The sequence below is a fragment of the Ovis canadensis genome, chromosome 3 (assembly GCF_042477335.2).
Source record: "Ovis canadensis isolate MfBH-ARS-UI-01 breed Bighorn chromosome 3, ARS-UI_OviCan_v2, whole genome shotgun sequence".
NCBI lineage: Eukaryota > Metazoa > Chordata > Mammalia > Artiodactyla > Bovidae > Ovis > Ovis canadensis.
This window is the reverse complement of record NC_091247.1, coordinates 19,387,766-19,675,205: the sequence shown is the minus strand read 5'-3', so window position 1 is coordinate 19,675,205 and position 287,440 is coordinate 19,387,766. Positions and strand designations below refer to the sequence as shown.

At 50.3% G+C, this 287,440-nt stretch overlaps 2 protein-coding genes and 1 non-coding gene across 9 annotated transcripts; 2 read left to right on the top strand and 1 right to left on the bottom strand.

Annotated features, from left to right (window-relative positions):
- The first annotated feature begins 74,912 nt into the window (after nucleotides 1-74,912).
- Nucleotides 74,913-82,389, top strand: ODC1 (ornithine decarboxylase 1). 2 transcript variants are annotated; one of them, XM_069580191.1, is made up of 12 exons: nucleotides 74,913-75,335; nucleotides 77,843-77,985; nucleotides 78,074-78,207; nucleotides 78,471-78,644; nucleotides 78,799-78,971; nucleotides 79,196-79,330; nucleotides 79,466-79,547; nucleotides 79,728-79,811; nucleotides 80,703-80,865; nucleotides 80,992-81,104; nucleotides 81,193-81,407; nucleotides 81,907-82,389. In XM_069580191.1, exons 3-12 carry the CDS (start codon nucleotides 78,106-78,108, stop codon nucleotides 82,049-82,051), a joined length of 1,386 nt encoding a protein of 461 aa, XP_069436292.1. In that variant the 5' UTR covers nucleotides 74,913-75,335; nucleotides 77,843-77,985; nucleotides 78,074-78,105; the 3' UTR covers nucleotides 82,052-82,389. The 2 variants fall into 2 exon arrangements, with proteins under 2 accessions (XP_069436292.1, XP_069436293.1); XM_069580192.1 differs by lacking the exon at nucleotides 81,193-81,407 and having other exon boundaries at nucleotides 74,946-75,335; nucleotides 80,992-81,167.
- Nucleotides 76,596-76,728, top strand: LOC138438477 (small nucleolar RNA SNORA42/SNORA80 family). The gene has a single exon (XR_011256404.1). It is a non-coding gene; the product is annotated as a small nucleolar RNA SNORA42/SNORA80 family (small nucleolar RNA).
- Nucleotides 82,390-90,894: 8,505 nt separating the features above from the next.
- HPCAL1 (hippocalcin like 1) lies at nucleotides 90,895-209,103 on the bottom strand. 6 transcript variants are annotated; one of them, XM_069580198.1, is made up of 6 exons: nucleotides 208,378-208,689; nucleotides 121,076-121,162; nucleotides 111,672-111,810; nucleotides 96,900-97,294; nucleotides 94,001-94,106; nucleotides 90,895-91,781 (listed from the first exon to the last, which is right to left on the bottom strand). In XM_069580198.1, the coding sequence occupies exons 4-6, from the start codon at nucleotides 97,275-97,277 to the stop codon at nucleotides 91,684-91,686; spliced, it is 582 nt and encodes a 193-aa protein (XP_069436299.1). In that variant the 5' UTR covers nucleotides 97,278-97,294; nucleotides 111,672-111,810; nucleotides 121,076-121,162; nucleotides 208,378-208,689; the 3' UTR covers nucleotides 90,895-91,683. The 6 variants fall into 6 exon arrangements, with proteins under 6 accessions (XP_069436299.1, XP_069436300.1, XP_069436295.1 ...); XM_069580199.1 differs by lacking the exon at nucleotides 208,378-208,689 and adding an exon at nucleotides 144,890-144,980; XM_069580194.1 differs by lacking the exon at nucleotides 111,672-111,810 and having other exon boundaries at nucleotides 208,378-209,103.
- Nucleotides 209,104-287,440: the final 78,337 nt, after the last annotated feature.

Below are 287,440 nucleotides of genomic sequence, written 5' to 3'. Positions count from 1 at the left end.
TAGCAAGCCACAATCAATGAAATATAAGGAAGGAAACGAGGCAACAAGAACAAGAAAAAGCAGGGGGGAAAAAAAAAACAATACAGCTAAGCTGACCCTCAACTACAGCATATGGTAGGATGATAGGGAAAAAAACAACTGTTTATTATGTTAAATAAAATGTAAGCTTAAAAATATTTGAAGGAAACAAACTATAAAAAACTGATCTGATAGATTTTTTTAAAGAACGAACATTTAAAAATATAGATGAAAAATACAATAACTGAAGTTTAAAATCTAATGAATGGATTTACTAAGAAATTAGATACAGACAAAGAGAGAATCAATGAACTGGAGAGTGGGTCTGAAGAAATTATCCAAATAACAGCACAGAGGGACAAAAAGATGAAAATCATGAAAAAGAGGTTCAGGGACTAGAAGGATAGAGTGAGGATGTCCAAATACACTTAACTGAAATTCTGAAAGGAGAAGTAAGAGAGAAGGGGCAAGGGTAATGTTTGAGGAGACCTTGTCTGAAGATTTTTCAGAACTGTTGAAAGATGCCAATCCAAAAATTTAAGAAGCCCAGCAAATGCTAAGGTTGAGCAGGGAAAAAGGAAAAGCAGAAATTTAGATTTTGAGTGCCCATGATTGCCCTGTCTCTTACTGGTGGTTAGCCCCGTGATGTGTCCATGGGGCTGGTATTACTTGGCCAGTCCTAAGACATGGAACTCCTGCCAGAGGATGAGCAAAACAAGTACAATAAAGGTATCTGCAAAGCTCTTCCTTCTTTCCTGGCCTAGGTCTGCTGAGAACCATGATCACAACAGCAGCTGAGGTGCCAGTATATCCAGATCCTCCACTGCTTATTATTTATGACATAAGAGAGATGGATAAATACTGGGAACCCCATTCCTCCAAGGCTTGATTAACTTATTATTAAGATATCTATTATGAGTCCACTGTTTTCCCCACCCTGCCTTTTAACTGAGTTTCCACTTCTACCTTTGTAGTGCCATGCTCTGAGGATTTGATAGCAAACACTCTGGGAACTCTTGTCTAGCAAAAAAAAAAGACATGTTGAGAAAAGTTTAATCTTGTAAATTCCTTGAATGTCATAGCTTAGGTTTGATGTGGTCTAATATCTCATTTTAAGGTGGAGAAACTGAGGCCAGAGAAGATAAGGAACCCAGGGGAATCTGGTCCAGGGTCTCCTGATTCCCAGTCCAGGGTACCGTTCACCTTCCAGTTGCTCCCTTCTCAGAGAATAAGGAGGTAGGAGATTTCTCGAGGATGGCATTTCAACAATGGTTTGTTATAGCATGTACTAGGGTGTGTGAAAAAGACTATTCCCCAGAACTTCCCAGGGGTGACATTGAAATACAGAGATAGACACCTCAGATCAAAACAGCTCCAATTACATAACTACGACAGCAAATGGTGAATCATTGCCATGTAATGAAAAAATCAGATTGGTCACTAGGAAAAGTAAAAGGATCACTGTGGTGAGTCACTGGGCCCACCCTCCTGCAGAGTCTCCAAAACGCTACACCTACTGGTTGATTCAGAGTCTGGGCTTTGTCTTCCTTTCTTCCACATCGATGTTTCGATGTTTCACAATGGAGATTCACAAGCAATGTAAATTTCCAAAGAAGGTTGGGCCGAAGTGCCACAATCTATCTCTGGACTGTCCTGATGGGTGGGCTCTGCACCTACACCTAAGGGATGATAGCTTAAAAGATGATAATAATAGCTAATGTTATTGGGTGCCTACTGTGATTCAAAAAGACACTCCTGAGATTTGTAATCCTGACTAGTCCTCACAACAGCTCTATGAGTAGGTAGGCATTGTCCTCATTTCACAGATGAAAGAACAGAGGCTAAGAGGGATTAAGAAACGACCCCAAACCTTACAGTTAGTATGAAATGTCAGAGGTGGGATTCATCCCAGGCAAATCCATCCTAAGATCTACCCTCTTTCTACCAGAAGAGAAGACTCCTCCAGTATTAAGGCTGCCCTTGTGATGTAGAGAAAGGCAGATGCCCCCCACCCGCGGTTGTCACAGGAAAGGACAGTGAGTGGAGGGGCCCCTGCTCCACCTCCAGGGCTCCCAAAGGCTATGTAGGAAGGATGGGCTTCCGCTTTTGGTAGACTAGAAGAGTTGAGGTGGGGGAGAAGAAAATCAACCACAGCTCTTGGAAAAGACCTTTTTTGTTCAGTGGAGAACAAGGCTTCGATTGATCCGTTGCTTCTTTGTGGACCATGTTTTACGTTAGCCATCCGAGACCAGGTGGAAAGTTCTGGAAGGCAAACTTCAAGTCAACATTGATGAGGAGCACTTAGAGGGAGGTCTCCAGGCAACCCCCTGCTCTGGCCTGTGCCACATTGTGGAAACTCCCGTGAATAATATTTATCAAAGCAGCTGTCCACTTGGCAGGCTGGGTGTGGAGCATCACCTCTTCCTCAGGAAATGCCAGCTGAGCCACATCAAAAAAACGACTGTTTTGATGGTTTGAAGGGTGATTCACTAATTTATATAAGTTACTGGCATGACCCACTTCCTCAGGCACATCTCTTTAGCATTCAGATTAGTCAATTGAGCGTGCCTCTAACCAATTTCCTGAGAGTCACAGAGACTCAGTCTGAAAGGGCCAGACCCTCTGCCTCCACTTGTGAAGTATGAACGTGAGGCAGTTTCCCTCTAACAGTGGGTTCATCGTGGCCTTGAAGGGTCGTCAAGGCTTGACAGGTTTCCCTTCAGTTGGCCTGGAGGTGGTTCTGCAGGAAGGATGGAGGGGTCTTTGCCTGCATCCACTCAGGCATGGCCGCCCCGACCTTCCTGTCAACAGGAGCACCCGGCCTCCCTCAGCAGCAAGGCAGACCAAGGCCACCTGAGCCAATGCTCACCTGAGTCTCTGACTCCCAGCCCCGCCCACCTCTTCATAGCCTCAGTCTCTTTGGGAAGCAGCCAATGTGTTCTAGCTGGAGACCCATGCAGAGCCGAATGTTCAAAAACAGTAAAGGGGGTCTTTGGTGTAAGAAAGGTAGTTCCCCTTGGAAGAGTTGGTGACTGGGAAGGGCCATGAGGTGACTTCTGGAACATTCTGCATCTTGCTCTGGGTGGTAGCTGCACTTCTGGAAAGTTCATGAAGTTGTTTTGCTCAGAATTTGTGCACTTACTGATGCAGTTTCAGAGTCAAAATTTTTCTTAAAAAATAAAAAAGGGAAGACATCAAGATTTCCAATTCCTTTCTTCCAGGAGGTTTCTAACTGTTTATGAGTTTGCCCACCTTCTCACCCTCCTATGACCTTGAACCCTGTGTTTCAAGGAGAGTTTCCAGGAACGGCCTTCGTCTAGACGATGAACACCTGTGGTTCTTCCTTGTGCATAAGTATGGAGGTCACTCCAGGGCCTTTGCCCAGAAGAGAGGGGATGTGCTTTGCCTTTCCTGCTCGAGAAGCATCTGGCAGCTGTAAAACAACAGCTTCTCTCACCAAAGCAAGCAACAAACAAGGTTTGCCTCATATCCTGCACGCACACACACCATTTTTGGAATATCCAAGAACTGCAGACCCATAGAGAACATTTAGAAAATTTAGAAAAGAATACAGAAGGAAAAAAAAAGATCATCCATAATCCTATTACCCAGAGACAAAGGAAGTTACTATTTTGACACATTTTCTTCCAGTCTTTTTTACACGTATATTTTAGGAATACATTTTTAATCGCTTTATTGAGGTTTACTTTATGTACATTAAAAGTTGCCTGTTTTAAGTGTACAGTTCAATAAAATGAATTTTAAAGGTGTAAAGTTCAACTGACTCTCGGTAAATTTACATTTGTATAAATGTGTGTAAATGACATGCAACCACCAATCACCACAGTTGACTTTGAAAGCATCCAGCACTCTCCTAGGGTCCCTGGAGAAAGTGTGGCATTCCCACTCCAGCCCCAGGCAACCACTGATCTGCTCATTGGCTCATTGTCCTTTCTGGACATTTCATATCAATGGAACAATACAGTATGAAGCCTTCTGTATCTAGCTCACCTCACCGTAATCTTCTTTGTATTTATTTACTTATATGTATATTTGGCGATGCTCAGTCTTCACTGCTGTGCCGGCTTTTCTCCAGCTGTGACAAGCGGGGGCCGCGCTCTAGTTTCGGGGCGTGGGCTTCTCATCGCGGTGGCTTCTCTTGTTGTGCAGCACGGGCTCCAGGGCACCCGGGCTCCAGTACTTGTGACTTCTGGGACCTAGAGCACAGACTCCGCAGTTGAGGTGCACAGGCTTAGTTGCCGCAAGGCATGTGGGGTCTTCCCGATCAGGGTTTGAATCGTGTCTCCTGCATTGGCAGGTGGATTCTTTACCACTGAGCCACCAGGAAAGCCCTGACCGTAATATTTTGAGGTTCCTCTACGTTGTTTTGGTAGTTTGTTCCTTTTGTGTTGAATATTATTCCAGTGTACAAATCAGCTGATGATCATTTGAATTTCCTCCATTTTTGGCTATTATGAATAAAGATTCTGTGAAAATTTATGTACAATTTTTTGTATGGTCATATTTTTTTCATCCTGGTTGGGTAGGTTCCCAAAGGAGAATTACTAGGTTATATGGTAAAATTATGTTAACTTTTTAGGAAAATGAAAAACTATTTCTTTGAACTTTGAAAATACGGGATGGACAAAAATGTTTGCTCTTTTTTTTTTTTTTTCCTGTAAGATGACTCTAGTAGCACATAGCTGTCTAGCTTCATTTGAAGCAATTTTGTTAGACTGTGCTGTGACAGCTGTTATATCGGAATGCATTTTTTAAAAATTAGCAAAATTGGTGAATTTTTGTGTAGCCATTTTAATACTGAAGATGAAAGGATAAAAGCAAAATTTGTGGCATATTATGCTTTGTTATTTCAATAAAGGTAAAAGCACAACAGAAATACAAAGCAAAAATTTGTGCCGTGTATGGAGAAGGTGCTGTGACTGACCAAATGTGTCAAAAGTGGCTCATGAAATTTTGTGCTGGAGATTTCTCATGGATGATGCTCCATGGTCAGATAGATCAGTTGAAGTTGAAACCAATCAAATCGAGACACTAATTGAGAACCATCAGCGGTAAACCACGTCGGAGATAGTAGACATACTCAAAATATCCAAATCGAGTGTTGAAAATCATTTGCACCTGCTTGATTATGTTAATCACTTTGATGTTTGGATTCCACACAAGTTAAGCAAAAAAAACCTTCTTGACCTCATTTCCACATGTGATTCTCTACTGAAGCGTAAGGAAAACATCCCATTTTTAAAACAAATTTTGATGGAGGATGAAAAGTGAATTGTGTATGCAGGTCAGGAAGTAACAGTTAGAACTGGACATGGAACAACAGACTGGTTCCAAATAGGAAAAGGAGTACGTCAAGGCTGTATACTGTCACCCTGCTTATTTAACCTATATGCAGAGTACATCATGAGAAACGCTGGAGGGGGGATGAAGCACAAGCTGGAATCAAGATTGCTGGGAGAAATATCAATAACCTCAGATATGCAGATGACACCACCCTTATGGCATAAAGTAAAGAAGAACTAAAGAGCTTCTTGATGAAAGTGAAAGAGGAGAGTGAAAAAGTTTGCTTAAAACTCAACATTCAGAAAACGAAGATCAAGGCATCTGGTCCCATTACTTCATGGCAAATAGAGGGGGAAACAGGGGAAACAGTGGCTGACTTTATTTTTCTGGGCTCCCAAATCACTGCAGATGGTGATTGCAGCCATGAAATTAAAAGACTCTTACTCCTTGGAAGGAAAGTTATGACCAACCTAAGCAGCATATTAAAAAGCAGAGACATTCCTTTGCCAACAAAGGTCCATCTAGTCAAGGCTATGGTTTTTCCAGTGGTCATATATGGATGTGAGAGTTGGACTATAAAGAAAGCTGAGTGGCAAAGAATTGATGCTTTTGAACTGTGGTGTTGGAGAAGACTCTTGAGAACCCCTTGGACTGCAAGGAGATTCAACCAGTCCATCCTAAAGGAGATCAGTCCTGGGTGTTCATTGGAAGGACTGAGGTCAAAGCTGAAACTCCAAGAGTTTGGCCACCTGATGTGAAGAGCTGACTCATTTAAAAAGATCCTGATGCTGGGAAAGATTGAAGGCAGGAGGAGAAGGGGACGACAGAGGATGAAATGGTTGGATGGCATCACCGACTCGATGGACATGGGTTTGGGTGAACTCCAGGAGTTGGTGATGGACAGGGAGGCTTGGCATGCTTCAGCTCATGGGGTCGCAAAGAGTAGGACATGACTGAGTGACTGAACTGAACCGAACTGAAAAGTGAATACCATACAATAATGTAGAATAAAAGAGATCATGGGACAAGTGAAATGAACCATCACCAATCCCACCAAAGGCCAGTCTTCATCCAAAGAAGATGATACTGGGTATACGGTGGGATTGGAAGGGAGTCCTCTATTATGACCTCCTTCCAGAAAACCAAATGATTAACTCTACCAAGTACTTGCTCCCAACTAGACCAAGTGAAGGCAGCACGTGACGAAAAGCATCCGGAATTAATCAACAGAAAATGCATAATCCTTCACCAGGATAATGCAAGACCTCATGCTTCTTGGATGACCAAGCAAAAACTGTTACAGCTTGGCTGGAAAGTTCTGATTCATCTGCCGTATTCATCAGACATTGCATACTAGGTATTTTGATTTTTACAAAATTCTCTTAATGGAAAAAGTTTCAATTCCCTAGGAGACTGTAAAAGTCACTTGGAATAGTTCTTTGCTCAAAAAGATAAAAACTTTGAGAAGATGAAATTATGAAGTTGCCTGAAAAATGGCAGAAGGGACTGAAACAAAATGGTGACTATGTTGTTCAATAAAGTTATTGGTGAAAATATAAAGACGTGTCTTTTCATTTTCCTTAAAATCCAAAAGAACTTTTTGACTGACCCAATACATTCCTACCAGCCATGTTGACATTCAGTATTGCAAGGTCTTAAAATTAGATCCAGTGTGAGGTGTAGCTCATTGTGAAATGGTTTCAATTAGCATTTATCTAATGATTAATGAGCCATTTGTTTATCTTTTTGGATGAAATGTCTATTCAAATATTTGGCCTCTTTTTAAATGAGTCATCTGTCTTCTTATTGAGCTATATATTCTGGGTACAAGTGCTTTACCTTGATTGACAAATAGTTTTCTCATAGTCTGTGGTTTGTCTTTTCATTTTCCTAATGATATATTTTAAAGTACAAAAGATTTTTTAATTTTTGGATGAAGTCCAGTGTATCAGGGTTTGTTTTTTCTTTTATCACTTGTGCTTTTGGTGTTGTATCTAAGAACTCTTTGCTTAGCCCAAAGTCAGGATGATTTTCCCTACATTTTTTGTAAAAATGCTAAGTTCTTATATACATGTCTAGGGTCTATTTTCACTTAACTTTTGTAAGGTATCAGTTAAGGGCCTAAATTCATCTTTTGGCACATGGATATATAATTATTCTAGCACATTTGCTGAAACACCATTCTTTCCTGCCATATACATATACATATCCTTATGCCAGTACTATACTGTCTTAATTATTGTAACTTTATAACGAATTTTGAAATTTGGAAGCCTGAGTTTTCCAACTTTGTTCTTCTTCTTTTTGAAAATTGCTTTGACTAGTTTGGGTTCTTTGTGTTTCCATAAAAATTTTAGGATTAGCTTGTCAATTTCTGCAAAAAATGCCTGATGGGATTTTTAAAAATTAATTTACTTTTTGAAGTGAAAGTTGCTCAGTCATGTCTGATTTTTTGTGGCCCTATGGATTGTAGCCTGCCAGGCTTCTCTGTCCATGGAATTCTCCAGGTAGGAATGCTGGAGTGGGTAGCCATTCCCTTCTCCAGGGGATCTTCCTGACCTAGGGATTAAACCCGGGTCTCATCCATGCAGATGAATTCTTTGTCACTTGAGCCACCAGAAGCCCAATTTTGTTTTTTGGTTGAGCTGGGTCTTTGTTGCTGCATGCGGGCTTTCTTTAGTTGCAGAGAGCAAGAGCTACTGTTTGCTGTGGTGCGTGGGTTTCTCATTGTGGTGGCTTCTCTTGTGGAGCACGGGCTGTAGGCACACGAACTTGGCACTTGTGGTACGCGAGATTTGTTGCTCTGTGGCATGTGACAACTTCCTGGACCAGGGATCAGTCCTGTGTCCCCTGCATTAGCAGTCAGATTCTTAACCACTGGACCACCAGGCAAGTCTGCCTGCTGGGATTTTGATAAGTATTACGCTGTATCTGTAATTCATTTTGAAGAGATTCAACATTTATCCAATATTAAGCCTTCCAAACCATGAACATGAAATGTGTCCGTATTTATTTGTCTTTAGCATCTCTCAGGGAAGTTTCATAGTTTTTGGTGTGTAACTTCTGTTAACTTTATCTGCAAGCATATTTTTTATGCCATGGTAAATGAAATTTCTTTGTTGGATTCTTAACTGATTTTTGGAAATTGATCTTCAAATTGTGACCTTGCTGAATTTGTTCACTGTTTCTAGGTGTTTGTGGGGGCAGGGAGGTGTATTCCTTAGGACTTTCTATGCAGGCATACCTCATTTTATTGCACTTCACAGATAATGTATCTTTTGCAAACTGAAGGTCTGTGGCAACCCTGCACCCAGCAAGCCTATTGTCACCATTTTTCCCAGCAGCATTTGCTCACTTACTACATTTTGGTAATTCTTCCAAAATTTCAAATTTTTGGTATTACTATATTATCTTTGATATTACTATTGCAAACAGATAACTCACTAAAGGTTTAGATTGTGGTTATTTAGCAATACTTAATGTTTTTCTTTAATTAAGGTAGGATTTTTTTTTAGACATAATGCTATTGCACAATTAATAGACTAGAGGGTAGTATAAACACAACTTTTATATGCACTGGGAAACCAGAAAAATTGTGTGACTCACTTTATTGCTATATTTGCTTTGCTGTGGTGGTCTGGCACTGAACTGACAATTTCTCCTAGGTATGCCTACATACGCAATCATGTCATTTGCTAATAGGAAAATTTTGCTCTTCTCTTTTGAATCTGAATGACTTTTATTTCTTTTTCTTGCCTAATTGCCCTGGCCAGAACCTCCAGTAGAAGGCTGAATAGAAGTGGTAAGAGTGAACATTCTCATCTTGTTTCCAATTTTAAGGAGAAAGCGGTCTTTTTACCACAAAATATGTTGCTAGTTTTAAGTGTTTATCAAAGATATTTTATTAGGTTGAGGAAATGTCCTTCTGTTACTAATTCGGTGAGAGTTTTTATCATGAATGTGTGTTAGAGTTTGTCTAGTGCAGGTTTTTTTTTTTTCTGTGTCTATTAATCATGCAGTTTAGGTTTTTTATTCTATTGATATAGTGTTACATTAATTCATTTTCTCACATTCCTGGGAAAATTCCCAGCTGGTCATGGTGTATACTTATTTTTTATATGTTGTTTACAGTTGATTTGTTTTACTAGTATTTTTTGAGAATTTTTGCATCTATTCTCATTAAAGATACTGGTCTGTAGTTTTATTTTCCTGTGATACCCTTGTCTAGTTTTGTTATCCCAGAATTTTTGGCTTCATAGAATGAGATGGAAATTACTCCCTCCTCCTCTAGTTTCTGGAAGAATTTGTGAAGGACTGTTGTTATTTCTTCTATAAATGTGAGGTAGATTTCACCAGTGAAGTCATCCAGGCTTGGACTTTTCTTTGTGGGAAGTTTTAAAATGACTGATTCAGTTTCTTTACAATATTTAGATTATTTCCTGAATCCATTTTGGTCACTTGCATTTCTAGAAATGTATGCTTTTCATCTTAGTTGTCTCTTTGTTGATGCAGAGTTTTCCTTGGTACTCCTGATAATCCTTTAACCTGGGCAGAGTCAGCCGTGATGGCCCCTCTGTCACTCCTGGTTTAGGGGATCTTGGACGTCTCTCTTTCCTTCTGTGGCCAGTCTTCTTGCTCAAGGGTCAGTTTCATTAATTTCCTCTTTTATGTCTCCTTTTTCTTTTTCAGCGATTCCACTTTAATCTTCATTTGATGTGTCTAATTTTAAATGCAATTTGATGCAGACAGCTTTATTTTCCTTAAAGTTGTCATAAATATTTTCTCATCATTAAGCATTCCCTACCTCCAATTTTTTAGGGACTTAAAAGGTCAGTTTTCATTCCAATTCCAAAGAAAGGCAATGCCAAAGAATGCTCAAACTATCACACAATTGCACTCAATTCACACGCTAGTAAGGTAATGCTCAAAATTCTCCAAGCCAGGCTTCAGCAATATGTGAACCGTGAACTTCCTGATGTTCAAGCTGGTTTTAGAAAAGGCAGAGGAACCAGAGATCAAATTGCCAACATCCGCTGGATCATGGAAAAGGCAAGAGAGTTCCAGAGAAACATGTATTTCTGCTTTATTGACTATGCCAAAGCCTTTGACTGTGTAGATCACAATAAACTGTGGAAAATTCTGAAAGAGATGGGAATACCAGACCACCTGACCTGCTTCTTGAGAAATCTATATGCAGGTCAGGAAGCAACAGTTAGAACTGGACGTGGAACAACAGACTGGGCAAATAGGAAAAGGAGTACGTCAAGGCTGTATACTGTCACCCTGCTTATTTAACTTATATGCAGAGTACATCATGAGAAACGCTGGGCTGGAAGAAGCACAAGCTGGAATCAAGATTGCCGGGAGAAACATCAATAACCTCAGATATGCAGATGACACCACCTTATGGCAGAAAGTGAAGAGGAACTAAAAAGCCTCTTGATGAAAGTGAAAGTCTAGAATGAAAAAGTTGGCTTAAAGCTCAACATTCAGAAAACTAAGATCATGGCATCTGGTCCCATCACTTCATGGGAAATAGATGGGGGTACAGTGGAAACAGTGTCAGACTTCATTTTTGGGGGCTCCAGAATCACTGCAGATGGTGATTGCAGCCATAAAATTAAAAGATGCTTACTCCTTGGAAGGAAAGTTATGACCAACCTAGACAGCATATTCAAAACCAGAGACATTACTTTGCCAACTAAGGTCCATCTAGTCAAGGCTATGGTTTTTCCACTGGTCATGTATGGATGTGAGAGTTGGACTGTGAAGAAGGCTGAGCACTGAAGAATTGATGCTTTTGAACTGCGGTGTTGGAGAAGACTCTTGAGAGTCCCTTGGACTGCAAGGAGATCCAACCAGTCCATTCTGAAGGAGATCAGCCCTGGGATTTCCTTGGAAGGAATGATGCCAAAGCTGAAACTCCAGTACTTTGGACACCTCATGCCAAGAGTTGACTCATTGGAAAAGACTCTGATGCTGGGAGGGATTGGGGGCAGGAGGAGAAGGGGACGACCCAGGATGAGATGGCTGGATGGCATCACAGACTCGATGGACGTGAGTCTGAGTGAACTCCGGGAGTTGGTGATGGACAGGGAGGCCTGGTGTGCTGCGATTCATGGGGTACCAAAGAGTCGGACACGACTGAGTGACTGAACTGAACTGAACTGAACTGAGCCTCACGTTTCACTTTCATGCATTGGAGAAGGAAATGGCAACCCACTCCAGTATTCTTGCCTGGAGAATCCCAGAGACGGGGGAGCCTGGTGGACTGCCATCTGTGGGATCGCACAGAGTCAGGTACGACTGAAGCGAATTAGCAGCAGCAGCAGCAGCAGCCTCACGTTGCAGTACTCAGCCATCTCGCTACTGTTAAACATGCTCTCATCATGAACGATGCTTAGATGAACTTCTTTCTGCTGAATCTAGTGATTGCTTTAAGGTAGTTTCTCAATAGCAGGTTTCCTGGGTCAAAGCATTTGAATACAAATTCCTTTTTGGAAAGCAAAGTGACAGTTGCTCAATTGTGTCCGACTCTCTGCAACCCCACAGAATATACAGTCCATGGAATTCTCCAGGCCAGAATACTAGAGTGGATAACCATTCCCTTCTCCAGGGCTTCTTCCCAACCCAGGGATCAAACCCAGGTCTCCTGCATTGCAGAGATTCTTTACCAGCTGAGCCACGGGGAAAGCCCAAGAATACTGGGCTTTCCTATCCCTTCTCCAGGGGATCTTCCCAATCCAGTAATTGAACCAGGGTCTCCTGTATGGCAGGCAGATTCTTTACCAGCTGAGCTACCAGGGAAGCCCAAAGGGTTTTACCAACTGTTGCTCTCACTGCTGCGTTTGAAAGCATTTATCTGATTGTGCTTCCATTATGGATGCCTAAGTAGAAGCCCTGACCTGGGTTTGCAGGGGCTCAGTGACCCTGGGGTTCAGGGCAGTTGCAGGCAGGCTAACTCCAAGCACAGGTCCCTCAAGCTGCCTTTGGTTGGGGGTCAGTGGGGAGAGAGGTGAAGGGTGTCCTCTCCCAGGTCTGACCTCTGAGGCCTGGAGACCAGCTGGCCAGGCTTCATAATTCACCACTTTGGAGCTAATGATTCTCTGCCTCAGTCTCTGCCAGTGGGAACCTCAATGCTGGTTCGTGGGCCTCTGGGAGTACGTGATTTTCTCTGGGTCAAGGGGCCTGTGTCTGCCAGTCAGTTCTGCACATACTTGTTACCCACTGGCCACCAGAGTGATCTTCCCAAAGCACAATGAGGTGGGTTCCCCCCACGCTCAAAGGACTCTCTCTCTTTTGAACCTTTTATTTTGTGTTGGGGTCTTCAAAGGCTCTCTCTCTTGTTTCCCCCCCCCCCACTGGTCTTTCTTTTCTTTTTTTTTTTTTAATTATAGTTTTTTATTTTTTAAATTTTAAACAAAGGCTCTCTTTTGTCTGCAAGGAATGGTGTGCAGGCTCTTTGGCTTGGTGGTCCCCAACTTTCCATGACCCAGTCCCCAACTTACCTTTCCAGCTTTATTCATCCTTTCATTCATATATACAACAGACAGGAGCTCCTACTATGTGCCAGGTCCTGTTCTACGTGCTGGGACATGGCAGTGGTGCAAACGGAAACCCTCGCCTTTGGGGAGCTTCCGGTGTCCCTGCCCCCCAGCCCCCTCGCTCTCCCGCACACCTGCGCTGTAACCACGCCAGCCTCCTGTGAAGCAGCTTCATCCTGCCTTCCTAAAGCATCCACCGCACCGTCTGGCTGTAAATTTCTGCTGCCCGACAAGACCCTTCTTTACTTTTTTAAAGAAGATTACTTCTTTGAAGAAGGCTTCCCCGGCTCTGTCTGGCCAGAGCCCAGCCCTTTGCTCACGCTAGGTCATCAGTAATGTTTATTGAATTTAAGTGTGCTGGGCTGAGGGCCAGCTCCTAGCAGCAGCTTGCGTCCCCTGAACATGGGGCAGCTTTGATCCCTCAGCCCCTTCTTACCACCTGGCGAGAGTCACGGCGGGGCTGTGCAGGATGGTAGAAGCCTGGCTGGACACCAACTGTGTGCCCCTGGCAGGCTACGCAACTTCCTGGGGCTTCGGGTGCTGCTCAGTAAGACAAGGGCTTGGGCTAGACTGGGAATCCCCAGGAACTAGTGACCTGAACAGTTAGTTCTCCCTGTGAGAGTTTTGTACAAAGTCAAGACTCCTGGTCCTAGCCTCTGTTTCTGATCCAGTGGGCCAGTAGCACAACCCAGGAGCCTGTACTTTCAATGACTGACTGCTCAGACGTGAGGTTTGGTGTGTCCCCCCACCGAGTCCCAGCCTGGGAGGCCCTTTAGAAGGGGCTCCTCTGGTCTCCCAGGAGGCCCACAAGCCACTTGCATCCTGCAGGGGTGGATGGTGGGGAGCTGTCAGACCCAGTGGGGCTGAGGGCAGGTGCTCTGAGCAGGGAGAGTGTGCCTCGGTTTCCTCATTTGTTCCATGGGAGATCCCTGCAGGCCTGCCCCACAGGTAGTGCTAGTGTGAGGGGCTGAGCCACCCCTTGGGGGAGCAAGGCCCAGGCTCCGCATCAGCCCTGGTGCTGGGCTTCTGGGGGGAAAGGCCAAAGAAGCAGGGGTATGACTCAGGTGGGGGCCAAGTGGAGGCTGGACCCCCAGGTGGCTGTTGGGCAGAGGTCTGAGCTGGAAGTGGGGCTGGAGCAGTGCCTGGAGATGTCTCCACGACTGCTGGGGGCTCAGGGGCCATCCAGAGTGAGAGTGCCCCCCGGGCTGCTTTCTGCCCCTTTACAGAGGTAGTGAGCCCAGAGACCAACCTGGGAGCACCACACCTACACAGGCCAGAGAAGGTCAAAACGAGCAAGGCCCACCAGGATGCCAGACACCTTTGCCTGAGCTAGAGATTTATGCAAAGTACAAGCGAGGTCAGAGCACCCATGACTGTGGGCATCCTCTAGTCCAAAGAGCCCATTTTACAGATAAGCAAACTGAGGCCAAGCAGCTAAGCACGGGATTCCATGTTCCAAATCTGGGACCATTTCTGTTCAGCTGTTACCTGAAGCTGAAGAGTTCGACTTCCTGTTGGTTTTTCAGTCCCTTTCTCAGGTGGGCCCGTGACTGGGTGCTCCTGCCTCAAGACAAGCATGGGAGAGGAGCTTCAGATGAAGGTTCTGGGAAGAGGGGCTGTGGGCAGGTTTCATCCAGGCCCTCAGCTCAGCCTAGATGAAACTGTACGTGTAACGCCACTGACCTCTGCTAATTATTTACTTCCATTATCTACCTCAAGGCTGACCTTGGACTGAGGGCTTCTACTTGGGGACAGCAAGGCTCAGAGGTGGGCATCTTTATCTCCTTTCCACAAAGATGGGAAGAGCTCAAAGTCACACTGCCTGTCAGCGAAGGGCTGGGATTTGAACCTTGACCCTTGGACAAGGACCAAGCTCCAGAAAAGGAAGAGAGGGAGAGAAAAGATAATATAATATACACACAAAAAAAAAAAGAAAGAAAGAAAGAAAAGGAAGAAAGAAATCCATAACGTTTCAGTATGTCAAGCTTGACAGATGAGCCAGGAAGCAACCTCAGGTCGTGTGCTGTGGTCAATAGTTTTCCACGTGTGTGCACACTCACCTCAATCATGTCCAACTCTTTGTGACTCTGTGGACTTCCAGACTCTTTTGTCCATGGGATTCTCCAGGCAAGAATACTGGAGTGAGTTGCCATTTCCTTCTCCAGGGGGATCTTCTCAACCCAAGGATCAAACCCTACAGGGTCTCCAGCATCTCCTGCACTGGCAAGTGGATTCTTTACCACTGAGCCACCTGGGAATCCCTAGTTTTCCATGTATCTGTATCTAATTTTCATTTCTTAACTGTGACAATTCTGTGAGGAAGAAGTTGCTGTCTCCAAGTGCAGAAGGGCGAGCAGGTTCAGAGGGAGCCACGTCCCGTTGGGGGTCACCTGGCAGTGAGGATGGAGCCTGATGCTGTTTATCACCCCCTTCTGCCTCCGCTCAGAGCCTTCTGGCTAGTGCGTGGGGTCAGGGGTGATGCTGGGGTTGATGCTGCCTGTACCTGCCCATCCTACACTCAGGGAAACAGGCTCGGAGGGTAGGCCTGACGTGGCGAAGCTCACACCACTGGCACCGGGGTTCCCACCAGCTGACTGGTCCAAGACAGATGCATGAGAGGCCGTCTCAGGGTCTGCCCTTGCAGGGCCTTCTATGCAGACTGGGCGGGGGTGGGGGTGGGGGTCCAGGAGTGCCCAGCAGATGGGGCCATTTGATACTTTCGGCTTTTGGCAAATCTTGAAGTATCACCTTTTAATTGCTTCATTTTCTGTATTCGTTCATTTTATTTAGACTAGCCTGAGGCTCTCCAGCCTGGCGTATTAGAGAACTTCTTACTTTTTAATAATAATACTTAGCTTTTATATAGTGCGTTTCATGTTCAAAGTACTTTACAGAGTTCACTAATTAATCGGAACAGCAACTGCCGCTCTGGGCAGGTTTGACCAAGTTCTCAGGCTCCTAATTGTGTGTGTGTGTGTGGGGTGATTCTTGCAGTCCTACCCCCGTTCCCTCTCTGGACCCCCATTTCCTCCTGCAGCAGAGACCCTGGACCATCGGTCACAGCTTGGGCCCTGTGGGCTGGGCCATGCTCAGGGCTGGGGACTAGGAGCTGGGTCAGAGAGGCTGCCCCATCTGGGAGCCCTCCGAGCTTTGGGGACCAAAGCCTGTGTGCACACGAGGCTCATGCTGCAGTGGACGCCATCGGGGAGAGGAGTCCGGAGGCCACAGGTGGGGTTGGATGGTGGGGCAGGCACCCAGGACATGGGACCTCCTGGGCCCCCTAGAGCAGGGCTCCTGGAGGAGGAGGAATCGAGGAGTGAAGAGGAGATCTTCAGGCAGGGGAGGCAGGAACGTCATCGTTCATGGAGGGAACAGCCTGTGCAAAAAAGGCTCATGTTAAGAAGCAGGAGTTCAGTATGGCAACGGGGAGAGAGATGCAGCTGGGCATGGAGACCACGGGCTGGGAGGTGGCGGGCGGGAAGGCCAGTCGTGGAACTGGGAGGTGGACAGGAATTGGGGCAGAGGGGAGGAAGGTCAGACCTCAGGGCCACTTGATGGGAGATGAACAGGACTCAGCGGCCGGCTGAGGGCAGTGGGGCCGTGAGCAGCCAAAGTACCCAGTCTTCGAGGGACGGATCCCAGGAGGACGGTGGCTGTGGACTTCCCGCCAGCGTAACTGTAGGGAGACGTTTACTTGCCCACTCCGCAAACAGCTCTGTGGGTCTAGACCTCTGAGGAGGTCGGAGAGAAGGTCTGGAAAGACCTAGACTTGGGATCTGGGTGGCGTTGGAGACCTGGAGTTGTGTCTGAGCTCTCTGGGGAGGTCTGCACTTAAGGAGTAGCGGAGGACAGGGGCTGAGGTGAGGAGGACGGTGTGGGGCAGAGAGGCCAGACAAGGTCAGCTGGATGGAAGCGCCCACTGAAGCAGAAGAAGGAGGCTTTAAGGACAAGAGTGCGCGGCCAAGCCGGGAAAGGAGGACAGGAAGGGCTGATGGCACGTGGCCACAGGGAGGCGGGAAATTAGGTGGGGACAGTGTCAGAGGATGAGGGCACGGAAGAAGGGGGCCCAGCTGATGTGCGGTGGGAGGGCGAAGGGAAGAGGTGGTCAGGCTGAGATGGTGGCGAAAAGGGCAGCAGGAGAGAGGAGCAGAGGGGAGAACAGAGAGAGGCAGGAAAGAAGAGGGAGCCAGCTTGTGGGAGTGGGTACAGAAGAGCCTGGGGCCGGGGTGCACTGTCCACGGTGCGGGGGGTGTGATGGAGCATGTCACAGGGTGGCAGGCAGGAGTGGAGGGTGTTCCCATCTGTGGACGCTGGTTGCCCTGGTGGTGTGTGCGTGTGCGTGTCTTAGTCGCTCAGTCGTGTCCAACTCTTTGCAACCCCAGGGACCGTAGCCCTCCAGGCTCCTCTGTCCATGGGACTCTCCGGGCAAGAATACTGGAGTGGGTAGCCATTCCCTTCTCCAGGGGATCTTCCCAACCTAAGGATCGAACCTCTGTCTCCTACACTGCAGGCAGATTCTTTACCATCTGAGCTGTCAGGAAAGCCCTGGTGGAGGAGGACAGAAACCCTTCCATGGGGCAGAAGTACCCTGGCACCAGAGGCCCTGGGCCAATCCTGGACCTGCCCCATCTTCTTCCAGCAGGGCCATGGGAACCCAGGGGAAGTCAGGCTGGATGGCAGGTTTGCTGCTACAGAGCCTCATCCCAGGGACCAGCCTCGCCCTCGGAGGACTCTAGTGTTCTTCCCCTCCTCCTCCAGTTGGGAAGGAGCTGATGGTCCAGCTGGGGCTCCCTGCCTTCCCACAGGCTCCCACAAGGACAGAGCTCCCCTGTTTCGCTGGGGCTTCACCCCAGCGCCTGGGCTGCTCTGTTGAGTCACTGAGGCAAGTAGAATCAGCTCCTCCCAGTTGACCCTCAGAGTGGGGGTGAGCAACAGGGCTCAGGCAGCCTGTCCTAACTCCCAGATCCCCCACTCTCCACCCATGCTCCAGCGAGAGGGTCGGAGATTAGGCTCGAAACCTGCGTTGTGGGCCTAGAGGGAGCAATGCCTCGGATCCCACCTCCTGCCGGCCAGATGCACCCACAGCTGGATGCAGCCCACCCTGAAGCCAGTTTGGGCCTCAGTCCAAGGAGACGGGGGGACAGCAGAGAACTGAGGATGGGCCGGAGAGCAGGGCCCATGAGCTGGATCCCAGGTCCTGTGAGACTCTGCCCTGGCTGGCGGCACACACTGCCTGACCCTTCACCTGGTGACCAGGGGACTCGGGGACATCCAGGATGTGGAAAGACAAGGACTACAGACGGGGAGGGAGCAGTGGGGATGAGGGGAGAGGTCCCTGGAGGGGGAGAGGGAATGTCTGATTGTCCAAGACAACAACATGGTGGGGCCAGAGAGGAGGCGCTGATTCTGCTGGGGCTCTGCCAGGTCTGCGGTGACTGGGCAACATCGCTGCCCCGCAGGGAGGGAGGAACATGCGGGTCTCGTCTCCACTCAGGGCTCTGACTAAGGGGGTGCTCAGGGCCCAGGCCCAGCAGCCTGCCGGGCTCACGCGTCCCCGGGGCTGGGAAGGAGAGGAAAGTAAACTGAACAGCTAATAGGTAAGAGGCCCCGGGCCAAATAATAATAATTAACTTTTATTGAGCATTCTGCCGGCACTCCCCTTAGCCCTTCACATGGATTTTCTCATCTAAGTTTCATTGCGGCCTATGAAAGAGGAGCCAATAAGTGATGCCCCCACTTTGCAGATGGGGAAACTGAGGCAGGCATCTGCAGCCACTGCATCAGGACCAAAGCCAGTGCTGCACTCTGGATGCTGCTGTCCACCTGTGCAAGCAGGATGCCAAGACTCAGGACACCCAGAGGATGTGGAGGGTGTGGTGTGGTGTGGGGTGGGGTGTGTGTGTGTGCGTGTGTGCAGAACAACTTACTCGTCACCCAGTCATGAGCTTCCACATGGGCAAAATGAGCACTTTGGACCAGAAGTGAGCCCAGAGTTTAACCATAAACTCTTACTCAGTGGAAATTTCACATGGGATCCCCAAGGTATAAAACAGATCTAAAGGAGCACTTCCAGGTATGGGCCAGAGCTGAATGGACATCTTTGACCTGCCCTGGATGACTCCAGACACCCAGGAAGGGCCTTAGAGATAGGAAGGGCCCCCACGCTGCCAGTCTTTGCCTTGAAGACCTCGGCTTTTGCTGAGAAATTTCTAACTTCCTTGACAGAGTTACCGCCTTTGAGCTGTATGAAAGCAGTCCACAGCCACGCAAACTAGATAGGAATAGCCCCAGCACAATAAGTTAACTTTATTCTCAATAAACCCTGAATATTCATTGGAAGGACTGGTGCTGAAGCTGAAGCTCCAATAGTCTGGCCACCTGATATGAAGAGCTGACTCATTGGAAAAGACCCTGATGTTGGGAAAGATTGAGGGCAGGAGGAGAATGGGGATGACAGAGGATGAGATGGTTGGATGGCATCACTAATTTGATGGACATGAGTTTGAGTAAACTCTGAGAGATAGTGAGGGACAGGGGAGACCTGGCGTGCTGCTGTCTATGGGGTTGCAAAGAGGTGCACACAACTTAGTGATGGAACAACAACAATTTTCAGTATAAAGACATGCAAATTAATCGTGAGCTGGTGGGTTTTTTTACTTACCATTTTGCAGCTTCTCTCTGAAATGTAGTTTGAAACCAAAGCCACTTTATAGAAAAAACCAGAACCGAAACGTTAACCCAGTGGTTCTCTTTGTGAAGCCCTTGGGGCCTGGCCCCCACCCCTGCAACTGCAGGAGACTTCGAGGGTGGGCCTGGCGCTTTTGAGGGGCTCCTGGGTGGAAGAGGCCCAAGGAACCCAAGGTCATAGCCGTGCTGTATTTTTCATTTATCCATGATATTTATGCATTTAAATTCAACCTACATACCCTGGGCACAGCCTGTGTAGGGCACTCAAAATTTCAGAGGGTAGGGTGGCCCGGGGAGTGCTGCTCTGCCAGCTGGTGCAGAAGTATGTCCCTATTTTAACAGCATAGACAAGCTGGGGTGCTTGGGGTGCACACCCCCGGACCCCTATTCTTCCACTTCTGCCCCAGACTCTGCTCCCGTGTTTCATGGGATCCAAGGTGGTGGGAGAAGCAGCTGGGCCATGTGCTGGCCATGCCAAGGACCTGCCAAGGCTCTCAGAGCAATGCTCAAACAAATCAGCTTGGCATGACAGCTGGCAGGGCTTTCCCAGAACCCTGGCTACCCCAGCTACAGCTGGTGACACACCTCCCTCCAGCCATCCTTCACTTCCTCCTTCAGGGCCTGGCCTCCTTCAAGTTGGTGATTCCCATTTGCATGGAAAGGAATTCTGTGACAGTGGCTCAGTGCAGTCATCTAAATGGGTTTGTCAAACCTGAATCCTTGAGTTTCACCACTGGAAAGTCCCCTGGCATTAGGCAATCCATAATAACATGACCTAAACAAGTGGATGGCCCACAATGGGAACATCATTACCTTTAAGGCCACCCCATTCCACTTCTCAATGGATCTTGTTAGAAACTTTTTCTCAGATGTTCCCCTTAGTCATTTGCGGGGCTTCCTTGGTAGCTTAGTTGGTAAAGAATCTGCCTGCAATGCAGAAGACCTTGGTTCAATTCCTGGGTCTAGAAGATCTGCTGGAGAAGGGATAGGTTATACACTCCAGTATCCTTGGGCTTCCCTTGTGGCTCAGCTGGTAAAGAATCTGCCTGCAATATGGGGGACCTGGCTTCGACCCCTGGGTTGGGAAGATCCCCTGGAGAAGGGAAAGGCTACCCACTCCAGTATTCTGGCCTGGAGAATTCCATGGACTGTATAGTCCATGGGGTCACAAAGAGTCAGACACGACTGAGTGCCTTTAACTCACTTGGTCATTTTCATCCACGCATCTTAGGGCAGTCCCGACCAATGCGCATCCTTTTCCTTGGAGCATTTCAAGTGCTAGAAAAACAGGACTCAGGTGGGCAGAACAAAGCTGCCATCACTTCCACAAGCCAGTCACATGCCCCCGCCACCATGAGCGTAGGACCAGTGTCAGCCTCTGTCCCTTCCATCAAACATGACCAGCCCCTTTGCTTCAGCCCCCCAGTCCTGCTGGGTTCTTGGCTTGCTTGCTGTTCTGTAAGAGCGCTGCTAGTTTCTGTTTCAAGACCATGAGTGTCTATTTTCATTGGTAGAGTTTGCCAACAAGTCCATTAAGGTGACCTTCTCCTGTGAGAGGCCTCTGCTGGTAGAGAAAGTTGGTTTCGTGGGGAGGGAACGTGTGGCTGGCTCCCGGGGTCCCAGCTGCTCCATCCACTCAATCTCGGGGACAGATCGGGGGTGCCTGGCAAGGACCCGCTTCTCGCGCCGAGTCTTGTGTCCTGGTGGGAGGCTAGATCTCCCCAGAGGTGCAGTCGTTTCTCATTCACATGAAGACGGCTGTGAGTACCAGTTCCAGCCTCGCCAGAGAAGTCAGACGACCTCTGAGCCTTGCTTTTCTTATCTGTAAAATGATGACATGTGTGCTGGTGCCTGGCAGGGGCTCAGAAATATTTGAGGGAATGAATGGACGGGTGAGTGCAGGAGCAATAGCCGTCTTACCGGGCAGTAGTGAAGACAGTCAGCCCATGCATGTGTTACGCTGCGCCTGCCTCCCAGGAGGTCCTTGGTCCCTCCTTCCTTCGTCTCCTTCTCTAGGTCAGGAGGTAAAAACCATCCTTCACACAAAAGTCAGTCTGCTTTGGGGGCCTGCCCAGCGTTTCTTTCTCTCCTGACAGACGATCGGGGCCAGGACAGACCTAGCAGTCCATGTGGTTCAAGGCTGTGGCAGCGGCGGCTTCGCAGGGTTGGTGGAGGCATGGCGTCTTTGACATTGGGTGCCTGGCAGGTGGCCTCGGCCGTGGGCGCTGCCACCCCCGCCCTCTCGGGCTGTGGAGGCGATTAGAGACTGTTGACAGAGGAAGAAAGTTAGTCAGCGGCCTTGCCACCCGGCTGCAGATGCGGCAGGCCTGTTACATCACAGTCCGCACACCCAGCTGCCTGTCACCCACCCAAACACACGGGAAGACGCCCAGCCCCGGCCTGGGCCCCGGCTAGTGAGCCATCGTGACGGCAACTCCCAACCGCCTCCCCACGCGGCTGCGGGCCCCGTCTTGCCTCGGCACTGTTGGCTTTTCTTCTCCCTGAGATCGTTACCGGGAGATTGGCGGGAATAGCCTCTCTGTCTCCGGAGGCCAGGCGGCTCAGAGTGCTTGCACAGGGCTCCATGGGATCCCTCCGCACTGGCTCCCTGGGGACCAGCCACCAGAGAGGCCCAGGGGCCAGCTTCCGATGAGTGCTGCTGTAAGCTGTGCAAACGGGCCAGGGAGGACTGGGGTATCTGCGGACGCCAGCTCTACCACTGACCTGCTGTGACTCCGTGTGCGTTTCTAGAATCTCAAAGCCCAGTTTCATCAGCTATCCAGTGGGGATAATAAAGACACCTATTCTGCACCCTGTTTTAAGTTAAAGGGGATGGGGACTTCCCTGGTGGTCCAGGGGTTATCACTCCGTACTTCTGATGCAAGGGGCATAGGTTTACTCCCTGGTCAGGGAACTAAGATCCCACATGCCATGTGGTACGACCAAGAAAAAGAAAAAAAAAAAAAAGGTTAAAGGAGATGATGCTTGATCTAAGGTTGATGCAGAACCAGGATGCAATCATATAGAAAGAAAGAAAGTGAAGTCGCTCAGTCGTGTCCAACTCTTTGCGACCCCATGGACTGTAGCCCACCAGGCTCCTCCATCCATGGGATTCTCCAGGCAAGAATACTGGAGTGGGCTGCCATTTTGGCCTCCGTTGATTGCTATAATGACACTTGACTTTCTTTCCTTTACTATTGGGCAAATAGCCAAATGCAAACATTTCACTTCCATGAGAGATAGTGGTGAAGCATAGAAACAAAAAAAGCACAATCTTTGAATTACAAAAATGATTAATAATTGAGTTGGGGACAAAAGGTCATGGTGAGAAGGATGAAACAAAAATGGCAAAATGTGGATAATTATTACAGTGAGGAGATGATTATGGGGGTTCATTACATGGTTCATATAGTCTGTTTTCTTGGTATGTTTGAAATTTTTCATAATAAAATGATGAAATAAAAATCAGCCTGAGTCGGGTTGACACTTAGGTCAATTCAGGACACATGTGCTCTCTGAAATGGGACATGGATTTAATAAGGAGTTTTATAGATTTTTATGAGGACCTGGTGGCTCTGACAGTAAAGAATCCATCTGCAATGGGGGAGACCTGGGTTCAATCCCTGGGTGGGGAAGATCTCCTAGAGGAGGGCATGGCAACCCATTCCAGCAACCTTGCCTGGAAAACCACATGGACAGAAGAGCCTGTCGGGCTACAGTCCATGAGGTTGCAGAGAGTCAGAGATGACTGAGTGACTAAGCACACACAGCACATTCTACAGCTGAGGTATCAGAGACGAAGGAAAGAGGGGACCTGCTTGCTCAGTGCTTCCAGTTTAATTAGAGAGACAAAAGAACAGGTCATTTTTGAGAGATGAGCACAAGACAAGGGCCTTCCTGAGATGAAGGTTCCAGGCAGGGGTGCCTTTTGCTGGTGAGAGCAGCCTGCATAAACGTGCAGGGCCCACGGTGACCCCTGGGAAGGTCCTCACGAGGGTGACTTGTGAGGTCAGAGGTGGCAGGTGACAAAGCAGGGCAAGTGGCAGGCAACAGGTGGTCACTTAGCCAGCCTGCGTACCTGGCCACTCATCTGGAGGCTGAAAGAATAACTGGCATTAAGACGTGTGTCCTAGAAAGTTCATTTTCCAACTGCAAGGAGATTTGAGAGAGCCAAAGACCAGCTGGGGAGGTGCTGCAAGGGGAGAATGTCTCACCCCAGGCTGGTAAAACTTGACAGGAAACCTGGCAGGACTAAGTTTGACTAGATGGAGATGGGGGCAGGCCCCTGGTCGGGCCCCGGATTACTCATTGGGATAGTTTGCAGATTCTGGATCCTGGGCAGGGAAGTGTGTGGGATGGCTCCCCAAGGAGGACAAATTTGGCTAAAAGCAAAGATCCCAAAGATTGGAGGCAAAAGGAGCCAAGGACAGTGGAGGATGAGATAGCATCACCGACTCAATGGACATGAACTTAAACAAAACCTGGGAGATGGTGGAGGGCAGGGAAGCCTGGTATGTCGCAGTCCATGGGGTCACAAAGAGTCAGACACGACTTAGCAACTCAACAACAGCAACAACAAAGATCCCAAGGGACCTGCTGTTGGAAGTTTCCAGGAAGTGGATGCTTAATGTTTGTTTAGCCATGGCTGGAAATGGAGGTCGAACTTGGAAGTGATGGGGAGCAAATGGGTCACTCAGGAGGAAACCTCAGAAGTGAGAAAGGCAGAGGTCAAGTCAAGGGCATCTCAACATAAAGGATGACTGGGGCAGGCAAGAGAGAGCGATGTCATGGGAACCAAGACAGAAGGTCAGGAATCATATGGGACAGGAATCTACCGGTAAGATGTGACATTTGCTCACTGCACTTGTCAACACAGCCACCACTGGAGACTTCTCCCAGAGTTGAGCAGGGGCTGCAGCGAGTGAGCCAGGGGATGAGAAGCAAACATGAGGTCAGTCACCAGAACCCAGATGGAGGAAGTATGGCTCATCCCACAAGGCAGGGAGAAGAGGGTGGGGGCTGAGCAGGAGGGGTTAATTTCAGGTGGGTTAAGTCCATCCTAAAGGAAATCAGTCCTGAGTGTTCATTGGAAGGACTGATGTTGAAGCTGAAACTCCAATACTTTGGCCACCTGATGCGAAGAGCTGACTCATTTGAAAAGACCCTGTTGCTAGGAAAGATTGAAGGCGGAAGGAGAAGGGGACGACAGAGGATGAGATGGTTGGATAGCATCACTGATTCAATGGACATGAGTTTGGGTAAACTCTGGGAGATGGTTGATGGACAGGGAGTCCTGGCGTGCTGCAGTGCATGGGGTAACAAAGAGTTGGACACGACTGAGCGACTGAACTGAACTGAATTGAACAAATTTCTAGGCAGAGGGGAAAGAGTCAGGAGAGAGGAAAGGATGAAGGTACAGCCGCATCCTTCTGCAGAAGGCTCCCACCCTGAGTGTGGGGCACATCCAGGAGGATCCTGGATCCAGTCCTGCAGTCCTGCGGTATCGGGCTGTTTATACCACAGATACCCCATGACTCAGAGGAGGCACAACTGGTTGTGCACAGTTGGAGGCACAACAGAAATTGTCCCGAACCAAGTGTCTGAAGACTTGGGTTCTGGCCCCAGCTCCACCAAATCCTCAATTTCCTCATCAGTGAAATGGGCACGAACACATGAGGCCATTACCAAGCTTGGGCCAGGTCAGGCACGCAGAAGACCTCAGCCTATGGCAAGACACACATGTGCACAAGGGCAGGGTCTTCTTGTGGGGTAGCACTGGCTACAACGCATGGGGAGTCCCGTGGTGCTTCCCCCCTCGGGTAAACCTTGGTGTGCCAAGGGCCAGTCTCCACGATTCCAAAGGGGCAGACTGACATGTGTGGATGCGGCCATGGGCTGCTTTCCCTCGTGTCTGTTTCCAGCTCGGGGGGGAGCCTCATCCATCGTGTGGGCGTTTCCAGAGCTCGCCGGCGTCCAAGGCACCGACTTGAGTTTTACGACAGTAAACATGGCTCAGCCTGGCTGGTTCCCTGAATGGTCTGGGTGAATCAGTGGGACAGCTTGCACATCCTGTTACGTATTCACCCTCTCTCCCGGGGGTTCCCCTCTTTCCAGGAAGTGATTTGTAGAAAGTCTGCTGTCTTGGGATATGCTGTCCCATCCCGACGTCACTGTCTGAATTGCACAAATGGCCTGCCTAAGGCAGCTGCTTCCTGCAAAAGGAAGGCAGGGCCCAGTGCAAGTAAAATCCTGGCTCCTTACACAACCACTGGTGATTCTTGCCCTAGCCCATGTGCTCCAAAGGCCAATTCTCTTTATTTTATTTATACTTGAGTATCAAACTTAACTCTAGGGAAAGACAGACTTGTCTGCAAATCCACAAAATGGGTTTGTCATTTCCCTATTGAAACATGGTCTTCCTTGTGGTTTAAAGAGCTCTTTACCTTGACAGTGTATAAGACTTAGTGCCTAGGAGGGTCATTCATGGCCACTTCTACTGAGGTACAATTACAAATAAAGCTGTAACTTATTTGAACTATACAGCATAGTGATTTTTTTTATAATTTAAATTTTGGTGAAGTTTATTTATTTTTTATTTTTGTCTTTGATGCTTTTGGTATTATGTTTAAGAAATCATTGCCCAATCCAAGGGCATGAGGACTTAGTATCTAACAGTTTTATAGTGTTAACTCTTACATAAAAAAAAAAAACACCTTTGACCCATTTGAGATTTCTTTTTGGTATGCTGTGGGGGAATCCAACTTCCTCCATCAGCCCCAGCGCCACTGAAAAGAGTCTTCTTTCCCCCATTGAATTGCCTTGGTGCCATTGTTGAAAATCCATTGTTCACATGGGATTTATTTCTACCTTCTCAATTCTGTCCCATTGATCTCTATGTACATCCCTCTATTATTATCCCTCTGTATGTATATCGCTCGATTACAGTAGCTTTGTAATAAGTTTTGAAGCTAAGAAGTGGGCATCCTCCAACTTTGTTCTTCTTTATCAATATTGTTTTGGCTATTTGGGGCCTCTTCAATTTCCACATAAATCTGTGGATCAGCCTGTTAATTTTTGCAAAATAGCCATCTAGCATTTTGGTAGGGATTGCATCAACCAATTGCAAAGGTGAATTTGTGAGTATTGCCATCTCAACAATACTATATCTTCCAGTCCATAAACTTTCTGTTTATTTAGGTCTTTCTTTCAGCAGTGTTCTTATTCTTCCTCTTGCTCCTCTTGCCTTTTCCTTCTTGTCAAAACAGCAGCAATCCCCCAGGGTAACACATTAGAGATGGTTATAAGCCCCTCCACGGCCTGGATGGCCCTCTGAGATGTATTCCTGTTTGTCCAGGTCCCTCTGATGCTGTGGAACCAAGAACCCTAAGCACAGAGGTCTCACTGGTTTGCATGGCAGCTGGGGACAATTGCACTTTGGGGATTCCATCACACCCTAGAATGCCACGCTGACCTCCACCCTCACACTCCAAGCCTCAGCTTGCTGATCTTGGGTTGTTGTCTGCCTGCGCCAGGACACCAATCAAAGCAGTGACCCAGGCTTGGCCAGCTCTGTGTCTCCAGGGTTTAACTCCAGGGCTTCTGTTAATGTTTGTGGAACAAAGAAGCTCCCAGGATCTAGACAACTATGAATTTCACCGAAGAGTTCAACTGGAGATGTTCCAGGGCAGGGTTGATCCTATGGCATGTCCGGTGAATGAAAATCTTCTCTCTTTGGAATCTAAGCATTCTAAGCCTGATTGGAGATTTCCATTCAGTCTCATTTCACAGCTTGCTTCCAACTGACCAGACTCAGGGCATTTAGCTCTAACTGGGAGCTTAAATGGAAGCATTGTTTGTTTTATGACTACCCAGAGGCTCACAGATGGAACACTTTAACTGCGATAAATAATAATAATAATATTAATAATAATACTCGCTTCTCCTGGGGGCTAAGTCTTTAAATTAAATGTTTCATTTGGCTGGCGCCTTCCAACACCCGCAGGCAACCTGCAGCACTTTCAGAAGGGAATTGCGAACAGTAAGAACCATGACTCAGTCGCAGGAGAAGCTCAGGAGAATGTCATCAGTGCTGCTTCTGAGATGCAGCATCTCCAGGGACAGAAATTTCCCAGTAGAAACAGGACCAGACAGAACGGAAGACATCAGGCACATTGTAAACTATTAATAGATCCAGAGGCTGAATGAATACGAACATCATTAGGAAAGAAAGCTGTGACTCCTCTGAGAACCTGGCTCCTCACCTGGGAGGTTCTCCCCAGGTTAGCCCATCAAGAGAAACCCTGTTGACCCAGAGGCTGACATCCCACTGATGTTCAGATACCAGGTTGGTCCACACTTCTTTTGAGAGAAGTGAGCTGAATCCTTGCTGTACTTCGCTGGGGAGCTTTTGTTTGTCAGAAATTCCAAAGTAGATGCAGTGAGCGCTGCCTGGTCTGGTCCTACACTCTGGGGCGTCTTTCTTTCTTGGGGAGGGCATACAGAAATCAGATTTTTACAAACTCCCATCAGGCTCTGCGTGAATCTGTTCTCAAATATTTGTTCATGGTATTTGGGTCCTATGTGTGTGCTTAGTCACTCAGTCATATCCGACTCTTTGCCACCCCATGGACTGTAGCCCTCCAGACTCCTTTGTCCATAGTGATTCTCCAGGCAAGAATACTGGAGTGGGTTGTCAGGCCCTTCTCCAGAGGATCTTCTCAACCTAGGTATTGAGCCTAGGTCTCCCACATTGCAGGCAGATTCTTTATCTTCTGAGCCACCAGGTAAGCCTATTTGGGTCTGTAGCCAGGCTCTAAAATGAAAGAAGTTAGTGGGGGAAAAAACCCCTAATGTATCTTTGTACCAGGCTGCCTTTTGGAGTTGCCACCGGCACCAAAATAAAGACCAAAAAAAAGGAGGGGTCTAAGAAAACGACCCTCTTGCCCTGCCCACATGCCCAGGATTTCTAATCAACCTCTTAGCACGTCACTCTGTAATAGGAACATGCAATCAGGGATCTGGGACCTTGAAATACAGAGACCCAAATAAACAAATAAGCCTGAAGAGAATGTCTCTACAGGAGGAAGGGAAAATCATTCTCAGGGAACTCCTGAAAAGAATGTTAATTCCATTCATGAAACAAGAAGCAAATAATAGACACAAAGAACACTCAGAAAACAGCTAACAGTTCTGGAGGGTTAAATATTTGATATTAGTAATGAAATAACCAAAGAACAGAAAGAAGAGGTTGAACACGTGTCTCACAGGAAGTAAAGTTGAAAGGCAAGGTGAAGGTCCAGGAGAAGACAAGACCACTAACCACATAATCCAGTTAAAGACAACTCTCCCCAAAGTAGTCATGAACGAATGTGAGAGCTGGACCATAAAGAAGGCTGAGCACCAAAGAATTGATGCTTTCAAATTGTGGTATTGGAGAAGACTCTTGAGAGTCCCTTGGACAGCAGAGAACAAACCAACCAATCCTAAAGGAAATCAACCCCAAATATTCATTGGAAGGACTGATGCTGAAGCTGAAGCTCCGATTCTTTGGCCACCTGATGTGAGGAGCTGATGTGAAAAGATCCTGATCCTGGGAAAAGTTGAAGGCAAAAGGAGAAGGGGGTGGCAGAGGATGAGATGGTGAGATGGTATCATCAATCAATGGACATGAATCTGAGCAAACTCTGGGAGACAGTGAAAGACAGGGAAACCTGGTGTGCTGCAGTCCATGGGCTCTCAAGGGGTCAGACATGACTTAGAGACTGAACGACAAACAACTCAAAAAGTAATCTAGAAAGAGGAACTGAGAAAATGGGAGAGAAAATAATGGACGAAATAATTTAAGAAAAATTTCCCAAACTTAAGGGCCTGAGTGTCCAGAATGACAAGTCCTCTAGCTCCAGCTCACTGGAGGCAAGTTGTCCAGTGACCAAGGCCTTCCTGGAAAGGGCTTGCTTTTATTTCTCTGAAAACTTGTCAGCAGTCATTTTGCCCCTGAAATGTGGGAGGATGGAGGCTTCTGGGAACCATTCCTAGTTCTGGTAGGTGCAAAGGCCTTGTAGCAGGAACGGAACTAAAGGGAGGTTTAGCGTGCCCAACCCCCTCCCCCCCCCACATGGCTCCCCTGGTAGCTCAGCTGGTAAAGAATGCCTGAAATACATGAGACCCTGGTTCGATTCCTGGGTTGGGACAATCCCCAGGAGAAGGGATAGGCTACCCACTCCAGTATTCTTGGGCTTCCCTGGTGGCTCTGGTGGTAAAGAATCTTCCCACAATGTGGGAGACCCTGTTTGATCTCTGGGTTGGGAAGATCCCCTGGAGAAAGAAAAGGCTACCCATTCCAATATTCTGGCCTGGAGAATCCCATGGACTACAGTCTCAGTTGAGTTCAGTTTAGTCGCTCAGTCATGTCTGACTTTTTGCGACCCCATGAACTGAAGCACACCAGGCCTCCCTGTCCATCACCAACTCCTGAAGTTCACCCAAACCCATGTCCATCAAGTCGGTGATGCCATCTAACCATCTCATCCTCTGTTGTCCCCTTCTCCTCCTGCCCTCAATCTTTCCCACCATCAAGGTCTTTTCAAATGAGTCAGCTCTTTGCATCAGGTGGCCAAAGTCTTGGAGTTTCAGCTGCAACATTAGTCCTTCCAATGAACACCCAGGACTGATCTCCTTTAGGATGGACTGGTTGAATCTCCTTGCAGTCCAAGGGACTCTCAAGAGTCTTTTCCAACACCACAGTTCAAAACCATCAATTCTTCAGTGCTCAGCTTTCTTTATAGTCCAACTCTCACATCCATACATGACTACTGGAAAAACCACAGCCTTGACTAGACGGACCTTTGTCGACAAAGTAATGCCTCTGCTTTTTATTATGTTGTCTAGGTTGGTCATAACTTTCCTTCCAAGGTGTAAGCGTCTCTTAATTTCATGTCTGCAGTCACCATCTGCAGCGATTTTCGGGCCCAGAAAAGTAGTCAGCCATTGTTTTCACTGTTTCCCCATCTATTTGCCATGAAGTGATGGGACCGGATGCTATGATCCTCGTTTTCTGAATGTTGAGCTTTAAGCCAACGTTTTCACTCTCCTCTTTCACTTTCATCAAGAGGCTCTTTATTTCTTCACTTTCTGCCATAAGGGTGGTGTCATCTGCATATCTGAGGTTATTGATATTTCTCCCAGCAATCTTGATTCCAGCTTGTGCTTCTTCCAGCCCAGCGTTTCTCGTGATGTACTCTGCATATAAGTTAAATAAGCAGGGTGACAATAAGCAGAGCAAAGAAATAGAGGAAAACAATAGAATGGGAAAGACTAGAGATCTCTTCAAGAAAATTAGAGATACCAAGGGAACATTTCATGCAAATATGGGCTCGATAAAGGACAGAAATGGTAGGGACCTAACAGAAGCAGAAGATATTAAGAAGAGGTGGCAAGAATACACAGAAGAACTGTACAAAAAAGATCTTCACGACCCAGATAATCACGATGGTGTGATCGCTCATCTAGAGCCAGACATCCTGGAATGTGAAGTCAAGTGTGCCCTAGAAAGCATCACTGTGAACAAAGCTAGTGGAGGTGATGGAATTCCAGTTGAGCTATTTCAAGTCCTGAAAGATGATGCTTTGAAAATGCTGCACTCAATATGCCAGCAAATTTGGAAAACTCAGCAGTGGCCACAGGACTGGAAAAGGTCAGTTTTCATCCCAATCCCAAAGAAAGGCAATGCCAAAGAATGCTCAAACTACCACACAGTTGCATTCATCTCACATGCTAGTAAAGTAATACTTAAAATTCTCCAAGCCAGGCTTCAGCAATATGTGAACCGTGAACTTCCTGATGTTCAAGCTGGTTTTAGAAAAGGCAGAGGAACCAGAGATCAAATCACCAACATCCGCTGGATCATGGAAAAAGCAAGAGAGTTCCAGAAAAACATCTATTTCTGCTTTATTGACTATGGCAAAGCCTTTGACTATGTGGATCACAATAAACTGTGGAAAATTCTGAAAGAGATGGGAATACCAGCCCACCTGACCTGCCTCTTGAGAAACCTGTATGCAGATCAGGAAGCAACAGTTAGAACTGGACTACAGTCTATGGGGTTGCAAAGAGTCAGACACGACTGAGTGACCTTCACTTTCAGTCCCTGGGCCCCCAACACCCCTCAGAACATGCTCGATCCTTACCACATTGGGGGTCTCCTGGGATTTTTCTTTGAAGATTTCATGGGAGGAAACATTGGACTGAAGGGGTGTCTGATCAGTGGAGAGGGTTACTAAAGCAGCACGAGGCCTGGCTTGGGTGGGGGGGGTCCCACCCAGGCCGGGCCTCATTGTGGGGAGGGGTCCCACCCAGGCTGGACCTCATTGAGGGGAGGGGTCCAGGCTCCTTGATGACTCTCCCTGGGGAACCGAGGAAAAGAACCTGTTTCAGCAGCAGGTGTTGGGGCAGGAAGGGATCCTTGGTGGCTGCCACAGGGCACACCTGTGTTGGGTGGGGGACAAGTGCTTCAAAGGGATGTTGGCTGAAGGTACAGGTGATGCCATAGCATCATCCCCTGCTGGGCTTTTTTTAAATCCCTTGTCTGACGGCACACCTGTCCATGCAGCAGTGTGTCAAGACTGGATGAGCAATCCATTCACATCTGGGGTTGGGTGTGAAGAGACCGAGGCAAGGATGACAACCCTGGCCACTCGTTTGCCTCGTGGGAGAAAGCGCCGAGGGCCTTTCTCCAAGCATAGGATTGATCCGTGATCCCTGAGTCACGAGCAGGCAAGTGGGAGAGGCTTTCAAACTGAGGCGTTGGAGAGAAGCGCAGGTTAGTAATAGAAGCGTAGTGAGCTGTTCTTGATATGATTACCACTCTTGGTAATTATTGTTATTACTATTTGACCTACTCAGATGGATCCAATTAAATAAGAATTGTTTTGCAATCAGGATGTTCTGATGATGGCAAAGCACTCTATATGTGGAGGCAAGGACAATCCCTTCGGTTTATACTTCTCTGTATCTGTAGGGTTACCCTACCTGTAGGATCTCCTTTAGATTTTGATCCACACAACCAAGGAGATCAGGCATGACTGCCCCCATTTTATGAGTGAGGGATTATTTTAAGCTTCAGAGAGGCCAAGTGACTTGCCCAAGGTCACACAGCAGGAAAAAAGACAGAGCCAGGGCTGGCCTGGTCTTCTGTCCCCCCATTTTACACTTCCTCCACTATCCCAGGACATGTTGCAGAGAAGCTCTTGTCAGGTGGCACTGTCCTGAGGTAGAGGGACAGCAAGTGCTGGAAGGAGCAAGGAATTTGGGTTAAACAAGCAACTGTGATATAGGTCCTTATACTGGGACATATTGGGTGGCCAAGGAGCCCCTGAGACTTCCAGAATCTGTAGTCATCAACTGAGCCCCACCAGGCTGTGAAAACTCTGGGTGCTATTTACATATGAAGGAGACATAAAATTCTTACTGTCAAGGGACTTCTCTGGTGGTCCAGTGGCTGAGACTCCGTGCTCCCAGTGCAGGGGGCTCGGGTGTGATCCCTGCTCAGGTAACTAGAACCCACCTGGCACAGTCAAATAAATAAATACAAACAAATATGAAAAATTCCTTCTATTGACAGACATTTCACAGCTAAATTATAGATTTCCTCCTGATTATAACAGCATGACAATTTTATTATAGAAAACCTTAAAAATACAGAAGACTATGAGGGAACACCCTGGAGAATGCAATGGCAACCCACTCCAGTACTCTTGCCTGGAAAATCCCATGAACCGAGGAACCTGGTGGGCTGCAGTCCATGGGGTTGCAGAGTCGGACAGACTGAAGCGACTTAGCAGCAGCAGGAGGAGGAACACCCAGATCTCTCTTAACACTATATTTCCTTTTGGTGGTCTCTCATGAATAGATGCGTATTTCTTTTTTTAAAAAAATAATTAATATTTTGCTGTCTATGGTTTTGCATTCTATTTTTTTCTCCACTTTAACTTATTTCACAATTCTCTTCTTATGACAATAGTTTTGGAAATATGTTACTTATTTAGTTTTTTGGAAATATGTTATTTTGAATGATACAGTATTTCATCATGTATGAAAACGTCTTGATTTTTGTCTTTGAAAGACTATAGAGATGAATTAAAATAAGAAAGATTATGCTGCTGCTGCTGCTGCTAAGTCGCTTCAGTTGTGTCCGACTGTGCGACCCCATAGACGGCAGCCCACCAGGCTCCACCATCCCTGGGATTCTCTAGGAAAGAACAATGGAGTGGGTTGTCATTTCTTTCTCCAATGCATGAAAGTGAAAAGTGAAAGTGAAGTCACTCAGTCGTGCCCAACTCTTAGCCACCCCATGGACTGCAGCCCACCAGGCTCCTCTGTCCATGGGATTTTCCAGGCAAGAGTACTGGAGTGGGGTGCCATTGCCTTCTCCAAGAAAGACTATAAGCCTATGTAAATTTCCAAACATGAAAATTTCTCCTTTAAAAGCAAAATTACAGCAATTCAAAGAAAAAAAATCATACACACACACAAAATTGAGTCTAAAAAGCATTTGGAAAAACTTAGCATCCTTTTCTTAAGCTTTAAGTCCTCAATAAAGGCAAAGCCATGCCCTATTCTTGAATGGGAAGGCATAATGTTTAAACTCACCCCTCAGGGCTTCCGTGGTGGCTCAGTGGTAAAGAATCCACCTGCCAATTCAGTAGATTATAGATCCCTGGTCTGGGAATACCCCACATGCCACGGAGCAACTAAGCCCGAGCACCACAAGTGTGGAGCCTGTGCTCTAGAGCCCAGCAACCACGACTCCTGAGCCCACGCACTGCAGTTGCTGAAGCCTGCACGCCTACAGCCAGTGCTCCGCAACAAGAGGAGCCACTGTAATAAGTCCATGCACCACAACTGGAGGAAAGCCCATGCAGCAACAAAGATCCAGCATGGCCAAAAATAAATAAGCAAATAAACAATTTAAAAAATAGCCACCACCGCTGCTGCTGCTGCTGCTAAGTCGCTTCAGTCGTGTCCAACCCCATAGACGGCAGCCCACCAGGCTCCCCCGTCCCTGGGATTCTCCAGGCAAGAACACTGGAGTGGGTTGCCATTTCCTTCTCCAATGCATGAAAGTGAAAAGTGAACGGGAAGTCGCTCAGTTGTGTCCGACCCTCAGCGACTCCATGGACTGCAGCCTTCCAGGCTCCTCCGTCCATTGGATTTTCCAGGCAAGAATACTGGAGTGAGCCACCACTGCCCACCTGCCCCCGGAATTAATGTACATATTTAATGAAATTCCAAATAGAATTCTAACAGAGTTTTTTCTTTAAGGGACAGATAATGAATAAAATAAATTCTTAAAAATATCAACTTTTTGAAAACGAATAGAGGAATTTGCTTTACAAGATCAGGACATACCAGAAAGACACACTACTCAAATAAATAAGGTACTGGCATAGGAACAGAAACTAAATCTGGAACCAAACTGAGAACACAGAAATAGATTTGATGTGTTTATGAATCTAACACATGACAAAGATGGTCTTTTACTAGTGGAAAAGAAAGTGAAAGTGTTAGCTACTCAGTGGAGTTTGACTCTTTGTAACCCCATGGGCTGTAGCCCATCAGGCTCCTCTCTTCATGAAATTCTCCAGGCAAGAATACTGGAGTGGATAGCCAGTCCCTTCTCCAGGGGATCTTCCTGACCCAGGGATTGATCCTGGGTATCCTGCATTGCAGGCAGATTCTTTACCACTAAGGAAGCTCTAAAAGATGGATTAATAAAACATATATAAAAAGCAAGACAAAAATCTCACAAAAAGATGCTCTTTATTTTAAATAGGCTACACAATAATTAAGCAGTAGGAAAATACTTTTATCAAGAATGAAGACTTCTAAACTATTTTTTTAAAAAAGACATGTTTGTCAATATTAAACCATTTAAAATTGTTTATGGCAAAAGATACCTTAAACAAGGTGCCAATTATATGTATTTGCAATTCAGAGGACAGACAGCAGCTTAGTATCTATTATTAATAGTTACAAAGACTTCTTAGAAATTGATGAGAGACAATTACCCAATAAAAAAAATGGAAAAAGATATAGAGAAGCAATTTACAGAAGAGCAAATGCAAACGACTAACAATTTTTTAAGTTTATCAGAACCTTCATATTATAGAAAATACGGTTCATGTTAATAGCGAGATAATTCTTCATAAGTATCAAATGAGCAAAACTTAAAAACAGTAAGAATATCTTTTGCTCTTGGGGTTATGGGGAAATGAGTACTCAATTACTGGTTACAGCTTAATTGAGAGGCAATCTGACAACATCCATCAAAACTATATAAATGTGTGTATATATGTATATATATATATATTCTTCAGCTTGACAATAATTCCAGGTCTGGGTATCTAATGCACAGAAATAAAAGCATCAGTATATAAGGCTTTATACTCAAGAATTGCATTGCAGCCCTGGAAAAATGTGGGCACAAAGGGGATACCTATCAATAGGAGAAGGTTGGATAAAGCATAGTTATTCTCACCCTAGAATATTATATAACCATTGATAAGAATGAATTGGAGCTATGAATGTTAACCTCACTGAGAATGCTAGAATGCAAAAACCTGTATAAAGTATGATTCTGTTTTTGTAAACAATATTATCAAAATTTTGTATATGCTTCTGTATTATTCCATAAGGGAGAATATATTTTAGATTGTTATCATAGATGTCCAGGGGAGTTCCAGTAAGTGTAGTTGGAAGGGGTATGAAGGGCTGGCAGAAAAAAAGGCAAAGGAAGAAAATTACCCCCTGATAAGAAAAATAAACCAAAAGGGATGGTGGAGATGGTGTATTCTGGGCCTTCTCCCTTGGCCTGGACCCAGGGAAAGTCCAGTGAAATTTGTAGTCTCTGCCAGTGGAGACACAGCATGGAGGCTTGTCTCTAGTATTTAGCAAGTAGGAACTGGGAGGCACCAGAGAAGGCAATGGCAACCCACTGCAGTGTTTTTGCCTGGAGAATCCCAGGGATGGCGGAGCCTGGTGGGCTGCCGTCTATGGTGTCGCACAGAGTCAGACACGACTGAAGTGACTTAGCAGCAGCAGCAACTGGGAGGCACAAGCTCACCAGCTCAGCCTACAATGACCCAGTGCTGGTCAGTAAAATCATTCCTACTGTAGCTTCTTCATCAGTTAGTCAGTAGTGAAATCTCACACTGACCTGCCCCTGTATGGGTGATGAAATGTAGTCTTGTATTGCCTGTCCCACCATGAACACTGTCTTGGACAAACTTCCTCTCTAAAATGCCTATTGACCATACGGCCATGAGACTCAGGTTTCAGCTGGATTCAGGATGCACATGAGTGCAGAAGAGACTGGGCCCAGTCATTTGGTGATGATGAACTCTTGCATGGAAAGGCCATGCTGAGTTGGGGCTAGGGTGACTGTTTGCGGGTGAGGAAACAGGAATGAGAGAGTGATGGGGGAGAAAGGGTAGACTCTAGTAAGAACCATCACACATCCCCGGAGAGAAATTGAGAGATTAGCTACCAAGCCCTCAATGACTTCCTAGCCCCCAGCTTCCATTCCTATGAACTGGGCTTTGTTTCCACGAGCTTGCACTGTGCACCAGTTCTCCACTGCTGTGTAACAAACACCCCCAAGGTGTAGTGGCTTAAGACAGTACTTTTATGTAGTTCATGATTCTGTGTGTCAGTGATTTGAACTGGGCTCTGTGAGGTTGTCTTTCTGGGCTGTGTTGGGGTTGGCTGTGCTAGTTGGGTCACTCACTTGTCTGGGCATCCATCTCCATGTCTCTCATCACTGAGCAGGCTTACTGGGGCCTGGCAGAGAGTTTCTAGCCCAAGAGCAGAAATGGCAAACCTCTTCAGTTCTAGGCACAGAAGCCCAATGTCACTTCTGCCAAGGCCAGATTCAAGGAGTGAGGAAAAGACTCCACTGGCGATGGCACCCCACTCCAGCACTCTTGCCTGGAAAATCCCATGGATGGAGGAGCCTGGTGGGCTGCAGTCCATGGGGTCGGGAAGAGTCGGACACGACTGAGCGACTTCTCTTTCACTTTTCACTTTCATGCACTGGAGAAAGAAATGGCAACCCACTCCAGTATTCTTGCCTGGAGAATCCCAGGGATGGGGGAGCCTGGTGGGCTGCCGTCTATGGGGTCGCACAGTCGGACACAACTGAAGCGACTTAGCAGCAGAGACTCAAAGTTTCATGGAAAGAGCTTTGAAGAGCTGCGGCCATGTTTGCACATCTTGTATCATTTTGTTAACTACTGTCATTTCATTTTGTTAATAAGTTTCTGACCCCTGAAGCCAGAGAAGTTTAGATAGAATGTGGATGCAGAGTCCTTAGGGAGACCTCAAATCCTTCCTCTCTATATATCCTGAACCCTAAGAAATAGTAATAATTCTCATTTGTTGGTCACAAGAGGGAGCAGGTAGTTCTGACACATGGACTCTCAGGAGGCTTTGCAGCATCTGGGCCAGGCTTGGAAGGAAAGGCAGGCATTCTCCCCACTGAGATGAGGTGCCACCAGGGCCCAGTGAGCAGGCAAGGGCAGGACTGGGCAGGACAGTGCATGAGGAGTGCTGTGCATCCCAAGACTTCCTGGTCCCAGCCCTGTTCAGGCTAATGAGGGAAAGCGTGTCTCCAGGTCCCTGTGGATTCTGGAAGAGCAAGGGCCACCTGACTCTGGTGTCTTCTTCCTTGGAGGGTATCCCAGGCAGGAATAGATTTCTATAGGTGTTGAGCATCAGTGATGACACAGATGCCTCCATGGACCTCACTGTGTACCGAGCTCTGCTCCACGTGCTTTCCCTGGAGAACAACCCTTATACATGCAGGCCACCCCAGCTCTGGACCCAGGCAGGGCTTCATTTCACTTACTTGTTAGCTGGTGGTGGCACCACATCCCTCATGGATTTCTGCTGAAGGAGGTGTCAAGCATTATACTTAGCACAGGGTCTGGCACTCAGCAAGCACTTGATAAACGTGTCATTATTGATGACTGAGGCAGTGCTCATTCATCAACCAAACACGACGATAAATTGGCTTCAGTGACATTGTGTGTTTGTGTTGACTTCCTTCCTTGGCTCCCCAATAACCTGTACAGAAGTTGGCAAACTTTAGATCACTTTATTCTACTAAAAGTATCACGATATGCCACTGGGTAAAGGTGTGGGTTTGGGCCATCTTGAAACAAATTGGAAGTTTGTAAATATTCTTAAATGAGCATATCTATTGAGGCTAAATTGAATCAGTTTAGAGGCCTCCAAACTGCTAAATCATGGTTGTTCTTACTCAAAAATTCAAATATCAAGTTTAAATTAAGAGATGGCCCACACTCTATTTAAAATTTAAGTGACGATTGCTCTTCGCTTTAAATCCATCTTACCTTACAGTAAATTTATTTTACCTTACAGTAAATTTATTTTTACTGTCTTGAGAAGAGAGTCTCCATTTTCCTGTTCATATAAAAAAAATAGTGCTTTTTAAAAACTGAAATGTCCAGGAGAATATTCCACAGGCCCAAAGTTTATGACCTTTAAATAGTGGAAACTATGTTGGTTTTTTCTTACAATAGAGGTGCCTGTATTCACATTTGATAAACATTTCCCCTCTCATCTCCCCTCTCTGTGCTCATACCTCTTCATTTTTCTGCCATCTCAAAGGTCAGATGAGGGTCAACAACTCCCATGAGAAAGGAAAGCTGAACACTCCTCACCTCTTGCAGCAGGAAGACGCGGGCAAACCCATGGTGGTTTCTGATCAGGCTGATGTATGGGGTACACACCCACACACTGCTGTGTGGACTTGTTGTTCCCATGAAATGAGCCTTTCATGGTGGGAAGGGAATATTAATTTGTTTGATTGGATGCCTGTCAGCATTGTTCTGGGGGTGGGGGGAATGCCAGAAGGGCACCAGCAAACAGGCTTGACAAAGCATCAGCTGAAAATTGTTTCTCCATCCAGCTCAGCATTTCTTCACCATTACCTCCTTTTTGGCCTTGGGCCTCTATACACACACATTTCATTCATTCATTCAGTACTTATCCAGTTTCTTCCATGTTCAGGGGATTCACAGACAACAAAATCCCCAGGTCCCACCTTATGGGGCTCACATTTAGCGGGTGGGCAGCAGAGGAAGACTTCCCTGGGGGTGGGCTTCCCTGGTGGCTCAGCTGGTAAAGAATCCTCCCACAATGCGGGAGACCTGGGTTTGATCCCTGGGGTTGGGGAGATCTGCTGGAGAAGGGAAAGGCTACCCACTCCAGTATTCTGGCCTGGCGAATTCCGTGGACTGTATAGTCCATGGGGTTTCAAAGAGTCAGACACGACTGAGCACCTTTCACATAGCAGAAGGAGAACAGCAACAAAGGGCCAGTGCCCTGGGTCCTGGTAGAGAAAAGCTCAGCCTGGGACAGGAAGGCTAGCAGGGTGAGCTGACACCGCAGCGGGGTCTGGAAGGATGAGTAGAATTCACCAGGAAAAGAACCGGCAGGTGGAAATGTTCAGAAGATGCACACAGAAACACTGTCATTATTTGTTGAGTTGTGCCTCCTGTCCACTGGACTATAAACATTAGGGCACAGATGGCCCTTCTTTCCTCTGTGGCCGCCCCAGCACCTCACAATGGGCTTGTTGCTGGTGGGGCCACTCAGTGAACGGAGAGTGAGTCAAACAAAGGCCATCGCTCAGCTGACCCTGCAGTGGGTGCCATCTTGTCCTGGCCCAGAGGGAACCTGGCGTCCTTTCTCCTTTTGTGGAGCCTGGAACTGGGCTTTCTGACCTCTCAGCGCTTGTTGGGTGCCTCCAAACATCAAGATTCTTTTTCTTTCTGTCCCAAACTGCAGAAAAATAATGGAAAAATGCAATTTTTGACTCTGAAATGCCAATGATGTCTCCAAAAGCAGAATGGGCTTCTCCTTGCTGGTCTATAAATTAATGTCAAAGGAAGACATACGGGTAAAACATCACACCATTTGAAAAAAAAAAATAATTCTGTGATCAAAGAAGACTGTTTGGTAAACTTGCCCAGAGTTTAACTAATTGGTTTGAGAGCAGATAGAATCTCCCTGAGATGTTCTACTGCGAGATTAGTATTGGTCAAGATGTTTGAAGTTCAGAGGAGGGTGAATTCTCAGAGGAGAAGCCTATTTGACTAATTGGCATCACGTGGGTTCCCAAACACTGTCTCCCAACATGCAACCCTCCTGGAGAGATGAAAGAGACACATCCTATAACTGAGCTGACTCTGCTGCTGATGGAGACGTTCCCAAAACTTTTTAAGAACAGGTGGCTTATTACTTTCTCTTGAAAACTGAGTGATTGAAGAGCACTAATAAGTGGGAAGAGAAACAGGTTTGAAAGGGGAGAGGCCTGCTCCAAAGTCTAGGCCATAACGGGGTTTCTTTTTATCATTCCTTTTTTCCCCCTCCATCTTGAACCTCCTTCCCACCTCCCACCCCATCCCAACCCTCTAGATTGTCACAGAGCACCGATTTGAGCTCCCGGCATCGCAGAGCAAATTCCCACTGGCTCTCTAATTTTACACATGGTAATGTGTATGTTTCCTGTACCCTGCAGTGGGCGTCCCAATGTCTCCTTCCCCTACTCAGTCCACCAGTCTGTTCTCTGTGTCTGCGTCTCCACTGCTGCCCTGCGGACAGGCACAGTGGGGTCTCTTAACCTTGGCACTACTAACTTTGGGGGGTAGGTCACTCTGTAGTGCGAGCTGCTCTGTGTATCGCGAGATGTGCAGCTGTATCCCCAGCCTCTACCCACAAGATGACAGGAGGACACACCCCTTCCTGGCTGTGACAACCTGAAATGTCTCTGCACACAGCTTATGTCCCCTGGGAAGCCAGAAGCATCCCTAGCTGAGAACCACTGGACTAGACCGATAAGATCTATTCTTTGGCTCTGAACAAAATTTGGTACCTGGAGCTTTAACCAAGAAGCTTTCTTTGTCAGAGAATGCTTCCTCCTCCTGATGTCTTCTTCCTAGCCTGTAGAGTGAAGATGGAGGTCAAAGTCACAGTTCTCCATGACAGATTTGCCGTATTGAAGCCCAGTCCGGAGTTGGGTCTCCTCCTTCCTCTGAGATCAAATGACCCTAACAAGCCCTCTGATCTTGCAGAGTCTCGGTGTCCCACCTGTGAAGTATAGACGAGGCCCATTCCACCAGCATGGCAGAGATTCCAGACACTGACGGAGGCGGTGCCCTGTACGCGGTAGAGAATCTTGCTGTGTGTACACTTCTCTTGAGCCAGGAAAGGCTGGGACCATTCCCAGGCCAGAGCATCCAGCCTGCTACCAAGTCCTTTGCTGTCAGCTTAGCTCCTTCACAGCCTGTCTCACCCATTTAGAAAGAGCCTGGAGAGAGACTTCGCTGGTGGTCCTGTGGTTAAAACTTCATCCTTTGATCCCTGGTAGGTTTGATTCCTGGTTGGGAATCTAAGATCCCACCTGCCATGTGGCATGGCCAAAGGACTTTTCAAAAACAAAAATAGGAAGAGTCACGAGACCATTTTCTCTGTGACAGGTACATAGGGGCTCTGGGGTCAGTCAGGCCACACTCAACCCCTGGCCCCACCACTGCCCCTCTGGGTCCACCATTGCCTCTCTGGGTTCAGGGCTGGGCAGCCTCACGCTTCTTCTCCCCTGAGAAAGCAGGGTTAATAGTCCCTGCTTCAAGAGGCCTTGGCAGGGATGAAGCAGGGCAGCACATGTTATCAGTTTGCAACACACAGCAGGTTCAGGGACACTGCAAACCATCACGTCTGGGTCAGTCAGAGTGACAAGCCCAAGCCCCAGAGGCAGGGACCAGAGCAAACACAGCCCTTGACTCAGGGAGAGTCAACCAGGCAGCACTTCGCTGGAAAGTGCAGGAACGGCTCCACCGCCCATGGGGCTCCTATGCAGCAGCACGCTAGGCACAAGTCAGTGTAAGCACACTAGGCACAAGTCAGTGTAAGCACGCTAGGCACAAGTCAGTGTAAGCACGCTAGGCACAAGTCAGTGTAAGTTGGCTCGCTGAGCACCTGGGTTTCCAGAATCAGGAAATGTCAGTCCTGAGGGACAGTCAGTGAGCATCTCCACTGGTGGTTCCAGACTGTCGGGGTTTTTAAAAGCCAGATAATTTTCTTTCAAACCAAGACATTTGTTCCCCAAAAGAGTATAAAGCTAGCAAAGACTGTGGCTGAGTCTTTGGGGTAGGTGCAGAGCAGAGCTGGGTGGAATTCTCTGGGGTCTCCCCAAGGGGCCCTCGCACTCAGAGACACACATTTACCGGAAGCATTTACTACAACTACAACGTCTAACTTTGGCATCCAATTTGCTTCAGCGTTCTCTTCCTCTGAGAACCTTGGTTCTTAACAGCGTTGACAATATCTGGCTGTACACACTCACATGGGCTTGCCTGGTGGCTCAGTGGTAAGGGAATTCGCCTGCAGTGCAGGAGATGCAGGTTCGATCCCTGGGTCAGGAAGATCCCCTGGAGGAGGGCAGTCAACCCACTTCAGTATTCTTGTCTGGAGAATCCCATGGACAGAGGAGCCTGGTGGGCTGCAGTCCACGGGGTCACAAAGGGTCGGACATGACTGACGCGACTGAGCACGCACGCACATACATTCACATATGTCACCGTTTCAGAACCGCAACACCCACATCAGCACCATGAAGACAGTCACTAAAAGCAGTCTTCGTGGGTCCTTAGGAGGCTTAGTGTCACCAAGTTGTGACATCAAGGCACCCAGCAGAGATTATTCTTCTCTGAGCATTTATATCACCACATTGATATGCAAACTTTTATTTAACCGGTGTGTTGTAATTAATTTTGTAGATTGCTTTGCCGGGTAGTTTTTTTTTTAAGTTACCTTCATTTTTAAATTTATATGAAATATGTGCACATTTCCAAAATTAGCACTGTGCACCAAGAGGCCCAGCTTCCATGCCTGAGTCCCCCTTTCCACCCATCTTGGCTCTCCCTCCTCCCTTGGGCAACCCTTTAAGAATAGATGTTTGGCTATTATATACAGAATGGATAAACATCAAGGTCCTACTCATCTAGCACGGGAAACTATATCCCATATCTTGGGATAAACCATACCGGAAAAGAATATGAAAAAGAAAATATAGGTATAACTGAGTCACTTTGCTGTACAGCAGAAACTAACACAACATTGTAAATCAATTATGCTACAATAAAATGAAAGAAAGAAAGAAATGTTTGGTTTATTCTAGCATTGTTTCCTTGTGAAAAATAAGCAAATATGTCTTTTGAGTCTGTTTATACACAGAATATGGAGCTTCCCGGGTGGGTTCGATCCCTGGGCCAGGAAGATCCCCTGGAGGAAGAAATGACAACCCACTCCAGTATTCTTGCCTGAGAAATCCCATGAACAGAGGAGCCTGGTGGGCTACAGTCCAAGGGGTCACAAATAGTCAGACATGATTGATCATACCTTGAATAGGTATACGTCGTGTATATACAAGCATATTTTTAAAATATAATATATAATATATACCGAATTTTTAGTTAGCTTGTTGCATAAGCACCATGCTTTTCTCTCAGAGTACCTTGAAGATCTCTTTCACAGCAGAATGTGGAGGTTTTTCTTCTTCCTAAAATCAACACCTACCCCCCTTTCATTCTGACAGGTAAGGACACTGGCCCAGAGCATCTCATCTGTCCACTGTGCCAGGGTGTGGGGAGTCCAGGGAACCAAAGGTCCAGACCAGGCCTTTTTCTACTAATCCTACACTAATCCAGGGCCCACTGAGACAAGAAGTCTTTCCAAGGCTCAGGCTGGAGCCCTGTCTGTGCAGTCCCGTCTCTTGCCCCAGGCCGAGAGTCAGAGCCCAGTGGGGACCTTATCCAGATCACAGTCCAGGGTACCCAGCCCCAGGCCCCAGAATGGGGGCTAGAAAACGGTTAGGCAAGCCCTGAGTCCAACATCTCCCTGCACGGACATCTCTCTCTCTCCCTGTGGCCGGAAGAGACCCCAGGCTCCCCTCACTGACTCTGATCACGTCTCAGTCTCTGCCAGAGGAAGGGACCATCCCCCAGCGGCCGCAGAGCATGGGAGTGGACCCCAGGAGACTGACTGTGCCCTCCCGTGCTGTGTGGCCCTGGGCCAACTGCCTAACAGCCCTGAGCCCTGGGGCCTGCATGTGTCAAACGAGGCTTCCACACCCAGACTTCATGGCTGGCTGAGCCAGATGGCTGAGAACTGGAGATGAGCGTTTCCCCGCACACAATGGGCGTTCTATAATCCTCAGCCATGGTGTCTTCCCACGTGGCGCATTCAGGACGCAGCCAAACAGAGGAGAAACCCCAGCCACCTGAAAGCCAGTGTCGGGGTAGGGTGGGAGTGGGTACCTGTCAGGGAGCAGGGGTCATCTCCCCAAACCTCTTCCTTGTCCCTGAAGGAGGCCTGCCTCTGCTCAGGGCTGGGACCCCGCCCTGATTCACCCTGAGGAAGAGCCTCCAATAGAAGAGGTGATAGAAGCTCTTGGGAGTCCCCTGGGCCTCAGTGACCAGGGCAAGGCCCTGCCAAGGCCCCAGCTGCCCTCCCATGACCATTTCTCCATGAGCAGGTCCAGTAGAGGAGGAGCACCAGTGCTGCACCCTCCAGCCCCTTCCTCTCTTGGTTGATCATTCCTGGTGGCCTCCATGCTCCCCAATGGCCTCCTGCCAGACTTTCTATTCTTATGGTCACTCTGGCCTCTTACTTTTGTCCTGGGGGACAGGCAAGGGAACTACTGTTACCCTGGGTTTGCAGATGGGAAAACCAAGGCTCAGAGGCCACCAAAATCAAAGAGTCAGTGGGAAATGCAGGAAGGGAACATTGACTTTCCCTCTCCAGGGACATATTTGGGAAGCCCCCAGAACTGAGTCTCAGCTTTTCTTATCTATAAGATTGGGTGTGTGTGTGCTAAGTCACTTCAGTCATGTCTGACTCTTTGTGATCCCATGGACAGTAGCCCTCCAGGCTCCTCTGTCCATGGGCAAGAACACCGGAGTGAATTGCCATGCCCTCCTCCAGGGGATCTTCCCAGCCCAGGGATCGAACCCAGGTCTCCTATGTCTCCTGCTTTGGCAGGTGGGTCCTTTACCACTAGCGCCACCTGGGAAACCCGTCTGTAAAATTAGATGATCTCAAAATCCCTTCTAACACTCAACCCCTCAGATTCTAAGAGTCAAAGAACTTGGATTTCCTTCCTCTCCCCGATCTGTGTCAACCCCTTTGTTGGAGAGGAGGGGGTGGTCTCTCCCTGCTGAGAACCTAGGCCGACTCTGGGACCCATATCTGGTGGGAAGAGCGGCTGCTTTGGCCGGGTCTGCAAATGTTTGTCCCTCCCTGGCTGTTTGTCACCTGCCCAGGGAGGCCGGCATGCGGGGACACGACAGAGACTCTCAGACCCTCCTGATGGCCGGGACCTCCTGCAGTCCCTGCCTCCCACTCAGACCCTCACAGAGCGCTGCTCCCTGCCCTTTGGGTGTGGGGTGAGAGGTTTCACCTCTGTGTTCTGTTACATCACATGTTCTCTTTCGCTCTTTCTTTATAGAACAGAGAATTTCATGGGAAATTTTTTTTTAATTTATTTTGTTGAAGTATAGAGACTGTATGGGCTTCCTGGGTAACTCAGCTGGTGAACAATCTGTCTGCAATGCAGGAGACCCTGGTTTGATTCTTGGGTTGGGAAGTTCCCCTGGAGAAGATATTGGCTACCCATTCCAGTATTCTTGGGCTTCCTTGGTGGCTCAGACAGTAAAGAATCTGCCTGCAATGCAGGAGACCTGGGTTTGATCCCTGGGTTGGGAAGATCCCCCGAAGGAGGGCATGGCAACCCACTCCAGTATTCTTGCTCAGAGAATCCCATTGACAGAGGAGCCTGGCAAGCTACCGCCCACAGCGTCACAGAGTCAGACACGACTGAGTGACTGAGCACACACAGTGAAAGTATAATGTTAATTTCTACTCTTTAGCAAGGTAATCCAGTTATACATATATATACATGCTTTTTCATATTCTTTTCCAGTATGGTTTATCCCAGGATATTGAATATAGTTCCCTGCGCTATACAGTAGGACCTTGTTCTTGTAGGAAATGATTTACTGAAGGTAAAATTAAGATCCTAACACTTGGGACTTCTCTGGTGGTCCAGTGGCTAAGACTCCGATCTCCCAGTGCTGGGGCCTGGGTTCGATCCCTGGTCAGGGAACTAGATTCCACATGCCTCAACTGAGTTAGCACATCACAGCTGAAAGATCCCCTGTGCTGCAACTAAGATCTGATGCAGATAAAATAAATAATAAATAAACATTTAAAAAAGAAAAGATACTAGTACTTGACCTCATAGATTCCCAGTGGGGAGTCACTGAGTACACACTCAGAGGAGCTGGCCCAGATCTGGGCATAGCGGGTCCTCTTGGGACCAAGAGCCTCTGTGTGGGCACTTAGCCCAGTGCTGACTGGCTGAATAATCAGCACTCTCTGGGGTTGGCGGGGAGAGGGGTCCCAGGGTTTCAGATCAGGAAGCGCCCAGATTAATTCAAACCCTCTTGAAGTCACAGACAGTGGGTGGCAAATCTGAGATCTGAAAAAAGTGACTGCAGGGGCTTCTCTGGCAGTCCAGGGAACTAGACCCCACAAGTCACATGGTGCAGCCAAAAAACAAAACAAGCAAAAAAAAAAGTGACTAGAAATTATAGGACATTCACCATCTGTCGCCCAGAGGCAGTGTCTTGGGGAGGCTCGACCCGGGTTCTCCATTCAGTGGTCCACACTCCTCCCCATCTCCAGGCTTCGCCTTCCTCTCCATCAGCCAGTCCTGCCCCTTCCCCCTCCTAGCAAAGACACCTCCTCAGACACACAGAATCATGGAGTGAACAAGACAGATATACCTTCCTCCTGGGGCCCCATTCATTTCATGTTATAATTTTCAAGTCTAAATGTGTATTTTTTCATTTTCCAAGTAAGTTGTGATATTAGATGACTATTCAGCCCACCCTGCACCCTCCTATTTTTCTGTGTATCTAATATACAAAAGAATAATAAAAATCACTCTTTTCAGTATCAGATGCTTTCCAAGCATTGACTAAGGGGCCTGGGGGTTAGAGAATTCGCCCCAAATTTTACACCTATTGAGGGGGGCAGCATGGGATTCCATCCAGTCTCCTTGGACCCCAGGGCGATGGTTATCCCACTCTGTCTCTGCTTCCCCCATGTAGAGAGCCCTCTTAGAGCCTGGGTTTGTCTGCTCCCCCCACCCCAGGCTCCCCAGCCTGGGACTTAATTACACTTGTGGAAAGCCTTCAAGCAGACATGAAAGGGATCAGCAATATGGAATTTTCCACACATGGGCCTCCCGTCTGAAAGCTCTATCTATCTATTTATCATCTATTAATTTTTTTTAAAAGAAGGTAATTGACTCTCCCAACAGAGCTCGGAGGCAGGTGGAGACAGTCTTTCCTTTTTTCTTAGGAAGAAAGGAGGCTAGAGACACAGACTGGGTGGTTTTCTTGGGGGACTGGTGTTTGAACATGATCTAGAATATAGGGTGGCAAGAGCTCATTTTTCCTGCAAGACACCTGATCCCAGCCCTTGCCTCAGTTTCCCCTGTGGTTACCTCTCAAATCTGCAAGGGGAGTTAGAGTGTCACCAAGCGCTCCTCAGAGCCTCAAGCTAAGGCCCAGAGGGGATTCTAGAGTTAGTCCTGGAGTCCTTGTCTTGTATGTTAAACTGGAGTGGTGACATTCACCTCATGGGGTGGTCAAAGGATTCCAGAACATAATTCATTCAGAGTCCCCAACCCAGGCCCTGGTACTCTTATTATTAGAGACTCATTATTATTAACATTTGCTGGTCTATGACTGAAATCTGTAATTATCATGCTGCATTGATTATTGGTAGGGAGAAAACATGGTATAATTTTTAAAAATTATATAAATTATCTTCTAGACCTTTTTCCCCCACTTTCTATGACTATATCTGCCTTTGTTTCTGCTTGTATGGAAATTAAGTTTTTGCCTTTTCCTGCAAAATTATCTTTTATAGCCTACTGGATTATGATAATAATACTTTGTACTTTCACAGAACCTTTTATCCGGGAATCTCAAAGCACTTCATAAACTTTAATTAATTCTTGCAACAAGCCCCGTGAGGTAGGTAAGTATTATTATCCCCATTTTACAGATAAGGAGAGCGAGACATTGAGAAGTTAAGTAATCCGCCAAAGGCCTCAAAGCAGTCAGAAGCTAAGTCTGAACAAGACCACAGAATGCCTGTCTCGGGCCTTGCTTGGCCCACTGGGGCTGCCCTGCTGGTCTCCCCCAGCCCCAGGGCATGATTGATGGGGAGGCCTTGATCAATTGCAGGGCCCCTGTTAAATACATGTTGGACAGCTTACAGGCGTTACAGGGAATTATGTAGGCTGACTCATACACTTGGCCCCTGGGTACTGGCCTATCTTCAGGTAAGCTGAGCAAAGCCTGCAAACCCACTTCTCAGATCAGGATGCTCCTGCTACAAAACTCCATTTCCCCCAGATTTGGACTCAAACAAAACATCTGCTCTGTGCCAGACAGGGTACTAGTGGCTTTTTTTTTTTTTCCGCCTGTGCCATCTCTCTGACTTTATTCCTCTGGAAACTGTATGAGTGACTACTGTTATCCCCATTTTATAGATGAGGACAGTCGAGGCTTGGAAAGTGAAGTGGCATATCCAAGGTCACACAGTAGAACTGGGATTACACACCAAGTTCTGGCTCCAAGATGGGTGATCTTGTCACATACCATGTGATACTTAGTGTCCAGTTGTGTGGCAGGGAGGGTAATTGATCCTACAAGGGCATTTCCAAGGGGTAATGGTAGATGATCGAGCTAATGGCTTCTGTTCTTAAATGGGTCAACTCACAAGGGACTCTTCTGGGAAGTTTTGATTGTATGCAAGATTTCGGAAAGGAGTATGGTTCCTCCAGAGACTCCTTCCACAGGACTGGAGGGGGCAGAAGGCTCCCATTGTCTGCTGATCCCACCCCACCTTTCCTGACTCCATGGCCTCTCACCCCCAGCAGCAAAACTCCTTCCTGCAGGCCTGAGACATCGGAGAGACTCCAGAAGCTTCACTTTCTTTCCTCCAAAGTGACGACTGAAGTCAAACAAGCCTGGATTTGAATTCCAGTTCTGTATTCATTCGTGGCTAATCTCGGGCAAGTCCCAACCCTTCCCCGCGCCTCAGTTTCCTCACCAGCAGAGGAGTTGCCCCAAGGATTCAGTGAGTTAATGAGCACAATGCATGAAGCACGGGTCAGGCATACAGTAAGTGCTTAGTAAATGTCCATGCCCGCTCTTCATGTCTGATCACTGCCCATATCCTATCTGGGTGACTCAGACCAGTGCTGACCGATTCTCTTCCTGTCCTAAGTGACAGCCACCCAAGCCCGCCTCTCACCAATCTTGGATGTCACTCCTGTCCAGCCTTCCAGTCCTGATGCCCCGGGAATCCTCTGCCCTGATCGTCTTGGAGCCACAAGTTCAGCCTCAGGAAACCCGGTAGGCCCCTTCCCAGGGCCATTAGGTGAAGGATGCTCATATGGCCTGAAGAATCGGGCTTCTCTCAGGTAGGGCAAATCTGAGAGAAATGAACAGAGTTATCTACTGGAGGATAGCTTTGAAAAATAAGAATCTTTACACAGCAGCATTTCAGCTTTCAACAAGCTCTGAAATCCCTTTCTCTCTCCTTTCCCAGTGGGTTCCCTTTTGCTGTTTCTTTCTGCTCTTCAGGACATACCTCCTTTCGGGCTCAGCTGTTGAATCTTAGTTTACTGTGAGGACCCCCTCCCCAGACGTGCTCAAGGTCTTGGTCAGCTAGGAATGAAAGATTCCTTTTGGATTGGCCTTTCCTCTGCTCCCGCCACAAACAGGCTGGGTAACTTGGCCTGCTTTCCCCCTTGTGGAGCACAGCCGGCTTAACCCTGCACAAGCCATCCAGGCCAAGGGGCCTGGAGCCTGTCAGGCACCTCGAGGAAGTGGGGGGCGCCTGTGGGAGGGGGGCAGCAGGCAGCAGGAGCAGGGAGCCCATGAGAGGAACCAGTGTTGCCAGAGGTGTTCTAAGGATGGCCCCCATCACTGAGGCTGGAGAGCAAGTCCCCAGAGGCCGTCCTGAAGCAACCTTGGGCGGGCATGGTGGAACCTTGGGCTTCCCAGATGACGCAGTGCTAAAGAACCCACCTACCAATTCAGGAGACCGGGGTTCGATCCCTGGGTTGGGAAGATCCCCTGGAGGAGGAGGAAATGACAACCCACTCCAGTGTTCTTGCCTGGAGAATCCCATGGACAGAGGAGCCTAGTGGGCCACAGTCCATGTGGTCCTCAGGCAGCCAGGTCACCATGCCTCTTAGACCAGGCGTCCTGGGCCACTGCCTGCCGGACAAACCCAGTGGCCGCTCTCCCCCACCCCCGACTAAACAGTGGGTCCCACAGCTCAGGGACTAGGAGGGCATGTCCCAGGGGTGGCCTGTCCATCAACAGAAGCATGGAGTCTCCAGATGACCAGCCCTCAGAGGAAAACGGCACACATGGCTACCACACTGGCCCCAGACAGACTCTGACATGTGATGCCCGCAGCCTTGGAGAGCTGGGGTTGGTCACCTGCTTGCCCATAGCCATCTGGGGTCTTTGGCTCCCTGATAAACCTTCTATCCCCTAGGCCTCCCTACCTGGGTTGGCCTGAGCCGTCTCTCGAGCCCTGCCCAGTAGGGAGTGTCTGGGCTTCCAAAGGCAAGGACCTGGCCACAGTCATCCCCACCCAAGTCCAGCCCCTGAGAATCCTGTTCTCTCCCATTCTCTGGGCCGTCTGCCTTTCTTATTTAAAGAGACGGACTTCCCTGGTGGTCCAGTGGTTAAGAGTCCACGCTCCTAAGGCAGGGAGCATGGGTTCGATCCCTGGTCGGGGAGCTCAGATCCCACATGCAATCTGGCAAGATCAAAAAATTAACATAAATAAAGAGTAGCAGCTTTCAAACTGTGGTGCTGGAGAAGATTCTTGAGAGTCCCTTGGACTGCAAGCAGATCAAGCCAGTCAATGTTAAAGGAAATCAACCCTGAATATTCATTGGAAGGACTGATGCTAAAGCCGAAGCTCCAATACACTGGTCACTTGATGTGAAGAGCTGACTCATTAGAAAAGACTCTAATGCTGAGAAAGATTGAAGGTGGGAGAAGGGGATGACAGAGGATGAGACGGTTGGATGGCATCACCAACTGAAAGGACATGAGTTTGAGCAAACTCGGGGAGATGGTGAAGGACAGGGAAGCCTGGCGTGCTGCAGTCCATGAGGTCACAAAGAGCTGGACACGACTGAGCGACTGAACATCAACAATGGAAGGACTTCTGTCCATGCCCTAACCCTTCCTAACCCCTGCTCTGCCCTCACATATGTCTTGACCCTTTCTATGCCGGGCTGCAGACCTTATCTCCCCTACAAAGAGCCTCACGTTTGAAGCAGAAACATCATATTATTAAGATGCACATGCCACTCACTCCCCCCTCCCCCACCCCTCGCAGGACTCTTTCCTTCATCACATGGTGGGGAGCAAAGTGTGGAGGACACAGCAGGGTCCCCAGTCCTCCCCACAGACAGGTTCCTCCCAGTTAGACACGCAGTCTTGCTAGTCACGGCTAGAGCGACCAGGGCTCACTGCTCAGGATCTGGACCCTGAGACCCGCTGGAAGAACACAGGGACCGTAGAACTAATTTCTTTAGAGGATGGATTGTGTCATTTGCAGCAAAGGCAGCCCACCTGTTGCTTTTCCGTCTCATGCAGCACTCAGCAGCTCCCCACTTCTGGAATGGAGAGTGGGCTATAATATAAGGTTTTGTTTGAAAGCTGCGTGTGTGTATTAGACACTCAATCATGTCCGACTCCTTGTGACCCCATGAACTGCTGCTCGCCAGGCTCCTTTGTCCATGGAATTCTCTAGGCAAGAATACTGGAGTGGGTTGCCATTTCCTTCTCCATTTGAAAGTTAGTTATTTGGAATTTGAGGTATGTTTTACTATAGACACACTACTGTGAAAGTTGTCCCAAATAACCCACAAAACCAGGTTAGCCCATGTGTTTTGAAGCACTGCACACTTATCAGTGGCTAGGGATAGAAAAGAAGAGCCCGAGAATACCAATGAGATCTTGTCTGTGCGTCCAGGTGGGTCCAAACTGACCGGTGGATGAAGACCTCATTAGCTCCCTCTCACCTGCTCTCACAGTACCTCCAGCCCTCCACGTCTGCCCTGGGTTTCTCTCTGGGGAACTCGGGCTGTGGGTTCTGGTGTGCCAGACAGCTGAGAGTGTTAAGCCAAAAGCGAGCTGACTTTAGGCCCCTTGAGCAGTCTGTCTTCCTCTGGCAGCGCCACCTTGAACTTCATGACCCCTCAGGCTCCTAGGCTCCCCCGAGGCCCACCTTCCCCTTCACCTGAAGTGAGGTGCAATGGAGCCCCTTTACAACTCACCACAGTGGACTGGAGTCAGATCTGAGAGTTGACCTCCATAGGTTGAAAGGAGTAGATTCTTGGATGTCATTGGAGACAGATGATGCTTTGGTGCCTGGATTTTTCTACCGACGCCATCACAAGAACTTTCCCGAACTCAGGGCATAATGATCTTAAAAGCAGTTAACAACTATACAACATGAAAAGTAAGGCCTCGTGGAAACTGCAGACTTGCGTTAACAATAATGCAGTGATATTTCAATATTGGATCACCAGTTTTAATGATACTACACTGATAGAAGAGGGCTTCCCAAGTGGCGCTAGTGGTAAAGAATCTGCCTGCTAATGCAGGAGATGCAAGAGAAGTGGGTTTGACCCCCTGGGTTGGGAAGATCTCCTGGAATAGGAAATGGCAGCTCCCTCCAGTATTCTTGCCTGGGAAATCCCATGGACAGAGGAGCTTGGCGGGCCACAGTCCATGCAGCCACAGAGAGTTAGACATGACTGAGCAACGAAGCACACACACACTACACTGATATGAGATGTTAGTAATACGGAAATGGGGCAGGCAAAGGAGTGCATATTCATTGCCAACAAGTTGATTTTTTTTCCCTATAAGATGATTCTAGTAGTGCTTCAGTTCAGTTCAGTCGCTCAGTCGTGTCTGACTCTTTGTGACCCCATGAATCGCAGCACGCCAGGCCTCCCTGTCCATCACCAACTCCCGGAGTTCACTCAAACTCACATCCATCGAGTCGGTGATGCCATCCAGCCATCTCATCCTCTGTCGTACCCTTCTCCTCCTGCCCCCAATCCCTCCCAGCATCAGAGTCTTTTCAAATGAGTCAACTCTTCGCATGAGGTGGCCAAAGTACTGGAGTTTCAGCTTTAGCATCATTCCTTCCAAAGAACACCCAGGACTGATGTCCTTTAGAGTGGACTGGTTGGATCTTCTTGCAGTCCAAGGGACTCTCAAGAGTCTTTTCCAACACCACAGTTCAAAAGCATCAATTCTTCAGTGCTCAGCCTTCTTTGCAGTCCAACTCTCACATCCATACACGGCTACTGGAAAAACCATGGCCTTGACTAGACGGACCTTAGTTGGCAAAGTAATGTCTCTGCTTTTGAATATGCTATCTAGGTTGGTCATAACTTTTCTTCCAAGGAGTAAGTATCTTTTAATTTCATGGCTGCAGTCACCATCTGCAGTGATTTTGGAGCCAAAAAAAATAAAGTCTGACACTGTTTCCACTGTTTCTCCATCTATTTCCCATGGAGTGATGGGACCGGATGCCATGATCTTCGTTTTCTGAATGTTGAGCTTTAAGCCAACTTTTTCACTCTCTTCTTTTACTTTCATCAAGAGGCTTTTTAGTTCCTCTTCACTTTCTGCCATAAGGTGGTGTCATCTGCATATCTGAGGTTATTGATATTTCTCCCGGCAATCTTGATTCCAGTATGTGTTTCTTCCAATCCAGCGTTTCTCATGATGTACTCTGCGTACAAGTTAAATAAGCAGGGTGACAGTATACAGCCTTGACGTACTCCTTTTCCTATTTGCAACCAGTCTGTTGTTCCATGTCCAGTTCTAACTGTTGCTTCCTGGCCTGCATACAGATTTCTCAAGAGGCAGGTTAGGTGGTCTGGTATTCCCATCTCTTTCAAAATTCTCCACAGTTTATTGTGATCCACACAGTCAAAGGCTTTGGCATAGTCAATAAAGCAGAAATAGATGTTTTTCTGGCACTCTCTTGCTTTTTCCATGATCCAGCGGATGTTGGCAATTTGATGCATGCATTAAAAAAAAAAATTGGTGAACTTCTGTGTAACCATTTTAATACTAAAGATAAAAAAAGCAACATTTTGGCATATTATGCTTTATTATTTCAAGAAAGGTAAAAATGCAACTGAAAAACACAGAAAAGGATTTGTTCAGTGTCTGGAGAAGATGCTGTGACTGATTGAATGTGTCAAAAGTGGCTTGCAAAGATTCCTACTGGAGATTTCTTGCTGGATAAGGCTCCATGGTCAAGTAGATGGCTTGAAGTTGATAGCGATCAAATTGAGACAGTAATTGAGAACAATCATTGTTATGCCATGCAGCAGATAGCCAGTTTGGTGATGTTAATTACTTTGATATTTGGGTTCCATGTAAGTTAAGCAAAAAAAAGAAAAAATCTGACTGTATTTCCACATGTGATTCTCTACTTAAAACTAACATAAGAGTTTCTTTATTAAAATCAATTATGACAGGTGATGAAAAGTAGATACTGTACAATAATGTGCAATGGAAGATATTGTGATACAAATAAAAGGAACCACCACCAATCACACCAAAGGTCAATCTTCATCCAGAGAAGATGATACTGTGTATTTGGTGGGATTGAAAAGGAGTTCTCTATTATGAGCTACTTCTGGAAAACCAAATGATTAATTCCAAGTACTGCTCTCAATTAGACCAGCTGAAAGCAGCACTAGACAAAAAGTGTCCAGAATTAATCAATAGAAAATGCATAATCTTCCATCCAGATAATGCAATACCACCTGTTTCTTGGAAAGTGAAAGCGTGAGTCTCTCTGTCATGTTCAATTCTTTCAGACCCCACACACTGTAGCCCTCCAAGCTCCACTGTCCGTGGAATTCTCCAGGCAAGAATACTGGAGTTGCCATTTCCTTCTCCAGGGAATCTTCTCAACTCAGGGAATGAACCTAGGGCTCCTACATTACAGGTGGATTCTTTACCATCTGAGCCACCAAGGAAGCCCATATCTTGGATAACCAGGCAAAAACTGTTACAGCTTAGCTGAGAATTTCTAATTCATCCGCTGTATTCACAGACACCACACCTTCAGATTTCCATTTATTTCAGTCTTTACAAAATTCTCTTAATGAAGAGACTTCCTCTGGTGGTCCAGTGATTCCATCTTCCAATGCAGGGGTTATAGGTTCAATCCCTGGTTGGGGAAGTAAGGTGCTATATGCTGCAGAAATGAGCCAAATTTTTAAAAATAATAAAAATAATGTTTTAAAATTATACTTAAAAAATTCTCCTAAGGGAAAAAATTTCAATTCTCTGGAAGGCTGTAAAAGGCACTTTGGCAAACCAAGCAAGTCCCTGTGGGGCTCCCAGGCACAGAGGCCTTTCTGTCCCCCATTTCTTATAGGCAAGACTCCAGCCTCCATGACCTCCCCTGAGCTCCAAAGGGCAGACTTGAACTGTTTCTGATCAAGGGAGGACTGATGCGAAGCTGAAGCTCCAACACTTGGGCCACCTGATGCGAAGAGCCCACTCATTGGAAAAGACCCTGATACTGGGAAAGACTGAATATGGGAGGAGAAGTGGGCACTGGAGGATGAGATGGTTGGATGGCATCACCAACTCAATGGACATGAATTTGAGCAAACTCTGGGAGATAGTGAAGGACAGAGACTCCTGGTGTGCTGTGATCCATGGGGTCTGAAAGAGTCGGATACGACTTATCAACTGAACAACAACAGCCGGGGAGAAGCAGCCAAGTCACCACCTGAGGCAGGATTACGGGAACCAGAAAAACTCATCACGATTAAGAGACCAACTACCTGAGATGAGATTAAGTGGGTGCAAGCCCTGAAGTGAAGTGAAGTCGCTCAGTCCTGTCCGACTCTTTGTGACCCCATGGACTATAGCCTACCAGGCTCCTCTGTCCATGGGATTTTCCAGGCAATAGTACTGGAGTGGATTGCTATTTCCTTCTCCAGGAGATCTTCCTGACCCAGGAATCGGACCCGGGTCTCCCGCATTGTAGACAGATGCTTAACCATCTGAGCCACCAAGCCCTGCTCACACCCTAATCTTGTTAGGGACTCCAATTTTGACTCATTGTTATAAACTCCCCTCATCAAGTTCTCTGGGGTAGACACATGGTTTTTCGAGGCAGGAGCCCTGCTATATCCCACTTTGTCTGGCAAAGCAATAAAGCTCTCCCTTTCTGCTTCATCCAAAACTCCGCCTCTGGGATTTGATTCTGCAAGGATGTACAGGGAGGCCAAGCTTTCAGTTACAGTTGGAACAGTGCTTTGCTCAAAATGATAAGAAAGTTTGGGGAAGATGCCTGAAGTTGCCTGAAAAATGGCAGAAGGTAGAGGAACAAAACAGTGACTATGTTGTTCAACAAAGTTCTTGTTGAAAATGAAAAATGTGTCTTATTTTTTTAAACTTCAAAACCAATGGAACTTTTTGGCCAACTACAGATGAGAACTCTGGATTTTCTGAGAAATATTTCTATAAACTGAAAACTGCTCTGAAAAATCAAGTCTATCTGGTGGTTTAGACGGTAAAGAATCTGCCCACAATGCAGGAGAACTGGGTTCGATCCCTGGGTCAGGAAGATTCCCTGAAGGAAATGACAACCCACTCCAGAACGCTTGCCTGGATAATTCTGTGGACAGAGGAGCCTGGAGGGCTACAGTCCATGGCGTCGCAAAGAATTGGACATGACTGAGCAGCTGACACATTCATTCAAATAAACTGGTACCACACAGACCCTGGCCAACAAGATGTAAGAAGGGTCTCACAGGCCCCCTGAGAAACAGGTAGCAGCTCTATCTTTGCTGAATCCTGCAGGTAGACTAGGAGGGAGGAAGGGTCCCAAGGTGGGGCGGGAGCAACAGTCAGAGGGCTCAGGGCTAAGGATTTATTTCAACATATAAACAACTGGTATGGCCCTAGCATCTGAATAGCTACTCCAACTAGCACTCATATGGTTGTTATTTTATATGTGCATGCCTGCTTAGTCACTTCAGTCATGTCTGCCTCTTTGCGACCCCATGGACTACCAGGCTCCTCTGTCCATGGGATTCTCCAGGCAAGAATACTGGAGTGGGCTGCCATGCGCTCCTCCAGGGGATCTTCCTGACCCAAGGATCAAGCCAGTATCTCCTATGTCTCCTGCGCTGGCAGGTGGGTCCTTGACCACTAGCACCACCATGAGTGAAAGGCAAAAATGAAGTACACAAAGAAATGACAGCCCTGGAAGGTAGATAGTATTTCCCTGTTTTACACATGAAGAAACTGAGGCCTAGAAAAATTGCAATTGTTCAACAGAAAACAGTTCAGATCTTGGGACCTGAACAGAAGATGTTCTACCTCAAAACCCAAGCTCTTCTTAGAGGAGAAAGAGCTGTTTTGCATGAGACTGCTGCTGACTAGCTAACCAGTCACTGGTCTACCTCTCAGTGAAGGTGGGTCACGAAGCTGGCATTTGCATAATGCCCTAAGGACAGTTCTGCTTGTGCACAAGCGTGGAGCTTCTGCCCAACTTGGCTACTCACTCACTGGGTAAGTCTTTCCTTTCCCTTTGCTTCACTAAGAACATGGAGATAGTCAGCATCGTAAGGACACTGAATGCTCTGTATCATCAGCCCTCTCATTTTATAGATGGGAAAATAGTGAGGTTCAGAACAGGGAGGCAAGGGACTTCACTGGTGGTCCACTGGTTGAGAATCTGCCTGCTCATGCAGGGGACGTGGGTTTGATCCTCGGTCGGGAAACTAAGATCCCGCATGTGGCAAAGCAGCTAAGCAACTAAGCTCCAACTAGAGAGAGCCTGTGAGCTGCAATGAAGACCCAGCCCAGTCAGAAAGAAAGAAAAAGAAAAAACAGGGAAACGACCGAATTCCCTGGCAGAACAGAGGTTAGGACACTACACTTCCACTGCAGGGGCACAGGTTCAATCCCTGGTTAGGGAACTAAGATTCTGCATGCCATATGGCATGGCCAAAAAAAAAGAACAGGGAAACAACAGAACAAGGAAGAGCCAGGGCTAGAAACCAGGCCTCCGGATGCCCGCTGCCTGCTATCTTGGCAGGGTGCAGGTCAGGACACAATAATTGTCACTCCCCAGGCTCCAGTGCACACGTGCAATTAAGCGGTCGGGAGCTGTCTCCCACAGCGGTCAGCAGGCCAGGCCACAAGCCCGCTCTGTGAGCTGCACTCAATGATGTCACTGGGAGTTGTCCACCTGTGACTTCACAGAGGTGTGACGGTGTCGCGTTCACTTCCCCTGTGTTTCAAATCTGCAGCTCAGCATCTTTCTGGATCCTTCGTTCACAAAAGTGATGCTTAACTGTGAGTCCATTTCGAGTAATAAGGGGTTTGGTTTTACGACAGGAAGAACTGCCTTTGTCCAGCAGCAGGAAAAAATGGTTTTAAAGTTAAGATGACGTCATGGGGAGGCTCTCCGAGTTTGACAATGATGACACCTCAGAGGGGTGCTTTCTTCCAAAGGGAGGTCAGAGCTGAGAGGGTACAGCCTGTGGCTTTGGGAGCTGCTCCCACTTGCTTCTGAAGTTGCTGAGTTAACAGACCGTCCAGTGAATATCCTGTCCCAGGCCAGAGTCCTGCCTCGAGGGCACAGCTCTTAAAGGCCAAGTTGACAGGGGACTATGCTCCCAGCAAGGGCAGGTGGTCTTCACAATGCAAATGCTGTGGGTGTGTGTCACTATTTGCATATCTAATATCAACATTTCTAGCTTTGACCTAAAACTGCAGCATCTAACATGGTGACCACCAGCCAGGCATGGCTATTTAAACTAATCAATATTAAATGTAATTACAAATTCAGTTTCTCAATCACTCTACTCACATTTCAAGTGTCCAGTGGCCATATTCGTAGTTGCCATGTGCTGCGCTGTGCTTAGTTGTGTCTGACTCTTTGTGACCCTATGAACTGCAGCCCACCAGGCTCCTCTGTCTCTGGTGATTCTCCAGACGAGAATACTGGAGTGGGTTGCCATGTCCTCCTCCAGGGGATCTTCCCAACCAAGAAATCGAACCGGGGTCTCCTACATTGCAGGCGGATTTTTTACTAGCTGACCTACCAGGGAGGCCCAGTAGGTGCCATACTGAACAGCAAAAATAGAGAACACTACAGGGTTGAGAATCCGATGGCATTGGCCTAGAGGGGGAGCACCACTGGCAGGAGTGGGTGTAAAGAGTATTTAGAACAGACCCAGGGAACCCGTCAGAAAGGCCTGAGCCATAGCGAGCCTGCAAGTGTAGATGCAGTGAGAAAATCTAGACCTGGGGACCGCGCACGTTATTCTCTGGTGTCAAATCAGTTCTGCCTGGAACAAGTTCCAGAATGAACCCCACTTAATGGGGGGACTCACAAGAGATACAAAGGAGTCATAGGCATCTCTTGTTTTTCACTTTGCATGTCCTTTCAGTCCTAGAAATCCAATTGTGAGGAGATTATTATAAATTGAATCATATTCTTTCAGAAAAATGTTCCCATTTATTCTGAGGGCATGTGTGCTCTCAAGGAACCAAAGTGACCTAGGTTAAGCAAAAGGAGATTTCCTCTAAGGAGCTGAGGAAACTTCATGACATCTGAGGGGGTCAGGACTGCCCTGGCGGGGCTGCAAGTGACCCCTTGCAGGCCTGGGGTAGCTGCCCCCCTGCATTCACTTTTTCCTGTTCTCTTGGCCACAGGCCATGGGCTTGTTCTCCACATGTCTACCCTAAATGGCTCCCTTAGCTGCCTGCTGTAAGCTGATCCTGGCTGGTGGGTTCCCGGGCCTTTTGCCTCCAGGATGCCAGCACTCACCTCAGCAGTCCAGGCCCAGGCTATTTGACCCCTGGAATCTGGCCCCGCAGGTCTGGCTCAGGTATCTCTCCTATATCTGACCGGTTGAGCCTGAGGGTAGATTTACTCCAAGACTGTGCGAGGCCCACGTGCTCTAGGACCGCTGAAGAAGGAGGAAAGAATGGCTGCCGCTCTTCAATAGCACTTAAACCAAGAACTTCCAGATGTACAAGCTGTGTTTAGAAAAGGAGAGGAACCAGAGATCAAATTGCCAACACCCATCGGATCATCAAAAAAGCAAGAAAATTCCAGAAAAACATCTACTTCTGCTTCATTGACTAAAGTCTTTGACTATGTGGATCACAAAGAACTGTGGAAAATTCTTAAAGAGATGGAAATACCAGACCACCTTTCCCACCTCCTGAAAAACCTGTAAGCTGATCAAGAAGCAACAGTTAGAATCAGACATGGGACAATAGACTGGTTCAAAATTGGGAAAGCAGTACATCAAGGTTGTATATTGTCACCTTGATTCTTTAACTTATATGCAGATTAAATCACATGAAATGCCAGGCTGGATGAATCACAAGCTGGAATCAAGATTGCCGAGAGAAATATGAATAACCTTATATATGCAGATGACACCACCCTAATGGCAGAAAGCAAAGAGGAACTAAAGAGCCTCTTGATGAAGTTGAAAGAGGAGAGTGAAAAAGCTGGCCTAAAACTCAAAATATTCAAAAAACTAAGATCATGGCGTCCACTCGCATCACTTCATGGCAAGTAGATGGAGAAACAATAAAAACAGTGCTGCTGCTGCTGCTAAGTCACTTTAGTCGTGTCCGACTCTGTGCGACCCCATAGACGGCAGCCCACCAGGCTTCCCCGTCCCTGGGATTCTCCAGGCAAGAACACTGGAATGGGTTGCCATTTCCTTCTCCAATGCATTAAAGTGAAAAGTGAAAGTGAAGTCGCTTAGTCGTGTCCGACTCTTACCGACCCCATGGACTGCAGCCTACCAGGCTCCTCCGTCCATGGGATTTTCCAGGCAAGAGTACTGGAGTGGGGTGCCATTGCTTTCTCTGATGAAAACAGTGAGAGACTCTATTTTCTTGGGTTCCAAAATCACTCCAGATGGTGACTGCTGCCATAAAATTAAAAGACAGTTGCTCCTTGGAAGAAAAGCCTTAACCAACCTGGACAGCATACTAAAAAACAGAGACATTACTTTGCCAACAAAGGTCCATATAGTCAAAGCTATGGTTTTTCTAGTAGTCATGTACGGATGTGAGAGTTGAACCATAAAGAAGGCTGAGCACCAAAAAATTAAAATTGTGGTGCTGGAGAAGACTCTTGAGAGTCCCTTGGACTGAAAGAAGATCAAACCAATCAATCCTAAAGGAGAGCAGCTGAAGCTCCAATAATTTGGCCACATGATGTGAAAAGCCGACTCACTGGAAAAGACCCTGATGCTGGGAAAGGCTGACGGCAAAAGGAGAAGGGGGTGACAGAGGATGAGAGAGTTGGATGGCATCACCAAAGCAATGGACGTGAACTTGAGCAAACTCTGGGAGATAGTGAAGGGCAGGGAAGCCTGGTGTGCTGCTGTCAATGGGGTCAAAAAGAGTCAGACATGACAGCGACTGAACAACAACTGGTACAATTTCATATGAGATCAATTAGAACACCCTCAATGGGACTTCCTTGGTGGTCCAGCTGTTAAGACGCTGCACTGCTGCCCCAGGGGACACTGGTTCGATCCCTGGTCAGGGAATTAAGTTCCTGCATGCTGTATTGCACAGCCAAAAAAAAAAAAAAAAGAAAGAAAGAATCGTTAGATGCTCAGACACAGGGTGGAAGGACCTGTGAACCTGAGACTGGCTCTGATGAGAGCAGCGTTGATGCTGACAGCGTTGATGCTGTGGTTCTAGGGAGGGGCAGTGGAGCCCAGGTGCAGGCAATGAGGACCCACATAGCTTGTAGATAAGATTCAAAGCAATAATAAAACTGACCCAAAAGCTGCTCTGCATATTATTATCATTGTGCCCACTAGTTGTAAACAATGTCACTGATAAAATGCTCCTTACTGAAAACAATTCCTTTGTTCAAAACAATTGCTGTGGTTGTGAGTTTCAGTAACAAAGATGGAAACCTCACCCTTTCATTACTCACCCTTTCATGAGGGTCGTGTTTTGCACCTAAATTAATCCCCAGAACTCCCAGGTCCAGGCTGGACCTGATTCCCATGGACCAGGCCACCTGGGTTCATTCTGAGTATTGCTATCGGGGGGTGATGCTTCAGTGGGCTGACCTAGGATTTTCTGACTTCAGCCCTGGTCATCTCAAACACGTGGATCTTACAGAGGTTGTGAAGGCACAAAACACAGCTTGAACTGTTGCAATTCTGTAATTCCACTTGTAGTTTGGGTGCTGAAAATCTAAACAGCAAAAATGCAAACTGCGAGATACCATCTTTTTGTTGAGTAGGTACAAATTTAGTTTGCATGTGAAATGCTTAACTTAATTGGAATAATGTCTTTAGAACTGAAGTTTGGTCTTTAAATTAGATTTTTTTTAAAACCCAAAGAAAAAAATCAAGAAAATAATAATTACTGCTGTGGTTTTTTTTTTTTTTGCTGTTGTTTTGTTTTTGTTTTACATAAGTTACTACAGAAAACAATCTTGTATCAAGGAGGGGGTATGACAAGCTTTTCTGTTTCGGGGTCAAGTCCAAAAGGTACAACATTGGTGCTACAGACACTACATGACCTCATTTAATCCCCACAAGGACCTTGTGAGGTGGCTTCTCTATCTTCTCCTTTCAGAGCCAAGGAAACTGAGACCCACTGAGGACTGGGGTTCAGACCCAGGCCCTCTGTGTTCAGAGCCTGTTCTCCCTACTACTGTGTGTGTGTGCGTCTGTGTGTTAAGTCGCTCAGTCGTGTCCAACTCTTTCCGACCCCATGGACAGTAGCCCACCAGGCTCCTCTGCCCATGGGATTCTCCAGGCAAGAATTCTGGAGTGGGTTGCCATTTCCTCCTCCGGGGATCCTCTAGACCCAGGGATCAAAACTGTGTCTGCTTATTTCTCCTGCATTGGCAGGTGGGTTCTTTACCATCTGGGCCACCAGAGAAGCCCAGCTACTCTACTGGGACAGATTTAACTCCAAGGCTGAGTTCTTGCAGAGACTGCTTCTTGCTGGAGTGCGAGGGCCTGGCTAAAAATTTTTTGGCCAGAATATTACAGGTGTTTCTTTGAGTTTTGTGTGGCTACATAACAAATATCCTACACTTGAGTGGGTAAAACATCCATCTATTATGTGCACTGATTCAGTTTGTCAGGAACAGAGGTGCTGGGTTTATCTGTGCTCTGTGATACCGGGCGGGGCCTCAGCTGGGAGGGTTTGATGGCTGAGAGAGACTCCCTGGCTTGGGGCTAGGTGTTATTTGCGAGTGTCCACACTCACAGCCTTCGGGAGCTCAGGACCTGCACACAGGCTCTCCATGTGGCCTGCGGTGTCTCCCCTCCTGATGGCCTCAGGGTAGCCCTTACAGGGAGAGGTTTCCAAAGGTGAGCCTCCCAGCCAGCAAGGCTGAAGCGGCACCATCTTCCCCACACTTTCTGGGTTTGAACAAGTCACATGCCTGTCTAGATTCCACTTCACTCCTTGATGAAGATTGCAGCTATCCTTGTAAATTCCAGTTCACCTCTCTTCTCGCCACCCCTGTGTCCTGCCCAGCTGCTCCTGACTGTCCCAGCTCCGTCAGCCCTCAGCTGGGCCCTTCCAGGGACTCCTCCAGCTCCCAGCCTACCATAGGCCTGTTAGGCAGTCCCAACTCAGAGAGGATTTTGGGGTGCAGCTCTGGGAGGGGCAGCAGATAAGAAGAGGCCTGTGACGTATATGGCAGCTGCTGAGTTCTGAAAGCTTCTTTCTACCAACCACCGTGCAGAAGCTAGCTCCCTGGACTGTTGGTGAAAATGATTATTCAGACCTTGAAATTCCAGAGCTGACATAATTTTTTTTTAATAAAGGAAGTTACTTCTTGATTCACTGAATCCTTTTGGTCTTGTCTCATCTCAATATCTACCCTTTACCCTTCCTCCAGGAAGGTGGGGCCTGCTTTGCTTTTCTGCCCTCCCACGCTCCAGCATCCAGAAAAGTCAACAGAATGGAGATCAGGGGACAGGTCAGGAGGGCGGGAGGGAAGCCCAGCTGTGAGGGGAGTGGCCCAGCAGGGCAAGGAATACAGGTGGGGCAGTCTGCTGAGGAAGGGAGAGAAGGTTCTTCCAGGGAAGCAGGTCCTGAGGGGTTCAGTTGCTGGAGACAGAGTCATGGAGACAGTTTAATGATAATGTATTTGTTTCCTGGTCTTCCCAGGTGACTTATAGGTAAAGAATCTGTCTGCAATGAAGGAGATCCAGGTTGGACCCCTGGGTGGGGCAGATCCCCTGGAGGAGAAAATGGCAACCCACCCCAGTATTCTTGCCTGGAGAATCTTACGGACAGAGGAGCCTGGTGGACTACAGTCCATGGAGTTGCAAAAGAGTCAGACATGATTGAGCCACTAAACAACAACAGCAAATTTGTTTTCTCAGACTGATGTAACCAAGTTATACAGACTGGGGGTTGAAACAACAGAATCGTATTTTCGCACAACTCTGGAGGCTGGAAGCCCAAGATCAATGTGTTAGCAAAGTTCATTCCTTCTGAGGGTTGTGAGGTGGAATCTCTTCCAGGGAGGGCATCTCCCCTAGCTTCCAAGGGATTTCTAGCAATCTTTGGTGTTTCCTGGCACGTGGAAGCATCGTTTTGATCCCTGGTTTCCCTGGGTCTTCAGCTCCACTTTCCTCTGTGCTTGTTTTTCTCTGTGTTGTAGCCATGCGTTCCGGGAAACAAACTCACTCAGAAGGACGATGCAGATAGTGGTGTGCAGTTTATTACACCGGTGGGCCCAAGGCAGAGTCTCCTCTTAGCCAAGGACCCAGACTAGTTTTTGTGAAAACCTTATATACCCTAAGTGTACTTGCGCAAACCCACCTCCCCAAATTCCTTGAAACTAGTCTGGACAAGGTAAAAGAGAGATACGATCAAAGTTAACCCATGATTCATATGTCATAAGACTAGATAAACAGTGGAGGTTTATCAATAGGACTGTGGTCATATCCAGATAAACATAATGGAATTTACGACTTTGTTCTGTTACAGAGATAATTAGCATATTCTTTTAGGCAACGGAGAGTCCAAGTACAAGTCCCAAGGCTCTTTTATCCGGGGGGTTTGGTTTACCATTGGTATGCCACTTCTATAGACACCGGGCACAAAGTTCCAAGTCCACTGGGAGGGTGACCATGTGTGTAGCCTAATGTTCACAGCCTGGCCTAAGATGGGGTCCAGCTCTGTCTGTTTCCTTCTTCATCTGTGTTCAAATTTCCCTTTTATAAGGACCCCCAGTCGTGTGGGATGAGGGTCCATCTGGATGACCTCCTTTGACTTGACTGTGAAAACCCTGTCTTCAAATAAGGTCCCATTCCATGGTACTGGGCTGAGGATCTGAACGATGGATTGGGTGCTGTGTGCTCAGCAACTTCAGTCATGTCCGACTCTTCATGACCCCATGGACTGTAGTCCATCAGGCTCCTCTGTCCATGGGATTCTCCAGGCAAGAATACGGGAGTGGCCCAGAGTAATGGAAATAAAGGTAAAAATAAACAAATGGGACCTAATTAAACTTAAAATCTTTTGCACAACGAAGGAAACTATAAGCAAGGTGAAAAGACAGCCTTTAGAATGGGAGAAAATAGTAGCAAATGAAGCAACTAACAAAGAATTAATCTCAAAAATATACAAGCAACTCCTGAAGCTCAATTCCAGAAAAATAAATGACCCAATCAAAAAATGGGCCAAAGAACTAAACAGACATTTCTCCAAAGAAGACATACAGATGGCTAACAAACACATGAAAAGATGCTCAACATCACCCATTATCAGACAAATGCAAATCAAGACCACAATGGGGTACCATTTCACACCAGTCAGAATGGCTGCGATCCAAAAGTCTGCAAGCAATAAATGCTGGAGAGGGTGTGGAGAAAAGGGAACCCTCCTACGCTGTTGGTGGGAATGCAAACTAGTACAACCACTATGGAAAACAGTGTGGAGATTCCTTAAAAAATTGCAAATAGAACTGCCATATGACCCAGCAATCCCACTGCTGGGCATACACACCGAGGAAACCAGAATTGAAAGAGACACCTGTACCCCAGTGTTCATCGCAGCACTATTTATAATAGCCAGGACATGGAAGCAACCTAGATGTCCATCAGCAGATGAATGGATAAGAAAGCTGTGGTACATATATACAATGGAGTATTACTCAGCCATTAAAAAGAATACATTTGAATCAGTTCTAATGAGGCGGATGAGACTGGAGCTGATTATACAGAGTGAAGTAAGCCAGAAAGAAAAACACCAATACAGTATATTAACGCATATGTATAGAATATAGAAAGATGGTAACTATGACCCTATATGTGAGATAGCAAAAGAGACAAAGATGTATAGAACAGTCTTTTGGACTCTGTGGGATTGGGCAAGGGTGGGATGATTTGAGAGAATATGAGAGAATAGCATTGAAACATGTATATTATCATATGTGAAACAGATTGCCAGTCCAGGTTCGATGCATGGAGGGTGCACAGGGCTGGTGCGCTGGGATGACCCAGAGGGATAAGATGGGGCAGGGTGGGATGGGGGATTCAGGATAGGGAACACATGTACACCCATGGCTGATTCATGTCAATGTATGGCAAAACCACTACAATATTGTAAAGTAATTCACCTTCAATTAAAATAAATTAAAAAAAAAAAGAATACTGAAGTGGGTTGCCATGCCTTTCTCCAGGGGATCTTCCTGACTCAGGGATTGAACCTGTATCTCCCCTGCATTGGCAGGCCAGTTTTCACCACTAGCGCCACCTGGGGGAATTAGGGGTGTGTGTGGGAGGGGGAGATACAATTTAAAGCCTAACAGATAGCATCTAGGTATCATGCTCTTCATGGGAGGCCTGAGGCCACACCCAGGGCTAGGGAGTGAATTGCCATCAGTTTATCGTCAGCCCTGGAGGCCCTACTCTCCTTTCCAGGGATGGAGAAGCAGAGAGACAAGAACAGAAGTGTCCTGAGGGAAATGATCTGTTAGATAAGAGGTAGAGATGTCCTTTCCCACTTTCTACCAACCTTCATCTTCTCTGTACCTGGTGCTAAGAGTTGGGGCCATCTTGGAACCATGAGGGGAGCTGAGCCCACACTCGGGGCACAGAAATGAGAACGCTGGAAAGGTCTGGTCTCTAGCGTTGCCCTCAAGGTTCTGAGTGAATGATACTGGAAGCTCCCTTCCTTGAGCCTTCTCCTTAGAGCAGATGATTAATCCTCCCTGTTGCCTAAACCAGCCTATAACTTCACACTGTGCCCTTCAGACCCTTCTTGGGAAGTGACCTCCCGAGCGGGCAGGAAGGTTCTGAGAAGCCTTTGGAAAGGGAACTGGGCCTCTCCTTGGCTTGCTGGATCTCAGACCCACTCCCTACCCCACCAGGCCATGGTCTGTCTTGCGAGTGGAGATGGGGGCCTACCCCGGGAAATCATGCCTGCCAGCTTTCTGGCTGACAGGTTCAGGATGGCAGGAGCTGATCTTTGCCCTCCTGTCTCTCTGCTTCAGGCAGCATCCTCTTTGTTTCAGCCCCTCGGGTCCCCACTGGACAGCCCCCAGGTCCCCTGCAGGTGGCCCTCGCTCACCCAGCCCTGTGGGTGGTGGTGGTTCCTGCAGTTGTCAGATACCCAGTTATCTCTGGAGCTAGCTCCCGTCCCAGTTCAATTCCCTCTGCTGAACTGCCTTGCCTGCTCTGACCTCAGTGATACAGGGCATGCTGAGGGGGGGAGGCTTTGTACTTGTATCTGCTGGCCCTCCTTGCCTTCTAAGACCACGGGGTCCTGAGACTTCCCTGATGGTCTAGGGGTTAGGACTCGACGCTTTCACTGCCTAGGGCCTGGGTTCAATTCCTGGTCAGGGAGTTAAAAATCCCACAAGTCTCTTGGTTCAGTTCAGTCGCTCAGTCATGTCCGACTCTTTGCGACCCCATGAATCGCAGCACGCCAGGCCTCCCTGTCCATCACCAATTCCTGTTCACTCAGATTCACGTCCATCGAGTCAGTGATGCCATCCAGCCATCTCATCCTCGGTCGTCCCCTTCTCTTCCTGCCCCCAATCCCTCCCATCATCAGAGTCTTTTCCAATGAGTCAACTCTTCGCATGAGGTGGCCAAAGTACTGGCCAAAGTCTCTTGGTACGGCTGATAAATGAAAAAGTTGTCAGATCACTGGGTCCTGTTGTCAGTGAGGATCTGGCATGGCTGATGGGAAAAGGCAGGTTGGGGCCAGAGCCAGACTGTCTGCTCAGTGAGGCAATAGCCCCTGAGGGTCGGATGATACCCCTAGAGTGACCCCTGCACACCATACTCCTCGGTCCTCTCTTCAAGTGAGGTGGGGACCGTGGTGTTACCCCCAGGTCCTGTTCCAGTCCTGTGTGCCCCGGGCACCTCCCTGGCCCACCTCAGCCCTGGACGAGCCTCCCCAGGCCCAGAGGTCTCCCTGAGCTCTTCCTAGCACCCAGCTGGAGCTCACCCCTCTGCCCTTGGGCTCCACGGTGTTTGCCCTTGGTGACCACTGTCCCAGCGACCAGACGTGCGGAGCAGAAACCCTGGGATGAGTCTCCCCTCTGGACTGTCAGTGCCTTGAGGGCAGGGGCCTCCTTTGCTCATCTTCCCCGCAGCGGCAGGAGGGGCCTAGCCTAGAACAAGGGCCCGCAGGCTGTCTGAAGGGAGGCGATGAGCCTCCTCTTTCGGTGTTCCTGCAGCCCCTCCTTGGGATCCCGTGGCTGTCTTGTGTCCAGGCCCCCCCCCGGGGCTCAGGCCGGCATGACCCTGCTGGCTGGGTTCTGACAGCCAGCAGGTTCTGACTCGGCAGGAAAGTGATGCTCACCCCGCTCCTGGGAAGAGAGCACACACCTCCCAGATGGTTTAGGTTGTGCAAGCGCCTTCCGCGTGCTGTTCCCTGCCATGGGAGGAAGAAGTCTTGTAGACTCTGGGGATTCCCACAGGTGGGGCCCCATCAGGGTGCGGCTCCAGCAAAAATGGGGCCATGGCAAACCTAGCAGAGATGCTGCGGCATGTCAGGTCAGATGCAATCACCAGGAGCTTAAGAAAAAATAAAAGGAATCAGTTTTGTTTAAGCATTGGGGAGAAGGTCAGGTTTCATTGGGCACCCATCAGTTCCCTGCTGGTCCCCAAGAAGCCAGCCCACAGCTGCATCCAGAGGTGGGGGTCTTCCCTCACCTAGCACCTCACTTGCACGTAGCAGGCACAATATGAACGTGTATTGAATAAACAAACAGATGACCAAAGGAAAACATTCTGAATCTTTTATCCCTTGACTTTCAGAAACTCCCACCAGTTTGCAGTCATGCAGCGGATGCACACAACAGATTTCTCAGGATGGCCCTAGTTTCTAATCAACATCAGCAACAGACTTTTGTGTACCAGGTCCTGGGCTAGACACCTAAGCAAAGAAGTAAATCGTGGTCCTGACTTCAAAGGGAGTGGGAATGGGAGACCCAAGGAGCCTGTCCAGTGTGATCTGGGCTGGGATGTCAGGCCTGCAGGGCTTGGGACAGCAGGAGGTGGGTGAGCCTGGGGAGGTGAGGAGGGCAGAGTCAGAGGGTCCTGGGTGCCAGCCTAAGGGGTTAGGCCTTTACCCTGTGGACCAAGGGCCACCAGTGAAGGATTTCAAACAAATGGCTGGTCAGATCTGAAACCTGTCCTGCTGTGAAACCACATCTGAGGTAGGTGGAGTGTCCGAAGCTGGCCAAGCACACACTTCCTCGGACTCTGACTTCTGTCCACTGAAAAGGCAGGCGAGGGGAAGCAAAGCATCGCTACAATCAATGCGCCAGGCAAGTGAGTGCCTGCTTCAACCCCTGGACAAAGGCCACCTCTTCCCTTCAATGTACTGTGTGGCCACTGACCAGCCGCAGGGCCCTGCTGGGCTCCCGGAGGCCCTGACCCACTTCCTGCCAGGTGGCCCTTGTTCCAGCACCTCCCAGGGAGCCACACCAGGGTGGAGGCTGGGTGGGGCGGTGATGCAACAAGGCTTTGTAACACAAATGTCCTGGGGTTTCCACTGGTGTCTTTGGCTTCTGACAGGTATTTTTGGGGATGCTCCATTTCTCCGATGACGCCTGTGTGGTTCAGAGCGAGGAGGGCCTCCCCGGAAGCTCCCGGCTGCCCCAGGCACATCATTTGGAAATTGGCAAAGACATACACTTTCCGCCTCGGAGGGTGGATTGGACTTTTGGAAACACCTAAAACAATTCAAGGGCAGGGCTGGAGGGTTAGTGAGTGATGAACTTCCGAGCTCTATTTTTGGTCAAACGTCCACACGTGACAAGCTGTGTGCCGTGATTGAGTGCCATTTCCCTGAGTTAGTGGCACCCTGGCAGGACAGGTCCCCACATCCTCCTGTGGCCGGATGTCATGAACCTCACTCCACAGTCAACTCTTACTACACTCCTGGGAAGAAACTTGGTGTGGAATATGACCACGGACACGTGGACCGGATATAAACCCGTTTTCCGAAAAGTTCTCGACGTTGATTGTTCAATATTGAGGACACGGATACGTAAATTCTTGCTGACCGTCATCTTTGATGTTACTCCTGTTCAGTAAAGGTGACTCCATGCACTTGTAATCATCATGTACCTTTATTAGTCCTTTCAGATAAATAACTTAAGAAAAAACACCTTCTGTGGAGGACACGTCCTCACTTTTGGTATTAGAAAACATGGTCAGCAGATTTATACAGAGTTCTTTGTAAAATACGTCAGAGATTCTTAGGACATCAGAGCTTTGATCCAGTCCAGTCCAGCTAAAGAACATTTTACCGAAAGGCCTTGAGATCCAGAGAGCAGAAGTGATGCTCAGGGTTTCGTGATGAGCTAGGTGCTGAAGGAAGCTAAAATAATTGGAGTTGCTCCCAGAACTGAGGTGGGATGACCAAGGGCACCGATCTTATTGGCATGTCCCACGTGCATTCGGATGTTTTTGCTTCCTTCTCTAAGTTACTGCCTCTGCACCAAACACAAAAACCTTATCTCCATGTAAGGGTAACTTCATAGTTTGCAAGGATATGCTGCTTTTCTTTAAGGAAAAAAAAAATTGTAAGGGAGAAGATAAAGTCTATGGAATTTATGCAGAAATACAAGAATGCCATGCATTTGAACAAGACCAGGTTTAGTCACTGTAGGTTTATCTTCTCAGATCCAGATTAGTAACTGGGTTTAATGACTCAGGCCTGCTGACTCCCAGGCCTAAGGCCAAAGTCAAGAGTCTGCCTGCAGCCCCAGGGCCAGCCCTCAGGGAACCAGCACCTCCTCCTTCCCTTGCTTCTGTTTCCCCATCTGGGTCAAGATGGGTCATCTGGGCATGGCCAGGCCTCCCCAGAGGAGAGTGCAACATACATGCAGTTTGTATGTTAGAGGTGGGCTGGCAAGAGAGGCCGTGGGTGGGGGTGACCTGTGCAGGAGTGGCACGTGTGAGTGGCAGAGAGACAGACCACCTGGCTTCCTGAACTGAGAATTCGCCTTTTTGTTCTAGTGAATACTTCTAATTCTAAAATACAATCACAGGACTGAGCTGAAAGAGACCCTAGACCAGGGCCAGACCCTTGATGGCTGGAGACAGAGAGGCTCATACAGGGTCAAGGAGATGGCCACGGTCACAGAACAGCAAGCTGCTGGCAGGACGGGGGTGGGGAGTGGGGGGGGCAGGGGGGCTGGCTGGCCTTCCCTCCACACGAGGCTCCCACTAGGATCCCACACTCGGAGACATCCGGTTCCCCCCACTGGAAGGAAGCCCAATAGCAGGGGACAATGATCGCCACAAGGACTGGTTGATTGATGGGCCTGGGAGAGCAGGGCAGCAGACAATGCTCCCTCTTGGCCTTGGCACTGGACACAGGAGACTTCCGGAGTTTGAGGGAAAAAAATCTGCGTGTCACTGGAACAAAATGTTTCTTCACAGAGTGGGGACAAATCCCAGAGTGTTCACCACGAAATCGAAGCTGTCCCACTTAGTGCCTGGGGCTGTAATGTTCTCAGATGGGACTGTTTATTGCACTGTTAATCTCAATCCCTCCTAGGAATTAAACTTGCTAGGGTGGAGTAACACACCCCCACCTCTGCATCCCCCGCACTCCTCTTGCCATCCACCCCCCCACCCCCCGCCTCCCTAGTGGTACCTGGTACTCAGTGGTTGCTCAAGGACTGTGTAAAGAATAAATTGATCAGGGTGACCAAGAGTAAAGGCAGCTGTCATGTCCCCTCACATATGAGGACTTGCTGCTCTTTACCCTCTTCTGTCGTCTCTCTTCTTGATTCTGTGGAAGCCATGCATGGCCCAGGGAAAGTTAGGTTACTCATTCACTTCTGCATTCATCAAACTAGTACTCTTCACAAAGGAGGTTTTTGTAGCAGTGAAGATCCTTGGGTCATCTAGTCCCGTTTTCTCCTGAGGCCCAGAGAAGGGAGGTAACTTACCCAAGATCACACAGCAAATTGAGACCAAGGTAGACTATAGTACTGAGCTCTGCCAGGCTCGTCCCCTTCACTGTGTGGCTAGCGCTAGTTTCACACCTTTTTACTCCCACCGGCAGCCCTCAGGTCAGTCACACCCTACATTGGGACATAATGGTGTCTGTTGGACTTTGTCTACAAGGGAAGGAACATTTTAAATGCAAGGGGAAAAAAGTGCCCCACGTGTCTCCCTAAGGTCGGCAGTGGTGGTGAGGGTGGGCAGCATCTGGGAGAGGCCAGTTCTCCCACCAGGGTCTTGGCTGCACTCCTGGGGACTCCCAGTTTCCCAGTTTTTGCCGTATGTATTCCTCCTGTAGACACTGTTGTTGTGTTGGGACTCACATAACTCTCCCAAAGCGAGCCAATCACAGCTGCCCTCAGAGAAGTCATCGATAAGCACCACCCAATACCCTGACAGACTTTATTATCTTAGGCTCCAAATCACTGCAGATGGTGACTGCAGCCATGAAATTAAAAGATGCTTGCTCCTTGGAAGAAAAGCTATGACAAACCTAGATAGCATATTAAAAAGTGGAGACATGACTTTGCCAACAAAGGTCTGAATAGTCAAAGCTATGGTTTCCCCAATAGTCATATATGGATGTTGGAGTTGGACCATAAAGAAAGCTGAGCACGGAAGAATTGATGCTTTCGAACTGTCGTGTTGGAGAAGACTCTTGAGAGTCCCTTGGACTGTAAGGAGACCAAACCAGTCCATCCTAAAGGAAATAAATCCTGAATATTCACTGGAAGGACTGAGGCTAAAGCTCCAATACTTTGGCCACCTGATTTGATGAGCCCACTGATTAGAAAAAGACCCCGATGCTGGGAAAGATTGAAGGCAGGAGGAGAAGGGGACGCCAGAGGATGAGATGGCTGGATGGCATCACCGACTCAACCAGCAGGAGTCTGACCAAGCTCCAGGAGGAGATGGTTAAGGACAGGGACGCCTGGCGTGCTGCAATCCCTGGGGTCGCAGAGTCGGAAACGATTGAGCGACTGAACAACAATACAAAGGACAGTGGATCGCCCGGTGGCTTGCAGACCTGTTACCTCCCACCCCTTGCCCTAACGCCCTTAGACGAGTCTCTGGTTTAAGCGCAACGTGCCTCTTCCCATGTCCTCGGCTGCCTGCTACCTTCTAGGAAGACACCCGGACATGTCAGACGCGGTTCAATACGCTCAGCGGCTCGAGAGCTGCCCAGAGCTGTGCCTCTTAATTCGCCCGCTGACCACTGCCCCTTCTGCCTCCTGCCCCACTTCTTCGTGGGGTGGAGCTGCTCCAGGATCACCTCCAGGTCCTCCCACCGGCATATACAGACGCCCCGCAGAAAGAAAGAAGGGCCCGGGGTCCGCCAGGTGGGGTCCACGTGGCCCGCTCGCGCCCAGCGATTTCCGTTCTCTGCCCGAGGGCACGCGGTATTTGATGCCAGGTGGAAGGAGAGCGCTGGCTTGGCGCACAGGCTGCCATCCGGCGGGCGTTCAGAGGCAGGTTTTGCAATCCTTCGGCTGGCGTGCGAGCGGCTACCCGCCTTAGGCGGCCAGCCAGGCGCGCGGAGCCCCGGGGAGCCCGCGGCTGGTGCGCATGCGTGGGCCGGCGGCGGGCCCGGGAGGGGCGGGGTTGGGCGGGGCTGGGAGGTGCTGACGTTGATCCGCTGGCGACCCCCACCCCTCCCTCACCCCGTCCCGGGTTGGCCCCGCCCCCTCCCTGGGAGGACGCCCGGACGGAACCGATCACGGCTGGTTTGAGCTGGTGTGTCTCCATGACGACACGCGCGGCGCTATAAGTAGCGGCGCGGCGGCGCGCCGGGCTTTGTCAGTTCCCCCTCAGCCTCCGCCGCCGCCGCCCCTCTGCCAGCGCTCCGGCGCCACCTCGGGCCGGCAGTCCTCCGCGGGAGGGAGCGAGGCGGCGGGCGGCCGGGCGAGCGGCTGACGGGGGCGGCGGGGCGGCCGGCGGGTCCTTTAGCGCTCGGCGGCGGCGCGTTGTCTCCATGGGGTTGGCCCGCCGCGCCCCTGCGCTCTGAGGTAAAAGAGGGGTCGCGTCCGGGCGGTAGGGAGGCCGGCGGGCGGGCGGGCGGGCGCGGGTGAGGGGCGGGGGGTGCCGGCCACGTGTCCCGGAGGCCGGAGCATAGCGGGCCCCTGGAGCTGCGAGGACACGTGGTCGCAGAGCCCGGCCCGTCGGCCTTGGGGGTCCCGGGTGGAGCCGGACCCCGACCCCTCCCGGCTCAAGGGCAGCCTGGCGCTGGGGCGGCCCAGGGTTCACCTTTTCTGAACCACGTCAGTGAGGGTTTTCTGAGCCGGAAGCTCTTTGAGGAGATCGATCCTTCAGCCGCTATTTTTTTTAAACCCATGTGGTGGTCCGGCAGCAGGTGCAGGAGGAGGCAGGAGGCGAGCCCGGCACAAGTCTCGGGGTGCCGGCCTCCCGTGCACGTGCCGTTCCGCCGTGTTGCCCTGGAATTTCCTTTTTTTTTTTTTTCAGTTTTTTTCCCCCCCTGCTGTGTGTACAGAGCGAATGGCCCAATATAGAAAGCCACTCAGATCGCTAGAGCTGAGATAACCCGTGTGTAACTGATACTGCTCGGCCGGACTTAGAAATGTTGATGGAATCTTTGACTTGGTGATTTAGGAAAAGTCCTTAGATTATTAAGATCAGACGAACGACTAAGACGTAGGAGCCAGTCACAAGATTTTCCCCAAACGGCCGACTGTTTGAGAATCCGAAATAACGAGGGAAGATGTGGGGAGCAGAACCTTTTAGGAGTGTCTAGTAGGGAGGACAAAATGTGCTAATTTCATTCAAACCTAAAATTTAATCGATTTGTAAAATTTTCAGTTGCGGTTTGAGTTGGTACCTGTCTAACGTTTCCCAATTGGCAAAAAATAATTTCATACCAGAGAAGGACCATGTTTTGCTAATCCATGTCAGTTTAAGTAACGTAGCCATATAGAAAAAAACACCCAAAGGTGTTCTAGGGTGAACTTTCTCTGTATCAAAAGTTACTGAAGAAAAGCTTTGAAAGATACAAGGAAGCAAAATACTTAATAGTGATGTGTTTCAGAGAAATACACACTTGTAAATTTAAGCCTGAATGTTGTCTTTTTTTTTTCTTTTTAAAAACCCTAAACGGCCCAGTCTATCACTGGTGACCCTATTTAAATGTTAACTTTTGTAGATAGAATGTGTGTGCTGGCGGTCTGTTCCCTTCCCCTAAGGGCAAATTAGGAAGCTAGGAGGTTGACAAAGCCAGCAAGTCACATTAGATCAAGTCTTGCAAGTTCTCCCATGCATGGGTTTGGATTTATGGCAGGCTCGTCCCCCTGGGCCTCTCATAGTGTCCCATGCCAGAGCAAACCCGGCCCCGAACCATTGCCTGGCCTCTGCCAGTAGGCTGCAGGCACTGAAGTGGGTTGCACAGTGGAAAAGATGACCTCCCTATCAGAGATTAAATAGATTAAAATAATAACTTTAAGGTAACTCTTTGACCAATGTCACATTTCGTGAATGCCAAGGACAGTGGCTCTGATGGTTAAATGAGCTTTATTTTTGTTTATTCAGAAATCATTGTTTGCTAATTTTTGTAATTCATAGTTGATAATAACTCCCAGGTGATTATCATTCATAGCCAATCATGTAAGTTAGAGTGCCTGTGAGGAGATAGTTGGGATTCCCAGAATCCCAAGTAGTTCAGTAGGCGGCGCTGGTTTTAGAATATCGATTGCCATTTAGATACAGCAGCTGTAATACATTCTGTTGATTTTTTTTATTGCATGTTTTAAAAAAACCACATGCCTAGCATGAAAATTAGCTCATTTCTCAGGAAAATTTAGAGCACTCAGTAAATTGATAACAGTGCCTGTTGGTCACTAAAAGTTCTTCTGTATAAGACTTAGCAAATGTAGGAAATAGCAAGGTGTTTATATGGCAGCTTTGCAAAATTGCTATCATGGTGTTTTAATCTTCTAAAGAGAAACAGGTCTGAAATAATGTAAGCTGTCATGAAGCTTTTTCCCTCTCAGTGGACTGAGTGCAGGAAAGTGTCTGAAACCTGTATTCTGCATTTTAGCAGGAATGTTTGGAGTGCCTTTTTTGAGGTGGACAGAACTATATATGGGCTTCCTTGGTAGCTCAGCTGGTAAAGAATCTGCCTGCAATGCGGAAGACCTGGGTTCCATTCCTGAGTCGGGAAGATTCTCTGGAGAAGGGCATGGCAACCCACTCCAGTATTCTTGCCTGGAGAATCCCATGGACAGAGGAGCCTGGCAGGCTATAGTCCATGGGGTCACAAAGAGTCAGACATGACTGAGTGACTAAGTACAGTACTATATATGGAAGTTGAGTTTGAAAAACTCTAGTGTTGAGTCTGTGAGGTCCTCATTCCATTGAGATTTATAGAACCATTGGACTTAAACCTAGAAATAATGGGATTTCCAAACCTAGGGAATGAGCACTCTGGAGGGTGCTTTAGTAGCCCTGCTTCTTGGGTGTGTGTGTGCTGTCAATACCTGATCTTCCAATTTAATGTGTTCTGAAGGTGGACAGCAGATTGTGTTTATCGAACATTTCCACTGCTGTACAGAGAGCACACGCATCTTCGGTGGACTTGGAATTCCTGGAGAATTGCCTTTGTGAAAAGTTGGCATAATCCCTTTAAATTCCATCTCTTACATTTTCTACGTAAGTATTTGTGATTGTTGCAAGTTTATCTTAGGAGTTACTGAGTATTAATAAAACTTCTGAGTAAATTTGTCTGCCCTATTTGCAGTTTGTTGTGTCTCAAAAAGACATCAAGAGACCATGAACAGCTTTAGTAATGAAGAGTTTGACTGCCATTTCTTGGATGAAGGCTTTACTGCCAAGGACATTCTGGACCAAAAAATTAATGAAGTTTCTTCTTCTGTAAGTATATATGAAGTCTATGCTGGTAGTGCAGCTTTGAGAATATTAGGCAGATGAATGGGAAACTTCAGAGGGGTCTTATGGAAATGTCCTGTTAGGGAATTGGGAATTTGATTGGCTGTGGATCCTCCAGTGACAATTGTGATTATCATGTCCATGATTGACTAGGGTTCATGAGAACGATGGGCAAGTGAAGGGAAGGCTGTGCCTTGGTCACATCTGTTAAATTGCTGATGGGTCTTCTGTAACCACTCTTACTGCAGGATGATAAGGATGCCTTCTATGTTGCGGACCTGGGAGACATTCTGAAGAAACATCTGAGATGGTTGAAAGCTCTTCCTCGGGTCACCCCCTTTTATGCAGTCAAATGCAATGATAGCAGAACCATAGTGAAGACACTTGCTGCCATTGGGACAGGATTTGACTGTGCCAGCAAGGTGAGCAAAAGCAGCAGAACTCAAATGATGTCTGTAATGGCCCTCCCAGCAGGGAAGATCAGAATTGCTTTGCTTGAGCAGAGGATGCTAAAGAGAGTGGACATGGGCCAGCTTGTCCATATATTAGCTACATGTGTAAATACCTCTTTTTCAGACTGAAATACAATTGGTGCAGAGTCTCGGGGTGCCCCCAGAGAGGATTATCTATGCAAATCCATGTAAACAAGTGTCTCAGATTAAGTATGCTGCCAATAACGGAGTCCAGATGATGACTTTTGATAGTGAAGTTGAGCTGATGAAAGTTGCCAGGGCACATCCAAAGGCCAAGTAAGTTATTCCATTTGAGGGCGGATCAGATATGGGACATGTATAATGTGAACAAACTCAAATTTCCAGTTGTTAGATTTCCATACTAGTAAATTATCTGTGTACTGAGTTAAACCAAATTAGACTCAGACCACAGGGTATCAGAGCCAAGGAGTCTTATTTTAACCACGGCTGTAGGTGATCTTGTGTCGGTGGGAAATTTGATATACTTTTCTTGCTTCTAGGTTGGTTTTGCGGATCGCCACTGATGATTCCAAAGCAGTCTGTCGCCTCAGTGTCAAATTTGGTGCCACGCTCAAAACCAGCAGGCTGCTTTTGGAACGGGCGAAAGAGCTAGATATTGATGTCATTGGTGTCAGGTGAGATCTTGGTGATGGCAGGGATGGAGACGAAGTATTAGACAATGCAAGTTTTATAAGTCTTCTACCATGAATAGTTATTTCCAGAAATAGTAAGAAATAGTGTATTTTTTGTGTTTTTATTTTTGACACCAGCTTCCACGTGGGAAGTGGCTGTACTGATCCTGAGACCTTTGTGCAGGCCATCTCTGATGCCCGCTGTGTCTTTGACATGGGCGTGAGTATCTGTGAGCCCCATGTGTGAGGAAGGGGGCAGGGATGGCATTAACAACTTGTCCCAGTTCTAGAATTGACCTTCGTAAAATTCATCTCATATTACATATTTAACCTTAACCTGCTGTATATGTTTTTCATGGCTTTTTAATCTGGCTGATGGACTTAATTTTCTTGACTCTAGGCTGAGGTTGGTTTCAACATGTATCTGCTTGATATTGGTGGTGGCTTTCCTGGATCTGAGGATGTAAAGCTTAAATTTGAAGAGGTAATTTATAACAAAATTACAGTCTGTAGCTCTTAGTTGGTTCCTTTTTGAAATATTTCAAAACTTATATGTCACAACTAATCATCAGAAGGGACTGTACAAACATGAAAGTAAATGTCTTGGTGTGGTATTTTGAATGACTTGGTCTGGTATTTTGAATGATTTCTGTGCTATTTAAAATTGTATTATGTTAGTTAATTAGTCTCTCAGTTGTGTCCAACTCTTTGTGACTCCCTGGAGTGGGTAGCCAGTTCCTTCTCTGGGGATCATCTCAAGCCAGGGATCAAACCTGGGTCTTGTGCGTTGCAGGCAGATTCTTTATTCTCTGGGCCACCAGGGAAGCCCTGTATTATCTTACTAGTTTTCTAAAATAAAATGAGACAGTATTTTCAGAAGTCTTAGGAAAATTGAGGACTGTCACTGTGGAGTTAAGAGAACCTGCTGACTTTAGTACATCATTTGCTAGATTTTGTGCTTCCTTTACTTAGAATGTTGTTTTTTAGTCATTGAAGGTAAGCCATTATATGCTACTTACTTACAAAATCCATACTTTGTTAAAATTTATGTGAATAGGAAGAATACAGAGTTTACCTTGTTAGTAAGTATATATTTATATGTTAGATAAAAATATTTAGGCACTGGTAATAAATTTGTCCCATTGCTTAATAAAATCATACCATAACATCTTATTAAAGAGTAAAAAGTCTTGAGGGGAATCAAAATGAAACCACAGGATATGCAGACTGGTTTTCAGGGAGGTGTTTATCTTTTGCTGTTTGAAGATAAACCTCTGCTGATGGCAGCTCTCAGTGTTTTTGATGTGTTTCAAAGTGCTGCCCCATGTGAGTTCCCCTTGATGACCAATTACTCTTTTCTGTCTGTCTCTGGTAGATCACCAGTGTAATCAACCCAGCACTGGACAAGTATTTTCCATCCGACTCTGGAGTGAGAATCATAGCTGAGCCAGGCAGATACTATGTTGCATCAGCTTTCACGCTCGCAGTTAATATTATTGCCAAAAAACTTGTATTAAAGGAACAGACAGGCTCTGATGGTAGGTATCAAGATTGAGTCATTGCACATATATACTGAAAGTTCATACCTAAAATGGTTAAGTGGTAGTAGTTGAGACTATTTCTGCTTTTCTAATCATTTTGTTTTTTTAAATTTGCTTTTCTAGATGAAGAGGAGTCTAGTGAACGGACGTTCATGTATTACGTGAACGATGGAGTATATGGCTCCTTCAACTGCATTCTTTACGACCACGCGCACGTGAAGCCTCTTCTGCAGAAGGTACCTTCCGAATGTGTCGTATACACCAGTGGGAAGATGGCTGGTCAGAACAAGTGTAAGCAGGTGTGTTTCTCTGTCTCAAATGTAGAGACCCAAACCAGACGAGAAGTATTATTCATCCAGCATCTGGGGACCGACCTGTGATGGCCTGGACCGCATTGTTGAGCGCTGTAACCTACCTGAGATGCATGTGGGCGATTGGATGCTCTTTGAGAACATGGGTGCTTACACTGTTGCTGCTGCTTCTACCTTCAATGGATTCCAGAGACCCACCATCTACTATGTGATGTCAGGGCCAACGTGGTTAGTGACAGTGTGTGTTTGGTTCTGATAAGAATTAGGTACCTTCCAGGGTTGATTATGCTTGTTCTTGTCCAATAGAATTAAGAAATTGCTTAGAATTAAATAATAATTATTTTTTGTTTTTCTCCCCATATTAAGAATATATGCTTTAGAAATTTTGGAATAATTACAATGAAAGGAAAATTCCTCCAATAATAGTGATGTATATAGTTGCAGAATTTTAAGGCACAGCAGAATTTTAAGGCACAGTTGATTTAGAAAAGGCTGGTCAGTCTATTTCTGTACCTAGAGTACTTTAGTGCATGTGACTTGTGGTTTCCTTCTTAGCAAAAAGATGGTTCTGAAGAAATGCTTGCTGTAGTACTACATTGAATTGCTTCCTGATGACATAGTAACCAGAGATGTAAATAGGCTCATGAATAAGTTACTGTGTCACACCCTGTGGAGCCGCTTGGTTAGCGGTGACTCAGGGTTTCTGACTGCCGCCTGTCTCCTGCAGGCAACTGATGCAGCAGATCCGGGCCCAGGACTTCCCGCCCGGAGTGGAGGAGCCGGACGTCAGTCCCCTGCCCGTGTCCTGTGCCCGGGAGAGCGGCATGAAGCGGCACTCGGCAGCCTGCGCTTCCACGCGTATTAATGTGTAGATACCACTCTTGTAGCTGTTAACTGCGAGTTTAGCTTGATTTAAGGGTTTGGGGGGGACCATTTAACTTAATTACTGCTAGTTCTGAGATGTCTATGTGAGTAGGGTTGGCACAGGTGCACCAATGTGGAAGACTGGGAGATGGGGTCACACTTATCTGTGTTCCTATGGAAACTATTTGAATATTTGTTTTATATGGATTTTTATTCACTTTTCAAACATGCTACTAAAGGCTTCAACTGCTGAGCAAGCGTTTGTGGCTTGTGTATCAGCAGGGTGGGCCAGAAGCTTAGTGTTGTGACCGGTTTTAACAAAAAGGAATAAAGGATCTTGACATAACTTGGCATTGGGAAGTTTTTATGGTGTGTTCATTTCCGGTGGCTCACCTGAGCTTGTGTTACAGGTGGGAATTTTATGTTTTTTTTCCCTGTAGGCTGAGAAAATTGCCCCAGAAGACTGAGGAGTTGACACGTTCTTAATGTTTTAAAAATCCGTGGAATACTTTTTTTCTGTTTTGACATTTTTATTTCAAGTCTGAGTCCTGGAGAAAGTCTGATGTGGCGTCTCGAAGAGTAGTGAGGGCATCTAACCCCATGGCAGGGGGAGGAAAAGGACAGGCGAGACCGTGGGCAGCCTCAGCTGTTAGTGGTTCCCCACCCTGGATGCTGACTGAGCTTGGTACGCCAGAGCCCCTTGTTAACTAAGTGGTCTTTGCCTGTCACAGCAGCTGCCTAGGCGTACACAGGGCCCTCTGAGCCTTGCCTCCAGAGACCAGTCTCATATTTGCACCTTGACTTCACACACAGGAAAAGGTACAGTTACAAACTAGCTTGTTACAGAGTTGCAGCTCTTATCTGCCCTTGGCCTTTTGTATTCTCTTTTACCCTTCACCTCAGAAAAAGGGTGGCAGGCTTGCATTTAAATTTCCAAGAGGGAATTGTGAATCCCTGCCGTAGCTCTGGACAGGAGGGCAGGCCACGTAAAAGCCAGAGTCTCTTGAGTAAGTCTCTCACCGGCCCCAGTCCCTGCAGGTGACATCGAGTATCTCACCAGCTCTGTTAGAAGGACATGGGGAGAATAATAGCACACAGGCACAGACAGGGAGGCTGCAGCGTCTTGCCTCTCAGGGGCTGGATTAAGTACTTTTGATGCTATTAGTACCTTTACCAAGGAGTTGAGGGGAGTGACTTCGTAGTTTCTGAAAAGCCGCTTTCCCCCAGGCCTGAGTTCCACCTGGACACAGCACACTGCTGTGACGCCTGTTGCCTCCTGGCCGCTTAGCCAGACTAGGCCTTGGCTCATCACCACTCCTGGTGTCCTTGGACCTGAGAGCACTGCTCTAGTTGGCAGACCACTGAGTGAGACCTCTCAGGAGCCACAGAGAAAGTAGGTCTGGCGAAGTCTGGGCGGAAGAGGCAGAAGAACTCAAGTGAACAGTCTGCCCCACTTCCTGTGAGCAGATCCTTGTCTGGGTCCTCAATCTGCCCACTAAAGTTCAAGATAAGAGACATTGTTCTGTGTAGATGAGTGCCAGGAAGTACGAGCTAGACACCAAGGTTTTGGTAGTCTTTCAGAAGTTGTACCTTGCTATTCCTAAGTGCTGATTATGGATTGAAAAGAGGGTTTCCCCTCAAAAAGTAGGCTGTACTGAGGGCTTAGGAACTGCTCTTCCCTCACTTTAGGTAAAGTAGTATGACCAGCCAGCCAGTGCTGGTGGGGACGGAAGTAGTCGCAAGAGGTCCCATGACAACCACACCACAGCCTCTGAACCTGGCGCCTGAGGGTTTGGTGAAGCCACTTGGAGTCTATGGTGACATGGCCTGGGCTGGCCCAAATGACCTCACCTGGCCCCTACACCTGGGCATGAGCATGTGAGTTTGGCAAGAGGATGGAGAGCTCAGACAGCTGGATGGGCGTCAACACTACCTCTGGGACCCTCTTAGAAGGTTCTAGGTGGCAGTGCAGACTAAAGATAGTACTGTCTCTCATTCGCAGACACAGACCTTGGTTTGAAGTGGACAGCTCAGGCCTTCATAAGATGCTGACACGGTGCTGGAGTCCCCACACAGGCCCCCACTAGGAGGGGCTCCTGGTCCAAGGTGAAGGCAAGCCAGGCAGGTCTTTATTCGAGTCACTTGGGGGCGTCTCAAAACGCAGATTGCTGGGCCCACGTCAGACAGGACAGGGGCTGTGGGACAACAGGTAACCCCCTGGGAAAGTAGAAGGTGCTGATGCTCCTTGTACCACAATAAACGCCAGGTGTAAGTTTTCACTGTGATGGATTAGGCCACGAAGCTATTAGAAGAAAACATTTGAAGTAAAAAATGTAGGGGGCAAAGGGGAAAAAAACACATAGAAGTAGCCAATTTTATTCATAATAAAAGTTCCAAAAAATCAATAAAAGAGGAACAATGCTGTAGAAAGTGGGCAAGATATGAACTCTTCACAGAAAACTTGAAACAAACCTTTAGAACTATGAGAATCTCAGCCATCAGTTTGGCAAAGATAGAATTCACTCCCCCAGCTGGGTAAGCGGGCAAGCTCACCCATGGCAGATGGGAAGGCAAGAATATGAATAAACTCTTGAGGGAATCTGGCAATTTGAAAAATTATCTAGGCTTCCCCGGGGGCTCTGTGGTAAAGAATCCGCCTGCCAGTGCAGGAGACACAGATTCAATCCCTGATCTGAGTAGATCTCACATGCCGTGGGGCAGCTAAGCCCGCGTGCCACAGCTGATGAGCATGTGCTTTAGAATCTGGGAGCCACAGCTACTGAGCATATGTGTGCTTTAGAGTTGGAACCACAACTGAGCCCACATGCCCTCGAGCCTGTGTGTCACACGAGAAGTCACTGCAGTGAGAAGCCCATCTCACCACAACTAGAGAAAAAGCCGGTACAGCAACGAAGACCCAGTAAAGCCCCAAACAAATGCACAATTAAAAAAAGAATCCACATTTTCTTTGCCCCAAGAATTCTAACTTGTAAGAAATCTCGGACATGGCCACTTACTAGACTTTTCATTGTAACAGTGTCTGTATAGCACATATGAGAAGCAAATGTGTGTTCACCAGGAGGGAACCATTGAGATGATCACTGGGACACAGCTGCTGCGAGACGCAGGGCCCTGCCAGAGCTGGTGGGGACCGTGGGTGTGTGGTGAGCTACTGTCTGTGCAAAGAGCAAACCAAACTTTGTGCACACGCATACCTACCTGCATATACAGAAACTTTTGGAAGAACTGACAGAGACGTAGTAGGAAAATGGAGGGCCTGAGGAGGCGAGTGCAGACTGACTTCATGCGCACTTTTATATGTGTCTATTGCTGACTTTAAAGGAATTATATAAAATATGCCTCCCAGGTGAGGAAACAGAAAAATCCTGTTATGTGGCTCCTGTGCCCATGAGCTGCTAAACAAGGGCCGGGGAGCTTGGTCGGGGTCTTGGGTGGGCTTGACCAAGGCCTCCTTGGCAACTTTTCAGGGTGAGGGGGCTCTGACTTGTGCCCACCCAGCTCTGGAGGCTAATGGAGACATCAGGGCCCCTGGGGATAAGGACTTCACCCCTGCCTCTCCCTCGCCCCCACCCCCGCCAGGGAGGGGGGCTCTGCCCCATCTGGAGTCACCCCCTGGGGCCAAGGTCAGACCTGAGTCTGCACCTAGACCAGCCTGCACTGCGACCCAAGCCGGAAGCCTGCGCACACACTACTGTCCAGGCCTTCGACAGCCCTCTCTAGCCTCCCAGCTGACCATCCTTGGTGCTGCACAGGCTCCACTCAGCCTGTCCTCTGTAGCTCTCTGCTCCTCGTACCCCTCATAGTGACCCTGAAGATGGTGACCTTGCATGTCTATGCAGACTCCATCCCTCTCTGTCAGGTTTTTTTAGGTTACTCTACTTGCTGGCTGGTCACCCTGTTATTTTATGTGACAACCCTATCAACAGGGATTCCAAGTCCTGGGCACCAGGAGCCCAGCTGCACCTTCTGTTTGCTGTGTCTCACGGAAAATCAGGTCACCCCTGGGCCTCAAGCTCTTCACCTGTCAAATGGGGCAGAGAGAGAAAGCTCAGATACGAATCTGGTCCCGGAGTTTCCTAAACCAGGCTGGGGGGTTTGCGCACTCAAGCCTAGACGGCCCTCCCAGCCACGGCCACCAGAGGGCAGCAGCGCCTCGTGCTTGAGACTCCTCTGTGGTCTTGCACTGCCACCAAGCTGTCAGGTCCTGCTTCCTTGATGGCTCAGTGGTAAAGACTCTGCCTGCCAATGCAGCAGACCTAAGAGATGCACGTTCGATCCCTGGGTCTGTAAGAGATGCACGTTCGATCCCTCAGTCGGGAAGACCCCCTGGAGGAGGGCATGGCAACCCACTCCAGTATTCTTGCCTGGAGAATTCCATGGACAGAGGAGCCTGGTGGGCTACAGTCCATGGGGTTGCAGAGTCCGACATTACTGAGTGACTAACACTAACATTTAGCCACTCGACAGATGCCACTGGTAGAGGCCTGACTGTGACAGGAGGGCTGTGGGCACTGGAACATCGCCCAGCTCAGAGGGAGATCCAGGGCCAGCCACACCGGGTATCTAGGCTCTGAGGCTCCAGACAGCTTGTCCTGGACCAGGCTGCTTCCCCAGAATCTTCCTGAGCACAGGTGAAGCCCCTCAAGGTGAGCCCAGCCTTCATTCCTGCCTCACACCCAGGGAAGAGCTGGTGGTCCCCCATAGCCTTTGTTCTCACCTCCTGCCTGTACCAGGTGGGTGATGCCCCCACCCTGGGCTCCTGAGGTGCCCACAGCATGCTTGGTGACACGGTGGGCCACCCCTCCCACCCTGGCTGTGAAGACAAGCCCTCCTCTCCCCCTATTGAAGCGCGGTGGTGTGGGAAGCCGAGGGGGCGCTGCCCTTATCTCCCCTCACCCACTGACCAGCCCTTGATGCCCAGCCCCAGGTCCTGCTTGTCCCCACACGTTGGGACCAGGGTACCAATGGCTGCTGGTGTGCCTCCCTCTCCATTTTTGCACGGCCCTGGGTCCATGCTTTTCCTACCCCAAGTGCCTGGTCCGACCCTGGCTCTGGCCCCCCTCTCTGGAGAAGCCGTGAGCTGTTCGCAGTCCTTGCTCTGAGCTAGACGGTCAGAGGGGCAGGTCTTGGCCCATAGGTATCCTTGCCCTCCCTTGAGGCCCTGCACCTGCCCGCCCCACCCCTCTGCCAGCTGACCTACAGGGTCAAGGGCAGCACCCCTGGCTCTCTGGGTCCCTGTTGCATGTGTCCAGGGTCATGTGGTTATCAGTGGCCAGGCTGGGACCTGTTCCTCTGCCTCTGTGTCCAGGGCCCACTGGGTGCAGTTCCAGACCATAAGGTGGGCCCCCAATACTGACTTAAAAAAAAATTAATTTAGTATTTTGGTGGTGCTGGGTCTTTGTTGCTACTCAGGCTTTCTCTAGTTGCAGAGGGCGGGGGGGGGGGTGGCGCCTCATTGCGGGGCCTTCTCTTGTTGTCGGGCTCAGCAGTTGTGGCACGCGGGCTTAGTTGCTCGGTGGCATGTGGAATCTTCCCAGGCCAAGGACTGAACCCACATCTCCTGCGCTGGCAGGTAGACTACTATCCACTGTGCCACTGGGGACTCCCCAACACTTACTCTTCATTCATTCACTCACTCATTCAGAACTTCTGGTTTCTTTGCCTTTTGTTTTAAGCTGCTCTGCTCAGCTTGTGGGACCTCATGACCCCAACCAGGGATCAAACCCAGGCCACTGCAGTGAAGGCCCAGAGTCCTAACTAGGAGGCCACCAAGGGAACACCCTGAGCAGCTAATGCCAAGCCAGGCTGGGCACTGGCTCCGGGGAGGGGAAGGGGTGAACTGCGAGGTCAGTTCAAGGGGAAGAGCGCTGTGAGCAAGGCAAGTGGGGGCACTGTGAAGGGTACCCGGGAGGGGTGGGGTGACCTTCTGGAAGAAAGTTTTCAGCTCCATTGGCATAGAGTCTTGAGAAAGGCACGACGTTCACGGAGGCCACAAGCTGGGGACAGGGTCCGGGGCTGCCCCCACTGTGAAAGCAGCCCGGGCTAGCCGGGGCAGGGGGCTCAGGTCCCTCCCCCACCCACCTGGAAGGAGCTGCAAGGCTGGCACCCGACACAGCCTCACACTGGTCCCCAGGGGCCACTTGCCTGCTGCTGATGCAGGCTGGACACACGGGACCCTCAACACCCAGTGTCTATGTGGGTTGTTCCTCGTGCACGCGTCCATGGCACTGCCCCGCAGGACAGACACATATCCTCACTGGACCCCCGAGTCCCACCGAGCCCTGCCTGCAGAAACCACACTGCCTGTCGCCCTGCACACACGCACACACACAGTGAAAGGGGCCACGTGGGGGGTGGGGGGTAAGATAATCTGACTGGTTCTCCTTCTGCCATTAACTTCCTGGGACCCGAGGGGTATGGACAGCTTCTAAGGGAGTCCCCGAGTCAGTGACGGGCCTGTGGGTGGTCCCTTCCCTTCCTTAGGGCAGGTCCTCATCACCGACGACTCCCTAAGGAAACACCATGACTTCTGTGAGCTTCTGTGAGCTTCTGTTGGGGCAGGGCCCACCAGGACCCCAGATCCACATCCTTCCCATTTGTGTGGAAGCACAGGGATGGTTATTTTATGTCTGTGTGGCTGGGTCATGGGTGTCCTGGCGGGTGGTTCGACGCTATTCTGAGTGTGTCTGTGAGGGTGTTTCTGGATGAGGTTAACACTGCATTAGCAGACAGTACTGTAGGGCTTCCCACCAGGGTGAGAACCTCATCCAAAGGGCCGACTAGAACAAGGGCTGAACTGAGGCTCTGTTCTCTGCCTGGCGGTCTTGGGCTGGGACCACGGGCTCCTGCCTTCAGACCCAGACTGGAACAAATGCCGTAGGCTCTCCTGGGTCTCCAGCTGGCCAGTCTTGGGACCATTCAGCCCCCATAATCCTATCAGCCAGTTCCTTACAATGCCTCTCTCTTTCCCATCCCCCAACCCAATCCCACCACCATATACATGAATAAGTATTCAGAGGGAGGCGCTTCCCTGGTGGCCCAGTGGTAAAGAACCCACATGTAGGAGACATGGGGTTCAAATCCTGGGTCAGGAAGATCCCCTGGAGAAGGAAATGAAAACCCACTCCAATATTCTTGCCTGGGAAATCCCATGGACAGAAGGAGTCTGGCAAGCTACAGTCCATTGTTGCTGCTATTACTGAGTCGCTCAGTCATGTCCGGCTCTTTGCGACCCCATGAACTGCAGCACACCAGGCTTCCCTGTTCTTAACTATCTCCTGGAGTTTGCACAAACTCAAGTCCACTGAATCACCGATATCTTCCAACCATCTCATCCTCTGTTGCCCCCTTTTCCTCCTGCCCTTAATTTTTCCCATCAAGGTCTTTTACAATGAGTCTGGTCTTTGCATCAGATGGCCAAAGTGTCGGGGCTTCAGCTTCAGCATCAGTACTTCCAATGAATATTCAGGGTTGATTTCCTTTAGGATCAGTCCGTGGGGTTGCAAAAGTGACTTAGCAACTAAACACCACCACCGAGGGAGAGAGAGACATTCTGTTGTCTGTTTCTGTGGCAAACTCTGCACCTGCAGTCACTCCCATCTATGCCTCGTTACTGGGCAATATCCTGTTAGCAGCACTGCAGCCTCCTCTGCACCCCTCATCATGGCACCATCAGATGCGGCCTCGTGGTAGCAAGTGCCCCAGGTCACCTGGCCTCCCGCTCTCATCCCATCCCTGTGGACACTGCCCATGAAGGTTTGGACTTGGCGATGCCATTGACCGCAAAAGCACTAGCAGACGGGGCTCACACTTTCTATCACAGGCATGGAGTCCTAAAAGATATTAAGTTGACTAAAAACAGCCAGTGTCTCTGCTGTGGGGCAGCCTACATGCTTGCCCACTTACCTCGACCACCTGCCTTTCTCCAGGTGAGACTCAAGAGCGGTCACCTGGCCCGTGGGCGGGTGTGACGGACACTGGAACCAGAACCTCAGTCCTGTCCACCCGTCCTGGTGGCACGCCCCCTGGGGGAGGGGCCCTTGTCACCCTGGGTGCCTCTAGGCACCTCACTCTCCAGGCCAAGGCATCGAGAAGCCTGGCCAGGGTGAGGTGGGCAGGAGAATTTTGGAAAGTTCTCTTCCCTTTTAAGGAAGAAATAAGCCAGGGCCACTTCTTGTCCTGTCTTGGAAGGCTCCCGTGTCAGCCTCACTTACCCTGCAGGGACCCCAAGGATTCAAGGGTGTGGACAGAAGCTGCCTCAGAGGCCAGGGGCAGGGTGGTGGGGCAGCGGAAAGAACCAGAACGTCCTTAGTGATGCCCCTCAGATGCAGTGTCAGCCAGGCTGACAAGGTGGTGCCCACCTTGCCCACAGTTAAGGCCCCTTCTGCTGCTTCTGAAACCAGAAGCATTTTGATGGCCACAGCCTGAGAAACCAGGCCTGCCCGCCCTCCTAGCCGGTGCGTATGCCCAGAGTCTAGGCCCTGTCATTGCTGGGGATGTGCAGTCTCACAACCTTGCTGATTAAACCATGGGGCTGGGCTGGGGGCGGGGGGCAGAGAAGCTGGGGGACGGAGGGAAGGAGGCAGAAGCCTGGCCATCAAACCCCCAAGAACAGTCATGTTTTATTTCCACGTATTTCTTGGCATTAGGCAGAGATGGAAGGAGAGGTTGCACAGGGTTTATAGACACAGTGATGGCCGCAGAGACACAGGGGCAGCCCAGTTTACAATGAGCAGCTGGACCCACAGAGGCCACCTGTCCAGAGAGCGCTCAGGCCACGGCAGCCGAGCCGGGGCTGTCGCAGGCCAACACAAGACTCAGACACCTCCTGTTTATTTGATCATTTTAATACAGGGAATGCCAGACCAATCAACAGGGAGGACAAGCCTCACAGAGACACCTGCGTTCACAACATGGACAGGAGGGTCTCCACAGCCCTGGGCATGCATGCATGTCCTTTGGAGAAGGGCAGATTGAGGGCATAAATACCACAAAGTAACCAGGCTCGGGGGGGCCGGGGGGTGGGAATCACAGGCCACGAGGGAACCACACTTCAAAGGCAATCAAGGCATTAAATACGGAACCTACACGTTACATTTCACATCACCGTACGTATAATTTATATATTAAAAGGAGACCACGGTATATATACGTGCAAGCGGTTTTGGTCGGAGGAAACAAACGAGCTGGGTGGAGCCATGCACGGGGAGGGCTTGCCCGTCTCCTCTCCCTCTGTTCTTGTCCCCATCTTTCCCACAGAGTCACCTGCCATCACAGATCAATCGGCTGGCCTTGGCGCGATCTCAGAAAGTCCCACTGGTATCCTTGGCGTGTCCTCAGGGCTCCCTGTGGGCTGGGAGGTGCCCCGAAAGTGAGGACACCATGAGCCCTGCACATAAACACATCCCCAGGATGTCATCCTGGAGGGACCGGGGCGGGGTGGGGGTGGGAGGAGGCCAGGTGAGGAGTGGGGCACAGCTGCCTGGCAGGCAGGTGCAGTGACGTGTTGCCTGGCCACCCCGGGAGAGCAGGAATGATTGAGGAGGCATCCACTTTTGCAAGCAAAGCTTAAATGGCAAGACAAGCCTGTGTTTCTCTGCACTGTCCAGACGCCAACCCCTTAGAACTGACTTGCACTGCTGGGGTCACACTGTAACAACCGGACGATGGATGGGTCGCTCTTGGCACCTTTGATGAATTCTTCCAGGGACAGTTTGCCTGCAGGAAGGAGGACAGGAGAAACAGGAGTTAGCCAATGCTCACTGTTTGCCACCCTCGGGAGAACACACGGACAGCTCCTGGGTTGGGGAAGCCTCCTGGGGTCCAAGTCTGGAGCCCTCTAGAGGCGGGATGCTGTCCAGGCTCCACGCGCTTTGAAGGCATTTCTGGAAAAACCCGTTTGGCTTTCACTGATCACGTGGTACTTCTCCCAAGATACAGATATGGGAGGGACCTAGGTTTGAAGCAGACCCTGCATTCTGGCAACCTGTGCCTTGGGGGAACCTCGGTCTCGCCTCTGTAGCTGTAAAACGAAATAGAGCCAGTGACCCCAACACAGGAGCTTGGGGCCATGCCCAGCACACTGGTGGGCACTTAGCTCTGCCTCCACAGGCAAGCGACCCACCTCTCCACGTCCCAGGGTCTTCATCTGTGTGGGGGGATCACAGCCATGCCTGTCTCAAAGGCGTGAACACCCCCAGAGCATCCCCAGCAGGAGACTAAACCACCCCAGGCAAAGGGATAGATTGGGAAGGGGAGCAGTCATCTCCCCGGCAGAAAAGGAGGCTCCTGGGATGATGCAGAGGACTACTGGGCTTTGTGACTGTTCATACGGTTAACGAAGACTTTACCCTGACCACTCAGGGCAAGGGGCTTCCCATGTAGCTCAGCTGGTAAAGAATCTGCCTGCAGTACCAGAGACCCGAGTTTGATCCCTGGGTCAGGAAGATCCCCTGGAGAAGGAAATGGCAACCCACTCCAATATCCTTGCCTGGAAAATCTCATGGACACAGGAGCCTGGTGGGCTGCAGTCCATGGGGATCGCAAAGAGTTGGGCACGACTGAGTGATTAACACTTACTCAGGGCAACGAGCTAATGAAAGCACTGGCCTCTCCTCTGGGCAGAAAGCGGGGCTGGCAAGGGGATGGGGGCCCCTGAGCACAGTCTGTCCGCAGCCATCAGGGTGCTCCTGGTGCTCCGCCAGACTCAGGACCCGTGGCCTCAGCAACTACCTGTGCTTTCTGAGGAGGGGCCGGGAAGGTGGGAAGGGTGTGGGGCAAACCCAGAGAAGGACGAGGGCTGAATTCTGCACACCCCTGCTTCACTCTCCTCTCCTCCAACACTGCCTCTCCTGCCCCCTCCCCAAGCTTCAGGGCCGATCCCGGGGCTCACAGGAGAAGTGCAGGCCCTGGTTCACGGACAGCCTGGGAAGAGGCACAGAGCTGAGAGGTCAGAGCAGATCCTCCGGATCCTCACAACCACAAGAGACTGAATTATTATCCCCATTTCACAGAAGAGTAAACTGAGGTTCGGAAAAGCCAAGACTGCTGGAACAGATCTATTGAATCCAAAGCCTGTGCCTTGCTACCCTGGAGGGTGGAAGACATGCTTTGTGAATCTGCCCAAAGGCCACACCAGGCGCAAGGCTGTCTTACGTTGATCGTGTTTTGAAAACTGTCTCCATGGGTTGATGTGCTTGCAGCCCCACCACGCCCCTCCCCTGCTGGCTCAGTCATTTGCCTTCATCTGCAAACAGCACTTAAAGGTTCGGCCAGGGAGTGGGGGGCTTTCCCATGCATTAACTTATTTTCAACCCCCAAGCACAGCGCAGCAGGTATTTTCTCTTTTTCTTTTCTAAACGCCGCGTTTCTTTATTCTTCAAAAGCAAATTTGACATGGCTCTGGGGCTGCACTTTGTGCGGATCCATCCTGTTTCATGGTTACCCTCCCTGGCGTGGACCCCAAAGAAGCTCACAGCCGAGGCAGAGAAGGAAACACAGGGCACGTCCTCCCTGCCAGGCTCCCATGGCCGTCCCCCGCCAAAACCCACCACTTCTGCTGTGGTGTGGTCCCACCAAGCCTGGCACAGCTGCTGCAGGCCAGCACCTTCCGACAGTCGCTGGGGCCACTGGGGCCTGGAGGAGGGATGGTGGGGGGCCATCCATCCATCTACCACCCAGGACACCTGATTCCAACCCAGGTGCCATGGGTACACCTGCCTCTTCTTCCCTGGGACACGCCCACAGGCCCACAGTCTCCCCATTCTAGAAGCGACGAGACTACCGCTCAGGGGGCAGGACACTGGTCTCCGAAGCCCAGCTCTCAGCATAGTTGCACTGGCCAGGGCTGGGCTAGGCAAGGTCCCAGAAGCTGCAGGGAAGGGCCCCAAACGCCTCTCTACTCCCGGCAGCGCGGCACAGACATGCGGGGGTCCTACCGTCATTGTTGGTATCCATCTGCCTGAAGATCTTGTCTGTGCGTTTCTCCGGCGTGGACTCGTCCTCTGGCATCTTCATCACGGAGGACACCATTTTATATATCGCCTGCAAAGGGCCACACAGACGCGTGTGCTTAGAGGTTCTGGGTGCTCCTGGAGGGATGGGGCACAGGCCAGATCTGCCCCCCTACCCTCGCCCACGGCAGGAGGAGAGGCTGGGCTGCCCACCAGCTCCAGGACCCTCCCCTCCTGGAATGTTCCAGGGTTTTCCCAATACCGTGCATGCATACTGCAGACAGCTCATGAGCAAAAGGAAGCCAGCCTCATTTATGTGAGGTTCAAGAGCAGGTGAAATGACCCACTCTGACAGCGGCAAGACTGGGGCTGTCTGGGGGCGGGAAGTGGGACAGCTCTCAGGCCTTCTGGAGGGGGGCGGCTGGGGACGCCCCTCACTCACTCGGCAACACGGACATGTGTGTGCACGGTGCATCACGCGGCACGCTTAGCCACAAATATTTGACTATGGGATTGCTGTACCTCGGTGAGAAGCAAGAAAAGCTAGCCTCTGCAACTCCCAGGGGAAACCACACCACCAGCCCCAGAAAGGACAGGCCCGGGGCCCATGGGTCTCTCCAGCAGGACCGAGAACCTTCTCTTCAGGATGCTGCCATCCAAGGGCTCGGCACCATGCAGGCCGTCTCTGTCCAAGAGTCCAGGCGTAGTGGTGTGTGCGTGTGTGTATGTGCATCAGTGTGTGTGTGTGTGTGTGTGTGTGTCCAGGGGGCCATGATGAAGCCGGTGACCAGCAGCTCATCAGAGTAACATGTGAGAATGAGGGGGCTGTACTACTTGGGATTCTATGTGGAAATGGCTTGACTGACTGATACTCTCATTCCTCAAACAACAGACCAAGAACAGCAGAAACCTGGAAGCTGTAATGTCTTAAAAAGCAGGTTTACAAAACCAAACCAGAAAGAATGACCCCAGGTGAGGCTTCTTGTATCTATTATACTCTGTACTCCTTGGCCCCTCTCCACCTGCAGGCAGGGGTGACAAGGCCTCACCGCACAGCAAGTGTGTCTTTCAGGGCCTCCTGGGACAGGCCTCCCTCCTGGGACAGGCCTCCCTCCTGGGACAGCGCCAGGCACTCGTCCGAGTGCAGAGAATGCAGAGCCAAGACCCTCCCTGTCTCTGCTGGGCTGTGATGAACTTGGAGCCCAGTCTGTTTTGATGAAGGTGTAGCAGCCAGGCATCCTGCTTAGCATCTGCCGACAAAGGGGGAAGGTGCTTAGGGTTTAGGAACTCGGTCTGGGGGCCTAGCAGCCACATCCCATCTGGACAGGAAGGCACCCCTTTCGGCTCTCACAGCTCTGCCGTGTCTGTAAGCTTTGGCCCAGCCAGTCTGCTTGGCCAGTGACAGAGGAGGGTGAGGGCCAGGAGGTAGGTCGGGACAGGTGATTCCCCAGAAGCAGATCTCTTCTTTCCACTACTGCTTGTCGCTAAGAGCCAGGATCAATGGCTGAAGGACAGTTTCCCTTGAACCTGTGCTGGTTTATTCTCATGCGTGCAAATCACCTGTTTGGGAAACGGGTCAGGCTACTTGCTGCTGATCAAGGAGCTCCTGAGTTTGATACCCTCTGTGTGTAGTTTAGTCCAGAAGTTTCTACTGTGTGGACTAGAGAACACCTCCTCTGAGGAATTCTAGAACTGAGTTCCCAGGCTCCAGGAGTGGGGGAGCAGGGGGTGGGGACCCAGGGAGCAGAGGCACCTGGGAACCTGGGGAAGTGAACAAAACTTGGTTTCTTGCCAGAAAACAGCTTCCCCTGCCAGAGTCATTGACAGGAGAGAAGAGCTTTCTGAAGTGGCGCTTCCTGGGCCAGAGCCTATTCCGTCACCACCAATGTCTCAGTCTGGCTTTACAACTGTGTGTTCCTGAGGACATGACAAGCTGTCTATTGCATTCTTAAATAGGGGAATATGGCAGTGCCTTTCGCAAGTGTCAAGGGTCCTCTCCTTTTAATTCCCAGCTCCGTTACTTTGGCCACCTTCGACTCATTGGAAAAGACCCTGATGCTGGGAAAGATTGAGGGCAGGAAGTGAAGGGGATGACAGAGGACGAGATGGTTGGATGGCATCACTGACTCAATGGGCATGAGTTAGAGCAAACTCTTGAGAGATAGTGAAGGACAGGGAAGCCTGGCATACTGCCATCCACAGGGTTTCAAAGAGTTGGACATAACTAAGCAACTGAACAATAACTGGTAACTCTCAGGAAATCATACCCCCGCACCACCACCACCCCAACCATACCTAGTCTCAGAGTTTGTGAAATGCTGAGAATGACACCCCCTCCCCTTAGAACTGGGAAGACCACAGCTCATCAGGTGCGTGTAGGCCAGGGCTTTGTACCACCAATGATAGGTAAACAATGGTCCTTCTCCTGCATTGGCAGGTGCGTTCTTTACCACTAGCTCCACCATAGCTCAGGCGGTAAAGAATCTGCCTGTAATACGGGAGACCCGGGTTCAATTCCTGGGTTGGGAAGATCCCCCCTGGAGAAAGAAATGACAACCCACTCCAGTATTCTTGCCTCGAGAATGCTATGGACAGAGGAGCCTGCAGGCTACACAGTCCATGGCGTCGCAAGGGTCAGACAGGACTTAGCGACTAAACCGCCGCTGCCACCATCTGGGAGGCCCAACAGTGGCTTGTCTCATCACCATCTAAGGGCCCGCTGGTCAGGTGACAGTCAGTCATTTTCTGAAGGGCAGGATAGAGGGGCAGGCAGCCACGTGGCCCCGAAGGTCCAGAGGCGGGCCGAGGAGTCGCGCATGGTCCCCGAGTGAACGCGGTCTGCTGAGGCCCCGCCCCCGGTGCCAGCCCCGTCCCCCGGGCGCACCTGCACGATCTCCAACATCTCGCTGCGGCTGATGTAGCCGTTGCCGTCGAGGTCATACATGCTGAAGGCCCACTTGAGCTTCTGCTCCAGCTTGCCCCGCGAGGTCACGCTCAGTGCAATGATGAACTCCCTGAAGTCGATGGTGCCGTCGCCATTGGTGTCAAAGGTGCGGAAGACGTGCTCAGCGAACTTGGAAGCGTCGCCGTAGGGGAAGAAGTTGGCATAGATCTTCTTGAACTCGTCCACGGTCAGGTGGCCGGTGGGGCAGTCCTTGAGGAAGCCCTTGTACCACTCCTGCAGCTCATGGTCCGTGAACTCCGTGTTCTCCCGCAGGTCCTGCAGCACTTCCGGTCGCAGCTTGCTGTTTTGCTTGCCCATGGCAGCCGCGGGGACACCTGCAAGACAGAGGCCGGGCTGGAGATGGGGTGGACAGGGTGCAGGGGAGGGCTCCCCACCTCCCACGGCCACCCAGCAGGTCGGAGGACTGTCCCCCGAGTGTCCCCCACCAGTGGCCCGAGAGGCCTGACTCCAGCCATCACGGTGATGAGCTGTCCCCAGTGTGTGTAGGACCCCCGCAGGGAGGGGGACCCCGGAGGGGAGGGGGACCCTTAGTCTGTGTACCACGAGGAAGGTTGGGTGCTCCAGTGGAGTCAGGACCGGCCGCCTCGCACTGCAAGGTCTATCCTGACCTCCAGAATCGGAAACGTGGAGAAAACGGCCACATAAAATGAACAGGAATGAGGCCCTCATCGAGTGCCCAGCAGGGTTTGTACAAGACTGGAGGCTGAAACCCTTCTACTCATCACCCTCATCAACTCCCAGCCAAACTGTCACCCTGACTGCAGCGCACGCCCTGTGTTCTGAGCATTTCTTTCCTCTTTCAGGCACTGCATTCTGATTTTATCCTTAGAACAGGCATCCAGAAACTTTAAAGGAATCCCTTCTTGTTTGGCCTCTGAGAAACCCTGTGGTTGGGAGCACTGTGTGGATCTGGAATTAGCACCAAGAGGATGTAGCCAGTGTGCATAGTAAAGTCCCAGGCAACTGAAGGCATGCAAACGTGTGCTCTCCATGGAGTTTTCCCCTAATGCCTGCACAGAAGACTGACCCTGCATGCACGCTACATCGCTTCAGTCGTGTCCGACTCTTTGTGACCCCATGGACTGTAGCCCGCCAGGCTCCTCTGTCATGGGATTCTCCAGGCAAGAATACGGGAGTGGGGTGCCATGTCCTCCTCCAGAGTTTTGCAGCTCCAGGATCGGATCCACATCTCCTGGGTTTCGTGCATTGCTGGTGGACTCTTTTATCACTGAGCCACCAAGGAAGCCCTTTTGAAGCATACAGGACAGAAAATGAAAACAAAGGGTTTTCTGGCTTCCCTGGTGTCTCAGCAGTGAAGAATCCCCCTGCCAATGCAGGAGACACAAGTTTGATCCCTGGTCAGAGAAGATCCCTCATGCCACAGAGCTCTGTGCCACAACTACTGAGCCTGTGCTCTAAAGCCAGGAGCTGTGACTACTGAGCCCACCTACCCGAGCTACTGCAGTCTGTGTGCTCTAGAGCCCGCAACAAGAGAAGCCTGAGCACCGCCCCTAGAGAGTAAGTCCTGCTCTCTGCAACTAGAGAGAAGCTGGAGCAGCAATGAAGACCCAAACGCTGCCGCTGCTGCTAAGTCACTTCAGTCGTATCCGATACTGTGTGACCCCATAGACGGCAGCCCACCAGGCTCCCCTGTCCCTGGGATTCTCCAGGCAAGAACACTGGAGTGGGTTGCCATGTCCTTCTCCAATGCATGAAAGTGAAAAGTGAAAGGGAAGTTGCTCAGTTGTGTCCGACTCTTCACGACCCCATGGACTGCAGCCTACCAGGCTCCTCTGCCCATGGGATTTTCCAGGCAAGAGTACTGGAGTGGGGTGCCATCGCCTTCTCCCGAAGACCCAAATAGCCAAACATAAATAAAATTATAAAACACACACAAAGGGTTTTCCACCCTCGTCCCAGAGGTAACCACCTTGAACTGCTTTTTTTCTTTTCTTTTTTTTTTAAACATCTTATCATCTTAAAAAAATTTTTTTTTGGCCACGCTGCAGTGTGGGGGATTTAGTACCCAACTAGGGGACTGAACCTGAGCCCCCTGAACTGGGAGCACAGAGTCTTAACCACTGGACCGCCAGGGAAGTCTCTTGAACTGCTTCTTAACATTTATGAATCCTAAACATTATGTACCGAACCCCCATTAGGAAACATATTCAATGCAGTTCACATATTTTCCCTGGCAGTCCCTCTTTCTTCAGTTTCTTCCCAGGTTTTGTTAGTTTTATACATATCACTGTTTTTACTTTATGACTTTTTAAGTTTACATACATTTAAATTTACAGAAATTTAAATTATAGAAAATTTTCTTTTCTAAACCCCAGGTTTGGGGGGGGAATTGGGAAGATCTTTCAAAATTACAAACATGTTGCCATGGACACAACAACCCTACTTTTAGAAACACATCTAGAGATGCTCCCACCTGTGCAAATAGCTTGTGTACAGCACAACCACTTCCAGGCTTCCCCAGTGGCTCAAAGGTAAAGAATCCACTTGCAACTCAGAAGACACAGGAGACCCTGGCTTGATCCCTGGGTCGGGAAGATTCTGAGGAGGGCATGGCAACCCACTCCAGTATTGCCTGGAGAGTCCCATGGACAGAAGAGCCTGGTGCTATAGTCCATAGGGTCTCAAAGGGTCAGACACGACTTAAGCGATGTAGCACAGCACGCAGACCACTGCCTGCACTATTGTCTGTAATAATGAACAACCCAGACATCTGTCATTGCGACCAATGCGAAATAATCTTCAAGATGTATTTTTAAGTGAAAAGAAAAGGTGCAGGATAGCATGCAGTTTGTTACTGTTTGTAAAAAAAGAGAAAATCTATGTGTGTTGTTCATACTCGGAATGACTTCTTGGGAAATGATAACATTGGCCACAGAAAGACAAGGGTCATGTGGCGAGTTTTTACTGTAAATCTTTTTGTAACTTCAAATGTATAACTCTGTGTAGTTTTATTCAAAATTAAAATAAACACATAAGAATCTTCTATGTCTCAGTCCAGCAACATGACAGGGATCTCTTGATTCTCTGGGAGATTAAGTTATTAATCCCCCTTTTAATCTCCCTCTCCTCCCCTCCCCCTTCCACATGGGCTTCTGTCCTGCGTGGGAACCATGACTTTCACAGGGTCAGGGTCTACCCTCTCCACTTTCCGTTCTGCTTTACCTATTGGTTGAGCCTCATAAGTGGAAACCAGCAAGTCACTATGTAACATGGTTGTCAGTTTCCACTGGCCCCCAGCCCCTTCCACCCCCCACAACCCTACTCCCACCCCAGGGCTCCCAGGCTCGACCTAAGACACCCTGCAGACTGCACACATCCACCTACGTATTTCCTGCACTAAAACGCTCATCTGTGATCCTTTGCTCAGTTCAGCTGCTCTCAAGGCTTTGTATTTGCCACGCTCCTCTCAGTTGTGAGTCTCCCAGCCAACATCTGCAGGGAGGGAGAGCTGTGGTTTGTCTCAGAGGTCTCTCCTTCTGCCTCCTGCCTTTGGCTTCCAAGGCAGCCACCCATGTGCAGAGGGGGCTGCGATGTGGAGGATCTCACCGCACCCACCCACCCTCACTCTTCACTCCTTCCGCTGAGACCTGAGGCTGTTCTGCTGGCGGCGAGCGTCCACATGTCCAGAGAGGTCAGCGGAGAGGGCCAGCTGCTGTCACAGACTGAACTACTCCCTACAAATTCACACGCTGACCTCCTAACTCCTGGACCTCAGGATGTGGCTGTATTTGGAGACACACCCTCAGAGTGATCATTAAGATAAATGAGGCTATGGGAATTCCCTGGCAATGGTGAAGACTCTGCACTTTCCCTGCAAGGGGGCGGGGGGCAAGATCCCTGGTCAGGGAACTAAGTTCCCATATGGTGCAGTCTGGCCAAAAGAATTTAAAAACCAATCTGACTGGTGCCCTTGAATAGAGGAGCTTGGGACACAGACCCAGAGGAAAGGCCACCTGAGAAGAAGAGAAGAAGAAGAAGACGGCTGTCGATGGGCCAACGAGAGAGGCCTTGGAAGGAGCCAGGCCTGCTGACACCTTGACCTCAGATGTTCAGCCTCCCAGAACTGTGAGAGAATACATTTTTGTTTTTGAAGCTGTCCAGTGTACAGTGCTAAGACAGCTGCCCGGGGAACTGAGCTGATAACACGTGGCATCGGTGTCTGTGGGGCAGAACCCCATGCTAGGGGCCGTGTGGTTCCAAAAGGCTTAACTCCTGACCTGCCAGCATTGGGGACAACCACAAGAAGGTCCATAGACGTGGGACACTTTTGTTTTTAATCAGACACCTCGCCTGTATTCGTCCCGCTTCACCAGGGAGGAAGCCGACCAGGAGGATCTGGCGGCAAAGCCGGCCCTTGGACCCGATCATATGGCCCCGTCTCACAACTTCCTGGGGGCAGCAAGGGGAGGAAGGGCCTGGGGAGGGTGGGAGGACAACATGGTCATGAACGTGGCCTTGCTGGCCACCTTGATAGTCAACGCATCGTTTCCCTAAAGCATTCCTTCTCTTTTCATCATGGAAACGAGCCACCTCTGGGAAGCTCCGGGCTCTGAGAGCTCAGGGTCGGTCCTTTCACATCTTTGTTTTGTTTTTTTTTTTTTTTCCCTGCACTGCACAGCCTGCAGGATCTTAGTTCCCTGAGCCTGGATCGAACCCTGGGCCCTGGCAGTGAAAGCACTGAGCCCTAAACATTGGACTGCCAGCAAATTCCCAGGATCAATCCCTTTAGAATCCATTCGCCTCAGTGAAAACCAAACCGCTGCTCAGAACCATGGTATGAAATGGCCTCAGAACATGTTGGTGATTTGTATTCTTTAAGATCCACATGATGCCAAACTCCTAATTCCTCCTCCGCCTGATGTTAACAAATGCTTATGGAGAGGAAGGGACCATATCGGGGATGGGACAAGGACGGTCATCACAACTGCTAGGAGGTGACGGCCAGGGGCTCCGAGGTCTGCCTGGGAAGGCTTCAGCTTTCCCAGCCCTTCTCACGTGTCCCCATAGGCAGACATGCGAGGCTTTAGAGTCCTCTTCCTTCCCTCGGCCTGGCTCAGAGTGGGCATCAGTGTGGGAGGAGTGGGTCTTCCCGCCGTGGTGGTGGTGGTCCTGGTTGTGTACACAGATGTACACACACCTGCTAACACTGGAGGCAAGTAAGTGTGTTAGTCACTCAGTCATATCTGACTCTTTCTGACCCCATGGACTATAGCTTGCCAGGCTCCTCTTTCCATTGGATTCTCCAGGCAAGAGTACTGGAACGGGTTGCCATTTCCTTCTCCAGGGGATCTTCCTGACCTAGGGGTCGAACCCAGGCTTCCTGCACTGCAGGCAGATTCTTTACTATCTGAGCCACCAGGGAAGCGGTTTCTGGCAAAGCTGGCATTCTAGCAGAGCCTGGATGCGTCCTGGCCCCTCTGGGGGGAGCAGCTCAGGGGGGCCCTTCCTGAGGGTTCTGGGGCTCACTGGATGGCAGGACCCTGAGATGGGCGTATCAGGCATGGATCCTGCCTTTGAACAGAGTTCCTCAAGGCCGGAGCACATGGGAGGCAGCATCGGTCCACTGCAGCATCAAAAACCCCATCACAGTCATTCTAACTGCAGCTGCAGTTCATCAAGCACTCAAGCTGGGCCAGGGGCTGCGCAGACCATTTTATAAATGGTGAAACCGAGGCCTAGGGGTGGTAAGTAACTTTCCCTGGGTCCCACGTCTGCTGGAGCTGGGATGTGACCAGGATGTGACCAGGAGTCCATCTTGAGCTTGACCACAGAGCTCAACAATTGACCCTGAACCCTGGGAGGTGGGCAGGGCAGGCCTGGCACTCCCAGCTGTACAGAGAAGAAAAGCAAGGTGGGGAGAATTTGAGGGATGTGTTTAGGAAACAAAAAAGATAAATTTTACTTGGTGCGGGGGGGATCTATCCAGAAACCATGGGTGGAAAAACATGTTTTCCTACCATTGTCTTGAAGGTTGAGTGAGTAATATCTGTGGCTGTCAAAGTCAGGGCTGATGGGCATCTTTTAGGACTGTGTGGAAGGAATCCATCACTGAGTTTCCAGTCTCCTTTAGGGAGACCTCAAGGCTCCAAAGTCGGGCCCCCCGCCTCTGCTTTGATTTCTTGACCATACTCAGTCAGCTGAATTAAAGGGCTGACTTAGAGCGTTACCCTTCAAAAGTCAGTAGCATGTACTTTTGCCACAGGACACTGAACGATGAACTCCTCAGATCAGTAGGTGCCCAATATGCTACTGGAGATCAGTGGAGAAATAACTCCAGAGAGAATGAAGAGATGGAGCCAAAGCAAAAACAACACCCAGTCATCGATGTGACTGGTGATGGAAGTAAAGTCTGATGCTGTAAAGAGCAATATTGCATAGGAACCTGGAATGTTAGGTCCATGAATCAAGGCAAGCTGGAAGTGGTCAAACAGAAGATGGCAACAGTGAACATCAACATTTTAGGAATCAGTGAACTAAAATGGACTGGAATGGGTGAATTTAACTCAGATGACCATTATAGCTACTACTGTGGGCAGGAATCCCTTAGAAGAAATGGAGTAGCCATCATAGTCAACAAGAGTCCAAAATGTAGTACTTGGATGCAATCTCAAAAATGACAGAATGATATCTGTTCATTTCCAAGGCAAACCATTCAGTATCACAGTAATTCAACTCTATGCCCCAACAACTAATGCCAAAGAAGCTGAAGTTGAACAGTTCTATGAAGACCTACAAGACCTTCTAGAACTAACACCCCCAAAATACATCCTTTTAATTATAGGGAACTGGAATGCAAAAGTAGGGAGTCAAGAAATACCTGGAGTAACAGGCAAATTTGCCCTTGGAGTACAGATTGAAGCAGGGCAAAGGCTAATAGAGTTTTGCCAAGAGAACACACTGGTCATAGCAAACACCCTCTTCCAACAACACAAGAGAAGACTCTACACATGGACATCACCAGATGGCCAACACTGAAATCAGACTGATTATATTCTTTGCAGCCAAAGATGGAGAAGCTCTATACAGTCAGCAAAAACAAGACCAGGAGCTGACTGTGGCTCAGATCATGAACTACCTTATTGCCAAATTCAGACTTAAATTGAAGAAAGTAGGGAAAACCGCTAGACCATTCAGGTATGACCTAAATCAAATCCCTTATGATTATACAGTGGAAGTGAGAAATAGATTCAAGGGATTAGAGCTGATAGATAGAGTGCTTGATGAACTATGGAATGAGGTTCGTGACATTGTACAGGAGGCAGGGATCAAGACCATCCCCATGGAAAAGAAATGCAAAAAAGCAAAATGGTTGTCTGAGGAGGCCTTACAAATAACTGTGAAAGAAGAGAAGCAAAAGGCAAAAGAGAAAAGAAAAGATATACCCATTTGAATGCAGAGTTCCAAAGAATAGCAAGAAGAGATAAGAAAGCCTTCCTCAGTGATCAGTGCAAAGAAATAGTGGAAAACAATAGGATGGGAAAGACTAGAGATCTCTTCAAGAAAATTAGAGATACCAAGGGAACATTTCATGCAAAGATGGACACAATAAAGGTTGGAAATGGTATGGACCTAACAGAAGCAGAAATTTAAGAAGAGGTGGCAAAAATACACAGAAGAACTATACAAAAAAGATTTTCACAACCCAGATAATCATGATGGTGTGATCACTCACCTAGAGCCAGACATCCTGGAATGTGAAGTCAAGTGGGCCTTAGAAAGCATCACTACGAACAAAGCTAGTGGAGGTGATGGAATTCCAGTTGAGCTATTTCAAATCCTAAAAGATGATGATGTGAAAGTGCTGCACTCAATATGCCAGCAAATTTGGAAATCTCAGCAGTGGCCAGAGGACTGGAAAAGGTCAGTTCTCATTTCAATCCTAAAGAAAGGCAATGCCAAAGAATGCTCAAACTATCACACAATTGCACTCAACTCACACGCTAGCAAAGTAGTGCTCAAAATTCTCTAAGCCAGGCTTCAGCAGTACATGAACCATGAGCTTCCAGATGTTCAAGATGTATTTAGAAAAGGCAGAGGAACCAGAGATCAATTGCCAACATCTGCTGGATCATCAAAAAAGCAAGAGAGTTCCAGAAAAACATCTATTTCTGCTTTATTGACTATGCCAAAGCTTTCGACTGTGTGGATCACAACAAACTGTGGAAAATTCTGAAAGAGATGGGAATACCAGACCACCTTACCTTCCTCTTGAGAAATACGTATGCAGCTCAGGAAGCAACAGTTAGAAGTGGACATGGAACAACAGACTGGGTCCAAATCGGAAAAGGAGTATGTCAAGGCTGTATATTGTCACCCCGCTTATTTAACTTATATGTAGAGTACCTCATGAGAAATGCTGGGTGGGATGAAGCACAAGCTGGAATCAAGATTGCCGGGAGAAATATCAATAACCTCAGATATGCAGATGACACCACCCTTATGGCAGAAAGTGAAGAGGAACTAAGGAGCCTCTTGATGAAGGTGAAAGAGGAGAGAAGAAGGAAGAGGAGAGGGAGGAGGAAGAAGTTGGCTTATAGCTCAACATTTAGAAAACTAAGATCATGCCATCTGGTCCCATCACTTCATGGCAAATAGATGGGGAAATAGTGGAAACAATGGCTGACTTTATTTTCCTGGGCTCCAAAACCACTGCAGATGGTGATTGCAGCCATCAAATTAAAAGACATTTGCTCCTTGGAAGAAAATTATGACCAACCTAGACATCATATTAAAAAGCTTTGCCAACAAAGGTCCGTCTAGTCAAGGCTATGGTTTTTCCAGTAGTCATGTATGGATGTGAGAGTTGGACTACAAAGAAAGCTGAGTGCTGAAGAATGGATGCTTTTGAACTGTGGTGTTGGAGAAGACTCTTGAGAGTCCCTTGGACTGTAAGGAGATCCAACCAGTCCATCCTAAGGGAAATCAGTCCTGAATATTCATTGGAAGGATTGTGCTGAAGCTGAAACTCAAATCCTTTGGCCACCTGATGCAAAGAGCTGACTCCTTTGACAAGACCCTGATGCTGGGAAAGATTGAAGGCGGGAGGAGAAGGGGACGACAGAGGATGAAATGGTTGGATGGCATCACCGACTCACTGGACATGAGTAAACTCCAGAAGTTGGTGATGGACAGGGAGGCCTGGCGTGCTGCAGCCCATGGGGTTGCAAAGAGTTGGACACAACTGAGCAACTGGACTGAACTGAACTGCCATAGCAAGTTCAAGGCAATTACGAGGATGTCAAAGTCCCCCTGGGGTGCCAGGTAAAAATCCAGGGTTGGGGGGATTTACGGCTGTAGAAATCCCCTAGGAGCAAAAGCCGAACTTAGATGAAAAGAGTGGAGATGACTGGTTGCGTAACAGTGTGAATGTACTGAATACAACTGAACTGCATGCTTAGAAATGGCTGAGATGGCCACGTCTATGCTGTGTCTGTGTTTTACCACAAGTTTTAAAAGGGCGGGGTGTATTTCAGAGAGGGTTGGGCGGTGGAAGGACCACTCTGAGCCCCTTTGGGGTCTGATCATCTAGGATCCTTGCGTCTAGAGGTCCCCGGTCGAAAAACCCTGTGCCCCTCTCTGAGATGGGGAAGCCTCTCACCATATGGGCGAACACTCCCCTCCTCCCAAGAAAGGCAATGGAGTCAGAGAAGGTGCTGCAGCATTCCCTGGAAGAACCTGGAAACTCATTGTCTACGAGCCCTGCGAGCCTCATCACACCCTGCACCCGACAAACAGGGAGCAAATGTAACTGTGCAAATGCTTGTGCCCACGTGTCCACTAGCCGGCGCTCCGCTCCCCGTAAGCCTCAGCCCAGGAGTGCAGGACCCCCTCGCCTTCTGCATGTCCTCGGGGCCTGGCATCAGGCCGGGTGTACGGGGTGTGCCCAGAATACTCCAGTTCCCTTGGTCCTCCAGCTGGCTGGAGACGCAGGGCCTGTTCTCATGGCTCCTTGTGGCATACAGATGGGGCATAATAAGTGACACAAAAATGTGGGGGGGTGAGCCAGAGGAAGTCCACTTTCTGAAGAGGAATCCTTCATTCCCACACAGGGCCAAGGCAGTCTGCTAAGAAGATGGCAGGTGGAAGCCACATTGAATGACAAGGAGGACTTAAGAAGCCACTGGAGGCTCGACCCCACAGGTCAGCTCTAGGGCACGCGGCAGATTCCAGGCGCTGCAGGTAGGGGTCATGCTCAACCAGGCTGGGAGGAGGCAAGGCCATCTCCATCATCTGCATCTCAGAGACAAAGAACTGAGGCTTCTGGGGAGCAGAAGCTTGTCTGGGGCAGGTGGGGCTGGGAACTCCCCAGGGCGCTTTCAGCACCCCAGTCCATGGGCAGAGATGGAGGCCACCGAGGTGCTCCTAGCTGGTGACCACTTCCTCTGCACAACTCCCCGCCCCAACATTAAACTTCTCACCAGTATTGCATGACAACCTTCCCCCTGGGACTCTCACTGTGAAGCCATGAAGGGGCCTACGAATGTCAAATAAAGCTCCACCAGCCCTCCCAGTCAGGCTTATTGGTGGCTCAAATGATAAAGCATCTGCCTGCAATGCAGGAGACCCAGGTTCAGTCCCTGGGTCAGGAAGATCCCCTGGAGAAGGGAATGGCTACCCACTCCCGTACTCTTGGCCTGGAGAATTCCACGGACAGAGGAGCCTGGTGAGCTACAATCTATGGGGTCCCCAAAAGTCAGACACAACTAAGCAACTAACAACACACACAGCACTCTCAGTTAACCCTTGCACGGGCCTGTGTGTGCTGCCCAAAGGCTCAGATGAAATATTTAAGAAGAACCTTACTCCAGTTCTCTCTCCTGGAGGCTCTCGGCCTGAAGCAGGCAGCCTCAAGGGAACAGAGACAGTGGAACGCTGTTCCCCAGAGACCCCTCCATTACTAATTAAGCCAACAAACCAACTTATTGACGATTACCTGGCTGGGAAAGATGGCTGACAAAAAGCAAGGCTTTCTGCAATGACAAAGCCAACACTCCCACTTCCCAGCAGAAATGGCCCCTTGGCCCTATTGTCAGGCAAACACCCCAGGCTTCATTTACCAGAAAATCTTAACTTTCATCTCCAGTGAAAGATGGGGTGCAGAACAGACGTACCGGGGGAGGGCAATTGATTCAAGCTCTTACTGGGCTTCAAGAGCATCATGACCAAGCAGGGCTCGGATTAGACAAGCAACAGCCTTCTGAGAGCCTCAAAGATGACATTTTATTCACAGTAATGGAAAGTGGGGGAGGGAGTTAGTGTAGCCCTAGAAGCCATCTCTCTGGTTCTCAGTTACTCTGTTATTGTTCTTAATGTGCTAAATTGGAACAGAAAAAAAAAAAAGTAAACACGTAGCTGGGGAGCCCTGTGAAAATATTTAATCCAGTCAGTATTGCCTGCAAATTAAAGCCTTTTTTTTTAATGGTATAGCTCTATCCGCCGACCAGCGAGTCTCCTGGAACTGAGGGCTCGAATGTCCCATTAATCACAGCTCAACGCCAGCTGCCGGCGTGGGTAGACATTTCATCCCATTGCTCCAAAACGCTTTCATCAACCCAGATCTCCAAAGCTTGCTAGGCCAAGCAGACTCAGAAACACTTGGAGGGGAGATGATGGGAGAGGTGGGAGGAACCAACTGCTGATAAAAGGCCAAAGCTGGGGAGGAGGCTGGAGGGCGAGGCCAAGAATTTGCACTTCAAGGTATGGGAGGGCGCAGATGAGACTGGCTTGTTCTGTCTGGGGCTGAGCAAGACACAGGGGAGTGGAAGCGGGCAAAAGAAAACAGGCAGTCTGTGTCGTTTCTCTTGCAGCACGAGCCTTGAATCTTTCTCCTGGTGACTCGTGGACAAACACTCCTGGGCTGAGCCCCTGTCCTAGGGAGAAAAGAGGCTGACGGCATTTGCGTCCTTCCTTCCTCCAAGTAAGCAGGTGGGGAAGCAAACCTCCTGCTGCCTTGGCTTCTAGTGCGGCTGCTCTGAGGAGGGGCCAGTCCTGTTCCAAGGCCTGTGTCAGCAGCCAGGACCCGGTGCGCGGGCGGCGCTGGCTGCAGCGAGGTTGGGTGGACGCTAGAGGGTGCAGTCGGGCAGGCTCCCCAAGAGACCCCGCCTCCCAGCTTCCTAACCACGCCCCCGCCACGCCCCCTCCACCTGGCTGGCGCTTCAGTTTTTCCACCTGTAAGCTGTGATTTGTCCAATACAGGAACCATTAGTCACATGGGATTATTGAGCACTTAAAATGTGCCCGGTCTGAATTCATATACGTTCTCTAGGAGTAAAATTTACACTGAATTTTGACAACTTAATATGGGAAAAAATATTTCATTAATAGTTTTTCTCTCCTAATTACAAGTGAAATGATAAATGATACCACTTGAGATACAGTGGGTTAATTATGCTGGTAACATTAATCTCATTTAACTTTTCAAAGGTGGCTACCACAAAAGGTAAAATTATATGTGTAGGTGGCTTGTGTTTTATTTCTAGTGACTGCTCAGCACTGGGTACATCCTAGGGGCCTGGTTTAGGGGGCCACCAAGTTCATTAGCACCTTGACTGCAGGCCCACTGCTAACTGCAACCCAGCTGGGAGAGGTGACCTGTGTTTATTTCACTCTTTGGTGCCCATGAGTGAAAGATAATGGTGTTTTGCATGTCATAATTACAGGTGAGACCCACAAGTTTCTATTTTCAGCAGCTTCAGGAATTTTGCCAGAGACCAGCTGCAATGAAGACCTAGGTCTAGTCCCTGCTACGGGTAAGGATGGGAGGAGGGGCTGAAGAGACAGGGCATTTCTCCTCCTCTTCTGAGGGTGAACACGAAGCCCAGGTAAGAACTGGGGGACGAGGGGGTCAGTAACACCTCTGGAGCCGGCAGTTCCCGGGTGTACCTAAATCTAAATTCAGACCACAGGCCTTAGGGAGCCCATTTCCAGAGGCTTCCTGAAAGCCTATTGCATCAGAGCTTCACCAGCTGGTTGGGCTCCAAGCAGTGACTTGGTTGAGAAATCCAACTGAGAGTCCTCCTGACTCCTGGATCCGCCCAGCAGCTTAAAATCCCAAGACCTCCCAAAGCTTTAAAAAATATATAAAAGAGGGACTTCCCTGGTGGTCCTGTGGCTAAAACTCCATGCTCCCAATGCAGAGGGCCCAGGTTTGATCTCTGGTCAGGGAACTAAATCCTACATGCTGCAACAAAGATGGAAGATCCTGTATGCGGCAACTAGGACCCAGTGCAGCCAAATAAATGAATAATAAATATTTTTTTTAATATATAAAAGAAAGGAGGGAAGGAAGAGGGAAAAAAGAAAGGAAAGAAGGAAAGAAAGAGGCAGGCTGGCTAAGCAAGGCAAAGAAATCTCCTCCCTATCTGAGCCACTCTCCAGTTCCACTTTCCTGAAGTTGACATGCCCTCCGTGAGGCTGGGGGAAAGAAGAGGTGGAAGAAAGGAAAGGAGACTCCCCAAGAGGATGGTCTTTCCCTTGAAGAACCACTCAGTCAACAGGAAGAGGAGCCGTGTAGCTTTCCCTGAACACCTTGTGCCTCTGAAGTCACCCATGTGACTGCTCGCCTCAGCTGCCCAGCAAACTCCTATTCATCCACCAAAGCCCAACTCAAATGCCACCCACTCATGGATGCATTTTCCAACCGCACTACAATTATTCTTCCTTTTGTATTCTAGTAGCATCTTTTAACCTATTTCTCTTGTGACCTCAACTTTTAATACATCATTTACTTACGTTTTTCCCTCATTAGACTGTGAGTTCCTTGAGGAAAGAGTATATACCTCACTTATGCCAGTAGGAGAATATGCTAGCATGTTCTAGCCCCAAGGTCTCTGATTCTGCAGTTCCCCAAGGACAGGGAGCCAAGTCCATGGGGTCACTAAGAGTCAGACATGTCTGAGCAACTGAACAACCTGGGCTGCCCTTCCTTCCCGTCCGTATCTGCAAGGCACACTCCCTCAGTGTTCACTTCTTTGCTCAAGTCTTCTTGGGGGAACCTCCTCCAGGGAGACCATCTCGAGTCGCATCTGCCCTCACCCTGGCCCCTTTCCGTGGCCATTCCCACTGCTTGGTGCTGTAGTGATATATGGTTGACTCCCTGCTTTTGTTCACTGCTACATCTCCACAGTGCCCAGAACAGGGCACACAACCAGGGCTCAGTAAAAATATCTTAAATAATGCTTATGTGACCAAGGGCTTAGCACAGGGCCCAAATGAATGAAGAGACGAATAAGTGAATGGGTTTCCTCTAGGACCCTGTTGCTCTAACAGTTTGTGACTCTGTACCTGGGCTTCCCAGGGGGTGCTAGAGGTAAAGAACCCGCCTGCCAATGCAGGAGACGTAAGAGCCTCGGGTTCAATCCCTGCGTTGAGAAGATCCTCTGGAGGAGGGCATGGCAACCCATTGCAGTATTCTTGCCTAGAGAATCCCATGGACAGAGGAGCCTGGTGAGCTATGGGCCATAGTGTTGCAAAGAATCAGACACAACAACATCAGGGATATGGATGACTTCAAGCTCCAAGAAGGGACATTCTGGAATTCAGATGTGGTGTTCTGGAAAGTTCCATCTACCAGCACAGGACCAGCTGCAGCAGAAGAGGGGGCCTGGAGGTGTCAGACTCGAAGTCCACTCACCGGGCTGGGGCCATCTCCTCCCTCCCCCGTGAACACACCCCAGCTATGCGGTCCTTTGCCTGGTGCGCCTCGCTCCGGAGCCAAGGTCACGGCTACCTGAATCCTTAGGGGAGGAGTGCTTTGAGCTGCTTCCCCAGGGAAGGAAGGCAGGTTGGTGGATCAGACATAAATGAGCCTCTGTGGGAAAAACACGACAGGGAGAGGAAGAGGAAATGGCCTGGAGGGTGAGCCTCCCTCCACGGAATCGCTGACGCACAGGAAAAGGGCTCGAGGTAGGACCAAAACCAAGACCCTGTGATTTTCCTTAAGGCCGTTGTCCCCGCTACACGTCCAGCCAGAGGTGAGGCCCACGTGTCTGCAGAGGGAGCTGGAAGCCCGGCCAGGGACACAGCCAGCAGCCTGGTGAGGGCAGGCCTGAGCGAGCCTGGTGGGGGTCAACGTGCAGAGTCCCCACAGCCTGGGCCAAAGTCCCCAAAGTTCCTCTGCCCCAGCTGAAGCCTCATTTGAAGGCAACTGTGAGGCTTAGGGGGAGCACATCCCTGAGCGCCAGGCTGGTGTGCGGAGGAAATCTGTTCCCTTTGGCCCACAAACATTCCTGAGGCCCCTTCTGTGTCAGGCGTGGAAACACCCAGATGAATGAGACACAGGGCCCCTCCCTAGGTGGCCCCTGTGCCCTCTAGCACACTCACAACAAGGGTAAGAGGCTTGCTTACAAGGGACCAGGAGTGCTCCAGGTGGGCGGACAAAGGGAACAGGGTTTGCCAGGGCGAGGGGGCCGGGAGAGAACCCACCCCACACCACCGAGACCCGGACAGGAGTAGTGAGCCTGACTACAGAGTGCCAGGAACGCTGTGTGGACGGCAGAGGAGGGGGTCGTAGGGAGCAACAGAAGAGGGCTGCAAGGGGGTGCTGGTAATGCACCCTCCCCAGCAAATGCCCATGCCCCCTGCAAACGCTCAATGAATCTAGCCCAGGACGCAGGGCTCTGCCCCTGCTCAATCCAACAACAAAAGCTCTGAAGTTGAAACAAACAAACGTTATGAATCACAGGGCATCTCCTTCTCAGGGACCCAGAGCCGGCTGCAAACGAATGCTCTTTTGAAGGAAACCTAAGAGGCCACAGCAGACTGGACACTGCTGGGTGGAGGCAGGAGCCTGTCTGAGACTTCAGCCCCTTGATAGATCTGCTCCCGCTTCGGTCAGCCCCCGGGGACAGAGTTCGCGGTCGGGGGAGCGCCCTCATCCTTGTTGGCTTATTACGCATGGGGGTTTGGGCCCCCAGTGCGTGCACATCGTGGAGTAAATTCCTCCCAGCGGCCTGGGCCTGGCCGGCTGTGCAGTGACTCATGTAAACCAAGCCCGCGTGGGAAAGACCTGCAGGCAGGCGGCACAGTGAGTCTGAAATTCTACTCCAGTGCTCCGAGCCGGACGTGAGCTGCAGTCCTCCCGCAAGGCAACGTCCTCCCTGTGGGAGAGGAAGCAAGTGTCCCGGCCAGCGGGCCCACACCCCGCAGCCTTGATGACTGGCAGCTCTCAGGGAACGCGCTGGACTGGGTCCTGGAATCAGGCAGTCCCCTGTCTCAAGGCTTCAGACGAAGCCTCTGTTTGCTCCTCTGTTAAATGGGACCACTGTCAGTTTCAGGGAGCTGAGTAAGGATGGGGACTGTGTACAGAAGGGACCCCTCCTCACTGGGCCATAAATGGCCAGCCTGAGTCTCTTCCCAGGACCCCCTCTCTAGTCTTCTAGTCTTGGCTGTCTCTTAGCATTTCTGGGCCTCAGTTTCCTTGGCTGTAAATGGGAAGAACGGTCCCAGCCTGTTGATTTCACAGCATGGTGGTGAGGATAAAGGGAACTGAAGGCTGTGAAAGTGCTTTGACAAATATGAAGCATCAAACATACGGAAGTTCTATCTCACCTTTTCTGATAAAAGAAATGCGCAAAGTGCTTGATGAGCTTAATCACAGTATCAGACAGAGCCAGGCTCGGAGGTGGGTCCACACTTTCCAGCAGACCCTCTACCTTGCATGCTCAGCGCACACAAGGGTGGGCAGAGGGGCTAGGATCCTGGGGGCTCAATACATGCAGCAGGGGGCAGGGCCAGTGAAATTCCAACTCCTGTTCTTCAAGAAGAAAATGAGGGAAGAGGACAGGAGAACTCAGCCCTGCAGCAGCGCAAACCCCTGGCTCACACTGCCAGGGCAAATTGGGCTCTTGTCAAAGGTCCCCAGGGTCAGCACAACAGTGCACACCCACTCAGTCACTTCAGTCGTGTCTGATTCTGCGACCCCAGGGACTGTAGCCCCCAGGCTCCTCTGTCCATGGGATTCTCCAGGCCAGAATACTGGAGTGGGTGGTCATGCCCTCCTCCAGGGGACCTTCCCAACCCAGGGATCGAACTCGCGTCTCTCCTGCATTAGCAAGTGGGTTCTCTACCGCTAGTGCCACCTGCGAAGCCCTCAGCACGACAGCAGGTGCCACAAAGGCCCATCCGCAGGAGAGAGGGGCCTGTCCAACTGCACGGTGTCTCCTGTGGCTTCTAGCTGGTTCAGGTCCACTTAAACCAGCTCGAGGGTCCTGTGGACACTCAGGACAGGCTCCTGAAGGACAGGGAGCTTCCCAGGAACTGAAGACCAGCCCAGAGCAATCCCAGCGTTCCTGGGGGCTGGCCACTCAGATCTGTGTGGACAGGGTGGGCCTGGGACACACCTGTGCACGCACACACCCTACTGCACACACCACACACATCACACACACCCCCACACACAATACCACCCCACAGCATACACATATACCACACCTCCCCACACAATACCACTACACACACACAGCCCCCCCCACACCCTACTGCACATAACACACACGTCACACACACACCCCCACACACAATACCACCCCACACCATACACATACACCACTCACGCACACACACATACCCTACTGGACATGCCACACGTCACCCGCCACACATACACAAGACCACCCCACACCATACACATACACCACACCTCTCCACACAATACCACTACACACACACAGCCCCCCCCACCCTACTGCACACACCACACACGTCACACACACCCACACACACACAATACCACCCCACACCATATACATATACCACTCACGCACACACACACACAAACACCCTACTGGACACACCACACGTCACACACACCCCCACACACAATACCACCCTTCACCATACACACACACCACTCACGCACACACACATACCCTACTGGACATGCCACACATCACCCGCCACACACACACATAGTACCACCCCACACCATACACATACACCACACACACACACACACAATACCACCACACACACACAGCCCCTCACACACACCCTACTGCAAACACCACACGTCACACACACACCCCACATAATACCACCCGATACGATACATATACACCACACACAAAACACACACACCCTACTGCACACACCACACACGTCACACACACCCCCATACACAATACCATCCCACACTATACACATACACCACTCACACACACACACACACCCTACTGGACATGCTACACATGTCACCCCCCGCAGACACACAATACCACCCCACACCATACACATACACCACACACACACACACACACACACACACACACACATATCCTACTGGACACAGCATACATGTCACACACACCCCCACACAACACACCCCCACACCATACACACACATACACATCATACTGCACACAGCACACACGTCACACAGACATCCCCCACACAATACTCCCCCACACACCATACACATATACCACACAGACACACACACACTGTATTGCCCACCCCACACACATTTCACACACAACCCCCCACACCATACACATACAGCACGCACACACACACACACTCAGCATGCCCCTTTCCTCCACACTGCTGCGGCCCCACCACGCGCTGCCTGGAAGCCTCAGTCTGTTCTCTGGCTCCAGTGGGAGAGAAACCAGGTCTGGTGCGGCGGGGGAGGTGGTGCTCTCGGGAGAGAAGGCCTTTCCAACACAACGGTGTATGCAACGACTAGGATCTCACCCCGGGAATTCAGTTATCTCGGAGAAACCAGTGTGGGCCACGCTTTCAATTCCTTCATTCCCGCCACAGCTACTTCATACACGTCCTAGGCTAGCACACACTTTATGCACCAGGACCCGAAGGTGTGACTCGTGCGCCACACGGGAGCCGAGCTCGGCTGCGGGTGGGTCCCCGCGGTAGGGGAGGGCTGGGACGACATGCCAGAGGGTGTCGGCGGGCGGGGAGACACGAGTGTGCGGAACTGTGTGGTGTGGCTGGAGGCACACGGCCGGGAGGCGGGCAGGGCCTCATCTGGGCGGGGCGTGCAGGGAGCTGGGGGCAGCACTGTGATTTCAGCAGCTCTTGGCCCGAGCTTCTGGGGAGACTGCCAGCAAGCGCCCCAGCCCTGCTCCACAGCTGGGCCTGTTACCTCGCCAGGCACCTTCTTGGGCAATGAGCAGCCTAACACATCAGTACCGAGCAGCACAGAACAGCGTGGGGCAATACAGAGCAGTGGAGGGGAATGAGGAAGAACGGATAGATCAACAAATGCAGGGTGCGGGCAGGAGGGGCAGCTGGGGAGAGAAGAAAAGATACCATCAACCCTGAGAAGTCGGAATTCGGACTAATGACCCGAAGGGCAGTTCACACTGGTAAAGTGAAAGTAAGAGTGAAGCCGCTCAGTCGTGTCTGACCCTGCGGACTGTAGCCCACCAGGCTCCTCCGTCCACAGGATTTTCCAAGCAAGAGTACTGGAGTGGGTTGCCATCTCCAGGGGATCTTCCCGACCCAGGCATCGAACCCAGGTCTCCAGCATTGTAGACAGACACGTTACCATCTGAGCCCCTAGGGAAGTCCTTCAAATTGGTAAAGTCTAAGTCAAAAAATACCTGAACAACTGCCTCTGCATTCTTTCTCAGGCAGATGGTAAAGGTGGGAATGTGGGAGAGCCCTGAGGGAGATGAAGAGTGTTCTCAGTGAGCAGACGGGAATCAGATGTTACCAGCACCACTGCCCTTCCCCTGCCACCCCCGCCCCCGAGGGTGGGGTCGGGATGCCTGGGCAATCTTGGGCAAGTCACATGCCTCACAGCTTTACTTTCCTCATCTGAAAAATATGAGTTTGGACAACGTGGCCCCCGAGGTACGTTCCACCCTCAAAAACGTCCTGGAATCTACTGCCAGTGGGAGCCTGGATGGCACCAGAGACGTTCACCCGCCCGGCGACAGTGTGTGTCCCTCCCCCCAGGGTCCTGGCTGGCAGACGCATTCGCTTTTCTCCCTGCAGGTGGGAGAAGGCTCATTTCTGCCAGGTTCCCGCCTGAGCGATGACTCAGTTCTCAACCCATGGGCCCCAAATGAACCCTTTCCAAATTGTGAATTCCTGTGCCCCAGATGAATGAGGTTTGGTCACATTCTAAGATATCTTGGGTAGAAACGGAAGCAATGTCATGATGAACATTAGACTTGAGGGCTTTTTGAGACACCCGTGGCCTTCTGGGGTTTTGTGATGGTTGACACAGGGCTTCGACCTCAGGGCGAGGTCCCCCTCTGCGAGGTGCTGCCCACAGCAGAGCCCCTGGAGGCAGGGCTCCAGCCCAGTGCCGTCTGGCTTCACTTACATATGGTTCAGCACACCAATCCCGTTTTGTGTGTGTGTGTGTTTTGAAACTTGGAAGAAAACTTCCAGTGAATCATCTCATCTGCTATTTGATTCATGTTTAATGTCTTTGGAGAGAAATAAAAAACAGTAAGTCATTCTCCCGAAAAGTGGCATCAGCCTGGCCAAGACGCTGGGCGCACCAACAGTGACATGCCAGCTGCCTCTTAGTGGCCCCAGGGCTACAGTCTTGAGTTGTCATCAGAGAGTGTATTTATAATCCAAATGAAGACAGCTCCTAAACACTGCCCTTTGCCATTTTTATTCTTTAAATTACAGCACCAGAAGCCAAAGTTTCTGCAGGGAGAGCTGGCACCAAAGCACAAACTCGCACAGAAGGTGTCGGTCAGTAAAGTCTAAGTCAAAAAATACCTGAACAACTGCCTCTGCATTCTTTCTCAGGCAGATGGTAAAGGTGGGAATGTGGGAGAGCCCTGAGGGAGATGAAGAGTGTTCATTAACAGAGCACCTACTGAGTGGGGATCATGGTGAAGAGGTGTGTGCGTGATAGGTTGTGAGCTGTGTTTGACTCTGTGTGACCCTATGGACACCAGGCTCCTCTGTCCCTGGGATTGTCCAGGCAAGAATACTGGAGTGGGATGCCATGCCCTCCTCCAGGGGATCTTCCCAACCCAGGAATTGAACTCTCGTCTCCTATGTCCCCTGCATTGGCAAGCAGGTTCTTTACCACTTAGCATCACCTGGGAAGCCCCTGGTGAGGTGTTGGTGAGGAGTTGGGGATACAGAAATGTACAAGGTGCCCCAGCTGGGAAGGAAGGAAGGTGTGAATCCCTCTTTTCTTCCTTACCCTGAGTTAGTCTGTACTCTGAGTCAAGCGTGGTGCTGGTGTGGTGGGGACAGAAAGGGGAGGGAAGGAAGGCAGCATTCCAGGCTTGTAGCTCAGGTCCTTCCCCGATTCTCTTCCCCAAAGACATAGAACTGAGTTTCAGTTTCTCAGGGTGTGGCTAGCAGTAATCCCACAGCCGATTAGCACAACATCTAAAGCACAGGGCAGCGGTGTAGCTGGTGAGAGAAAGTGAGGAAAGAGGGTGAAAAAGGAGGCAATGAGGGCAAGGGAGCCCCTGGCAGGCAGCCCCAGATCCTCTGCAGGCTTACAAGTTCAATGCATCTGCGGCCTTGGCGTGCTGTTCAGCGTGCCCAAGAACCCATCTTCCTGGTCCCTTAAGGTCTCCACATTGCCCATCAGCGCCCCTCTGACCCCGATATTCTGTGACATCTGTGAAGGAGCCAGTTTTCTGGAGATCCTCTGAGGTCCTCAGAATAGCCACCCTGTGACATGGGTGTTGCTAAGTGACCAACGTGCCCCTGGGGTCTGACCAGCCCAGGGAAATTTGAGGAGTCCACAGGACAGGAAATGTGAAATGCAGGCTGTCCCAGAAATCGTGGCCATGGGCCTGGGCCTGGGTCTGGGCTGGATGAGAAGGGAGAAGGATAAGTGTGGGCCCGATGGGAGAGGCGGATGACCTGTGGGCTCAGACCTGGCTCAGGGGCCTGGCCAGGGGCCAGCAGTCAGCGAGACCCTGGGGACATCACTTCATCCTTTGTCTGTGCGTTATGGAACCTCTCTCTCTGTCTCACCCCTTGGGAGCTGAGCAAAGACAGACCAGCAGGTGCCCTTCCTTTGATCCCTGCCTTTCTCCTTCCTGAGCAGGTGTGAGCCCAGGGCCAGGCCTCCCACTCTCGGCACGCATGCAGCCATCTCGGGCAGAACCCCACCCGGAGCAGAGGCTCAGGGATGTTGAAGACAGCGAGTCGCTGACCTGGGGCTCGCCATCCTGCAGGCGGGCGAGGACGTGGTCCCCATCCCTCCACTGACTGTGCAGTGGATGAGAATGCCAGCCTGTGTGCACCACCGTGTGTGCATGTGTGTGTACGTGCATGTGAGCACGCATCTGCCCACAAGGCCTGTCATGCAGGGCCCATCCCTGTGGTTGAGGGTTGGAGGGGACACCCACAGGAAGTGATATTGCAAAGTCACTGCTGGTCACTCTAAAAATAACCCTCAACGTACAACCTAGGAAGGATTTCCCTTTCCGGGTGCCCTGCCTCAAAGCCACCGCAGTTTCCACTCTGAGGCCACGTCGGGACAGCCAGGTGGACAGCATTCAGAGTCAGCTTGCGGCCTTGCTCTTCTGGCCTTTTGTCCTACAGAAGCCCTGTCTCCATTCCCCTGTTCATCCAGCATCTTTACAGCAGTGCTTAAGTCTCTGTGAGCAACAATTACGTGTGAAGTGAGCGAGGGGCTCCCCGTGTAGGGTGGTCTCGACTGCACCGAGATGCTTCTCCTTGTTGGGCTCATGTTGTGAGTGTCCCACTCCTCATGCATGAGCTACACCCCCAGCAGCTGTCTGGCCCATCCCCTCTCCCTGCCCTTGGGCATCCCCTCCAGTGACACGGATCTCTTTGCTGCCCTCGAATCCCTCAGATGTGCTACTGCCACAGGCCCTTTGCACTGACTCTTCCTCTGATACCAAACTGCTCCCTTGCCTCCACTGCATCTCTAGGCTCAGGGCACTTCTCAGTGAGGCCTTCTCTAACTCCTCTGTCCAAAGCTGTCACCCCAATACACATTCTTATCCCCTTTCCTACTTCATTTTTTTCTCTGTATTTTACTGAATTCTCTCTCTCTTCCCTGAATATGGAGTCCCTGGGACCAGGTTTTATTCAAGTCAGTTCTCCACTGGAAGCCCAAAGCCTGGAAGCTCTAGTGTGAGTGATCAGTACATACTTTGTTGAGGGGATGAATGAGTGATTGCTGGCAGGAGGCTGGGACCCGCAGCCTTAGCACTCAGGTGCCTGCAGCAGGTAAACAGAGATGGAGAATTGGGGGGACAGGCCCTCCTGTCCATCACCAAAGGGATGGCAGAGAGAAGGGGTCCTACCACTTCCCATCTTGGTCCAGGACATCCCGACCAAGGACATTTGTTGTTAGAGGTGTCACCTGCCTCCCAGAGTTTCTGATCCTCGGGGATTGGGGGGTAAGGGTTACTGAGTCTGCTGGGTGAGAAATGAAACACCTAGGGGGGCCTTGGGATGGAAGGAGACACCAGGGACCACCTCCTCTGCCCTCTTTGGACCCCTCCACCTGCTCCAGCTCCTGACACTCAGCTACTAGCCTCAGGAGGACCCAACCTGGCCAGGCACCGCCTCTTGTGCCCCTGTGCCCACCCACCAGCCTCCAGCTGGGCCTCTGTACACAAGTGATATCCAGGTAGCCAGAGCCAGCTCCTGCCCCTCCCCATTTCCCAGCTCCGACAGGGCTGGTGAAAGATCAGACCAATGAAAGCAGCTGTGTCTGCTTCCACATGGAGCTGTGTCTGCTTTCTTTGCAGAGAAAAGCCCAGAGACCCACTCTGAAGTCTGTCCCCAGACCCTCACCCTGGGTCTCTTCGCCCACACCGGCGAGTGCTTTCACTGCGTGAGGGGGGAAAGTGAGAGAAGGAAAGGCAGGAAAGCAGCAGAAACGCCCCTCCCTCAGGAAGTCCACACCCTGGTGTCCAAGCAAGAGAGGCAGGAAGGCCCCACCCACGGGATGTGGGCTCAGACTGCGCCATCATGGGGGTGCTGGGCAGACTGCCCCCTAAAGCCTTCCCCATTCTTTCCGCTGACTGGGTCAAGTCCCCACATGCTGGCACGTGGACAGGACCCCACAGAGAGGTAGAGGCCCCTCAGAGCCCCGTCCTCACTCCATCTCACCTGCCTCTCCCCTGCACCGGAGCACTTACCAAAGGCCGAGCAGAGGTGGAGAGAAAGCAGGGGTCAGAACCTCGGAGGCCGCTTCCACGTCCTGGCCCAGGCTGCTAGACCATGCCCTGGAAGAGAGGACAGACCGGTCATGTGAGGCGGGGCCACCTGGACCCAGAGCCCACTGACTTCCTCGCCAGTCGCTTCCATACAATCTACACACATTTCCCCATGATCCTCCCATAATACAAGGTTCTCTTCCTTCTTGGGGGCTGGCAGGGCTCTCCTTGCCCCTGCAGAACGAGGGCTGCATCTCTCCCGAACTGACTGTGAGCTCCACAAGGCCGGAGAGTCTGTGCCTTCATTTCCGGGCAGCCGGTGCCTGGCTCAGAGCTTGCATGCCGCAGGCACTCAATAAATAACCTCTGTTTGAGAAATGAGTGCCCCCAAATGCATCCCATGGACATGACTGGAAGCACAGTGCACTTGTGCTCAGGCAGAATTCTACCCTGCTTCAGCAATACAGGGCTTCATATGCCCGCTACATCACTGACACTCACTGCTGGATGCAAACACCATGCATCTCCCACCAGAAATGCTCACTGGAGGTCACTGACGTACTTTACGTATACACATATACACCTGTATATACCTACATGTAACACTCTTAATAGACTTTATTTTTTAGAGCAGTTTTTTCATTCTCAGCAAAACAGAGCAGAAAATACAGTGTTCCCACTTACCCCTTGTCCCCAGACACGGCCCTCCTCATGTTCACCGTCCTCCCCCTGCAGACTGGGATACCTATGTTACAACTGGTGGACCTACACAAATACATGTCATCGCCCCCAAGCCACAGCTCACAGGAGCTCGTTCTTGGTGTTATACATTCTGTGGGTTTGAACAAACGTATCCTGTTGTTCGGTTGCTCAGTCACATCCGACTGTTTGTGACGCCATGGACAGCAGCATGCCAGGCTCCCCTGTCCTTCACCATCAACGTTATAATATTAATATCATACGAGGCAGCTTCCCTGCCCTAAAATCCCCCTCTGCTCACCTCGTCCCCTATTTCTCTATAGGTGAGTTCACGTCAATGATCTCAGCTAAGTCATCTCATGACTCTGAAGCCCTGCTTGGACACTCAGGGAAATGAAAGCCTGGACAGGGTCAAGGGCCCTCCACAAGGTCACCCTGGTGAAAACCAGTAAGTTGGAATCAACGGCAGAATGTGCTAGAAGCAATGTGTCTGGTGGTCATTTTATCTTCTTGACCTCGTATTGGCCCTGGCGACGAGGGTGCATTCTAACCCCCCAGTTTACAGAGGAGCAAACAGATCTGGGGACACATGTCAAGGTTACACGTGGCCAAGTGGGATGCCCAAAATGTACACCCTTAAACCTACCTCTGCTCTTTCCAGATACCCTCATCAATTACAGGAGCTTATAGGAGGCGTGGGAATGCTGCAGGCAAGCACCCCCTCAGGTTAGGGGGCTTTTGCTTTTCCAGAGTTGGATCATGTGTGCCCCAGGCCTGTGGTCCTCTTGCAGGTGGTAGTGGTGGGGCTGGCGCCCTCCAGCCACTCTGCACAATTAATGTCACAGGGGGGGCCTCCCCCAGCTGCAGGTCGTCTGCACAAAGGCCCCACCATTTCTAGCCTCTGGGGGACAGACCTGCATGAACATCAAGCTCAAGGATCGGCTCAGGGACGGTGACAGCATTCCTAGTCCAGGTGGACATCGTCTTGTCTCACCAGACACGCCCCAGCTCTCCCAGGAAGAGCTCTGTGGAGTGAGGACAGCAGAGGTGCTCCTCTGTGCCGGGAGGCCCCGTGACTGAGGTGGGCCCTGTGACCCCCGCCATCCTCAGTGTCCCTAGCTGTGACACGGTCGACGGGCCGGATCCCTTGGGGAGGCTGGGCCAGCTCTGATCCCAGGTTTCCCAGCAAGAGGAGCCATCCTTCCAGAAGCTTCTGGCTCCCAGTCTGCTTGGGAACACTCCATTAACTCGAATTGCAAATTTCCTCCTGGCTCTATCAGCTAAGCCACAGGGGCTCCCCGGCCACCAGCTTTCCTGTGACAGATACAGATGACAGTCATCGCTGGAGACGGAATCAAGGAGCAGAAGTCATTATGCAGAAATAATTATGTTGAGTTATGTCTGGTTGCTCCTGATTTCTGTCTCTCAATTGTCTTACAAATGGTCATGCCATTTCCTCTCTAGGAGAACAAACTGTGGATGCCTGGGTGATTCAAGCAGACCTCCTGGGCTCGAGCCTAGTGCTCCAAACTCCTGCCAGGCGGGGCATCAGCATCCAAAGGCTATGACGCTCTTTCCTTTCTCTGAGCACTTGGGAGAGAGGAGAGGTGGAAGATGAAAGCCCTGGGGAGGGAGCACACTCCTGACTCACGCACACACACACCCTGCATTGGACCCTCCTTCAAGGCCTGCTTCACCTGGGTCCCTTTCTCCCGGGGCCCATCCTGACCTCCCAGCCTTTGGTTCACTTTATGTCCAAGGCACCTCCTTCTCCTAGGTCTGGGGTCTCTGAGCGGGGTGGGGGGATGACTTAGGCTGTGACCAGCTTTGACTCATTTTGGTATTCCCAGCTCCTAGCACAGAGCGAGGCCCTGGGAGAGCAGAGAGGGCTCCGTAGCTGGGCTGCTTGGGCTCAAATCCTAGCTCTACTATTTCCTAGTTGTGTGACCCATTATCTACCTTCTCTCTGCCTCAGTCTCCCAGGATGTAAAATGGAGATGATGATAATCCTACCTGGTTCATCAACCTCTTAAAAGATTCCGTGAGCAAATGCACACACATACAAAATACTTGCTCATAGGGAGATGCAATAAATGTCAACAATGACTAAAAGAGCAGAGAAGCCTTGAAAACACTCTCGTAAGAATCGAAGCCAACGTGAAAGACACAAACTACTGAAACTGACTCAAGAAGAAGCACGTCTGCATACGTATAACGAGGCAAGAGCCTGAATTAGTAATCAAAAAACTACTCACGAAGCAAAGTCCCCACCAGGCCCAGATGGTTTCACGGCTGAGTTCTGTAAACATTTAAAGAATTAATAACAGTTCTTCACAAACTCTTCCAAAAAGCAGAGGAGGCAGGAACACTTCCCAACTGGTTCTATGAGGCTGGTACTACCTTGATAGCGAAACCAGACAAAGTCTCCACAAGAGAAGAAAGCTACAGACCAATGTCCCTAATGGACAAGGATGAAAAGAAAAACAAACAAGCCCTCAAAAAACAACAACAAACCCAGCATAGCAAATCCAATAACATAAAGAATAAAAAAAGTTATACATCATACCAAATGGGATTTATCTCAGGAATGCAAGGATAGTTTACCATCTGAAAACAATTAATGCAGTATACCATACAGTAAAATAAAAAGCAAAAGTCACATGTTAATCTCAACAGATGCAGAAAAAGCACTTGACAAAATCCAACATCCTTCCATGATAAAAAAACACTCAAACTAAGAACAGAAGGAAACTTCCTCAGTCTGACAGAGGATATTTGTGAAAAAATCACAGCCAACATCACACGTAATGGTAAAAATGCCAGATGCTTTCCTCCTTAGATTAGGAATGAGAAAAGGATGCCCACTCCTGTCACTTCAATTCAACATTACACTAGAGGTTCTAACCAGGGCAACTAGGCAAGAAAAAAATACAAGGTATCTGAATTAGAAAAGAAGTAAAACTATCTCTATTTGCAGATGACATGATCTTTTATATAGAAAATCCTACAGAATCCACTAAAAAAATGTAATAGAACTAATGACATAACTTAAGGAAGGTTGCTGGGTACATGATCAACATACAGAAATTAAGTGTATTTCTATATACAGGCAATTAAAAATCCAAAAATGAAATTAACAAATTTCATTATGAAAACAGTTCTAAAAGCAATAGCATCAAAAATTATTTTAAAGTTTATAAAATAAACTTAACAAAAAATGCAAAATGTATTCTGAACACTATAAACATTGTTGAAAAAAATGAAAGAAGATCTAAATAAGTGGGAAAATATCCCATGTTCATAGATCAGAAGACTTAACACTGTTAAGATGATAATACCCCCCACACTAACCTCCAGGTTCCCCCTCAGAATGCCAGCTTACTACTTTGTATTTGGCTGATTCTAAAATTCATATGGAACTTCAAAGGACATAGAACAGCTGAAACAGTTCTGGAAAAAAAAAAAGTAGAACTCACAGCTCTCAATTTAAAAACTTACTACAGGGGCTTCCCTGGTGGTCCAGTGATTGAGAATCTGCCTTGCAATGTAGGAGACATGAGTTCGACTCCTGATCCAGGAAGACTCCACAGGCTGTGGTGCAACTAAACCTGTGCCTCCCAACTACTGAGCCTGTGCTCTAGAGCCCAGGAGCCCATCTACTGAAGCCCGCGAGCCCTGGTGCCTGAACCTCACGACAAGAGAAGCCACCGCAGCGAGAAGCCTGAGCACCACGACCAGAGAGGAGCCCCCACTCGCTGGAACTAGGGACAAGCGTGTGCAGCAACAAAGACCCAACCCAGCCAGAATCAAATAAATTTTTTTTTTAATGAAAGAAAAGATGCTCAACATCGTTAGTTATTAGAGAAATGCAAACCCAAAGCACAATGAGATATCATTTCACTCCCACTAAAATTTTTGGAAAAGAAAACGTCAGATCAATGCAAGTGTTGGTGAGGATTTGGAGAAATTGGATCCCACTGCTGTTGGTGATGTAGATGGTGCAGCCACTTTGGAAGGCAGTCTAGCAGTTTCTCAAATGAGTGAACACACTGGTTATCATATAACCCAGAAACTCCACTCCGAGGAATACACCCAAGAGAAATGAAAACAAACATCCATAAAAAAACTTGTTCATAGCAGCATTATTAAACAACCCAAACGTTCATTACTATATGAATGGATAAACAAAATGTGGTATTTTCATACAGTGTAATATCATTTAGCCATAAAAAGAAGTACTGACATGTGCTACAATATGGATGAAACTTGAAAACATTATGCTAAGTGAAACTAGCACAAAAGGACAAATGTTGTATGATTCTGTTATAGAAAATGACCAGAATAGGAAATCTATAGAGACAGAAAGTAAATTAACGATTTCTTAGGGCTGGGGAAAGGTGGAGAGGGGAATGAGACATGGTAGCTAAAGGTGGTAGCCAAAATTGTACCCACTTTAGTATGTGTATAACCTATATATACAAAAAAGATCTTCACGACCCAGATAATCATAATGGTGTGATCACTCACCTAGAGCCAGACATCCTGGAATATGTATCACTACGAACAAAGCTAGTGGAGATGATGGAATTCCAGTTGAGCTATTTCAAATCCTGAAAGATGATGCTATGAAAGTGCTGCACTCAATATGCCAGCAAATTTGGAAATCTCAGCAGTGGCCACAGGACTGGAAAAGGTCAGTTTTCATTCCAATTCCAAAGAAAGGCAATGCTAAAGAATGCTCAAACTACCGCACAGTTGCACTCATCTCACATGCTAGTAAAGTAATGCTGAAAATTCTCCAAGCCAGGCTTCAACAATACGTGAACCGTGAACTCCCTGATGTTCAAGCTGGTTTTAGAAAAGGCAGAGGAACCAGAGATCAAATTGCCAACATTCGTTGGATCATCGAAAAAGCAAGAGAGTTCCAGAAAAACATCTATTTTTGCTTTATTGACTATGCCAAACCCTTTGACTGTGGATCACAATAAACTGTGGAAAATTCTGAAAGAGATGGGAATACCAGACCACCTGACCTGCCTCTTGAGAAGCCTGTATGCAGGTCAGGAAGCAACAGTTAGAACTGGACATGGAACAACAGACTGGTTCCAAATAGGAAAAGGAGTACGTCAAGGCTGTATATTGTCACCCCGCTTATTTAACTTATATACAGAGTACATCATGAGAAATAGTGGGCTGGAGGAAGCACAAGCTGGAATCAAAATTGCCGGGAGAAATATCAATAACCTCAGATATGCAGATGACACCACCCTTACGGCAGAAAGTGAAGAAGAACTAAAGAGCCTCTTGATGAAAGTGAAAGAGGAGAGTAAAAAGTTGGCTTAAAGTTCAACATTCAGAAAGCTAAGATCATAGCATCTGGTCCCATCACTTCATGGCAAATAGATAGGGAAACAGTGGAAACAGCAGCTGACTTTATTTTTTGGGCTCCAAAATCACTGCAGATGGTGACTGCAGCCGTGAAATTAAAAGACGCTTGCTCCTCGAAAGGAAAGTTATGACCAACCTAGACAGCATATTAAAAAGCAAAGACATTACTTTGTCAACAAAGGTCTGTCTAGTTAAGGCTATGGCTTTTCCAGTAGTCATGTATGGATGTGAGAGTTGGACTATAAAGAAAGCTAAGCACAGAAGAGTTGACGCTTTTGAACTGTGGTGTTGGAGAAGACTCTTGAGAGTCCCTTGGACTGCAAGGAGATCCAACCACTCCATCCTAAAGGAAATCAGTCCTGGGTGTTCATTGGAAGGACTGATGTTGAAGCTGAAACTCCAATATTTTGGCCACCTGATGCGAAGAGCTGACTCATTTGAAAAGACCCTGATGTTGGGAAAGATTGAAGGCAGGAGGAGAGGGGGGCGACAGAGAATGAGATGGCTGGATGGCATCACCAACTCAATGGACATGAGTTTGAGTAAACTCCGGGAGTTGGTGATGGACAGGGAGGCCTGGTGTGCTGCGGTTCATGGGGTTGCAAAGAGTCAGACATGACTGAGCGGCTGAACTGAACTGAAAAGGTTTGGGGTGGAGGAGGAAATGACAACCCACTCCAGTATTTTTGCCTAGAGAATCCCATAGACAGAGCAGCCTGGTGGACTACAGTCCATGGGGTCTCAAAGAGTTGGCGGACACGACTGAGCAACTAAACAACAACAGCTGTGTTTTAGAATATTAAGAACAGGGTATCAGTATCACATCTCAGTTCAGAAGGTGATAGTGTGTGGAATGGTTGTGGTCATCTCAAGCAAATAAGTACTGCATGAAGGTGTTATACTTCCAAAGATTAAGAACCATTCCGCCTACCAAGCAAAATACATTCTGAAGGTTGCTTGTTTTGTGATCCTGGATCTGGACTTTTTGAGGCGTCTTAAATTTATAAAAGAATAAAATTGTAAAATACTAAGCAGTGTGGCTTTATTTTGAAGTAATCTGTTACTTTAAAATTAAGAGAAGCATTAAGAATCAATAAAACAAGATACAATGATATTTAGTTATTATAAATTCCATCTGTATTTAAAGTATTCTAAAATAAGTTATTGGTAGCTGTTTTTTCTTAGCAGGATGAGTAGAATTTTCTTGACTATAGGTATAGTTTTATTTTTATTATTTCTTATTTTTTAAATGGCCTATATGGATATGAACAGGATGTGTATGGCCAGCTTCTGTTCTTTCACCAAACTTGAGATAAAAATTATTTTGACTGTCACCTTATATTAGTCTTTAAAAAATGGGAAATGTTAACTTAAAAGCAGCATATAGTCAATCAGTTTGCTGCATGACACTGATCCCAGGGAAACTTGACAAGCTTTCTTTTGTCCTAACGTAGAGAAGTACAGGTCAAAGTTCTGGAATAATTCTAATTTACTTTAGTGAATTTTACCCACTTTAGTATGTGTATAACTTATATAAAGCAAAAAAAGAATTTAATTATAGTGAGCAATATAACTTTGTTCATATTATCTGATGTTCGCTAAAAGAAAAATATGAGATGAATAAATTAAATCAACAAAAATAAATAAAGAGTATGGGGTCTCCTTTTGGGATGATGGAACATTCTTTTTGGGTGACGGAACATTCTTTCTGGGTGACAGCACATTCTTTTGGGGGTGATGGAACATTCTAAAATTGACTGCAGTGGCAGCTGTACATGTATTTGGTAATGTACTAAAAGCCACCGCATTGTATACTTTATATGGGTGAATTGTGCGGTATGTGGATTGTATCTTAGTAAAGTTGTTAAAAAACAAACAAACCAGAGTCTAGGCCAGCGTTCTTGTACTTCTCTACCCCAGAAGACACAAGGGCAAAGAGCAGGTTCACAGAAACAGGGGGGCAAAGCACGGGGCCTCCCAGCTCTGCAGCCGAGGGACACAGCTCTCAGAGCTCGTCACCGTGGCTGACCGTGAGAACTGGCAGCCTCAGATCTCAGCTGAGCTACAAAACTGCCTTGGAGACACGCTCCCCACCCTGCCCCCAGCATGCACCCCACACACTTGCTGAGTGCCTGCAGAGTGCATTAGGTGCAGGGGGCACCGGCCCGACTTTCGAGGAACCCACGGCCCAACCGGGTACCCTCAGATGTCATGTGCTGGATGTCGGGGATGGGCAGTCAAACCAAGCTCCAGGGATCGCTTGTGTTCCAGGAGGTGATCTGGTGCACTGGGGGGCGGCTGAGGAGGGGGAGTCCCTCTGGATGCACGCTGGGTCCAGGTCGGGGCTGAAGGAGTTCAATCCCTGAAACAACCCAGTCTGCCACCCCAGCGCGCTGACTGCGAACCAGCAGCTAACAAACCAGGGTTCTAGGGCCATTTCTGGGGCTAGTTACTCCTCTAGGGGCCAGGCCCGGAGGGCTCAGTGCCCAGCATCCTTGCTGGCCAGTCCTTGAAAGGCACTTACACGAGCTTCCTCCTGCCAGGGCTCAACACCTCCTCTCGCCCAGACCCAGGTCTCCTGGGCTGACTCTGATCTGCCTGCTTACACCAGGGGCGAATGTGTGCTCAAGAGATGACAAATTATTTTAATATGTCCTGAAATCCAACTTAATTAGGAAGCAAAGTCCCTGAGGGAGAAAAATACAATGGGTCTGGAGTCAGAGACGGATGGGTTTTAGATTATGACTATTTCTGAGGTGACTGTGGTTTTAGAATGATTAATTCCACCACAGTCCCCAGGTAATCGGGGTAGTAGCTTGCCGAATACTTTCACACATTTGGCACAACACAAAGGCATTTTTCTCCACTGCTCAATTCAATAACTGAGTTAGAGGGATTTCCCTGCTGGTCAGGGGCTAAGAATCCAGCTTGCAATGCAAGTGACAGGGGTTCAATCTCTGATCAAGGAACCAAGATCCCACATGCCGCAGGGCAACCAAGCCTGAGTGCCACAACTAGAGAGACGTGCATGATGCAACAGAGGTCCACGTGCCACGATTAGGGCCTGATACAGCCAAATAATAAATATTAAATAAAACAAAACTGAGCTGAAGGGGCTGTGTATCCTGCAGATGTCCCCAGGGATGGGAAAGCCATGGAACATACCACGGAAGCCGAAACTTGCAGGTCAGACCACACAGCCGGAACGCTCCACGAAAGAGGGCAGAGCTGGAGAGGGCCCCAAGGCAGCAGTGAGCTAAACCCTGAGCCCTGCGTGGCCAGGGCCAGCACCTTCACCAGCCCTCTGGTCATCTGTGTCCCTGGGCGCCTGCTGCATTCCCGGCTTCCAGGGAGCGCTCATGACATCTTATGGTAGCTCCCGTGTCCCCTCCCATCACCGGGACACCTGAGCTGGGGTCACAAAACAAAAGGAACCTACGATCTCCAACCATTGTGAAAAAACGACATATTTACTAAAGATGACTACACAAACTCCATGGCCCAGAAATTCAGCTCCTTGATTTACTCCCGACAGAAAGATGGACATAGGTCCACCAGTTACACAAGCAAGAAGGCTCACAGCTGCACAACTTATAAAAGCCCCTAGAGGAAACCGTCCTCACGTCTACCTGCTATCGATGGATGACAACCTGTAGTGTGCTGGTACCTGGAGGACCACAGGACAATCGGAAAAAACCTCCACGACACACAACACAGATGAAGCTCCAAAAGGTTTCCTTTCCAGTAATAAGACAGCAACGGAGAAAGTAAGCAGGTCACCAACTGCTAGGGAAAGCATAAAATGAAGCGGTCTGATGAAGACTGAGGGTGGCTCAGTGGTCAAGAATCCGCTGGCCAGTGCAGGAGACGCAGGTTCAATCCCCAGCTGTGGAAGGTCTCCTGGAGAAGGAAACGGGAACCCACTCCGGTACCTGCTACCTGGGAAATCCCACGGACAGAGGAGCCTGACAAGCTACAGTTCACAGGGTCACAAAGAGTTGGACACGACTGAGCAACTGAGCACGCCAGGGTGGGTTGGGGTTGGGGCGATAACTCTTGCTTGGATGCTCAGAGTCAGGGACACATGTGAAAAGGAAAGGACAGACTTATGGTGAGGGCTCTCGGCAGAAGGGGCAGCAAATGCAAAGGCCCTGGGGTAGAGCACGCTTGGCATCGTCAAGGAGCAGCAAGAAAGTGAGTGTGGCCGAAGCATGGCCAACAGGCAGAAGTCGGGAGCAGTGGGGGGTTGGGGGAGCAGGGGCTCAGAGGACAGAGCAAGGAGTTCACCTTTCTATTTTAAGCACAATTGTTGTAGAACTCTGACAACCAGAGAGTGCTACAAAAATACTGGGTACTGGGGAAAGGATGGTAAGAGTCCCTGGAAGTGAGGGTGGCAAAAAGGGGGTACCTCCTTAGGACCCCGCAGTGGTAGGGGCGGGGGTAGAGGTAGCAGGTCACTTCTAAAGGCGCTGCTTTTCCTTCTGACATAAAATCCAAGCTTGTTCACTCCTGATTCTCCGTGGGCAGGAATGAAAATAAAATGGCTCATTGCCCACTAATGAATTCTTGGACCCTCCGGAGCTCAGGCCACAGATCCACTCCCCCCCGCCCCCCACCAGCTCCTGATGCCAAAGGGACCGGGGGCCATAAAATCCCTGCCTGGAGTTCTTCCCGGCGGCGTCTGAGGCGCCTCCTGTTCCGGAGGGAGGAAGAAAAAGCAAAGCTTTGCCAACAGAGAACAATGAGGCGGCCACGGGGGAAACACCGGCTGGTCCAGGGAGGCGGGGAGTGGGGAGGAATCCAGAGCCTATGCAGCCATTTCTATGTGGGGCACGTTCTGCCCACAGACAGGCCCACTGTCGCAGCCAGTCTTAGCCGGGGCCGGGGGGTGGGGAGCCCTTACGGCACCTGCCTCCTCTGGACAGCAGGTACTAGAGCACCCAAAGTGGAGGCTGGGGACCAGGCACCCTCTTCTCATGGGAATGGTCCCAAGAGTGTCGGAAACTCTGACATGTCACCATGCGGCCCCGGGCAAGTGGTCCATCCTTCGGGGCTGCTCCCATCCCATGAATTCCCGGGGCGGGGGGGGGGGGGTGCAGGGACCACAGGAGGTAACACATTCACATGGAGCTCCTTAAACTCCTAGCGTTTAAGGCTCCACCTCAGGATCACTGGGTGCACTCACACCCTGCCCCCATCTCAGGATCATCGGCCACCAACAGATAGGCTCAGAGAGGGTAAGCCACTTTCCCAAGGTCACACAGTCAGACAGTGAGTTCTATGCCAGCGGAGCCGACCAGCCCTGCAGGCCACAGGACCTGCCAGAGACTAAACCCTGCCCTCCAGGAGCAATAAAGGAGCAAGAGTGGCACTAATTATTTAAGTGTAATTAAGCAAGATGTGCAAAGCAGGGCAGAGGGTGGGCCCTGGGGTGGGGTCTTTGTAGAGGCAGGAAGGGTGGGCTGAGGGGCTCCCAGCCAGGCTCCCCGCAGACCAGTCTCCTCAGGTCCAGGCTCCAGATACTCACCCCTCGCCTCTCTGAAGCCCTGGTGGTCCCAAGGCCCCAGCACTTTCCATTTGAGGACCTGGGTAATCAGGCCCCAGTGCAGGTGCCCTCGGAGCCTCAATCCCACCAAGAGCGGTAGACTGAGGACATGGAAAAATTCAGAGACTTTCCCATGCGGCCTCCCCTCCTTCCTGGGGCTCCTGCGGGTCCATGAGGCTGCCTGGAAGCCACCTGCTGGGGCTCCTGGCCCTTCTAGACTGAGCTCTGGGAGGGACACATTCTGCTCCCACGTCTCCTATGCACGGGGCCTGGAGGCACACCGACTCTCAGTTGGTGTCTAATGAGTGAGTCAGCAAGCAGGCCGCTCAGAGGGAGAGGAGATTCTAGATGAGGCTGCAGCGAATGACACAGCCAGACCACGGAGGACCTTGAATGCTGGGGCCAGGTGGCTTGTGGCAATAGGGAGCCGCAGAGGGCTCTCGGGCAAGGGACTAGGAGGAAGATGGTTGTGGCAGCCTGGGCAGAAAGAGTAGCAGAACTGAGGCTGGAGTCAGGAAGGTCACTGGGGAAGTGGGGAGGGGCAACGTGGGAACTAGCAAGCGTAAAACTCGGGGATTCTTAAGGGTGACTGCAATCGTGTGTAGCTTTCAGCTGGTCACACACAGAAACTAGAAACCTCCCCCTCCCCCTGTCAGAACTCGACTGCATCTTGGTGTTAACACCTTAGCTGCTGGTCCACCCTGAAACCACCACCAGGCCAGCTGGTGCCCAGGCTGTGCTTCCTGAAGCAGGTGGCCAGGAGGAAAAGTATAACTTTCCCACAAAGAAAGGAAAGCACCAGAGAGAATCTGGGCATCCCTGAAACGCAGCCTGCAAAGCAGCCTGCAAACGGGCGGCCGTGGAGGATTAAGGCAAGTCCTCCCGCGAAGCCTCTTATTCTGCAGCCAACAGAGCGCGCACAGCTGAGCCGTCGTATTCGTGATGAAGGGATAAGTCATCTGAAAACACAAATAAATTATTCATTCCTCCGCAAATGATCAGCTTCTGGGTTGCTGCGGCAGCCGAAATGCTCTGCGAATCCTATTAGCGACACGGCTCAGCCAAGTGATGCAGAGTTCCGCCACCACCCCGGTGTAGATGGCTCTTGCTGGGAGCTGCCCACACGACTCTCCATTCCACGTCCACAACTGAAACCAGCCCAGTGTCTCGTGGGGAGATCACAACACCTCCGGCCCGGCCCGGGAGGCTTGGGGCTCCTGGCAGAGCATCCACACTGGAGGACTCGGTGGCAACGAGATGCCTCCCACCCACGGTCTCCCAAGACCTCCCTTCCAGGGCCCACCTCCCACCTGTCAGGACACAAGCCTGGAGCTGGCCTGCTCACTCAAATGCAGATGCCTAGGCCCTGCCCCCAGACATCCTCTGGGGTTCAGCCCAGGGCACTGCATTTCTGACACCTTGGAGCTGAGAAAGTGCTGGAGTCCCTGAGTGCCCCGCTCCGATCGACCACAGCAGCTTGGCTGCCTCACAGACCCGAGTAGCCGGGGTCAAGTCTGTGGCCCCTGGGGGCCCCAGGTGCTCAAGGTGGGGGGCTCCTGGAAGGACGACAAGAAAGAACATTTGCAGAGCAACTGCCACGCACGGGTGCTAGGCGGAGCTCACTAGTGGGGCTCTGCCTGCCTCTCGTGCCCGTGTTTGTAGCTTCCATCCCAGCCTTGGCTCAGCTCACGGCGGAGAAGTCTGAGGATTCTGACTGCCAAGGCCAGACCCAGCACTGCTATTTCCTCGGTCCCCAGGGTCCCTTCCTCAGGGAAGCTTCCCACTCCCCCTGGCTCAGTCTAAAAACACTCTGTTGGGACTGCTACTTGGTGTCTTACCATGGGGGAGGGGCTGGGGAGGGGATGGAGTCCCACAGAAGTGTAGGGGTGAAGCAGTGACCACATGAGAGGGCCATCACTAAGGCCAGCTGAAAGCTGCCTCTTGTAGACTGGTCCCATGTGATAGGAGCCTGTCAGCTCTGTCCCTCGGTCCCTGTCCTTACACCGGGGTCTTCTGCAAGAATTACACTTCTGGGCCTTCCCTGGTGGTCTGGTGACTAAGATGCCACACTCCCAAAGCAGGGGGCTCGGGTTCGATTCCTGGTCAGGGAACTGGGTCCCGCATGCTGAAACTAAGACCTGGTACAGTCAAATAAATACATATCTTTAAAAAAATGACACTGCTCACCTCTCTCCTTGCGGGGGAGAGAGGGCTTATCTGACATGCCTGGAGAAACGACATTCTAACCTGGTCCTTCCCCACACTCTGCCCCAACGGCAGAGGTCAGCAGTGGCTCAGCCATCTGCCTACAACTGCAAAACCGATACAATATTGTAAAGTAATTAGCCTCCAATTAAAATAAGCAAATTTATATTAGAAAAAAAAAGAGTGAGGCCGAGAATTCCATGGACTGTGGGGTCGCAAAGAGTCAGACACAACGGAACGCCTTTCACTTTCGCTTTTTCAAGTAGCAGGGCGCTGATTCTGGCCGTAGAACGAGCTTGCAAATCCAGAACTACCAGGAAAAATGGTGTGTGTGTGTGTGTGTGTGTGTGTGTGTCTGGAGACATTCCTGGTCATTATAACTGGGGGTGGGGGGGGTCATCTACTGGCACCTGAGGGGTAAAGGCAAGGATGCTCCTAAACACCCCACAGCACAGGTCACCCCACAACAAGCAGTCATGCAGTCCAAGCTGTCCACCAGGACAAGACCCTGATGTAAACGCAGTCCCCTGCGGCTTGTCACTGGGGTCCACTTCTCCACTGGTTTCAGCGTCTAGGGGCCAGAAGAGTGCGGAGCTCATGGAACCACGCTCTCACCCCCAAATGCTGGGTGGAAGGTCTTGCAGGGCACAGAGCCACCCTGCCCCCACTGCTATGAAAGAAAGGGAAGTCGCTCAGTTGTGTGTGACTCTTTGAGACCCCATGGACTGTAGCCCACCAGGCTCCTCCGTCCATGGGATTTTCTAGGCAAGAATAATGGAGTGGGCTGCCAATCCAGGGATCAAACCCAGGTCTCCTGCATGGCAAACAGACGCTTTATCGTCCGAGCCACCAGGGAGGCCCTCACTGCTGTAGGGTCTCACATAAAGAAGCCCCCTTCCCCAGGCTTCTCTGAGATCTGGAGGGGCTACAAGAAGTACTCGGGTCCCAGGCCTGCTGTGGGCAGGCAGGAATAGGAGGATGGGCAATCTTTGCCGCTGGCCTGCCGTGGAGACCACACCCACGCTTTACATTCACCCCACTCAGAGGCAGTGGGCAAGGATTCAGGAAGCCCCGCTCTCGGGGTAGCATAAGCCCCATGAGGGCTGCCTCTGTCCCAGTGACCCAGGCCAACCAAAACACCAGTGGTTCCCACACCTGACCCTTCCCGTGGGAAAGGGTGGTCTCGGAGATGAAATGGAAGTCTCATCCGTGCATCCTTTCACTCATTCAAAACACATTTAACCAAACACCTGCTATGTGCCAGGCACTGTCCCAGGTGTCACGATGCAACAGGGAATATGTATAATTCTTGCTTTCAAGGAGTTCACTCAGGTGCATCAGATTATGAGGCAAGTGACAGGTGCCATGAGGATAGTGAGTGCAGGATTCGAGGGGGCCGTGATGAGGCTTTCAGTCCTATCTAAGGATCCAGGAAGGCTTCTTGGAGGAGGTGACATCTAAATGGAGACCGAAAGATGAATAAGAGCCAGCCAGGCAGAGACAGGAAATGCAGGGGGTTGTGGACTAGGGAGCAGCTTTTCCGAGGACTTCTAAGACACTCCCTCATCCAGGCAGGGGCAACTGACACATCACAGGTCAGTGGGCAGCTGCGGTCAGCACCCGCAGCTCCCAAGTGAAACGGGGCCTAAGAGGAGCATGACAGGGAGGTCTTTGCCAGGGGCCCACAGGCTTGTGTCCAGGCCTGGGGGGAGAAAGCCAGTCGTCTTAAAGACACAAACAACAAACACACATCCATGCCCGCCCAGCCCACAGCAGCACCGCTGCACGCTCTGTGGCCCCCTGAGAAGGCTGGCCGGCCTCTGGCGGCCTGCCCACTACCCCCTCACCATCTCCAGGGCACAGGAGCCTTGTATCCCCAGACCACTCCAGCCTCATGCACTTGCTGTCTGAGAGCTGGACTTCTGAAAATTGTCAATTTACTGTGGTTAAAAGACAACACAACCCACAGGTGCACAGCTGGCTTGGCCAACACCTCTTCAGGGATGAGGCATTTGTGCTGCGAGGACAATGCCTGTCTGGACCTGCAGGTGGGCCCGGTGCAGGAATCTCACCTTCCCTTACAAGAGGGCCCCCTGGTCCCCAGGGAGCTCTGCCCAGAAGACCCCCAGCCGGGCCTGCTGCAGATGCCAGCTCGGGGGCTGCTGCGCTGCCTGCGGAGACCGACCAGGAGGAGCCAGGATTGCGTGTGCACAGAAGCCTCCCACATCTGTCCATTTTTTTCCTCAAACCTGAACATTCATGAGTGAATGAATCTGTGCTCAACCGAAGTGCAAAGCTTACCTTTTACCCTGTTAAATTCATCTTACATCCCCTCCTCCTTTCAACCTACCAGCGCTTCTGGAATTTGACAGTAGTCCGGTTTTGTACCCTCGGCCAATCTGATATACATCATGTAAAGCGGTGGGCAGACTTGGTCAGCAAGCGCCACCCCGTCACTCAAGGCCTCTGGGGGTCGGTCATCTGACTGCCAGTGAGGCCATCTAACCCCCAATATTCTGCTCCTGTTCCCAGAGGCCCAGCTGCGCCCGGCTTGAACAGCTGGGCCCACAGCTGTCCTCCGATAGCCCAGCCCATCAAAAAGCTGGGGTGTGTGCCCTCATGTAAGGCCACCCTCATACCTGTCTCCCAGCACCATCAACACCTCCCCCCTCAAATTAACTCCCAGACTTCCCTGGCGGCCCAGAGGTTAAGACTCCATGCTTCCAGTACAGGGGACACGGGTTCGATCCTTGGTTGGAGAACTAAGATCCCACACGCCGCACAGCCAAAAAATAAACATAAATAAGAATAATATCAAATCTTTACAAAATTAACTACCACAAGTAACACGTCTATCATCTGCACAATTTTTCTGAGAAACACAGTGAAGGATGTTTTATAAACAGAAAGAGGGAAACAGGGTTCCGGGGCGGCAGCGGTGACGTCAAGACCCGTCTCTGGAATCATTTGCTCGGGCGGACAATCGCAGACCCGTGCGCCAGAGACATGAATGTACATCTGGCAGATGAAGGCAGAGAGACCCAGGGAGCTGGGGCTCGGGGCTAGGGGGCAGCTCACAGGGTCACATCCAGTCCCAACGCCCACGCTGCTCTGATGTCCCCAGGAGAGGTCAGGGACACAAGGGCCTCCTTCCATGGAACGAGAAGGCTGGGAAGAACCATTGCCAAGTTCAAAACCCTGTGATTTTGCATTAAACGTTTACAGACACTTTTTAATGACATGGATACATGGGCTGAAATGATACTAAATGACATCGATGACAACATACCGCAACATCTCTTCACCTCTCTGTAAATAAATACTGACCAGAAGACATGGCCCCAAGTGTTAGCTGTGATAATCTCTGAACCGTAGGCCTGCGTTGCTTTCTTCTTTTGCTCATTTTTGCCCTTTTCACAATGAGTCTTTCACATGTGTACTCAGAGCAAAGACACTTTGAAGGACATGCTTCTCCACAACAGATACCCAGAGGACAGCAGGCTCCCCCAGGCCCCACATCCCGGACCACACGGCAGGCACCTTCTTTGTGGGGAGGGGGGTGTAGACAAGATATAAAACTGACAGCTGCAACCACATCTCTGTGATCCCCTTGGAAGTGTTAACTCCTCAAGCAAATGAGCCCCATGCTCCCGTTCGAGGTAGCCCCTTCCCAAACTTCCAAACACTGAGAATATCCCTTCCTCCATTCTGTAGCTGTTGAGTCCCGGTGCTGGAATATGCCAGAGAAACCAGATAGCTGAATGCAGCCTCAAGATGCTTCTTTGGCCTAAATCCAAACCAGTTATTCCACAGGGCCAGGGTCATCCTGTCCCCCCAAAACCCGGCCCACAGGAGGGCACAGGCCTGGAAATGACCGCCTTGCTCAACAAAGGCCTTTAGTCTGAAGGGAAGAGGCCAGCGCAGCCCCATACCTTCTGCTCAGGCAGCTCACCCTCCTTTGCACCCGCTCCGATGCCCTCTCCCCTGGTGCCTTCCAAGGCCCCTTGGCCGCTTGTGCCCCCGAAAATGATTCTCAATGTTCCTGTGTGTTCATGTGTTTACTTTCCACCCTGGGCTAACAGTTCTTCAGAAGAGAACTTCCTAAGAACCACTTTTGTGTCTCGGTACCAAACCTAGCACCTGGGTGGAGTGGAAGAGGGGAGAGAGGCAGGCAGGTCTGGGTCATGCATTTTGGTGAATAACCTTGGCCCTGGGCACTGCCCTGGGAGCTGCTCGTCTGCTAGGGAGACCCTCAACATGCAGGAGGGAGATGTGAGCAGAGAGGAAGGGAAGCTTCCAGAAGGGAGGGCTGGCAGGGGGTTGGGGCTTGGAGACCGACCAGGAGGAGTGGAGGGAGCCATGCCCAGGTGGGAGGGGTATTGTGCGGCCGGGCACTCGGGTGCCAGCCAGGTAGCTGCAGTGGGCAAGGCCACTTTACTAGAGTCTACAGACTGGGACGCAAACTTCGCAGCAGCAGCAATGTGGCACGTAAAGCAATGGAGACACAGAATAAACCCAGAGGGTCCAGCAAGTCTGGACACATGCGGCACCGGCCTTCAGCTGTGGTTCAGCTCCGCCCCCTTCCCATTCGGCCATTTAGGGCGGACGTCACCCCCGCTGTCCGGCTTCCCCCACACTTCTTGGTGTCGCCATCTAGAAGGAGAAAGCACTGAACAGCAGGGCATTGGTTTAACAAACTGTTGGGCCCTTAGAAGAATGAAACAGTAACAAAGCCTGCAAAGTCAGGCCACAAAGGATTTTAATAAACAGACTAACATTTTTCAATAAACTATTATGCTGCTTTACAACACAGTATATAAAAGATATAGCCTCATTATGGTAAACTTTCATGAAATATGCACTGTGTGACAGTCACTAAGGGGGCTGCCCTGCTCGGTGACAAGGGTTTATGTCCTCACTCATTCAGATTTCCGAGGCTGCCCCGAATTGCTCCCTGTCCGCCACGCCTGGAAGCTCCACTCCCCCAGGGGTCTTGTACTGGCTGGGCCTGAACTACTCTCCTGGACAGCGGTCTATCACCTTCTCGTTTTTTAAAATTAATTTATTTTTAAATCGAAGGATAATTGCTTTACAGAACACATATCACCTTCTTAATGAGGTCTCCCATCACCGACTTGCCTAAAATTATAAGACCTTCCAGCAACTTGCTTCCTCTCCCCACCACCCTGCTCAAAGCCTTCCTGGGGCACATAGCACCTGACAGGTGGTACAGTTTATTCACTCATCACATTTACTTTAGGTCCCCCCAAGAAATGTGGACCGCTTGAGACGAGAGGTTTGTCATTACTTTTCAGGTGGGTCCTCAGAGCCTTAAACAAAGCTCAGCATAGAGCAGGCACTCAATAAATGCCTGTTGAATGATGAACTAATGTGTATAACTTCTTGTAGCAAGGAAACAAAACTGGAATATTTAAATGTCACTTTTTTCTTCATCTGCTGCTGCTAGACCTGGCTATTTTCATATGCTTTGTTGGCATTAAAAATGGGGTCTTTTTTTTTAAGTTAAGCTCTTTAAGGTATAATTCACATACTATAAAATTCACCCATTTTAAGTATATGTTTCAGTGGGTTTTGACAAAGGTATATGGTTGTGTAACCACTGACATAACATTTTCAGCACAAGAATGGGATCTTTCAAAATTATATGTTAATGAGTGGTCATGGCTAATATGAATATATATCAGCTTTCCAACAACTCTCCTGATTATTTCAGGAGAAATAATTGATAGTTAAATAGAAAAACTAATTAATAGTTTTTCAGTTGATTTCCTCCTATTTTACCAAACACAAAAGAAGGGCAGAAAGGCAGCCAACATGTGCTTAGCACACCGTGTGCACAAGGGCTTGTCATAGACACTTTTTTGGGGTTTCACTTTCTCCTCCAATTCTCAGAGGGAGGGACTGTCCCTGACATACATAAGGGAGCTAACTTATCCAAGGTCACCTGGCTGCAAAGAGGATGATCAGGAGCTTAAATCCAGGTCAGTTCCGACTTCAGAATTCACATTCATCCCAACAAATAATGATACAGTTAATGTAAGTACCAGCAGTGATGATGACGTAGCTGTAATCTGTGTTCTTCCTCTGTGGCTTGTCTGACAGCTTTGTCTTGAGTTTCTTAAGTGATATGAAGTAGGGGTGGGGGCCATGTCCATTCTTTCTGCCACTGTGCTTCACCCAGACTGCCGTGACACACAGCTTGGGGCCTGAGCAAAGCCCCCACCCCACCCCCACCACCACCCCAGCCCCAGGATGAGTAGCAGGGTGTCCAGGAAGGACAGGTTCCTTGTCAATACAGTGCTGCTAGGTGAACTGTATAGAGAACAAAACATCGCTAATGAAAACACACACACACACACACACACACAGGCTCCCTGAAAGTAGTTGAGGAATTATCCCACATATGAAATCACGTCTGTAGGATTTGGGATCTGTCCGGGGCATCCCAGGGTAGCATGTACCCCAAAATGTTGCCTCTGCACTGGGAGGATAGGTAGGAATTCTCTCCCCTCCCCACACTGCCTTGTTTTTGTACAATTGTCTCATTTTTCTTCTCAAAAGACAGCTGACTAGGGAAGAGACCCCCAGACCCCCTCTGGGCTCTGATCCCCCTGCAAAGACCACCCTTCTGGATTCTTCCATTGCACAGATGTCAGCCTACCACCCCTAACTGTCCTATCTGTCCAGGAAGTACTTTAAGGCATCTCTTCCATGTGGCCAGTAGGCCAACAAAGTCCCGTCCCTTGGGCATCCTCCCCGGAGCAGAAGAGACAGACCATCGACCAATCACAGGCAAACAGACAAGGTAATTGCAGACTGATCCTCACCAGGGAGGATGGCGGGGTTAGGACACCATCTCAATGCTGCTGCTGGAGACATGGAGATGGGGGTGAGGGGGTGGGGTTCTGTCTGCCTCCTCTCTGTCCCACCTTAGCTCCCAGGCCCTTCCAAGAGGCCATTGCAGAACCTACAGTCAAAAGCACTCTCTCCCTCTGCACCCAAGAGCTCTTCTCCAGACTCCCTCCTGCCTCACTTGGACCCTTGTCACGTGTTTATCTTTAAACTTGATGTACCTGTGTCTGTCCACCTGCATGCCCCACAGGGTGCTGGCTGGCTCCAAACCAGGCCTCCCATCTGGAGGGTCATCCCCTAGGGGGCAGGACAGGGCCCCATCTCTGCATCCTGTGCACCATAAACAGTGAAGAGAAACAGCCTCCGCCCCTCAGGACACTCTGTAAAGACCACCAAGAACTGCCAAGTGAAGGGCAACAGGCAACCCTGGAAGGCAGGTGTCGACCCTGAAATGAAAACAAACAAGACGAGAAGGGAACACACAGAGGAGAGAGGGCCCGTGCAGGGAGGCCACCATCAGTGATTTTTTTTTTTTTTTTTTGCCCTGTATTCTGCCAACTTAGGTTGTTACATAACTCTTCTAATTAAAATAAGTGTGTTATGTGGCCCTGTCCCCTGGGCGCTGGCGTTCTGCCCCAGTGACCCGGAGGTCGTGGCCCAGCGGCTCAGGGGAAGATCTAGGACACCCAGAAGGAAGGAAGGGGAGGCACAGGACTGTAGGGACATGGCGGGGGGTGGGTGGCCAACCCAGCCAGGTCACCCTGAGCTTGGGGACAGCCAGTCAGGGGAGGGAGCGGGGGTGTGAGGACTCATCCAGCCGGATTTTCCTAGAGGCCCCTGGGGGGAAAACACAGACTAAAATGCATCAGAAAGTCCTGCCTGCCTCCTCTCTGTCCCAGCTCGGCTCCCATGCCCTTCTAAGAGGCCGGTGCAGACCTACAGGCCAAAGCACTCTCTCCTTTCCACCCAACACGCCCCCTCCAGCCCCCAGTCCTGCCTCACCCGGACCCTTATCATGGATTCATCTTTGAGCGAGATACACCCATGCCTGCTCCGCTGCCCTGGGAGCCAGGCCTCGCCTGCAGGACCCAGGGGAGGCAGGGTGGGGGGCTTGGATTAAGAATCCCCAGGGCCCTCTGGTTAGGAATGGGAACATCCAAGCCTTCAGGGCAGGGGCGCTGCTGGGGCAGGTCAGGGCCCCCCGCTTCCCACGGGCCTGCAACTGCCAAGGGCCAGGCGGAGGAGCGTCTGTTCCCCGAGGCTGATGCGGGGGTGAAGGGGGCTCTCAGTGAGAAGGGGGCCTCCGGTCCAAGGGGTCAGCTCTGGACCCCAGCAGGAAGGAGCCACCCCAGGGCCACGGAGCCTGCACCCAGAAACCAAACCATGGTGTGTGACTCGGCCTAGGCCTGGGACCCAGGGCACTGAAGATTGGGGATCTCCTCCAAAGCCCCCCGGCCCTGGAATCAAGGGACCTTTTGTCCCCGACTAAGGACTCTGAAACATTAAAACCCACCCACTCCAGGGGCTTTTTTGTCTGCTACCATCTGTCCTGGGACCTGCTCCGCCACCCAATCTCCGGTTTCTAGGAACATTCCTGTCACTTGTCACTTTAGATCACTTTAAATTTTAATTTTTCTATTATCAAGTCAGATGATAACAATGCTACATCGAGGGCTCTGACCATCTCATGTCTTATTCATGGAGAAGCGGCAGTGTCTTGAATGTGCTGGGGGGTGGGGTGGGGGTGCTGGACCTGTTCCTCCCAGGACAAAGCCCGCTGCTCCAGGCCTCAGTTTCCTGCCTGCCTCCCATTCCAGTCGGCCCGCCCGCCTCTCCCAGCCCGCAGGCTGATCTCTGTCCTGGAGCATCCTAGGCGCCCAGGCCTGCTGGCCTCAGTGGCCTGGCCTTGGCTGGAGCTCTCAGCCCCCAGTATCACACCTGTTCAAGACTGTCCCACCTGCGGGGCAAGGCCAGCGTGGGGACAATGAGGCTGGAGGGGGGCCCTGTGGTGCTGATCTGCTAACTCAGGGAGGCACTGAAACATCAGGGGCAGGGAGAGAGTCCAGGGGGCTTCTGGAGGCCATGGGGGGCTAACCATCTCCCCCAGGACCAGCTTCAGCTTACAGGCCAGGGAGCGTGGGCTCCCGCTGCCCCAGTGGCAGTGCCCATGACACCGTGTCTCATATATGCCTCCCTGCTCACCTCCCAACCCACCTGGGCTCTCGGGCATCAAGCCTCACCCATCGTGTGCCCCCCACACGGAGTGCAGCGTCTGGAACACAGTAGGGGGTTAATAATTGATGGAGGGCAGGGAACGGGCACTCAACACACTCAGACAGAACCAAACCGCGCCCCGAAGAAGCACCCCTCCACCCTCACCTGAGCCACGTAGCCCGCAGAGCCACGCGGCTCGCGCCCCGGAAACGCGGCACATTAGATCTTCAGCCCCAGTTGAAGAACGATCAGAACCGGACACGGAGCCAAGGGGCAAGCAGAGCCAGCTGGTGAAATGAGACTGCAGTCTGTTCACCAGACACCGACAGGTAAGCCACGGGGCTCTCGGGCTTTTTAGGTAAGAGAGCGCAGGCCCTCGAGGTACATTTCTGCATCTGCAGGCTCGTCGGGCAGAGGAAATAAGGATGGGAAGCAGCCTGTTAAGGAGCAGAGAACTGTCCAAGTGCAGTGAACCCAGTCACAGCCTGCCACCCACTGCGGCTTCCTGATCGGGACCGGGGCCAAGCCCGGCCTGGCGCCATGGGGCTGCTGACACGAGGGATCCCACTCAGCTCTGAGGCGATCCAAGCCACCCGGAGGCCAGCACCTCGTCTTCCTGCCTGCAGCCCATGAACCAATCCTCAGAGAGACAGTCTGGTTCTGCACACAGGGGGCTTGAACTTCCACAGCTGGGGACAAACACGGAACAGCCAAAAAATCCTAACCCCAAAGTCCCCTGTGAGCACATGTGCATACACACACACCACACACACCACACACACACACCACACACACACACCACACACACACACACCACACACACACACCAGGTTCCGTGCATGCAGCCGTGGACACGATGGACACACACTCACAGGTGCTGCAGCTCTGTCCTCCACCCCACGCCCCAGTGCCACTGGGATGGCTGGGAACCAGGCTGGAAGCGAACTAAGAAGAGGCGTTGGGATGGGGAAGCAGGGACTGACCAAGGGGAGAGGGGGACTCGGGAGAGAAAGAAGAAAAGGGCTCCTAGGTTCATTCCGCTCCCTCCACTGGGGCCCCCTCCAAGGACAAGCTTGGGCTGCCCTGGGCAGGCTGCCAAACATAATACCTGAGTCCCCAGCAGCCCCGGGGGCCCAGCCCAGTCGGCTCTCGACGATAAGTGGACCAGGTAGGTATGTGCCTGCATGTGGAGATAAGGGCTGTTGATGGAAGGAGAAAGTTGGTTTTTCCAGAATGTTTAGAAGTACATTTCAAGGAGTGGAAAGGTTTCAAGGACACACTGGGAGTGGCCCAGCGAGGCCAGTGCCTTTCGCTTTTTTCAAAATCCCAAGTTGAACCTCTTAAAGCATAATTAATTCCGGTCTAGTTGAACTCATGCTTCCTTTGAGCTCTCGTGCAGCTTTCTCTGGTGGATCCAAACACAGCATATACTATTTGATTAAGGAGGAATCAAGGGACTTTCCTGGCGGGCCCAGGAGTTCATACTCCGTGTTCCCAATGCAGGGAGCATAGGTTTGATATCTGGTCAGGGAACTAAGATCTCACATGCCACATGGCACAGGCAGAAAAAATAAAAAAATAAATAAGTAACATACAGAAACAACAAAAGAGGGAATCAAAAGGTGACAGCGTTGACTGGCTCAACTGCCACCTCCTCCTCAGATCCCTCCCACGGCACTGCTGGTCACGGGAGCTGTTTCAGGACCACTGTGAGGACACCTCTCACTGGCCAGAGAGCCCCTGGGGCAGGAGCAGGTTCCGCAGTGGTTGAACCTGCTGTTCATCAGAAGGAACTGAACCAGAGGCAACCAGGAGGTCCACGGGCCCTGCTCGTTCAAGCGACCACAAACAAGACCTGTGTTATCAACCTGCCTCCTGCCCTGTGCCAGCCCCCTTCTCACTTCTTGGAGCTTGGCTACACTCCCACAGGTCCATGTCCGGAACAGGGCTCAGGCCCCACATGGAAGACAAAAGCGGGTTCCCAGCCCTGGGAAGCCCCTGGTGGCTCAGATGGTAAAGAATCTGTGTGCCAAGGCAGAAGACCTGGGTTCGATCCCTGGGTCAGGAACATCCCCTGGAGATGGGCATGGCAACCCACTCCAGTATTCTTGCCTGGAGAATCCCATGGACAGAGGAGTCTTGCGGGCTACAGACCATGGGGTCACAAAGAACTGGACATGGCTGAGTGACTAAATAACAAGCCCTGGGCCTGGATCCCATGGAGCCTAACCCTACGCCTAAAACCACCCAAGCAAGAGGCTCCAGCTACGTCCTCAGGCTGAGAACACGGAGAGAAGGGCCCCAAAAGAGCAGGGGGGGAGGGCAGGAGCCGGCATCGAGCTGTCCTTCCTGGCTCAGAACCTCTCTTCTTAAGTTCACTAGGAAAACTCACTTCTTCCTGGACACTGGGGTCTACACCTGCGCCCTGTCTCACTGCTGGGAGGGGTTCCCCGCCCCCCTCGTCTCAGCAGACACGTCTGGGCTCACACCCTGGACAGGGGCCAGGCCAGGGCTCAGCTCAGCTCCACACAGAACCCAGACAGGTGCCCAGGGCACGTGTCTACACTCAACCAGCCGCTGGACTCCCAGCCAGAAGGCAGGAAGGCAGATGTCCTTGAAGAGCCAAGAAGGGCGCCCTGCGACCTTGACAGGTTCGCTGATACCACGAGGCTGGGAAACCCCAGAGAGAATTCCCTAGGAGGCAGAGGAAGCAGCAGTCGGCCATGGGACATGTGAGCCCCAAAGAAACAACCTGGAAGAGGTGAGATGGAGCCCAGAGATCAGGCCTGGAGAGTCCTGATGCAGCTTCAGGCATGGCGGGGTCGTCCCCACTCCCTGGCCCCTCAAGTGGGAGGAACAGGCCTCTGCCTTGGCCACGACCCCAGAGCGGCACCTTCAGCCGGTCTGGGTGCTGGGTCAGCTCTGCCACACAGGGCAGGCTGGGCAATCGGGCACCAGGGGCACACAAGGTAGGTCCAGGTCCTGCCTGGAGGCAGCCTAGGGCTTTTCCCCAACCCCAAGAAAAGGCCACTGGCTTGGGAGACGCGCTCCGAGGACAATCCAGGGCTTGCGGCATTCCTCTGCTGTCTCTCCCCACAAGGGAGGGATGTTGGCGAAGAAACGGAGCCAGTTGTGGCAATGACTTCCAACAGATATAATCAAATTATCTATTCCTGGATTCTGCAAGTACTGAAATGTCGTAATTCAATTCCTGAAATGTCATTTGGAGCTGCTGGTGTGGGCAGCAGGGAAGCTCAGTAAACACGCATCATTCAAACCCAAACATACACCCGGGACCCGGAGCCCCGGCGCCCCACGCTGTCCCTGGGGGCAGTGGGGGAAGGTGGCGGTGACCCAGAGGAAATACTGCGGAGACCATGGGAGGTGTGCCAGGGAGCAACGAGGACGTGACACACGGAGCTCCGGGATTGAGCGCCTGCAGCATCGTGAGGCGTCGAAAGGATCCTGAGAAAGGTCCCCAGCAGTCACCAAAGCTCCACTGACCATGGGATTAAATGCCAGTCTGGGGGACAAAGAAGAGAGGGACCTGCCCTGCACTCGGGGCCTCCAGTCCAGCGACCGTGGGTGCACACCTGTGGGCAGGCACACACTAACACACACGTGCACACGTGCAGTCGCCAAGTCCCGGGACAGGCACTAAGAACCATGTGACTCACGAGGACCCTGGGCAGCTCAGGTGTCCAGGGCAGACCCACCCCCAGCACGAGGCTTACTGCAATTCCAAGGATCCATGGGGGGCTCTAGTCAGGGGGCCGTGCAAGGGGACAAGAGCTTTTCTGGTACTTTGACAAAAATTCAGGGGCTCCTGCAGCTCTAGCCTCCTTGATCTAAGGTCAAACACTGGCGCCAAGTGCCAAGGGCTCCCTGTGCCTACCGCTAGAGGCTCAGAGATGCACAGGCAGAGTGTCCATGCCGAGGAGTAGAAACCAGGACAGTATACAGTCCAGGGGAGTGCAGGGCTGTGGGAGCCTAGAGGCAGACAGGGCAGGGACCAGAGGCCACCGAGGTAGGGCTGGAGCCACTGAGGTGGGAGGCTGAGGCTATGGACGGGCCGCGGAGGAAGGAAGCTTCAGATCAGGTGGGCCAAGTGCCGTCAGCTGGGGATGGTCAGATACATGTTCTCTGGGAAAACCAGAGCTGTAGGTGAGTTTTGAGATTTTGCTATTTACAGGAGCCCAGCAGGGAACGCTTCTGGTGCACAAAGCACCCCTCAGGGTCCACATTCCAGTCTGGTGGGCGCTCAGGGTGGGCCCACAGGACACGGCTGGTGGGGACTTGCATCCAGCAGGAGAGGTGCGGCCTTGGGAAGATGGTGGGAGGAGCGGGCTCCAGAAAGCAGAAGACCCGGGTTAGGTCCAGATCGGCTTCTCGGGGCTCCCTCGTGCCCTGTCTTCTCAGAGCCTGGGTGAAACTTGAAGGCCTGGGGCAGGTATATGGCGAGGGCACCCACTCAGCTGGTAAAGAATCCACTTGCAATGCAGGAGACCTGGGTTCGATCCCTGGGTTGGGAAGATGCCCTGCGGAAGGGAACAGGTACCCACTCCAGTATTCTGGCCTGGAGAATTCCATGGACTGTATAGTCCCTGAGGTCAAAAAGAGTTGGGCACAACTGAGCGGCTTTCACTTTCACTTACTGTTCAACAGCATCACCGGGGAGGAGCAAAAGCAGGGTCAGAGGACCTGAGTTCTAGTTCCAAAGTGTGTGTGTGTGTGTGTGTGTGTGCGTGTGCAGGGGAGGGGGACACAAATCTCTCCCACCCAGCTCCCTGGGCAAGTCATTTTCAGGCTGGTGTCAGAGGGGCCAGGATGCATGTGCCTGGTGACACCTAGGTGACCTCACCTAGATGCGGGAGCGTGCAGCTCAGGAAAGGGCCTTCCTGAGTTCAAGGTCCCAGCTACTAAAGGATACACAGTGGGAACACAGGGTGGTGGCGGGGGGTGGTGGCAGGACCCTCATCTCCTATAAGCAGGTGCTGCCCCTGCCGTGGGAGGGCTGCAGGCACAGAGGAGGGGGCTCAGTCCCCCCAGGAAAGGGGTAAAGGCATGACAGGAGGGGCAAGGACACTTGGGCAAGGAGGCAGTCAGGGGAAGGGAAGGGAAGTGCCGTGGAAACCAGTAGGGGAGAGTGTCCTCTCAATAGCTGTCAGGTTCAGGTGGTCCTGGGGGCTCCTCCGCAGGCACCAGGCCCTCCATCAGCCACTCCCAGTCTGCGGCTGCTCTGGAGGGCAGAGGATAGGACGGACAACACTCGGAAAATCAGGAGCCCCAAGGGAAGGGCAAGCGTGTGGGTGCACTCCAATACCACCTCCCCAAGCAAGAAGCCAGCTCTGAGTGCCCTCAAAGAACCCCAAGTTCTGGGAGCCTGGGTACCCGACAGAGGGCCAGAGGGCACCATCTCCAGGAGTCCCTATAGGCTCTTCGTAAGCTGCAGCTTCGAGGCCCTAAACACAGTCTCTTCCCCAGTCCCAAAGGCCACCTCCTTTGGGAGGCTGCTCATGGCCAGACGCCTTCCCAGCGGGCACATCCCACCACCCAGCTCCTGCACCCCTCTGCACCCCAAATCACCCTGCCCTGATCACCAGTGAGAAGGCCCACTGAAGGCCACCACGCCCCGGGCACACGTTAGGCGATCTTGACCTCCAAGGCAGGCATGGTGTCTCCGCCTTACACACTAAATCCCAAGGCTCAGGGACTGGGAAACGGCTGATCTGAGGGCACAGCCACGGGGCAGGCTCAAGATCTGAACCTCCGTCCTGGCTCTGGGTGAGGGGCGCTCACACCTTGGCTGACCTTGGGAGCTGGTTTAAAATGCAGGTTCCAGGCTTCATCCTGGGGATTCCAATCGGCAGGTCTGGGAGGTCCCAGGAGTCTCACTTCCCCAGCCAGCTCTCCTGGTGGTTCTGAGGGGAGTGGGTCACCTCTTCCAGAAACACAGAGACGCCTCAGCATCTCTCATAGAACTGAAATGCTGCAGGAAAAGTTTACGAGAGAGAGCCCACGTGGACATGGCCAAGTCTGGGGGCTGCAGAATGGAGATAATGGTGGTGGGGGGACTTCCACCCACCCATGCTGGTGGGCACACTGCTCCCTTCACACGGCCAAGCCCTCTGAATCAGAAATGCTCTTCCTCCTGGCCACAGTGTCACACTGACCTCAGAAGAATGGCTACACTGCTCTTTACTATATTTGTCTTTGAAAAAAAACAAGAGAATCCCACTTATCTTCAAAGCCCATTTCAAAAAAAAAAAACTCAAAAAACTCAGCATGAGCTAGAGAGAATGGTTCCGCAAGGCTTTGTGTCTTTGGGAAAACCACTTACCCTCTCTGAGCTGGAGAGTCCCAGCCAGGCAGTACCCTAAGATCCCTCGCTACTCAGGAAACACCCGACCTCATCCTTTCTAATACAGGCCAGTGTGAAAGTGAAGTAAAAGTCGCTTCAGTCATGTCCGACTCTTTGCAACCCTGTGGACTAAAACAGTCCATGGAATTCTCCAGGGCAGAATAGTGGACTGAGTAGCCTTTCCCTTCTCCAGGGGATCTTCCCCAACCCAGAGATGGAACCCAGGTTTCCCGCATTACAGGCGGATTCTTTACCAGCTGAGCCACAAAGGAAGCAATACAGGCCAGGGCTCTGCTAAAAGCCACCATTCAAAGCAGTCCCTTAAAGGAGCACTTCTATCTGACAGAGGACAGAGTAGGCAGCGCTCCCCACTCCCTTCACTGTGGGGGCCGGGGCAGGTGCCATGCAGGTGCCCCCCGAAACAAGCGGGCATTTTGCACAGCCTTGGGGCCTGCCTCCCTCTCTCTGCAGCGGCAGAAACGGGATCCCTTGTCTGCAGATAAGCACAGGGACTGCTACACTCCCCCGTCTGGCTGCCAACTGGCTGCAGCCCACAATAGCACATTGTGAAGGCCTGGGCCTCCTTCCATCCCCAGGATCACCTTTCTTTCCCGAAGGAATGAAGGCTCATCTAAACAAGGGAAGAGCAGAAACGGTCCTGCCCCATTCTTGCCACTCTCCCTGGATGTCTCTCCATAGAAATAGACCCCCAAGAACACCAGCCTGAACCTCTCAGGGGAGCAGGACCCAGAGGCATTTGAGGCTCTGCCCGCTGCTATACTAGCCTCCCACAGGTGCTGTCCCCACCTGATGGTCCAGGCGCCACCCACACACCTGCCCGGGGCTCTTCCCCTGGCCTGAGGCTGCCACCCTCCCCCAAAGCCACCAGTCTGCCTAGCAGCTCTGCCTGCTATTGCCTGCACTCCACTCTCCCCTTTGATACTGCCTATAGCAAGCGCTCAATAAAGACTGGCGGGATTGAGAAACCCGAACTCAAGGACAGCATAGTCAAATCAAACCAGCACGGAGGTTCTGCTCAACCATGTATCAGCTATGTAAGCTTAGACGCATCACTTGACCTCTCTGAGTCTCGGTTTCCTCCTTATGAAAGAGAGGCGAGAACCCCAGGTCCTGGGGATATTGCATGAATCAAATTAGCTGATGTATATGAAAGCACTCGGCAGGCTCTCAAGAGCCATGGAAATGTTATTAACGTGATTATCGAAAGACACAGTCACCATAAGAGAGCCCTGCTGCTGCTGCTGCTAAGTCACTTCAGTCGTGTCCGACTCTGTGCAACCCCATAGACAGCAGCCCATCATCCCTGGGATTCTCCAGGCAAGAACACTGGAGTGGGTTGCCATTTCCTTCTCCAATGCATGAAAGTGAAAAGTGAAAGTGAAGTCGCTCAGTCCTGTCCAACTCTTCGCGACCCCACAGACTGCAGCCCACCAGGCTCCTCCGTCCGTGAGATTCTCCAGGCAAGAGTGCTGGAATCGGGTGCCATCGCCTTCTCCATATGAGAGCCCAACCTTCGGATATAACTGAGCAACATCTACAACCTAAGAAAGGCTGTGAGCAGAATGTTAATAAGCATTACACACACAGCTTAGGGAACAAAGTAACTGACAAATCAACCATCTCAAGTCCCAGATGGGACTGGCTTCACGAAAACAATGAGGAGAGAGCTGGGCTTGGCCGAGATCCTTTGCTGGGAGTTCTCCCTTCCAATCATTTGAAAGCAATTAAGGTAACTGATGTTGACGCTGAAGCTCCAATACTGTGGCCACCTGATGCAAAAAGCTGACTCACTGCAAAAGACCCCAATGCCGAGAAAAGATTGAGGGCAGGAGGAGAAGGGAGCGACAGACGATGAGATGTTTGGATGGCATCACCAACTCAATGGACATAAATCTGAGCAAACACCAGGAGGTAGTGAAGGACAGGGAAGCCTGGCGTGCTGCAGTCCAGGGGGTTGCAAAGTGTCGGACACGACTTAGCAACTGAACAATAACAATGAAAGATAACTGATTCAAATTTCAGAGAAAGCAAGATGTGCGTTCTTTTGCAAACATTCCTCACGAGATGATGGAAAGAAAATGAAACCAGCTTGTTCTTTCTTTCATCCTCCACCCACTCCTGACCAATCCCCCATCACCTGGGAGACTACGACCATCTAATGCCCCAGGGTGACCATGTACACCAGGGTTTCCAGGATAGTCACACCCATCCTGATCTAATATTTATAGGCACAGAGGCCCCCAGCCAACAGGCCAGGTGATGAGGTCCATGAGAGCAGGGCTTGCGTCTGGCCATCTCACTCCCACAGGGTCCCAGCTACGCACAGATGCATGGCACAAGCCTGAGTAAGCTACTGAGAGACGGCTGCCGACTAAGTGACGAAAAGTGTGATGAAAGGAAGAGAGAAGAGGAGGACCAGAGGGAAGGGGAGAGCGAGAGAGGGGTGAGACCCCCAGCGAACCACCCTGGACCATGCACAGGGCTCAGGCCTCGTGCTCGGAAGATGGCTGGATTCCCATCAGAGGGCATTCGTTCTCCCAAGCGAAGTTTGATGAGGTCTGGCTTTATTGTCCTTGCTTTCCACTTTTCAGTATTTCATAAAAGGCCATCAGATAGGCTCCAAAAGCTCAGCCCACCCTTCCTGGAGGTGGTGGTGGGGGGTGGTGTCCATGGAACGTCTCAGCTTCTTGAACAAGGCTTCACGTGCCTGGACCCCCACCCCCCTCCCTACCCCTAGTGAGCTCTCCCTGCACAGCCCCTTCCAGGAATGCCTCCCTGACACCCCAAACCTTGAGGGAGTCAGGCCTCCCCCTTTAGCCTCCATCAGGGTGCTCCTGGGGTCTGACCGCTCTTGAGAGACCGGGAGCCTTTGCTAGTGACCAATGCCCTCAAAACGAGATCCAGGGGAATGTCAGCTGAAGAATGAATGATGAAGAACAAGTGAGTGAAGGTTCAGTCCTCGTGCTAAACCGAGGGTGATAATGTGCAAGGAGGCGGAGAGCAAAGGCAGGGTCTTTCAAGATGGGGAAGAAAGAGGAACCAAACTTCCACTGGAAAGGGTTTTCCCTGTGTGTTACTGCAACCCTAAATATGGAAACAGAATCACCCACCACTGCTGGGATTGCTGGACTTGGCCAGGGTGGAGAGAAGCTGGCCTGACATTAGGGCCACGATGGCACTAAAGCCAGGGTCCTGGGCAGAAAGGAAGTGGGTGCTGTGGATGGTGTGGGTTTGGAGGGTGAGGTCACCCACCACCGGCGGGACTGGAAGGCCGGCATGTTCACAGTTCAGAGACGTGGCTTCCTGGCCTCTGAGGCCCAGGTCTCTAACCAGGAGGCTCCTTCTGCAGAGAGACGGGCCCCAGTCGCCAGGGCTCAGGGCAGAGGGTGGGAGAAGGACGCTCCGTGCTGATACTCTGAGCTCAGCCAGGAGGACGGGGTAGGATTGGGGATGGCTGGGACACAAAGTCGCCTCATCTCAGCTTCTTAACTGCCGGTCTTCAAACTCTCTCCTGCAAGGACTACCAAGGAAAACAGATGCGGGAGAAACCAGGTAAAAGGCAGGCCTTCGGATGCAAAAGCACCCGGCCAGGGGTGGCCAGATCACCTGCTAGGCTCAACTCCATCTAGAGGAAGGGGAGTGGGCCAGCCTGCACCTCTGCCCACCAGACAGCTACTGTCGTGACCGCCAGGAATTTCTGAAGTCAGAGGAGGCTCTTCAGATGGTTCCACTACCAATTTATTCTCGTTTCTCTCCTTGGATTTTCTAATAAAAGAGTAAGGCTAGACGCAGCTATCCTGACAACCTGACATTGCATACCTGTCCATTATAAAGTGGGACCAGAATCATTGCAAGCAGGACCATGTTTAGCTAGAGACGATCTTCCTTCTCCTGACAATTCATTGTGGACCAGAACAAAGGCTTCTGGGAAACCGTGGAAGGAAGCAGGCTGAGAGGAAGATGAATGGTGAGTGGTACAGCTCAAGGTCACAGCTAGTGTCTGCAGGTTAGCAGGCCTGAGCAGGGGGTGGTCCACCTGTGGAGGTGTGGCCGCTCCCCACCCACCCACTCCCTCTGCTGCTTATGCTTTCTCTTCCCTGGTAACAAAACATTCTTCCTGCCTAAAGAGGTTGCAGCGATTTCATAACAGGAAGACGGTTCTCTTGTTATTGCTGTTGGGGATGGGACTGTATGGGGAAAAAAACCATGATTTCTTGATTTTCTTCTCTAAACTGCAAGTGTGGAAAACAACAGGAGTAAATAACAAGCGTTCTGTAAACACCTCATGGGAAGGGATGGTCGTGATGTTTAAGAGAACATTCTGGTTCTACGCTTAATTTACAGGAATCTAATAACGATGCAAGAGAGGGCATTTCTGCCCTCCCTAATACACTCCTTGGGGGAATCGCATCACTGGCAATGATGTGAAACTGACTGGGGCAGAATTCTGTGGACACTGTGTCCCAGCCCACTAGGGCTGGCTCCCTCCCGTATCCGTCTTGGGTCGTTTATCAGCACCTGCTGCAGCCTCTGCCCACATCAGCACCACAGAAGGTGTGAGACTACAGCTGGTACCACTCAGCTCACGCCGTAGATGAAGGAGTAAGATAGGAGGCACTGCAAATTAATAAGGAAAACACTTGTCCAGGAAAGAAGGATACCAGAGAATGGGTACACATGACCGGGGCTGGGTCAGGGTGCGTGAACTCCACCACGTGGCTGTCACCTGCTCCCCCGGCCACCTCCCAGCTGCTGTGGGTGCCCAGCAGTCCTCCCCGACCCCCACTCGGCCCCGGAAACTTTATAAAAGGACACAGTTGCCTGCACGGATGACGTGAGCTCACAGTAGGAGCAGGAAGAGCCCATCGTACAGGTGGAGTGCATCACTGTTTTGACTTGTTTGTTTTTTATTTTGGCTGCATCTGGTCTTAGTTGTGGCATTCGGGATCTAGTTCCCTGGCCAAGAATTAAACCTCAGCCCCCTGCTTTGGGAGCATGAAGTCTTAGCCACTGGACCACCACGGAAGTCCCAGCATCACTGTTTAAGCAGGTTTAAAGATGAGGAGGATTTACAGCTAGGATTGAGGGTTGGGTAACCAGTGAAAGTGTGAGCCCCCAAATGTGGTGGAGCTTGAGACACACACGGGAGCCCAGGGGAGGAGCTGGACCTGGGGGAGTGGGTGAGCTGAGGTCTGGGGGAGGCTGCTGGGCCTTGGAGCCCACAGGAGGCATTGGAGAATAAAGGTGAGAGCTTCTCAGTACATTGGACGCTCGCTTAGAGCTGCCAACACTGGGGAGATAACTCGGGTGCTCTTTCCCCACTGGCCAAGCCCCAGGGTGGTGTGGCCACAGGTCATGGGCTTGCTGTGGGGCCAGACAGACTGGATCCCCATCCCATCCAGTTACTGAGCCTTTCTGAGTGGCTGCAGGTGAAGGAGACAGTGTGTGTGAGGCCCACACCCAGGGGTCCAGCATACAGCAGGTGCCTCCACCTCTGCAGTGTCTGGATCATCTGTCCCACCTGGAGCTTCTCCCCCCAACCTGTCCTTTGAGACCTAACTCAAAGCCACCCCCTAGACCCTGGGGCTAGAAGACAGTCTCCATCCTGGACTTGGGAGCTATGTGTCCTTAAGCAGGTTACCTAACCTTGCTGGGTGTCAATTGATAGATAAAGAAAGTGAAGTCGCTCAGTCATGTCCAACTCTTTGCGACCCATGCACCATAGCCCACCAGGCTCCTCCGTCCATGGGATTTTCCAGGCAAGGATACTGGACTGAGTTGCCATTTCCTGCTCCAGGGGATCTTCCCGACCCAGGGATCGAAGCCAGATCTCCTGCACTGCAGACAGATGCTTTACTGTCTGAGTCACCAGGAAAGCCGGTGGCCACGTGGGTAGAGCTGGTGCACCGAGTACATCCTCGTTCACAGGACGTACCCCAGGGTCCAGGGTAGGGTATCTACTGCCTCTCTCCCCACCCTGCCTCTGAGTGTCTCCATCTGTGCATGTCTCTCTCCCTGCCTCTCCATCTCTGCCATCGTGTCTCTGCGTCTCTCTCCCCACCTGTCCCCACTTCCTTCTGTGTTTCTCAGTCTCCCTCCCCCCGTGTCTCTCTCCTACTCTGCACGTCTCTTTCCGGCTCTCATTCCGTGTCTGTGTGTCTCTCTCCGTCTCTCCCCTCCCTTCTCTCTTGGTCTCCTCACCTCCTTCTCTCTGCAGGTCTGTCCGTGTCTGTCTGTCACTCCCACCTTCTTTCTCTCTGTACCCCACCTCATCTCTCCCTCAACGTGTGGGGGGCAGCCCAGGACCTCATCTGGACCGTGGAGTCGGCCTTCGGACAGAACGTCTTCAGCCCGGTCCTCTTGCCAATTATAAGCAAGGATATTTTGCCAAATGGCTCACACATCAATACCACCCCACTCTGTACAAGTCCTGAGGTAAATGAGTGTTACGTGACTGCTGATCCACAGACAAGAACACAGTCTGCAAAACAGAGCCCATCGCCTAGGCCAGGGGCCCCTGTCTCCAAATAACAGAAAAAGAGGACAAATTTCTGAGACCTCAGAGCAAGGTCAAACGGAGCCAGCAGAAACCATTATTAATAAGGTCTCTCTTTATCTACCTGGAAAAAAATGTGTATGCCCTCGAGGAGTTTATTCTTCCAGCATCTTTGTAAAACTACCTTCTCACTCTCCTTGAGCCCTGGGCAGTAAGTAAATAAAGGAAGTCAAACAGTTACTGACTTTCCCAGCTGTTTCCAGGGTGTCGCCGCACACACTAACACAGACAGTCTCCAGGACTGAACGCCACTACTGATCCTCGCCTTTTAGCAATCTGCTAATTGCATGGCTGTCCTGGCAAACTCTTAGGCACCCTTCAAAGCCCAATTCGAAAAAGTCCTCTCAGACCTCCCCAGTAGCAGTGGATAAGAATCTGCCTGCCAATGCAGGGAACACAGGTTCGATCCCTGGTCCGAGACGATCCTAAATGCTGCAGAGCAACCAGACCATGAGCCATGACCCCTGAGCCTGGGCTCTAGAGCTGGAACCGCAACCGCTTAGCCTGTGTGCCCCAACTACTGAAGCCCACGCACCTAGAGCCTGAGCTCCACAACGAGGGAAGCCGCCGCGATGAGAAGCCGGTGCACCGCAACTAAGGGTTAGCCCCCGCTCTCTGCAACTAGAGCAAGTAAGACCCAGAATAGCCAAAAAAGTTTTTAAATCTTTGCTGCCACCACCCACCCCAGGAAGGTCCCGCCCGTGGTTCCCAGTGGACCTTCCCAAGGCTGGGTGCACAGGCCCGCTTTATCCCCTGACCTTCTGCTAGTCTGTGAGCTCCCAGGACACAAGGTCACCATCTCCCTCATCTCCGTCTCCCCAGACTTAACACGGTGCCTGGCACCTGCAGGAGGCTCAGTGGACCAGTCCATCGAAGGACCTATGAGGAGGTGACCACAGTTTGTAAAACAAAGGCTGCATCACAAAGTTTTCTCACTAGACCATCCACTGGGGTTGCGTATTTAGGGTCAGGCGCCCTTGACAAATCTCAGGCACTTTGTACAACAAGCCCCCATGTGAATCTGCCACCCTGGGGTCTCCAGAAGAACTCAGACAGGGGCAAAAAGGAGTCAAGTAGTTGGACCCCTGGTCCCTGCCTTGACTGTATGACATGATGGAAAGAATGAGGGCTTTGAAACCAACAGACCTGGCCTTGACTCCCACCAGCCAAGCCATGAGCCCGGAAGCCTGGTTCACGCCTCTGTCCAAGGAGTGCAAGGGGGCCTCCGGGAGCCCTGGAAAGTGGTTGTGTGACATGGCTGACTCTGACCTTGGCCTTGATTTGGGCACGTGGGCCCTAGTTTCAGCCCAGAATTTCTGAGAAGAGACGAGAGGTTCTGTTTAAGAGAGCAGTGGAGGGAGGCAGCCTCTTACATGAAGGGAAGAACGCGGTCACCTGGGGTTCCCAAGAGGCCTCTGAGCGGACTGGCAGGTAGGAGGCCCCCAGAAAACATTCATGGAATGAATAAAAGAGGGAGCTGGCGTACGGAGCTGAGGGCCGAATATGGCGGAGAGGGTGCTGGGCCCGGGGGGTGAAGATGAAGACCGCCTGTGAGTCAGACAAAGACACGCGCTATACAGTGTCGCTTGTATGTGAAATCCAAAAAAAGACACATGAAATTATTTACAAAACGGAGACAGACTCACAGACAAAGAAAATAGACTTAGGGTTACCAAAGGGGGCAGAATGAGGGGGGGAGGGATAAATCAGAAGCATGGGATTAGCAGATACACACTACTATAGTCACACCACTAACCACCGAGTCCTATTGGGTAGCACAGGAAAATATATTCAATGTCTTATAATAATCCAAAATGGAAAAGAATCTGAAGTATATGTACCATGTACATGCATACATATAGCTGACTCATTTTGCTGTATGCCTCAAACTAACACAGTATTACAAATCAACAATCCTTCAGTAAAAATAAGGAAGGAAATGAAGCTTAAAATAAAATGCCCCTTATATTATAAAAGACTAATAACAGTAGATGAGAATGCTTTATGTCCTTATGTGATGAAATTGGAAGTTAGAAACCCTATCTTGGCCCTAACTTTAAAAAATATAATTTTTTTTTAAACCAGTTCACAAAACCCTTAAATCTGGGAGCTACTGCCCCCTCTTTGGGCTCTAAAAACTGACTTTTCCTTCTTTTGACCCCACCCCCCACCTCCCCTCTCCAGGACCCACATGAAGCACCTTTGTGATACCCCCAGGCTTCCAGCCAGCCCAGGGGGAGAAACTGAGGAGGCTGCAGCCTCACAGGAAGAGTGGCAGGGGCCAGGGGGTTGCGGGGGCTTGCCTCGCCCTGGATGTCACCTTCACCCCATGGTCCAAGGCCCCAAGACGCCTACACAGACCCTCACTGCTTGTCAAACCAAATTTCAAGGCCAACAGGGCAGACATACTTCACACTAGACAGATGAGGAAACTGAGGTGCAAAAAGGCCAGTGACCTCTCCAAGGTCAAATCTCCCAGCAAATCAATGGCAAGCTGCACAGACTGACGACCAGTACAGGGTAGTGGGCATTATCTCTGTCCGCATCTAAATGAGGTCAAGCAAACTGCCAACCACTCTGTCTCCACAGAACCAACCAAGCACAATTTGCATGAAAAGTCTTCGTTTTCAATGATCAATTAAAATCATAAAGCATTACATGTCTAACCTGCTCAGAATTTTTTAATGTCAAGAATGCCTTTAAAGAGCTTACTATCACTACAACTAATAGTTGGGCAGAAACACTACAAGATTCTTCTAAGGTGTAAGCTCTTTAAGGACGGGTTCCACCTGATGCGAAGAGCTGACTCATTAGAAAAGACCCTAATGCTGGGAAAGACTGAAGGCAGGAGGAGAAGGGGACGACAGAGGATGAGATGGTTGGGTGGCATCACTGATTCAATGGACATGAGTTTGAGCAAACTCCAGGAGTTGGTGATGGACAGGGAGGCCTGGAGTTCTGCAGTCCATGGCGTCACAAAGAGTTGGATACGACTGAGCGACTGAACAACAATTCTTGACATTAAAAACAACCCCACCTCTCTTTCCCCTGGAGGCCTGTGCTGGATGCTGCAGGCTCTCCTGGCCCCTTGGCAGTGAGACCAGATTCCAGATATCCCCAGAGGGCTACGGAGGAAGAGACAAGCCTGGGTCTTGCTGCAGCACGCATGACCTGTGCCAGTGGAACCAGCTGATGGCAGATGAAGTCAACCGCTCCAGGATAATTAACTTAGATCCAGACAGCCCATTATGAGAAAACGAGATTCAAGATTAGAACGGAAAAGTTTCAGTGATGTGTGGGTGGGGAATGAGGCGTATTCTACTTTCTAAGAAGGGGCCTAGAGGGATGGCAGGGGAGAAAGAGGAGGGTCCCAAATACTTCCAAAGGAACAGGATGCAAAAGACCTCCCTCTGCTAGAAATCTGAGATGGGCAAAGAGGGAGACTACCGGCAGTGGGGGTGATGGGGGAGGGATGGATAGACAGCAGTGGTGTTGGTGTTTTGTTTTTAAAATAACGGCTAGTTGAGATATAATCTACATATCACACAACTCACTAATTTCAAGCATATAACTCAATAGTTGCAGAGAGTTGTGCAACCGTCAGCACAACCAACCTTAGAACATTTTAAGAAATCCTGTGCTTATTAGCAGTCACTCCCCATTTGCCCCAACCTCCCAACCCCAATCCTAGGCAACCATGAATCTATTTTCAGTCTCCACAGATTTGCCATTCAGGACATTTCACATAAATGGGATCACACAATATGTGGTCTTTTCATGACTCACTGTATTCACTCAGCAGATTGTTTTCAAGCTCTGTGTTGGGGCGTTTGGTTGTTGCTGTTTAGTTGCTAAGTCACATCTGACTCTTTTGCAACCCCATGGACGGCAGCCAGGCTCCTCTGTCCATAAGATTTCCCAGGCAAGAATACTAGAGTGGGTTGCCATTCCCTTCTCCAGGGGATCTTTCCACCCTAGGAATCAAACCTGCACCTCCCACATCACAGACTGATTCTTTGCCACTGAGCCACCGTTTCACTCCTTTTTCTTGCCAAATAATATTCCAGCGTATGGACACATCACTTTTGTTTATCCACTCATCAGCTGATGGACATGAGTTTTTTCCGTGTTTATGTACAGGCTTTTGTGTGTACAGGCTTTTGTTTTTCGTTTTCATTTTTGGGGGGTATATACCTGGGCGCAGACTAGCTACATCCTATAGAAACTCTGTTTAGCCATGTGAGGAACCACCCGACTATTTTCCAAAGCAGCTCCACTATTTTCATTTCTACCAGCAGTGCATGAGGGGACCAATTTCTACAAATCCTTGCCAACAGTTGTATTGATCACACTTTTTAATTCTAGAACTCTCAGTGGTGCAAAGGGGTATCTCATTGTGGTTTTGATTTGCATCATGCTCCCATGATGTTGAGCATCTTTTCACATGCTTATTGGGCTGTGCTAGGTTGCTTCAGTCGTGTCTGACTCTTTACAACCCTATGGACTGTAGCCTGCCAGGCTCCTCTGTCCGTGAGATTCTCCAGACAAGAATATTGGAGTAGGTTGCCGTTTCCTTCTCCAGGGAATCTGCCCCATCTAGGGACTGAACTGACGTCTCTCAAGTCTGCATTGACAGGTGGGTTATTTACCACTAGTGCCCCCTGGGAAAACCCACATGCTTATTGGCCCCCTGCATATAGTCTTTGGAGAAATGTCTATTCAAAATCTTTACCCATTTTTTAATTTGTCTGTCTTTTATTACTGCGTTGTAAGAGTTCTTTACGTATTCCAGATAAAATTCTAGAAAACATATGATGTGCAAATATTTTGCTTCATTTTTTGAGTTGCCTTTTCACTTTCTCACAGCATCTTTTGAAGAACCAAAGTTTTTAATTTTAATGAAGCCCAATTTATCTAAAGTTTATGCTTTTTGTATCAGATTTAAGAAATAATTGCCTAATTTAAGGTAAAGAAGATTTAGATCTATTTTTCTTCTGGAGTTTTACAGTTTTAGCTCCTATGTTTAGTCTTTGATCCGTTTTGACTTTATACATAGGTTAATAGTGTAAGTTATAAGTGGAGTGAGGTTGAGGTCCAATTCACTCTTCTACACGTAGCTATCCAGATGTCTCAGCACCATTGGTTGAAAAGACTGTTCTTTCCCTATTGATTTATCTGCTATCTTTGAAAATCAACTGACTGTAACTGTGAGGGTTTATTTCTGGACTCTCAATCTTATTCCCTTGATCTATATGTCTATCCTTGTGTTGGGACCACACTGTCTTAATTACTCTTGCTTTGTAGTAAGTTTTGAAATCAGGAATAAGTGTAAGCCCTTCTACTTAGTTCTTCTTTTTAAGACTGTTTTGGCTATTCTGAGTCTCTTAGGTTTCCATATGAATTTTAGACTCAGCTTGTCAATTTCTGCAAAGAGTCCAGCTGGAATTTTCATTGGGGGTTGTGTTGAACTTGCAGATTAAATTTGGAAGCAGGGCTGTCTTAATGATATTAAGCCTTCCAATCCATATATATAGGATGTCTTTCCACTTAATTAGGCTTTTAATTTGTTTCAAAATATTTAGTCATTTCCAGAGTTTAAGTCTTGTATTTCTTTTGTGACATTTATTCCTAAGCATTCTATTCCTGATGCTCCTGTAAAAGACATGATTTTCTTAATTTAACCCTCAGATTGTTCACTGCAAGTGTACAGAGATGCGATTCATTTTTCCACATTGGTCTTACATCCCACAGCTTTGCTGAACTCATGAATAAGCTCTGAAAGTTTTTTAGTAGCGTCCTTATACAAAAATCATCTCACCTGCAAACGGTTTTACTTCTTCCTTTCCAATCTGGATGTCTTTTATTTCTTTTTCTTGCCTAACTGCTGTGGCTGGAACCTCCAATACAAGGTCAAACAGAAGTGGATGTCAGACATCCTTGTCTTGTTCTTGATCTTAGAGGGAAAGCTCTCGATCTTTCATCACAAGCAAAATGTTAGCTGATACACATTTAAGTTAAAAACTGTAGCCTGGAGTTGATAACATTATGAGACCTCTCCCAGTAGTTAAGAGGGGAAAACACACAAAGTTTTCCATATATAAAAATGAGCATAGACAGGAAAAAGATTAGGAAAAAAACCCAGAGCTTCCTTAACTTTGTCCCCTGAGCTGTCCCTGGATTGTGTGAAGTGTCCAGTCCCCTCTGTGAGGCCCATGGCCTGCTGGATCTCGGGGCAGGCTGTACTCTGAGCTCACCAAGACACGGTTGAGTTTGTCCTCAAGCCTACTTATCCCAGTTGTACTTCTGTGATTACCTGACTTAATTAAACTGTACATCAACTGTTGCAATAAGCGTTAGAAAGGAACTGTTTTTACGAAATGAGTCGAATATTTGAGGAAGATCACTGTTAAATTAGTCGTGAACAAAATAGCTGCATAAATTTAGAAATATATAAAAATTTGCACTTATTGGGCACTCAGTTCCTACTTCACTTTATAGAAACCAAGAATCGCAGAAAAAGTATGACAGGATGCTACAAAAAAGATAATTCGGACATCATCCAGTGGACCCATAATCCAAGAAAAACCTGGGGCTTAAATCAGAAGGATGAATGAGAGAATGAACACAGGCTTCATGTTAAAATGAAATATTTTACATTACAATAAAATGCTCGAGGTATGCCTGTATCAGGGGCTTCCTTGGTGGCTTGGTGGTAATTACTCCACCTGCCAATGCAAGAGACGCGGGTTTGATCCCTGGGTAGGGAAGATCCCTGGAGGAGGAAATGGCAACCCACTGCAGTATGCTTGCCTGGGAAAATCCCATGGACAGAGAAGCCTGGCAGGCTACAGTTCATGGGGTCGTAAAAAAGTCAGACATGACTTAGTGACTAAAGAACAATAATGCCTGTATTTTGTTTTCATCATTTTTATGATCCTCTCTTTCATACTCTTTTTAATTAAGCAACTCGTTGCCAGGGCTGATGGTAGCAGAGGAGGGCTTTTTCTGGGCATGAATATACAATGGTTACCTGAGCAAGTATGACAAGATGTCATTTTTTCTCTCTCCTTCTCATCATCTAGTATTTTCAAGATGTGCTAATGAGTATGTGCTGCTTTCATAGCAGAGAAAATGTGCAATGGATTTTCCTTTTTAAGATTCAGATTCTATTACTTTCAGCTAGTAATGGGGAGAAATTCAGGAATGCCACGCTGTCCCAGCCAACACTGCCCCCGGAGGTACCAAGAAAGCACCCTGGGGCTACACAGGTAAATGAGATACGGAACGGGAAGAGCATGAATCAAGGAACACATCAGGACTCCCTGACCTAATAAGCGCTGAAATAGATTCCTTAATTTGGTCGAAACTAAGAGGGGCCCCTGTGCTAAGTATACTGGGTCAGCAGCTGAAGAGCGAGGCTTGCTTTTGGAAATGAGGCAGGGCCTGCTGGATCAAACAGGCTTGAATAACATCATGCTACACAAATCTGGATTTCCTGGGAGAAGGCCAGAACCCAGAGTATTTCTAAAGAGACACTAGGCTTCTGGGGTAAGAGGTCGGTCTCACTGTACCTGAAGTCCTCCGCTGCCGATCTGGCTTTCACACCCCCAGTACCGTGCTGGGTTCCTCGCGGGCAGCTAGGAAAGGGACGAAAGAATGAATGATGTGCCGGAAAGTGGCTCAGCAGGACACTGGTCCTTTTCCGGCAGAGCAGGCCTTCTGAAATGGCAGAGGCTGTTGAAAAACACCCTTCTGTTATATACCCCCTCCCCACACTCTCAGACAGGCTTCCCAGGCGGCGCTAGTGGTAGAGAATCTGCCTGCAGGAACCGCAGGAGATGCAGTTTGATCCCTGGGTCAAGAAGAAGCCCTGGAGGAGGGAATGGCAACCTGCTCCAGTATTCTTGCCTGGAAAATTCCATGGACAGAGGAGCCTGGTGGGCTACAGTTCATGGGGCTGCAACTGAGTGACTGAGCATGCGCGCGCGCACACACACACAACACACACACACACACACACAAGCACATTTGAAATGCAGTCTGCTAAGCCAGGACCTAGTCTGAAAGATCAAAGACATAGAAATAAAGGAACTGCGGTGCTTAAGGTAAGTTGTTTTGGACTATACATAGTGGCACATATGATGGAGGCCTCCAGGAATCTCTAACTTCTCATAGAAAGAGGCGATAACCCAGGTGTGTTTAAATCTGTAGGGGATCGACTTTCTTGGCAGTCCAGTGGATAAGACTCTAAGCTTCAAGGGGTGTGAGTTCGATCCCCATTCAGGGAATTAAGATTCCCCATGCTGCATGACATGGCCAACAAATAAATAAGTAAATCCATAGGGGACCAGGGACCAGCAGAAGAACCCAGAGTATCTGAGCTGGGCTTGAAGGAGAGGACTAACATCCCTAAATCAGATCCTGAAGCCCCAGGGTAGCAGGAGGCACTTCCAAATGAGGAGTGATAGGTGTGGCCATTTGAAAACTGTTTTCTTCCCCTCACCTCTGCCTGCCTCTCCTCCTGACCCCATCTACTCCTGTGGCTGCAGCGTAGCAGGAATGACCATGGTCAGTCCCTAGGAGGGACATTTTTTACCTAACATGAAACCACTGTGATCCAAGCCAGCCACCAGCTTGGGAGAAACTTTTACCAGATGCCCTGCATCCCAGGCCCCATGTGGTCCTGCCATGGCCGAGAGCCTGGCACTGAGGGGATGCTCAGAAGCGGGGGCTAGTGGGTTGAAGACCAGATAGGTGACTGTGCGAGCAAGTCCTTGTAAAGATCAGGGCCTACCACTTGGACCCCAGGGCTCAGATGGTCAGACACGCTCTTTTTCACAAGGTTGGTCTGTGTGGCAGAACTCATGGCTGAACTCATGTAACTAGCTTTCACCACCAGCCAGCACGGGGGCAGGTGTTGCAGAGAATTCAGAAAGTGAACCCCAGTTTGCAATACTCAGGCTTATCTGTGAACGCCATGTCCCTGGACGGATGAAAACAATTTACACCCCTCTTCCCCAAGCAAGAAAATACTGATTCCTCAGAAACTAGTCTGGGCAGTGGGGCGTGGTGGTGGAGAGGGGGAGAGAAGGGGAGGGAGAGGGAGGACCAGCATCCGTGTCGGGGAACCTGAGGCTTTAATAGACGTGGAAACCCAAAAGGGAGAGAAAGAGAAAGGGACAGACTGGGTCATGTTGTCAGTTTTATACTACCATCCTGCAAATACAGTACATTTAGTTCGGCTTGAGGGTGACCACGCTGAAGGCTCTCCCAGCACCCAATCAACATAAATAACACTTGTCCCCGGCCTGGGGTCCTCAGTTCCATTGTCCAGCCAATGGGGGAGACTCTTCACTGATTGTTTATACCAACTGACCTGCAACTAAAGGCACAAACACCTTCAAGAGCATCTGCAGGTTTGTTTTGTTTACCTGTCTCGGGAAGACAGAACGGCCTCCCAATCCAAAGAGGGGAAAAGCCTCTTGGTGGAGTGGGGTGGGGTGCCAGACAGACAAAGCGAGCCCTGGGGGCTCCCAAGGCTGGGCCCGAAGGAGGCAGGCGGACGATGATGGGGTCGAGGACTGGTAGGGCCGGGGCATCTGGGAATGGATTCCTCGCCCACATCCCAGAGCGGCCTGGCCTGTGCAGGGCTGGACTACCTGGGCTGCAGCGTCGCTGGAAACGAACACGGAGGAGCCAGCCGTGTTCCCATAATCCCCCCTTAACACCAGCACCCCGCCTCCTCTCAGAGAAGGGCACCCAGGGGACAGAACCGGTGCTCCATCAGGGAAGCTGCAGGCCCCTACTCAGACCGAGGCCCCCCTCTGAGGACCCCAAGGCATTGCACACACATGTGAGCGCACACACACACACACACACCCTCGGGAGCACACGCAGACGTCCCCACAGACTCACACTCCATTTATATCCCAGTTACTCCTCCTGGTTTGTGCACACAGACCATCTGTGTGCTCAAGTTACTTAGAAAACCTTCCCCAGAGCGGCCAAACGTTCTTAGTGGTGGACCCTTTGGAAGGAGGGGGTGTTACACATTCTTCATTCGTTTTCTAATTTCTTTATATTTCCTAAATATTCCACAGCAAACATGCATGTATCACATTTATATTCAGGAAAAGTTCAAGTAGACAATTTTGAAAAGTCTTCCTAAGTCAAGTAGTAAGCAGCATCAAAGCAGGATGTGCTCAGATATGAATCTCACTCTGATTCACGTAACAGCGCTGAGCGCCTCCACATTACAAAGGAACAAACCAAGGATGAGAAAACAGACAGGGCTGCCCAAGGTGACCAAGCTAGTAGATGGTGTCTTACTGCTGGGAACTGGCTTCTCTGATGTTTCCCAAAGATGGCCGAGTGAGCGAACGAGACAGAGAGACAGAGATGGACGGACGGACAAAAAGAGAGAGGAGAGACAAGGAAAGAGAGAGACAGAGAGAGCGTTGGGAGGGGCATGGAGGGGACGCTGTGCACTGGGGCGTGCGAGAAACCCGTCTTACTCATTTGATTATAAAATATTTCTGAGCCACCAGATGGTATAATAGCGGCTGCAGATGCTCCGTAGCTTTTCTTTATATCTCTGCAGCAGGCTTCATTGCAGGGACCTGCAGAGCAATATTCAAGAAGCTCTTCTGGACTCCACGAAGACAGTAACTGTACAATTTGAGAAACCCCGTTTCAGGGATCCGAGTAACAGATGCATCTTCATTCCTGCTTCCCTTCGGCTGATCCTCAGGCACCTGGGGGCACCCGAGCAGGAGTCTTCCAGGGCCCCTTTGCGGCGCGGTCGCCCACCTGGGGATCTGGGCTCTGTTACATAATTCATCTTTGGCTCAGAGGGGTGGCACTGCCTTCACGGATGGATCGACTCAGCGGTGATGGCTGTGGGGAGAGCCCGCATCTCCCTCCTCCTCCAGCATCAGGGTCTCGGGGCTGATGAAGTCACCACGGCCCTGCCTGGCTGGCTCTGCTTTCTTTTTTTTGTTTGTTTGTTTGGTTTTTAATAAGGGAACTGCATCCCTGGTCCCTCTACTGGTTAAAAAGCAACCGGTCAGGGCCCCAGGCAGAAGCGCTCCGCAGCCTTCTGCCCTGTTGGGTCTGTACTTCAAAGCACTGTGTACTGAGGTTCTTAATAACCTGGGAAGGAGCTCCGTCCTCCCAGAGTGCAGACCTGCCAAGGCTCACTCCGGCATTACCTGCCTAGGAAGCCTGTGGCCTTCGGCCATCTGTCCAGCCTCCAGGCTCTGCCCTTTTTCTTTCTTCTCTGGTCACTCCACTCTGTTTACCCCGCAGCCACCACACCACACACCCCCTACCCCCCACACACACGAGAGGACAGCAGAGGGACTTTATATGAGACCGACGGTCCATCTAAACGCCCCTCTGCAAGGATGTGTTTTGCTTCTGGCCTTCATACTCAGTTTTAGTTGGTTCCAGCAGGGTTACTCAGCGGGGTCCACCTTTGGCCATCCACCATCCGGGGTCTGCAGCAAAGGCAGCTGTGCTAACCCGTGTGCCAGAGGTCCCACCCAAAGCCCCTCCTCATTCTGCAAATGCCGCAGACTTCAAGGAGCCTCCGAACACAAAAGCAGAAGAAAGGACCATCCTGAGGACAATAGGAAGAGCTTACATGAAAGTCTGTGGGTGATGCTAGGCTGGCTCACCTGTCCCCCTGGTGGGCCATCATCCAAACTTGCCCCTCACACATACACACCCAGGGACTCTGGGGGGATATGGTGCCATCAGTCCTTCACACTCTAGTGTGAATTACCACCAGGTTGCATTCATCTTGCCCCAGAAGGAAGCCAGTACTCTGGGCATGGACCTTCCTAGTGGAGGGGATAAGTAGTGAGGTGTGTTTCGGGGGGATGGGACAGGCCTCCGTGGTTGCCCAGAGGAGAACAGTCTTGGGCAGGATGTGCACAGGAGGGGAAGGGGGTACAAAGAGGAATGGAAAGGACCCAGTGTTTCCTTTCTTTTAAAAGTCTGCCAAACTCATCTTGACCTTAGTTAGGAGAAGGGAACAGTCTTCCTCCTTCCTCCTGTCCCACGGGGTTGGGGATCCCAATCAGGAACTGGCCGCCTCCAAAGCCTGTATTTCACCTGTGGTTCAGCCATACCCTGGCTGGAGTATCGGCCTGTCTGCAAAGGGGTTTGGGGGATACTTCGGGGAGAGATGCAAACAGCCACTTAAACATCACAGCCCTGGATTCTGGATTCCAGCTGCGGGATAGACAGATGGAGAGAATCCTCAGAGGCCGGGTTGGAATGTTCTGGCCAGTCTCCAGAGGGGTGGACGGCTGGGCCCGGGACAGACTGTGCTTCTCCTTGGCCCGAAACAGAACCAAACCCAACCAGAGACAGAACTGGGGGCACAGAAGGAGCTTCAGCACATCTGGCTGGGCGGCCAGATGCCTCAGCACATGCTGTTCCTTGTGCCTGGAAGGCACTCACCCCAATTTCCTCCCAAGTCAAAGTCTAGCATCCCCAAAAGCCCAGGGTTGCAACTCTCTCAGCCGCACCCTGCAATAGGCCTCTCCCAACCACTCCCCTTCACAGGGTTAATCAGTCCCTCCTGGAGCTCTCTGGGCACTTGTCCTTGTGAGCTGTTTTATTTACGTTCATCATCCCCATCAGGCTGGAGGCCAGAGGCTGAGGTGCTTTATCACTACCTCCCGGGACCCAGAGCTGCCTGGCCATGCACTCGGGCGCCTGCACAGGGAAGGGAATGGGGAAGTGAAGCTTGGGGCTTGAGCCGTGCAGGGCCTCCACCTTCTGTGACGAGTCACTGATTACTCACCAGAAATAAAAAATCTGCCTTAAAGCCTATAAAATCCCTATCTAAATCAGACAGCCCAGCTCTGCAATGAAGGACCCCTGAAACTCCAAACTCCTGGATCTTTTCAAAATATTTGAATTTTATCCAGGGTGATCAAAAAGGCGCTGCTTTAACACAGTCACATCCTTCTGGAAGCACTTGGCCATGCCAGCTTCTGCTCTATCTGAGCCTTCCCGCTTCTCCCCCGCTCACGGTCTTAGAACACAGCCTGAGCAACCCTGGAATCACTTCCTGATTTTCTAAGGGCCAGCAGCTCCCAGTTAGGCTTCCAAAGCCTCTGGGCAGCTTCCATGCCTCTAGGGGAGTTTTGTTTAAAGATCTCGCCCCCACTGGGCAGTCGTAGCTGAGCTATAATTAGAGAAGCACTCCTGTAGTTAAATTTCTGCCACATTTTCCATTTTACATCTAGACCCTTAGGTAGTCAACCTAGGTTTTAAGAAACTTTGCCCCAGATAGCCAATTTTAAGCACGACTCCGCTGAAAACCTCCCTCCAGATGCATTTATATGGAGCTTAGGGTAGTGAGCTGTCACGTAATTTATTTGGAATTTACTGCATGTCCAGTACAGTATCTGGAATTTATGACAGATGTTCTAAGGAGCACCAGGGGATGGAATGATTTAGCTCAAAAAAGAGAAGTCTGAGGGTTAATTTAATGACATTGTCTTAATTATAAGTGCTCTTTCTTACCCAGAGGAAAGTTAATAGGACAGGGACACAGGGACAGCGGAGGAGACGGGCTCTGGGCGCTGGTGCTGTGCTCAGTTGCTCAGTGGTGTCTGATTCTTTGTGACCCCAGGCTCCTCTGTCCACGGGATTTTCCAGGCAAGAACACTGGAGTAGGTGGCCATTTCCTCCTCCGGGGGATCTTCCCGACCCAGGGATCAAACCCGTGTCTCTTGCATCTCCTGCATTGGCAGGTAGCTTCTTCACTAGTGCCACTTGGGAAGCCCTGGGCATAGGAGTCAGCCAGAAACAGGTCTGTGTAAGCTTGCAGGGCCTGCAGGCTGCAGGGTTTCTTCTCAGAGGCTCTTTAGAGATCAGACTAAGTCCCAAAGGAAACTCCCCTGGTATCCGAAGTGAAAGCATAAAAGCAAAGCTTTGAAAGTGATAAACTCGGGGTTAGAGGCCAGGTAGACCTGGTGTCCCGGCCAGTTCAGCACCCTGTGGCCTGCACCCCCATGGGACAAACAACGCCACCCCTCCCTCCCCAGGGACAGTTCCACATCCACTTACAGGTAGCCTCTCAAAGCCACCGCCTCTACAGTTGTAAGTGACATTCCGAGTTATCCAACATTAAAGAAATATCAATAACTAGATCACATCTCCAAGGCCACCCAGCTGGTGAGGGGGCTGGATTTCACACTCAGGTCTGTGTCTCTTTTCTGCTCTGCAGGTGGGCAGGGGGAGGGGGAGAGAAGGGAGAAAGCAGGGCAGACGCACATGCCCCCACCCCCAGTGGACTCCCCAATTTTTGAAAGGTCATAGTATGAGAAACAAAGTGATGTCACGTGCCCACAGACTTCACCAGATCAACATAACCAAGGGCAAGTACTTCATCTGAAAGTCAGGAAGGCCAGGGTCTCTAGAAGTCCCCCTGCATTTAGGGGCAGAAGGAAAACGCCTTCCCTCTTCAATCCCCAGCCTTTTATCTCCCATCTGTCACACAGCCGGGCTCTTTTGGGGGAGGGAAGAACAGGAGGTGATCAGCCAGGGTTGGGTGGCAGAGAAGCCCCAGGCCTCGACGGCTCGGCGGTAGGAAGAGCTGGTCTCAAGTAACCCCAGGAGGCCCGCTGGCCCGGGGGACCTGGTTCCCAGGTTGGTTGCTAAGGCCCAGCGTGCAGAACACTATCTCTGCGTCTTGCTGTATAACCATGTATGCTCTACCATGATTTCCCCACGTGTAAAACAGTTAATAGTGTTACTGGTTTATAAACTTTTTATTTTAAGAGAAAATTCCAATATATACAAAACCAGAGACTAGTGTGATGAACAATGGTCACCTATCACTCAGCTCCAGAAGCCCCACATCTTGTCTCCTTTGGGGGGCCCCACCACCCCCACCCAGCATTTCCTGGAAACATCCCCATCCATCGCTAGCTCTCCCAGGAGGCCGCAGGGCTGCTCTGAGAACTAAAGAGATGGGACAAGTAAAAGCACTCAGATGCCAGGAGGGGGCTCAGAGTAAGGACTCAATAAACACTAGCTTGCGCTCCTCTGCTTCACTAAATCAATGAGTCCACGTGACCACGCTGCCACGGCTGGCACCCTGAGCCAGGCACCCAGAAGACACCCCAACAATCACAGCCACCACTCCGTGAGTGCCTGCCAGGGCCAAGCGAGACAGGCATCACCTCATGGAGTCTGCCCTCCAGCCCTGCAAACTGGGCACTGTCCCCACGTCATAGGTAGAAAGACTGAGGCTCAAAAAGAGTAAGAGATCGATTCCCTAAAATCACACAACTACAGTCCAGGCCAGTCTGGTCCCAAGTCCACACTCCGTTCCCTGATGTTGCCTTCTAGTAATTTGTCAAAATACTGTCCACTAATATTTGCATGGTTTGTTTTTAAGAGTATACAATTCAGTGATTTCTAGCACATTCATAAAGTTGTACAGCCATCACCACTGTCTAATTCAGTACATTTCCATCATCCCCTAAAAGAAATCCCACATTCCGGCAGTCTTCTCCCTCCCATCCTAGCCCTGCCAACCATGAATCTATATTCTGTCTCTTTAGATTTGCCTGTTCTGGCCATTTTATACAAATAGAGACATACAAGAGTGGCCTTTTCTGCCTGGCTTCTTGCACTGAGCATAATGTCTGCAAGGTTTGTCCATGTGTCAATACTTCATTCTTTTTATGACCGAATAATATTCCACTGCATGGATATACCATATTTTGTTTATCCATTCACCAGTTCATGGACATTTGAGTTGTTTCCACATTTGGGCTCTCATGAATAATGCTACTATGAATATTTTAATACATGTTTTTGTGTGGACATTTGTTTTCTATCTTCTGGAAATGGAACTGCTATGTCATATGGTAACTCTATGTTTAATTATTTGAAGAATGCCAAACTGTTTTTCCAGGGTGTTTACATCATTTTAGAGTCCCACTGGCAATGCTTCTATTTCTCCGTTTCTTCTATTTCTCCACATCTTCACCACCACTTGTTGTCCAGTTTTTTAGCCATCCCGGTAAAGGCATCCATTTACATTACATGCTTCTGTGGTTCATCTTAAACGTCCGTTAAATCTCACAGGCTCCTCCCAGCAACCATACAGAGTAGGCAGAGAAGACTTTTCTACATTTGACACGTGAGGAAACTGCAGGTTCAGGGGAAATGAATAACCGACGTGAAAGATGATAGAGGGTCACTTCCATCTCAAAGAGATAAGAAACAAGAAGTACGACTCTGAGCTCAGTTTCTCCTTTGCTCCAAAGACTGGCCAGACAGTAGCAGTTCCATGAAGGACTGAAGAAGGAATCCTGCTCTTTATAGTGACGGCCCCGCAAGGTTTATGTAGAGTTCAGCACCTAAACATCACTCAAACCAATCCCTTTGGTCTAAAATCCACTACTCCTAAGAAAAAGCCACTCTCCTCAATAAAGACTCTCATCGCTTCAGTTCTGCCCACTTTAAGGATTTATAATGCTCCCTTAACTTTTTCTAAATATAGTAAATCCCCTCTCCAAATCCAAAGATGGTCAGTGATACAGATTAAGCCCAAGCAGCTCGTCCTCAGAGGGCAGGCTCTGCAGTGCCGCCAGGAACCCAGCCTCCCAGGCCTTCTTGGCCAGGGCCCAGCCCAAGGGCTTCCTTCCCAGGGACCTCGCACCCAGCCACTGGGCACAACTGGAAAGGGAGGTGGGGAAGGTGAAGAGGCTGCTTGGGGGTGGTGGAGGGGCAGGGGGATGGGACAGAGTCTAGCCTCAGCTTCCCCAGGCCAGAAGGGCAGAGAAAGAGCCCAGGGCTGGACTGGTATCAGTCAGGGCCTCTCCTTATCACCAGCTGTGAAGCCCTGAGTAAATTTCTCAACCTCTCTGAGAACCTCAGGTATCTCATCTGTAAATAGCAATGAAATACCTGGGACACCGAACCTCGCAAGGTGGCCAGGAGAAGTAAATAAAATATGAAAACAGTCCGACAACTATCCAGCTAGATGAGTTGTTACAGTTATGGGGAGGGTTAGGGAGGGCAGTGACGCATTTTCATGGAATAGTACTTGTTTTCTTTTTGAAAATGGTCATTGGACTGATAATTACTTATAAATTCACAGCAGACACGCAGCGACAGTTAAAACCTAGTAAACACAATGAATAGCAAAAGCTTAACAAATGTGCATGTTCTGAACCTAGCAACTCTGCTTCTGAGAATTTATCCTGAGGCACAAACATATAAATTGCGGGAGGGGTAGAGCAGTGTTCATCCTCCCACATGGAAAATTGTAACGTTCAAAACAGTCACTGTCCCTCCCCCAACAGCAGGGTGGGGGGTGGGGAGGAGGTGTGGGCAGGTGGGGAGGATATTTCCCACCCCACTGACATCAAGCCTGGTGGTACCCTTTGCTTTAGCTAATGAAATGCGATGGGAACTCACATGTGGTACATGTCAATCCTCACCTCTGAGCAGGAGCTTAAAGAATCACTGTGTTCCACCATGTTTTTTCTCTGCCCTGAGACCAGCAATGTCTCCCATGGGGGCTTCTCTGCAGGCCAGGGTCCCAGAGGAACAAGGATATTAAGCAGAGTTGCAGGCAGCAGGGGATGGTCGTGTAACTTGAGTGAAAAAGAAATCCATGATGCGATAAACCATGGAGACTGGGCGGGGGGGTCATTTGTTACCAGAACATAACTTAGCTCACTGACACACAACCATGTTCCTGTTAATGCAAAACTGCAAACCACCTAAACGACCAGCTAAACAAACCCTACCTACCTATGTATTTATCATCTCTCTCCAAAATGGAAGGCCAATAAAATGATGCATACTTTTTGCGTAGAAAAGCTTTCTCAATAAGTTAGTTTTAAAAAGCAGAAGATAAAATAATACTACTGACAATATACAAATATCTATAAATCAATGAGAAAAAGATAATTACTCACAAAATGAAACTGAGCAAAGGAAATGAACATACAATTCACAGCAGAGGAAACAAAAAAGGAAAATAAACATATTGAAAAGGTGTCCAGCCTCACTAGAATTCAGGAACATATAATTTAAAATAACCGCGAAATACTGTCTTACACCCATCTGTCATGTTTACAAGTCTTTACAGAATCATGAGTCAAAATAAGTGAAAATATGATGTGTTGCTGTGGTTGTTCAATCACTAAGTCGTGTCTGACTCTTTGCGACCCCACGGACTGCAGCACACGAGGCTTCCCTGTCCTTCACTATCTCCCGGAGTTTGCTCAAACTCATGTCCGTCGAGGCAGGGACGCGATCCAACCATCTCATCCTCTGTCATCCCCTTCTCCTTCTGTCCTCAATCTTTCCCAGCATCAGGGTCTTTTCTAATGAGTCAGCTCCTTGTATCAAGTGGCCAGAGTATTGGAGTTTTAGCTTTAGCATCAGTCCTTACAGTAAATATTCAGGGTTGATTTCCTTTAGGAATGATTGGTTTGATCTCCTTGCAGCTCAAGGGACTCTCAAGTCTTCTCCAGCACCATGATATGATGTAATTTTTGCTAAATATATACATTTGTATTACAAGTATCTACAGGGCATCTATGAAGTCTGGACACACAACATTCTTTTGTTCCTTCATGGACTGAAGACGTTCTTGACGATGATGTATCTACCTGCCTGTTTCCAGACCTCGTGGACTCCTTTATGTAGACAGGAATGACTCTTACAGGGTACACGACAGCATGCTAGCAAGAGAAACAGGGTGGACAGGGTAGTTACAGGGGACTTTTTCCCTTCTTCCTTTCTTTTCTATGTTTTCCAATCTTATCCAGGAATATCTGTGTAAAATAACAATTTCTTCAAAAAATTAAGTTAAGTTCAAAAGCAAAATGGCTTCCCAGGTGGCACCAGTGGTAAAGAACCTGCCAGTGCAGGCGACATAAGAGAGCTGGTTCAATCCCTGGGTCGGGAAGATCCCCTGGAGGAGGGCATAGCAACCCACTCCAGTATTCTTGTCTGGAGAACCTCATGGACAGAGGAACCTGGCAAGCTACCGTCCACAGGGTCACAAAGAGTCGGACACGACTGAAGCGACCTTAGCACACACACAAAAGCAAAATGGTCACGGGTGAACACTGGACATGTCAGCTTTGAGAGCGTGAAGGAATTCCAGTTTACACGGAAGGTCTGGGTCACAGGAAAGAATACACCTGCCTCCTTGAGAAGACAGGTTCTGGAAGCTCAGTGTAGGCAGCAAACCATCCCCCCACCCCCGGGCGTGGCCAGGTGAAGACGCACCTGACCTCAGGACCCTAGAGAGGCTGCAGCGGCTCCCACCCCTGGAGGGCAGGTTTCTCTCGCCTGTGCTGAAGCCAGGAGGCTGCTGAGACCGTGGGCTTGGCTCCCTTGGCTTCTGGGGCAGGCTGTGCTCTCCCAGGAGGGTTCACAGAGACAGGGGTCAGAAGGACAAACACCAAACCCTGGAGCACAAGCAGCAGGCACAGGCCTCTGCAACTCATCGTGGCCCCTGACTTATGCTCCCCTCTGCTTCCCCAGCCTCAATAGCGCGAACACACTGCTTTTTATCATTGTTAAGTCACTTCAGTCGTGTCCGACTCTGTGCGACTCCATAGACGGCAGCCCACCAGGCTCCCCCGTCCCTGGGATTCTCCAGGCAAGAACACTGGAGTGGGCTGCCATTTCCTTCTCCAATGCATGAAAGTGAAAAGTGAAAGTCAAGTTGCTCAGTCGTGTCCAAGTTTTAGCGACCCCATGGACTGCAGCCCACCCAGCTCCTCTGTCCATGGGATTTTCCAGGCAAGAGTACTGGAGTGGGGTGCCATTGCCGTCTCCGGCTTTTATCATAGGGGAGCAAATACACTCTAAAAAGAGAAGTAGCTTTGCCTGCATCTGCCCGAAAGGCGCAACCCAGCTCATACCCGGACCTCCACTCGCACACGTCCGGCCCTCCTCTCCATGAGGCCCCTCCTGGTTTCCTCCTGCTTGGCCCAGGGTTGTTGATGGAGAATCCCCCCACCCTGGATGATATCTGAACCCCCAATCTCTGACCACGTTCCTCATCCCCCGCCTTCGAGGTCCAAGTCATTGACCTGCCAGTAGCAACAATCCTGTTAGACTAGCTCAGCAAGACTCCCCCAGCCCCAATGTGTCCTCTTAGTAATTTTCCACCCATTGACCTTTCAACCCTGTTCCTTGTCCTTGCTACACTCTCTCCCATTTTAAAAAGGGTTGACTCCCTTTTCAATGGTCCCGAAAAACATCTCCTTACCATTTAGCAAGCGTCAGGATAACCTGTAACAGCCCACAGGCTGGCTGGGTACAGGGTCCACGGGGACAGAGCTGCCACAAGAAGTGGCAAGATCAAAGAAGGGCCTGCAGAGAAAGCTAGATGGCGGGGGGTGCAGAGAGTGGGGACAGTAGCTGGTGGGAGGAGGGAAGTTCTAGAAAAAACAGAATCCTGTTGGGTACAAGGACATAAACACACTTAAAAAAAAAAAGTCAGAGAACACGATGAACTTCGTGGTTCTCTAACAGAGTCTTCACTGGAATGAGATGGTAAATGCTTAGGAGGAAATGAGAAGGGAAGGGAGGGGGGCTGGGGGCGTGTGGAGGAGAGAAGGGAGAGGAGGAAGCCTCGGGTCCAGGGGTGGCTCCAAGTGGATGACCTCAAGCAAGTCACTTCCCCAGGACTGCCCTCTGTCATCTTCAACAGAAGGAGGAAGGGAAGAAGATGAGATAACACTCTTTGCTTAAAGAGTGTTTAGGAACCACGGTGGCTGGGAGCCCACAAAACAAGCGATTCTGATCTCACATCGTGGTGGCGGTGGGCACTCCAGTTTGATGCTTATGGCAGGACAAGGAAAATCCATGCACCGTGGCCTGTCTCCACACATCGCAGCACCAATCAACACTCAAAACTACACTGAATTCAACACGGCTAGATGCCCTCCTTTAGAAAGCCTGCTCCTGCTCATCGGCCGGCTGCCAACTCTCAGGACAGGCTGATGGCGGAGTCCTGTCTCACCCAGCTCCCCTCCCATCTCCCGTCAGCTGGGGACCCTGATCTCTAAAGCTGTATTCAGCCCCAAAAATGCAGGTCACATTTGCCACATCGTAGGGAGGGGACAGTTGCAGCCTGAGTCAGCCACGTGGCCGGTAGCATGTCTGTGCAGTGGCTGGCAGGGACATGGTGGACGCTAACAGCCAGGACGGATGCTCGGCTCCCCACCTCCATTTCACACCCAGGGGGCCACCCATCACATCTCAAACTGCCCCTCCTCTCCGCCGTCCTCACTCACCCAGTCTGGGCAGCCAGGACAGCTGTCAGGGACAGTGGGGACAGGCCCCCTCATCTTAGTGACCTCCCAAGAATACCCCCACAGTTGTGGAGGGGATGTGCTTTATAAGCTAAAGAAGGTGAGCATTGGAAGGGCCTTGGAGACTGTCTCAGCTAGTGCTTTCAAACATTTTGGCTAAGGATTTAAAAATGAAATCTTACCCAGGACCTCGATGAAATGCAGATGTGGGGTGAGGAGGGTGGCCAGGGCAGGTGAGGAGGCTCACCAGGGTTCAGGCCCTCCCACCCCAACCCCAGCATCCCCAAGGGCCTCTCTGCAGAGCGGGTAACAGTGATGGCTCAGCCCACCCCCACTGCGCCCGTGGCAGTGGGCACAGGTGAGAGCCAGGTTAGAGCCCAGCCAACCATCACAGGGCATGACAAGACGACAGGTGACACAGCTCCCCCAGGGGAAATGACAACAGGTGATACAGGCCGCCCTCACGAAATGACAACAGGTGACAAGAGCTTCCAAGGAAAATGACAGGTGACACACGGCTCCCAGTGAAGCGATGACAGACGACACAGGACTCCCAGTGAAATGGCGACAGGTGACATGGGGCTCCTAGTGAGATGATGACAGGTACACACAGCTCCAGCGAGACGACAGCAGGTGACACAGGGCTCCCTCCCTCAGCCCTGCCAAGCGCACACCACCAGCACAAGCCAGAGCTCAGCCAGAGCTCACCATGGTGTGCCCAGTGTGGCTGAGAAAGGGATGGAGGTTTACTGACTTCCAAGTCCAAGATCAGAAACATCACGTCAGAAGAGAGCATCTGGAGATGACACAGCGCCTGGAGCGATCGAGGAGACGGACAAGGCACAGAACACGCGAAAGTCAACTATCTTCGGCTCCCCAGGAGCTCATCTGACAAGGAAAGCTGTCCAACTCAGCTTTTTCAGGGCCCATGGTGCAGCCCCCAAAAAGGCACTGGGAGTTCAGCGCCTACCCTGGAAAGTCACTCTGCATCCACTCAGCCAACAGAGATTTCCTGAGGGTCCCCGGCTTCGGGGGACACTGCCCGGTGCCCTAAAGGGCATGAAGGAAGCCTAGTGCAGTGCTTGAGGACTCAGGCGGGAGGAAACGTAGGAGGAGGGTGACAGGTGGGGCTCCCCAGGTGACAGCAAGGGCATGCGCAAAGCCCAGGAGGGAGGGGAGGCTGACACTGCTCCAGAAGGCTGGGGCCACGGCCCCTGGGGAGGGGCTGCAGGGTTGGGGGTCAGGAAGCAAGCAGTCCCAGAACTGGAGGTGCTCCCAGCAGATGACTGGCACATCTCCAAAACGTGGACCGGGATGGTGGAGCAGTCGTGTGTGGCTTTATTTTCTGTTCCTCCTGCAGTTGGGAGACTAGATGAGAGTCACAGATGGACATGGAGGTGCCCGGGGAAGTGGGACAGCGTGGTCCATGGAAGGGGCCGCAGTCACGACGAGACAGCAGGCAGAAGGGGTGTGGACTGGAGAGCACTAAAGAGTCAGGATCGACAGGGCTTCGGGCAGCGGCTCTCCGACTATAATCCCTGTGCTTGCAATATCTATTTAAGAGGCAAGTGCCCAGACCCCAACCCCAGCAGGTTCTGACTCCAGGAGCCTGGCGTGGGGCCCACATGTCTGCATTCTCAGGTACAGAGTCAGGGTCCATGCTGCAAGAAACAGGCAGGGAAAGAGGCTGCTCTGTGCCTAAGCGTGGGATGGCCCAGCAAGGACCCTGACCCAGCATAGAAGAGGCACTAGAGAAAGAGGCCTTTCCCAGGTCCATAGTGACCGCTGGCTGCCACCTCCTGAGTGTGCTAAGCACTTAAACACATCATTGCTGGAATCAATCCCTTACCAACCGCTGAGTTATATCCCCTAAACTCCTATGCTGACATCCTAACCCCCCAACCAGACCTCAGAATGTGACTGCATCTGGAGACAGGCTCTTTAAAGGTGATTAAGTTAGAATGAGGTCATATGGGTGGACCCAACTAATTCCACCTGACTGGTGTCCGTCGAGGAGGTAATCAGGACCCTGACATGCACAGAGGGGTGACCAGGTGAGGATACAGTATAAAGGTGGTCATCCACAGGCTAAGGAGAGCCCTTGGGAGGAGCTGACCCTGCCAATACTCTGCTCTCAGACTTCCACCTGTGAGGCCATCAGGCTCTGTCGTTTAAGCCTCCCAGCTGGAGGAAACATGGAGAGAGGTGTAGGTAAGGAACTGAGATCGGGTTGCCCAGCGGTTAGGGCTCTGCACGCCCACTGCCAGGGACCCGGGTTCGATCCCCATTCCGGGAACTAAGATCCCACACGCTGCTGCACAGTGGAGAGGTGGGAGGGATAACATGGGAGCCAAGTCCCCCAGCCCCTCCAAAGCTACTGCTCCCAACCCCCACCATTAAAGGGCCAAATGCGAATCTGCCTGTGAAAGCATCCCAGAAATGTAAACACCTGCCCCAAAGTTCGGGATTTGCCATCGTTCCTCCTGCTCAGAGGTGGCCACCCTGGGACCATCCCGGCCACACAGAGCCCCATTACAGGCCCTCATCACACACGCTTGAGATCACGGGGCCACTCTGAACAGGAACGCGCCTCTGGCTCACCACAGACACTGCACAGAGTCTTTAGTTTAAAAGGGGGAAAAAAATCAAAAGAACCAAGATTTAAACAACAGGAACTATTCTGCAGGTGGGAGGCCCTGCACAGCTTGGCTAATCCCAGAACCAGACTCTTGGATCCGAGCGCTGAGCAGTGCAGCCACTGCCCGCTCAATCCATGCAGACCAGGTGGACAGGGCTCGTTGCTGCTTTAATAGGAAAAAAAAAAAGTGGCAAATCTGAGGCTTAGTTGGTGGGGCCAGCATCATCTCAAACGCACACTGTTAGAGGACTGCAAGGTTCCTGCAGCTGGGAACTGTGCCAGCCCAGGACCTGCCTGGAATCCAGGGAGTGGGCAGGGGGACCAGTGGGCCAGGGGGAGAGGGATGTGCTGGGGAGGAAACATGGAGCGATGCGGGAGAGATGGGCTTCACTGAGAGGCAGGTGTCGCTGGGCTACATAGTTCTGGAGGCCCCAGGGGAGGATCCGTTCTCTGCCTCTTCCAGCTTCCACCAGCCGCCCACAGCTCTTGGCTCGTGGCCCCTTCCTCCATCTGCAAAGCCAGCCGCAGTACTGCACTGCGTCTCTCAGGTCACAGTGCCACAGGACTGCCGACTGCTGGGAAAGCCTCTTGCTTTTTAAGAAGGCACCCCTGGTCCGCTCTGGCCATGCCCTGGTCTACCCTGGCCACCCACTCTCCCCACGTCAAGGTCCTCAGTCTTAATCCCATGGCAAAGCCCTTTACTGTGTAAGGTATCATAGTCTCAGGCTCCAGGGACTAAAACACGCATCCCTTTTGGGCGCCGCTACCCAGCCTGCCACAAGGCTGAACTGGATTCCACAAGGCTGGAGCCGAGCATTTCTAACTTCCAGGAGCACGAGCCCCACCCCCACCCTGCCACCTGCCCACCCCCATCCTGCCTCAGTTCAGTTCAGTTCAGTTGCTCAGTCGTGTCCGACTCTTTGTGACCCTGTGGACTGCAGCACACCAGGCTTCCCTGTCCATCACCAACTTCCAGAGTTTGCTCAAAGTCATGTCCATTGTGTCAGTGATGCCATCCAACCATCTCATCCTCTGTTGTCCCCTTCTCCTCCCACCTTCAATCTTTCCCAGCATCGGGGTCTTTTCCAATGACTCAGCTCTTCGCATCAGGTGGCCAAAGTATTGGAGTTTCAGCTTCAGCATCAGTCCTTCCAATGAATACTCAGGATGGATCTCCTTTAGGATGGACTGGTTGGATCTCCTTGCAGTCCAAGGGACTCTCAAGAGTCTTCTCCAACACCACAGTTCAAAAGCATCAGTTCTTCAGCACTCAGCTTTCTTTATGGTCCAACTCTAGAGTAATCTTCCCTGAGGTCCAGTAAAGGTTAAAGACTCTGTGCTTCCAACGCAGGGTTGGGAGGGGGGCAGTGGGTTTGATCCCTGCTGGGTGAACACACTGTGTGTGGTGTGGCCAAAATATTGAAACAATAATCATCCCTAGCAATTCCCCCACAGGCCAGAAAGTCTGGGCGAGAAAAGCCAGGTGCGAGAGTCACCCAGATGGAGGGGGAGGGTTACCGAGCCCCTTCTCCACACCAGGCCCTGTTGCAGGCTACCGTCAGAGTCACCCAAGTTCCCACGCAGAGCTGTGACCCCTCGGAGAAGTTAGGTAACCTCCCTGGGCCTCTCAGTACCGTCCTCTGTGAAATGGGATCCTCCCCAGCACCCACCTACTGCAGAGGGTGCCCAGGAGACAAAGGAGACCAAGCGTGGAGCCAAGTGCGGGTACCCCTTGTCTGTCCCACCCATCCCAGCAGGCCAGGCAGCCTCATACCACACGAGCAGAGGACAGAAACGGCCTCAATTGGAGTCTTTTTACACTTACGAAATCCACCAGGCCCATTACAGATGAAGCTTCTGCTACATCAGTCAGGAAATGAAAAGTTATGGGTCTGGTGTATAACCATAAATCACCCACTTGTGAATACATATATAGTAAGTCATTAGCGCTAATGCCATCTGCAGAGAATGCCACCCAGAGAACCAAGTCCCGAACGGTTCGGCTCTGAACAGCACCATTCTCTCCTGGAATAAGACAGAGCTCTGGGCCAAAATTAAGTCCTGGCTGAAGGTGAGACCACTTACACCCACAGATGACTCTGGTAAATTGGTTCCTGTCCAGTTTTAAAACAAAAATAAATCAGAAAAAAAAAAACCAACCTTGAGCCCCAGCGTTACCAAGATAACTCACGTGAATATAATAGCACTTTCAGATACCCTCGCTGGTATAATCCTCCTGACAGCCCTCTGGGGTCAGGATCATTTATGGAGGCTCAGAGCAGTGAATGGACCTGCCCCAGGGCTCACAGGGCCAAGAAACCGAGAGAGCCAGCAACTCACCCACCACCAGCCATCACTCACGAGGAGAGAAGCAACTGACCCAGCACCCCCAACCCTGCATCTCTCCCCTAAAAGCCTCCTGGTGAGCTGCCTTACACATTTGGGGGTAGCAACTGCTGTGCACAAAACACCCATTTGGAAATTGCATCTCACATGACGTAGAATACTAAGTACTTCTCTAACTCTTGGCTGTGACTGCCAATCCCAGGGGTCGGGGGGAAGGTGAAGCTGGATTGCAGGTGGACATGGATGACAGGAGCCTTGTCACAGCAGCACAGGGTCTTAGGCCACAGGGAAGAAGGGCCCTGGCCCATGTCCCATACGGGCTCATCTTGGAGGACACTGCCATGGTGAAGCTCTTGCCCTCTCTCCCTCTAAGACATGTAAAGTGACAATAATAATGAAGTCATTCAGTTGTGTCTGACTCTCTCCAACCCTATGGACTGTAGCCCACCAGGTTCCTCCATCCATGGGATTTTCCAGGCAAGAATACTGGAGTGGGTTGTCATTCCCTTCTCCAGGGAATATTCCCGACCCAGGGATGGAATCTGGGTCTCCCGCATTGCAGGCAGACTCTTTACCATCTGAGCCATCAGGGACGTGTGCTCCACATCAGAGCCAGGGTCAGCTGCATGTGCTCCGGACACCCAGACAGAGAGCTGGCTCTAGCTTGGGGAAGGAGGGCGTCCCAAAGGAGCCAAGTCCTGCTGCTGAGCCAAAAGACAAATAGCTGGAGGCCAGAAGGTCCATCTAGTCAAAGCTATGGTTTCTCCAGTAGTCATATGTGAGAGATGGACTATAAAGAAAGCTAAGTGCTGAAGAACTGATGCTTTTGAATTGTGGTGTTGGAGAAGACTCTTGAGAGTCCCTTGGACTGCAAGGAGATCCAACCAGTCCATCCTAAAGGAGATCAGTCCTGAGTGTTCATTGGAAGGACTGATGCTGAAGCTGAAACTCCAATACTTTGGCCACCTGATGCGAAGAACTGACTCATTGGAAAATACCCTGATGCTGGGAAAGATTGAAGGGAGGAGGAGAAGGGGACAACAGAAGATTTGATGGTTGGATGGCATCACCGACTCAATAGACACTCCGGGAGTTGTTGACAGACAGGGAAGCCTGGTGTGCTGCAGTCCATGGGGTCGTAAAGAGTCAGACACGACTGAGTGACTGAACTGAACTGAACTGAGAAAGGGATACATTTGGGGGATGGTCATGGTCCAAACCGGCTGGAGCTCAGTGTGGACCTGGGGTGAGAGGCCACAGTATCCAGTGGCCCCGGCTAGAAGCCCAGAACATCTGTCAGAAAGCCAGGTCAGCTTCAAAGTGCATGGGGAGAGGGGAAGGGAGGCAAGCGCTATACGAAAGACAGAAGGTATCAAGAGAGACCACCCCAAGTCTCCCCAAAGAAAGAAACCACACCTGTCATAAGTGCTGCTGCTGAGAAGGAAAGTGAGGCCCTCACGGAGGGCTCCACAGGCAGTAGCCTGCCTCTCTCACCCTCTCCCCTCTGATTTGCACCCTGACAGCAGCAGGTACAGACAGGGTAGCTCAGGGTACAGAGGCAGAAAGCAGGCAGGCCTGCCACCACCAGGCCACTCACTCTCTGCCCAAGAGTTCTGCCAATACCACCTGACCTTCACCCCCATATCCAAAGAGGAAAATGTATTTGTCACTCAGTCATGTCCTATTCTTTGCAACCCCATGGATTGTAGTCCACCAGGCTCCTCTGTCCATGGAATTCTCCAGGCAAGAATACGGGAGTAGGTGGCCATTTCCTTCTCCAGGGGATCTTCCCAACCCAGGGATTGAACCCAGGTCTCCTGCGTTGCAGGCAGACTCTTTACAATCTGAGCCTCATACACAAAGAGTGGCCATCAGAGCTCTGAAAGCAGTACCCGCCACAGGGTTCCGACTGTCTGCTTTAAGAGCCTGAGGAGGACGGGGATCACGTGCCAGCCTCTTTCAACACACGCTGAAACCAACCTCCTACCTGCCCCGTGATGTGCTGGGGCAACCAGGCAGCATTTGCTCAGTCCCAGTGGCCAGCAGCCCGTGAGGCAAGGAGACGCCCTCTGTACTCACTGTGAGAAGCAACCTCAAGACGCACGGCTCAGGAAATTCACCTGTACACCCCCAAGCAGGCCTGGGAGGGAGGCTGTCTGCTGCCCCTGCTATATGCTTGTTCTGTCCAGGATGTATTTGGGGGAGCCCCCAGCAAATACAGGCACTGAGGCGGAGTCCTGCCACCACAGGCCCATGGCAAACATCCAACTTCACCCCCTCGAGTTCTCCTGGGCCTCACCTCACTTTCAGGGGGCTCTACAGCAGGTTAGACATTAGTGCAACAACCTGTCTCTTGCACAGAGTTTTAAAAATCCCCAACTGCCTCATTTCCCAGGAACCGCACCCCAAAAAGGGGGGAAAAGCCCAATGCGATCTCATTCAACAAGGACCCAGATCTCAGCCCTGATTTAGCTGGGAGAGTGGGACTGCAGGGCAGGGACAGTGAGTCAGGTGGTTGGCACTTGAGCAGCCCATCCTGGGCCTCCTCCAGCCAGGAGAGTTGATACTTAACACACACCTGCAATTCCGACTCATGACTTCCTAAAACCATGCATGGTGAGGAAGCTTCTCTTCTCTCCAGCGAAAGTTGGCAATTTGATCTCTAGTTCCTCTTCCTTTTCTAAACCCAGCTTGGACATTTGGAAGTTCTTAGTTCACATAATGCTGAAGCCTACCATGCAAGATATTCAGCATGACCTTACTAGCATGGGAGATGAATGCAATTATCCGATGGTTAGGACATTCTTTGGGACTACCTCTCTTGGGAACTGGGTTGAGGATTGACCTTTTCCAGTCCTGTGGCCACTGCCGGGTCTTCCAGATTTGCTGACATGAATGCAAAACCTTGATGACATCCTCCTAGGGATCTGAATAGTTCTGCTGGAATTTCATCGCATCCACTAGCTTTATTAACAGCAGTGCTTCTTAAGGCCCACTTGACTTCACAAAGCTTCTCTGCAGGACACACCAAAAGACACACCATGGCAGCTCTGGGCCCAGCGCTGGTGGCTGAGGCCTGGTCAGCCTGATGCTGGGAAGGGAGGCCCACTGGGGCCCACTCTGAGCAGTCCAGTTCGGAAACAGGTGCAGGGAAAGGTCAAGAACCCTGGGTTCCCAGAGGCCCCACAGAAACAGCCCATCCTGGCCCAGCACCCCGGAGCTCACATCCGTCCTGATCTGGCCTCCTGGAGCCAGAGAACTTGGACAAGCCTCCTTCTGAATCCCCGTGTCCTCATCTGTAAAACAGAGGTGGCCCCAGAGAAAACTCCCTGAGAAATGTGATAACGGCAGCCAACAGGTTAAAAGCATTGAGTTCAACCCAACAACTTCCCACCCTCCACACACACACACACACACACACACACACAGAACAAACAAGACCCAGGCAGTTATTCACCATGATGACAAAGAATCCTATTTTCACCAAAGGTCAGTTAGACAGGTGAGGAAGGAACAGGAAATCTTTCTTCACCCTCCCTGCCTCTCTGGGAGCCGGGACCTGAATACCAGACCACTGGAGCCAGAGTGCTGTTGTCGTGGCAACAAAGTCTTAACAACTTTGGCATTTCCACAACCTGTGATTGATCCAGCTCTCAAAATTAACACTGTACAATGAAACGGCATTTGCATTTAATTTATTTTAATTGGCTTTTACATAACTAAACATCTTGGTTTCCGCCCTTAATAACAACAGGGTGAGTGAGTTCTGAATAGTGGGACCCTTTAAACAGCAAGATGAAAGCAAATAATTTAAAATTTTTGTGTTTGGAAAAATATTGCACTGATTTGCTAGCAGCACCTTTTTGCTTAATTTTCCTCTTTTTTTCTGAGAGGACAGCAGGACCTTCTGCATCCTGAAATTCATCAACTGAAATTCAAACTGTTTCTGCATCACATTTAAAAATTAATGATTGGAATGTTTTTGGTGCATTAGTGCAAGGTGTGGAAAGCAGCAACAACAGAAGTGTATGTGAGTTCCATGGGACAGAATCTCTTTTTTTCCCCCATTGATGTACCCCTCGTGCCTAGTAGAGTCCCTGGCACACAGTAGGCCTGAGATAACCATTTGTTGAATGAGTGTGTACGTGTTCAGTCGCTCAGTGGTGTCTGACTCTTTGCGACCCCATGGACTATAGCCCACCAGGCTCCTCTATCCATGGGATTTTCCAGACAAGAATACTGGAGTGGATTGCCATTTCCTCCTCCAGGGGATCTTTCCGACCCAGGGATCAAACCCACGTCTTCTGTGTTGCAGGGGGAATCTTTACCGCTTGAGCTATCTGGGAAGTGAAGACCAACTCTCATTACTGAGATGAAGTGTGTATAGCACTCAGCTCAGAGCTAGGTACTTGAGCTTTTAGTAATACTATCTTCATTATTATATAAGTGAGCTGAGGCTGCTGCCCCGCAGGCGCTGCTGGGCCTAAAGATTCAGACACAGGTGGGAGAGCAGGGGCCTCACCTAGGGGCCAATACCTGGAACTGCCTCAGGCGCCCACCACCTGCAACAAGTCCTGCTGCAGACCCCGCTACCAGAAGGGCTGCTTACAGGCCTGATACAAAGCCCAACATGGACCAGACTCTCTAGCGTGCTTAGTCATGTACGACTCTTTTCAACCTCATGGACTTGAGCCCTCCAGGCTCCCTCCATGGGGATTCTCCAGGCAAGAGTAGTGGAGTGGGTTACCATGCCCTCCTCCAGGGGATCTTCCCAACCCAGGGATCAAACCCAGGTCTTTCGCATCTCCTGGTGGCTCATTACTGTCTGAGCCACCAAGAAAGCCCAGACTCTCTAGACCACGCATGTTTGATCTCTGTTCTCTGGGGAATTCTGTCTACTGGGAAGAAAGACGTATTGGTTTTTTTTTAAACTGAGGTTCCCCCCCCCACCTCCCCCAGAGATGCTCTGACACAGACAAAAGAGTCAGGTGCACAGTGAAAGGGATCAACTGACATGAAAAGCCCTGCTCGATTCTTGAAGGATGTGTGGGTGCCTCCTGGGGGAGGAGGCGGTCAGGGATTCCCAGCAAAGGGAACGGGAGGTGCAAAGGCCCAAAGGAGTGAATGGTGACAAGGACCTGCCAGTCAATGGAGTTCAAGACCTCACGTACTGGATGAAGGGTTGGTCAAGAGGGCAGGCAGGATTGAGGGTCACAAGGAGGGCTTCTTAGCATTTGGACTTTGCAAGCAAGGATTTAAGAGCATGCAGCAGCGCAGAGAAGGCTCGTGCTGGGCTGGAGCTGGGGGGTGGGTAAGTCTGGAGGGGTGTGGGGAGAGGCTGGGTCAGGAGAGCCACCAGAAACTGACCATCACGCATGCAGGTGGTGAGTGCAGCACAGACGATGAAGCTGGAGAGACTGGGATGCACCTGGGGCATCTTGATGACTAACTTAGAGACCAGCTTGAAAGGATGGAGGGAAAGGGAAGCTGAGAAGGGGCTAAAACGTCTTCCAGCCCTACCCCTCTCCGCCCCCACATATCTGAGCAGCAGTGGTCTATCTGGGGGCTTGGGAATAGTAGATTTTGTTTTGGACATCCCATGAAAACAACCTAAAACCCAACAAACTGTGGCTTAAACAAGAAAGGCTTTTCTTTGTGTCCAGGGTGTGGGCAGCAGTTCAAGAATGCCATCAAGGACCGAGAGTCTTTTTCTGCTCCACTATCCTTAGCACATGGATTTCAGCCTCGTGATCACAGGATGGCTGCCCTATTTCCACAAATTACGTCTGCTTTCCAGGCAGGAAGATGAATGGGCCAAAAGCTTCCTGTCTTGGGACTCTGGCTGTTTATTCAGGAAGGGGATAGAAGCGCAAGCCAATGGCCTTGAACTCATCTCACTGGCCAAAACTCCCTGGGTTCTCCTGGCTGGAAGGTGGCGCCTTTCGTTGTCCAGTCTCTGAGTACAGGGGCCCTCAGATTCGCTATTCGCTGTGCCTGCCACCCTGCTCAGCTTCCACAAGACCAGCTCCCTCATCTTTTCCAGTCTTTGCTCAAATGTCACCTTCTCATTAGGCTTTCTCTGATCACTCTACTTAACATTTCATTTCTCACCATCCCTCATCCAATACCTCTGGCCCTTCACTCCACACCTCCTTCTTTTTCTTCTTTTTGGCTGTACCATATGGCTTGGGATGTTAGTTCCCCTGGGGATCGAACCTGGGTCCTCAGCACTAAATGCCCAGAGTCCTAACCACTGGACCGCCAAGGAATTCCCCCTTTGTTCCCCCCCACATCTTCTATTATCACTATATTATACTAAATCACCATATTTTATTATGTATATACTATATTATACTCTGCGCTTACCAGGTGGTGCTAGTGGTAAAGAACCCACCTACCAATGCAAGAGACATAAGAGACGCGGGTTCGATCCCTGGGAAAATCCCCTGGAGGAGGAAATGTCAACCCGCTCCAGAATTCTTGCCTGGAGAATCCCGTGGACAGAGGAGCCTGGTGGGCTACAGTCCATAGGGCTGCAGAGAGTTGGACATATCTGAAGCAACCTAGCATGCGTATTATACCATGTCCTACAGTATTACAGTATTATGCTACATATTGAAAGTTTACATATACTTTACATATAAAGCAAACTTTAGTTTACTGCTTCTTGTGTCCAGGTAGAAACATAAACCCTGAGAGTGCAGGATTTCCACTGGATATTCTCTAGTGCAGAGTCCAGCACACATTGGGAGCTATGTGAATGAATGAATGAGGGTCGGCTCGTGAGAGAGCACTTTTCCCAACCTAGGGATTCTCCCCAAGCCCAGTCTCTGCTTCAAGGGAGACTATTCGGTACCGGTTCCTGCCCTTAGGAGCCCCAGGCTGGGAGGTGACTGGCCAGGACCAGAGCTTTGCATATGGTGTGGCTGTGTGAGCCAGAGCAGCAGTGCCCCAGGAAGAGCAGATGCCTGAGCAGGCCCAGGGGACTTCTTGGAGAAGGCAACCCCTGAGCAAGGCTGGGAGTTGTGAAGGCAATCTCGGGGGGTACAAGGGGCAAGCAGAAGGGTGTAGCAAATGTTCCTCTCCTCAAATGGTAGCATCGAGAATCATAACCCCAAACCCTAGCACCAGCTCCCTTAGCAAGGAGGCCAGATATGAAGAAAGTCCCTTTCAAAAAGAAGAATAAAGAACAATGTCCCTGAGAGTTTTCTACCAAGTCCCCATCCCACCCCTCTGTCACGGACAAAGGTGGACCACACAGCTGGCTGTAATCCAGGAGCAGGTTTAAGGGGAGTTGCTTGCTCATTTATGATCTGACCTGAGCCAAGCTGGCTGCCCATATTTCAATAAATATCTTTAATCTGAGCAGTAAGTTCCCAGGCTGCCCAGCACACAAACAGCCAGTCACTCCCCTGCCCAGCAGAGGACAGGAGCAAAGACAGAACAGATCCAATGTTCCAGAAGGATGGAGGAGCAGATACAGATTTCCACATCCATTGTGAGGCTCGGACAGTACATTCCCCAGCTCTCTTCTATGGACTAACATCTTGCAGGTGGCAAATGAAAACCACAGGTTAATCCCACATGACAGAAAGGAAAAGGACATAAGACTGGGAATTCAAATTCCACAGAGGGAGCCAGAAAGACCCTGCTCTTTTAGGCAATCATGTGTCAGGGGCAGCAGGATGTGAATAAAAAGGTTGGTAATGATGATGATGGTGATGGTGGTGATGATGATGGTGATAATGGTGACAGTGGTGATGATGATGGTGGTGATGATGATGATGGTGGTAATGGTGATGGTGGTGATGGTGGTGGTGGTGATGGTGGTGATGACGATGGTGATAATGGTGACAGTGGTGATGATGATGGTGGTGATGATGATGATGGTGGTAATGGTGATGGTGGTGATGGTGGTGGTGGTGATGGTGGTGATGACGATGGTGATAATGGTGACAGTGGTGATGATGATGGTGGTGATGATGATGATGGTGGTAATGGTGATGGTGGTGATGGTGGTGATGATGGTGGTGACTGATGATGATGGTGGTAGTGGTGATGGTGGTGATGATGGTGATGATGGTGATGATGATGGTGGTGACAGTGATGATGATGGTGGTAGTGGTGATGGTGGTGATGATGGTGGTGATAATGGTGACGGTGGTGATGATGATGGTGATGGTGGTAATGGTGATGATGATGATGGTGGTAGTGGTGATGGTGGTGATGATGATGGTGATAATGGTGACGGTGGTGATGATGATGGTGATGGTGGTAATGGTGATGATGATGATGGTGGTAGTGGTGATGGTGGTGATGATGATGGTGATGATGGTGATGATGATGGTGGTGACAGTGATGATGATGATGATGGTAATGGTGATGGTGGTGATGATGATGGTGATGGTGGTGATGATGATGGTGGTGGTGATGGTGATGATGGTGATGGTGATGGTGGTAATGGTGATGGTGATGATGATGGTGACAGTCCTTACATTTATACAGCAATTTGGAGTTTATAAGAAATGTAATGGCTATTTTTACAACAATCCTAGGAGGGAGGTTCTATACTTCCCATTCCATAGATGAGGCAACAGATGTTCCGGGGCAGTGCCTGGCAGACCCAAAGGGGGACCTGCATGAAGAAGGTGAAGGTGGGTGGTGTTTGAGCCTCAGGGAGGAGAACAGGACTGAGACAGAGTGATAGAGGTGGCTTTTTTTCCTTTGAAAAGAATGACTCTGTTCCCTATCCATTAGATGGGAAGGAAGTCAAGGCAGGATCAGGAAGAGACATCTCCAGTTCCTTTCAAATTGGAGCTCAACTAGGCAGGATGTCCCTAAGCCCAAGGCATGTGGGGCCTGTTTCTCTGTTCAGATCACAGCATCCTCTGAGGCTATGAGACCGAGATCTCTGTTCAAATCACAGCACACACAGAGGGTGGAGTCTGCCACTTTCTCAGCCTCACCGACACCCAGCAGAGTCACAAACTCTGTTCCATGACCAGGTGCAGCCTCTTCAGGTTCTGACAATCCCAGTCAAGGTCCCAACCAGTTAAGGAGCTTGTGCAAAATGGGCTGTCCAGCGGTGGGGCTGCAGGAGGCCTGTGCTCATTACCAACCTGCAGAAGGGAAGGATAAGAAGAGGATGTGCCTCTGCTGAGGAAGTGACTGCAAAGAAGCACAGGGTGGGAGAGAGAGGTTGGCACGCCCACCATGGGCCTCCAGCTGCTGATGCTGGGACAGGGGCGGGGTGCTCTGTTTTTGTGAGATCAGAGAATGCTGAAGACGAATGGGATGAAGCAAGGAAGGAAACTGCCAGGTTTTTGACAAGACCCAGGGGGTACAAGGAGCTTTCTACACAGTTAACCATCAAGCGATTGCCTTTAGAAACTATTAGATGGAGAGAGACCCAAGAATAGGCATGAATAGAATTTTTCATGTACAAAATTATGATAAGCAGACTGATAAAGCACTGTTGCACATTCTGGAAAATGCTCATGAATAAAAACAGCTCAAACAAGTCAGCAGCTATGTCATCCCTCCAACAAGGCCCAGCCCCCTCACCCTGTGGGACAGTGAGCAGGGTTCAAGGCCCCTGGTTTGGCAGCGGCTGACAATATAAACCAGGGCAGCTCAGACCAGGGCCCCCCTTGGCTTCCGGTTGCCTTGGGTCACAACCTTAATATAAGCTGCACAAGGGCAGGCCCACCACCATCTTGCTCATCAGTGTATCCCCCAGCTTGGCTTTTGACACAGAATTATCAAACTAATTTGTTCAACTGTCAGGGGCAATCACATTCACACAGAAGAGAGCATTCCTAGCTTTATTAAAAGATTTTTTTTCCAGTTGCTGTTTCGGGATGTGTGTTCCTTCAGTGCATTTTAAGCATTTCGATAGGAAAAGAAGGGTTATGCAGCATTACAAATTAAGCAAACAGAACGAAGGGCAAAATTATGTCAGAAATCCCCTTGTAAGTCAATAAAACATCGGACCTTTGTTTAGAAAAATTTAATTCACAAACACAATTTCAGGAATATCACAGAAAGTGAGGTTTATTCCTTCTCCAGGACAAATGAGATACCCAGGAAACCAGCGGGACACACCCAGTCTCCATGGTAACCTACCTGTTTCCAGTGACAGGAGAGCTTCCTTCCTGCCGCCTTGTGGAATGACACAATAACCTGACAACTGGCTTTCAAAAATAATTTCAGAACACAGGAGCCAGACTAATTTTTTTAAAATATGATTTCCTCATGGTGAGTATTCTGAAATAATTAACCAGATGTGCATGTAATTTTGCTGGCAATTATATTTTTTCTCAAGATCATAAATATGGGCACTAGATTATCCAAGAAACTATAAGCCGGCACTAAGCGAGTAGCAGAGGCAGCCTCTGATTTCTCACATTTTATAGCAATATTATTTGCCTAGAGAGACAGCCCAGCCCCCAAGCATCCCTCCCTTCATTCACTCTGAAATTAATCTTATATTAGCCAATTTCTCTGATGGCTGGCTTCGCCTTCATAACTTTCCACTGCTGACTCAATATCCTGGACTCAGACAGATTAAACCCCTGAAAAATGATGGGAATAACAGCCTAAGAAGCCTTTTGGAGGGACGCCACTGAAAGTCAGGCATGGCCCTAAGAAGTACTAAGATGGCCCTGCTCACCAGCCCATAAGTAAAGACAATCAATCCAATGAGAGCCCAAGGTCAAGTCAAGTCAACCCAACATCAACCCAAATCCAAGGCTGGAGCAGCAAAGGCAGGGGGCAGGGGGCAGGACCATCCCTGGGAGTCCTTCAATTCATAGCTGAAGACCAGCAGTTCCATTTGCGGGGAGTCAGGAAGGAAGAGCCCGGATGGGGTACCAAAAGAGTTATTTTCAAAAACAGGAGCTGAAAAACAACAGCATGAGAGACAAATAGTAAAGAAGATTATTCCTGGAAGAAGGCCATTGCATGAGCACTCGGTGATGAGAACAGAGACGGAAAAGCGGGGACAGGTAGGTCTGAGGACATCAAACCACCTCATTAAAACACACAGCGTCAACACAGCAGGATGCTCGAAGCCTCCGTCCAGGTCAAGACACAAAGTGAATGCCCAGATCCAAGCAGCACCTGCTAGATCATATACAAACTCTACCCCTGCCATGTTGAAATGGTGAATTCCTTTGGAGACTTGGAATGAATTTTTTTTTTCAGTCAACAAATCATTTAATAATTATTCAAGGAAAGAATATGGGTTCCAGAATGGAATGAATTTTTTATATCCAAGTTAATAGAGTTCCTCAGTATTGAATTTAGATGAGATTAACAAATTCTAATAATGTACTATGATAGATTTCCATTAATTCAAATCGTCACAAGTATGGAATTTATGGGTTCCAGCCAGTCTGACTATAAAAAGAAACTTTGCTAAGTAAATTAAGAGGATAAACAAGATTATCAGAGGAATGCCTTCTTGAGGTTCCTTTTTAAAACCTTTTTTTTTTCTCCCAATTGCAAAACAAATATAGGCCCATGGGTGAAATTTTAGAATGTAGAGCAACACACCAAAAAAAAAAAAGAAAAGAGAAACTCATGATCCCATGGAGCTTCCCAGGTGGCTCAGTGGTAAAGAACCTGCCCACCAATACAGGGGACACAGGTTCGATCCCTGGGTCGGGAAGAGCCCCTGGAGGAGGAAATGGCCTCCAGTATTCTTGCCTGGGAAGTCCAATGGACAGAAGAACCTGGCAGGCTACAGTCCATGGGGTCATAAAACGCTGGACATGACTGAGCGACTGGGCACGCACACACACACAATCCTGCCAGACTCACCTGCTGTTAACAGTTCAGCATATTTCCTTCCCTTCCATTTTCTCTGATCTTTTTTCCCCTCCTAAACATAATGGGAAAGAAGTTGTCTGCACAGTTCTACATCTTGCTTTCCAGCCCTGTATTTAGACGACACATTTAAATTGCTTGTTTTCAACCCCTTTAGCAAACACCTACTAGCTTACTATCAGAAATGTGCTCATTTCAAAGAATTCTCTGTAACTCATTAAAAAGACCAATCTGAGGTGAAAACCAGTCAAGAATTTACATCAGTACATACACTCTCATCTGAAAATGATACAGTCACTTGTTTTCTACAAGACTCCCTACTTCTGACATCTCTCTGGTTCACAGTTAGTCAAAATATGAAGCTCAGTTCACCAGTTTCTTAGATCGTGAGTGGCATGACCTCCCAGAAAAAAATAGAAGTGCCCCATTACACCCAGGAGGGCAACATCTACATCCTCTAACTGGCTTTTCTTGCCAGTGTGTCCTCTGAAAAGAATTGTAAACAGTTTCCAAGAAAGGCGCAGATCTAGACCCTAAGATCTCAGCTCAATCACCAACCTTCCGTGCTCCCACAGCAAATACCCCGCTGAAATCAGGCTCCTCCTTGGTACCAGGAGTCCTTGTCTTCTTAATCTCAGTTTCCTTAAGACATGGCACCATCCCGGGCACAGAAAGTTATAAAAAGGCCTTGAATGGATGGATGGATGGTTGGATGGATGGATGAAATACAAGTCCTCTACTAATCCCAGTACCTTCTGCCCGACCCCTTCCTTCTAGTTTGTGCTCCACAAATGTGTTCTTCCGTATTCTCAGTCTCTCTGAATGGTAATGCCAGCTCCTCACATAGCAGTTGCATCTGTTTCCTAAGAGGTTTTTATTTGTCTGTGTGGAGGGGGCTGACTCTTCCTTGTAGTGTGTGGGCCTCTCTAGTTGGGCGTATGTCCTGAGACATGTGGGATCTTAGTTCCCTGATCAGAGATCAAACAATATCCCCTGCAGTGGAAGTGAAGAGTCTTAACCACTTGGCCGTCAGGGGAGTCCCTCATGTTTACATTTTTAAGCATTTTTTCCTGGTTTGTAGAGTGGGCAGAGAAGTTAGAGGCTGTCTAGCCCCGAGCTGCTTTGACAAATGAGGAAACTGAGATCTGGAGAGGAAAAACCTCTCACACCAAGTGAAAGCCAGACAATAACAGGATGGGTGGGCAGGGGTGGGGGGCGGGTGGGCTGGTGTTTCTCTCCACCAGCCCACGAAGCCGCAATGCCTTTCAGACCTCTGTCCTGTAGTTTTCATGAAAGTGTAAAACACTCGCCACCAGTGACCGCACAGAAAGCAGCATTAGTACACCAATCACACATTCAGGCCTGCCAAGCAGGCCCCTTAGCCAAAGTGCTAAGTTTTAAATAATTCAATTCACTCACCACCCTACAATTGAGAGAAAAGGATGATGGTTCAGCCACACATCTGGACATCCACTGTGTCCCAGGCTCAGTGCCAGGAACGGGGGCGCCATGGAGAAGAAACCCACAGGTCCTGGCCTGCAAAGAGGCCCACTGCCCGGGGAGAGGCAGACAGCTCAGTACTCAATCTTCGAGGTCAGGCCCTGGAGATGCTCATCAGCAAAGGACCTGGAGAACACACCTGGGAGCCTGAGCTGTCCTCCCAAGAGGGGCAAGGGTGACACTGGCTCCCCACTGGGCGTAAAAGAATGAGGGGTGAATCAGCCAGGGCCCTCCAGTTAGACAGATAAGCATACATCTTATATCTTGTGCATGCACACACATACATGTGTGTGTATGTACACACACATACACTAGTCCCCCTTATCAGAGAGGGATACGTTCCAAGACCCCCAGTGGATGCCTAAAACTGCAGTCAGTACTGAACCTTATATATGCTATATTTTTTTCCTATACAAATACCCCTATGATAAAGTTTAATTTATAAATTAGGCGCAGTAAGAGATAAACAACAATAACTAATAATAAAATAAAACAATTATAACAATTCACTGGAATAAAAGTTATATAAATACGATCTCTCTTTCTCTGTCAAAATATTGTCTTATACTGTATTCATCCTTCCTGTGATGACATGCGATGATAAAATGCCTACACGAGATAAAGTGACCGAATGACATAGACACTGAGATGTCACGTTAGGCTCCTACTGACCTGTTGATGTGTCAGGAGGAGGGTCATCTGCTGTAGGTGGTCCTGGATCACTGACCCAGGGAATCCCAGGGGGACAGAGTGGGACAGCGTGAGATTTCCTTATGCCACTTAGAATACCACGAAATGCAAAACTGGGGAATTGCGCCTTTCTAGAATTTTCCATTTAACATTTTTGGGCCACAGTTGAGCACGGGTAATTGAAACCGTGGAAAGTGAAACCATAGATGAGGGGAGAAACAAAGTAAAGTCGCTCAGTTGAGTCCGACTCTTTGCAACCCCATGGGCTGAAGCCTACCAGGCTCCTCCACCCATGGAATTTTCCAGGCAAGAGTACTGGAGTGGGTTGCCATTTCCTTCTCCAGGGAATCTTCCCAACCCAGGGATCGAACCCAGGTCTCCTGCATTGTAGGCAGGCACTTTACCGTCTGAGTCACCAGGGAAGTCAATGATGAGGGGAGACTACTCTCTAAACATGTATAGATTGATTCATTATAGAAATTGGCTTACATGGTTTGAGGCCAAGAAGTCCTAGACTCTGCCATGTACAAGCCAGACAGCAGTTCAAGTTCAAAGGCCCAAGAACCAAGAACACTGAAGTCCAAGGACAGGAGAAGATACACATGCTAGCTCAAGAGAAAGAGCCAATTCTTCCTTCCTCCGTCTTTCTGTTCTACTCAGGCCCTCTGTGGATTAGCTGACGCCTCCCCACATTGCTGAGGACCATCTTCTTTACTCCATCTACTGAATCAAACGCTAATTTCTTTCAGAGACACCCTCACAGACATACCCATACATAATGTTTTACCAGCTACCTGGGCATCTCTTAGCCTTGTCACATAAAATTTAAAAATAAAATTTAATCTGACACGTAAAATTAATCATCACAGATGAGATCTTTCTAAGCATCGTCCCGATTATAGTTATTCTCCGAGGCCACTTTCAGAGTAACATTCCATCATCCACCCATTTGGGGGCTCTGTGCCTACCATCCTGTCGTAACTCTCTTCATTAACCCCCTAATAGGAGGGGGCATCCCCCAAAGAACAGCTAATATAGCAGAAACAGGCTAGGAGCTGCAGCAGCCAAAAGCTGGGAAGCAATGCTGAGATTGAGTAATGATGATAGCTATAGTGATGCTAGTGATCATGATGGTGATGATGAGGATAAGGATGATGTGGTTGAACTAGAGAGCCGACAACTGGCCCAGGACAACACACGGAGGAAGGAGCTATGAGTTGGGGGGGACACAGTGAGACCTTGACCCTGCTTGAGTGTCCTCGGTCCAGAGAACCTGGAATCCCTTGCCTGTGCTACACTTTCCCCTCCCCTACTCCCACCAACAATGCTGAAATAATTCCCAAATGCCTAAGTTTTCACTTTACAGCTAGCTCTGAGAACGATCAGCCAGGCCATATTGTTTTTAGGTCAGGTAATAGCGAATTGCTGAGAACATATGCTAATAAAAAGCCGCAATCCTTTATCCTGTCTTTAGAGAGAATGAAGAGGAAAATGCAATCCCCAGAGAAAAAGAAAGCCTAAGTTTTGGCCAGCAAGAGAGCGGGGCCTCAGCATCTGTCCCAGGCCTGCCTGTGCCTTTACTTACCGGGAGGAAGAAAGACCCCCAAATGAGCCGGAGCAGCCACTACGTCCTGCCCTCCACCCCTGGACGCTGTGCCAGGCTGCCCAGGCTGCGTCACCAGCGGTGGCACTAACCCCGGTCACTGAAGGATCTTTAATAAAGCCTGGCTCCTGCCATCACCCCACGCTCTGGGGAGGGCTGGGAGGGACAGAGAGGGCGAGCCTACCGCCAGTCCTGTCCCCCTTCCCCTCGGGGGACACCACCTCCTGCCCCCCTACGACTCAGCCACACTGGTAAATACAGAAAATTGCACGACGTTGTCACAATCATCTTGAAACCCAGGCAATTGATTCGGAGAGGTTCTCAATTCTCTAGAAACGCAGGCAATTGATTCGGAGAGGTTCTCACTTCCTCCAAAAGTAGATTACAGAGCAGAGAGGAGAGAGAGGATGGGAGTGACAGGGAAGGGTGGGGAGCTGCCGTCAATTCTGTTTTCTGGAAAAGTCCTGTTAAAGCACAGGAAGGAAGCAGAGACCTGAGCATTTTGCTGATGGAGGGAAAACGGCGCTGTGATCCATACCCATGGCTGCTTGGAACCACAGTCCTGCCCACATTGCCAGCAGTCCCCTTCAGCCCATCAGCACCCCCCTGTCCAAACTAATGAATGCTTTCCAAGCCCAGGGGGAAAAGAATTGGGAGGGTGGGTTGTGTCTGCTAACGGCTGCGGAAGAACTCACAGCCCTTCAAGTTCAGGGCCACTGTGGCTGCATCAGAGACCCTGAGACTCTACAGAAGATGCAAGCTGGGACAATCCAACGTGGCAGCTTCCCAAACACCAAATCATGACACCCCTCCCGCCCCGCACACCCAGCTCCCTTCCACACACATTGACAGGCTCTCCCATCACATGCCTGGTGACCTCAGTCTGGGTCAAAATGTGGCTAATGAAACCAAATTTGGAAAGAAATCCTCAGTGCCAAGGAAGAACTGCAGCCTCCTCCATTTCTGCAGACAGGTGACCAGCCCAACGCAACAGGTCTTCTATATCCAGGCTTCATGAGATTGTCTGATGGGAGGCCCAGAACCCCTTCTTGTTCCTGAGTAAGTTCAGGCTCAGAAAGCCTCACTTGGCCAATAAACCACAGAGCAGAGACAGACCAGAACCCCCATCCACCTGACCCCATCCCTGGTCTTTCCATCTGACCCCACCCCAACCCCACCACCTGACCCCATCCCTGGTCTTTCCCTGGTATATTCCTGCAACAACCCTGATCTCTCAAGAAGAAACAAGACACCACCACTGTCCACTGTGAAAGTTCTCTGCATCAGTGGGGGAGCAAGACCACTTGTGACCTGGGGGTCTACACACCGGGCCCACGTGTACCCATACACACTGGGTGCACAGTTTCCGTGTCTCGGGCTGCCCACCGGTAAAATGAAGTTTCCTTCTGCTCCTTTCCTCAGAAAACAAAAATGATGCAAGAAGAAACTTCTGAAACGCACAAGGCGTGAAAATGCAGGTATTCCCTCCCTCCCCCAGGGCCTCCCTCCATCTACAGACCAAGAGACCTCTCTGCGTGTCCCACACTTACACTGAGTCACTCCTACCTGGTCAGCTGTGAACCAGGTATGAAGGAGTTTACATTGCTTGAGAGGCGATGGCAGGAAAAACTGCAGGGCAGCCCCTAACTAGCAAATATGCATGGAAAAGAAAGTAATTCTTGGTTCCTCTATTTTCTGATTTGGGCATTCTCCCTCCACATTTCCATTTCAAAAAATGGGTTTCATCCCACTTGCCTCACACGTACCTGCTGAACTAATCCAGTGCAGTAGGGCCTCACACCACAATGACACATACTGTATTTTTTTTTAATATTTATGTTTATTTACTTCCTATTGGCGGCACTGGGCCTTCATTGCTGTGCACAGCGTGGGAAGGTGGCCTTTCTGTAGTTGTGGAGAGTGGAGGCTGCTCTCTAGTTCCGTTGCTTAGGCTTCTCATTGCAATGGCTTCTCCTACAGTCAAAGGCTTTGGCATAGTCAATAAAGCAGAAATAGATGTTTTTCTGGAACTCTCTTGCTTTTTCCATGATCCAGCGGATGTTGGCTATTTGATCTCTGGTTCCTCTGCCTTTTCTAAAACCAGCTTGAACATCAGGAAGTTCACAGTTCACGTATTGCTGAAGCCTGGCTTGGAGAATTTTGAGCGTTACTTTACTAGCATGTGAGATGAGTGCAATTGTGCGGTAGTTTGAGCATTCTTTGGCATTGCCTTTCTTTGGAATTGGAATGAAAACTGACCTTTTCCAGTCCTGTGGCCACTGCTGAGTTTTCCAAATTTGCTGGCATACTGAGTGCAGCACTTTCACAGCATCATCTTTCAGGATTTGAAACAGCTCAACTGGAATTCCATCACCTCCACTAGCTTTGTTCGTAGTGATGCTTTCTAAGTCCCACTTGACTTCACATTCCAGGATATCTGGCTCTAGATGAGTGATCACATCATCACGATTATCTGGGTCATGAAGATCTTTTTTGTACAGTTCTTCTGTGTATTCTTGCCAGCTCTTCTTAATATCTTCTGCTTCTGTTAGGTCCATACCATTTCTGTCCTTTATCGAGCCCATCTTTGCATGAAATGTTCCCTTGGCATCTCCAGTTTTCTTGAAGAGATCTCTAGTCTTTCCCATTCTGTTCTTTTCCTCTATTTCTTTGCACTGATTGTGAAGAAGGCTTTCTTATCTCTTCTTGCTATTCTCTGGAACTTTGCATTCAGATGCTTATATCTTTCCTTTTCTCCTTTGCTTTTTGCCTCTCTTCTTTTCACAGCTATTTGTAAGGCTTCCCCAGACAGCCATTTTGCTTTTTTGCATTTCTTTTCCATGGGGATGATCTTGATCCCTGTCTCCTGTACAATGTCACGAACTTCATTCCATAGTTGGTTCAATCGGTAAAGCATCTGCCTGCAATGCAGGAGACCTGAGTTCCAGCCCTGAGTCAGGAAGAACCCCTGGAGAAGGAAATGGCAACCCACTCCAGTACTCTTGCCTGAAAAATTCCATGGATGGAAGAGCCTGATGGGCTACAGTCCATGGGGTTGCAAAGAGTAGGAGAACAGTGTGGAGATTCCTTAAAAAACTGGAAATACAACTGCCTTATGACCCAGCAATCTCACTGCTGGGCATACACACCGAGGAAACCAGAATTGAAAGAGACACGTGTACCCCAATGTTCACTGCAGCACTGTTTATAATAGCCAGGACATGGAAGCAACCTAGATGTCCATCAGCAGATGAATGGATATGAAACTGTCGTACATATACACAATGGAGTATTACTCAGCCATTAAAAAGAATACATTTGAATCAGTTCTAATGAGGTGGCTGAGACTGGAGCCGATTATACAGAGTGAAGTAAGCCAGAAAGAAAAACACCAATACAGTATACTAACGCATATATATGGAATTTACAAAGATGGTAACAATAACCCTGTATGCGGAGAGAACAGAAGAGACACAGATGTATAGAACAGTCTTTTGGACTCTGTGGGAGAGGGCGAGGGTGGGATGATTTGGGAGAACGGCATAGAAACAAGTATAATATCATATAAGAAACGAATCGCCAGTCCAGGTTCAATGCAGGATACAGGATGCTTGGGGCTGGTGCACTGGGATGAGCCAGAGGGATGGTATGGGGAGGGAGGTGGGAGGGGGGTTCCGGATGGGGAACCCGTGTACACCCCTTGCGGATTCATGTTGATGTATGGCAAAACCAATAGAATATTGTAAAGTAAAATAAAATAAAATATAAGGAAAAAAATAATAAAGTTGTTAATTTAAAAAATCTTTAAAGACTGAAGTAGGAATTTAGTGGATCCAGTTTGGGTGGGAGGAGAAGGAAGACACCGTGTCCACTGGCCTGCCTCACCCTCGGAGTCCCACTTCCAGCCTCCCAGGGCCCCCACCTGCCTCCAGAAACACGTCATCCTTCAGCTCAAACAGTGCTTCTCCCCAGGCCTGGGGCCAAGGCAGGAGCTACTCTCCAGGCACCTGTCAGCTCCACCAGCTCATTGGATGGTCTCCCCACCCAACAACTGCAACCAAGCTCTCTGGACAGGGATGAAGCCCAGGCCTAGCTTTCAGAGCCAGGCTTGGAGCAGGGCTACAGGAGGTGTTTAGCAGTGGGCTTCTCTGGTGGCTCAATAGGTAAGGAGTCTGCCTGCAATGCAGGAGACCCAAGTTCAATCCCTGAGTCAGGAAGAACCCCTGGAGAAGGAAATGGCAACCCACTCCAGTACTCTTGCCTGAAAAATTCCATGGATGGAAGAGCCTGGTGGGCTACAGTCCATGGGGTTGCAAAGAGTCAGACACGATTGAGCGACTTCACTTTCACTTTTCACTTTCACTGAAGAAGAGAATGAACCTGGGGGGTGGTGGGATGGAAAAGGAGATGAAGAAATTGAAAAACTGACCTGAGGACAGCGTGCCTGCAGCAAAGGAATGCAAGCCGAGCTCCAGCCTGAGGGATGAGACTTGGGAAGAAGAGGCATGAGGGTGGGGAGAGAGGTGGGGCAACAGGGGGCTGACCCATTAGATGGGTAGAGAAAGAAGGGAGAAGGGGCCAGAAACACAGGGTGGGGTGGGAGGTGTGGAGGGACTCTAGGCTCTGCTGTGATGTGTGGTAGCACGGAGCACTTCAAACCAGTCCATCCTAAAGAAACCAACCCTGAATACTCACTGGAAGGACTGATGCTGAAGCTCCAATACTTTTGGCCACCTGATGTGAAGAGCTGACTCATTGGTTAAGACTCTGATGCTGGGAAAGATCAAAGGCAGGAGGAGAAGGGGACGACAGAGGACGAGATGGTTGGATGGCATCAAGTTCATGAACTTGGGCAAACTCCTGGAGGTGGTGAGGGACAGGGAGGCCTGGTGTGCCGCAGTCCATGGGGTTGCGGAGAGCCGGACACGACTTGGCGGCTGAGCAACGATGAAGTGTGAAGCGCACGCAGCAGCGCTGGGCCGGAGCAGCGGAGAGCTCACCGAGGCGACAGCAGGCGCCGACCAGGCGGACGCCTCCCTTGCTGAAGGGGACACACGGCAAGGGAAGACTAGCTAGGACACCAGCGTATTCCAGCAATTGGGGAAGACTTCCCTGAGGGGAACGACACGTCCCTCAAAGCTTTATTCCTGTGTCTAGGATCAAGGCGGCTTTATCCAAGGAGTAAGAGTGGAACAATCCTGAGTGTTTCTTAGCCAAGGGTCAGAAACCCGTCACTAGCTCCTCAAAGAAGACTTCTCATCTAATGAGGCAGGCCCACCCCAGTCTCCTGGCTTCCTGCCAACTTGGGTTGTACCTGAAACTATAAAAAGAAACAAATACCCAGAAAACACAGCAGCTGGACTAGCAAGTGGGGGTGGGGGTGAGGGGTGCACTGGGATTATGAAGGAATATAAGTACAGCAAGCGAAAGTCGCTCAGTCATGTCCGACTCTTTGCAGCCCTATGGATTGTAGCCTGCCAGACTCCTCTGTCCATGGGCTTCTCCAAGCAAGAATACTAGAGTGCAAAAAAAAAATAAAAGAATACTGGAGTGGGTAGCCTAATCCTTCTCCAGGGGATCTTCCCAACACAGGAATCGAACCAGGGTCTCCTGCATTGCAGGCAGATTCTTTACCAGCTGAGCTACCAGGGAAGCCCCTATGAAGGAAAATGAAAAGGTAAAAAGAAAGCATCTTGGCCACTCCAATGCAGCAGGGGACGGAACCTGAGGCCTTTCAGAAAGTGTCTTTACTTAGTCACGTGTCACGAACACCAAGATGTGAACCTTTGCCTCTGAAATTCAATTTGACTTGAAATGACACAGCCAAGGTGAGGCTCTCTGAAAGGATTCACTGTGCTTTTCAGATGATTTTTTAAAAAATTCTTTAGACTTGCACCTTGCTCAGTGCCTAATACATGTTCCACCTGTCAAACTGTATGGATTACTTTAAGTTACATGAAATACACACTAGTAGATTCCAACGCATTTTTTTTTCTTCTTTTTGGTGGAAAGTGATTTGAAAGAGTTTTTTTCCATGGGACAAGTGGCACCAAAAGACCCTAAGTCCGCTCTGCTGTCTCCATACACGATTACCCTCCGTCATCCTGATTGGAAACTGAGCCCAAAGAGAAGAGGATAAGACCCGCACGAGATGCACAGATGCGCAGCCTTGCGGGTGGGCATGAAAACATACAAGGAACCCGACGAGACTACAGGAGAATGGTGAGCCCCAGAGTAGAGCGTGATTAAGCCTCCAAGGGCTCTCTTTCCCCAGCACAATGACATCAGGGGCTGACAAACTAGCAAAACACACATAATCCTCCATCAGGTCTGAGCCGGCAACTCATAAACTGGAAGTATCAACCTGCAACAAACAAGCACAGTTTAGTTCTTGCTGGAACGCTAAATTCTCATACAAACCCAATCCTCAACCTAGATAAAATGTCAGCTGCTGAGAGGCTTACTCTCCAGTGCCAAATAAACTCTGGGGCTCCTTATTAATTTAGTATCCTGGATTATCAGACCGTGGCACTTCACCACTTCCAAAGGGGCAAGGCAAGTTCTTATCGTAAGTTTGGGGGAAGGTCTGTTGGAGGAAGGGGAAGACAGACTACTCCGATGAACAAACACTCACCATCTTATTTCATGGGAATGATGAAATTATGTGTGAAGAGCCCTGAGGGCAGGAATTGCAAGCCCTGGATGACACCCCTACCTCTGCACCAGATGAAACTCCACAGAAGCTCCAGGTAGAAAGGGGGCTTGGTGAGTGCAAGGCCGGGGCTAGGGAGTGTGGGCCAAGAGACCCCACTCCTTGACCTTCTGTTTTTCTAATTCTGCACAGCCCTGCTGCCAGAAAGGGACTTTAGGAGAAATCCTGAAGGAATTCGTTCAAGCTTTTCATTTGTCTTGGAGTCTCTCTCGAGAAGGGCTTGTTGAAAATGAGTGGGTCATTGGCTAGTGTTGGGGCAAATCTCTGTTCTTCTGGGCATTTGACTCCCAAAGCCAGGTCTCCCAAACTATTATCACACATTGACGTATGCTTCCCAGCTTACAAAAGTCGGAACACAAATGGAGCAAGCAAGGCAAGAACATGGCACCACATCCCATGGCAAGCGAGAGGCAGAGTCCCTGGCCTTCCTTCCAACACATTATCCAATAAAACCTCAAGAGCTCAGTAATTACAGGCGCTTTCAAAAGTGAAACAGAAATAGATCTAAGTCCATAACACTGGTTTCCTTAAGACAAAGGCTGGTTTTAACTCAGGGGGAGGGGGAAATCCCAGCTTTTGGTCTGTCTTCTGAGCAGACAAAGTCAGACTGATTTTTTTTTTAATATTATTGTTGAAATCTGATTATGGGGATGAGAATAGGATTCAGATCAAGAGCCCTCTTCTCCTCTAGGATATAAAATCTTTTTATGGAAACACGAAAAGCAGGTTGCATTCTAAGTGTGCTCCTGACACGAACTGAGGATGACAAATTAGCGTATTATTTGGTTCCCCTGGCCTGCAATCACTGTGGAGATCTCAGGGCTTGGGTCCCAACGGAAGGCAGACCAAAGGAACCGAGCCAGAGGTTTCTGCTCCTGTGTCATAGAAGCCTGCAGAAGCTTCCTTGAGAACACCAGCGGAGAGCATCAGACACTTGGAAAGGCAACCGGACCCAAACGCAGCCTCTGCCCACTCCATGCCAGCGTTTCATTTTGAGAACCACATGTACCATGAGGTCAGCTGCTCCCTTGGTGAAAGTTGTTTTTTGGTTTTGTGTTTCTTTTTTTTCCCCCCGTCTGAGAAGGGTCCTGAGAGGAAGAAACCAGAGATGAAGGGGAGGAATTCCGGGCTATGGCAGAAGGCAGGCAGCAGAGCAGCCCTGGCCAGCTCGCCCTGCTGGATCTGAGCAAGCGCTCTGGTGTGGCTGGCCGGACTCCGCCTGAAAGCGAATGCTGGTTAGAGCTGCGTTGCACAGTCACTGCAGTTCAATGAGCAGCAGGTTTGACACTAAACATTAAAAATTAAGGCGTGGAACTAGGAGAAAACAGTTCCACGCAGACCCTCAGCTTCCTGCACAAGGCTGATCAGAGGGAGAAGGGATATTGGAGGGCGGGGGGTGCAGAACGTAGGGCGTTCGATGTCAGCGCCCAAGGCAGGACTCGGCATCCTGACAATCATGCTCCTCTAGGGGGTAATGGATGTTGGCGGGGAGGAAAAGAGGGCAGCCTTCCGCGTGACCAGGCCTGGTCAGGGATGCCCCGGGAGCCCGAGATGCGTCTCTGCGGGGAGTGCCACTTTCTCACCGCTGGGCTCCCAGATGGCAGATCCGCACGCCCCCGAGGAGTAGGCACTTGTTGAACAAAAGGGCTCCTGACTCCCGCAGCCTCTGCTTTCGGCCAGGAGAGGGACCCCCGCTCGGGCGCGCCAGCCTTAGCGGCTGGAGAAGGGCGGGCGCCCGGCGCTGCGCACTCCTGCACCTTACAGGCGGCGCCGGCCCGGAGCAGCGGCGGGTAGACGGCGCAGCCGGCCGCCTAAACTTTCTCGGGTCTCCGAGCTTCGTGGTTAAGTTAGGGCGGCGGGAGAAGCACACGACACACAGGGCGGGGGGTGGGGAGGGGGGTGGAACAGGAGCCTCTCCCAAGATAAAGGGGGAAAGAAAGGATTTTTTTAAAGTGAGATGCTAATCCAGTTAACATAACACCTACTGTGTGCCGGCACACGGCCGAACGAGAGCGAGCTTCGGTGTTTCTCATTTTAACCGTCAAGACAGACCCCGAGGGAGGGGGGAACTGTCCCCATTTGATAAGAAAACCGCGATCCGGGATGGTGGCGTATCGGGCACAGGCGGCGCGAGCGCGAGTCTCCGCGATGCCCCGGCTCCTAACTCCGCCGCAGGGCTCTGCCCGCCACCCCTCCGCCTGGGAAGGGGCGAGCAGATGGCCGCCGCGCCGGCCCCCTCCCCTGGCCAGAGCGCACAGGCGACTCACGTGGGCCGCGTGGACCTGTCCCCGGGTGGGGGTCGCCCGGCTGTCCCCGAAGCCCGGGCTAGCCACCCCCCACCCCCGGCCTCGGATCCCTGCTCTGTCTGTAGCTCCGCACTGCGCCGGCCGGCCGGGACCCGCGCGGCTCTGCGCTCGGGTCTGGTCCGCCCACGCCCACCTTGCCCATCCGCACCCCGACACGCACAGCCGCTCACACGCGATACACACTCCGCGCACCGGTCCCCACCAGCGACTGCGCCCCGACACGATTCCACAAACGCAACCCCAAAATGTGCCGATTCCAGCTGCACACACGGATGCCCCACGAGGACACGCCATTCCAGGGACACACCGCCGTACTCAGTCAACCACAACTCCACAGCGCAGAGAAACACAATCACCGCCGGCACACGCGCACACAAGCACACACACGCACACACACACACACACACACAGACGCAGAGAGCCCGACCGCAGCACACGCCCCGTACCACCCGCAGCCCAACCCCTTTCCTACCTGCTCCGTCGCAGGACTCGATCTGCCGAGCTCCCCGAGCCCAAGTTCCGCGCCGCCGGCGCTGGGGGCGGGCACGGGCCGCTGTGAGGGACTGGCGCGCCGAGGCCGGGGAAGGGGTGCCTATGAGCGCGGGCCTCCGTGCGCCCGCAGCCGCCGCGTTGGCCCTGCGCTCATCGCCTCGCGGAAAGACAAAAGGAAGCCGGCAGAGAGGGAGGGAGCGAGGTGGAGGCGCCCGCGCGTCCGCAGAGCCGCCTGTCCGCCGCCTGCAGTAGCCGCGGCCCGCCCGCCAGCCCCGGGAAGGAAGGGGACGCGAAGGCGGGGCCCGGAGGCGGGGAACGGAGGCGGGGCGCGAGCTCAAGTTTCCTGAGGACCCACCCCCGCTCGACCCCGCCCCTCCATTTAGCCCCGCCCACCAACCCACGGCGATCCCGCCCCCTTCTGGCCCCGCCGCGCCACGCGTCCGCCCTCTCCACGCTGGCCCTTTGCTGTCTTGACCGGGTCGCAGCCCTGAGTGGATCTCGAGGCAGGGGGCGGAGCCAAGCTCCAGCTCCGCCTTCCTAACCTTTGGCCCCTGGCCTGAGGGTGTGGGAGAGGCCTGTGGGGCGGTGCCCGGGAGAGGACCGCCCCGCGTCCTCCCGGGTTCTCTGCCAGGAAGTGTGGCCCCGGTGGCCCAGGAGGGGGAAGAAGCCTCTCAAGTCGCCTACGGCCGCTGGCCAGGCCCCTTCTGGTACCACCCCCCTGCCCGTCCCGCAAGCAGATGGCACCAGCCTTCCCGCGCCTGGTTCAGGGAAGGAGCCCGGGGCCCTGGCGGAGGGAGGCCTGGGTTCCAGTTCTGGTTGCCTTTGCTGACTCGAGGCCGTTTGGACAGGTCCATGGACCCCTTCGGGCTTCCCTGGTGGCTCAGCTGGTAAAAGAATCAGCCTGCAATGCGGGAGACCTGGGTTCGATCCCCGGGTTGGGAAGATCCCCTGGAAAAGGGAAAGACTACCCACTCCAATATTCTTGGGCTTCCCTTGTGGCTCAGCTGGTAATACACCCGCAATGCGGGAGACCTGGGTTCGATCACTGGATTGGGAAGATCCCCTGCAGAAGGGAATGGCAACCCACTCCAGTATTCTGGCCTGGAGAATTCCAAGGACTGTACAGCCCATGGGATCACAAAGGGTTGGACACGACTGAGCGACTTTCACTTATTTCACTTAGTATAACATCCTGAGGTTCATCCGCGTTGGAGCATGTGATGTGATTTCCTCCCATATTAAAGCTGAATACTATTCCATTATATGTAGAGGGCTTCCTTGATAGCTCAGTTCATAAGAAATCTGCCTGCAATGTGGGAGATCTGGGTTTGATCCCTGGGTCAGAAAGATCCCCTGGAGAAGGGAAAGGCTACCCACTCCAGTATTCTTGGGCTTCCCTTGTGGCTCAGCTGGCTAAGAATCTGCCTGCAGTGTGAAAGATCTGGGTTTGATCCCTGGGTGGGGAAGATCCCCTGGAGAAGGGAATGGCTACCCACTCCAGTATTCTGGCCTGGAGAATTCTATGGACTGTACAGTCCATGGGGTCACAAAGAGTCGGACACGACTGAGCGACTTTCACTGACTTGGACTCCTTCAGCCTCGGTTTCCCCACCTGTAAAATGGACAGGAGCAGGCTTCTTCCAACCCCTCACTCCCTGACATTCAGTGGGTCTTCGGTCTCTGCTGAAGAAGGGGCTTGGTTGCCACCTCATCCTCTGGGCTAAGAGCCCCTAGGTCTCAGGGGGAGGTGGACCCGTGTTTCATGCAGACTTTCTCGTCTGCCTGCCATGTGGTGAGCAGCTAACAGGCAAAAATGGGGGTCTGTGCCTCCCAAGGCCCCTTGCCAGTGGCTTCAGAAAATCTGGGTTCTAGAAGAGCAGATAGGCACACGCCCCCACCTCTACCATCACCGCCTACCCCAAACATCCCCGAAGAAAGGTAACCACAGAAACAGCCATAAATGTGGAGCTGGGCCTTAGTGTTAGGCTGAGACAAACTGTCTTCCTAGCGTCTCCAGGGGAAAACTCAAATCTCCATCAAATCCTCCTCCACAAAAGCACGGTGAGTGGAACCCCCACCACACAGGAGACTGCAGAGAGAAATGGTGGTGGGTGGTTTTGGGGGGAATTGGCTGGTGGCAGGGGGCTGGCAGGCAAGGTGGTCTGAGCGCAGACCCCTCTTTCTGCAGGCAAATGACAAAACTGTACCCAGAGGGAGTAAGTCTCTTAGGCGGCCCTGAGTGAAACCTTAAATGCTGCAGGAGAGCTCTCCCTGCTGGTGCAGTGGGCAGGATCCGCCTGCCAGTGCAGGGAGCACAGATTTGACCTCTGGCTCTGGATGATTCCACATGCCACCAAGCACCTGAGCCCAGGAGCTACAACTACTGAGCCCGCATGCCACACTTATTGACCCCTGCTGCCTAGAGCCTCTGCTCTGCAACTAGAGAAGCCACGCAATGAGAATCCCATGCGCTACTAGGAAGAATAACCCCAACTACTCTTCCTAGAGAAAGCCCACATACAGCAACAAAGACCCAGTGCAACCAAAATAAATCAATAAATGTTAAAATGCTGTGTGACAGCAAGAACAGTACCAGGCTGTGATGACATCATTGGAGCCAGCTGTGGTGACATCATTGGAGCCAGCTGTGGTACCCAGGGCCTCCATCTTTCCTTCTCAGCAGAGACCAAAGTCTTTACAGGCCTCTTGCCTAGCTTCCGTAGCTTCGGGTGTCTCTTGGCTTGTAGGTGGCTGTCTTCTCCCTGTATCTTCACATCACCTTCCCTCTGCGTGTCTGTCTCTGGTTTCCCCTTTTATAGGAACTTAATAAAGGAGATCAGTCCTGGGTGTTTTTTGGAAGGACTGATGCTAAAGCTGAAACTTCAGTACTTTGGCCACCTCATGTGAAGAGATGACTCATTGGAAAAGACTCTGATACTGGGAGGGATTGGGGGCAGGAGGAGAAGGGGATGACAGAGGATGAGATGGCTGGATGGCATCACTGACTCAATGGACGTGAGTTTAAGTGAACTGCGGGAGTTGGTGATGGACAGGGAGGCCTGGTGTGCTGCAATTCATGGGGTCACAAAGAGTCGGACACGACTGAGCAACTGAACTGAACTGAACTGAATCAACTACAAAGACCCTATTTCCAAATAAGGTCACAATTCCAGGTACCAGGGGGTTAGGACATCAACGTATTTATGGGGGATCTATTGGACCCATACAGAGAAGGCAATGGCACCCCACTCCAGTACTCTTGCCTGGCAAATTCCATGGATGGAGGAGCCTGATAGGCTGCGGTCCATGGGGTCGCTAAGAGTCAGACACGACTGAGCAACTTCACTTTCACTTTTCACTTTCATGCATTGGAGAAGGAAATGGCAACCCACTCCAATGTTCTTGCCTGGAGAATCCCGGGGACGGGGGAGCCTGGTGGGCTGCCATCTATGGGGTCGCACAGAGTCGGACACGACTGAAGTGACTTAGCAGCAGCATCATTGGACCCATAACAAGTGTCATATAATTTGTCTTCCATTCGATGGCTGTGAAAACTTCAAGTCAGGAATGATTCTGATTATTCTTAATGATATTTGACTTACTTTTGTGCTTTTTTTAAATTGAGGTATAGTTGATTTGGCTTTCTTGGTGGCTCAGACAGTAAAGAATCTGCCTGCAATGCAGGAGACCAGGGTTCAGTCCCTGGGTGGGGAAGATCCCCTGGAGAAGGGAATTGCTACCCACTCCAGTATTATTGCAGAGAAGGCAATGGCACCCCACTCCAGTACTCTTGTCTGGAGAATCCCATGGGCGGAGGAGCCTGGTGGACTGCAGTCCATGGAGTCGCAAGGAGTCAGACATGACTGAGCAACTTCACTTTGACTTTTCACTTTCTTGCATTGGAGAAGGAAATGGCAACCCACTCCAGTGTTCTTGCCTGGAGAATCCCAGGGACGGGGGAGCCTGGTGGGCTGCCGTCTCTGGTGTCGCACAGAGTCGGACACGACTGAAGCGACTTAGCAGCAGCAGCAGCAGCCAGTATTATTGCCTCGAGAATTCCATGGACAGAGGAGCCTGGCAGGCTACAGTCCACGAGGTCACAAAGAGCTGGACATGATAGAGTAACTAACACTCTCACATCAGTAGGTAGTTGATTCACAATGCTGTGTTAGTTTCAGGTGTACAGAGAATTCCCCGGCAGTCCAGTGGTTAGGATTTCACTGCCGAGAGCACAAGTATATGTGTGTGTGTGTATTCTTTTTCAGATTCTTTCCCTTTATATGTTATTACAAAATACTTGCCTTTTTGGTCATTATTTCTAAGATCTCCTTGGAAATGAAAATTCCCATTCACCTTCTGCATAAGACAGATATTAAATATTTTCATCTATTCTATTTTGTATGTACAAAATTTGTTTTTAGAGTCTATCTTTTTTATTTAATTTATTGAAGTATAGTTCATTTACAGTATTTCAGATATACAGCAAAGTGACTCAGTTTTATATATATATATGTGTGTGTGTATTGTGCCCAGTCACTCAGTCGTGTCTGACTCTTTGTGACCCTATGGACTGTGCCCCAGGAGTCTCCTCTGTCCATAGGATTTTTCCAGGCAAGAATACTGGAACAGGTTGCCATTTCCTCCTCCAGGGGATCATCCTGACCCAGGGATCAAACCCAGGTCTCCCACATTGCAGGTAGATTCTTTACCACTGGGAAACCCTTATGTGCATATACATACATATACATATATGTGTGTTGCTGCTGCTGCTGCTGCTAAGTCGCTTCAGTCGTGTCTGACTCTGTGCGACCCCAGAGACGGCAGCCCACCAGGCTCCACTGTCCCTGGGGTTCTCCAGGCAAGAACACTGGAGAGGGTTGCCATTTCCTTTTCCAATGCATGAAAGTGAAGAGTGAAAGTGAAGTCACTCAGTCGTGTCCGACTCCTAGCGACACCATGGACTGCAGCCTACCAGGTTTTTACAAAGTATAGTTCCCTGTGCTGTATAGTAGGTCCTTGCTGGTTATCTGTTTTATATGTAGTAATGCGCATCTGCTAATTTCAAACTCCTAACTTATCCCTCTCCACCCCCTTTGCCTTTTGGTATTCATAAATTTGTTTCCTGTGTCTGGGATATGATGCTGTTTTTGAAGCACTCTTACATATGCTATCTCTAACATTCTTGAGATTCTTTCCCCTGTTTATAGATGAGGACACATCTGCTTGGAGAAATGAGGTGTCCAACGTTGCATATACAATCAGTGATAGCCAGGTTTAAAGCCAATTCAAAATGTTACTGTGCTGGGCCCACACAGGCATTGGGAAAAAAAAAAAACCTACTTAAATAAACTATTTGTAGTACTTTGCTGAACTTGAGTGCCTGTCTTACTAGGGAGGTTGTTTCAAATAAATGAAGTTCTAGCTCACAAACCCCTGCTCCTGAACGTTTGAGAAAGCGGAGGCCAGCGTGTTTCCAGGTCCTCTTTTGATTCATTTGTAATTACGATGTAGCTACCAGGAACAGAGTGGGCAAGGTGGCTCCTCTGGCTGCCCGCCCTTCTCCCGACCCCAGAAGCTCAAAGCAGAGAAAGCAGGCGGAGCACCTGCTGGCAGCACCAGCAGGAAGGGTCACTCGATTCTGTCTCTGGTCAGCAGTGATCAGAGGTGCAGAAATGAACCCTTAACCATCTAGCTTATCCCTGACGTCCACTGGTGTTCGTGACCGCCCCTGAGGTGGATGCTGCGAACTTTGGGGTCACCCAGGGAATGTGACTCGGGGGCACGTCGCCATGGGTCTCCCTTTCTCTTTTATCCTTGCAAGCTCTGGGGCGGTGGTGGGTGGTGGTCAAGACTAACTAGAGTGTCCCTTCCCCTAGAGCAACCACCCTTCTCTGGACTGAATCAGGTCCCTCCACGCCACCCCCCGCAATTGATACCCTGAAGACCTAACACCCCCAAAGTGCCTGTTTTTGAAGCTAGGCCTTTTAGAAGATAACTAAGATTAAATGAGGTCATAAAGCTAGGATCCTAATCCCTTCGGGTTGGTGGCCTTGAAGAAGAGGAGGAGAGAATGTGATCTCTCCCTCAGTCCATGAGGGAGAGGCCATGTGAAGGCCATGTGAAGACACAGCAAGAGGGAGGCCATCTGCAAGCCAAGAAAAGAGTCCTCACCAGATTCTGAATCAAGTGACGCTTCCTCCTCGGACTTCTGGCCTCCCAAGCTGTGGGAAATGACCGTGTGTTCTATAGGGCCCCTAGTTAGGGGTCTTCCGATATGATCCCCTGAGGTGCCTCAGACACGCCTTACATATCTTCCCATCTTCTATTTCCCATCCATCTGCCCTGCTGTCCCTCTCTAATCCCAGGGATGGGAGCCCAGACCCCAACCTCAGGACCAGGGGCTTTCAGGACCTCGTTCTGTTCCTTGAGCAGGGCGTCGGCCTCTAGCCCTGCTTCCTGAGCCCTCCCCAAGCTTCTAAGGAGCAGGGTAAGGGTGTGGAAGGGAGACTGTCTGCTATGAGGGCTTGGGGGCCAACTCCTCTCCCATCATCACCAAAGGCAGGCTCTGAGGAGCAAAGGGAAGTCGACAGATTCCAGGTCCCTGCAGCCACCCTCGTCAGGACCCTGCAGAAGTCTTCTCAAACCAGAAATGGAACCTGTGTCCCCTGCAGTGGGAGCACGGAGTCCTTATCACGGGACCTCCAGGAAATTCCTGGGAGATTCCTTAAATTCACTGAATCTCTCATTGGGGAGGTTGAGAGGCTTAAATGAGCAACATTAAATGTGTTTAAAAAAAAAAATTAACCCCTCCCTCCTTGACTGCTCTTTCTTCCTTCTCTCTCCTTTAACAATCCTAGAACATTCTCTTTAATAACCCAAATGGAGCCCTAATGCAGAATCTAGGGTTCTGATCTCCTAATTTGTAAAATGTGGATATTAATGCCTGCCTTGGACTAAAAGAGGTGATGTGTGCACAGAGCCTATGGTAGGAGAGAAACTCGATAAATGATCAGCACCTTCCCTTCATCGGCTTAGGTATCATCACACTGAAGGCTGGCTGACTCAGAACAAAGGTGTAAAGAAAACTATGCAGCGACTGTCAGGAGACCTGGGTCCTGATTCTAGTTCCAACACACATTGGTGTGTTGCATGAACAAGACGCCTACCCTCTCTGAGCTATGTCCTCATGAGCGCTCTGCCCTCAGGTGGCTACAGGAAAGGGGCCCACGTATGCGGCAGAATGGGAAGTGGCTTTGCCCCCTGTTCCAGTGCAGGCCGGGACCGAGTGTGTCAATCTTGAAGCAGTGGCCCCACCAGGAGAGGTGGGCAGGCTCATCTGGAGCCCCTAGGGCAGACGCTCACTGGGGGTTTGTGGAGCAGGATGGACCAGGCCATGTGTTCAGGTGCAGCCTGCCATTGGATGTCATGACTACCCATTACCGGAGGGAGCTCGGGGCCGCAGTCTGCCAGCAACCCCTGCCCCCGAGGTAAAGCCGAAGCCCCCAGCCCTGGGCTGACATCTTTTCTATATTGGTAAAGGAGGAGGGGAGCAGCCCAGAGTCTGTTTGGCTGCATAAGTCTCGATCGAAAGCACAAAACCTGAAGCCAGACACAAATAGTGGCTTTGACCGCTGTTTCAAACCAGTTCAAACCGGAAAAAGCTGCTTGCCTTTCCAGCTCTGCTCCTAATGGCTTCTTCTCCGGGAAACAGAGTTCCTGGTGCCTGAGAAATTGGTCCATGCCCGAAGCAGGAGGATAGGTGTCTGCCTGAAACAGTTCCACGACTAAGGTGGGGTGGAAAGAACAGCTCCCCAGCCCTTTATGTCTTATTTCTTCTTCCAAGCCAACATTGTCCAAATCCTGACAGGAAGAGGGCACAACCCACATTATGTAGGCCCGTTTTAAAAAGTAAAATGACCCAGATGAAATTAATTTTAATGATATGTTTTATTTAATTCAATCTATTTAAAACTATTACTTCAACATGTAATTCATCTAAACATTATGATGTATGATGATATATTTTGGATTCTTTTTATTTCACACCAGGCCTTTGAAATTCAGCATGCATCCTGTACTTATAGCACATCTCAGTTCAGATTAGCTGCAATTCAAGTGCTTAATAGTCTTTTTGACAAATGGTATTGGAACAAGTAGGTAGCCAAATTGAAAAAGAATGAAGTTGGACCCCTATCTCTCGCCATTTGCAAAAGTTTGACTCAGAATGGATCAAAGGAGCTTCCATCAAATGGAAGCTCCATTCTTTACCACAGCTCAGTGGAAAAGAATCTGCCCGCCAGTGCAGGAGACATGGGTTCAATTCCCGGTCCAGGAAGATCGTACATTAGAAGGGATAATGAAGCCCGTGCACCATAACTACTGAGTCAGCAGTCTAGAACCCATGCTCTGCAACAAGAGAAGCCACCACAATGGAAAGCAGTCCTACTCACCACAGCTAGAAACAACCCATGTGCAGCAACGAAGACCCAACACAACCAAACAAATAAATAAATGAATCTCTTTAAAAAAAAAATAAAAAAGGATGGATCAAAGACCTAAATGTAAGAGCTAGAACTATAAAACTCTTAGAAGGAAACATAAGCATAACTCTTTTTGATTGGATCAGAGGATGTTTTCTTAGCTACAGTCCCAAAACACTGACAACCAAGGGAAAGGCTGACAGGTTAGACGTCATCAAAATTAAAAGCTTTTGTGCTTCAAAGGACACTCTCAAGAACATGAAAAGACAGCTGTCAAAATGGAACAAAATATTTGCAAATTAAATATCTGATAAGGAACTTCTGAGATAAAAAGAATTCTTAGCACTCAACAATAAAATTTCAGCCCAATTTAGAAATGGAAAAGGGTTTGAATGGCTGTTTCTTCAAGGAAAATATACATAGAACCAATAAGCACACAGAAAGAAAGATGATCAACATCATTAGTCATCAGGGGAGTTCAAATCAAAACCTCAGTGAGACTACTCCACGCTCACTAGGGTTGCTACAAAAAGATGGACAATAACAAGTGTTGGTGGGAATAGGGGAGGTGATATAAAATGGCATGATGGCTGTGAAGAACAGTTTGGCAGTTCTTCAAACAGTTAAACATAGAGTTAATGTGTGTGTGTGTTCACACTCAGTTGTGTCCAACCCTTTGCAAACCATGGACTGTAACCTCCCAGGCTGTTCTGTCCATGAAATTTTCCGGGCAAGAATACTGGAGTGGTTGCCATTTCCTCCTCCAGGGGATCTTCCTGACCCAGGGATCCAGCCTGCATCTCTTGTATTGGCAGACGAATCCTTTACCAACTGTGCCACCTGGAAAGTCCAGGTGTTACCATACAACCCAGCAATTCTGCTGCTGCTGCTGCTGCTGCTGCTGCTGCTGCTGCTAAGTCGCTTCAGTCGTGTTCGACCCTGTGCGACCCCATAGACAGCAGCCAACCAGGCTCCCGCATCCCTGGGATTCTCTAGGCAAGAATATTGGAGTGGGTTGCCATTTCCTTCTCCAATGCATGAAAGTGAAAAGTCAAAGTGAAGTCGCTCAGTCGTGTCCGACTCTTCACGACCCCATGAACTGCAGCCTACCAGGCTCCTCCGTCCGTGGGATTTGCCAGGCAAGAGTACTGGAGTGGGGTGCCACTGCCTTCTCTGCAATTCTACACCCCAGCATATAACCAAGAGAATTGAAAATAAATGTTTACCCCAAAACTTGTGCATGAATGTTCATAGCAGCACTATTTATAACATCTACAAAGTAGAAATAACCCAAAAGTCCATCTACTGAGGAACGGATAAATAAAATGTGATCTTGGGGATTCCCTGGTGGTCCAGTGGCTAGGACTCTGAACTCCACTGCTGAGGGCCCGGGTTCAGTCCCTGATCGAGGAACTAAGATACCACAAGTCTTGCACCACAATGTGGCCAAAGAAGAAAGACAGAAAAATGTAGTTTATCCGTAATAGTGGAGTATTATTGAGCCCTAATGAGAAATGATGCACTAATACATGCTACAGCATATTGAACCTTGAAAACATCATGCTGATTTTAGCGCACTACAGGAAATGTCCAGAATAAGCAAATCCATACAGACTGACAGTAGATTAGTGGTTGCCAGAGTCTGAGAATTGAGGGAAGGCTGACTTTTGTGGGCATAGGATTTCTTTCTGGAATTACATAGGGATGATGGTGGGGCAATCATGGAAATGTACTTTCAACCACTGAATTGTACACTTGAAAAATGAATGAAATTTAAAATTCAGAGCAGAAGACATTTGCTCCAAATCACACAGATAATAACATCCAGGTGGAGCTAGACCCCGTCGTAGCCTCCTATGTGAGATTTTCTTCCCATAGCCTCACATGACCTGTGGGGCTACACTTCTTTCTTTCTTTATTTTCTTTTTCTTCCCCTCCTTTTTTTTTTGTACTGGAAGAACATGACATTAAAAGAAACTTAGGACTTCCCTAGTAGTCCAGTGGTTAAGAATCCACCTACCAATGCAGGGGACCCCTGGTACAGGAAGATTCCACATGCTGAGGGGCAGCGAAGCTTGTGAACCCCAACTACAAGCTTGCATGTGCCTAGAGCCCATGCTCTGCAACAAGAAAAGCTGCCACGGTCAGAAACACACACACGGCAGCTAGAGAGTAGCCCTCGCTTGCCTGCACACTGCAACAAAGACCCAGAGAAGCCAAAAATAAATAAAGACTGAAAACAAAAGAAACTTGAAGGGCAAATCCTTTGATAAAGTGAAAAAGGAATTGACCCAGGAGAAATAATCCAAGTGGTCAATATGAAAGATGTCCAACCCTTTCAGCAGCTGAGACAAAATAAAGTAACCTCGAGACAGAGTTACCTCCCTAACGGTACCAAGTAGGAAAAAAGGTTGAGTCAGGGGGACTTGAGTATGCTGAGGGGAAGAGGGTTAATTGCAACAATCACTTTAGAGGGCAATTTGGCAACATCTAGTAAAGCTGAGAGGCAAACATCCCTCTGCTTATACACCCCAACCAAACCCCTGTGCAGAAGCCAGAAGGCTTTCTGCAAGAACATCACTGCAGCAAAGGAGAATGAAAATTGAAAGCAGCCTCAGTGTCTAGCGTTTGAGGGAAGGAGTAAATGAAGCATTTACTTCATTTACTTTTGGAATGCAGCCCTCACACGATGGAATATAAAATAAATGACAGTTAACATCAAGTAGCTAGATATTTCTGAATTAACATGGAAACTGTGGTACATCACTGTTTAGATTTATTTAAAACATACAATGCAGTGTACATCTGTGTAAATGTATATAAGTGTAGCAAAAAGTATCAAAATGGACTGAAAGAGAATGCCGCTCATTCACATTAAGAGTTGTTTCTGGGACATGGCATGGTGGAAAAAGACTGGAGTGAGGAGCAGGCTTTGCCAGCACAGTTCAGTTCAGTTCAGTCACTCAGTTGTGTCCAACTCTTTGCGACCCCATGAACTGTAGCACGCCAGGCTTCCCTGTCCATCACCAACTCCCGGCTGCTGCTGCTGCTGCTAAGTCGCTTCAGTCGTGTCCAACTCTGTGTGACCCCATAGATGGCAGCCCACCAGGCTCCCCCATCCCTGGGATTCTCCAGGCAAGAACACTGGAGTGGGTTGTCATTTCCTTCCCCAATGCATGAAAGTGAAAAGTGAAAGTGAAGTCGCTCAGTCGTGTCCGACTCTTAGCGACCCCATGGACTTCAGCCTACCAGGCTCCTCCATCCATGGGATTTTCCAGGCAAGAGTACTGGAGTGGGTTGCCATTGCCTTTTCCACCAACTCCCAGAGTTTACCCAAACTCATGTCCATTGAGTCGGTGATGCCATTCAACCATCTCACCCTCTGTCATCCCCTTCTCCTCCTGCCCTCAATCTTTCCCAGCATCAGGGTCTTTTCAAACGAGTCACCTCTTCGCATCAGGTGGCCAAAGTATTGGAGTTTCAGCTTCAACATCAGTCCTTCCAATGAACACCCAGGACTGATCTTCTTTAGGATGTACTGGTTGGATCTCCTGGCAGTCCAAGGGGCTCTCAAGAGTCTTCTTCAACACCACAGTTCAAAAGCATCAATTCTTCTGCACTCAACTTTCTTTATAGTCCAACTCTTACATCCACACATGACCCCTGGAGCACAGACATGCATTATTTCTAGAACTATGAAGCCATCACGTCCTGACAGCCACTCTGTTGGGAATCCGTATATGTTTGATATTCTCTGTACTTACCTGGACTTTAAACATTAAAAAATAACATGAATAGTATCCCCTGACCCTCATTTAATCTGATAAGTCTCCATTCTGACTTATGGGATTGTCTGGCTAATGTAAAAGTCAAAGTGCCAGGAACCTCAGCCTTTTGGAATGCAGCTCTCAAACCTAAGAGAAGAGCTCTTAGCACGGAGGAAACATTGTTATAACGCCCAGGTACCCAATTCAGGTAGAAACTTCAGGCTTAGTTGGTAAAACAAGGCAGAATATTAGAAACAGTTCTCACAGTGGAGGAGTTGTGAGTAGCCCAGGAGGCTGTTAAGTTTCATGTCTTTCTAGCAGGGTCAGTGAAGTCACTGTAACGCTCACAATTAAGGAAGGGCTGGACAGGGCGGGGGCTGGGGTGCGGACATTGCCAAAGTCGGGGTGTGCAAAGACAGCCCCTTCCAGGGGCAGCTTAAGAGACAGGAAGAGAAGGCATCTGCCCCCACAACCTCCCAGGTGGGGGCCTGCCTAGACAGAACCCAGGAGGAGGAACCCAGGGAAGGTCCCGCAGAAGCAGAGCAGACAGCTTTGTGGGGAAACAACTTCTTTGACAACTCACGGCCCTGTCCCCAAGATCAGGCCTCTGCTGTTCTGAGAGCTTCAGGGCCCCCAGAGCCAGGCATCTGCCCAAGAGGGACACGAGGTCTTTCCCAGTAGGTACATGCCACTCCCACGCTGCTGAGCTGCCCCAAGGACACCATGTCCTCAGAACCTGAGGAACTCATGTCACCGTGGCGGCCGTGACCTGCCTCCCAGACTCTGCATCAGACCCGAGACACTGCTGGAAGTACTGACTACTAATAGCTTAGTACTAACTACTAAGACTGACTACTGACTACTGATAGCACTTGGCTCATGCCATCCTGGGAACTGCCCTTGAGTGAAAAGAGCTGCCTGGGGCTTTCCTGGTGGCCCAGTGGGGCTAAGAATCTGCCTGCCAGAATGGAGGGGACTCGGGTTCAATCCCTGGTCCAGAAAGATTCCACATGCTGTGGGGCAACAACTACGGAGTCCTGAGCTTTAGAGCCCGCAAACCGCAGCTACCGAGCCCAAGAGTCACAACTGCTGAAACCCGCACGCTCTAGAGCCCGTGGTCTGCAAACAAGAGAAGCCCCTGCAATGAGAAGCCGAGCACCGCCATGAAGGGCAGCTCCCACTCTCTGCAACTAGAGAAATCCATTGTGCAGCAATGAAGACAACCGAAAATAAATAATGAATAAGCAAAATAAATTTTTAAAAAAGAGAAAGAAAAGAGCTGCCACGTCTAAGTTTCAACACTCCCCAGGGATAGCCCAGATCCAGGAACTGTTAGCTTGGGGACCCAGCTTGGGATGTCTCTCAAGGTCTACCCAACCTCACAGCTCCCTGTGGGAATAGCTGAGGCTCTTTTATAAGAGGCTTTCTTATAAGCTATTGCTGCCTTATTCTGTGTCTCTTACTTACTGCAGAGGTGTGTCCCCAAGGATGCTCCCTAATAAACCTCCTGCTGAAAATCTCATCTTCAAATCTGTTTCCCAGGGAACAATCAAAGACACAGGATATCTAACAATTGTCTGAAGTTACCAAAAACGTATTACAATGTCTTTAGGAGCCTCTATCTCAGACCATGTGTAATATATCTATATTCGGTTCTGCATTAGAATCAGCTGCAAACAATAAAGCCCCTCCCCCAATATTGCCTTCAGCAAAATAGACCTTTAGTTCTTTCTCATATAAAAGTAGCCCAGAGCAAAACTAATCTAGAGGACAGAAAGCAGATAGAGTAGATATATGGGAGAAGGGGACGGGGATTGACTACAAAAAGGCACAAGGAAACTTTTGGTGGTAATGGGGAAACACTCTATCTTTATTGGGATGGTAGTTGCATATGTCAAACCTCATTGAACGGTACACTTAAAATGGGTATATTTTATTTCATGTAATTTATGACAATAAATTTGAATAGCCCAGAGACAGGAAGTCTGGGATTAAAATGCTCCCAGGTGTCAGAGACTCATTTTCTTGTGTTTCTCTTCCTTGCAGCCTCTTTAGTCTCAAAATCACCTCATGGTCCAGAATGGCTGCAAAAGCTCCAGTACTTACATACTTTAATTAGGCAGAAGGATGAAAACAGGGGAAAGAGCTGTCTCCCTCATTTCTAAAGAAGTAAGTGCCACACAATACTTCTGCTCACATCTCATTGGCCAGAACTTAGTTATATACAGCTACACCTTCCAATAGAAGCTGGAAAATGTGTGGTCCTTAAATGAGATCTTTGCAGCTCCAAATGAATTTGGGATCCTATAGGTAAAGGACAGGAGGAATGGCTACTGGGGCAATTCTCAGAATATCTTAGAAAGATTTCAATGAAAAAGTAGTTGAAATAGAAATACTTTGTATACTTTAAGCGGAGAGCATCAGGCTGGAACACTGACTAGGGGAGTCTCAGGGCTTTCCCAGTGAAGGGAAATGTCAGAATGTCAGCACACTTACGTTATCTACACAGTTAAGACAAGTTTAGGATCTGCAAAGACCTAATATGCAACATAAAAATCATTTTATTTTCTTGACAGATTCGTGGTTTCCTAGGGTTGGAGGCAGTGTTGGAGTGAAATGGGCAGTGGCTGCTAAAAGGTTTCTTTTGGGGGTAATAAAACTTTTCTGGAGAATTCCCTGCTGGTCCAGAGGTTAGCACTTGGTCCTTTCACTGTTGGGGCTCAGGTTCAATCTCTGGTCAAGGAACTAAGGTTCTGGAAGCAGTACAATGCATCCCCCCCTCTCAAAAAAAAGTTCAAAAATTGGTCCTGGTGATGGTTGCCCAACTCAGTAAATAAAGACCATTATTTGGGTACTTTAAATGGGTGAATTGTATAGTATCTGAACTACATCTCAATAAAGCTGTTACCATACACAAGGGCACAAAAGATTTTCTTGTATCCTCCTGGCAGGTCAACTGAACAGCATTCCTGCCTCCAGGCCTTTGCATACAACTGTGCCCCCGACCTGGGACCCTCCCTCCCTTGCTCCCTCCACTTGTAAGCCATTTTAGCCTTGAGAGTTCCTAAGAAGCCCGAGACATGCCTGAGCCTCAGGCTGAGGGAAAAAACACAGTGGTTAAAAAGATAGGATGGTCCAGCGGTTAAGATGTCTTTTCCTGATTAGATTGTCATATAATATTGAGCAGAGTTCCCTGTGCTATACTGTAGGTCCTTGTTATGCTCTGGGCTTAGTTGCTCAGTCGTGTCCAACTCTCTGCAACCCCATGGAATGTAGTCCACCAAGCTCCTCTGTCCATGGGGATTCTCCAGGCAAGAACGCTAGAGTGGGTTGCCATGCCCTCCTCCAGGGGATCTTCCCAACCCAGAGATCAAAACCAGGTCTCTTCTGGATTGCAGGCGGACTCTTTACCGACTGAGCCCCCGGGGAAGGCCAGGTCCTTGTTGGCTATCCCTTTAATACAGAAGTGTTACCTGTCAAATCATGTCTTTTGACTGTAGGACTTCTGCTTGCGTCTCACTTGGTTCAGATACAGGAGGTATTTGGATGAATGTACAGAGGAATATACCAGCAAATTTGGAAAACTCAGCAGTGGCCACAGGACTGGAAAAGGTCAGTTTTCATTCCAATTCCAAAGAAAGGCAATGCCAAAGAATGCTCAAACTACCGCACAATTGCACTCATCTCACACGGTAGTAAAGTAATGCTCAAAATTCTCCAAGCCAGGCTTCTGCAATATGTGAACCATGAACTTCCTAATGTTCAAGCTGGTTTTCGAAAAGGCAGAGGAACCAGAGATCAAATTGCCAACATCCACTGGATCATGGAAAAAGCAAGAGAGTTCCAGAAAAAGATCTATTTCTGCTTTATTGACTATGCCAAAGCCTTTGACTGTGTGGATCACAAGAAACTGTGGAAAATTCTGAAAGAGATGGGAATACCAGACCACCTGACCTGCCTCTTGAGAAACCTGTATGCAGGTCATGAAGCAACAGCTAGAACTGGACATGGAACAACAGACTGGTTGCAAACAGGAAAAGGAGTACGTCAAGGCTGTATATTGTCACCCTGCTTATTTAACTTCTATGCAGAGTACATCATGAGAAACGCTGGACTGGAAGAAACACAGGCTGGAATCAAGATTGCCGGGAGAAATATCAATCACCTCAGATATGCAGATAATACCACCCTTATGGCAGAAAGTGAAGAGGAACTAAAAAGCCTCTTGATGAAAGTGAAAGAGGAGAGCAAAAAAGTTGGCTTAAAGTTAAACATTCAGAAAACAAAGATCATGGCATCTGGTCCCATCACTTCATGGAAAATAGATGGGGAAACAGTGGAAACAGTGTCAGACTTTATTTTGGGGGGCTCCAAAATCACTGCAGATGGTGACTGCAGCCATAAAATTAAAAGACGCTTACTCCTTGGAAGAAAAGTGATGACCAACCTAGATAGTATATTCAAAAGCAGAGACATTACTTTGCCGACTAAGGTCCGTCTAGTCAAGGCTATGGTTTTTCCTGTGGTCATGTATGGATGTGAGAGTTGGACTGTGAAGAAAGCTGAGCACCGAAGAATTAATGCTTTTGAACTGTGGTGTTAGAGAAGACTCTTGAGAATCCCTTGGACTGCAAGAGATCCAACCAGTCCATTCTGAAGGAGATCAACCCTGGGATTTCTTTGGAAGGAATGATGCTAAAGCTGAAGCTCCAGTACTTTGGGCACCTCATGCGAAGAGTTGACTCATTGGAAAAGACTCTGATGCTGGGAGGGATTGAGGGCAGGAGGAGAAGGGGATGACTGAGGATGAGATGGCTGGATGGCATCATGGACTTGATGGACGTGAGTCTGAGTGAACTCTGGGAGATGGTGATGGACAGGGAGGCCGGGCGTGCTGCGATTCATGGGGTGGCAAAGAGTCGGACACGACTGAGCGACTGAACTGAACTGAACAGAGGAACTACACAGGGACTTCCCTGGTGGTCCAGTGGTTAAGACTCTGAGCTTCCACTGCAAGGGACACGGGTTCCATCCTTGGCCAGGGAATCAAGGTCCTGCATGCTTCTGCTGTTGTTGTTTAGTTGCTCAGTCATGTCCAGCTCTGCAATCCCATGGACTGGAACACACCAGGCTGTCTTTCACCATCTCCCGGAGTTTGCTCAAACTCCTGTCCGTTGAGTCGGTGATGCCATCCAACCATCTCATCCTCTGTCACCCTCTTCTCCTCCTGTCCTCATTCTTTCCCAACATTAGGGCATGTCTCTCGATGTGGCCAAAAATTAAAAAAACAAAATAGTATCTATCTAGATGACAGAGTTGTGTTTCATTTTGTATGTGAGATGAGTGCCTTGCTCTTCTCACCCTGCCCCCAGTCCCTGAAGTCTCGAGGCCCCAGTCTCCCTGCCTGCCCCTCTCCATTTCTGGAGAGTAACACAGAGCAGTCATCTGAGTCCATTTTGTCTCCCAGAGAAAGTTGGGGCCTGAGAGCCTCGGCAGGCCTGGGCTTATCCTTGAGGATATCTCAGGCTGATGGGCAGCTTCGTGTCCCAACTTGGGGAGGAGATGGTTCCTTCTCTGCCCGCTGCCCCTGGAGTTCAGACCCACTGCCTACAGAATCTGCAGAATTACCGCCAGCCTTTCAGGCACAAGGTCAAGAGGCTCACAGGAGGCTCCAGGGGTCCAGGGTCTGAAGCTTCCCCGCCGCGTGTCAGTCACTGGTGGAGGGAGGTGAGAGCATGGCAGGGCCGCACCGTGAGCCGCTGGAAGCTCCAGAACCCGGTCTTTGGACTGCACCCCAATCTCTGTTGGTCCCTCCCTCTTTTGCTTTGCCTGGAAACCACCGGGGCAGAAGCTATCAGTACCCCTGTCTTCAGGTAGGGGGAGGGGGTGGCCTGGACACCAGCAAGGAAAGAGAGCTGAAAGCGCTTTGCAGACAGTAAAGCACCTGGCCTAGTGGTTCCTCTTTTCAGGGTTGAGGCCGCAGGAGTGCTGCGTGGGGCTCAGCTTTGGGAGGAGAAGGGGGTTGGTTGATTGGTTCCAGGGCTGCTCCCACCTCCACCACCTTCCTGGAAAGGCTGTCCTGGTTTGCCAGAGAAGAATGCAGTTCAGAAGGAGCCGGGGCAAGTGAGGGCCAGGCCTCACCTGCGGGAAGCCAGGTGAGGCCCCGACAGGCCCACTGTCCAGAAAGGACTCCCCGTCAGAGCCCAGCATTTGAGTTGGAGTGCACCTGCTCAACCAGACCTCCATCTTCCAGTCTCTGTGAGGACGTGAGATGCTGGGCCCTCTCAGGCACCCTTGCCACCAGCCACTCCCAGGGCAGGACCCCTTGGCCAGCCTTGCCTGCTGAGAGTGCACCCAGAGCCTGATCAAAGTGGAGCTTCCTGAGAACTCAGGGACCCCACGAGTCAGCCTCCACTCTCCCTGCCCCACCCCCTACAGGCCAGTCTGCAGGGGCCACCCTGGGGGTCTGTGTCCCCACGTGCCCACCCTGCCCTTGTGGGGAAGGCCCTTCTCACCTTTCTCCACCCACCAGGCACTTTTCATCCTTCCGACTCATCTCAAGGCTCAAATGTGGCCTTCCTAAGCACACACTGGCCTCCAGCTCCGGCTCCCCCAGACCCTCGTGCCCATGTCCCTCTCTCAGCCCTGTGTCCCTCCTTCAGCACTACGGTCAGTCTTCCAGAGGAGGGGTTACCTACTGGTGACACCCCCAATTCGAGAGCACCCTGAGGGTGCTCCAACTCGCCGTGGGTCAGCCCTGCCCACGCACGGGTGACGAGGGAGGGTCAGGGCTAGTGGCCTGGGAGTTGGCCAGTCCGCAACTAGACAGGTCACTCGGGGCTTCTGGGAACCCGGGGGAGCGAAGGAAGCGGTTACCACGGCCCAGGCAACCACCTTCGTCCTGCCCACACCGGTCAGGGGCCAGAGTGACTCAGCACTGGGGGCCGGCTTCCTGCTGAGAGCCCCGAGAGCTCTGCTGCTTCCTCCAGCTGGCCAGCCAGCAGAGAGCTCGTGCTTACCAGGGCCTGGGCCAGCCTTTCTGAGATGCCATCTCCAGACCAGGGTTCAGACTTTGGGAACTGGGCTTCTGAGTATCCATTCGCAGCTGTGTAGCCTTGGGGATGTTGCCCAACCTCTCTGAGCCTGGGTTTCTTCATCTCCAAGAAGTTGGGATTAGAACTCAGCATTCTCCCCAAAGCAGATATGAGAAATTATCAATAAATAAGAGTGACCTCTCTCCCTGAACATCTGGCCCCTTGTCTGCAGGCCCCACTCTCTCTTACCTCTCAGAGCTATTCCTGCTCTTACCTGGTCAGGGTTGGACCATAAAGAGGGCTGAGAGCCAAAGAACTGATGCTTTTGAAATGTGGTGCTGGAGAAGATTCTTGAGAGTCCCTTGGACTGCAAGGAGATCAAACCAGTCAATCCTAAAGGAAATCAACCCTGAAGATTCATTGGAACGACTGATGCTGAAGTTGAAGCTCCAATACTTTGGCCACCTGATGCAAAGAGCAGACTCATTGGAAAAGACCCTGATGCTGGGAAAGACTGAGGGCAGGAGGAGAAAGGGATGACAGAGGATGAGATAGCTAGATGGCATCATCGATTCAATGGACATGAGTCTGGGCAAACTCCAGGAGATAGTAAAGGAGAGGGAAGCCTGGCAGCTGCAGTCCATGGAGTCACAAAGAATCAGACATGACTGAGCCTGAACAACAACCACCACCTGTTTAGATAGTTCTTTCTGCTCCTGATGCCTCCTCAAAGCTCCCCACAAGAGCTCTCAGCTCTTGGCACACCTCTCAGTGTTGGCACTCAAGGCATGCAAGGTGGCTGTGTGCTCCCCCACTTTCTGCTCTGTGAGGGTCTTACAGGGTCCCCAGGGATGGCCCAGGGAGGTGCTCAGCAAGTTTTCCTTCTTGCAAGAGAAGTGCAGTGGTGGTGTCAGAAAAGCAAAGGACTCCAGGTCCCTGATAGAAGTTCAGACACAAATTCCTGCCCCTGCTGCATGCCCCGAGGCAGCTCCCCGACTCCTCTAGACATCTGCCTCCAGCCTCGGCAGGCAGGCTGTCCGTCTGGGTTTCTCTGCAGGACTTCATGGGGAGTGAAGGAAGCCACCTATGGGAAGTGCTCCCTGTGATGGAAGCTTCCAGATGTTAGTACAGCTGGAGAGGACAGATCATGAAGGTCACACGTTATCTGCATCCCCGCCGACGTCTTGGGGCTCAAGCTGGCATGGGATTGGTGGTTGTATTTTCCAAGTCAAAAGTCAGGAGACCCAGACTGACGGTGGGATGGATGCTCTTTCTGGAGCACCTGAGTCCCAGAGCAGCTGCAGGTGTGTCTGCCAGGTGTGCAGGGGGGCCAGGGAGGCTACACATCACCACCCACATGGAGCCTGGGGAGGCATTATCCACAGGACGTGAGTTCCCTGCAGTTTTCAGCTGGCCCCTGAACTGAAGTCGCTCAGTCATGTCTGACTCTTTGTGACCCCATGGACTGTAGCCTACCATCCATGGAATTTTCCAGGCAAGAGTACTCGAGTGGGTTGCCATTTCTTTCTCCAGAGGATCTTCCCAACCCAGGGATCAAACCTGGGTCACCTGCATTGCAGGCAGATGCTTGCATCTGAGCCACCAGGGAAGGCAACTGGCCCCTGAGGGTCTGTTAATACCTGCCAGAGGACACATGTGGCTATGTACTCAATCCGGCATCTTCAACAACCTCTGACAAAAAGACCCATCACAGGCCTCTGGTCCTCACACCGTCATGACAGAGGGCCTGGAGCTTTGGTAGGAGGGTGTCTCAACTCAGCCTCCTGTGTCTCTGAGTTCCAGAGGTGCGGGGCTCAGTCTTCCTGAAGAAGATGCCTGGGTGCCCTCTCCCTTCTTCCCAGGGGCCTGAAGCCCCACTCCCTCCCCCTGTCCCACCCCATTTCCATGCTTCAAGGTCTGGGTCATGGAGCAGCACCTAGGAACCATCCCCTTTTCCTTGTAGCTGCCACCCTTGCCCTGAAGTCACCAGGGGCCCTGCGCACCCTTCAGGCCAGCACCTCCTCCGCTCTGTGACTCTGTCTTTGCTCAGACTCCATCAAGGAGAGCTGAGGGCAAGAATCATCTCATTCTTGTCTGCATCCCAGGCTTCTCATTGGTGCTGGACAACAAATGTCTCCACAGCGTAAGATGGAAAACGTCTCCATGGTGTGCAACTTGGCTTGATATGGAAACTATCAGGTTTTTTTCCCCTTGTTCATTTTCTATGTTGCCGAAGAAAGATCCAATACATTCCAGTGTCGAACGCACCTCCCAGGAGAAAAATGCAAATGTTTTCCTTTATATCCAGGAAGTATCTAGAAGTTAAGCTAGTTAAGCCTTTGCAGAAAGGATCTAACATGAAAGAGAAAGAGCACATTGGGGGGTGGAAGAATAAAGAGGTGAAGGTAAAGGGGGAGCGGGGGTGCCATGCTCTCAGCTCTTCAGGCTGGGAGCTGGTCCTGCTAGGAAAGTTCCATTTTGGAGGGGTGAGCAGGGATGAGCAGTTGCTGGGAGTGGCTGTGAGAGGGCCTTAAGAAGGACAACTGGGGGCAACATGGGGGAGGGCATCAGCAGCCAGCTATGGAGTGAACCCTTGTTGAACAAACCCCTCCCTACAGACTGGCATCTATGGAAGCCTCCCACAATGTCCAGGGTACCAGCAGCCAGAGAGGGGGCTGTGGGGCTCTCAGGGGTGGGCATGTGATGGGAAGCCCCTGAACTGGGTTGTGTTTGGTGACACCCAATAAATACTGAATCAGTGGGGGTGAATTCCTTGGCAGTCCAGTGGTTAGGACTCCATGCTTTCACTGCCAGGGGCCTGGGTTCAGGAACTAAGATCCTGAAAGTCGTGTGTGTGTGTGTGTGTGTGTGTGTGTGTGTGTGTACACACAAGTGCACGCTCAGTCATGTCCACCTCTTTTGCGACCCCATGGACTGTAGCCCACAAGGCCCCTCTGTCCACACAATTTTCCATGGAAAGGATACAGGAGTGAGTTGCCATTTCCTCCTCCAGGGTATCTTCCCCCCACCCAGAGACTGAACCCACATCTCTTGTGTCTCCTGCATTGGCAGGCGGGTTCTTTACCAATCACACCACCTGGGGAGATCCTGAAAGTCATGTGGCACAGCCAAAAGAAAAAAAAAATTGGGGAAATGGTGGTGTAAAACCATAGACTTGCTAGCCCCTGGAAGTCAGCCAAAGGCTTTGTTTGTTTCAAGGTCAAGGCCGTGACACCCCGTCCTCCCCTACCCTTCCCAAGCTCCTCTGCCAGCTCCATCTGAGCCGAGGATCTCCCCCATCAGGTGTGGGGTTGAGAGCCCACAAAGACAGGGGATCACCAGCCCTCGCTGTCCTCAATGTGCAGGGGGTGAGGGCTCCCTCCTCCCCGGTCGTCCCATCACCTGGGGACGCTGACACAGAGGGCTGTGCAGAAAGAGGAATTTCACTTGCTGCTCATGGTTTTGGGCACAAACCTGGCCTGTGAGTCTGGTCTAGCTGCATCTGGGGAAAACTCCTGTGTTCTGTTTGCTGCACGCTAAGTCATTTTAGTCGTGTCCAGCTCTTTGTGACCCCAGGGACTGTAGCCCACCAGGCTCCTCTGTCCACGGGGATTCTCCAGGCAAGAATACTGGAGTGGGCTGCCACGCCCTCCTCCAGGGGCTCTTCTGCACCCAGGGGTGGAACGTGTGTCTCTTGCATCTCCTCTGTTGCCAAGCACGTTCTTTACCACTAGTGTCCCCTGCGGTGGCCCTACAGAACATTCTGAACCCCACATGTACTGGCTTTCCTAGCACATAATCCTGCAACCCCAGCTGGGACACTGTCTACCTGGAGGGAGGGGGGAAGTCCAACAGGGGAAGGGTTCAGTCCCCCGACACCACTCCCCACCCCCTTCAGAGGCCAGTCACAAGTCCAGACTGTGTCCTGTGCTTCTCACCACCAGCGATTGATTGGAGGTTCCTGTGACCCTCCTCAGATTTGACTGATTTGCTAGAGGGACTCGCAGAGCTCAAGAAGGCAGTTTTGATGGTCAGCTATGTGTTAGTCACTCAGTTGTGTCTGACTCTTTGTGACCCCATGGACTGTAGCCTGCCGGGCTCCTCTGTCCATAGAATTCTCCAGGCAAGAACACTGTTGCCATTTCCTCCTCCAGGGAATCTTTCTGACTCAGGGATCGAACCTAGGTCTCTTGTATTGCAGGCAGATTCTTTATCATCTGAGCTACCAGGGATGTCCAGATTACCAGTTCATCATCAAAGGGTGTAACTCAGGAACAACCAGGGTCAGAGATGCTTCCCACTTCATGGGAAGTGGGGAGAAGTCTCCCCACCCCCTCCCGGGGTTCCACCTCCCAGCACCTCCACTAGGAAGTTCTCCAAACCCAGAACTTCGGGGATTCTTATAAAGCGTCATGATTCATTAAATCATTGGCCGTTGGTGGTTGAACTCACTCTCCAGCCCCCTTCCCTTAGGCTAGGGGGAGGTGGGATGAAAAGTTCCAACCCCCAACCACTCTGTGGGTTTCCCAATCAGCTAATCCCTCCTGTGGGGGCTTTCCAAAGTCACCTCATTAATATAAAACTCAGCCTTGGTTGAAAGGGCATCGTTATGAATAACAAAAGATACTTTTATCTTTTAGGAAATTCTAAGGGTTTTAGGAGCTCTGTAGCAGGAAGTGGGGGCGGGAGGGAGGAAGATCAAATATGTGCGTATGCTAAGTTGCTTACGTCAAGGCTGTATATTGTCACCCTGCTTATTTAACTTATATGCAGAGTACATCATGCGAAATGCTGGATTGGAAGAAACACAAGCTGGAATCAAGATTGCCGGGAGAAATATCAATCACCTCAGATATGCACATGACACCACACTGATAGCAGAAAGTGAAGAGGAGCTAAAGAGCCTCTTGATGAAAGTAAAAGAGGAAAGTGAAAAAGTTGGCTTAAAACTCAACATTCAGAAAACTAAGATCATGGCATCTGGTTCCATCACTTCATGGGAAACAGATGGGGAAACAGTGGAAACAGTGACAGACTTTATTTTGGGGGGCTCCAAAATCACTGCAGATGGCGATTGCAGCCATGAAATTAAAAGACTCTTACTACTTGGAAGAAAAGTTCTGACCAACCTAGATTGCATATTCAAAAGCAACAAAGGTTTTTCCAGTAGTCATATATGGATGGGAGAGTTGGACTATAAAGAAAGCTGAGCGCCAAAGAACTGATGCTTTTGAACTGTGGTGTTGAAGACTCTTGAGAGTCCCTTGGACTGCAAGGAGATCCAACCAGTCCATCCTAAAGGAGATCAGTCCTGAATATTCATTGGAAGGACTGATGTTGAAGCTCAAACTCCAATACTTTGGCCACCTGATGTGAAGAGCTGACTCATTTGAAAAGACCCTGATGCTGGGAAAGATTGAAGGCAGGAGAAGGGGACGACGGAGGATGAGATGATTGGATGGCATCACCAATGCGATGGACATGCAAGCTCCGGGGGTTGGTGATGGACAGGGAGGCCTGGTGTGCTGCAGTCCATGGAGTCACAAAGAGTCGGACACAACTGAGCGACCGAACTGAACTGAACTAAAGTCGCTTCAGTCTTGTCTCTTTGTGACCCCATGGACTGTAGCCCGCCAGGCTCCTCTGTCCACGGGATTCTCCAGGCAAGAGTACTGGAGTGGGTTGCCACACCCTCCTCCAGGGTATCTTCTCAACACAGGGATTGAACCCACGTCTCTTATGTCGCAAACCCGCATCTCTTATGTCTCCTGTATTGGCAGGCAGGTTCTTTACCACTAACGCCACCCACCTGGGGGGAGGGAGATCAAATATATATTTCTTATTAAAAATCACAAGTTGCCATTACCAAATACCACAGTCTGGGTGACTTAAACCATAAACATTGATTTCCCACATTTCTGGGGGCTGAGATCACAGTGCTGGGGGATTTGGTTTCAGTGAAGTTCTCCCTAAAGCTTCCAAGGGACCAGAGAAGGCGCCCTGGTCAGGGGAGCTTCCGTGGAGCGACCTGCACTAGCATGAGATGGGAGGCTTTGCAGAGAGATGGTGAGTTTGCAGACACATGTCCTTCCTCACTCTCTCTCTGGGCTGTGCCCGGTGCCGGGGAAACCACTGCTGTCTTCTAGCGGCAACTTGGGGAGGCACAGTCATCTCACTTCTTGTGTCTCCTCACCCTTCCCGCCCTGGGCTTTCACTTCCCAAATAAAGAGGCAGCCCTTGACTCTTTGCTCCAGTTTCCAGAGCCTGTGGCTAGGGCACGTGCTGCGCCTGTCCCTGTGTCCAGTGGCAGGAGATCAATAGGAGGCGGTGATGATAGAGACAGCCATGCTTGTGAGACGCCGGCAGCGCCCAGGAGACTTTCCAGGCAGAAAGACAGACGTGAGTGGTCACTACCGCTCCCACCCTGGATGGCAGCCTCTAAATGGCTTTCTTGACAGAACAACCTCTTGTGAGATGGTGACCCTGTGGTCAATCTCTGAAGCCGTCGGCTTGGGCTGCTCTTACAACATGTCGCGGCATGAGTGGCTTAGACTATAGACATTGGTTTCTCACACTTCCGAAGGCTGGGAAGTCCAAGATCATGATGTCAGCAGATTTGGCTCTTGGAGAAAGCCCTCTTCGTGGCTTGCAGATGGACACCTTCCCACTGTGTCCTCACAGAGGGAGGAGGGACGGAGAGAGGAAGGGGAGGGAAACGACCCTGGCCTCTCTCCTTCTTATAAAGGCACTATCCCCTTCTTGGGGGCTTCCTTGCTGGCTCAGCCAGTAAAGAATCTGCCTTCAATGCAGGAGATCCCTGGGTGGGGAAGATCCCTGAAGAAGGGAATGGCTGCCCACTCCAGTATTCTTGCCTGGAGAATCCCATGGACAGAGGAGCCTGGCGGGCTACAGTCCATGGTGTTGCAAAGAGTCACAACTGACTAAGCATGTGTATACAATCCAGTTCTTGAGGGCTCCACCCTCATGACCTAATCAACTCCCCAACCCTCCCCACCCTCCAACCCACACCACCCCCCAACAGAGCCCACCCCGCCTCCAAACAGAATCACAGTGAGACTGGGGCTTCAGCATATGAGATTCAGGGGAGCAGTCACTCAGTCTGTAACAAGCTCACAGCAAACCCAACTGTGAGGGATAAGCACCCTCTACTATCCCCCATCTGAAGAAAGGGTAGCAACATACCCTTCCCAGAATTCTACGTTCCTCTCCATTTACTACCCTCCTTCTCTTTTCAAATGTCTTATAATTTGAAAGGACTCATGGTTTCCACCCACATGGTCATGCATCTGCACTTCCTCTTGCTCCTGGTTCAAACTGGCATTGACCTTCACCTTGAATGTGGGTGTCATCTGTGTTCCTTCCCTCTCTCTCACCTCCTGCATCCAGTCCACCGCCAAGTCCTCATGGTCCACTTTCCAGAATATTCCTTACATCTATCTGCTTCTTTCTACCTCCACAACAACTGCCAGCATCTCAAACTTGACCTTCAGGAAGACCTTCTCTCTGGTTCTGGCGTCCACTCCACCCCGTGGAACAGATCAGCTCTCAGATCATTGATGACTTTGCTCCCCTGTGTAAAACCCCTAAAGTCTCTCATTGCTCTTAATAATATGGTCCATGAGGCTTTGCCTGAATACCCACCATGACCTCACCAGCTTCATCTCCCCACTCTGGCAAGGCAGAGCCCATGTCACCCTCTTCCTGTTCCTCCAACATCCCATAGTCAGCCTCAGGCCATCCACAGGCACCACGGTCTCTGCTGAAATGCTGTGCCCTCACCCCAGGATCCTCCAGCCTGGCCCCTGATCCTTAGATGTCATCTGTCAGGTGGCTTGCTGGAACCTCCCTCCAGTAGGTAGGATCCACCCCCTTTTATATGTCAGTAGCACCCATGCAATTGTGATCAATCAACCAGGTAGATGATTATCCAATTAAATGCACGTTCCCCACCAGGTGTGAGCTTCCTCTGGTGGGGACAGTTCCTAAGACAATGCCACCACACAGATGTCTGCTGAAGACGTGAATGCATTCTTAAGTACAGAGACATTGAGGGTTGGTGGAGGGAAGTGGTCAGCCTGAGGTCCCACAGCTGGTGCCCAGCTGAGCAGAAACTGGGATCCAGGTGTCCTGGCCCCCAGGCAGCCACTTTTGGTGGGTACTTGAGCCTTGAGAGCAGAGAAGGAGAGGAGAGGGAAGACAGGACAGGCAGGACTCTGTCTCTGATTGGAAGGGAGAGGAGTAGGGGAGAGAAGAGGCAAGAAGCCCAGGCTCCTGGCTTAGGAGAGGGGTGGGTGCTGGCACCATTTGCCAGGCAAAGGGCTGGGGAAGGAGGAAAGGAGGGCTGGGGAAGGTGAGCCGTGGGCATCCACAAGATGCCTGCAAGTGGTGGGATGCCTGGGCGAGGGGCAATTTGGGGTGGCAGCCGGGAGGAGGCAACTGAGCCTGGTGAGCAGAAGCACCAGGGAAGATGCAAGAGGGAAGCAGAGAGGGAGCCATGTGCCTGTGAAACCAGCCACAGCCGCCCTCCCGGGCTGCGGGAGCTGCCAGGTCTTTTCTCAACCCCTTTCAGTTCATGAAAACTCAAGGGAAGAAACATACAGTTCTCTCCAAGCCAACAGCTGAGCGGAAGGATGGGCGCGGGCAACCACACCAGCAGATGAAAGCACTCCGTGGGAACTCTCTTCTTACTGGTCCGGCCCACCTGTGTTACTAGTTTACTCATTTAAGCCACTTTAGGACTTGAACCCAGATTAGGTCAAAGAATCTATTGTGGGCCCTTTTGGTGTAAAGCTATCTAATTAGACATTTAAAGTATGATTTGGGGACTTCCCTGGCTTGTGCTGTGTTGCTCAGTCATGTCTAACTTTTTGCAACCCCATGGACTGTAGCCCACCAGGCTCCTCTGTCCATAGGGATTCTCCAGGCAAGAATACTGGAATGGGCTGCCATCCCCTCCTCCAGGGGAATCTTCCCAACCAAGGGATGGAACCAAGGTCTCCCACATTTAAGGCAGATTCTTTACTGTCTGAGCCACCAGAGAAGCACCCCCCAAATGATTTAAAACCACCAGGCTCTTCTGTCCATGGAATTCTCCAGGCAAGGATACTGGAGTAGGTAGCCTGTCCCTTCTCCAGGGTATCTTCCTGACCTAGGGATCGAACCGTGGTCTTCTGCATTGCAGATGGATCCTTTACCATCTGAACTGCCAGGAAAGTCCCCGCTGGTGGTCTAGTGGTTAAGAAACTATGTGTTTGATCCTGGTCAGAGAGGATCCCACATGCTTCGGACAAGCCTAAGGGCTGAAATTACTGAGCTCACGCGTCACAATGAAGAATCCACCTGCCACAACTAAGACCCAACACAGCCAAATAAATTTTATACATATATATATATATATATAAATTAAATGTTTTGGTGTTTGATTGACAGTCAACCTTCCAGGTCATTGCACAATAGGCCATCCACTTGTATATACAGAATCCCATGGATACTCTCTCTCCCCAAGCTTTCTGGACTGGTGTTGGTTTGGTTCATAAAAAAGTGAGTCCCAGTGGAAAATAATTTCTGAAAATTCAAGCACACCTTAACATCTTTAACTTAAAGCATGTAACAGTACATTCATCAGTCGAGTGACACGAGGGCAAAGCCTCAGATGCTGGGTCACGAGGTTGGAGCGTGAGTCGCCTTCTCACATCAGTAGCGCCCACACCACACTGCTTATGACTCCTACTTCCTGCCTCTTTAAGGCTGAAGAGCTCTTAAAACAACTTGAGTGCAGACGCTCCAGACTGTTACGATTTTTTCTTCAGTTGTCTAACAGAGCCCGTCCCTGTGGGTGCTGGTTGCTGTTGCTCAGCCGCTCAGTCATGTCTGACTCTTTGCAACTCCATGGACTAAAGCACGCCTGACTTCCTTGTCCTTCACTGTCTCTCGGAGTTTGTTCAAAATCATATCTACTGAGTCGGTGATACTATCCAACCATCTCATCCTCTGTTGTCACCTTCTCCACCCACCTTCAATCTTTCCCACCCTCAGGGTCTTTTCCAATGAGTCAACTCTCTGCATCAAATGGCCAAAGTATTGGAACTTCAGCTTCAGCATCAGTCCTTCCACTGAATCTTCCGTGTTGATTTCCTGTAGGATTGACTGGTTGTCGCAGTCCAAGGGACTTTCAGCAGTCTTCTCCAGCATCATAGTTCAAAAGCATCAATTCTTCAGCCCTCAGCCTTCTTTACGGCCCACCTCTCATATCTGTATGTGACTGCTGGAAAAATCATAGCTTTGGGTGTTGGCTATTCATTGCTGTTACAAATCCCTTCAGTCCTCAGCGGCTGGAAGCAATGAGAATCATTCTTTCTGTCTCAGTGTCTGTGGCCAGGAATTCAGGAGCAACTGGACCGTACTAGCGTCGACTGGGAAAAAATGGACAATATAAAAGTTTTGAGTTATGTTTTATTTGGGGAACTTCCTAAGGACTGTAGGCTTCCCAGGTGGTTCAGTGCGTAAAGAATCCGCTTTCAATGCAGGAGACACAGGAGATAAGGGTTCAGTCCCTGGGTTGGGAAGATCCACTGGAGGAGGGCTTGGCAACCCACTCTAGTATTTTTGCCTGGAGAATTCCATGGACAGAGGAACCTGGTGGGCTACGGTCCACATGGTCACAAAAAGTCAGACATGACTTAGCAACTGAGCATGCATGCACACACCAAGGACCATAGCCCAGGAGGCAGCCTCTCGGAAAGCTCTGAGGGACTGTACCAAAGAGGTAAGGGAGGAGCTAGGACATATAAGAGTTTTTACTGAAAGAAAAAATGTAACCGAAGTATTGCTACTGGTTGCCGAAAAACCAACATAGAAAAGCTAAGGAAAAGTATACTGCTGTTCTGTATATGGGCAGAGGCAAGAGTCTGGGCTACTGACATTATTCCTCTCATATGTATCTTATCTTAGGCCAGTATCCTACTTTTCTCCATCCTGAAGTTCCACCAGGGTGCATGTTTGCTGATGGCCTGATGGAAGGTAACATTGTTTGTTTGCTGAAATAGAGGGCCACGTTTCTCATCCACATACGCCTGCTCAGGATTTCTTTTTTTTTTTTTCCGCTCAGGATTTCTTATGAGGCTGCTGCCCGATGACAGCTAAGGCTGCCCTCATGAGAAGGATGGGGGCACTGCAGGGTCCACCCCCCTATCTGCTCCCTCAGAGCCCAGGGTCCGGCTGGCAGTGGGAGGCTTCAGCCCCGCTCTGCGCAGGCCTCTCCAAGAAGCTTGAGTGTAGGACGGCTGCCTCCAGAGCAAGTGACCCAGGAGAAACCAGGCAGAAGCTGCAATGCCTTCTGTGACTTCACCTCAGAAAACACTCAGTGTCACGCCATTGCCCCTCAGTCTCACAGAGCAGTCTTGATTCAGTGTGGGAGAGAGTCACACAAGATGGGAACACCAAGAGGGCCCTCCTGGAGACTGGCTATGGCAACAAGCTTAATTCAGGAGCAAGACATTGAAAGCAACTCACCTAGAATTAATCCTTTTCAAAGCATTTAACTTAGCATTCAGAGAAACAACTCTTTAAATCCACATTTTAGCATTATATGTATGTTTATTACACCAAGTATTTTTAGAAAGAAGCATAATGGACAGAAGTGGATTCGGGGATGTAATGAATTCACATGAAGACAGGTATTAGCAGCTGTCACAGCCCAGTGAAATAGGGACACCGGGGAGGCTGTGGCCAGGGACCGGTGGTACCTGAGGGCGTCACCCAGGACTGCAGAGAATCAGTCAAAAGTACCATCAGATGCCCCTGGAACTCTCGAGAAGGCTGAAGAATCTGTGTGCCCAGGCTCACTATTCATTTCTTCTGTGACCTTGGGAGCTGTAGAAAGTGTGTGTGTTTGAAGAAAAACTTAGTTCCCTCCGATAAATGATCTGGGAAGAACCTAGACATCTGGACCCTGAGGGCGAGAGGAATTCTTCTCTGGGGAAGTCAGCGTCCAGAGAGGGAGACATCAGGGTAAAGGGTGCATTTCAACACAGGGCTAGCTGGCAGGGCAGGGGTCAGGGAGGTTGGAGGGCAGTGGGGTGTGTTAGTCTCCTGGGGCTGCCATAGCAAATGGGAGAGGGGGGCTAAGTCCACAGCTGGGGGCTTACACCACAGAAATGTCTTCCCTCACATCTCTGGAGGCTGCAAGTCTGAGACCAAGGTGTCACAGGCGGGGAGGCGGGTGGTCCCTGGGGTCTCCCTCCTTGCATTGGAGTTGGCCGTCTTCTCCCCGTGTCCTCATGTGGCCATCCCTCTGCCTGACTTCTCTGCAGCCTCATCTCCTCTTCTTACAAGGACACCAGTCATGTTGGACGGAGGCCCATTCACATGACCTCACTTCACCCTAATTACCTCTTTAGGGCCCTTTCTCCAAATCTAGTGCCATTCTGAGTTACTGGGGGTTAGGACTTGATAGTATGAATGCAGAGGGGGCATAGTTCAACCCTAACAGCAAGGGAAGGGTGTCTCCTCCAAATTGGGAGCCCCCAGTGGGCTTCCAGAGCAGGCCCTGCCTGCACTGAGTCCTGACGGATGAGTAAATTTTCCTGGTAAAGAGGCGGCAGGGTGGGGAGATGAGCTCTGCGTGGACAGTCGGAGGGGTGGGGTCCACGGCCGTTCAGTGTGCCGTGTGGGGTGGGGCAGGAGAAGCCCTCTTTCCTGCAGACCGGGTGCCTGGTCCGCCCCCCCAACCTGGCCCCCAGCCCTGCCTTCTCCCTCTCAGAGCTCTGCTCCTGCCTCTGGGAAGGAGGTTGGGATTTCCCCGCTCAGAGCCCGGCCTGAACCAATGGCGGCCACTGCATCTGTAGGGAGTCACTAGTGTGTAATTTGGCCTTGAGCGTGGAAAGTTAAATCAGCTGGAAAGAGTAAAAGGAAGTTAGAAAAAAAAAATTAACCCAGCCACAACCACAAGAGATGGTGAGGTCACTAGGGTTTTTGGAAAATATGAATCGGCCAGACGGTCTGAAGGGAAAAAGAGAAAAGCAGGGCTGGGTGAGTCCCACCCAGGCCCGTGTGTGCAACCCAGGGGGTGGGTGTGGGGAGGCTGTCTGCCTGGCTTGTGTGGGGTCTGGCCCTGCAGGACGCTGTCCCCCTTTGAAAGAACCTGCCCCATCAGGCAGGGGTCTCCAGGTTTTCTGCCATTGGGTATCTGACTCCAGTTCCTGGGAAGAAGGCAGGTCCATCTGTGATCCTTCTAATCTAAGCCTCACAAAGGAAGGAAGTTGCTCACAGGAAGCAGCGGGGGTGGGTGAGACAGGAGGGGAGGGAGCAGGGCACAGCCTTTACAAGAATACATCCAAGGACACAACACAAGCTGATTAGGATCAAAGTATTCCTCTCATGGAGTCATGGGATGGGACATACAGCCATGAAGTCTACTTTGACAGGGACTTGGTACTACACATAGAGCAGAAGCCCAGCAGGGTCTTCAGCTGCTATGTTTACCAAATGGCATGTGACCCTGGGGAAGAAGGAGAAACCACAGACAAAAGGAGTAAAACAGGTCACAATAATTTTAAATTTTGAGATGTAACTTATGAGACTTCTAGCCAAACACCCCAGGAGCCATGTCCAGTCCTCTTTTTTATTATCTGCACAGTATATTCTCCAGTGTTTTCCAGAAAAGGTCTTGTGTTGACTTCAGACGATTGTGACTTCTTTTTTAAATTCTGGCCATATAAGGTGGTGAGGACTTCACTTTATATAAAGGTTTTTACAACAACATCCCAAGAAGCCTAGCATTTTGCAGTTTTTTAGGTGGGTAGTGATGCGAATATAAAATACTAAAGGTCAGAGAAGGAAAGTTAATTCTAATTATTTGGAGGTCATTGAATAGGGGTTGTTTAATGGCACCCCACACCAGTACTCTTGCCTGGAAAATCCTATGGATGGAGGAGCCTGGTGGGCTGCAGTCCATGGGGTCGCACAGAGTCAGACACGACTGAGTGACTTCACTTTGACTTTTCACTTTCATGCATTGGAGAAGGAAATGGCAACCCACTCCAGTGTTCTTGCCTGGAGAATCCCAAGGACGGGGGAGCCTGACGGGCTGCCGTCTCTGGCCCTGCACAGAGTCAGACACGACTGAAGCAACTTAGCAGCAACAGCAGCAGGTCCAAGATGGCAGCGGAGTCAACTTCCAGGAGACGATGAGCCTCAGCACACGCTCACTGGAACACGTCAGCAAGCTAAGTGACAGGCCCATGAGCGTCGTGATGGCTCTGAGGCCGACCAGAGACCCAGAAGTGGGCAGTGGCCCAACTCCTGGAAATCCCCGCCCCTTCCCCCAAACTGCTGAAATGCTCCTCCCACTCACTAACCTATAAAATTCTCCCTCTTGTAACAACGGATGACCCCATACCCTGGTGTCACTCTCACCAACTGATGGTCTGCACCCTGTCTGTGGACCATGTGTCTCCCTTCTCACTTTGTCTCTCACCGATTTCTTTCTGCCATGAGACGTCAAGAACCTGAGCTTCATTAGGTCCTAAGACCAAGTGTGTGATCTCAGTTAAAGTACTGTGGATTCAGGTCCCAATCTGAGTTACATGGTTTCATAGGTATACCTCTGCATGCACACACACACACATATGCACACACCCACACACACACATGCACACATACATACACATACATAAATACATACACACACACACATGCACACACAGGAATGGATTCAGCTTGCTGAGGTCATGGTCAAGTTCCCCTCATTACCAAATTCCCTGTACTCTGGTCCCCCCCACCTCTAAAGTGGGGCTGGACCATTAAAGCCTGACCTGGGGGCCTCCTTCAGGACTAAGAGTTCCTGGCAGACTGCCCACAGGGGACAGCCAGGATGCGGGCCAAGTAAAGGCTGATGCTGCCAGCAGGGAGACAAAGCCTGAGCTCAAGGGTGAAGGATGAAGAATGGATCCCTCTAAAGTTTTAAGCAGAGCGTAGACCCCCTGGGGGTGTTCTGGGTTGGGGACAGCCCACTGATTGTTAAAAACCAGCTCCTTGGTGTGATTTGATTCATCCTTTTAAAGTTTCTATTTGGGAATCATTTCATAATTTACATAACACATCAGCACAAGAACCCTTGTATATAATGAGAATGAATAACCGTGCACACAATGGGGTGTAGGCTTGCAACCTCTTTCCTGCAGAGGAGCATGGTTGTGACACCCCTGCCTGGCACTCAGGGCTCCAGGAAAGCACATGCTGTAGTCCACCGTCCTGTGAGGTCTCAAGGGTGAGCCCTCCCTCAGAGGCGGGAGCTAAAGGGGTGTTGGGAGCAGTCTGACTCTGTCCTTTTCCTGAGGTCAAGGAGGAGCCAAATAGATAAGTCCTTCTTGTATAAACAGAGGCAGGGCATACGCACGCACATACACACACTTCCCACTCAGCCTGGGATGCCAAGTTTGCAAGATCTGGCTTGGGGCATCTTGGGCGAGGCTGACTTGATGAGGCTCCTTGCTGACCGGATGAAGGGGACTGGCACCAGGTGGAGCGAGGCAGCCTTGTGGGCTGGATTCCTGGGCACCTTCCCTCTGAGAGAAGCCCTTAGAAACCTGGGCAAGGCACCCCATGGAAAGTGCAGACCCCACAGCAGACTCTAGCTCTCTCATTTCATGGCTGGTTGACTGAGGCCCTGGAACAAGAAAAGACATGACCAAGATCACCCAGCCAATCAACCACAGCTTCTTCCATCCTTGGCCCCCTATGCCCGTATGTCCAGCCTCACGTGCCCAAGGATCCTGGGGGTCCACCCAGGAGATGACAGGGTGGGGTCCTTCTTGCTTCCAGTCTTGTCCCAGCTCCACTTGCTTGGGAACAAGACTGAGGACCAGCAGAGAGGAACAGCCTTGTCCTGCCCTCCACCCTCAAGCCCTCCCCACCTTTCAAAGTCAGAAAACCTGTCTCATCTGACTTACGCCAAAGCTGGGGGCCAGAAACAGGCCAACACCAGAGTGCCTCCCACAGCAGGTGTGCACGTCTATGTGAGTGTACGAAATCACTCCCTGCCTGCCGTTTACACAGCTTCTGTAGTTTTGGCTTCTTGTTAGTGACACACCCCTGATACCCAGGGAGCAGCATGTAAGGTGGTAGAGTCAATATCTGCATGGAGCCTACAGCTTCGAAGCCATGTGCCCCTTGGCCATACTTGGCGTCCTCTTGGGTCCTCACTGGTTCTGGATTTTCCTTCCCTTCCCCAGATCTCCCTGGGTGTGGGGAGGAGATGGTAGGGTCCAGAGAAACCGCATGATTTGCCCAGAGCCACATGGGCCTGGTGCGGCCAAGCCTGCCCACGAGCCCTGTCTCCTGCCACAGGCTTGGAGCTGTCTGCAGCATCCCCACGTGACAGCAAAGCTTTTATGCTCTGGCGGGGCTGGCCTCGACCAGCATTCTCAAACTTTCTGGTGTCAGGACTCCTTCCACTCTTCAAAATTATCAAGGACCCAGGACTTCCCTGGTGGTCCAGTGGCTAAGACTCTGAGCTCCCAGTGCAAGGGGCCGGGGTTCAATCCCTGGTCAGGGAACTGGATCCCACATGTCACAACTAAGTCCTGGTACAGACAAATAAATAAACAAATAAATAAATACATATTTTTAAAAATTACTGAGGACTCAAAAGATACTCTATTTGGGGATTATATTTATCAATATATTGAATTAGAAATTAAAAATCTCAAATGTTTTTATTAACTTAAAAATATGTCTGTTACATAGTAACATTTTAAATTTTAAAAAGCCTATATTTTCTAAAATAAAACACATTTAATGAGAAGAGTGGCAGGCATTCTTTTACCTTTTTGCGAATGCCTTTAATGTCTAGCTTGACAAAGGATTAATATACTTGCCCATTTAATTTACTATAATCGTGTACACATTTGGGAAACATCACTGTACCTTCAGGAGCGAACTAGAGTAATGAAATCAAATGTGCCATACTATCGCTATGGTAATAGTTTTGATCGGCAGATCCTTTGTAAAGGTCTTGGGGAACCCCGGGTGTGCCCTTGGACTTGGAGAACTGTTGCGCTATGCTCTCTGAGATATGGTTCACCCCATGCTTCATATTCATTCACTGTATCTCCTTAATTCTAAGCTGCATCCTCAACCCCTCAGCCCATACACGCGTGAAAGTGCGTGTGAAAATCTAGTGGACCTCCCAATTGCATGTGGTTTGGCCCCTCCCTTCATGAGCTTTTGAGATCGGGGGTGCATCTTTCTGTGTGTGTTAGTCGGTCAGTCGTGTCCGACTCTTTGCGACCCCCATGGACGATATCCTGCCAGGTTCTTCTGCTCATGGAATTCTCCAGGCAAGAATACTGGAGTAGGTTGCCATTTTCAGTAGGTGGCCTCTTAGAATCAAGGGCGTGGATAATAATCACTGGCAGGGAGATTCAGTGGGGTCCTCTCAGCGCCAGTGCTGGAAAACGCTAGCTGGAATGTAAAGGCTGGAGCGCAGGCCCAGGGATGGAGGTGGAGGGGGCCCCTGACCAGGTGGGCATGCTCACCTGCAGGCGTGCTCACCAGCCCCAGCCTCGCTTCATCGCCTCCCTGGACACCTCTTCTCCCACCACCCTCCAGCGTGTGCGTTCAGTCTGGGGACAGAGCCGTGGCACTTTGTCCTGGAGTCTGCCTCCCACCTGGCTGAGGTCTTTTGCGTCCTTACAGCCCAAGTCCTGGCACTGAGCCATCCCCCACCGCCCTGATGCAGGAGGAAGAAGGCCGTCAGGTTCCACCCTGACAGCTCAGGAAACCTTAGTTCCCAGAGACTAATTCCCAGGAGCAGATGGAGAGCAGAGCCCCGAGAGGGGTTGGTCCACGCAGGGCAGCTGCTACGCGGCCAAGCCAGGGTGTAACTCGACCTGGAGTGAGGTCCTCTCTTGGCAGCATCTCCAGCCTTTGAAGATGAGCTGGGTGGTGCCAGCAGGCAGGGAGCTCCGCTCCACACAGAGCTGCCAGGTGGAAATCCTGCTGAGTTCAGCCAATTCAGGAAGGTGATGGCTCCAGGGACGTGCAGGGGTGTCCTCTGCTGGACAATGGCCCCTCCCTGCCCGGGACGCAGCTCCTGCCGTCTCAGAGCCACAGGAATCTGTGTCTGGGGCCCCCAGCTCGGTACCATCCCAGCGCTTGGCACCAAATAAGGGTTTGTGGGACTGAAAACTTTAAATGCACCAGGAAACATGTGTTGAAAAGGATCTGCAAGTGGCTTGGCTGCCAAGTGCAGTTTTCATCTGGCCTGGGAATAGCGGCTGACTCATGTGGGGTTTTCTATATTGGGTTTGCTTAAAACGGAGCCCACTGGGTACTTGTAGCTAAGGCTGTTGGAATGTTCAGGAATTCTCGGCAAATCTGGGCAGAACGTCTTCAGAGAGGTGAGCTGGACTCCTCCTCCAGGGGAGGTGACCCCTTGAGGAAGACCCTGAAAGCCCAGAGGGCCAAGACCTGGGCAAGGCCAGAGGAATGTGGGGCAACCCCAGCTCTTCGGAGCCTATTGACTTTATTTTAAAATGAGCATTCCCATATATTTTTAAAAATTTTTGTTATTTATTTAGGCCATGTGGCACAGCATATGTGATCTTAGTTACCTGATCGGGGATGGAACCTATGCCCCTTGCACTGGGAGCCCAGAGACTTAACCACTGGACCACCAGGGAAGTTCCTGTTATGCCTCTATGTGGCCCGGGCCCCTGTCCACATGTGGTCAGCTAATGCTCCCACCACCCACCCATCCACGTCCTAACCCCTAAGCCCATAAACGTGATCATATATGGAAAGAGCATCTTCGTGGGTGTGATTAAGTAAGGGATCTTGAGATGAGGAAATTATCCTGAATTACTAGGTGGGCCCTAAACGCAGCTACAGGTGTCCTCAAATGAGAGAGAGAGAGAGAGAGAGAGAGGGAGCTTCTGCCAGAGAGGAGACTGCAACGTGAGACAGAGCAGAGAGGCCTGAAGACGCTTCACTGCTGGCCTTGAAGTTGGAGGGGGGAGGCCCGAGCCAAGGCATGCAGCTCTGGAAAGAGAAGAGGCCTGGAAATGGTTCTTCCCCAAATCCCCGAAGGTGCCTGCGTTTCAGCCTTGTGAAACTGATTTCAGACTTCCCACCTCCAGAACTATAAGAGAACGAAGGTGCGGTGTGCTTGTTTTTTGACAGACTTTATTTATTTATTGACTTTGGCTGCCCTGGGTCTTCACTGCGGCAGGCTTCTCACTGTGGTGGCTTCTTGTGTTGCAGAGCATGGGCTCTAAGGCTCGCGAGCTTCAGTGGTTACGGCCCCGTGGGCTCAGTATTCTTGGCTCCTGGGCACTAGAGCACAGGTTCGGTAGTGGCCCACTACCACAGGCACAGGACTTAGTTGCTCCCAGGCACATGAGGTCTTACCAGACCAGGGATCGAATCCATGCTGTCTGCATTGGGAGCCTGAGTCTTAACCACTGGACCACAAGGGACCCGAGAGACCTTATTTTTTAGAACAATTTTACGTTCACAGCAAAACTAAGCAGAAAGTACAGAGATGTCCCACAACAACGCAAATTCTCTGCCCCCAAACCAGTACAACCTCCCCATCTGATGGTTCAGATGGTTAAAAAACTGCCTACAATATAGGAGACCCAGGTTCAAACCCTGGGTCGGGAAGATTCCCTGAAGGAGGAAATGGCAACCCACCCCAGTATTCTTGCCTGGAGAATTCAGAGGAGCCTGGTGGGCAACAGTCCATGGGTTTGCAAAGAGCTGGACATGACTGAACAATTAACTTTCACTTTCATCAGCAGCATTCTCTCCCCAAGAGTGGGACATTTTTTACAACTGATGAACCTACGCTGATACATCACTGTCACCAGTGTTTATAGCTTACATTAAGGGTCACTCTTAGTGTTGCCCACTCTATGGATTAGCACCAATGAATAACATATATCCACCTTTACAATATTGTACAGAGTGGTTTCACAGCCCTAAAAGTCCTCGGTGCTCTGCCTGTTTATTCTTCCCTTCCCCCAAACCCTGGCAACCACTTTTTACTGTCCTCATCATTTTGCCTTTCTCGAATGTCATATAGTTGGAATCATACACCAAGTAGCCTTTTCAGATTGACTTCTTTCACTTACACTAACACACATTTGTTTCCTCTATGTCCCTTCATGGCTTGATAGCTCATTTCTTTTTCTCGGTGAATAACATCCCATTGTCTGAATGCACCACAGTTTATTTATCCATTTACCTACTAAAGGACATCTTGGTTGCTTCCAAGTCTTGGCAATCATGAATAAAGCTGCTATACACATCCATGTGCAGGTTTTGTGTGGACACAAGGTCTCAGCTCCTTTGGGTAAATACCAAGGAGTACAATTGCTGCATTGTCTGCTGAGTTTTGTTAGACACCACCAAACTGTCTTCCAGATATTGCACTATTTCATATTCCCACCAGCGATGGATGAGGGTTCCTGTGACTCCACATCCTCTCCGGCATTTGGTGTTGTCCTTATCTCTGATTTTAGCCTTTCTGAGAGTTGTCCAGTAGTGTCTCATGGAGGTGTTAATCTGTGGTTTGCTAACGTGAAAATTAACATGTGACATGCGATATGAAGCGTCTTTTCATACACTTCCTTACCATCTGTCTGCGTGCTTTGTTGAAGTGTCTGTTAAGGTCCTAGGCCCACTTTGTAATCAGATTGTTAGTTTTCTTATTGTTGAGTTTTAAAAGCTATTTGTATATTTTGGATAACAGTCCTGTATCAGTAATGCCTTTTGCAAACACCTTCTCCCAGTCTGGATCGCATCTTCTCACTATCTTGAATATGTGTTGTCTTAAGCCACCAAGTTTGCAGTCATTTGTCACTGCAGCTATAGGAAATGAACCCACTCTCCAGGAAAGAAATTATCCTCAAGTTTGATAAGTCATGATTAACTGGAGGCCAAGTGTCCCCACACTTTGCTGGGCCAACATGACCGGCAGAAGGTATGGCCTAGTGAGGATCAGGTAAGGATGACGCCTAGAACTCCCCAAGTAACGCAAGGGGGTCTGAGTGCCTTTGGAGCTGGTGCTCTGCTGGTGGGACTGAGACGGGCAGGGGCCTCCTTCATTCAGAGACTGTGTCACCCTACTTCCTCCTGACCCTGCGCCTTGGAAAGCATCTGACGACTGTCAACCTTTGGAATTGTGTTGCAATGCAGAGCAAAGAAGTCGTAACTGCGGAGATCTCAGAACAGGGCAGATCCAAGTCTCTTCAGCCGATTATATAAATCACATAACTTTTGGAAGCTCTAGTCTCCCACCATATCCTGCCCTGCCCTGACTCCTTCAAAACTTAGGCCCATATAGCCATAACAGCCTGGGGGGCCCATGATCCCAGAAACTCATCTGACCGTAGCTGCAGGCCCATAGGCTCACCCAAGCTTTGAAACTTCCCTGGACGGTCCCCCTTGGCCTGCCCACAGACTTTGAATTCGACTTTCTAAAAGCTGACTTTCCCCTCACTCCCATCACCCTTCCTTCCTTGGAAAGACCCAAACAAGACCAGACAAGAGAGAACAAGAGACGTAAATGCAGGAAGGGGGGACCTAGAGAGGTCTGTAAAGGACAAAGAATCTGAAAATAGAATAAAGGATGTATGACAGATGAGGGATTGAAAATGAAAGGAAAAGTAAGTTAGGCCTCAATCAGAGGAAAAAAAGATTAATTTCCTCTCTTCTCTGCTGTGACTGAAAGTTAAAACATCAGCAGTCACAAATTTCATACAAAAGGTGCATACGTGCAAGCATGCATGCTCAGTCGCTTCTCGTGTCTGATTCTTTGCAACTCTATGGACTGTAGCCCACCAGGCTCCTCTGTCCATGGAATTCTCCAGGCAAGAATACTGGAGTGGGTTGCCATGCCCTCTTCCTGACCCAGGGATCAAACCCACATCTCCTGCAACTCCTGCATTGCAGGTGGATTCTTTACCTACTGAGCTACCTGGGAAGTCCATACAAAAGATAAACCTGAAAGAGAAAGCTCCATTAACCTGAGTCCAGACCAACCCCTCCTCTCCTGAGTTCTAATGTCTGATGACTTCTCTTAAAGAGAATCCTTTCACTGGATTTAGCTTTAATCAGGAAACAAAAATTGTCAAGGAAAGGAATAAGCTTCCTCGTGGGATTAACAAGAAGAACCCCTTCCCCATGAGCTTGGGGAGCACTCCTTTAACCTGGCCCAGGCCTCCTGACCCTCCCCCTTCTAGCCCCACTGCGCCCCCAGGGTAGGTCTTCCCTTCAAAAGGCTCTGGTTACTCCTCCACTCAAATGTCCGCCATGGGTCCCACTGTCCCCAGAATGCAGGTCACTGTTCCTTGGACTTGAATTCTCAGGCTCCTGCCCAAAGTCCTTCCTCTGCTGACCGCTGCCTCGGAGGTCTTCCGCCCCAGGTTTGTCACCTCGGCTTTGTGCACTATTAGCACAATTCCACGTAGATGCACACTTAGATGTCCCCCAAGATTCAATTCATTCCTCCCCACACTTCCTCGCCCTGCAGTCTTCCCTGCCGGGTTCCCCTAGGCCCCAAATCCAGTGTGGCACAAGCTAACCACCGAGTCCACTGCCTCTTCTTCCTGGACACAGAGTTTGGACTGTGTTTCCCAGGCTCCCAGGTGTGAGCATGCAAAGGAGATAGAGCTCGAGAAATTACAGCAGGAGTGATTTATGGATCTTCTAGGCTTGGTCCGCAAAACCTTCCCCCACCTCTTCCTCCTTTAATTTCTAGTGGGTGGAAGGAGTCACCCCCAGGGTGACCTCGGGGAGCCATGCATTATAGTGAGTGACTCCCCAAAAAGGAAGAACCCTGGATCCCCAAGTCTCTGAAGCCAGCAGCTCAGGAGAGCTGCCTCCCAGGACACCCTGATGGACCCCTGCTTGTGCGGGAGACAAGCTTCATGGTGGGAGCCACTGAGACGCGCGAGCTGACTGTCCTTATCTGGGCACTTGGTTCCATTCTGGACTCTTCCTCTTGTTCATCTCCCATCAGAGAGAAACCAGTTCTTGTTCTTAAACAGTGTGGGATGTCTCCTGACTTATTCCCTCTTTGCATCCCCTCTGTACTAGTTCCAGCTCAGCAGCTCTGTCCCCTAAGGGTCTCCAGTTTTTGCACCAGCGCCCCCCCCAACCCTCATTTATCCCCCAGGGTGATATCAGTGCCACCTGCCTACCGGCTGGTAGGATCATATCACACCCCTCCTTAAAGCCCTTTACTTGCTTGCTGCTTAGCCACTCACTCATGTTCGACCCTTTTGCGACCTCATGGATTGTAGCCTGCCAGGCTCCTCTGTCCATAGGGATTGTCCAGGCCCTGCCCTCTTCCAGTGGATCCTCCTGACCCTGGGACTCTGTCTCCTGGGCCTCCTGCCTTGGCAGGCAGATTCTTTACCCACTGAGCCATCAAGGAAGCCCTTGAAGGATTTCCATTGCCTTTGGGATAAACTCCAGACCCCTTTACCCTCTGCGTCTGCCTGCGGCCTGCCCACCCCTACCCTGGCTGTAGGCACTCACCTCCCTGAACAGAGGTCCGCCCCCTGCTTGCTTGTGTACAGCTGGTTCCCTCTGCCTGCAATGCACCTCCTCCCTTAGGGCTCAGTTTGGGTGCCTTATTCCAGAAAGGCCTTTCCTGGCCACTCCAGGTTGTGTTGTCCCCTCTGAGTTCCCGAAGCCTTTGGTGGTGGTTCACATCCCTTGGTGGCCTCTGTCCCATGGAGGCCATTACTAGCCTTCCTGCCTGTAGAGGAGGTTGTGGGGTCTTGTCTGCCCAGAACCCTTTTCCAGCTAGGGAGCTGTCCCCTCATTCTGGTATTCCATGTGGTTTGGGGGCGCATCTGTCAGAGTGTCTGACCCTCCCCCTGGCTCGGGTGTGGGTTTGTCATCCAGACCTAACCCATCATAGGGGGAAGGGCTGTGTCCATTGGGGTCAGTCCGAGCAGCGGTCAGTGTGTGACTGGCCCCAGCCCTACCCTCCTACATTCACGCCTCTGCTGTCGGACTTTGCGGTTTCTCCATCACACGAACCCTTTGGGTATGGCCACGTGTCTCAGTCTGTTTGAGCTGCTGTACTATAGACCAGGTGGTTTATTGACAACATAAATGTATCTCTTACATCTCTGGAGTCTTGGAAGTCTGTGGTCAAGGCACAAGCAAATTTGGAGTCCAGTGGGGGCCGGCGTCCTGCATTGCAGATGGTGTGTTTTCTCCGAAACCTGACATGGCAGCAGGATTCCCTCTGGGCACTAATGGGGGCCCCACCTTCATGACCTGGGCATCTCCTGAAGGCCCCGGCTCTTAGTACCATCACCTTGCATGTTAGGATTTCAGGGCGGGGGTAACACATGTGGACCACCACACTGTGGGACTTGCTTCGGGCTGTGAAATTAGGTGGGGGAAAGAGGAAGCGAGTCCTGAGCGTTGGCTCCAGAGGCCTGGCAAGCAGCCATTCAAGCTCTTGCATACCCACATCAGTGTGAAAAGAGCCTCCTCCAGATGGCAGCGGGCTTCCCCCCTGGTCAGCAGTAAAAACAAACAAACAAAAAATCTGCCTGCCATGTAGGAGATGCAAAAGACCCGGGTTTGATCCCTGGATCACAAAGATCCCCTGGAGAAGGGAATGGCAACCCACTCCAGGATTCTTGCCTGAAAAATCCTATGGATAGAGGAGCCTGGTGGGCCACAGGGTCACAAAAAATCAGACGTGACTGAGTGACTGAGAATATACACACGCATCAGGCGGCGGCTTCCCCTCCAGCCAGGGCCAGCTCACACAGACACAGGGTGAGGACCTGAGCCCCAGACTCAGAGAGGAGCTGCATGCAAAGATGCAAGAGACCACCAGCCAAGCCCGGCCTGGGTCAGCTGACGCCTGCCGAGCCTTCAGCCACGTGGTGTGGAGCTTTGCTCTGGATGTCCTGTGTGTTGGTCTCAGTCGTGTCTGACCCTCAGCGAACCCGTGGACTGTAGCCCGCAAGGCTTCCTTGTCCATGAGATTCTCCAGGCAAGAATACTGGAGTTGGTTTCCACTTCTGCTAAATGGTGCAGCACTTCTCTTCTGAAATTCCATACAAGCCTGCTGAAAGAGGGCTTTCTTTTTCCTTTGGTATTTCATTTGGCTTAGGGCTGGGAGCAGCCATCTTTCTAAGTATAGGGCGTGTCTGAAGCAGGAGGGTGTGAAACTGACGTACAAAGGGCAGTGGAGACATGCAGAACCGGAATAGGAGGAGACAAGGGCCCAGGAGAGGTCACCTAAGGCCTGCACCCCTCTTCTGGACTCCCCACTCATGAGAGCCCAAGACAAGCCCTTTTTAGTTTCTTCTTGATTTCTTCCACAGGCAACTGAAAGGCTCCTGGCTCTTGAGACATTTCTATATTTCTTAAGAATTTCTCAGGGACAATGATTTAGGTTTCTTATTATTGTTTTTAATTGAAGTACAATTGATTTACAATGCTGCATTAATTTCTGCTGTATGAGCAAAGTAATTCAACTATACACACATGCGCACACACACATATATGCATATATTCTTTTAAAATTTCTTTTCCATCATGATTCATCAAGGATATTGAATATAGTTCCCTGTACTGTACAGCATAGAACCTTTCTGTTTATCACAAAGACTTAGTTTAATTCACCAATGCATCTCCAAAGCATAGCATGGGGCTGACAAAGAGCTTGCACTTACTAATATTTGTAAATTTTCCACAAGTGTCCAGAGACAAAAAAATGGCCCAGTGCTATCTGATTTTATCAAAAAAGTCACAGGATCCTATGATTGATTGTCAAAGGGCATTTTCTAGAAAAATCCAGGCCTCAATGGGTCTCTTGATTCTCATTCTAGTCCAATTTGCTTTCTGCTATGCTAGGGTTTTTGATCAATAAACCCAAAGCCTGCATTCTCAACATAGCGCAGTTCACTGAGGCTTGACTACAAAATCAACAAAAATGTCCACTGGCAACTGGGGTGGGGTGGTGAAAAATGGCAAAAGAAACAAGGAACGGGAATGGGGAAGCCAGACAAAGTGCGATTTATTGACAGGGAAAGCACTGCACGGGAAAGCTTTACAGAAATGTAGGGCTGTTTAAAAGGCGATAATTTGTTCAGCTGTAATTGCAGGTCTCTCTGCGGATGGAAGGTCTTTGTGTTTCTAGAGAAATTTAATAGAGCAATAGCAGTTTTAATAACACCACTCCCAATACTGTTCACCCCACCCCTGGGTGCCAGACAGTGAAGGTGTGCCCAGAAAAATAAGCATTAATCATTCTTCTGGCATGGCTGTGCCCCAAAGCCCAGAAGGCTTGTTTCCATTTTCCTCTAAGTCTTCAGAGGTGGGGTAAACTGAGGCAGGAAACGTCCACTGCACTTTGGAGTGGGAGGTCAGGGGGACAAGGCTGATGTAGAATATGACCCGGGTGTTCCTGCCAGGGCAGCCATGATGAACATGAGGGGGTCAAGGGCAGAGGTCAGGAGCAAAGACACAGAGGTTTAGCCCCAAAAGGAGTCACTGGCCTTTCCTACCAGCAGGAACCCTCGATCCACTCCTGGGCTCTGCTGAAATATATGGTCATGCAGGCAAAGCGCCCGCTAGCAGATGCACACGCACCCACACCACACACATACACACACATCACACAACACAGAGAATCATAGACATACACACATGCACACCTCACAGACCACACATGTACACACCATACACACATCACACAACACAGAAAATCATACACATTTATAGACATGCACACCCCACAGCCACACACTTGCACACACCCCAGCAAACAGCTCCCTGATGGAGAATTTCTCAAGGAAAACCATGTATTTCCCCATATCTCCTCCCCGGTCTCCCCAGTGCCCCAGCCCAGCTGGCATCAGAGCTGCTGGCAGGTGACTGGTGGACACCTGGCTCCCATGGCCCAGCAGTGACTCACCCTGTGGCAGTTGGCGCAGCCCTGCCCATTAAGGGAGAGGAAAGCCATCCTGAGGCCGCAGAGACAGATTGGCCAGGATTGGAGGGGCAGGATGTCAACAGACCACTTTGAGCCCATACCCTATCTGGCAGGACAGCTCCCCCTGCCCAGGGAGGGGACACTGGGCAGGGCCCAGATCCGCTCTCATCAGGCCGCAGGGGTTCTTCTAAGACCTCACTGGGCCAGGAAAGGGCACTGAAAGCAGAGGCTTTCTGCTGGGTTCAGAACACGGGCTGGCACCTGGGAGAGAGGGGGACGGCTCCCTTCAGGCAGGGGTGGCCTCCTGGAGGTAACTAGGGGTGTCAGGACCACCTCCTCTTGGGACGTGGCAGGCAGATGCTGGGCGTTCCCCCTAGCTCTGTACACTGCTGCCTTTCCTTGTTCTAGATGTCAGCTTCTCAGGGGGACTTCCTCGATCCACCCCACCTGACACCCCACCTGCTCCCTCACCCCATCCTGCCCATTGCCTGGCACAGGAACAGTGGTACCTCTCAGAGCAAGCACCTTTCAGGCAACCCTTCCTTCCCAGCACCAACAGGCTCTGCCCCCAAGGCCCTGACCTTCCCTGGATTCTGGAGCTGAGCAAGCAGGGAACCCTGAGCCCTGTCTGTCCACCTGTCCAGTGTGCATGAGGCTGAACAGGCACAGGTCCTGGCGCTCCTTTGCCTGAAACCCGCTGGAGGCTTCCATCTCGCTCAAACCAAACTCTCTGCCAGGACTGGCCCTGCTGCAGCCTCTGCCTGCCATGACCTCTCCCAGCACAGCCTCCCCAGGGCCTTTGCACATGCTGTTCCCTCTGCTGGGGTGCCTCCTCCAGGTGTGCTCATCTCCGTTCTGTTTCTGCCCAGAAGACCTCCTTCTGCCCCAAGTAGGCCAACAACAGTGTGTGCTAAGTTGCTAAGTCATGTCCGACTCTCTGCGACCTCACGGACTGTAGCCTCCAGGCTCTTCTGTCCATGGGATTCTCCAAGCAAGAATACTTGAATTAGTAAGTCATTCCCTTCTCCCGGGGATCTTTCCAATCCGGGCCTCTTGGATTGCAGGTGGATTCTTTACCGCTGCCACCAGGTTAACCACAGAGTTCCCCCCAATCTCCCCCAGCCTCCTTTTACCCAGCCTTCCCCAGCCTCCTTTCCCCTTTTACCCCTGACATTCTATTTTCACTTGTCTCTTCACTTCTCGCTGCTCCCCCACTCTCCACAAACGCAAACCCTAAGGAGACAAGGTCTGTTTCTGTTTTGTTCCCTGAGGAATCTCTATCTCCCCCAAAACAGTCCTAGTACAGAATAGGTGCCCAGTCAGTATTTATTAATAGAACGAAGAGCAGAAAATGTCTACTCAGCAGAGTACTTGGCATATCTAAAGGTGATCAACAGATGCCCTGGCACATATGGTTGCCAGATATAGCAAATAAAAATACAGGATCCAGGCATTATTTGGAACACATATGAAAAAATTACTTGGTGTTTATCCAAAATTCAGAGTGAACTGGGTGCCCTCTATTTTCTCTGGCCACCCTGCTCACGTGGCCCCTGCTCTGGTGGCTAGCTCCTTGCCTTTCTCTCCTTGGCACCAGTGACCCACGCTGGTGGTGACCCAACGCTGGGAAGCTCTGAGTCCTCACCAAGGCAACTGCCCAAGCAGAGCAGTGGCCCTAGAGGAGGTGCTGGGCCTACTCTCTGGGGCCTGGGGCAATCACAGCCCTCTGCCCCATTTATGCCCGGTGGGCTTAGGCCCCGCAGCCAGCCCTGCAGCTGTCCCCAGCACTGTCACCCTGCTTGGAATGTGGGATGATAGATGTTCCATTCAAGGCTTCACTGAGAGCACAGTCTGATGAATCCACTGGCAGGAAAGTCCTGGAAGCCAGAAGTCAACCCTCCTCCCTGGTGAGAGGAAATTGGTGGTCACCCTGGAAACCTGCAAGGCCTTTTAGGAGCACTGCGCCCCTGCTCTGCTTCCTATCTGCTCTTGCTGTCCCCAAGGGCTGAGGTCTGCCCACCGCTGAGGGTGGTGTACTTCTCCACTAAGGATAGACCCACCCCCCACCTCCTCTCCCTCCACGAGCCCCTGGGGTGCTTCTCTGTGACCAGGGCCACCTCGTGGGCCTCAGGGCTCTGGCCGTCTCCCCCAGGCCTCTGCAGCTGGCCGAGACTGTGTAGGAAGACCCCGAAGACCCCACTCAAGGCCCGCTTGCACTGGACTCACCTTTAAGTCAGTTAAGCCTGCAGAGTCCTGACCCCGCACACATTTCCCAGGGCAGAATCCCCAGGCCTTGGGGCCCAGATTGCCCCAGGGAGTGTCACACACTGGAGCCGGAGAGCCTCGAAGCAGGGGAAGAGCAGCCAAAGGGCACACAAGGACAGGGTGCCCGAGGCCAAGGCCACTTCCTCTGAGAAGCCCTCCAGGGCTGTCCCTGGGGAGACCTCACTCCTGGTGACCTCTCTCCGTGACTCTCTCCTGAGTCATGGCTCTTGCTGAGCTGTCTTTCTCCCCCAGACTGTGACCCCTGGCTGGGGTCTGACTGGCTTCTGCCTCTCCATGGCACCAGCAGGGAGCTGGCACTGGCGTTAGTTGGTTTGTGGGATCGACCAATGGGCCAAGCACCTCACCAGCCTGTCGGTCACTGGGACCCAAGTCCCAGCTGGGAGGATGGCTTCAGGCGCCCAGGAGTGGCCAAGCATGCGTGTCATCACCACTATGGAACAGCTGGGCCAGTACTTCCTGTATCTTCAGAGCCCAGGGGCAAAGCCCAGCCTGGGAGCTCAGCCCAGCTTCCATCAGCTGGTCCAAGCCCTGCAGGACTGAGTCCTACGCCCACAGGACACCTCTCACGAGGGCTCTGCCCCAAATCGGGATCGGGAAAGCCCTGTGTCCCCAGAGAGAGGGTGAGGACGTGTTCTCCCCGGCAGCTGAGAGCAGCCCTCTCCTACCAGCAGGAGGGGAGGGCAGCGCCCCGAGGCCTCCCGAGAAACAGCCAGAGCCCCTCCAGTCAGCCCTGAGATGGCTGCGTCTGGGCTTTTGTTTTGTCTCCTTGTTTGTTCTGTGAAACAATTCTCCCCTCCAGTATTCAGCTTTGTGTTTGTATTAGGAAATATTTCAAATAGATAGACCAATACTGTGAATGGACTTTATCATGTACTCAGTGCGGTGACTTAGCATGCATGCATGCATTCAATTCAGTTCAGTTGCTCAGTCGTGTCCGACTCTTTGCCACCCCATGAATCGCAGCACGCCTGGCCTCCCTGTCTATCACCATCTCCCAGAGTTCACTCAGACTCACGTCCATCGAGTCCGTGATGCCATCCAGCCATCTCATCCTTGGTCGTCCCCTTCTCCTCCTGCCCCTACTCCCTCCCAGCATCAGAGTCTTTTCCAATGAGTCAACTCTTCCCATGAGGTGGCCAAAGTACTGGAGCTTCAGCTTTAGCATCATTCCTTCCAAAGAAATCCCAGGGCTGATCTCCTTCAGAATGGGCTGGTTGGATCTCCTTGCAGTCCAAGGGACTCTCAAGAGTCTTCTCCAACACCACAGTTCAAAAGCATCAATTCTTCAGTGCTCAGCCTTCCTCACAGTCTAACTCTCACATCCATACATGACCACAGGAAAAACCATAGCCTTGACTAGATGGACCTTAGTCGGCAAAGTAATGTCTCTGCTTTTGAATATACTATCTAGGTTGGTCATAACTTTTCTTCCAAGGAGTAAGCATCTTTTAATTTCATGGCTGCAGTCACCATCTGCAGTGATTTTGGAGCCCCCTAAAAATAAAGTCTGACACTGTTTCTACTGTTTCCCCATCTATTTCCCATGAAGTGATGGGACCGGATGCCATGATCTTCATTTTCTGAATGTTGAGCTTTAACCCAACTTTTTCGCTCTCCCCTTTCACTTTCATCAAGAGGCTCTTTAGTTCCTCTTCACTTTCTGCCATAAGGGTGGTGTCATCTACATACCTGAGGTGATCAATATTTCTCCCGGCAATCTTGATTCCAGCTTGTGTTTCTTCCAGTCCAGCGTTTCTCATGATGTACTTTGCATAGAAGTTAAATAAGCAGGGTGACAACATACAGCCTTGACGCACTCCTTTTGCTATTTGGAACCAGTCTGTTGTTCCATGTCCAGTTCTAACTGTTGCTTCCTGATCTGCATACAGGTTTCTCAAGAGGCAGGTCAGGTGGGCTGGTATTCCCATCTCTTTCAGAATTTTCCACAGTTTCTTGTGATCCACACAGTCAAAGGCTTTGGCATAGTCAATAAAGCAGAAATAGATGTTTTTCTGGAACTCTCTTGCTTTTTCCATGATCCAGCGGATGTTGGCAATTTGATCTCTGATTCCTCTGCCTTTTCTAAAACCAGCTTGAACAGCAGGGAGTTCACGGTCCACATATTGCTGAAGCCTGGCTTGGAGAATTTTGAGCATTACTTTACTACCGTGTGAGATGAGTGCAATTGTGCGGTAGTTTGAGCATTCTTTGGCATTGTCTTTCTTTGGAATTGGAATGAAAACTGACCTTTTCCAGTCCTGTGGCCACTGCTGAGTTTTCCAAATTTGCTGGCATATTGAGTGCAGCACTTTCACAGCATCATCTTTCAGGATTTGAAACAGCTCAATTGGAATTCCATCACCTCCACTAGCTCTGTTCGTAGTGATACTTTCTAAGGCCCACTTGACTTCACATTCCAAGATGTGTGGCTCTAGATTAGTGATCGCATCATCATGATTATCTGGGTCATGAAGATCTTTTTTGTACAGTTCTTCTGTGTATTCTTGCCAGCTCTTCTTAATATCTTCTGCTTCTGTTAGGTCCATACCATTTCTGTCCTTTATCAAGCCCATCTTTGCATGAAATGTTCCCTTGGTATCTCTAATTTTCTTAAAGAGATCTCTAGTCTTTCCCAAGGTAAGAGAAACCCAAGTAAGATGGTAGGTGCTGCAAGAGGGCATAAGAGGGCAGACACACTGAAACCATACTCACAGAAAACTAGTCAATCTAATCACACTAGGACCACAGCCTTGTCTAACTCAATGAAACCAAGCCATGCCTGCAGGGCAACCCAAGATGAGTGGATCATGGTGGAGAGGTCTGACAGAATGTGGTCCACTAGAGAAGGGAATAGCAAGCCATTTCAGTATTCTTGCCTTGAGAACCCCATGCATGCACTGGGAAAGGTAATGGCAACCCACTCCAGTATTCTTGCCTGGAGAATCCCAGGGACAGAGGAGCCTGGTGGGCTGCTGTCTATGGGGTCGCACAGAGTCTGACACGACTGAAGTGACTTAGCAGCAGCAGCAGCAGCAGTGTTGTTTGGTTAATTTCAGGGAAAATCACCCCAGTACAGTTCCAGATTATATAGACAGTCAGTCAGAGTCCAAAGCGGGAAAGAGCCAGCCTCTAAACCTTCCCCTGTTTGTTCTTGTGCCCTCCACCTCCATGTCCGTCCCCCAGAGCCCTGGGGCTGGGCTGTCTGGTGGGTCTGAGCCCACAAGGACTTGGATCCTGGGTGGGTGCCCGGGCCTACCAGCATCCTCTCCATGTCCTTCCCAGTCTCTCTCCTGTGTTGTTTCAGGGCGGGGGGCCCAGCAGCATGAGGAGGATGTCACATTGGGATCAGAGTCCACCCAGGCCTAGGGAGTTGGCCGGGAGAGACTCCTGGGCTTGTTCCTAGCCGGAGGCATTTCGGGAGTATTCAGTGCCTCCAGTCACGGATGAGGAAGCCAAGGCCCTGCACCAAGGCCTGACACCCAGCCCCCTTCCTGGACCAGGAGAACCACCAAGCAGAGATCACTCGACCTCCCATCTCAAGACTGGGCCAGGCCGGCTCCTGATTCAGGGGAGGCTTCACAGACAAGCAGCAGGCAAGAGACGGAGGCTGGGGCGGGGGGGCGGGTGGGGGGAGGAGGCGAGGCTGCCTGGGAGCACATCAAGGGGCACCAGGCATGTGGTGGGAGCAGCAGGGGAGCTCTGGGCGAAGCTCAGGACTGTCAGGGGCTTGCTGAACCCAGGGGTGTCTTATCTGGGATATTGGCTGTGTAACGGGGTGCTAACTTAGTTGTTGCAAGGTCTGTGGGATACTCCAGCCAAAGCCCAGCTGGGTGGGCAAGTAGTAGCTTCTGTGGTGAGCGTGTGTCTGGGAGCCCTCCGCCTCTCAGCCTCTTTCACCCCCTTGCCCCCCACCTCCCCTCCTGCTCCTCCTCTGCAGCAGCCCCCCAAGCCCCCACCTGGCACACATGCTGGGCCTCCCCTGGAGGGGCCAGTCTGGCCTTTCTCTCCCTGCCCACCCTCTGCAAATATGGCTCTCACGTCACACCGCTCACTGGTCAATATTAATAAGGAAAGTAATAGCCGAGATTTATTAGGCTCCTTATATGCTGGGCAATGTGATAAGTACTGTGTAACCATGAGGGTTCATTGGGAGGACTGATGCTGAAGCTGAAACTCCAAAACTTTGGCAACCTGATTCAAAAAGCTGACTCATTAGAAAAGACCCTGATGCTGGGAAAGATTGAAGGTGGGAGGAAAAGGGGACGACAGAGGATGAGATAATTGGATGGCATCACCAACTCAATGGACGTGAGTCTGAGTAAACTCTGGGAGTTGGTGATGGGCAGGGAAGCCTGGTGTGCTGTGGTCCATCGGGTCGAAAAGGGTTGGACACGACTGAGCGATTGAACTGAACTGAACCATGAGGGAACCCTTCCATGCCCCACTCAGTTGGGGTCCTTCCGGGGGCACTGCAGGGTCGGGGGTTGGCCCCAGGGGTCCTTCCTTCTGGTCCGCTTTCCGATGGGATTGGTTGGCTCCATACGATCATTGCAGTTGGGTACTGCTCTGTGTATGGCCTCAGACACATCACCACCCTCCGTGGGCAATTTTCCAGTCTGTAGGATGAGGGACGTGGTGGATCAGGTGCTCCTCGGGGCCCTTCCAGCCCCACAGCCTCTGATCCTGGACTAAAATAATGACAGTAGTGCGAGGGCTTCCTGGGCCTATCGGAGCCTGATTTTCACCGCTTCCATTAATACGCACATATTTTTAACATCTTCCGATGCCCTCAATTTGCTTTCTCACTTTCATCCTCATTTCTATTGCCCCCTGGGTCTTGGGACCTAATTTTAGCGAAGGTCAAATGCAGTTTCTTGGGCCGCCCCCTGGATACCCACCTCTGCAGAGCAGAGCGGCAGCCGGTGCTTCAGGCCTTTCATGCTGCCTGCATTTGCAGGCAGCGGGGACCAGGCTGGACCAGGCCAGGCAGGGCGAGGGTGCAGGGCTCTCTGCCTGGCAAGGGGTTGCTCAGCCCGCTGCCATATGGAAGCCTGGCCAGCAAACGCTAGACTCTGTGTCCTTCAAGAGGCCCAGAGCTTCGAGTGATCTCTGCTTCAAGCTTCTCACTTGTGATGGGGGAACCGAAGTTCTGGGAGGGGCTGGTATAACCAGGCCAGGATTCGGCTAAAATTCATCAGGCGATTCAGCACCAAAGGAGAATGAAAGCACACGCAGTCACTCCCTGTCCACCTACAAAAGTCATCAATGGCAGCATTTCCATGCGGCACTGGGAACTCTGTACTCGAGTCTTAGTGTTTCTTAGAAACCCAAGGTTGAGTCAGCAGTGCCCTTGGCTGTGTGGGTGAAGAGATCCTTGTGCCCCAAGAAGAAGCCACCTGAGTGGGTGCAAAGATGCTTGCGGGGGTGGGGGGTTGGGGAGCTGGTCACAGGGGAGGGTTTCCAGGGCACCGGTTTCCTCAAGCGGCCAGTGGGGCTTGAAAGTGGATTTGCTTGCCCACAATCTCCGCTCCCCCAGTCCCGCAGCAAGCCCCGCCCCTGGAGTGGTGGTGGGGGTGTGGTGGGGGTGGTGAGGTTGGGGGTGTGGTGGGGGTGGTGAGGTTCCCCACCTCCTCCTAGGCCTGTTCTGGCACCTTTAGAAGCCGCAGAGACCAGCATGCCGGCCTTGCGCCCTCGCGGTCTCAGCCTCCCTTCCTCTGCTTTGCCAGCAGCGCGGTTAACACCCCACCATGAACATGAGTGGGTGGTGTTTGCAGATGACTGAGCTCCAAGGCCAGGCCTCTGGAAAGTGAAAACTGTAGGCCTTGGGCCGGGCTTTTAACCCCTGGGGACATTAAAGGGGAGCAGGCAGCACTTCCCAGAAAACACTCCGGGCTCAGGACCCCGGCCCCGAGACTGGTCACTCCCTCACCCCGTGCTGGGTATGTAGCGGTCTCCCCGAGGTCTGTAAGGCAGGATATTCCCTGGCACGGCCTTGAAGAGAGTGCTCAGAGCCCTAGGGGAACACAGGCCAGGGCAGAGGGGCGAGAGGCCCCGGGAAGGGACCCCGTAGCCAGCCGTGCCCGGAGCTTCTCCCTTCTCCAGAGCCACGGCCATCACGCCCTGGGCACCTTCAGAGGGGCTCAGCGCGGAGCCCCTCTCCCTCAGGACCCCTCACGTGGACATACACCATGATGGGGAGGAGAGAGCGTCATGGAAAATTCTGCCAGTGGCTTCGCCTCCTCCCGGCACTCAGACCATTTCTCTCAGCCGCCTGCCTAATTGCTCAGAGCCTGTGAAAGCCTTTCAGAACTTCTGGGACCTTCCCTTTGCTATTTTCTCCTTCCATTTGAAGGAGAATTAAGTAGGTGTGGGAAATGCAGCCTGAGCACCTTGGGTTGGGGGTGGGGTGGAGGACCTCGGAGGCCCTACCTCCCCACCCCCATGGCCCCTAGCCCGGGGTCACCTGGAGACCCTGCACAGGGCAGGGCCATGGAGGAAGGGCGCTCTTTGGGGCTTTATGGGCACAGATCACAGATGTCTCATCAGTCTTCTCCCCCCTCCAGCCTCCCTGGTGGGGGTGCAGTAGAAAGACCTGGTCCCAAGGCCTGGTTGTGGGGCAGGGCAGTGAGCACCATCCTTCCTGCTTCACCCCACACCAGGCCTCCCGTTGGTCCCTCTGCAAGGCAGGTGATGGAAGAGGCAGGCACAGTAGTGCCGAGGAAGCCCGGACACTCAGGCTTCTCCTGGGCTTGGAACGGATGAGGGAGCCGTCCTTAGAAAAACCAAGGTCAACCATGCAGCCCAGGAAGGGGCCAGGGTGGACACGGCCATCAACACCCATCATGGTGCATCTCTGTGACTGATCCAGGCACACATCCAAGATGGTGGAACTGCTGGATGGCTCTGCTACCAAGTCTGGGAGGTCTGGGGCAAGTCCCTGCCCACCTGGGCCTTGGCTTTGTCACCAGCAGAGAGAGGGGGTGGAATGAGATGGCCTCAGACATCTGAGAGGCCGCAGCCCTCACCCTCACACAGCAATGGGAGAGAGGCACTCTCGTTGCTAGGCAGGGGGCAGTGGCCTCCCCTGGGCATTCGAGTGTGACCATACCTCCGGGCAGCCTCAGATGAGGCAGGGACCTCAGGGATATCGGACATGGCAGATGAGGAATATCCAGTGAGTGGGAGGCTATGTGCCCTTGCTTTGTCAACCCTGCGGGGCTATCCAGAGGGATCAAGGGCTTTTCCATTGGTGCTTTGGGGGTCCTTCTTCCAAGGACTGGCCTCCTGCCTCACCTCCCCCCACCCACCCCCAGAACACCAACAGAAGCCACAACTGCAGGACCTGGAGCATTAGTACCTAGAGACAGACCATCATGACCTCTCTTTGCCCTTCCCATAGAGGGCCTGGGTGAAGGGGGTGCCCACCCGAAGGTCAGCGAGAGCCTTTAACTTGTCTGGGGAAGCAAGGCCAGCCCCGGGAGGAGCCCAGCCCAGAGGGCGGTCAGCAGGGCAGCCCCCGGGTACATGCAGGGAGAGCGGGCTTGAAAACATCAAGGTCGAGTGCTCAGCACAGGCGGGCAGAGGAGGGACGTGGCCCCAGGTCTGCCCAACACCAGCTGGGTGACCTTGGGCAAGGAAACACTCATGCTTGTAAAATGGGAGGAAGCCAAAATCTACCCTTTTAGTTAAACAGTACAACCGTAAAAAGCCTGGCCTGGCACATAGAAAGAGGGAAATAAACATCCCTATTCTGCCATGCAGGGGGTGGGGGGTACCCAGGGCCTAGGAGGGGAGCAAGCCGATTCTTGAACATTCACTCTGGAGCAGGTGGCAAGAGGGGCTGAGCTCTGGGTGGGATCTCAGGGCTGACGACTCTTTGGCTGCTGTGGGCAGCTGGCAGCACTTTACCTCAGGGCAGCTGCAGCCCACACGTCCCAGTACCTCCCAGCCTGGTGGCCAGCACACAGGGACGGCAGCGGGAAGGTGGCCTGGGTGTTTCCATAGATCTGTGTGCAATGCCCACCCCCATTGCCGCGGATGCAGCCTTCTTTAGAAACAGAGAAACAGAGAGGCGGAAGAGGATGCGCCGGACCTGGGTTTACATCGCATGAGGCCTCCAGCCCCCTTACTGCTCCTTTGCTTCTGGAGGCAAGAGATATGGCATCTTCTCCAATCAGATCATTCAGCTGCATGGGCCTGGCGGGGCCGGCCACATTATCTACAAAGAGAATTGTCTATGTGTTGGGGGAATAGAACTAGAGAGCGCCTGATCTGATAAATGTCACCCACCGGAGGCATTTTCAGAAATGGATGCTGCAGTGGCAGCCCAGCCACAAGCAATGTCAGAGGAAGCCAGCATCCTGCTGCATTGTAAATAATGGCTTGTACTTTTCCAGGACACTCCTGGGAATCTGGACCAGGATGACGCTTGACCGCCGCCCCCCCCGCCGCCGCCCCGCACCACCACCACCAAGACACACCCTCATCAGCCCATCACCTGAGCTCAGCCAGGAGCCAGGCCATCCACAGGACCCTTCCTGTGCGTGAACATCGTTCGCTGTGGGTTTGGGACTCATCTGCCACAACAGTCTCAGGGTCTTGGGTAGCAACCCGAGGGCCCCTCTTCTTCCCTTCCCCAGCACCCCCGGACCTAGAATATCTATCTGATGGTCCATTGGCACTATGGGACTGTGAGCAAGTTGGACACAGCTGGAAAGCAGGGAAGGGAGCGGCACCTGGAGATGCCGGGCTGACTTGGCTGGGGGTCCTAGAGCTTGGCATCTGGATGAGGATGGGTCTCCGGTGCTGAGGGACAGGGGGCAGGTCAGAAGCAGATGGACCATACTGATACCTTTAGACAGAACTGTCCCTGGAGAATGCCCAGTGAGGGCACCTGTGGAGATGCCTGCCTGTGGACTCTGGGGAGCTGTGGGGAGCAGGTGGTTAGAGCTTCAGGGAGCCTGGTGGGGAGGGTGGTGGTAAGGGAAGCACCAATCCGGGGCTGGGAAAGGCCAGGCTGAGGACCACCACCTGAAGCAGAGGCAGGGGCCAGCTGGTCATCTGGGAACAGAGCACCTCCACGCTTTCCCACCCCCCAAATTCTACATGTGGGCTATAATCCCCCACGTAGGCTGAACCCCTTCAAGTCAGCTGGAATGTAGTAGAAACCATCATGACCTTCTTTTCAGACCATGTGATTTAGAATCCAACAGGGGGCTTTTGAGAGTGAAGAGGGTGCTTTTAATTATCCTGGGTGACAGACACACACCAGAACGTTCAAAACAGCGTGCCCTGTTCCAGAAGCCCTGGTCCACACAGAGTCAGCACTGGTCGGCTGTGCGCCCCCAAACATAGCATCTGACCCCTCCAGACCTCAGTCTTCTCGTGTGAGAAATGGGTACAGTAAGATGTCATTAGTGGGCGTCCAAGGGCACGATGAGAGATGTGGCTTGAACTGGAAACATTAGACCTGTAATCAGAAGTCTCAAGTCACTGCCAAGTCCTCATGACCAGGCGCTCCCAGGTGTAAGGATTGGAAGTTAAGTATGGGAGCGATTCTCCTACTCTTTCAACCATGGTCCTGGGATGAAAGGGGGGTCGTTTCTAAGGACAGTGAAGTTGTGAGGGGCTGTCTGGAAAATTCTCATGAGAATTGAATCCCATCTCATCTCTGCGGATACCCCAACAGCCCCGCTGGGTGGAGCTGGCACCTCCCCACTGTAGATGAGGAAACTCAGTACCGAAGGAGTCACAAGGCCTGCCTGCAGCCCCACAGCTGGGGTGCAGACCTTCGGAACCTCTTCAAGGCCTACCCACTCCACCCACAGCTTCCAGGCACCAGGAACCACCGAGCAATTCCTAAGGGTCAGGCACTGCCTAAATTTCTCAGCAATCGTCCCATCTGACTATAAGAGCAGGTATCGCATTCTCCATTTTCAGAGAAGGAATTGAAGGCCCCCAAAGTCAACTCCCAGCTCTAGGAGAAAGTGGAATTAGAACCCTCTTCTGCCTGACTCTACAGTCAGCAGCCTCCCGATAGGTTGTTCCCAGGAGAGTAGACCCGATCTGGCCTGGAGCCCAGCTGACAGGAAGCAGCCAGAGGGACGCCTACGTGGATTTGTGTTTCCTGTGAGCCTGATAAAATGAAGTCTGCAGGCCCTGCTGGCTAGCTGGGAGAATTTATCCCTCCCCCGAGGGCTCCAGGGGACCCGGGGATCTGGGTCCTGCCCGTGCAGGTGTGGCTCAGAATGACCCATCGGAAAAGGTGTCTCTCACCCTGGCTCAGCTTAGCCCTGACCCTCCCGGGGTAAGAACCCCCTCCCCCACCCTCACCTCTGCTGGTCCCCAGGCCCCGGAGCCCAGCTCTCATCAGGAGAGAGGGCCCATGATGGGAACAGTGGCTTCAGCCTCCCCAGAGTGGTGAGACCAGATCCGATCAGAAGTTTGCGTTCCAACCCTGCCCTTCGCATCCTCGTGTTCTTGCTGTGACCCCTTCTTCATGGGGTGAGTGGTCAGTGCCCCCCATAAACCTGACCAGTCTCCTTTACCATGTCCTGATTTTCTCCATAGCACTGATCACCTGACTCACTCATCGCGCCTGTGGTTCAGCCCCTGCCTGACTCTCCATGACATGCCGACCCTCCAAGGCAGGGTCTCATCCCTGCCTTGTTGTAGGGATCTGAAGACATTCACTGAGGGGCCTCTGCAGAGCTCCAGTTAAGGGCACCCTGCCATCAGCTCGAAGGCAGGCACATCCGAGGTGGGGGGGGGCGCTTTAACCCTTCCCCCAAACTGTGCACCTTCCCTTCCCTGCCCCCCACTTGGGTCATGAAGCTCCCTCCGCCCCTTGCCCTTGCAGCTTCCTGAGCTGAGCATGGTCATATCTGTTTAACGTGCTCCTATGTGCAAAGCTCCATCTCAGTTACCCTCATCTGATCTCCTACAAGGAAAGCGTCAGCACTCCTTTTGGACAGATACGGATGCTGGGCCCGGGAGGCCGGTTGGCCGGGCTGGTCCACGCAGAGCAGCGAGTCGCTTTCCAAGTCAGGTTCCTGGCACCTGCTGCAGCACCCCTCCAAGCTGTGCCCCTCGCAGCCCAAACATTGCTCACCCTAGTCCCCAGACAGCCCTTCCTGCCCCAGGGCCCTCGGGCAAAAGGCGCTCCCCTACCTGTCCAGTTGCTCCCAGCTGGAACCGCGGGAACCGCCGACCCAGGCTCCTTGGCAGAGGCTGAAGATGGCTCTCAGCACCTCCCAAGTGTCCCTCATCCAGCCTAAAATTTTCTCTGTCCCTTTAGCTCGTTCCCTGTGGTCTGGTTTTCCATCTGACTTGCATGCAGGGCAAGAGTAAGAGGGTGTCTCTGGTGTTTTTATGAAGGGCCCAGAGATTTCAGTAAAACTGCCCCATGACGAGAGTGGCAGAGCCTCAAGTCATGCAGCCAAATGTATGACACTCAAAACGTAGAAGTGTGCGCAGTCGTGTCTGACTGTGTGTCCCCCATGCACTGAGCCCACCGGACTCCTCTGTCCGTGGGATTTCCCAGGCAAGAATACTGGAGTGCGTTGCCCTGCCCTCCTCCAGGGGATCTTCCAGACCCAGGGATCAAACCCACATCTCTTGCGTATCCTGCACTGGCGAGTGGGTTCTTTACCCCTACCACCACCTGGGAGGCCCAAAATTTAGATATCCACCCCCAAAGCGCAGTATTTGGGAGAGAGACAGTGCCTTCTGAGTTGGGAGGGTGTGACTGAATGACAGCTGTAGACCAGCCTGCCCTCCTCATGCGAGAACCTTCTTCGGAATAATCTGCGAGACCAAGGGGCAGCCACACCTGCGTGACACATTGTGAGCCTGTCAATCGCTACCCGGGTATTTACTGATTGTTCAACTGTTTACTTTGTTGAAGCCAATTTGAAATAGTTTTCTGTCACTTGCAATCCGGAGCTGACTGCGAAAGCTTTGTGAGCACAAAGTATCCTGTGGTAGCACTTTAAAACTGGGTTCCTCACATTTGAGTCAGTTCTAATGAGGTGGATGAAACTGGAGCTTGTTATACAGAGTGAAGTAAGTCAGAAAGAAAAGCACCAATACAGTATATTAACGCATGTATATGGAATCTAGAAAGATGGTAATGATGACCCTATATGTGAGACAGCAAAAGAGACACAGATATAAAGAACAGACTTTTGGACTCTGTGGGAGAAGGCGAGGGTGGGATGATTTGAGAGAATAGCATTGAAACATGTATATTACCATATGTGAAATAGACCACCAGTCCAGGTTCGATGCATGAGACAGGGCACTCAAAGGTGGTGCGCTGGGACAACCCAGAGGGATGGAAGGGGGAGGAAGACAGGAGGGGGATTCGGGATGGGGGACACATGTACACCCATGGCTGATTCATGTCCATGTATGGCAAAAACCCACCACAATATTGTAAAGTAATTAGTCTCAAATTAAAATAAATTAATTTTTTTTAAAAACTGGGTTTCTAGCAACTAAGCTTATATTAATTATAAAATAATTACAATTGTATATGTTATATTCATACTAATTAATCCTATAAATTTAAAATAACCTACATCATCCATCCAGAGTCTTAGAAATGGTCTGAGGCCATGTTTGTTCACATGCTTGGCAACAATTAATATTAATTAAGAAAGAAATGAACTGACATCTAGTAAGGGCCCCCACTTTCTGTGTTTCAGGCATGTGTCTTTCATATGCATTATTTCATCTCCCCAACATCTGTGAGGCAATATGATACTTAGGATAACTCTAGGTGCTATAACAAATAGGCCATAAACAAATGATGGCTCCATAGCAACAGTCTGAGGAAAGGCTGGGCAGCGTGTTTAGGAAAACCAGGAAAGGGACCTGGGAACAGCCTGCAGTGTTCCTACTGTGGTGGCACGAGCGCTAAGATGAATAACGAGCGCCTCAGCTGGTGAGGGACTGAATCGAATTTGCAGTCAGTCCTGCCTGGGGGCTCAGCTGTAAAGACTTCACCTGCCAAGGCAGGAGACATGGGTTTGATCCCTGGATTGGGAAGATCCCCTAGAGAAGGAAATGACAGCCCACTCCAGTATTCTTGCCTGGGAAATCTCATGGAGAGAGGAGCCCAGTGGGCTACAGTCCATGGGGACACAAAGAGTCACACAGGACTAAGTGACTAAACAACAAACCGCCACTCACTGGCCCTTTCCCCTGCGGCCTGAATTGGTTGGGAGAACAGCTGTGGTCTTCTTGTGGGGCTTGCGGCCCCAAAGAGAAATGCTAAACGCTGGGAGAACGATCCCCAGTGGAATGTAACAGAGCAGGGCACGCTATACAGTGAGAAGGGTCAGAGGGTGAGGCCGTGGCTGGGCTGGTCAGTGGGTGATGCGTGGAGGAGGGACAGTGGCCTGGTGCTCACGTGCATGAAATAAGCACAGAGCAGGTGCATGAGCTGGGCTCTAGTGATAACCTCTGTCTTACAACTTTGAAAAATTCCACAGGCAGAAAGGAGGAAGGAGGTTTGGCCTTGATATCAATGTGGGTGCAGCTCTTTTCTGGGAGTACGTTGGAGGAGTGATTGCCTGTTGGTGATCAGGACTCATGTCCCAGTAAAGTCTCCCACCTCCATCAGGTCATTTCAGAGGAAGATGGAGCTGACCCCACCCAGATCTTCAAGGTCTTACCAAAGAGAAGGGGCCAAAGTATTGCAGGAAGGGGGTCCCCTTCCAGTGCCCAAAAGGGAGCTCTTGTCTAATACTCAGAAATGAATTATCCAAGGAGACACACGTGCAGATAAAGCAAGAGACTTTGTTGGGACGGGTCGCCCAGGTAGAGAGCAGTAGGGTAAGGGAATCCAAAAGGACTGCTCACAGTCTTGGGTTTTATGGTGATGGGATTAGTTTCCAGGTTGTCTCTGGCCAATCTTTCTGCCTCAAGGTCCTTCCTGGTGGCACCCACATTGTTCAGTCAAAATGGATTCTAACAAGGAGGATTCCGGTAGGACACGTGGCATCTCCTTTTGATTTTTCCCAGGTTCTTCCTGTTGGTGGTGGCTGGTTAGTTCTGCGTTCCTTTCCAGGGTGGGTGGTTTCAATCAGTGCTTCCCCTAACAAAAGCATCCTAAATAGTGGGCTTCTGAAAGGCTCCCCCAATCCTCCCACCCCTCACGTTCATACCTCCTGCCCTCTGGGCCTGCAGTCACAGTCTTGGGGCTTTCTCACAGCCCCTGAGACAAGGATCCTGGAGCCCACACTTCAGAGGGAATAAGGTGCAGAGAAGGCCTGGCTCCAGGCCCAGGCCTGCCTCCCAGTTCGGAATTGGGACTGGCCCCACCCTGCCCCACCCTGCCAAGGGCAGAGGTCCAGGAAGGGGCCAGCCTCGCCCAAGGTCTGCAGGCAGGTTCACAAACAAGCATGTTTGTGCTTCCCAGGAAAGTTTTGCCCACCCCCACAACCCCACAGGCAGAGTTTCCATGGTGCTTTGTATCGACCGACCGGGAGATAAAGAGCCAGTAAGTTCAGTTCAGTTCAGTTCAGTCTCTCAGTAGTGTCTGACTCTTTGCGACCCCATGAATCGCAGCATGCCTGGCCTCCCTGTTCATCACCATCTCCCGGAGTTCACTCAGACTCACATCCATCAAGTCCATGATGCCATCCAGCCATCTCATCCTCAGTCATCCCCTTCTCCTCCTGCCCTCAATCCCTCCCAGCATTAGGGTCTTTTCCAAAGAGTCAACCCTTCGCATGAGGTGGCCAAAGTACTGGAGTTTCAGCTTCAGCATCATTCCTTCCAAAGAAATCCCAGGGTTGATCTCCTTCAGAATGGACTGGTTGGATCTCCTTGCAGTCCAAGGGACTCTCAAGAGTCTTCTCCAACACCACAGTTCAAAAGCATCAATTCTTCGGCGCTCAGCCTTCTTCACAGTCCAACTCTCACATCCACACATGACCACAGGAAAAACCATAGCCTTGACTAGACGGACCTTAGTCGGCAAAGTAATGTCTCTGCTTTTGAATATAGTAAAGTCTTGGTAAATACCAGGCTTGGAATCAAGGGCTGGTCTGTGACCACACTTTCTCCACTTAAGGCGCGGCCTCTTCTGCTTCCCAGACAGACCTTAGTGCTGCCCTGGGAGGGGGCAGGCCTGGGTCAGAGTCGACCTGTCCATCTAGTTCACTGGGAGTGAATGGCTCTAAAGAGAATGTTCCAGTCTTGCTTCTCAGCCTTGGCTGCCCATTAAAATCTCTAGGGAATTCCAGGCCCTGGTCCCAGAGACTCTGATTTAGTTGGTTTGTCATGGGGCCCAGGTAACTACAATGTGAGCCAGGGCCAAATCCCCCTGAGCTAAGCAGGAAGGCCAAGGCCATGGGAGCTCCAACACTGTAAATGCGGCCAGACAACCCCAGTGCAGCGTGTCACTCCCACCAAGCTGCCTATCCAACAAGTTCAGTTCAGTTTACTCACTCAGTCATATCCGACTCTTTGCGACCCCATGAACTGCAGCGCACCAGGCCTCCCTGTCCATCACCAACTCCCGGAGTTTACTCAAACTCATGTCCATTGAATTGGTCATGCCATCTAACCATCTCATCCTCTGTTGTCCCCTTTTCCTTCTGCCTTCAATCTTTCCCAGCATCAGGGTCTTTTCAAATGACTCAGCTTTTCGTATCAGATGGCCAAAATATTGGAGTTTCAGCTTCAACATCAGTCCTTCCAATGAACACCCAGGACTGATTTCCTATAGGATGAACTGGTTGGATCTCCTTGCAGTCCAAGGGACTCTCAAGAGTCCTCTCCAACACCACAGTTCAAAAGCATCAATTCTTCTGTGTTCAGCTTTCTTTATAGTCCAACTCTCACATCCATACATGACCACTGCAAAAACCATAGCCTTGACTACACAGACCTTTGTTGACAAAGTAATGTCTCTGCTTTTTAATATGCTGTCTGGGTTGGTTATAACTTTTCTTCCAAGGAGTAAGCTTCTTTTAATTTCATGGCTGCAATCACCATCTGCAGTGATTTTGGACCCCAAAAAATATAAAGTCAGCCACTGTTTCCACTATTTCCCCATCTCTTTGCCATGAAGTGATGGGACCAGATCCCATGATCTTAGTTTTCTGAATATTGAACTTTAAGCGAACTTTTTCACTCTCCTCTTTCACTTTCATCAAGAGGCTCTTTAGTTCCTCTTCACTTTCTGCCATAAGGGTGGTATCATCTGCATATCTGAGGTTATTGATATTTCTCCCGGCAATCTTGATTCCAGCTTGTGCTTCCTCCAGCCCAGCGTTTCTCATGATGTATTCTGCATATAAGTTAAATAAGCAGGGTAACAATATACAGCCTTGACGTGTGCATTTTCCTATTTGGAACCGGTCTGTTGTTCCATGTCCAATTCTAACTGTTGCTTCCTGACCTGCATACAGATTTCTCAAGAGGCAGGTCAGGTGGTCTGGTATTCCCATCCCTCTCAGAATTTTCCGCAGTTTACTGTGATCCACACAGTCAAAGGCTTTGGCATAGTCAATAAAGCAGAAATAGATGTTTTTCTGGAACTCTCTTGCTTTTTCCATGATCCAGTGGATGTTGGCAATTTGATCTCTGATTCCTCTGCCTTTTCTAAAACCAGCTTGAACATCTGGAAGTTCACGGTTCATGTACTGCTGAAGCTTGGCTTGGAGAATTTTGAGCATTACTTTACTAGCATGTGAGATGAGTGCAATTGTGCCGTAGTTTGAGCATCCTTTGGCATTGCATTTCTTTGGGATTGGAATGAAAACTGACCTTTTCCAGTCCTGTGGCCACCGCTGAGTTTTCCACATTTGCTGGCATATTGAGTGCAGCATTTTCACAGCATCATCTTTCAGGATTTGAAATAGCTCAACTGGAATTCCATCACCTCCACTAGCTTTGTTCGTAGTGATGCTTCCTAAGGCCCATTTAACTTCACATTCCAGGATGTCTGGCTCTAGGTGAGTGATCACACCATCGTGATTATCTGGGTCGTGAAGATCTTTTTTGTACAGTTCTTCCATGTATTCTTGCCAGCTCTTCTTAATATCTTCTGCTTCTGTTAGGTCCATACCATTTCTGTCCTTTATTGAGCCCATCTTTGCATGAAATGTTCCCTTGGTATCTCTAATTTTCTTGAAGAGATCTCTAGTCTTTCCCATTCTGTTGTTTTCCTCTCTTTCTTTGCATTGATTGCTGAGGAAGGCTTTCTTATCTCTCCTTGCTATTCTTTAGAACTCTGCATTCAAATGGGTATGTCTTTCCTTTTCTCCTTTGCTTTTCGCTTCTCTTCTTTTCACAGCTAAACCAGATCGCAAATGCCTTCAGCCAACTTGGGCTCTGCGGCAGGACCCATCATCCAGAGCGCACTTGCCCAACAACCTCTCCTGACAGCACGTGGCACAAGAAGGGAGGCTTCCAGGCTGTGAAAAACATCCATGAACCCATGACCTAAAGATGAGATTCAAAGAAAAACCAAAGAGAGACAGAAAGGAATTGTGCTGACAATGGAAGGCAAGAGAACAAACCACGAGATGGGACAGGGTCATTTAGTGCCAGGCAGAGTGGCTCACCTGGAAACAGACGGTAGGCTCAGCACAGCAGTGGCATGCCAGGTGGCGCCTGGGGCGGGCAAGTTAAGAAGATGAGTCTGAGGAGAACCTCTCAGGAGACAAAACAGCAACGTCCTAGAAGATGCTGGAGATGCCTCCAGACTCTCAGGCCAACAGAGGTCACAGGAGCGAATTTCCAGGATGTGGGTCCTGTATCTTCGGCTCCCCTTCCTCCCTATAGTCAGGTTGACAGTTCTTTTTCTTTTTTTCAATATTTTTTGTAAAATGTTCATTTATTTGGCCAGGCCAGGTTTTAGCTGCGGCATGAGGGATCTTTGGTCTTCATTGAGGCTTGCAGGATCTTTAGTTACAGCAAGTGAACTCTTGCGACTCAGAAGTAAAGAATCCAACTGCCAATGCAGGACACCTGGGTCCAATCCCTGGGTCAGGAAGATCCCCTGGAGAAGGAAATGGCAACCCATTCCAGTATTCTTGCCTGGGAAATCCCTGGGGGCGCCCCCAGCCATAGAGGCCAAGGAACAAACACCCATATGAGGCGAGGCCAGTGTGGGCTTCCCAGATGGCGCTAGTGGCAAAGAATCTGCCTGCCAATGCAGGAGACATGGGTCCAATCCCTGGGTCAGGAAGATCCCCTGGAGAAGAAAATGGCAACCCCCTCCAGTATTCTTGCCTGGAGAATCCCATGGACAGAGGAGGCTGGAGGGCTACAGTCCATGGGGTCGCAGAGAGTCAGACACTACTGACGAGACTTAGCACATGAACTCTTAGTTGTGGTATGTGGGATGTAGTTTCTTGACTAGGGATTGAACCCAGGCCCCTTGTATTGGGAGCACAGAATCTTAGCCACCAGACCACCAGGGAAGTCCATGTTAACAGTTTTGATGGGTTTCTATCTATTAAGATCGTTTCATTGACTGGATTTCCGTTGAGAGGGAGCAACTGAAGCTGAGGGCAAGGGGAGAGGTGCCAGTCGGGAGCTGGCCTGGCAGAGGATGCCATCAGGAAACTTGATCTTGGAGTCCTGCCCTACCCCTGAGGAAGAGGGGCTCTGATGGCCTGACTGCAGTGACACGACAAAGGTGTTCATGGGCGACTTTTCTAGAGCCAGGTGTGAAGTTCTGGCCTTGTGCTGAGATGTATAAAAGCGTCCTTTCTGCCATGAAATGATGGGAGAGTGGATTGTGATTGCTTATTTCTTGAAATGTCCTCTTTATGTAATGAGAAAATGGTGCCTCTCTGTGGGTCCTGCCTGGCCGGGGGAGGGAATGTTATAGTTGGGAGTTCCAGAATCTGGGGACAAGGGATGTGGTTCAAGTCCCTCACTTACAGGCAGGATGACTGAGGGGTGGAGGACAGAGAGCCTTGCCGGGTCCTACAGTCTGGAATCTGGGTTCAAGGAGTACTGTCCCCACTCCCCGCCCAAGTCCCCGCTGGGTCTCCAGACCTGAAAAGCCTCTGGGGCCTGGGTGTATCAGATTCCACAGGCTGCTCTGACAAAAGGCCACCAACACAGTGGTTTAAGATGACACAAACTTATTCTCTTAGGTTCTGGAAGGCAGGAATCTGAAGTGGGGTGGCAAGCTCGAAGGAAAAATCCATTTCCTGGAGGGTTTCCGGCCTCCACGGTTGCCCTGACTCTTGGCTCACACTCTGCGCCTCTCTGATCTCTGCTTCTGTCCTCACCTCTCCAGCTCTGCCTCTGACCCTCCTGCCCTCTCTTCTCTCGCTTTTCTTTTTTTACTGCACTATGCAGATCAAACCCACGCCCTCTGCACTGGAAGCGCCGTGTTGCAACCCCTGGACTGCTAGGGAAGTCCCATCTCTTTTCTATAAGAACCTTGTGATTACCGAGGACCCACTTGGATAATCGAGGATAGGACTCCCTCCTTAATTTAATCACACCTACAAAGTGCCCTTCACCATGTCAGGTAACATTCTCAGGTTTTAAGAATGCTGACATGGGTATATTCGAGCGGTGTTATGGGTTGAATTGTGTGTCCCCAAAGGATGCTCTCAGATGCTCAGTCCTGTCTGTCTCTGTGACCCCATGGACTGGAGCCTGCCAGACTCCTCTGTCCATGGGATTCTCCAAGCTAGAATACAGGAGTGGGTTGCCATTTCCTCCTCCAGGGCATCTTCCCAAGCCAGGGATCCAACTCACGTCTCTTATGTCTCCTGCATTGGCAGGTGGATTCTTCACCAGTAGCATCATCTGGGAAGCCACCCCAAAAGATATGTTCATTTTAAAATAATGATTGGAGACTTCAATATCCTACTCTTGATAATGAATAGAATATAGAAGACACGTAAGGAGACAGGATTGAACAACAAAATTAACCAACTAGATCTAACAAACATACATAAACCAGCGCACATTCTTCTCAAGGGCACATGGGATATTCTCCAGCATAGGCCATAGAGCAAGCCACAGGCTAAGTCTCCAAAGGTTTTAAAAGGAAAATATTGTGCAAAGTATCCTCTCTGGCCACAAAGGATGAAGTTGGAAATAAGAGCAGAAAGAAAACTGGAAAATTCACAAATTCATGGAAATTAAACAACAAGTCTCAAAAAACTAATCAGTCAAACAAGACATCATCAAAGAAGTTAGAAAATACTTAGAGACAAATGAAAACAAAAATACAACACATGAAAACTTGTAGAACGCAGTGAAAGCAGCGCTTAGGGGGATATTTGTGGCTATAAACACAGTAATAAAAGAAGAACGATCTCAAATCAACAACCTGAATTTACAATTTAAGGAACTAGAAAAAGAAAAACAAACTGAACCCAAAGCTAGCAAAAGGAAGAAATGATAAAGATTAGAACAGAGAATCCCCTGGAGGTCCAGTGGTTAGAGCTCCACATGTTCACTGCCAAGGGCCTGGGTTTGATCCCTGGATGGGGAACTGAGAGTCCACGAGCCTTGTGGTGAGACAAAACACAGAAGAAAAGAAATAAAAGGCATCTAAGATTGAAAGAAAGAGGTAAGATGATCTCTGATGAGGTGATCGTCTATGCATAAAACTCAAAAGATTTTGCAAAAAACTGTTAGAACTATTTTAACAAATTCAGCAGGATACAGCTGTGTTTCTATACACCGGCAGTGAACAATCCTAAAAAGAAATTAAGAAAAAAAGAGGAAATTAAGAAAACGGGTGTGTATGATTAACTCCGTGATGAGGACCCAGTTTTGGGGCTGATACCCTCACCCTAAGGTTGGAGCAACAAGAACCAAAGTGTGTTTCAGCCCATCATGGGCTCCAGCTTGTGCTCCAGGGCTCCAGCTTACGTGTGTTCTTTCCACCTGACATCCCACGTCCCTCCCACCTTTCTGTCCGGAGGACTTGAAGCTTCAGCATCATCACATGAAGATAACAGCCTTACAGAGACTGTTTAACCCGCTTCCAAACCCCTATAGCATATCTCTTCATTTACATGCAAGCACACACACACATACGTACATACTACACAACATCTACATGCTCCCCACACGCTTACACACAAGCACACATAACTGCATATCTACTACTCCCTACTTGTAGGCATGCATGTATAGCACATGGCTGTGTGGTTCTGCTTCTCCTATTGACCCTGACTGAAACACCTGGGGATCTTTTAAAACTTCCAAGCCCATCCTTAATGGCTCATTGGTAAAGAATCCACCTGCCAATGCAGGGGACACAAGTTCGATCCCTGGTCTGGGAAGATCCCTCGTGTCGCGGAGCAACTGAGCCTGTGCACCACTATTGAGCCTGTACTGTAGAGCCCAGGAGCCATAACTACTGAGCCCACGCACCGCGAATACTGGAGCCTGTGTGCCCTCGAGACTGTGCTCTGCAACAAAAGAAGCCAACCCAGTGAGACGCCTACACACTGCAACAAGGAGTAGCCCCTGCTTGCTGCAAGTAGAGAAAAGCCCTCACACAGCACCGAAGACCCAGCACAGCCATAAAGAAATAAACACAACTATTTTTTAAAAGCCAAAAAGCTTCCAAACCCAGATCTCACCCCAAACCAACTGAATCCCAACCTCTGGGTGGGACCCAGGCATCGGTATCTTCAAAGCCACGCAAATGATTCCAGTGTGTAGACAAACTTGTAACCACCAGCTAAGCTACAGAGAACCCAGGCTGCAGCTCCAGAGCCTTCTGGGAGGTCCAGCTGGGTCCAGGAAGGGAGAGTCCCTCCCTTTACTGAAAGTTTACAAGGTGTTCTCTGGGCAGATCCAGAGAACAAAGCCTCCTGTGCAATCCCAAGCCTGCTCTCCTGCGGCTTCTGTTTTCATCACGATACCTGTTTGTTATTAACATGCAATCAAAATCTCCAACTTCCCCATCACCTCAGAGGGTTAGTTCACCTGCCGAAACAGTAGTGAGTGACCAGGGCTCTGGGCAGCAGGCAACCCCGTTTACTCATAGGCTGCCCAGGCCAGGTGTTCAATAGCTGGGGATTCTCTGAAGGGTCGTGGGGTCAAAGTGAAGGGTGGCCTTGGGGTGTGGCCCAGTGGTGCTCTGCCACACCTGCTGGAGCTCCCACCACAGCCCCAGAGCCATAGGATTCATTTTTATGGACCCTGCAGTGGCCTTTTATAATATATACCGACCTAAGCCTCAGTTAGCTCCTGCGTACAACAGAAATATGTACATTTGTGTACCAAAAATATACACTGGAATGACTTAGCAGTGCTATTTGTATTAGCAAGAAGGGAAATGACCCAAATGCCCATCAAAAATAGAACAGGAGAATGGAAGAATAAACAGAAGGACAATCAATCATACAACAAACTACAGAAATGGGAATGAGTAAACTGCAGCCCCATGCAGCAGAGCAGACGAGTCTCACAAACCTGTGTTGGCGAAAGAATCCAGACAGAGGAGAGAAACACATAGATAGAGTATATACTGTGTGAGTCCATGTAAGTTTAAAAGACAGGTGAAACGAAGATAACGCACTAGCAGCCAGGATCGTGGTTGCGCCCGCACTTCAGAAAAAGAAAAGAAGAAGGAAAACAGCTCATGGCTAAAGAACTTAAAGAATGTTCTAGAAGCCGGGATTAAGGAAGGAGAGAGACATAGGGCCAGGGGCTTCCCTGATAGCTCAGTTGGTAAAGAATCCGCCTGCAATGTAGAAGACCTAGGTTCAATCCCTGAGCTGGGAAGATCCCCTGGAGAAGGGAGAGGCTACGCACTCTGGTATTCTGGCCTGGAGAACTCCATGGACTCTACAGTCCATGGGGTTGCAAAGAGTTGGACACAACTATGCGATTTTCACTTTCACTTTCATAGGGCCAGGACAAGACACACACCACTGTTTCCCCAGCAGAGGTACCAGCGACGGCAATCACGGGAGATGGTTGAGAGCCCAGAGGCTCCCCTGGAGAGTCACCCTGTGCTCAAGCTCACCTTCCACAGACTCTGCCTATCTTGGCCCAAACTCCTGCAGTCATCTCTCACCAGTTTCCACTTTGCTCCTTGCAATATGTGTTCTTGAGGCCCTCAGACACCATATAAGTGGCTGAACTACCATGAGGTTGCCATGTTGAGAGAAAACCCAGACTCACTACTCACGTAGTGGGGGGACTACGAGGAGGGGCCCGAGAATCCCATGGACAGAGGAGCCTGGCGGGCTACAGTCCATGAGGTCGCAAAGAGTCGGACATGACTGAGCGACTAAGCACAACACAGCACCTGGGAAAAGAGAGAGATGCCTGGTCTGCCCCAAAGGCCTTCAGCCCCTACGCATGTCTGACTGCAGCCACATGAGCTACATGTAACCTTTTAGCTGGACTCTTTTCAAATTCCTAAACCACAGAAACCGTGAGCGCTCATAAAATGATTCATGGTGTTTTAGACCACTATATTTTGGGATGATTTCTTACAGAGCAATATATAACTGGAACACCTTGTTTGAGTGACTTGTGGAATGCTGGCAGAAACCCCAAGTCAGATGGCTTTGGGCAAAAGAGAATGCTAGGATGCAAGCCCTACAGGGGCCAGATCCCAAAGATGAAGGTCAGGGGTCAGAGCTGTGCCGCTGTGGGGGTCACTGATGCTCTGTAACTGCCTGCCAGGCTCTGTGGCCAGGTGAGCAGTAGCGTGGCTCAAGTTTGGGCCTGGCAAGTCCTCACTGGGCTGTAAGGACGGTAGCCAAGGGCTGAGGGCAGATGAAGGAAGCCAGGAAGTCACCACTCACAGTCCTGTCTCACTGCAGAGGGAGGTAATGGCCACCATCCAAAATGGATTCATGAAACCAGAGGAAGTCAGTGGACTCTACAGCCCCAGAGAAGCTCAGGAGCTGATGGGGTTTTAATATTTCAGCAGCTTCTGGGTCACAGATGGCATGGTGTTCCAGAGGTCTGCATAGTCCAGGGCCATAGCGAACATCACCCAGCTGTACATTTCAGAGGCACAGAAGACGCCCTGGGGTCGGACTCCAGAGCTGCCCCCTGACCTTCATGGGTGAGATGCCTAGGAGTTGACATAAGATCCAGCAAACCCGGCTGGGTCCTGGCCATCCTCACCTGGGTCGGAGCAGAGGCTCAGGAGAGATTCCCAGCGGAGCAAAGAAACAGAACCTGGCTCAACAGGCGCGATGGGAGTCGGGGATGGTGGTCTTAGCCCAGGACCTTCCCACAAGACAGCAGGAGCTAGGCCTGGGACAAGGGGATTTGGTCTTGGGACAAAACAGCCTCTAGCAACCGCAGGGGGAGGTGAGGGGAGCGAGAGAGGTGGATCCAATGCCTGGGGGCCAGGCCTCTCACATTATGCCCGTTCAAACACGCGTGCTTCAGAACCAACAAAATTGACTTTAAAAAAAAAAACCTCTTAATGTGGCACAGAAAGAGAGGAGAATAGGACTCTACGCAATGAAGTTGGACAGGCCCCCAGGGCATCGCAGAGGGAGCCGTGGAAGATTCCCAGTGTCCTGCTTCACTCTCCTCTCACTGCAGGCCCTGACACCGCTGGAGGGCAGGGGTGGGGATGGAGGCGCCAAGCTTTGGGGTCAGGCAGGCCTGGGCACGAATCTGGACTCCCTTGTCCTTTAATGCTGTTAAGCTTGCCGGAGTTACTCTCTGGGTCCTGTTTGCTCATTTGTTAATTGCTGAGGGTGGGGGGTGGAAGTAGGGTAGGGTAAGGGGTGGTAACCTCTTCCCCCTAAGAACTGTGGGAACCGAATGGCCCTGATTGGGTGGGCAGTAGCCCCAGCCCCTGGCATGGGAAGGACTCATAGCTCAGTGGGCATCCACTTGGGAAATTCAAAGCTAAGGGAAATTACCTCTTAATTCAGACCATAATCTGGATTTCAGATACAATGTGTGGTCGTCATCATCTGTGTTCTTCCCTCTTTGCTGAGTCAGACAGAGCCAAGGCCCGTCTTAGCATGTGACTCATATGCCCTGATCCCCTCCTCACCTGGCCTGGGGTCAGAGCTCACCTGGACCGGGACCAGTGATCTCTCCCCCAGCCTGCGATGGTGATGACGGTGATGCACCGTCTGTCTCCCAGATGGCATCTGGAGAGACCTGAGGGCAGATGTGGGCACAGAGCTGGGCACAGGGAATGCAGAGAAGTGTTCACAGAAAGAAGGTCAGAGGGGAAAGAAAGGAAGGAGGAAGGATGGAGTGGAGGGGGCCTCCTTCGTGGCTTCTTGGTTTCCCTGCTGGCTTCCGGTGACAACCCCTCAGCCTTCCCTCCCTCCAGCCCGCACTGCCACCAGGATGCTGTTAGCTGGTGTCCAAAGCCCTGAGAGGCTGTGCCTGGTCCCAGGTTTTATTTTTTGGCCACACCACGCAGCATGTGAGATCCTAACCACTGGTGGTGGTTGCTGCTCAATCGTTCAGTTGTGTCAGACTCTTTGCAACCCATGGACTGCAGTACGCCAGGCTTCCCTGTCCTTCACCACCTCCCGGAGTTTGCTCAAATACTCATGTCCAGTGAGTCAGTGATGCCATCCAACCGTCTCATCCTCCGTTGTCCCCTTCTCCTCCCGCCTGCAATCTTTCCCAGCATCAGGGTCTTTTCCAATGAGTCAGTTCTTCGCATCAGGCGGCCAAAGTATTGGAGCTTCAGCTTCAGCAGCTGTCCTTCCAGTGGATATTCAGGTCTGATTTCCTTTAGGATGGACTGGTTTGACCTCCTTGCTGTCCAAGGGACTCTCAAGATCTCCCACAACACACAGTTCAAAAGCATCAATTCTTCGGCACTCAGCCTTCTTTATGGTCCAGCTCTCACATCCGTACATGACTGCTGGAAAATCATAGCTTGGTTCTAAAGATTAAAGTTTGGTTCCAGCAAGATGGATCCAAAACTCTCCTGCTTCAGACACCTCGCAGCGATACATAGCAAAAGTTAAATGGCTGCTGACTTCCTGAGAAGTGGGGTTCTCAGTGGGGTTCCAGCCTCTGGTTTTCAGCAGCAAGATGAGGACAATGACAAGTACCTGCAGCCTAGAAGTTGAGCATGAACATACCTGATAAGTCTAATGAGCTCAGAATGGTAACTGACACAGGGGAATGTTCAAGACATAGAGCTCAACCCATTCCTTCCCTCCTGCTAGGCCAAGCTCACTTATTCCACAGCCCCCCCCTGAGTGGGCTTCCAGCCTCCTTGGTACATCATCTGCAGTAACCAGCCTGTGAGGTCAGCCTTTAAGGGCCTTTTATTTCCCTGCAGGCACTTGTGATGGCTACAAGAAGGGCTGGCAAAGCCTTCTCTACCGGCAAGTCCTCCCCAGGGCATGTCAGAGCAAGGCCACCTTTATTAAATGCTTCTCCACTCAATTAGGGTTTTCTATGAAGCAGAACATTTTATTAAAAGACCTGAAGATAAATTATTACCAACCACTAATGATTATATTTAAAAAGAGCAATACATAATTTAGAGCAAGGTTTAAAGAAGTTAAAATACCTAGTGTATTTTTAGTTGAAGCACTTTTGGTTGCTAGCGACAGGATCCAGCTCCATCTAGTTAAAGCAGAAAAGGGAATTTATTGGCTCTGGAAGTGTGGGGGGCGGGAGGGGCCTTGGATTCAGACCTTGGCTGGATCGGGGGTCTCAAGAGAAGGGCATCTGTAGGTTGGTCTTTGTCAGCTGCCCCCGTTGGCAGTTGCTTCCATTCTCTGTGATGGCAAAGGTGACTGCTGGCATCACCATCCCTTTATTAACCCCTTCAGTGACCCTAGGGGAGGGAGAGGCCTTGGCCCCACCAGTCCCAACTTGGGTCCCTGCCACCCTGACCCAGGAAGTAGAGGCTCTAGTTGGCCAGACCCAGTTCCATGCCCACCTCTGGAGCACCTCGGGGCCAGGAGCGTGGGTCCATTCCAAACAGAATATAAGAACTGTGAGTGGTGAGGGACAGGTCCCCAAAAGACAGAGGGAGTTTCAGTACTGTCAAGCAGGAGGCTTTTAGCAACTCTTCCCCCTCCCCATCCAAACCCTGGATCAGTCTCAGGCATGAGTCAACACAACAGCTTAGTCATCCTCAATCCAGGTCCTGGAAGTCGAGGGAACTTGTGAAACCCTTCCAGCTCACCCTGGTCTGTGCACCCACCCTCAAGGATGGTGCAGGACCGGCTACTGGCTGCCCTCGACCAGGGTAAGCTTGTCAACATGCTCCATCTAGTATCCTCCCCAAGAGCCCCAATCAGCACCCCCAGCACTGGCTTTGATGGGCCCCCTCTGTGACATCAGCTTCTATCAGAAACTCGCTTGATTGTGTCTCAGGAGTCGCTCATTTTCACCCTGTTGGAGCCAACGCAAATTGATCCACCACTGTTGTAATCCTTGGCCCTGAGCCCCTTGTCCTGAGCAAGATGACTTACAGCCCTGGGATCTGTCCTGTGACAGCGTGGGGGGAGTCACCCATCCAACTCGACCTTCCTTCCACACTCAGGGCCCTTCAGTTTGTGCCTCCGTCCCATCCCATCCACCGCACCTCTAATCCCCTCATCACGCCCAGGTCAGACCGTTTTGTGGAGAACAGAAGGACCAATCCGCTAAACCTCATTGCAGAGGATGAAGCGAGCTCTGTCCTAGAGTCAGTCATATAGCAGTGGTTTAGTCGATAAGTCGTCTCCATCTCTTTGCAAACCCAGGGACTGCAGCCCCCCTGGCTCCTCTGTCCATGGGATTTCATCGGCAAGAATATTGGAGTAGGTAGCCATTTCCTTCCCCAGGGGATCTTCCCAACCCAGGGACTGAACCTGCGTCTCCTGCTTTAGAATCGGGTTCTTTACCACCGAGCCACCTGGGAAGAGCCCATGGATCACAGCTTGTACTGGTGACCTACTGGGTGACACATTTCTTGACTCTCTCTGAACCTCACCTGGAAAACCAGGGCAGTCCTTGAACCCCCGTGTGGCTGCGAAGATGAAACTCGGTTATCAATTGGGAACATGCAGCATAAACTGCAAAGGACTGTGCCCCTTAAAGAGGTCATTGCCATGCTCACCATCATCACCCTGATGAAGCCCCTCCTCAGAGGGAGGCCACAGGTAACAGCCAGCTTCTAACCCAACAGCCAAGCAGGTGTCTTGGGAGACAGACGCCAGGACGAGCCCCGGTTCACCCGGCGCTGATGGCTTAATTCCTGCAGGAGAAAGAGGCCGAAGCGGTGACCCCTGGAATGGGACCCACACAAGCCAGCCCACAGCTGTTCTCGAGTTCAAGAAAATAAGTGCTTCAGGGCACCTCGCAGCGAGAGCAGAACACAGTCATTACTGGAAATGACAGACGCCGGCTGATTGAGTGAATTTTTCTCAGCCAAACCCGAAATTACTTGTGCTATTGATGGAGGCCTAATGGGAAAGGCAAAAATCCCCTGCAGGGAGCCTGCCATGTCCCCAGAGGCAGGCAGAGCCCACTGACTCCCCTGCCTGGTACATCCTTACCTGCACTGTCTGCCGGGGTTGGGGGATGCTTAAAGTAGGCCAAGACCCGGGTCTCAGAGGCAGCAGATGTATGATAAGCTGCCATCAAGACTTGCTGGGATTATTAACGAATTTGATCCATCCTCACTACTGATATCTGTTACTGGGACCTGTTTCCCCACCCCCACCCTCCATGTGCCTTTCGGGGAGGGGGAGTAGGTTATGGCTTGGTTGCTGTCTTTCCATAGCAGGCTTGTGCTCCCAGACCCACACCCGAGTACTCTGGCATTTTGTATTTACTGTGGTAAGATATATCTAACGTGAAGTTGCCCATTTTAATCATTTTTAAGTGCACATTTCAGTGGCATTAAGTGCGTTCACATTGCTGTGTGATCACCACCATCTATTTCCAGAGCTTTATCTTCCCAAATGGAAGTCTGTGCAATAAACAGCGGTTCCCCATCGGCCCTTCACTCCAGCCCTGGGCAAACACCCTTCTACTTCCTGTCTCCATGAAGATGACTCCTCTGAAAGTGTTAGTCCCTCAGCTGTGTCCGACTCTTTGTGACCCCATAGACTGTAGCCCACCAGGCTCCTCTGTCCATGGAATTCTCCAGGCAAGAATACTGGAGTGGGAAAGCCATTCCCTTCTCCAGGGGATCTTCCCGACCCAGAGATTGAACCTGGTTCTCCCGCACTGGCAGGCAGCTGAGCCACCGAAGAATCAAAAGGAGCCCCTAGAAGTAGAATCATGCAGTACCTGTGTTCTTGTAACTGGCTTATTTCACTTAGCATAAACCTTGAGGAAGGTTTATTCAAGTTGTAGCAGACATCAGGATTTTCTTCCTTTTTCTGGCTGAATAATATTCCACATGTATGCCACATATTGTTTATCCCTTTATCCACTGATGGACCTTTTTTTTAATTTATTTGTTTTTAACTGGAGGGTGGTTGCTTTACATTATGGTGCTGGTTTCTGCCATTTATCAACATGACGCTTCTACCTTTTGACTATCGTGAATGATGCTGCTACAGGCATGGTTGTACCACTAACCCTCTGAGTCCCGGCTTTCCATTCTCTGTGGTATTATTCAGAAGTGGAAATGCTGGAGCCTTTGCTCAGTCTATACTGAATGTTTTGAGAACCCACCATACCGTTTTTCACAGCAACAGCATGAGACCATGCTCCTATTAGTACAAGGCTTCCAGTTTCTCCACATCCTGGCTAACACTCGAGCTCCCTTTCTCGATGAAAGCTACCCTAGAGGGTGCGAGGTGGTGTTTCACTCTTTTAAGACCTGCCAACATGCCTTTCTCCTGTTGGACCACAAGCCTGGGGGCAAGACCCTTGCAAAACTGGCAGGGTGCCAGCTTTGGGGTCACCACCATAGACTGCCACACAGCGTTGAGTCCAACTCCACTGCCTCCATCACCCCCTCCCTGCCAGGCCCTCTCCCACTCCAGACGCTGGCTTCCTTGCCCGGCACATCCAGAGGAGCGGCCTGGCATCCTCCCAGCTCACACAAGCCACAATTTGCTCTTCAAATCGCCAACTGTTTACCAACAGCAGACTTCTTCTTGCTCAGCTGATCTGCAAAACCGGTAATTATCCCAAGCCCGGCCGTCTCACCCTGATGTGAACAATGGCTCAATAGCAAAACCCGCAGAAACGGCTCAGAGACCCAGCCTCTCTCCTCCACTGAAGCCCACGCCTGACACAGCCTGACCTCAGTCCTGCCACGGGCAGCGGGGAAGGCCATGCTAAAGATTCATCGAGGAGGGCTTGACTCCTTCCAGCGAGGCTGGGGGCTCCCTCTGAAGGAAGAGGCAGCTCATCAAGTGATGCCAAGTCCATCCAAGGACTGGAAGGAGGCCCTTCTGAGGCTGGTGGCCTGAGACAGGCCTGTAAGTGCCCGGCCAGCAGGAGGCAACAGAGGGCATAGCCAGAGTCCCAGCCAGCCGGACTGGGACGGAACCCACGCCCACCACTGTCCAGCTATGTGACCTTGAACGAGTCGCGTAGCCTC

What these genes read in the sequence shown, in the direction of transcription:
- ODC1 (XM_069580191.1), top strand. Translation starts at nt 78,106, where the DNA reads ATGAACAGCTTTAGTAATGAAGAGTTTGACTGCCATTTCTTGGATGAA. An exon ending in GATTTGACTGTGCCAGCAAG is followed by an intron (nt 78,645 to 78,798) that starts GTGAGCAAAAGC and finishes CCTCTTTTTCAG; the next exon opens with ACTGAAATACAATTGGTGCA. An exon ending in GTGATGTCAGGGCCAACGTG is followed by an intron (nt 81,408 to 81,906) that starts GTTAGTGACAGT and finishes TGTCTCCTGCAG; the next exon opens with GCAACTGATGCAGCAGATCC.
- HPCAL1 (XM_069580194.1), bottom strand. Translation starts at nt 97,277, where the DNA reads ATGGGCAAGCAAAACAGCAAGCTGCGACCGGAAGTGCTGCAGGACCTG. An exon ending in AGATGTTGGAGATCGTGCAG is followed by an intron (nt 94,107 to 96,899) that starts GTGCGCCCGGGG and finishes GGCCCTTTGCAG; the next exon opens with GCGATATATAAAATGGTGTC. An exon ending in GATGGATACCAACAATGACG is followed by an intron (nt 91,782 to 94,000) that starts GTAGGACCCCCG and finishes TCCTTCCTGCAG; the next exon opens with GCAAACTGTCCCTGGAAGAA.